This window comes from Camelina sativa, chromosome 16, assembly GCF_030686135.1.
Source record: "Camelina sativa cultivar CO46 ecotype springtype chromosome 16, ASM3068613v1".
Lineage (NCBI taxonomy): Eukaryota > Viridiplantae > Streptophyta > Magnoliopsida > Brassicales > Brassicaceae > Camelina > Camelina sativa.
This window is the reverse complement of record NC_141895.1, coordinates 23,753,769-23,986,499: the sequence shown is the minus strand read 5'-3', so window position 1 is coordinate 23,986,499 and position 232,731 is coordinate 23,753,769. Positions and strand designations below refer to the sequence as shown.

The following is a 232,731-nucleotide window of genomic DNA, read 5'->3' as shown; positions in this document are numbered from 1 at the left end:
TGGTTTGTGCAAAAAAGATTTAAAATCATAAATATATAACGGAAGTCGGAGAAGATCCCCAAAAAATGTCGGTAACGGTTATAAAGAGAAGAGAAAGATTAAAGACGATAATACTAATAAGTTAATGAAAAGGTCAAATTAGTTGGTCCAAAATATATGGAAACGAACCGACCACGTCTCACTGTTTACTTTGCGGACTAAGCACACTTAGCTAATGTGTCTTCATTTTCTCCGGAAGTAAAATACAATTATTGATGAACAAATTTTTTACTGTATGAAAATTAATATACCACAGAGTCAGTAAGCAAACCAAGAAGATAATGTTTCTAAAAAAAAGTATATTATTAGTAAAGTGTATACTTATAAAGTAGTACGTCCACTAGATTTGAGAATTTATAGCACTGTCGACATTAGTTCTTACAAGCTTCAATTTGAAGAATTTTATCTTTGTTTTCACCAAATTAAGCTCATATGTATATAATATCGAGGAACATGTTCATACATTGAACTAAAGATGACTAGTTGGTCGTTAGGCTGGTCGTTAAAGTGGTTGAAATTTATGTTTTACATTCAACAGAACATAGTAATAAATAAATAAACAGATGAATATCCACTATAAGTATATGACTAATCTGGCTTGATATGGTGTGTAATTATTTCAACAGAGAATATATAACATGCAGATGGATTGACTGATTGATAGAAATAGAAATGGGTGCGCATACATGAAGGCCACTAATGTACTTTATTTTACCTTATAACAACAATTCAAAAATATTAATAATTAAGCTGAGATTTTTAGTCCATAGATTCGATTGCTGCAACATAAAAGAGACATAGATCACTCAGCACCATGTGATCTACTCCATTGTACCCTTCAAGACTTACTTAATCCAATAATATTTCTCTCTTTTTTCTTAACCTTTTCAGTTGTATATCAATTTGTTTTTTTGTAAACATATGCATGAGTAATTATAATGTTGTCAGTATTATTATTACTCGTCGATCTTACTAAAACAGTGGCACGGGGGACTGCATTTGGATAATAAATGGTTTTACTTTCCTCTTTTTAATAGAAAAATGGATCAATGATTAATTAACAAATATATTTATACAAACGCCACTTCCAAGTGTAGTCTCATGTGATCATGGACGGCTTTGCTTTTTATCAGCTATAAAAAAAAACTAAACTTTCTATAAAATTAATTTGAAAATTAGAAAGGTTCTTAAAATAATAATTTATGCCTATCTGAATTGTTTGGATATATATAGTATTGGTTAATTAAGTACTATTTTAGGGTGTATAATGGTGCAAGGGCTCTCTGCATGTGAAATAGTGGAAGCTGACCATTACATGTTAACTAATACTATACACCATAAAATAAAATGGAAAAGTATTAACGTCAATAATAGTAGCGAAACATATAATAGCTTAGAGAGATCCAAACAGCAAACAATTATCATAACTAGCAACTAGCAAAATCAAATAATTAAGATATAAATTCTAGAAGAACTCTACGACAAGCTTTGATAATTTACGTTATATCAAATATAAATTCATATCTGAAACTTCTTATAGAAAAATTGAAGCAAAAAAGAGATACACCGACATATGGGAGAATGGAATCAATCAATGAAAATTTCGTAATCTATTAAAATTAAAATTCGTGTTAGCTAGAAACATATATTTCAACATAAATAACACGAATTCGATGTCAAAACTAAAGAAAACAAACGGAATAAACCATCTATATATATTTTGCTTACTAAAGTACACTGTACGATTAGGGATATTACATCAGCACATTGTGAAACAAAAAACAAAGATAAGTTATTTTGTTGTGGGAGATTTACAAAAATACTAGTATAAAATAATTATACAAGTTACAAACACATCGTTACGCCTTATTTATTTTAAAATTATCACTAGCCAATTGGTAGGTGTTGTCAAATAAAATATTTATTGTGAAAGCAACCTTGTATAAAAATAAAATGAAATAAAAACCAATCTTCATCAAAAAAGTGGTGGAACAAATTATGCTTAACGTTTGATTATGAATATATATATTTTTTTTGATTATGAATATTAATATGGTAGAGTAGTGGTATTTTTGAGTAGATTTTACTGTGTTTGATTTTTTTTTTTTTTTTTAATAAGTCCATCAGAAATTAGTAAATGATATTTGAGAAAATTAACCACACTTCAATTTTTGGACATGAGCTAATCCTACTCTATTTTATCTAAGAAAAAACTTGACACAAAATTATAAGATTCGATCACAGTTGGTAATATTGATCTCAACCTCTGTTTTGATTTTTTTGTTTGTTTAATTACTTCACCTCTGCTTTGATAATAATTGAAAATGATATACATATATAGAGAGTCTATGTTATTGTGCTCATTATTCAGACAAAGGCATTGAGATGGATAAGGACAAAAAGAGGCATCACCTGCTCATGTGTACAGCAGAGATGGCTGTGCTGTACAGACAATATTTTCCACTAATAACCTTTCCTCCAATTTCATAAATTTTTATTTTTTCTCATAGTTATCTTATATATAAAATGCTCCATGTTCCCCTAATTTTGTCCACGTACCATGAAAACAAAACCTATTAATTATTTTGGATATAATTAGCTAACCTATTATTACTTTCCACGTTCATATCTCTCATAAGCTAGCTATAAAAAGGCAATAACTTGAATAAAATAAATAAAAACATATCTCTGTCGCTTTCTTCTTATGCTAAGTTAATCATAAATATGAATAATCTCATGATCTTAAGTCATCAAGAGGTATAATTAGTCTGTATGATCAATTTCAGACAGGAGTAAGTAGCCACTTTAATTTATGGTTTTTGACCTAATCTAATAGTACCACTTTATCTTCGGAATAATCTTGTTTCTTTTTGTAACTTTTTAAGTCAAAAAAACAAAATACTAGTATTAGCTATGCCTTTTGACCTAACCGTTAAATACTTGATTAATTAGCACTTGACAAAATTGATAGCGGATTCACACATAACTCTCGTACTCGTAGCATACTGCATACAACACTTTTATAATCGGTTGAACTATGCATTGCTTTCAGAGAAGTCGGTTCAAATTATGTTTATTTTATTAAAACTGATAATTAAGGGTCAAACCGGTAATTATAGCACTTGAAAGAGAACAGTCAAAGCCTGGTGAGATCAGTGCGGTTCATTAATGCCAAGGATTATTTATGCAAATGTATATTTTAATTCCTTAATCTTTAACTTATTTTTTTGAAAAATAACTTATTTTTTCTAATACATTAAAAGTCAAGAAGATGTGCATCCCATGTTATTATTATCTTTTTTAGTATGATGAAATCATGAAACTGTAATATTCAACGGTTGTATTGTAGCTATGCATGCTTAACATTAAAATAAAATAAAATAAACATAACGTAAATTAAATTAAATAGTCAACTGTTCATTGTTACGTTTTTCTTTGAATTTCATTTTTTATTACAAGTAAAGGGGAAATTTTAAGAATAGTATAAATGGAGGCCTAAGCTTTCCATAATCTTCACAACTAAATCTGATTACAAAAACAGAGTCGTATTTGACTTACCCAAAACAGAGCCTTTTGTCTTAAACACACCTCTCTTTCTCTCTCTCTCTCTCTTTGTGGATCTGAAATGGCGATTCCTGTTATCGATTTCTCCAAGCTCAATGGCGAAGAGAGAGAAAAGACACTGTCTGAAATCGCTAAAGCTTGCGAAGAATGGGGATTTTTTCAGGTTCGGATCTTCAAAATAAAAACAGAACATTCTATTTTCTCTTCTCTCTGTTTTTATGTGCTTATATCTCTGTGTGTTTGTGTGCTTATAGCTGATGAACCATGGGATTCCATTGGAGCTTCTGAACAAGGTGAAGACGCTGAGCGCAGAGTGCTACAAAAAAGAGAGAGAAGAAGCATTCAAGACCTCAAGTCCCGTGAAGTTGCTCAACGAGTTGGTTCAGAAAACTTCTGGCGAGAAACTCGAAAACGTTGACTGGGAAGATGTCTTCACCCTCTTGGACCATAACCAAAACGAATGGCCATCCAACACTTCTGGCCTCAAGTAAACACTTTCTTCTCTCTAAACTACTCAAAATCTTCCAAACCCGTTTTTAAAAATCTCAACTTTTTATGTTTTTTCAAAAAAAAAAAAAAAACAGAGAGGCGATGGGAGAATACAGAGAAGAAGTGAGGAAGCTAGCAAGCAAAATGATGGAAGTGATGGATGAGAATTTGGGTTTGCCTAAAGGTTACATAAAGAAAGCTTTCAACGAAGGAATGGAAGATGGAGAAGAGACAGCTTTCTTTGGCACCAAAGTCAGCCATTACCCACCTTGTCCTCACCCGGAGCGCGTCAATGGCCTCCGAGCTCATACTGATGCAGGAGGTGTCGTTTTGCTGTTCCAAGACGATGAATATGACGGCCTTCAAGTCTTGAAAGACGGCGAGTGGATCGATGTTCAGCCTCTACCTAACGCCATTGTTATCAACACTGGTGATCAGATTGAAGTTCTTAGCAACGGGAGGTAGTTCTCTTAATCTTCTACCAACCAAAACCATATTCTTGGCTATTCTTTTTTTTCCAACCACATGCATAAATTGATTTTGAAGCCGAGTGGTGACACACAACCACAACACTCGTACACAAATGTTTTGAGATTTTGAGTTTAAGGTTTTAACCATAATGGGTATGGCAGGTACAAGAGCGCGTGGCACAGGGTGTTGGCAAGGGAGGAAGGAAACCGAAGGTCCATAGCTTCCTTCTACAATCCGTCGTACAAGGCCGCGATTGGGCCGGCTGTGGTGGCGGAGGAAGGAAGTGAGAACAAGTACCCAAAGTTTGTGTTTGGAGATTACATGGATGTCTATGCAAACCAGAAGTTCATGCCTAAGGAGCCTCGTTTTCTAGCTGTAAAATCTCTCTGATTGTAATCTTCTTTTATTTTTTACAGTATTTATCACTGTTTTATCTTACCCCGTTATGTATTTGCCAAATTATATAGATGAAAAATTTGGTATCTTTTCCCCTGGTTTTGTATTTTGTTTTTGTTTTTCCATGTGATGTATGAATCTTTGTTGTGACTTATGTTCTTAGTTGATGAATATAAGTGTGTGTGTGTGTGCCTTTCTTTGACTCTTGCAGTTGATTAAAATTAGAGGAAAAACATCATATTAGTAACCTTGAATATTTTTTGTTCTTAAATGAAGAAGATCTAGTAAGTTGCAAACCTTATCATATAGGTGCTGTAAGTTGCTAACCTGGATCTGGATACCATTATAAGAAAAGTTACAAGCAACAAATATTATTTACCTCACATTCGTCAACAGATACTCTATCGGTGATCTCATTGTACTTTATGAAAAACGAAAAGAAAAAGAACTGTGATCTGCATATATATTGTTTGATGTGGCTATTGTCTCTTTAATGGATGTTTTTGAAATATTACACTGTACTATATCAAAAAGGAAAAGAAAAAGAACTGTCATCTGCATATATTGTTTGATGTGGCTATTCTCTCTTTAATGGATGTTTTTCCAACACTACACTGTACTTCTCATCAGTACGCTGACACACGTTTGCTGTTTCTATCTCAACGAGCACCTCCCCTTGTCTCTTTACGTTATGCTGCTTCGTGTTCTAACTCTGTCTATAAGCATCTGCCTTCCTGAAAGATCTTCCTCGTAACTAACAACCTGCAACATTTCTTGTAATTTTAGGCTTGTAAAAACGCATGCAGATATAAAGATACAACAAGGAGATATTTTATAACAAGATATTTCTTTTTCCTTTTTTTATAATTTAACAAGGTATTTTAACTAGTAGGATTTTGAATTGAAATAGAACTGCACATGAAAAGAAGGACACACCTCTGGTTTACAAAGGTTTTTCGTGCAATTTCGTTTTAAATTCAAAACTCAGATTCAGAGACTCAACTATTAACAAAACATGAAAGCTTCAATAATGGAATCTCAAAGTTATAATAAGAGCAAGAGTTACATATTAACCTGCGATTCTGTCTGCGTCTCACTAAAGTTTCCGTAAGTGCCTGTAGTTACTTTTCCTGGAGGACTGCCCATGTCGTCATTCTTATGTACCCTGGAAAACACATCAGAGTTTGGTAGGCAAACATGAATTCATATAGGAGCAGCATTAAGATTTGAGACAGTCTTTTCTCAAATCCATTTCACATCATTAATTTGCTTACACTCAGTCATCATTGCACACCATTAACCTGCTTACACTCCCTACGTAGAACATTATGGTGGATACATTCCCTTAATACAGTCATGATACACTATTATAGTACAATACAGTGATAGTTTAGATTGGGGAATCAAACAAGACGAAAGAGATTATGAGATTCATGAAGATATGCGTATTTAGACCCAAGCAAACTTGTGTCCGTCAAGTTCTTTATGATTCACAGCATTTGAGGTTGAGAACCAAAAACAATATATGCAAAATGCGGATTTGTATTTAATGAGTGTAAGTACCTGTTTATCCAGTGTCTAGACAGCCCAGTGACAGAGTGATTTCCCGTATTGTATTGTTCACTAGTTGAAAAAAGCTGTTTTATCATCAAGGAGTCAAACAATGACAAATATTGATGACTCGGAGAAAAAAAAAGACAAGAAGATTGAATGAACACACAAACTGTAAGGATACAGTCTTTTCTGAAATCCTCCCAGGAGACTTCTGATCTTGAAACTAAACAGAAGACCAGAGGTGAATACTGGGAAAAGATTACTTGGATTGAAAAATTGAAGAAAGAAGTATATAGTACTCACTTTACTTGCCTGCTCCACCAGATCCTCAATAGTATCAGCCACATCTGGATCTTCACGACTACTTGCTGTATCATTTCCAGAGACATTGCCTTCTCCGGACTTCGAAGGGCGATCACAATTGCTTGGAGGCTCTCCCACAGAAAACACATGCCTTTCTTGACCATCTTTGAAAAGTTTTGCCTTCTTAGACGGAAAAGTCTGTTCCCTTCCAGCTTCTCCAAGTCTGTTATTTACTTCACCTTTACCGTTTTTGCCAGAAAATTCTTGAATATATTCCCTCTCTTCAGATTGGCTTACAAGTAGAGACACATGACTTTCTTGACCATCTTTGAAAAGTTTTGCCTTCTTAGACGGAAAAGTCTGTTCCCTTCCAGCTTCTCCAAGTCTGTTATTTACTTCACCTTTACAGTTTTTTCCAGAAAAATCTTGAATATATTCCCTCTCTTCAGAGTGGCTTACAAGTAGAGACACATCACTTTCTTGACCATCTTTGAAAAGTTTTGCCTTCTTAGACGGAAAAGTCTGTTCCCTTCCAGCTTCTCCAAGTCTGTTACTTACTTCACCTTTACCGTTTTTGCCAGAAAAATCTTGAATATATTCCCTCTCATCAGAGTGGCTTACAAGTAGAGACACATTGTCCCTCGAGGACATTGGCAAAAAATGTGTATGAAATTGACTTGCGCCAGAACCTGCTTCTCTGTCTTGAGTTGTCAATTCCTTTGGATGGAAGTTGTCTGGACTAACAACTTGATTCTACACATCAGAAATATAAAAAGGACTATCCGTTAAATTTAAAGATTTATGTCAACAAAACTATTTCAAAGATATAGAAGCCCTGGAGTCCCACCTGTCTAACACATTCATAAACCCAGTCAGGTGTCACGGAAACTATTCCCCATTTGGAAGCTGTCTCATACTTACGTCCGTTAGCATAGTGGCATAGCAAGTGAGTCACTTTCTTGGTTAGTTTTTTCAAAAATTTTGCTCCAAGTACATAACACAAATTTGACAGGAGTTTTATATCCTTGTCGTCATGTTGGGAACTACAAATGCAAAATCTTTCGAATCCAGGCAAAGGTGTCTGGCATGGAAGAGGTGAGTAGACGATATGACTACTAACAGCAAGTAAACAACCATCCTACATCATCAAGATAACAACTTAGACAATAAGCCTGAAAAATGAAGCATCAAAAGGATATAAACGGTTTAAATGAATGATGGTATGGCAGTTGGACACAGAGTACACCAGAATAAACGATACAATCAGTAATAACAGATGATAGCTGAGAAGAATAATACCTCTAAACAAGATCGAACCCAATGACTTGAGACATAGCTAATTTGGGTAGTCCAGGCACTTCGGAACCCACCATGGGATTCAATAGTAAAATCTGCGCTATTTATCAAAGGATCATTCACCACCACTTCTCCTCCACCTTGATTCACCCATTCCAAGATTTCAGGTCGCTGCACAATTTTGTAACACATCAATGAATAGACCTCGAAGATGTATTCTCAGACAAGAAACTAGTGCAAGACAAGGAAACCTGATTCTTCGAATAACCACGTACCCGATCTTCAGGAAAAGAATGCGAGAAACAAAATGTCTTCCCCTTAAATACAGATGACATTGTTTCATTCACGTTTTGACCATTGAATTCACATTGATTACTCTGCTGTTCTTTTCTTTTACTAGTTACAGGGGAAATAAGTGTTTCTTTTTGCTTGGGTGATACTATTTTCCTTTCCGCATGAATCTCATCTTTCCTGGCAAATTCCTGCACTGCTTCTTTACTTCCCAGAGAAGTTGCTGGCCCATTTGAAACATTGATACTCCTTGAAGATGAATCAAATGATCCCTTGGTCAAGTATGCAGAATCTGCGCAAAAACAAGTCAGTTAGAGAACTGTAATACAACGCATTGATATGTTTTAATGCATCTTGGATAGATGACATGTGTCCGCGATAATATAAAAATGGTTAAATGAGACGACAACAGACCTCTTGGAAGAATCAAGTGGTTAGCAATATATATTTTATGAACTGGAATTTCTTTTTTCTCACGATCACAATCTTCAAGCCAACTGGGTGTGACTACTTGAACGACACCAGAAGCTGCAATACTCCTCACCTCTCTTTTCTCACTGCAAATGAATAAATTGTGTAAAGATCAAAAAATAAACAGAGAATATGCTTAGAGAGACCCACCCAATAGTACTGGATCAATGCTACAAGAGAAAGAAAAAAAGAAGGAGAAAGCTATTAGGGAAAAAAACAATCCCTCTGGCAGTGCAAAGATTGCGGTTACCTCTCTGAAGGAGTTCCAACAACAATATGAGTCATTCTTTCGTTAAGCAGCATATACCAGGATCCACCACCTCTACGGACCAACTTAACAAGTCTACGCATTTCAGAAGCTTCAAAACCAAGCAGAAAAAATTTACAATCTGATAAGTACAGGTCATTGTCTTCCGATTCTGAATCTCTGGCAGTACAACCATCAATATCTTGCTCTTGCGGCCTTGTATGTGGGCCTTCACTTGGTTCTTTAACATCGGTACTGGGGTTCATGGAAGTGGAAAAAATATTTTGTGAGGCAGAAGCTTCTATATCTGAGTCTCTAGACTGAGCACAAGAAGCATATGAATCTGCCACAGACACAGACACAGCTGTGGGCAAAGGAAACTTTTCTTGAACATTATGATGGATTCCTATATCACGCAACCCTCGTGCCAAGGGTATGGAACTAAGAACAGGATATGACTCCTCACTGAGACAGACTGCGCATATCAAGGTGACATATCAGTATTGATGAATCTGTTAACTAATAGAGAGCCAATATACTGATCAGTACGAGAATGTATAAAACGCAGAAGCACCAAACATCACCTTTTCTATCGATGGACTGCTGAAACCATTTCCGTGTGACAATTTGAATGTGACCCCATTTTCGAGCAACTTTGTATTTGTCACCTTCAGCAGCGTATGGCAGTGTCAAGGAATCAATTTTCATTAAAGTCCAAACAACGAGATTTCAAACTTTAGTGATCAGGAACCCGATTATCTACATATCAACTGCGTAATGGTTATAGTCACATATCTTGTAACTTAAGCCCTGACTGCTAATTTTAACAGCACAACTGAATGCGCCCGAAAATCATTGTATGACCTAGGATTAGCAGATTATTAAAAAAAAAAATCAAAGGATATATCAGCGATCAGATGTGTACAACTCCTTGTTAGCTCACCAGAGTAGCTCCCTCCATATTCTGAAATAACCTTCTCCATTCCCTTACGCTCATCTGATAATAAGTCACTGATTAACTATCAACAAAGAACCTGATTCAAATATATTTAATAAACCGGTTCTCTAACCTCCTGGAATTCTTGTGACACAGATTGTCAATCCAGAAAAAGGAGGAACCTTATATGGTTCCTGGGGAACCACACGGTGCTCGGTCCAACACTGATGTAACCAATTCAGTGTAACAACTGGCTTCTTCTGAGTATTCAGAGCCCACTGCAAGTTAAAATAATAAAATATATTTAGCTGAAACAATGAAATAGGCATAACTGGTTTTGAACAGCTTCCTCAAGAATCTCATCAGTTTACTTTGCTCTAGGATATAAAATATAAAGATAAGTCCTCGGAGGCACGAGGCTGACTCAAAACAATTTCAGAAAAGAATTATTTACATCATCCAGCAACCATCTGACAATGAACAGAGCAGATATAAACCTGCCCTAGAGCTAAAGTATTATTTACATCATCCAGAAACTATCTGACAATGAACAAAGCAGAATTCATCAATAGGGAGGAAGAGTGGAAGATAACAACGTATATATAGAGGCTTTCATTAGGAGCATTTTACATCTTTACTTTCGCGAATAGGCCTCTCTTCTTCTATTGTAGGCACTATGCACTGATGGAAAAATGTAATACTCAAATGCACGAAGCGAAAGATCAACAGCCAGTGTCAACAGAGAAAAAAATCATCTTTGTCTCTATCGACATACCCTAGTGGCTAATTGGAGTAAAGTTAAATGAACTGTAAAACACTTTTAGTTAATCTAACATAATTCGAATAATCTTCTGAGATGCATGATGAAAAACAGCAGCATTGATATGTTAATAAAGAAGCTAGTTATAATCTACAGATGTGAACCTTCAGAAGGTAAAAAAAATATTGATGGCAATCTTTGAACAATAGACCTTGTACTTAGCAGCCAAGACATTTTTGACAATGACGAAGTTGACATCAGAAGAAGATTTGGAAAGAAACACTCCCCCCATGGAAGTAACCAACTCTCTGATCTTGACCTTCAAAAAAAATTGCAATCAACCAGTTAGGACTTACTAAGGAGGGATGAGTCCTTCAGAGCAACTGAAAACAATTCTCTAAAACAGAAATCAGTTTATTTAGTCTACATGCTTCTGACATTTTGAAAAGACATTTCCACTAGGTAAAAAGAGAAGTACCTTCTCATCCATCAGGAAACCAGAAGCAAGAACTTTCAGACCATCCATCGCTAGGCAACAAGTGAATCCCCCTTGTGGCAGCGGTCTACCCTCTTTTGCACAGGAGAGGGCACATTGCGGACCTGCCGCGCAATAATAAATAAAGCTCTTATTTAGAGAAAATTCACGAACACAGATCCAATTGATTTTTGAAGTGACAGGAAACATAAATAAATCTCATCTCACCAATCAAGTTACAACCCTTGGCTTTAAGATCCTTGAATTTCTCCTGCAAAACCCCCAAAACAATGGCAATAAGGGCAAATTGTTTCAGAAACATAGTCAATTGCAGTAATTTAGAAGAAAGAATAGAAAAAATTAAAATCGCACATGATCGGGAGAAGCGATGACATGAAAATCGGAGGGACCGCTCCGAGAGGGGTCGCAGCAGAGGAAGATTTCGGCACCGTTGAGCTTGAAAGCATCGAGAAGTGTATCGAAGACTTCAGGAGGAACCAGATTCCGAGACATAAAGACGTTGGAACCTTTAAATAGTTGCGTCGTCTTCATCGCCGCCGGGAAACCTAACCGCCGCGCGCACTAGTCGACTACTTTGTCAGAGCATCACGGTGGTTATTATGAGGAAATTGAAACCCTAGAATCGGCGGAAGAAGGTGGGATGCTCGAACCTTGAAGCATGACACGAGATTCCACAAGCCCGGTGAGTGAATCGGGACGTGTGGTAAACTGACTGGGACTGAGGCGGAACTCACAAATCGGGGGACGCGGGAATTTTTCAGTGAGCTTAATAATTTCTCTTTAGGGCTTTATTATGTTTTCTATGAAGTTTTCGTTTCCCAATTGGGCCGACGACAAATTTTCAGGTTAGTAAAAACGATTATCTTGCATTTTACGGATTTAAATAGATTAAATTTTACCATAGAAAGCCCGAAAATAATGAGTCTGACTACAATTTTAACAACACAGAGAATATTTTGCGTTTTAAAATATTTTGCCAATTAATATATATATATATATATATTTTTGGTCATTAATATATAAATATCTTCATTTTTGCGATCAACTGCAAAGAAAACCGAGCTTCTCTTAAAAACTTTTATGTTGTACAGAGGAGAGAGGACTCCGTCTTCTACGTGAGAAACGACTGGAGATAATCATAACTAGGCGCAAAAATTAGAAGCGACAGTAACCTACCTACCAAGAACAAAGGCAACGTTAGAGCCAGACTTTGACCCAAACAAAAAAACCTTAACAAAAACTAAGCCGGAGTACTTTAACTTGGCAGGTTCATTTCTGGAGGAGCTTGTGTCTGTGCCTGTGCCTATGCTTTGGCCTGGGGATGTGTCTGCTGCTTCAAGCCCAAAACCAGATGTTTCTCTGCAGGCAAGTGAGATTCTTTTTTACCTGTTTTTTTCTTTCTTTTGACAGTCTTTCCATTTGCTGCAGGGTTGCTCGAAGCTCCCTTTAGTTTCTCGTGTTGCTGCTTTGAATTGTCAGATTGACTGTGGACTAAGGATGTGGTGGTTTCACTAAGATCAACACTAGCTTTAACTCCAACACCTGAAGCCTTGTCGGGATAAGTAGTACCCTCTGACTTTTGGACCAGTTGTGTATGTTTCCCATTTGTTGTCTTCGTTTGATCCTTCAATAAATTAGGAGGCGAGGAATGAGAAAAATGAGAGAAATGTGCGATTATAAGAAATAGTCGAGATGATAAATGGATATTTTTCAAACCCATATGCTAGCAATTAGAAACAAATAGAAGCTATGGCGTAAAAAGCTGATAAATAGTTAATTACCATCTCTTTCCCGAGGTTTCCTTTCAATGCTCTCCGCCTTTCCTTTTCCCGACAAATGGCACGCTTGATCTCACGATTGTCCATTAAACTATTTGGCCAGAGTTCAGCTAGCTGGAGGAAGAAATCAATCCAAAAGAAGATCAATCAGGAAGATATAATAAATTTTAGGCAAGGTCTAGTCTACTAATTTTGAATGGACTTGAAAAGCAAATAGACCACGAGTGTCAGGGAAGGCGAGTAACTTACATTTGCATAAAGCTTTCTGATCTGAGAACTCGAATCTTCATCCAATCCCTAGTATTACCAAAACCAGAGCAGAAACTGTGTTTAAATTTCGATTCTGCAGCTAACAAGTTGGAAAACATTTTAACGTAAAATTATGAAAGATATTAGTTACCTCAACAAAGTTGTCATATAGATCACACAATTTTCCCTCCAGCGCCGCATCCATGACAAACTTCTTCAAAGGTGGCTTTCCAACAGAGCCAACATCCAGAAAATCATCTGACGTTCCAGCTTCTTGATTGTTTGCCTGTAAAACAATTTATGTTAGCGCATTAATAATATCAGATGTGTCTCAATGTGTCAATGAAAGGAGAGATATAAGTGCTTAGCCCACGGCGGACCATTATCAGAGAGAACTCTGAGTTCCGTGCATCATTGAAAATGGGATGTTTAAATCCAAAAAAATATAGAGAAAAACAAAAGATCTACACATAATACCATATACGAAGTTCCTTTGAAAATCAGATCAGGGATACTATTAGAGCATAAGAGAGAGAACCTGTGATTCCATTAGTGGAATTCGTGTTTTTAGCATCTCGATAACTTCATTCTTGATCTGTTGAAATCTCGTATCTTTTTCTCGATTTGCATTATCACCCGACTCAATCATGAGTTTCAAGTTCCTCTGTAACAATAATCATTACTAAACCGTAAGAGCTTGCGCTCCTTCGCTAATAAACGCTTATCTTGTTAGCTTTTTCTGAAATGAAAGAGCTTTCACCTGAAACTTGAAAAATCTAACTACTCTAATGCCTCAGTAAGAATCACAACTCCATTCCGATAACAAGTCTCAGTATGGAAGATATAGAGATGATTACCTTAAGTGATCTAATCTGTATTAGATGACCAACAATGTTCATGAGACGATTGATTAACTCTCCTGATACATTCCCTTGGCTCCCCTGCTTCAAGAAAAGAAAAATTCACACTTCTCAACACCTCTGGAAGATTATTGAAATATACACACACACACACATCAGAAGTGTTTGATTACCGCAATTCTAGCAACTTTAGCAAGCTTCAACTTTACATCTATTGGCAATCTCCTCTTCACTGCTTGGGATGAGATATCAGCGCCTTGATTCTCTGTCGCAGCAGGAGGGCTTGCTGCAATAAATTGGAAATTATAATTTGCTAAATGGTATTTAGCTTTGCATGCATGTAAATACATCGAACATTTGAAACTCACATTCAGCGACCACCTTCTCCAATTCCCTGATGGCTTTCTCAAGAGTCGAGGATTTAGGTCTGACAATTGAACCACTTTTTTTCTGAATAGAGAAAGTTATTACAGAATTAAGAGAAAATCGATGTATAATATGCAAGAAAAAAAAGCATGGAAGCTAATATTAGCCAGGAAGATCAACCCAGAGTGGAGATGAAAACTAGAGCAACAGAAGTACAGAACAAACGTTTAGTGGGTGTCAGCCTAACAGCATGACTCATAAATGCCAACTAATACATGAACTCTCTGGATTGAATGCTAAAACTTCCACAATTAAAGATGATTCTGCAGTCTAAAAGATTAGAGAAATCACTCTTGGAGATGTAGAAGATGAAAGACCCCAAATACATGCTTACTTCAAATTTCAGACTAACTAAAATGAGGACACTTATATACTTATGGAAAGTACTTAACAGTTTATTGGAATAGATTTTTTTGCTTACTGTTGCAATGTTCAGGTCATGCATGCCACTGTTTTCTTGCTGACAGACTACTGTTGATTTTGCCGAAACATTTGGTCGAGATTTTCCTGGAAGGGAGTTGGATTCTTGATGAGCATTTTTGCTGCTGCAAATTGGATGGAGGGGGGCAGAAGATTCAGCTGCCTTTGACTTCGGACTTGTGGAGTTCCTTGGCTGATGATTCGCTTCATCAGTATGGGGAATTGAGTCCGGCACTGTCTTTGAATCGTTGGAAATGTTCTTCAAAGAGGGCTCAGGAACAGCTGATTGATCCTGTACATTCACATTCATATAATCAATCGTCTAGTCTGGAACTCTAAAAGAAAATAGATTCAAAAAGTTATTTGCAAGTAAGGGTGCTACCTTTCCCTCAGCCGTCTTGGCCATCTTGGCTTGTTTTCTGGATACATCAACAACATCGCCGCAAGGTTTTGCTGATTTTTTCCTTCGCCTTTTCTTTGGTTTCTGGTTTGAAGTTGTTGGTTCACTGTTGTACAAAGGAATCACAATTTAGAAAAATCAGTAAATGGAATATAGCCTATTCATAGGGAAACTGAGAAACCTGAATAAAATATTTCTGCCCTCAGGAAACACTGCATAAACCCTTATTAGAGGGAAAGTAAAGGTGATACCAATATTTCCAAATAATTATGCTTCCATTGCCTACTTTCACAACATTATCACCAAATGAAAACAGACAAAAAGTAATGTGACAACATACACCAAAAAGTGGACAAGAAACTTACATCCGTTCTAATTTTCCTCTACTGATAAAAAATCCATCATGCTTAATTGGCGAATTATCAACCTCAAAATAATCATCCTACAATGGAATGCAAAGATATGATGTTTCAGGTATCAATATACGCATAGATCACATAAGAAAACCATATGAAGGATATCTATACTAACCAATTCAGCGTCATCGATAAATGAATCTTCAGTGTCATACTCGTCATCATCTGGGGCACCACCTAGCTCTTCCCCATCACTACTATCTCTACCCTGAAATACATTTTATTAAGAAGTATAAGGTAATTAGAAACCTGTGGGAAAAGCAGTGCTAACGCATGGTATGAAAATATTCTGAGTAAACAATCAAACATTCATCTAACTTGTAAAGATGATAAAAAGTGGAACGAACCATGTAGAGCCTCTCAATCTTCTGTATAACGGTGTTAAAACGATAGGCTTGAGGTTGGCCAGCCACTTCATTATCTGTTGGTGCCTTCTACATTTGATTTTTATCAATAAAATCATTAGCAAAATGAAAAATAGCATGCAAGAAAACCGCAAGCAGCCCTAATTTGCTTATGCGCTCTTAAGATTCATGCTTTTCACAAACCACGAAAATAGCTGTTCAAGACTCTGGTTCGGATCAATCACAATTGAAATTAACGAGGTTGCAACTATGCAAATCTAAAAGCAAGTCGAATTACACGCCAAGACTAGACAATTTAATCACAACCCTAGCTCCAAAACCCAATGTCAAGGAGAATTTCCCAATTCAGCTCCCGGATACACGAGACAAGGGTCAAGAAAATTACAAGAGCAGAGAGATTCTGAGTATACATATATGCATGTAAGAGCTAAAAACTCACCCGAGCAAGGGGAAACTCGAAGTTAGGGTTAGCATTGAGAGACGGGTCGGGGGACGAAGGAAACAAGCCGTTCTCCTTGGTAGCCTCATACATAAGCTTCTTCCACGATACGTAATTCGTCTCCTCAAGACGAAGCTCAACCTTAAGTAAATTCCGATCACCAGCAGTCAATACCTCAGACGAGATATCACACGGTTCGCCGGGATTTGAACCGTCATCGGTAGAGACCTTTGGTTGCCCCATTAGTGAATCGGGTCGGGTCGGGTCAGAGTTAGGACTCTGTAGAGACCCGGATCGGAGACGAAGGAACTCTGGTGAAAAAAATAATCAAGGAGTGGGGGAATTATGATGAATTGTGGAGACGGCTCCCAGAGAGAGAGAATTTTGGAGCTGAGAAGATGATTTTTTTTTTTTTGTTAGAACATTGCGCGGGATATACCCAGCAAACGACGCTTCGTAAGCTTTTTTCTTTTTTTCTCGTGAACAGATTTTTTAATTATTACTATTTATTTATTCTGCCTCTCGAAAATTGGATCTGTTTTTCTTTTCTAGTCAAATGCAATATGCAGATATGAATGTTTGAAGTCACTTTGTTAAAAAAAAAAGTCACTTTGTTAAAAAAGCAAAACTAGAAAACAATGTATCATTTTTTCAAAAGTGATTAATAAGCATTAGTATGAAAATAATAATGGTTAAGAGGTGTATCTATTGGGCAAAAATGATTTTCATATTTATCTTTTGGTTTATAGAAGTTAAGTTTTTATTTTACATTAATAAAAGATTAAATTAATTACGGAAATGCCAAGTATCATTATTATTTGTTGTTGGTCAACTTTATTTTGGATTAATATGAAACATCTAAGTACAAGGAGTTTTCATATGTAAAGGAAGATTTATAGTAGTAATTTACTATAATCAAGATATCAATTTGAATTTATTTAATTATAGTGGATTATATATGTAAAGGGGAAAGCTGTTTGACCAGAAAAAAAAAAAGAAGGAAAATTTCCAATTTACCTGTACTCACCAAAATATCTAAAAACACACTAATATCATTCGAATTTGCTAAGGTATTCATATCTTCCTTATAGATGTATAAATATACATTGTAATGTATATTTATCACATATTCATATTTTCTTCTCTTCGGTTAATTACTCTATGATACATATATATCACCTTTCTCTATAGTCTATATAGGAAATCATCAACTTTTTTTTTTTTTTTGACAACAACAACTCATTGGCTCATACAAGTAAGTCTAAAGGAACATTGTTTACCAAACACGATTAGGAACGAACACGTCATACTTGTCCGCGTTACCTGAGTACAGAGAATTAACACTAATGTAAAAGAGATAAACTCCTCCTTATCAAACTAATTTTTTTCAAAATAAGGCTTGAAAGTTGGTTATTCGGAAGGCAAGATACCATTTTCATTAAGTCCGAACAGTCTGTAAAAAAACACAACATTCGGATTGTACAAAAGAGAAGCTAATAGAAAAAATTATCATTATACAAAAAAGCTAATAGAAAATTTTATTTTTAAGAGATGTCAAATACTGTCGTGTTACGATCCTCATAGCGTCCAACATTATCCTTATAAGCCCCATACAATAATAAGCCATGCATCTTGGAAAGATGATCGCATAACCAATACAACCAATGTTTAGGCTTTTTATACAATAAACAAGCTAGAGAAGTTTATAGTTCTAAATTGATGCGAATTATTGAGTCATGCGCATTTTATTGCAAAATCTTCGAGAACAACAAAGCAACTAAACACTTTATTAAATCAAATAACACATCAAAGAGAATATAATACGTATAGCTTCTGTTTTTTCGGTAGGGGAGGGGGGAACACATGTCTCCCACTAATTTATTCAGAAAACAAAAAAAAACAAACACAAACTCGATGTATTGTGATTTTTTTTTTTTTTTTTTTGACAAACCGATGTATTGTGATTTTCTTTATGTAGTTAATAATGAATCAAATGATGAATAGCTATATATATATAAGAAAACATATACGTATTGTGATTTTCTTTATGTGGTTAATAATGAATCAAATGACATTAGAATTGCCGAATTATCCATCATATATACCAGATCCTGAGATACAGTAGTTCATGAAGCACCTTTCTATAAATACATTGATTGTAATTTGGATCTGTGGAAGTGAGTATGCTAGCTGCTGTTTGGGAAAAAATAACATGCATGCCTAGTTGGTTCGGCCGTGGAATTGGTAAGTGTTCATCAAATATGACGCATTAAAAGACAACGATATTGAAACGAGAGAAGTGAATGGAAGATGATTATAATTATGTTGTAAAGGTAGCCTACGTACGAACTTAGTTGGTTAATTATGTTTCTCGCATCTCACGGATCGATATTTTTCTCAACTCCATAGTCTCTTTTTTTACCATATTAAGGAATGATCCATAGCTTACAGTCATAAAGCAAAACATTCCCTATGTTTTTTTTTTTTTTTTTTTGTTAAAGACATTCCCTATGTTTCCATATTATCAAAACTAAGAGGCAAATAAAACAGATGATATATCATATATGCATCATGTTTAGCTAGATGACACCATATGATTTGTCTTTTGCGATATATCTCTCGATTTTCCCCGATATTATGATATCACCTCTATACAAATGTACGTATACCCATAATATTTTAATTGACAGAGCAGGGACTCTACAAACTTACAACACTTGACCGTTTCTCGCTTCTTTACATAGTCGACGTTGTCTTTGCCCTTTAATTTAGGCTTTTAGCCTCCAAATCTCTAAGTTCCATCACAATATATGGACGGCGCGGACAACAATGCGATGTGGATGAAGATGAAGTACTTGATGAGGTGGACAACAATAGCGAGAGAATCTGTTTCGTGTATGAACCTTCTTTATATCTTTTGCTTTTTCAGCTTATTATATGTAGTGGCGAAGATATATATAGGGTGCAAATAGTGGTTTAAGACTAAATAAATTGAAAATAATAAGTTGAATAAAATTGAGTTATACTACTTTATTTATTTATTTATAATGATAAAGGATATTATGGAAGAGTGGGGAGAATCATAATAGGAAGGAACGACTAATCAAGAAATCATATAAAGCAAAGAAGCTAATAAATAAAATAAACAACCAAATAAAATTAAAATATCTTACAGTTTTGTTACTTTTGGTCTTTTATGGACCACCTTTTGGGACCATTTTGAATGAACGAACACGGGACTATCCCATAGATCTGAATAATCCTGGAAATAAATTGGCAATGCATTTTTAGTAAAGCTGGTGTGAATTTTTTTTTTTTTTTTTTGGTAGAAAGCTGGTGTGAATTTTTTCTCTATGAAAAGTTCTTCCAACTTTTATTTTATAACAGATGTTGGGGTTAAAGAATGAAAAAAAAACCTATGACTTTACCCAAAATTAAGATTATAACCTAAAGTTTTATTTTGTCAACAAATTAATATTTTCTTTGGTCGTCAATTAAAATTTAATTGTAATCATTGAGACTGAATAACGAAAAGACCCCTGAGTCCAAAGCCTACAACAAATTGACAACAACATAAATTTATATAAATTGGGAATAGCAAGTAGCAACGTTTGAGGAGGATTACATCATACATTTTTTTTCTTTTATTTTACTGAAAAAGAGAAAAAGAAAAAAAAAAAAAATCGGTATCTAAAAAACTGACCGCCTCGCGTTGTCGCTTCTTTGCCTACTTCCGATTCCTTCTTCTTCTTCTCTCTCTCTTAAATCTGCTGCCATCGTAATCCTCTCCGCCTCTCTAGGGTTTTTATCCGTCTCTCTCTCGTGTTTCCCCCAGAGCTTATATGTTCGTTGGCATTCGCTTAATCGCTTCTGATTCATGAGGTTAGGGTTTCGTTTTTTTTTTTTTCTAATTTTTTGGTGACGATTTTTTTTTTTTAATTTACTTTTCCTTGCGTTGCGGCGTGTTTAAATCAGAAGAGATCGGAGGTTTTTTTTTTTTTTTCTAGTTGTCATCATCAATGTTGATGATTGAGGTGTCTATTGTGTTGAGTTAGGTCTTATGGTTGACCTTCTCCATTTTTTATTTTATTTTTTTCCTTTGTCTGATTGATTTGTGGATCACGGGGATGTGTTTTATCGAGAATCTGTTTAGGGTACTTGAATCATTGCATGGTTTGATTTACCAATTAGTATACTTCAACGGATTTCTCATTAAAAACCCTCTTTTTGTTGTTGTTGTTGTTGTTGAGAATGCTAATTCTATGGCTTTGAAACACAGGTGGCATTACGATGGAATGTAAGGAGAACGGTATTAGTGGCTCTCTTTCTGGCGATTTGAATGCTAATTCTCTGGGTTTAAAGTCTCCTCCGAGTTCTTCTGGGTACAATTTAGATTCAGTCACTAGTTTGGAGACTCCTCAGGTTGCGTCGGTTGTAAAGTCAACTATGGAGGGTCAAAGGAAGTGCTTTATAGATAGCGAGAGAATGGGAGATGAAAACAGTAATTGTAATGAACATACTGGGAACTCTGATGATGGTTTAGATTTTTGTTGCGACGCTGAAGACACTCAGAAGCAGGAAGTGGTTTCCGATGAGGTTCAACAATCTCAACAATTCCTTTGTGATGCTGATTTACTGGTAGACTGCAACAAGCCGGATGATGGAAAGGAGAGTCAGGACACCAAATTTTCCCTTGTATCCATTGTTTCTGGGAGTATGCAAGAGGAAGGAGCTCCTCAGGCGATAGTAGATGAAGGGTGTGGTGGCACAATATTTCCTATAGGAGACAATGGAATAGAGAATGAATCGAATTTATTGAATGATGATGTACCAGAACAAATGGGGTCTTTCGAAACCGCAAAGCACATAAACCCTGATGAAGTTGGCAGTAATGGTATTACCTCTACCTTTGATGCTGGAGATAAGGAAGGAAGAAATGAACCATCGAGTGATCAAGATTCTGGTTCTTCTGATGATATGTCATTCTTTCAGAGTTGTCCGTTTCCAGATACGATAATGGACTCTGGTGTATTTGGCTGTAGCCCTGCAGAAGATTATCTGAATGATTCAAGTGAAATTGAAGGCAATCTGCCTATTGTGGTATCCCCTTCATTGGCTATTACAGGCATGCTAAGTAATAATGACGGTGGCCGATGTTTATATGATCTTGATGACATCGGACACACAGAGACAGTCGAACCAGATTTGAAGCTGGGACAGCAGGATGAGCTTGACAATGATCTTTCCGAGAAGAATGAAAAGATTCTAAAAGATCATGTTGGGGATTCATCAATTGATAGTGCTGTGGCCGCTTTGAGTATGAATAATGGTATAGCTGCTGATCTGAGAGCTGAAATTTTCAGTCAGATATCACCCATAAACGAAAATACTTTAGGTATTGAAGCCAACTCCCATATTACTGACTCTTCTTTGATGTGGAATTTTCCATCGAACTTTGGAAATGGAGACATCGAAGTCTGTAATCCTGACAATGCAGTTGAGCCACTCAGAATAGTGGATGGCAATGGCAGAATAGGTGGTGAAGTTGCTTCTGCATCAGGGACTAATTTTTGTGAAATTGGCTTGTCTTCTTCCCGTAGGAAGTCCCGAGATGGTAAACATTGTAAAAAGGCGCAGACAAAAAGGAGTGCCCCCCATCCGAGAAAATCCTCTAGAAAGAAACAATCAGCAGGAAACCTTGATTCAGTTTTTAAGTGCTCAAAGCAGAAGAGGAGCTCTCTTTTAAAAACAAGCCGTTCATCTGAGTGGGGATTGCCTAGCAGGACCACTGAAATCTTCTTACAGAGCAATAATATTCCCTATGATGGACCTCCGCATCATGATGCACAGAAATCTCAGAGCAATCCTAAAAATGGAGAGTATAATAGAAGTTCTCATAACGGATATGTAGAAGGATCTAACAAAATCATCCAAGCATCAAGTGGCTCTTGCCTTCGTTTGAAAGTTAAATTTGGTGGTGGCCAAAATCCTATGAACATTACAGTCTCTAAGGTCAGTGGTAACTCTTTTCCTGCTAATGGTATTGTTAAGGCAGGATCAGGTCTAGAATTGCCAGGATCAACAAATTTTGCTGTGGATAAACTGCAAACTGGGGAAACTAAAGAGGACTTGGAAGAGAAAAACAACCTTGTGGAGAAAGTTCCATATCTGCAATCATCTGATTTTATGATGGATGAGAAACAAGACGATGGGGGGTTTTGTAGGAAGCCGGGTGGTGATGTTTTAGATGATGACCCACACCTTTCCACTAGTATAATGGTTGAAGAGTGCGAGAGGGCCACTGGGACGCGGTCCCTAGATGCTGAAACTTCACCAGATTCCGAAGTTATCAACTCTGTGCCTGATTCGATTGTCAATATTGAACAGAAAGGGGGTTTGCATCATGGTGTTTACAGCGCTCCAGAAGATGTGGTCGGAAAGAGCAGAGGATTAGAAAAAAAAGATAAATTGTCTGCTTCAAAATCTCTTTTGGAAAATGATTCACATCTAATTCTCAGTGCTAAAAAGAGTAAAGATGCTAAGTCTAAAAGGAAAGTAACAAAGAAAGGGAAATCCAAGCTTTCTGAATCTGCTAAAGACAGGAGAAAAAATGAATCTCATGAGGGAGTAGAGCAACGTCAATCCATGAATAGCAGTAATGAAAGGGATGATAGTGATCATCTTGAAGTAGGGGGGATAGAGTCTCACAAGACAACAGGTTTTTACTCTTTTGATTATCTCTAAGTATAGAAATCCTCAATCGTATATTGTTTTTTGCTTATTTAAATAGCATCCCTATGTTTTTCATTTCTTTAACTGGCACATTTTGTGAATATATGTATAGGTGCCCTTCTAGATGCAGATAATGGGAAAACCAGTGCCATTAATGGTACCATATCATCAGATGTGAACCTTGGGGAACTGGTTGTGGACGGTACTATTGAGGATAGCTCTTCCTCAGAGAGTGCCTGGGTTCGATGTGATGATTGCTATAAATGGCGACGGATACCTGCTTCTGTTGTAGGATCAATTGACGAGAGCTCCAGATGGTATGTTATATTATTTTATATTGAATATGTACTTGTTTTAATGCAATTATCAGATGTTTTTGTTATTACGTGTTTTCTTTTACTTTGTCATGTGATCATAACTTGGTATGAATGTGGCCAATTTTACTGGACAATGTCTTTGTATTGCTACACACTGTTCTGGTTAATTTTTCATTGTGCCCCCTCACGATGATAATACTTCATTCTTGTTGATTATTCTGTTTGTTACATGTTATGTTGATTTTTTTAGCAATTTCCAGTGTGTTACATATTGTCGTTAATCTTGTTGGGGTGTACAAAGTTGTGTTAACTTTGTATTCGTCGCACTCGTATCAAAAGTTAAAAACGAGTTTATTAGAACTTCTTATTTTCTGATAAGTTTCTTATATAATTTATTCAACATTTTTTGAAAATTCTTACAGTGAATTCATCTGGTACTTGTGACTGAATGTTAATCGTATAAGCAGATGGAGTTTTTCATCTTTCTGATGTTCTTCACATTTGGACTTTGTGCTTGTAGCTGTTTTGTATCATTTCCAGATTTGCTACGTCATTCATATCTTGTAGTCTGTCTCTGTATCTAATATGGATTCTCTATTGTTTATAGGATCTGTAGGAACAACTCAGATACAAAATTTGCTGATTGCTCAAAATCTCAAGAGATGTCAAATGAAGATATTAATGAAGAGTTGGGCATAGGACAGGAGGAAGCAGATGCATATGATTGTGATTTGGCTAAAAGAGGGAAAGAAAAGGAACAGAAGAGCAAGCGTTTGACAGGTGCTTATAATTCAATATGGGGGAACCTTGAGAGTACCCTTGGCTAGAATGTTTGAAAATATCATATGGTTTTTCATCTATTTTTTTTATCCTGTTTTCATGCCCGTAATTCTTGCAGGTAAACAAAAGGCGTGCTTCAAGGCTATAAAAACTAACCAGTTTCTTCATCGCAATCGTAAATCTCAAACAATTGACGAGGTTAATTTCCTTGTATTTTGTCCATTTCTTATGTTTAGTAATGCCTTAAGGTTAATTGTGCTTGTGTTGCTTATCGTTTTTCATTTTTTTTGGACAGGTAATGGTTTGTCATTGCAAACCACCACCTGATGGTAGGTTGGGTTGTGGAGAAGAATGCCTCAATAGAATGCTTAACATTGAATGTCTTCCCAGTACGTGCCCGGCTGGCGAATTGTGTTCAAATCAGCAGGTATAATATCTTGTTTGCAAGCGAAAGGGTTACATTTACAGTCAGTTATATCACCCTCAAAAAATTTTGGCGCATATTTCTGCAGTTTCAAAAACGGAAGTATGTTAAGTTTGAGAGATTCCAATCGGGTAAGAAGGGTTATGGCCTGAGATTGCTCGAAGATGTACGAGAGGGACAATTCCTTATTGAGTATGTTGGAGAGGTATGTCTGTGATGATTTTAAACTCTTGGAGGATGTTATCTGTTTGAGATGGGCTTTTGACCCTTATATATACTGTGGGTTATACATAATAGGTGCTTGATATCCAATCCTACGAGTCTCGCCAAAAGGAATATGCTTGCAAGGGTCAGAAACATTTCTATTTCATGACACTGAATGGGAATGAGGTAACATCTTCCCTTTCAATGACTCAGCTGCTTCTTTGCTTCATCTTTGATCGAAATTGTTTGTGATTTGCTGTTTAAATCTATGTGGAGTTGTTGAATTAAAATGTGTGATGGACACTAAAATTGATATATGGTTGCCAGAATGTGACTCGTTTCTGATTTAGGTAGCATATTTAGAGAAGTGAAGTTCCATCTTTGTTACGCTTTTCTGCTTAAGCAATTTGCTTATACCTCTGGTTAGTTACTATTATGTTATGTGATCCACGTGTGGCAAAAAAAAAAAAAATTCCTTTACAAGACTAAGATGAATAGACTAATCGTCTTCTCTTTGTGTCTTCGTTCATCTGACACTCGTCTGTATCTAGATCATTTTCGCCATCTCTACTTAAGCTCTAAAGGTAACAGATTAGATGCTCCTGCTAATTTAGTACTAAAGCCTAGGTTACTTTTGTTGGTTGTGTTTGGAATAATTGCATTCCTTAGCATATCATCTGCACTGGGTTTAAATTACTGTATTCCTTTTGAAGCTATGCTCTATGTTGCACCTTGCAATAACTTCTTAAGTTTTTTTGTTAATGCAGGTAATAGATGCTGGTGCCAAGGGAAATTTAGGGCGTTTCATTAACCATAGCTGTGAACCAAACTGTCGTACTGAAAAGGTGACTACTAAGTGTTCTGTGCGATAGCTTGTCTTGTGGTCTGATTATAAATCCAGTGATGAGTTGGGATCTTTCTTTCTGCTTGTTTATTATTTTAATAAAGGTATTTCATCTTTTCTGTTTTCTCATGTGTATGGGTTTCATTTGGTACTTCTTAAATGTTGTTGCAGTGGATGGTGAATGGTGAAATTTGCGTTGGAATATTCTCCATGCAAGACCTTAAGAAGGTAGGCTTTCCCACACTTGCAATTTTGCGAGTTCGTTTCAGTAGTTTTTAATCTGCTGGTTCGTTGCCAGGGTCAAGAGTTGACATTTGACTACAACTATGTGAGGGTTTTTGGTGCTGCTGCCAAAAAGTGCTATTGCGGATCATCACATTGCCGAGGGTATATTGGGGGGGATCCCCTGAACGGTGATGTAATTATTCAAAGTGATTCAGATGAAGAGTATCCTGAACTTGTGATCCTTGAAGAAGATGAAAGTGGGGAAGGAATCTTAGATGCAACATCTAAGACCTTCATTGATGACGTTGACGAGCAAATGCCACAGAACTCTGAAATGGTTAATGGTTCCAAGGACCATGCTCCTGATAATGCCGAATTACAGAGCTCGGTATCTTTACCACTTCCAGATCGAGAAATTCTTCCACCTCTTCAGCCGATTGGAGTTTTGAAGGAACTTTGGTCAGACACGCCTGCTAGTTCTGTCCGGCAGGAGGCTCATGTTGATAAGAAGACTAAAAGCACATCTCCCACGTCCAATTCTCTTAGCAGGCTGTCCTCGGATGGTGCAAATGCTGATAAGATGACAAAGCATGGATCGGGGGAAGATAAAAAGATACTTCCACGACCCCGTCCTCGTATGAAAACTTCTCGTTCATCTGGGTCGAGTAAGCGAGACAAAGGAGGTAGTCTTCCTGGTGTTAACAAAGCACAGGTTATACCAGTGAGTAAGTTGCTACAACAGCCCATCAAATCTAAAGGATCAGAGGAAGTTTCTCCCAGCGGACGTGTTGAAACATGTATTGTACTACTTCTAGACATGAATTGTTAAGATACCATCATCATTCAGTCATTTTCGCTAATAACACCAATTTTGCAGTTGAGGGGAAACTGAACGAGTTACTAGATGTTGCGGGAGGGATAAGCAAGCGGAGGGTAAGTTGTATATAGCATTACTTCTGAAGTCTATAAGATTTTATACTTCAATTAGTTATAACCTTCAATATTATGCTTAAGGTTAAGACATCATGTTTTGTTCCTTCTGCGGTTTTTTTTGTTTTTGGTTTGTAAGACCGAGCACTTTTACATGATTCTTTTCCACTTGACTTCTCTATATTCGTAATACTTTTCCTCAATCAAGCAACTGCACAATGGATACTTAGTTGGTTTTCTTATCTTACACGAACAGGATTCAGCAAAAGGCTACTTAAAACTTCTGCTTCTCACTGCCGCTTCCCGAGGCACGAATAATGAAGGAATTCAAAGGTTTTCAAGAATCTGACCTGCTTATCTTTGTTCCCATTTATACTCTGCATTTTGTACCTGAATTCCTGTTGGTGTTTGTGAACTTTAATGCAGCAATCGAGGTCTTTCAATGATTCTTGATGCCCTTTTGAAGACAAAGTCAAAATCTGTTTTAGTGGATGTAATCAACAAGAATGGTACGTCAGTCTTCTTCTACTTTGGTCCATGTGTCTATCTGTTTTCTTTTGTATCTTATGAGCCTTATCTCGTAAAGATGAAATAACCCCCAAACACATCCAGGTCTGCAAATGTTACATAATATCATGAAACAATACCGGAGTGATTTTAAAAAGACCCCTATACTCCGGAAACTTCTGAAGGTACATTCCTTTTAACCTCTGATTATGTATGGGTCAGAAAACACTTGGCATTAGTTATCTTAAAAAATTTCTTCTCATCACGTTGGCTAACGATGCTTTCTTGAAATGGTCTAGCTTGCTTACAAATCAATATAACTGAATTTACTTTCAGGTATTAGAGTATCTTGCTACAAGGGAAATCCTTGCACTGGAGCATATAATCAGAAGGCCTCCGTGTGCAGAGATGGAAAGGTTAGTAAAGTTTAATCATGGCCTTATCCTTGATCGAGTGAAAACTATATTATGCTGTCACTAGTAGAATTGTGAAATCTGGCTGTCTAGTAAATTGATTTATACTAAATTCGCCCTGTGCGTAACTTACTAGAATTCACCTGTCACTTGGTCTACTTGACAATGTGAATGCCAAAAATAGTTTTATCTGTCTTCAGCGAACCTTGCTATATAATGTCACCTTAGTTCTTCAGATTCTCTTAGGACACAATATGACATTTAATGTTTATCTACACGCAGCTTTAAGGATTCTATTCTATCTTTCACTGAGCATGAGGACAAACAGGTACTGGACGTCTCATTTACCCTTATGAAACTGTATTCTTGGACTCTTGCTTTATTTAAATGATCAGTAAGCTTCGACCTTGATCAAATGAGTATCTAGGGGTTTAGCTTTTAATTTCCAATTATTTTCATGTATATGGCTGCAGGTTCATCAAATTGCACGGAAATTCCGAGACAGATGGATCCCTAAACCTTTTAGAAAACATTGGCCCATCAACAGGGAGGAGAGATCCGAGTCTATGAGGTCACCTATAAACAGCAGGTTCAGAGCATCACAAGAGCCTAAATATAATCATCAGTCCCCAAGACCTGCAGAACCAGTTGCGTCTGTCAAAACATCAATGGCTACAACTCCTGAAACAGCATCTGTATCTGAGGGATATTCAGAACCTAATTCCAGTCTCCCTGAGACAAATGGACGCAAGCGCAAAAGCAGATGGGACCAGCCATCTATGACCAAAGAACAAAGACCGTCTAATGGAAATCAGGATGTCCAAGATGACCTTCCACCCGGGTTTACATCACCGTGCACGGATGTGCCTGATGCAATTACTGCGAAGCCGCAACAAAAGTTCCTTTCTCGGTTACCAGTATCCTATGGTATTCCACTTAGCATTGTTCATCAATTTGGTTCACCCGGCAAAGAGGACCCGACCACCTGGTCTGTTGCTCCTGGCATGCCGTTCTATCCATTTCCACCTCTACCGCCAGTGTCTCATGGTGAGTTTTTTGCCAAGAGAAACGGAACAGTCTGTTCCTCCTCCATGGGAAACCCGACTTGCTCCATTGAGATCTTACCGGCTATAACTGAACCCAACCAATCCTGTTGTAACACCTCAAGTATTGCCGTGAATGACTCACCCGCTCCAAACCGGAAGAGAGAGTTTTCATCCGATATAGGAACAAGTTATTTTCGGCAACAGAAACAGAACATTCCCCCATGGATGCGGAACAATGGGTGGGAAAAAACAGCAAACAGCCCTATACCTGGAAATTTAACTGTAGAGAAGAAGCTCAACAATTAAGTATTCTTAACTTTAGAGAAGTACACAGCCAATGAAGTTGTTATGGAGACTAGGCAGCTCTTGAGGAGAATTACAGTGGTTGATTGGTTAGTTTTGCTCATAGGAAGATCCCCTTTTAGGGGACTTATGTGCGTTTCTTTTCTTTCCTTTTCAACTCCTTTTTCAGTATATTCTAAATTCTTTTGTTTATGATCAAAAGCAAAAACATTCTACTATAATTAAAAGGTCACATTTCATTGTAATAGCAAATCGCATTCTTTTACTCCAAAGAAGTTTTAAGTTACATTGAGATCTTTGCATCGCAAACTTCTTAAATAAAATATTGTTCTTAATAATTTGGTTATCAAAAGGAGTAAGTTTCTTCTCAACTTTACAAGAATGTCCTGTAAAATGGAAAAGTGAGAGAAGAAAAAAAAACCAAACTTTTGACAATTTAATATTTTCTGAGCAAACTTCTGACTCTAACAAACATCCAAGTTTTTACAAGTGTTGCATATTTTCTCCATCCATTAAAGTACCTTCCAATTACCTTCTTGTAGCTTGGTCTACTTCTCACAACAATCCAATACTCAGCCAGATTCTTCCTACTAGTTATATACTCATCTTCCAAATCCAACAGGGATAACCGAGCTAGCACCGGGATTAGCATTACATCAGCCATACTAAACTCGTTCCCTGCCAAATATGTTGTCCCCTCAAGCTTTGTTTCAACCTCATCTAGGAGCCTAAGCAAATGGTCTGTGCTTCGTCTTAAGGCACCAGGGTCTTTTAGTTTGTCTTCTGTATCGTATGCTTCCCTTAGCTTCCTATGGTAAGCACTTGCCAAGTCTGGAGACTCAGCCATCCTTGCAATCACAACCATTCTCAAGAACTTGGAAACATAGAGACGACGATTATCCGGTATGTGAGCAAGAGTGAAAAGCTTGGGGTCCCATTCGCTAATCTTACGCATCCATTCAAGAACTTCTCTACCAAATGTAGCATCTTCTATACCAGAGGAAACCTCAGCTATTCTCTCCAAGTACCTGCAAAATTCACAAAAGCTCTAGTTACATCTCCAAAAAATTAAAACCTAGCACCAAAAGTGAGAATATTCCCTATTAGAAAATGGTGAGTACATACTCTATGATCTCAATAGTGTCCAAAATGATGTGAGAACCATTCCTGAAAAGGGGAAGTTTTGCGTTTGGATTCATCCTAAAGAAGGAAGGGTCCATGTGCTTGCCAGTGATGGGATTGACATGGTATGATGTGTAATCAATGCCTTTCTCTTCCAAAGCTAGTCTCACTCTTTGGCTATCTAATGAGTAAGGATGATGATATAACTGCATTGCTTCAGACCAATATCCTCCAAATACAGTCCAAGAGCTGCAAATTTAAGATATATATATATTAAAAAAGACATTCAAGTCCAAGTCTCTTCCATATAATCCACTAAAAAATCATCAACTAATCAATATATTTCAGACATAAAAGCACCAAATTAACTGTTGACCTCACAGACCTGAAGCTTCATAAAAGGTGGATTCATATTTGGGAAAAGGGGTTTAATAAGCACGATATACAAGGAATCTGATCAAACAAAATGAGGTTGAGACCATAAAGATTGAAGCAAACAAAGACAAGAAGAAGACAATACAGGTAACTTGGTGATTTAACTACTAATAACAGAAGAAGTAAAATAAAGACATACCCAACGAAAAGACAGAACACCTTGGAGAAGAAAGGCAGAACAAGAACTGAATCAAAACTAGACGAAAAAAGGGAAACCTTCGTATATTTAGTTTCTCGAATTGAGGTTTCCTTCCTTCTTTAAATTTTTGTCTTTTTTTTTTTTCTTTTTTTTTTCTCCTTTTTAATTTTCGAAGGAAGACGTCAAAATATATACAGCTAAGATTTGCTCTGAACAAGAAAAAAATTTAGGAAAGTGCGAGTATCTAATTCTCCCACTGCGCTTACGTTTAAAAAGGCTTACGTAGACGCAGATGTCTCTACTCGCTCTCAGATGTTGCCACGTGGTATTGGTCAACTTATCCGCCAAGGTCAAAGCGCTTTTAATGATCACTTTTGTCTCTCAAGGGTGTATATGTCTTTCCGATCAACCTGCCAACTTCTTCATTTTTTTCTTTACTTTTTAACATACACCTGAATTATTGGTTCTATTATTGCTAGATATATCCATATTATCATTTTTTTTTTCATGATTCAGAAGGGATTGGAATTTTTTTTTTTTTTTTTTTTGTCATTTTTACTTTTGCCATTTTTGGATTCTGGTGATGTAAAAGAATAAAAAGAAAGAAAGATCGTTAGTGTCACACTGTCACTTGTGTTCTTTCTTCTTTGTATTAGGCCTACTTTGTATCCATCTCATTTGGGCCTTAAATAGATTATCGAGAAGGAGGAGGATATTTACATTTAGTAATATTAAATACAGCCCAATTTTAGCCGTAGCTTATAATAAGCCCACTTTGGCACAACCATTTAATAATAAATAGCAAAACGACTGAAACATAAATAAAAAATATAAGAATGTATAAATTGGACAACATTGTAATTCACGTGCCTGGACCAAGAATAATACCAACCTTTAAAATAGAAGGGACAATAACTATAACCCATCAAAACTGTGACACGTAATTAGCCAAATATGTTATAAATATGGCCTTATTCATCACAAATCTATTGAATTTAAGAAACTTTAATGTTGTAACCAAGATCTTGTCTTCTATTTTCTTCTTCTTTTATATTTCGCCAAAAATTTATATAGAAGCATCTTTAGTTCATAGTAGATCCAAAAGTAATCATTGACCCCCAAAAGAAAAACGAGTTTTTCAAGGCTTTCATCAACAAGTTAGAGAAACATCAACGTCAATGCATGTTGCAGATTTGTTCATATATCGTAGTCATTTGTGTTACTAATTGTTTTCGTTCAGTGAAAATAGTCGAATTTTATCTACAGCTATCTAGTTTTGTAAAATAGAGATATACTCGTGTAGATGATAAAAAAAAAAAAAAAAAAAAATAATAATAACAATCAACGTGACGGTAACACTGACACATACGACAATTCGTCTCTTACCTACAATTCTGATAGTTGTCTATACTTGTATTGAAAGTTTACTTCTGCGATATTTCGTGAATAATTAGATTACGTAGAATATATTTTACAATTGACAAATGCTAAAAGTTTAGAGTTCCGATCCTAAAAAATCTACAATATTATTTAATCATTTTATCAACCAAATAGAGTTTTTATTTTATGGTTTATATATGTCGTGTAGTATGTTATTGTATTTGTATTTGATGTAGATATTTTAGACTAATGTACATATTGTCATTTCGTCTTAAGTTTGAATGAATGATCAATTAATAATATTTTTTTTAAAAAGGATAATAATTCACTACGTACGTCATGTGGCTTATGACTTTATCATTGAAGGTACTAGTATTGATTAAAGGAAGTAATCAATATATTATATGAAAGATAAAGAGTGGCCAAATACCAATTAATTTCGTTTTTTGCTTCACATTTAATTCTATTAAATTGCCCTAGCGAACTTGTGACATGCATATGTCCGTGTTGTATACTCTCCTTCGTTTTAATAAATGACATGCTAGTATTATTAATGGTCATGATTTTTTTTCTTTTGCTTATAAATTATTATGGTCATGATTTTTCTTTTTTGGTGGGGTATTAGTATGGTCATGATTCACGCTACTTTGCAAAATCAAAATTTAATTTTGGAAAATTTTAAAATTTTCCATTAATCTCATTATCTCAATTTAAACGGAGTCAAATGTTAATTAAGAAGAGTATATGATGTCAAATAATCAAATATAGTACTGTATAATCAATTGGAAAGTTGCCTCATGTGTTTGACAAAATTGAAAGATACTACTATATACGTCGGAAAAATCTTTTTATCACTACTAGTATTATAAAAAAGATGAATCATCATTTAATTTATGTTCATACTTAGTAGTGCAAACTCGATCGTAATCAATTCCCATATTTTTATAATACTAAAAGGCTAAATTAGCTTTGTGCAAAGTATTCGACTCCCAAAAATCATGCGAATTATTGGAACACGGTCTTTCGATTCGTACGTATATGTATTAATTACGAATTTACGACAAGTTGCAATTATTTAATAGTCCTACAGAAAATGATTGGGTATAAAACTAATTAAGATTAAGTTAGAGATGAGATACGTGAGAAAGATCGAGTGGCGTTGTCGTGGCAGAAACCAAAAAAAAAAAAAAAATTAAAAGCCACCAACTGAAGAGTCTACGTTTCCTTTATCGTCTGGTTAAACGTTTTTGATCTCTCAGTTTGTTGCCACTTTCATTTCTCATCAACTCTGCCATTTTAACTATTCAACATTATGGATTAAATACCAAACAATACATGCTTTCAGCTTTCTATAAAACCTAAAAATTAGTTGACACAATATAATCATATAAACATGATTTTTTTTTTAAAAGAAACATTAAATTAGGAATATTTCTTGTTAGAAATCAAATCCAAAACCGAACCTTGATCGAAGAAAATAATCATATACACTCCATTAGTTTTGTCATTGTTTTTTCTTGAGAAAAAAAAGAAAATAAATAAATTAGTTAAAAAGTGAGATATGGTCCATGTCTCCATGACTAAATGAGGTAGACGCTGACACATGCCTTTCGGATTTAGTTGGCGTGTCGTTTCTCGCTACTAAAACGGCAGGTATTCCGTTACTATACTTCCCTCCATAATAATAACTAACTAACTCTCTTCTTCGGGGCGGGCGGGGGCATGAGAAACGGCGTTAAGTGACGTTACCAATACTTTTTTAACGTCGTCTAATTTAATGTTGGGTACGTTACCTGACCTGATGCACCGGTAATGATGGAAAAGGTCTTCTTCCGTTATGATGACGTGTTTATCTAGTGACATTGACACGTGTAGGTTGTTGGAAGGATCACATGACATGATCGTTTTTGTGTTTTTTTTTTTTTTTTTTAACTTAGGGGCTGGACATGTTTGAACCACGAAAACGGGCTATTTACACCGACCCATTCTGGGTTGCAGTCAGATTTATTTCCCTATTTATTTACTACTAATTTATTTCAATACGATTTTGTGGTCCTCTCACCTCTGTTATAAGTATATAGTTTTATATGATTTTTAAATAAATCTTTCTGATGTATATTATTTAAGTAAAGTGTATGCTCCAAAACCACAATATATCAAAAGGATTAAATATAGGATAAAATTTGTATATACTTCCTTTTTTTGTTGATATACATATGGGACATCATATTAACTAAAAAAAACTTGTTTCCATAGAAGTTACTACATAGTTGGCTTTTCAGAATAAAATAGTGAAATTTATGATGATTTTATAATTTACAATTTAGCAAAATTAATAATAAGAAACATATTTGTGTGTCATGGTGGTGGGTGATTCACAAAAAAAAAAAATGCATAGTTGAGAAAATGTCAAAATTGGAAAATGAGTAGAAAATATATAATGATTTTATACTGTGGAGTAGGGTTTATAAAAATCATTTTTTTTGTTTTTTGACATTGAAAGACAAAAAAAAAAAATAAAAAAAGGAAAAATGAAATTCTAAAAAGAAGGCTGCGCCTCTTGTGACGAGCATCAAAAGCAAAACCAAACCTGCGGTTAAAACTTAAGCCTCTGCAGGTAGAGAGAGAGAGAGAGAAAGATCTTGTCTTTGTGTGTTTTGTTTGGAGAGTATATAAATCCTTAAAACGATGTTCTTTTGTCTTTGGGAAACACACGTCAGGAGGAGGAGGATATAAGATCACACTTGAATAATCCAGACAACCTCTCTCTCTCTCTGTGAAAATAAAAGGAAGATGATTGAAAACGGCGGAGAGAAACGGAGCTCCGTCGAGGAAGAAGGAGAAGAAGGTGGGCGTATGATTCTTGTCGGCGTGAAGCTCGACGCGCCGAGCAGAGAGTTGCTCACTTGGGCTTTGGTTAAAGTCGCCGAGCCTGGTGATACTGTGATCGCTCTTCATATCCTTGGAAATGGTACATTTTTTTAGATTCTCTACACAAAAGCTTTGGTCTTTTTATGATTTTTAATACAAAAGTTTCGATCTTTTGTGGGGTTTTGTGTAGAGATTGTCGATAGAGCAGGGAACTCTTCGCTTCTCTCTCTTGTTAAGACTTTCGACTCTGTTCTTGACGTCTATGAAGGTTTCTGCAATTTGAAACAGGTATAGAAGTGCAATTTTGATCCTTTGCTTTAACTTCTCCAGAAAATAAACAAAGGAAATGTTGAATTTTTCCCCTCTTTGTAGGTGGATCTGAAGCTGAAGCTATGTCGTGGTTCCTCTGCTCGAAAGATTATAGTTCGAGAAGCCAAATCGTTCTCTGCATCGAAAGTTTTAGTTGGGATTTCAAAAACTCACCACACGATTCGTTCACCAGCTTCCGTTGCTAAGTACGTAGCCAAGAAACTATCAAAGGATTGTTGGGTGATTGCTGTAAACAATGGTAAAATCGTGTTCCAAAGAGAAGGTTCTCCATTATCTACCATTAATCATTCTCAAGGTATGACTTTTTTTTTCTTTTTTTTTTCTTCCAAGTTTCTACATTTTTGTATCTATATGATTCGGTTTGGGTTGAGTTGTTAAATAATCTGTTATTGGGGTGTTGTTATAGGGAAGGAAGATGTTAGGAAGATTACTTTGTTGAATGTGCTTCAAAGGTCTGTTACTTTGAATAAGACTACGAAAGTAGTTAGCCATTCCGAGGAAGATTCAAAAGAGGATGATGAAGTTCAATCCGGTAGCCAGAGTTTACAGCAGGCCTTAGCTGCTGCGCGTTTTGAGAATTGCGCGGTTTGTGGTTCTGATTCTTTGTCTCTAAACGATACAAATACTCCTGGAAATGAAAGGAGTGAAGATGATGATGATGATGATGAATGTCACAAAGCAATGGAGGTTATGCCTGTGAATGGTCCAGAAGATTCAGGCGGTTCTATAACTATGTTGGTTGGGAAATTGCCTGAATCTAGGCCAGGTTGGCCTTTGCTTCGTCGTGCTGTTTCTACATTAGGACAGTCTGTTACTACTCCTCATAGTTCTTTGTCGAAACAGATACCTGTAGTTCAATGGGCTCTGAAGCTTCCTACGAGGGACACTAATCAACCTGGTTATGATTCTTCTGAAGACGATTTGTCAAGCTTAAACGCAGTTGTTCCGTTTGGTATCAACTCTATCTCCAAGAAGTCATCTCCTGACAATAGTCCAAGAAAATTGCCGGAGGAATTAGAGGGACTTTATGAGAGGTTCTCTTCAGCTTGCCGGGTTTTCAAGTACAAGGAACTTGTTTCAGTCACATCGAATTTTTCCACTGGTTGGTCCTTCTCTCATTCATTTACTTATGAATGATATGTTGAAAATTTTCAAGGCTTATAACTAAAAAGTTCAATCTGATTTCAGATAATTTCATTGGAAGAGGAGGCAGCAGCCGGGTTTTTAGAGGTTGTTTGTCCAATGGGAGAGTGGTTGCTGTCAAAATTCTCAAGCAAACTGAAGATGTCTTGAATGATTTCGTGGCTGAGATTGAAATCATCACAACATTACACCATAAGAATATTATCTCCCTCTTAGGATTTTGCTTTGAAGATCATAACCTATTACTTGTATACAATTATCTCTCAAGGGGAAGCCTAGAAGAGAACCTTCATGGTACTTGTTAGACAGACCCTTGTCTTTTTAAGCAACTCAGAGATTCTATTATGATCATGGATCTAACAAATGCTGTTTCATAACCAGGAAACAAGAAAGATCCGCTTGCATTTTGTTGGAGCGAGAGGTATAAAGTAGCTGTTGGAGTGGCCGAGGCATTGAACTATCTGCATAACAGTGCTTCACAACCTGTCATCCACAGAGATGTTAAGTCATCAAATATACTATTATCTGATGATTTTGAGCCACAGGTAAAAACAATTTTTATCGGTTTTTCTTCATATGTCAAAAGAGGCGAGAATACTAAAAAGATATTTATACCTTGTTCCCAGCTTTCTGATTTTGGGCTTGCGAGGTGGGCGTCTATATCTAGAACTCATATAATCTGCTCTGATGTTGCGGGAACCTTTGGGTATGGAAGAATCTGGTTTTTGGCTGATGTTTTTATGAAAGTTCTTGAAAATGTTCTTATGGTAAGCTTCTGTTTCTTGTTACAGATACTTGGCTCCAGAGTACTTTATGTATGGTAAGGTAAATGATAAGATAGATGTCTATGCATTTGGCGTTGTTCTCCTCGAGCTACTATCTGGAAGAGAACCGATTAGCAGTGGATGTCCAAAGGGACAGGAGAGTCTAGTCATGTGGGTATGTATTGCTGCATACCAATTAAGATCAAAACCAAGCTTTTTCTATACTCTTATTGAAAACAAGTATGTATGATGTTCATGTACAGGCCAAACCAATTCTAGATGATCGAAAGTATTCTCAGTTATTAGATCCGAGTTTGCGGGATAACAACGATAACGACCAAATGCAGATGATGGCGTTGGCTGCTACTCTTTGTATTCGACGTAGCCCTCAAGCTAGACCGAAAATGAGCATTGTAATTCAAGTTTTAAATCTACTAGCCTTTTCACATCATTGCTTTATGTATTATCTTAACGAATGTGGAATGATGCAGGTCCTAAAGCTACTTAAAGGCGATGAAGACACGCATGAGTGGGCACTGCAACAAGTGAGTAATTCATCAGAAGAGTCAGAGATGCTCAAGGATAAGCAATGCCAAAGATCTAACTTGCAGTCACACCTTAACGTGGCGCTTCTTGATGTTGAAGATGACTCTATCTCCATGGGAAGCATCGAGCAAGGCGTCTCTGTTGAGGATTATCTTAAAGGCAGGACAAGCCGTTCGTCGAGCTTCGACTAAGAGCCCATTTTTACTGAAACTATTGTGTGTGTGTGTACATATGAAAGGGCGTTCTTTGGAAACCGGTGGGTGGTGGATTTGTGGGGTTCTTTTTAGCCCTCCTTTCTCACCTGTTTAGGACACTGTAATTGTAGATTTTAATTGTTTGGGATGTATCTTGCTATTTCCGGTAAGTCTTTTTTGGGCAAATTGCTTATAGCTGTGGTAATAAAAACGAGAGGGAAATGCTTGTTGTTGGGAATTTGGTAGGAAAGAAAAAAAGTGCTTGTACTTGTCTTCATTAAGAAGAATAAAAGAAAGAAATCGTTTTTTTTTTCTAGAAACAGTTTACATTTATTTTCTCGTATTTGTATTAGTATGTATTGATCCGTCAAAATCATTAACTTGTATCGTGAATGGATCGTGTACCAATAAGGCTCAACAACAAAATCATTACCCATGAGGTAGTATAGGCCTGGGCATTCGGTTAACCATTCGGTTTCGGTTCGGTTGTATTCGGTTTCGGTTATTTTGGATATAGTAATATAGTAACCATTTGGATATTTTTGAAATTTCGGTTCGGTTCGGTTTCGGTTTGGTTATTTAAATAAATAACCATAACTAACATAAATTATATTAACATTAACCAAATAAACCAAATATAACCAAAACTAACCGAATATAACCAAAATTAACCAAATATACAATAACAAAAATACAAAAAAGGGAAAAATATTGATTCAATTTTACAAAATAGTATTTAACTTTGTAAATTCAAAATAATAACATTTACATATATTGATTATTTAAAATATTTAACTGTTTTGAATCTAGAAATAATTTATATTTTAAGTTTATTTTATAGTTTTGCATAATATTAAGTATATAATATTTGATATCTTCTAGGTTTTCGGATATTTCGGTTAACCATTTAATTGTCGGTTCGGTTCGGTTCGGTTTCGGTTAGTTTGGATATAGATTTTTACTAACCATTCGGGTATTTGAAGAATTTCGGTTCGGTTCGGTTTGGTTTTTTTCGGTTCGGTTTCGGTCGGTTATTTGGTTATCGGTTATTTTGCCCAGCCCTAAGGTAGTATATTTCGTCTGCACAAGAGATCCCTGATGACTGGTTAACTTGTTCTTCCACAGGTGGTTCCAGAGTGTATGCCTGATTGTTATTATTGTTGTAAGAAGTCTCAGTTTTGCAAATGTTCTTATACTGAAGTCTGGTAGGTTTTCTTTCTCCAATGCCTAATAGGGGAAACACACAGTGATGTAGGTAGGGTAATACGTTTCTAGTGGCAAGTGTTTACAGAGTATAATACAAGTTGCTTTCTCATTTTCTGGGGCGAAACACAGTGATGTAGAGTATAAATGAAATCTTGGCTTTTAGGCCTTTCTTCAATTTGTTAGTTCGCTTCCAAGCTATATAGAGTATACATAATACTACAGTTTACACATCAAGATCTGCAGCTATTAATATGAAGTCATAAACTACTACTACTACTACCACTACTATTACTACCATATAGTGACGAACCTAAAAGAAGCCTTGAGATTGCAAATACAAATCTTGTAGGATCTCTCGTTTTGCTTCATATCCAAGACTGTCTTATAGAATAGAGTCTTGAGTTTCACTTAAGATGTACTTTTAAAAACAGTGTGGTGCCGCGTTACTTGTTGCCTACCATATCTATGCACTCTCTAGCATCAACGCACAGATTTATCAAACTTTTTTCATGTAGCCAGGGTTTGAATGCACCTTCAAGAACTATGTTCTGCAAAAGAAAGCGAACCACAAAAGACATTTAATCTATGGCGCATACAACTCTATACATTCATCTGTTATATTGATAAAATAATGCATTCAAGGTTTTATGGTAACAAGAGGGTTTTACGAGACCAATGCACACGGGCGACTTTGCACATGTTGTAGCCAAGAAAAATCAATGAAACAGAAAACTCTACCTCTAAATAAAAGAAGAATCCGCGCAACAGGTTTAAAGATCGAGGAAGATCCTTCTGATAACGATGATAAATCTTGTTGAAATCTGCAGAATCAAACCGAAGTAAGTTTAATATGGTTGCAGTCGAGTATAAGTTCAGTGGAAAGCAAAGGTAAAAACTACAGGACATGGTGAAATAATTTCACCAAGAAAGTATCACGAATGGAATACATCATTTCTAGCAATACTCAGATTATAATATATATAATAAGCAGATATCCCAACAAGTGTGAATATCCAATTAAAGATGTATGATTCGCATAAATGTAAGAACTCCTACAGCAACCTTTCCTCTAGAGACTTAGAGTTAGCTGACTGAGCCTCAAGCTAGCCTTTTATATAGGACAAAAACTTATCCATTCGTTAAAATGTTTTATCTTTGAGAAGATAGTTCAACACACTACACATCCACAAGAACACATTGTACAATTTGTTTGTACCTGTATACTTTTCGAGATATGACGGTGCCAACTGGTCTTCAACATTATATTCAATCTCTCTTCCATCTCGTAATTGTCTAGACCGAGTCAATGGTCTTTTGAGTGATGCCTCAGTATAGAGTCGCAAGTACTCTTCCTCATCATAGGGATTTCTGAGAAGTTCCATTAGCCTCTTGCTATACGAAGAGTTGAATAAATCATCAGGGTCAACACCATCTTCAAGATCCTTGGAAAACATTATAACAAAATGAAAAATGTCAGCATAGAAAATTAGAAAGAATCAGAAAAGACAAATTTCAAAATAGAAGTAAGAGAATGAAGGTATTCATACTATCACTTTGCCGTCTTTCGTTGCCTCGAATGGGGTTTTGCCTCCATCCGGAAAGGGGTAATCACTGACTGCAATAATATCAGGATCTGACAAACTCGCTACATCTTTCACAGGTTTTACTTGTCGACCAGATTTAACAATGGTAATGGAATTTCTCAGATAAGCTACGTAATATAAATAGCTTTTCTCTATTGACGATAGGCTCTCTTTACTTTCCTTCTTGCCAAGTTTGAAAATGTGAAATAACTTTTCTTTGACATGACCTCTAGACTTTGGTTCATCATTGTGCTTGGTCACAGAGGTCTTCCTTCGCCGCAAAGCCTCTCGTTTCGTTTGTTTGGTACCGTTGGTGTTAACCACTGGGATACTCTTTGAAGTCCAGTTATGATCTGATCTCCCATTTTCAGTTTTCAGTCTCTTTGAAGCTCTAAAAATCGTCTGAGACTCATCATTTCTCGTATGCTTTAATATGACGTCTTTCTTCGCCAAAGAAGTCTTCCTTCCACGTCGAGCATCTCCGTTCTTTTGTTTGGTATCTCTGACGTAACTTGTAGGCTTTAATTCGACACAGTCCTTGGCTACAGAACTCTTTCTTCCACGTCGAGCATTTCCTTTCATTTGTTGCGTTTCTTGGGTCCTTAAGACAGTCCTCGAAATCAAGTTCTGATCTGCTCTACCATTCCCAATCTTCAACCTCTTAGATACACTAGAAACCATAGGAAACTTCGCCTTTCTCCCTGCTCTACTCTTCTTGATTATTAGTGCTTTGCTTTTACTTCTATCAGATACTTCATGATCGACATTGTACATAATACGCACTGGAGAACTATCTCTAACATTGTCATCAAGCATATATAGATTCCCGATTTCACTATAATGTGCCAAGTACTTTTTATATTCCAGATCATGAACCAAACCGGAATCGTAATCATCCGCACAAACAATCTGCATATTGGTTCTGTTCGTTTCGCCATCTTTAGCTAAAGCCAGCATTCTACCACCAACTTCATCTGTATCTGTGTCTGTAGCTGACTCAATCTCAATTATTTCCTTCTTCACAATTGTCTTAGCCACCTCAGACTTTACAAAGGGTGAGGCCCCACGCGCTAAAACATCATCCCCTGATGCATCCTCGGCACTACAAAGAGCCAGCATTCTACCACCAACTTCACCTGCGTCTGTGTCTGACTCAATCTCAATAACTTCCTGATTCACAATGGCCTTAGCCACCGCAGACTTCTTAGCTAAAGTATCATCCCCTGATGCATTCACTTCACCAAGAGCCAGCGATCGACCACCAGCTTCATCTATGCTTGGCTCAGTCTTTATTTCTTTCGTCACAATTGTCTTAGCAACCGCAGAAGTCTTGGGGTTGTTAGCTAAAACATCATCCGGTGATGCATTCTCGGCACCACAAGGAGCAAGCATCCTACCACCAACTTCATCTGTATCTGTGTCCGACTCAATCTCAATTATATTCTCCTTCAAAATGGTCTTAGCCACAGCAGAGTTCTCGGGGGTCTTAACTAAAGAACCATTCCCTAATGCATCCATTTGGACACAAAGAGCCAGCATTGTACCACCAACTTCATCTATGTCTGGTTCCATCTTTATTTCCTGCTTCACAATGGTCTTCGCCACATCATACTTCACTGGTTTCTTAGCTAAAGTATCATCATCCCCTAGTGAATTCTCTACACCACAAAGAGCCAACATTCCAGCACCAACTTCATCTGTGTCTGTGTCTGTATCTGACTCAATCACAATGATTTCCTTGTTGACAATTGTGTTAGCCAGGGCAGACTTCCTCGTGTTGTTCCTCGTCATATTCAACTTAGCAGGCTATAATAAATCTATTCAATCCTGAAACAAGCATTTGAGAAAGGAAGAAGAAAGAAAACATGAAAATGATCACACTCGGTCGAATCTAACAATTATTAATGAAGTAGAAATCGTGGCAAATGTTAAATCTCAACGCACAGTTTTATTAACCTAATAGCCTGACGTTGAATTTGCCTAAAGTATCCAAAAGGTAGAAACTTTAACTCAAGCAGGAATGGTTAATTCACACACACACAAAGCAATTACCACATCAACCAAACCTAGTCTCACAAGTTACTACACAGATTCATATAACACAGTCCACTCAACTCAAAATGTTCTTCATGAAACTCAAGGGCATTCCAAAGAACAAAATAAAGCAAATCTAAGTTAGAAATTCAGAACCCAGGAACCCTATTGTAACGAGAGGAAAAAAGAAATAGAAGCAAAAGACTGAAATTTTTGCAACATTTTGTCTCGCTTACTTACCTGAAATTTGTTGGACAGCCAAGACAAAAGAATCGATTTTTTTTTCGATCCAGCTTCTAAAGAGAGAAGAGAAAAACCCAGTTCTCCGATCAGAAAACCCTAGAATTTTTTCCACCGTAATCGTTGGTAAACCATTTTACAGCTCGCCGAATTGGCCAGTCACCGGAAATAGTGAAGTAAAGGAGAGCCGTTCCGTACTATACAGTATACGTAACACATACGCGCTCTTTTATGTTAATATAACCCAAATTATTATGAATCTAATCTCATTTCTAAAGTATCATAAATGGGCCTATAAATGAAGGCTTTTAAAGTAAAAAAAGGCCCAGTGGAGATAATTTCCCACTTCCATATCATTTTATTAAAAAAAAAGTATAAAATACGTCAACCACCCGTTTATAAAAAAGGTCATATAAAATACAACCTCTATAAAATGTTTAATGTTATCCACCAGTATAAAATATTTTCCATTAATTAATAATAAATAAAATAAAGATAAAACGAATTAGATATTTATAATTGAGATGTTTAATTGTAACATATTTTTTCTATTGTACTCGTTATATATATTGTTTTATTTTAATGGTACGAACGGACTTTTCAAAGCACGTGGGAGAGCATGTGGTTGATATACAGTACTGAATACTAGTCAGCAAGTCAACAAGAATCCCCTAACTGAGAGACTTAAGTAAATCTATTTAGATCCGTCCTCAACCATTAACTGAAGTGTTTTTATATGCAACAGTTCAGTTGAGTTTGTTGTTAGAGACACTGTAGGTAACTGAGTTGTGTTGACCAAAAGCCTGTAATTTATTTCTACTTGTGGAATATACCAAACAGAATAAAATAAAATAAAAATAGATTCATACGATAGGCCTTAATCAAAATTTGTATAGATAAAAAAACCCTAGATATATATATATATATAAGCAGGTAGTAATTAGGTTAATAATACGTTGATTATTTGTTGCTTAATCTGTACACTTTTCTTCTTCCTCTCCTCCTTCTGTTACATTGTCTTCATGCGCGAATCATCTCAATTTCCTCACCACCACATCCACGTGTCCTCTTCCGTCTATCCAACGTCGCCGGCGTCTGATCGTTAATTCCTCGCCGGCTCTCTAGGAACATCAAAATTAATAATCCAGTACCTTTGTTCTCTGTTTTGCTTGATCTGTTGTTTAAATTTGATTTGGTTTGCAAAAGCGATCAATCATATCGCCGGCGTTTTAGAACCGCCATGAAACTCACCGACGTTGGATTCGACGTAGTGAAGACACCGAGACTAGTCAAATTGATCGCCTTCGCGTTTCTATCGATCTCAACAATTTTCTTATTCAACCACTTCTCAGATTCCTTCTCTTATCCATCTTTTCGTTTCCCCGTCTCTTCCTCTTCCACATCCTCAAACGTCACTGTTAAGTCGAGACTTAACGGTCACTGATTTGAAATAAAATAAGAAAGGAAGGAGAATAGAAGAGATAAGATAGGAGGCAAGAAGGATAGAAGGAGGCAAGATTTAGAGATTAATATTTCATTCCTAAGATAAGAAACCCTACTGTTCCAAGTTTCCTTAAATACACAACACAACTTAAAACGACAGAGTATTAACTTGAAACACTCTTATTCAGAACTGGTCTTTCCCACACTCTTATTCAGCCACTTTCATTCATCTTCTTCTTTTCCCATTGCCTAGCTCTCCGTCCCCTGGTCCTCATCTTCTTCTTCATTATAGCCAGAGGAATCCGCAACCTATCAATACTCTCCCGAAGTGAACTAACCTTGTCCTCAAGGTTAATATCTGGATACTGCTCGACTAAGGAAGATAATGATTCCCAAGTTGCTTCGGCGGATGGAAGACCCTTCCACTGCACTAGAACCTCGGTCCCTCTTTTTTGATCACTGCTCCGACGTATGTCTGTGATGGTATCAGGCTCAGTTGCCCATTCCAACGTAGGAGTGAGTATAAGCGGCAATTCCTGGGCAACATGAGTGACTGGAACAGCTGTTTTTAACTGAGAGACATGGAAAGTAGGATGAATTTGGCTATAAGCAGGAAGCTGCAGTCTGTATGCGACTCTCCCAATCTTCTCCACAACTTGGTAAGGACCAAAATACCTCTGTTCAAGCTTCTCATTTCTCCTTTGCACTAGTGACTTTTGACGGTAGGGTCTCAGTTTTAAGTATACCCAATCCCCAACTTGGAATTGAACATCCCGACGATGCTTATTAGCCCCTTTTTGCATCTTCTGTTGAGCTACTTCTAGGTTCTCCCTCAACTCGACGAGTAAACTGTCCCGATCCATTAACAACTCTTCCACTAATGCATTCACTGTAGGCGTTACCCCGTAACGCAATAGTTTTGGAGGTTCTCTACCATAAACAGCAAGGAACGGTGTGGCTTGGGTGGACAAATGGTACGATGTATTAAACCAATACTCAGCCCATGGTAGCCACTGGAACCAAGAAGTGGGTCGTCTGCTCGCAAAACACCATAGGTACGTCTCAAGACAGCGGTTCACCACCTCGGTTTGCCCATCAGTATGAGGATGGTAAGCTGTGCTTTTATGTAAGGAAGAGCCTTGCAGTTTAAAAAGCTCAGACCAGAAGCTGCTCAGAAACACACGGTCACGATCTGACACAATGGTCTCCGGAAACCCGTGCAACTTAACTACCTCCCTCATAAAAGCTTCAGCCACGGTTTTAGCAGTGAAAGGGTGTTTCAGCCCAATAAAGTGATTGTACTTAGACAGTCTATCAACTACAACCAGAATAGCATTGAATCCTTTGGACTTTGGCAAACCTTCCACAAAATCGAGACTGATATCAGACCAAACCTGTTTTGGAATGGGTAATGGAGCTAGGAGTCCAGCAGGCGATAAGGTGGAATATTTGTTCTCCTGGCATACTTGGCACCTTGTTATGTATTCCACTACATCTTTTCTCATACCTCTCCAATAAACCTCCTGACACAACCTCTTTAAAGTCTTGAGTGCTCCCTCATGTCCACCAATTGCACTTGTGTGGAACTGTTCTAACAGTTTAGGAATGAGACACGATCAAGCTGGTATAACTAGCCTTCCGTCCTTAAACAGCAACCCTTTCTCCAGATTATACCCTTCTTTAGTCTTTTCTCCCCTCTCCAGACCTTGCAGGATCTCAACCAACCCGATATCTTTCCTCACTTGCTCCATCAACTCCTTCCGATCAATATTCATCGGCGCTACCAAGGTCAACTGGAACAGGGTGTCAGTGGGAGGTCTCCTTGATAATGCGTCTGCTACTCGGTTTTCCACTCCTGGCTTATACTCAATACGGTAGTTCAGCCCAATGAGTTTGGCTGCCCATCTTTGTTGCACTGATGATACCGCCTTTTGATCCAAGAGATGTCTGAGACTTCATTGATCGGTTTTAATAACAAACTCTCTTCCTGTCAAGTAGTGCTTCGATTTGGTGACCGCTTTTACAATAGCCAGCAATTCCCTTTCATAAACAGATTTAATGCGACCTTGTGAAGAGAAAGCTTGACTAATGAAAGCAACCGGGCGACGCTCTTGCGATAACACTGCTCCTATGCCCGATCCAAATGCATCCGTCTCTATGGTGAATTCTTTAGTGAAATCAGGCAACACCAAGACTGGAATGCTAGTCACAGCAGTTTTTAATGCTTGGAAGGCTCCTGTGGCTGCCTCAGACCAAATAAACCCATTTTTCTTAAGTAGCTCTGTTAAAGGCCTCACAATCTGTCCATAGTTTTTGACAAACCTACGATAGTACCCTGTCAACCCGAGGAAACCTCTGAGCTCTGTGATAGTTTTTGGTTCAGGCCATTGCAACATTGCAGAGATTTTTTCTGGGTCTGCTGCAACTCCTTCTCCCGTTATCACATGACCCAAATAAGCTACCTTGGTCTGTCCAAAAGAGCACTTCTTAAGGTTGGCATAGAACTGATTCTGCTGTAATAACTGCAGAACAACCTCCAGGTGCTGCACATGCTCCTCAAGACTCGGACTGTATACTAAGATATCATCAAAAAATACCAGCACAAACTTGCGTAGATAAGGCCTAAACAAGTCGTTCATTACACTCTGAAAAGTGGAAGGAGCGTTTGTAAGACCAAAGGGCATCACCAAGAATTCGTAGTGTCCCTGATGAGTCTTGAAGGCTGTCTTGGCCACATCACTACTCCTGACTCTGATTTGATGATATCCCGACTTAAGGTCCAACATAGAGAAGACCATTGCCCCATTTAGCTCATCAAGAAGCTCTTCAATCACCGGAATGGGGTACCTGTCAGGGATGGTCACAGAGTTCAATGCTCTGTAGTCTACGCAAAACCTCCATCCTCCATCTTTCTTCTTGACCAAGAGAACGGGGCTTGAGTAAGGACTCACACTAGGGCGTATGATGTGTGCGTCAAGCATGTCCTGGATCAGTTTCTCAATTTCGTTCTTCTGTACAAATGAGTACCGGTATGGTCGAAGGTTAACCGGACCTGCTCCCTCCTTTAGAGTGATCGCGTGCTCACGATTTCTGACTGGTGGCAAGTGGTTTGGCATCTGGAACACGGACTGATAGCGTTTTAACAACTGTGATATCTCCCTTCCTATTTGCGCCACGGACTCGCATTCTTCTTTTTCGAACAAAGTAGTTAACTCCAATAGGTAGGCTACTCCCTTCTTTCTCACCATCCTCTCCATAGAGTTTAGGGATACTTGAGCCTTACTCAGAGCTGGATCTCCTACAATGGTTACCCATAACGCCCCAATCTGCCAACTTAACTTAAGCAATCCCCAATTTGTTCTGGTATCTCCCAGCAAAGCTAGCCACGGAAACCCCAATATGACATCTGAATCCTTAATGTCAAACAGCAGGAAGTCCTCCACGATGTCGACCCCTTGGATTTCCAGCAACAACCGTGAACATTTTCCACTTCCCTTGAGAACCTGACCTCCTGCCACTCGAACTCCAAACTTTCGGTGTCCAGCTACTGGCAACTCAAGTTCCTGTACCAACTTATCAGAGATAAAATTTCGGGTAGCTCCTGAGTCTATCATTACTACCACTGACTTACCTTTGATCTTACCTCTCATTCGCATAGACTGTTCTGCAGAGAAACCTCCCATGGATCCCAAAGTTTCAGTCACCATCTCAGGATCTTCATCTTGTTCCACTGTAGGTTCCATCGTTTTCTGCTCCGCAAACTCCAAGTGTTCTTCCTCTTCCTCCACCTCCACACACTTAAGTCTCGGTTGTCTGCATTTGTGACCACTGAACCAACGATCTCCACAGTGGCGACAGGGGTTATAACCGCTACCTGTGTTGATTTTGTTTGTCCCTCGTGGTGCCTCTGTTGGTTTCCGATAGGACTGCCCTTGTGGAGAGTAAGTATTGTTACCCGAGGGTCGTGCGAAGGAACGCCCTTGTAATCCGTTGCTCTCATTTTCTTGAAACTCCACCAGTCTCGCCATATCCACTATGGCTGTCATATCCACCGGACTACTACGTATGACCGGATCACGCAGATTCTTCTTAAGTCCTCTCAGGAAAGCAGCTTCCAACACTTCATTGGACACCTGAGGCAGCTCTACCGATAACTCCTCAAACTGCTCATGGTACTCATCTACCGACCCTTTCTGTTGAATGGTTAGCAGTCGGTCCATAGCAGAACACCCCCTGCTCGGTTTAAACCTCTCCCTAAACCTATCCCGGAAATCCTTTCAAGTAGTGATACGCAACCTATCCTCCGAATTTCTCCACCATGTTATTCCCGAACCAGTTAGACAAGCCACTGCTTCGTCCAACTTTTCATACTCCGGTGTGTTGTTCATAGCAAACCCTTTGTCCAACCTAAACAACCAATCATCCGGATTTTGTCCTTCAAACAAAGGTAGATCTACTCGTTTTCGAGGCATACCTCCCCTGTTTTGTTGATACTCAAGTCTCTGAACCGCCGTAGGAGTTGGTAACAAACCCTCGGTCGGAATCTCTACTCGATGCGGTGGATTAGCGAGACGCGGAATCACCGTCGGAGCTGTTATCATCCCTTCTGTCGCTCTAGGGTTAGCTAAAGGCAAAACCCTCTCAGATCGACTTTGCTCTCCGCTCCCAGAAGCCGCAGCTGGGGTTTGAGGAAGAGCCCCGGTCGTCGGAGTCGTGAACCCCGGTGGAGTGTTGCTGCGAGTAAGCGTCAGAGCTTGGACATGAGCGTTCAAACTTTGGACCATTTCCCACAACGCCGTCATCTCTCTGTCCCGTCGAGCTTCTCGTTGGTCAGCCGATTCTGTTGTTTGTGGTGTCTCAGCCACCACGTGTGACTCGAGTTCCGAAGTGCCTTGTCGTGGATCCGGTGTGGAAGCCATAGCTCTCAACGAAAGCACCAAATGTTAAGTCGAGACTTAACGGTCACTGATTTGAAATAGAATAAGAAAGGAAGGAGAATAGAAGAGATAAGATAGGAGGCAAGAAGGATAGAAGGAGACAAGATTTAGAGATTAATATTTCATTCCTAAAATAAGAAACACTACTGTTCCAAGTTTCCTTAAATACACAACACAACTTAAAACGACAGAGTATTAACTTGAAACACTCTTATTCAAAACTGGTCTTTCCCACACTCTTATTCAGCCACTTTCATTCATCTTCTTCTTTTCCCATTGCCTAGCTCTCCGTCCCCTGGTCCTCATCTTCTTCTTCATTATAGCCAGAGGAATCCGCAACCTATCAGTCACCACCGAAGCTATTCAAACCTCCGATACGGAAACAGCAGCAGCACCACCACCACTACCGTCTCCTCCTCCACAGCGTCCGCGTCTCAAGATTTCGCCTCCTCCGCTCCCACCGACAGTGGTGCGAACTGGAATCGTCGACGAGAATGGCGCCATGTCTGATTCCTTCGAGATCGGCGGATTCGATCCCGATTCCGTCGACGAGCTTAAATCCGCCACCGGGAATTCATCGGCCAGGGATAAAGAAACGTCGGTAGATAATGATTCAGAAGTCGGATTCCGGATTGAGAAATTCAGTTTTTGTGAGAAGACGAAGACGGATCACATTCCTTGTTTAGACAACGAAGAAGAGATCAAGAGATTGAACAGTAGCGATCGAGGAGAGAATTACGAGAGACATTGTCCTAAACTGAGCCTCGGTTGCTTGATTCCTCCTCCAAATGGTTATAAGAAACCAATCCCATGGCCACAAAGCAGAGACAAGGTGAAAAGTTGTGTGATTTCTTGTTACTTGTTGATTTCACTAACTGACTTACTGATGCATTTTGTTGTGCTTTGCAGATATGGTTCAATAATGTGCCTCATACACGCTTAGTGGAAGATAAAGGAGGTCAAAACTGGATTCGAAGAGAGAAAGACAAGTTTGTTTTCCCTGGTGGTGGAACTCAATTCATCCATGGAGCTGATCAGTATTTAGACCAGATCTCCCAGGTTTGTTTTTTGATGTTTTTTTTTTCTTTTTTTGGTTATTTGGCTCAGTCTGTTTTTTTTTTTTTTTTTTGTGTTGATCTTATATTCTTTTAGATTGAAATTTGCAGATGATTCCTGGTATTACGTTTGGAATACGCACTCGTGTTGCCTTGGATATTGGCTGTGGTGTGGCGAGCTTTGGTGCGTTTTTGATGCAGCGTAACACTACAACCTTGTCTGTAGCACCAAAAGATGTCCATGAGAATCAGATACAGTTTGCATTGGAGCGTGGTGTCCCTGCAATGGTTGCTGTCTTTGCCACACGGAGATTGTTGTATCCAAGCCAATCTTTTGAGATGATTCATTGTTCCAGATGCAGAATTAATTGGACCCGTGATGGTTAGATTATTACTCGGTTTTCGCTTCTCCTTTAATGTTGTTGTTTGGAATTTACCATGGAAACTGACGAAAGCTTTTTTATTTGTTTGAGTTACAAAGATGGGATACTTCTTCTTGAAGTTAATAGAATGCTTAGAGCAGGAGGGTACTTTGTTTGGGCTGCACAACCCGTTTACAAACATGAGGATAACTTGCAAGAGCAGTGGAAAGGTCTATCTATATATTATTCGACATAGTAATTTCTCTGCTACGGAGTTTATAACTAAAACTGGGTGTTGCTTCTGCTCTTCGTTTTTTATTTTTCAGAAATGTTAGGCCTTACCAACCGAATCTGTTGGGAGCTTATCAAGAAAAAGGGATATATCGCTGTGTGGAGGAAGCCTCTAAACAACAGCTGCTATGTCAATCGTGAAGCTGGAACAAAGCCTCCTTTGTGCCGACCTGATGATGATCCTGACGATGTTTGGTACAGATATGCATCTTAAAGTCTTTTTTTTTCCTAGCTTTCTTGCATAGACAACTGTGATAGAACCACCAAATTCTCAGCTTATCTATTGAAACCTTCATAAAATCTCTAACTTTGTGGTTATGGTTTCCTGTTCCAGGTATGTGAATATGAAACCATGCATCACCCGGTTACCTGATAATGGTTATGGGGCTAATGTCTCCACATGGCCTGCACGTCTTCATGATCCGCCAGAGAGGCTACAGAGCATTCAAATGGATGCCTATATATCCCGAAAGGAAATTATGAAGGCAGAGTCTAGATTTTGGTTAGAGGTAGTAGAGAGTTATGTGCGGGTTTTCCGATGGAAAGAGTTCAAGCTGAGGAATGTTCTGGACATGAAAGCTGGTTTTGGAGGGTAATAACCATCAATCACACCTTCTCTGTTTCTGTCATCTCCAAGTTTGTCTGATCTAGTATTTCTTGATTTTTTGTAGGTTTGCGGCAGCATTAAACGATCTTGGACTTGACTGTTGGGTAATGAACGTTGTTCCTGTTAGTGGATTCAACACCTTGCCTGTTATTTATGACCGTGGGCTTGTTGGGACTATGCATGACTGGTAAAAATTAATCGATATATATATAACCATCTGCTCTTTTGCTTCTAATCCCACATAACTTAACACAAGATAACATCTAAAGCTTTGTGCATTTGTTTTCTCTAGGTGTGAGCCATTTGACACGTACCCAAGAACCTATGACCTGATACATGCTGCATTTCTTTTCTCTGTTGAGAAGAAGAGGTAAAAAGAACTACGCTTTGTATATTCTGTTGTGCTGAATTTATTAGATATAAAGGTCAGGGTTAATGTAATTGGGTTTCTTGTGGATCATACATAGGTGCAACATTACAAACATTATGTTGGAAATGGATCGGATGCTAAGACCGGAAGGACGGGTATACATAAGGGATTCACTGTCTTTGATGGATCAACTTCAACAAGTGGCTAAAGCCATCGGTTGGACAGCTGGTGTTCATGATACCGGGGAAGGACCCCATGCAAGCGTTAGGATTCTCATCTGCGATAAACGGATGTGAGAAAAGATAAGAAAAAAAAGAAAAAGAAAAAAAAAAGATAAGAAATCGAATGTGATGATAAGTCTGCTCAAAGCGACAGTCCTGAAGTGATAAATTGATAAATTGTATGTTGTTTATTTGTTTGTTGATAGATTGAAGAGTGATTAATACACTTGAGCCATTTTAACACTTAAGAAAGAAAAAAGATTCATTTCCTCAGACAAAGAAACAGAGAGAAGAGAAGTGTCTTGAAGCATATGTGTTGGTGTCTTTCAGTTATAACCGTTGGATTGCTAATCCGACGGTTGATAGACTACTTGATCGATCTTTATTAAAGCCGCAGGGAATAATAGTAAGGTAAAAGCGCGGGCACACACACACACACCACGGATCTGTTACTGTTACAGTGTTACTGTGGACTCCGTTACCGTGAGTCCTTGGGCGCGGGTTTGTTACTTCCACGTGTCGGTTTCACGCCACTGGTTACCGGTTTTGACCGGTGTCAGATCCAAGTTGAAAAATGTAAATACCGGTTAAGGAGAATCAATCTGGGTCTGGGACGCGGAGGTTTTTTTTTTTTTTAAATAATGATTCAAAGATAAGAGAAGCCCCCTCCCCGGGATATGCAGAACCACCGGCGGCGAGTTTGAATCTCCTAGACCGATAAATCTACCCCTAATTTCTAGGGTTTGCTCTTCTTCGTCGTTTCGCGACGCAAATTTCTTCATTCTGGTACGGTTTTTTTTTTTACTTCCTATTGTCGTTTTCGTTAGAGCTTCTGATTTTGGGGTTTAGCTTTGTTCCGTCGTTTAGCGATTAGATAAAGCTCCATCGTAAGTTTGGTTCTGTGTTCTTGAAATTCGTTGTTTTTTTTCTGGGAATATTATGCTACTTAGAGAGATGCCTTCAATTTCATGGCTTTTTTGTTTGGTAAAGAATTGAGAATGACATGTTATTCTTGTTCCTAGATGATTTATTTGGTGAAAAATCTAAGGCATTTTGATTAGTTTGTTTACCAATGAACAACATTTTCAATATGAGATTTTTCTTTTGTGGGTTATGTAATTGTAGGATGGAAGGATGAAACCCTAGAGATCCAGAGTCTTGAGGATCAAAAATAAGATGTTCATGGAGGAGGCGACAACAAGCAATGGTGAATTTATAGAGAAGAAGAATCAGCGAAATTGTTTGGTGGAAAGTGAAGCGTTGAATAATTGGAGTGCAGGAGGTGGTGGTGATATGGCTAATTCTGCCAATGCAAGTTCCAGAGATAGCAAGAAGATACAAACTTATAAGCGGAGAAAACTTGGGAGGTCTGATTCTGGGAATAAGTGTTCCGAAAACGATATGGAAGGTGTTAGTCACTCAGGAAGCCGGGTACTTCTTTTCATGACCTTTTTCTGTTTTGATACATCTTCGTTGTGATTGATTTTAAGTTGCTGGAGTATATGTAGTAAGTAGTTGCTAACATCTTGCGACTTTCTCATACCTCATTTGTTATATGTTCTGTGAATTTGGTTTAAATCTTTCAGTTGTATTATATAATAGGAGCCTTGGCAAAGCAATATATTTTAGGATCTGTATCAGTTAAGTAGGTGCTTCAATACTGAATATTGTTGAGGGAGCTAAAGACAAGGGTCATTCCTATTTATATTTGTATGGCCATTCAAGTAAATTTGCGATTATCTGACTTTGTTTTTCTGGCTACATTGGTATCTATTTTGTGATAGCTAGGTCTCGAGAAATGCTTTGCAAATAGTAGAAAACTTCATTTTTCCTGGCTGTTTACACTTTACTTAAGAAAAAAACTGAGGAGTGTATTCTGCATTGTGCATTCATTCTTAAAATTGCCTTATACTATGTGTGTGATAAACTGCTGAAGCCCCTGATTCACTTTGAAGGATATGATCCTAAACCATGTTAGCTCTTTCTTGTTTTCGACACAGGAGTCTATCTCTTGTGAATTATATAATCAAAGGTTCAGCACTGGAACTCATCTTACTGGTGAACTCCCAAAGCTTTCTAATCCAGATAAACCATCAAGTGAATCCAAGTATGAGACTGCGACAGCCGGTTGCCAGCATGTTCTGTCTCATGTTTTAGCTTCAAAGGAGTTTGCTTCCCTAAGTAAGTTGCTTTCCGAAAATCTTCAAGGTGTCAAGATTGAAGACCTTATAAGCAGAACTCTGATAGACACCAGGATGAAAGAAGGTGTTTATGAAAGTTCACCCGTGCTCTTTTTGACGGATCTCCAAGAGGTAATTAATGGGATCTATGCTTAGCCTAAGATAACTATGCATAATAACAGATTATCATGTCTTTATTCCCCTTTCTCATTGTCAAAAGTATTGTCTGATGTCATGATTCAAAAGCTGAACTCAAACTACTTGATGAAACGTGATTGTGTTTTCCCGAACATACTATGCTTTAGACTGGATGTAGACATAGAACTAAAACTAACTACTGGTTTCAGGTCTGGCAAAAAATACAGGATGTTGGTAATGATATGGCTGTTCTTGCTAATAGTGTTTTGGAGCTTTCAAGAACCTCCTATAACGAACAGGTGAGGGTCAAGCATAAATGATCTTGTTCAATGTGCTATCTTATTAGAACTTTTTCCATACATCCCCTAATATCCTTTTTTTTTCCAAAAATCTGGAAGTTGAAGCAGTTCTACACTGCAGAATCGAAGCCTCATCCCAATGCAGAGAACATCAGAAATGACAGTCTTTATGACATTTGCAAGCTATGTGGAGAGAAGGCAGCGCCAAGAGATTGTTTAGCATGCGATCATTGTGAAGATATGTACCACGTCTCATGTGCACATCCTGGTGGAAAGGGGATGCCGACACACAGTTGGTATTGTTTAAACTGCGCATCTAAGGGATTCGGATCACCTCACGAGAATTGTGTAGTGTGTGAAAAGATGAAAACCCAAGGGATGATGAAGACGGACAACAGATGTGTTGATATGAGTACAGACTGCAAAGAAGATTCGGATGAATCTGAAGAGACTTCAAGCTGTAACATGAATCATGGGGTTCACCACGTAGAGATGAACATAGATTCTAAACTCTGTAGGACCTGTGGAACAAAAGTGGAGAGTGGCGGAAAGTACATAACATGTGATCACCCTTTTTGCCCACACAAGTATTACCACATCAGGTGCTTGACCTCAAGGCAAATAAAACTACATGGTGTTCGTTGGTATTGCTCGTCGTGCTTATGCAGAAATTGCCTAACTGACAAGGATGATGATAAAATCGTCTTGTGTGATGGGTGTGATGATGCATATCACATTTATTGCATGAAACCTCCATGTGAATCGGTTCCAAATGGAGAATGGTTTTGCACAACATGTAAAGCTGCGATTCTTAAAGTTCGCAAAGCACGAAAGACTTTTGAGAAGAAGATGGAGACACGGCAGAAACAGAAAGGAAGAAAAACCAGGAATGTCGGGAGCAAACTGCGAAGTAAAAGCAATGGCGAATTGGATAAAAGCGTAGGAGGAATGGACATGCTTCTAAACGCAGCTGACACACTGAAAGATGAAGAACAGATGACATTTCAATCCATCAAATGAAGGATTGGATTAGAGAACAGACAAGCAATACAGCTTCTTGTCCCACAAGATTTTTCAATTTGTTCATCTTCCTAACTATCAAAACCTTAATATTGATTTTTGTCTACAAAGTTGTGCTCATTTGGAAATTTACAGATTTTGCTAACTTTTGAAAAAGCAAGACATAATTCTGTTGATAACTTCTTAGATTGAAATCTATTAATCAACAGTGCATTGTGATCTGCTGATTTTGCTTCTAATCAACTTTACAATGAACTGTGATTCTTGGCCAGAGAGATGATTCTTTATCGTATAAATCCAAATCAGTTCTTGTTTTTAGTGCATGATGCTGTTTAAATGTGTACGTGCTACATAGCCTTTTTAATCTTGATTTGGAATACAGTACTTGAGAAATAGCTAAAAATAAACATTAATTTGAAGAAGCACAACTTAGTCCTTAGACACTGAGGGTTGAATATTTCAATGTTTAATATGGACTCCAAGTAGAGCATGCCAATAACAAAAGATAAAATTGATTCGACAAAAGGTGCATGTTGCTGCACTATTTCTGAAAGAAAGAATAGAAATAAGTTTAAAAATGGTTTTGGATATTGAAGTATATTTATTTGAAATATCAATGGAAATCGAGTTTACACTGGTTGTTTATACATATAAACATGAAGAATTAGAGAGCTGAACTAAAACGTAACTGAAAACATGATTTGATTTGATTGAACATCCAATACAAAAAATTTCCAGTCAAATTTCAATCATTTGAATACATAAAACCTTTTGGAGAGAGACAGTTCACATATCATGCCCTTAATTCGAATCATGGAGGGATGAACTAACTTTAACATGCACTAGTCTTCTACTCAAGAATACTATGAATTATAACGTCTAATTTAGTTTCATTTTTTTTGCGTTTCGTATATACAGTAGATATGTATGTGTGTGTGTGATTGTGAATGTGTTATGTGTATAATACATTAGGTGTAGCATTGAATAAAATACTTCCTCGAAATTAAATATGGCCTCACCATCTGGCAAATGTACATTTTGGAATAAAGACAATCAATCATTAGAGTATCATTTGAATACAATGGTCGTCACTGGAGAAAGTATATACAAAAAAAATTCTTTCTTTTTCTCTCTTTTTTTATAACATTATAGTGTTGAAACTCGAGTCTAAATAGCTATAAATGTAGTTTTCTTGGCATGCCGTAGCAATAACGTATAAGTAAGTACTTGATTAGCTTAAATCAAACGTCCTATACGAATTTTGCTCATTTAAAGGTTTTAACTTTGAGTATGTAACATAATCTTCTTTTTTGGGGGGCTATGGTATAAAATTTCAATCAAAGGATTTTTTTTTTCTTTTCTTTTGAAAGAGGGTAAATTCGAATCCAAGTTTTCTTTCAAAAAACAAAATTATAACGTTACTATTGTTTGAACTAATGCTACTAGACCAAAGAACTTCATTACGAATTATAGAGGTACTAAATATATATACTCACAGTCTCACATGATGTATTATGATTTATGGACGTAATCAAGTTTGGTTCAAACAATTTAGAAACTGTTAATTAAAATTAATTATATTTTTACTTATATTTCCATCTTATTCTAGTTTGATTGATTTTATATCTAAAATACGTAAATGGAAGCCAATAATCATGTTAGGCAGAGAGATTTGACAAGAAAATGTAACTATATTATTTTAATCATGGTTTATTTCGTCAATGAAGCCCTAAACCCTAAACCGATGATTTTATACTCAATCAATAACACAGTCTACCACTAGAAAATAGTCATAAAGCCACTTCTAGAAAGCAAGTATAATATTTGTATTATGCTATTAGCTAAGCTCAAAATAAAATACTACAAGATAATGATTTCTGTTTTACCTAACCAAATCCGAGAAAACATGTACTGTATATATATTTCACCAATGCCGTAGAGACAAACACACATTCACTCATATAGTTAAGAGTTAAGATTTGTACGTTTCAACCATGGAACTATTACTCCCACATCCTTCAAACTCAACTCCTCTCACTGTTCTCGGCTTCTTAGAACGAGCCGCCACGGTCTACGGCGACTCGCCTTCCCTCCTCCACACAACCACCGTCCATACTTGGTCTGAAACTCACTCACGATGTCTCCGCGTTGCTTCCACTCTCTCTTCCTCCTCCCTAGGAATCAACCGTGGCCAAGTCGTCTCTGTTATTGGCCCCAACGTCCCTTCTGTCTACGAGCTTCAGTTTGCTGTTCCAATGTCAGGCGCAGTCCTCAACAACATCAACCCGCGCTTAGACGCTCACGCACTTTCCGTCATTCTCCATCACAGCGAATCCAAGCTCGTGTTTGTTGACCATCACTCGAGCTCTTTAGTCCTCGAAGCTGTCTCACTCTTGCCCAAGAATAAGAGACCTCGCCTCGTCATCCTAAACGACGGTTATGACATGCCATCATCTTCATCTGTTGACGTGGATTATCTCGACACATACGAAGGGCTTATGGGGAGAGGAGACCCGAGGTTCAAGTGGGTACGTCCTCAAAGCGAGTGGGTACCAATGGTACTTAACTACACCTCAGGAACTACGTCGTCTCCTAAGGGAGTGGTGCATAGCCACAGGTCAGTTTTCATGAGCACTATTAACTCTATGCTAGACTGGTCTTTGCCTAACCGTCCAGTATACCTGTGGACCTTACCAATGTTTCACGCCAATGGGTGGAGCTACACGTGGGCTACAGCAGCTGTAGGGGCCAAAAACATCTGTCTCACAAGAGTCGACGCGCCAACTATATTCAACTTGATCGACAAGCATCAAGTGACCCACATGTGCGCTGCGCCGATGGTTCTCAACATGTTGACTAATTACTCATCCCAGAAACCGCTTAAGAGCCCGGTTAAGGTTATGACTGCTGGAGCTCCACCACCAGCTACAGTCATCTCCAAGGCTGAGGCTCTCGGTTTTGACGTGGGTCACGGTTACGGGATGACAGAAACTGGCGGTCTGGTTGTCTCATGCGCTTGGAAGCCTGAGTGGGATCGTCTAGAACCATACGAGAGAGCAAAACTGAAATCAAGACAAGGAATTAGAACTGTGGTATTTGCGGAAGCCGACGTTAGAGACCCGTTAACCGGAAAAAGCGTGAAGCATGATGGAGTAACCGTGGGAGAGATAGTCTTCAGAGGTGGTTCGGTCATGCTGGGCTATTACAAAGACCCAGAAGGCACAGCGGCGAACATGAGAGAAGACGGATGGTTCTACACCGGAGACATTGGTGTAATGCACCCAGACGGTTACTTGGAAGTCAAAGACAGATCAAAAGATGTGGTCATATGCGGAGGAGAGAACATCAGCAGCACGGAAGTCGAGGCAGTTCTGTACACAAACCCCGCGATTAAAGAAGCAGCCCTGGTGGCTAAGCCAGACAAGATGTGGGGAGAGACTCCATGTGCGTTTGTAAGCTTGAAGTATCATGACGGGTCTGTGACTGAGAGAGAGATAAGGGAGTTTTGTAAAACCAAGCTGCCAAAGTATATGGTGCCAAGGAATGTTGTTTTCCTGGAAGAGCTTCCAAAGACTTCGACTGGAAAGATTCAAAAGTTTCTTCTTAGACAAATGGCTAAGTCCTTGCCTTGATGAAGAACGATCTTGCTTTGTTGTTATTATTATATTGTACTCTACGATGTACTTCTCCATACCTCAGTACAAGTCACTGGTTCGTCAGTTTGGCTCTATGTTCTTGTCGCCTACCACAAAACGTTTAGTGTCGGTGTCCTGTCCCGATGTCTGAAGCTGTTCTCTCTTCTTTATTAGTTGTTTTGCAGTTTTTAGATCGTCTTTTGCCTCTCTGGAATCCGCCTGTGTAATGGTAATAACACGAATTAAGATCTCTGTGGGACCAAAGATATTGAAGATTTGATAATATTACAACTTAATTAAAAAAAATTTGTGCAACTCACATTGATCAATAATGCACTTTCAAAACTCCTGATAGCACTGTCCGGCTCACCAAAATTTAGTTGTGCCCTTCCAAGAGTAGTCCACGCCTAAAGAAACAAAGTTTAGCAATAGAAATAAGGAATCAGATTCCTATAAGAAAGCTTTCAACATCCATATATTCTATGCTGAAGCAATAACTTATAGAGAAACTCATAAAGACACATTGTATGAGTACCTCAGCCCAGGATGGATCTATCTCAGTAGCTCCTGTGATGAATGAAAAATCATAGGAACTGTTAAGAGGGTTCTTGAGGAATAATAATCGTACTCTAAATTGTACATAAAGAAGAGTAACAATATAGTAGAAAGGCTTCAGGCATTACGTGTCGCAGCCTTGATTGCTTTCCATGCATCACCAAGCTCAAGTAACGCTTGTGCTTTCTGTTCATGCAGGACTGCATCTTCGGGAACAAGATTAAGAGCAGCTTCCCATTTCCCTAGAGCCTCGTGGTATTTTCCTTCCTTCAATAGCAAGATCACGATGAGAAACCAGAATCAGCTAGAAAAAATTCAACTAAGTAGTTCCATAAACAAAGGTAGACCATAAACAGGGAAATTTCAAAAATGACTACTTTTTCAGAAGCAGTTAAAACAGAGGTTCCATAGACCATGAAAGAGAACGATGGGTGAAAAAACAAAGGAAGTCTGCTGCTACTATGCAACTCAAACTTATCTACGACGAGAATATCAATATATATTTCTTTGGTTTAATACTTATTACAATCATTGGCTAATACAGCCCTTAATAAGCATGTCTATCAGAACAAATTGATTCTAAACCTTTTTCAGAAGTGCCTCTCAATCAAGCAGACAAACCAAAGCATAGGACTTGCCAAATCTAAACAAGTATTCAAATTTCGTAGCTTTTTAAAAACGAGAGCTTTCATATACAGCTAGGTGTTAGTTACCTCAGCGAGTTTGTCTCCTTGAGCTCTAAACGATTCTGCAAGATTCTTCGCTTCGAGATCGTCGCTCCCATGACTTCCTGAATCCAATTTATCCTCAGTTTGTCCACGCTCAGAATCGTCTTCGCGAAATTGGCGATGAGATTGGGTCTCTGGAACCTCCTCCTTCTCGAAAGGAAGATCCCCCAAGTTCGACAGGACTACGCGAGACCGTTTCTTAGGGTTCTTGTTCCACGTTAGTTTCATCTTACAACACAACCTTTAGCTCTCTGTTCTTCGTTCGATGAACACAGTTTTAAGGATCTCATTAGGCCCAGTCCCAATTTGGGCCTTTATATTCCAAGGCCCGATAAGGAAAAAACAATTTACTATCTTAACTCGTTTTTGTAAATTGAACCAGACAAAAGGGCCCGATAAGGTAATCGAACCAGCCAAAAGAGCTCAGACTTGAGCTCAAGAGTTCAAAATTGAGAACAAACACAGTATAGTTATGAGAAGATGCTTCACAAAGATTTTTATTAGCCGTGACAAACTTTTTATTTTATTTTTATGTGTAACAATCTGTCATTGCGAGATACAAATCTAACTTCTCGATGAAGTTGTATAAAAGAGTAGAGAAAACTAGTTAGTAGTAGCATCTGTTGTTTTACCTGTGTGTAATCCAAGCAGATGAGCATCATCTCATAAAATCTACAACTTCTTTTTGTTAGATGGTGTTGACGAAGATGAGACTTCCCAAAAAAAATAGAGGTATCTTCAGCGTTCTTGCAGCTTTGGTTGCTTTGCACCACCATTTGTTTTTTTTTCTACCTTCGCATTCGAGTCCACAATCCTGAAACTCTAGACTGGTGATGCCGCTTTGTGCTTCCTAGACCACTGTCGCTGACACTCCCTCCATCGTGAAGGTTTTCGTGAACCTCTGAGAATTCTTTAGTCCATGGATTCAGTGGAATCACATATGAATCATCCTTTGTCGTTTTCTTCTGCTGCTCAAATCTTTTCACATTTTCAGATATCTGATGGAACGTTCTGTTTATTTTCGCTATCCCTCTTTCAACCGGTTCCACCACGTGAGAAACCGTGAACCTCATGTCATCCACAATCTAGCCAAAGAAATGAAAATTTTGGTCAAGAGCAAACAACTAAAGCAAATAAAGAATTAGATTCGTTATAGAAGAAATCCGCTTACGATTTCACCGCTCCCAAGCACAACATCACGAACACTTTGTGGAAAATTCAAGCGTTTCTCTATCTCATGTCTACCATACCGAGTTCTAGTCGTTCTTTCACTATCTTTAACCTCTTCTGGATCAGGTGGTACATCTAAAGAGGCATAATCTGACATGACTGCTACATTACGAACACATCTTTCTCCACGCTTGTAAGGCGCTGCTGGGAAGACATAGAGATGGACCACAGCAGCAATTCCCATCTATAAAAGCATTACATTTTAAGTTTATAACTTACACCAATCTAAATGTAGATACTTAAAAGGAACAACTAGTTTTACGAAATTTACTTCGATACAGATGATGTAGTCTTGTATTCGCGTTTTCAGCTCCTTAGCCAAAGACCCTTTGAAGAGTCCCATAGAGAAGAGGAATGCAACAATAATACCTTGCCACCAGGTGAGGAATACAATAGACTTAAATGTCAGAAACTTGGCCAGTGGTTTAATGGGTGCTAGCTTATCTTTGATGACATTATAGAACTGTACAAGGCAATATAATGCCCATGTTTGACTGAAATTGAGCACTACAGCCAAATATGGATATCTGCAATTAAGACAAACATTAATTACAAAATCAGATATTTTCTCGCTGACCATATAAAAATCAAGATACAGCAAAAAAAAACAAATACATATCAACAAAGAGAAGGGAGGAAACAAGAGACTACCCATAATTCCATGCAAACTTCCCTTCTCCATAAACCCCAAAGGCTTCAAGGATCATTGCTAAAAGAGCACAGATCATTTTCAGTATCATCTGCAGCAGAAACATTTCTTGTCATTTGAAGCACAAAAAAAACATCACAGGCCATAGTCCAGGTAAATTAATGACAACACATACATATTGAACAATGCCAATTTTCACAGCATGATAAAACTGAGGACCAAGACTCCAATCTTTTACGAAGCAGTTCATTGGAAAGGGATGCTCCACAACTCCATAAGAACATGTGCCTTCCAGAAGAGGAGTGCTCTGAGTAATAACTGTCTGCTGTTCCATGAATTCAATTGTACGTTCCTCTCCATCTGCAGATATAGAGAAAATGATAAATTAATTGAGAAATAACCAAATGCCAACAGATGCCAAAGATATTTTCAAGTTAATAAGCATCTGTGCGGTAAGCCTTTAGAATTACCTAGGCAAGCTATCAAATATCTCTCGAAACAATAGAGTGCAAAGGCTTCATAACAATCCCGAATCACCTCGCAGTTGAAAGCTGCTTCTGAATTCACCAAAGACAAAAACTGCTCGGACAATATAAAGAAACCAGAATTAGAAACATATCTGAATACAAAAATCTTATATGAAAATTTCACTACACAAACAGGATAAACGTATATAGTAACATATCAAACCTACCGATTCCACGGCATAAACAGGAACCATCAGAATAAGTCCAATAAGAAACTTCTGTTCCTGTGAATTACAAGAGGGAGGTTTACGCTTAGTAACTGATGATGTTGATAAATTTAATGGATGAAACGACTACAACAATGTCCCAACTTATATCAGCAAAGAGCCATAAAGATGATTATTACGAGCAAGAGAACACAAACCTCAGGTTGATTATAAGAAGCCAAGTGCTCAAAGATAAGATACATGGGGAGGATGATGGCAATAACAACGAAAACACTGGCACTCAAGATAGGCCAAGTGAAGTATTGTCCAGAATCAACAACGATGTTAGTAGATTGCCACATAATCCCGAATCTACTTGACGACTCTCCAAAAGAAAAAATAAAAAGCAGCGAGCAGAGGATTCCACTCCACTCCATTTTAGAAACAGCCACACAAAAAACAAGAAACAATCTTCACATCAAGCAAGAGGATACTTTCCCTCAAACAACTGTTCCACAGCTCATAGATATCAAAATCACTGATGACTGGTGACCCTTCTGATTATAAAAAAAAAAAAAAAAAAAACCCTGCATTACGAGTAACAAAGCAGCAATTAGACTATGTTCGGATTAAAAATTGAATCTTTAAAACACAAATGGTCTCATCCGGTTCATCTTTTCCACTAAACAAAGAAAAAGCTAAGATGATTATAGTATACCACACAAAAGACGATTACCAAAAAAAAAAAGCTCCCGAAACAATCACAGCACAGATGAATGATAGAACAAAAAAAAATCAAAAGCTAAATCACACAGCAAAGAAAACGATATACGCAAAACCCTAAATCACCAACCCCGTAAAAGACGATTCAACAGAGGAGAGTATTATCCCAATTACGTTATCCAAACCAAAACCCTCTTGATTCTTTAAAACTTGCTCCGATCAAGGTAATAATAAATTCCAAACAAAAATCGAAGAGCCAAAAGAGATTTATCTTTTTCAAGTTCCCAATTTTTTTTTTTTTATCCCTTAAAAATTTCTGCTTTTCCGCGTGGAAGAGAGAAGAAAAGCCTAAAAAGGAAAAAACTTCAGACTTTTCTTTTTTTCCTTTGGGCGGTTTGTGATGACAACCCCTCCTTAATCTGCTGACGTGTTATTCTTAATTATCTGACGTGTCGTATTTTTATTTGATATATTTAATTTCACATCTGATCACTTTGATAACAAAAACATTATTATTATTATTAGCAAAATACTAATCTTTTAGGAAACAAAATTCAACGATCAGATAGTTTGAGGATTTAAGATTATCGAAATTGATCGATCAAATCATAATTGCCTTAGACTATATGTTTTCACCTTTACAAATGCATTGTTTTGTTAATGTATCAATCTATAAGGTCATTTATTATGATCAGATTTTCTTTCAATGCACAACTAGCTAGTCTTTAATACACATATTGCGGTCACGTCTGTTAAAAACTAAACTTGTCCACCATGAATATGAATGTGAGTGTGCCTTCCGTAGAGATGATGATCTAATCTTGCCTAAGAAAACGAAAAGGTAAAGCTGCTTATAAATCCCTAAAATATCTCCACATGATCTTTTTCATGTAGCAAAAAAAAACCGTTTCAGAAGTCTTTTTCTCTTCTTATTCCCCCTATCTAGAGCTCTCTCTCCTTCAATACAAAAAATCAGGTAACATGCCAAACTTCTTCATCCCTAAATCGTATCAATTGGTTGAGTTAACCTTAACGTTGACGTCAATGTAGGGGATGGAGAAACCAATAACAAGCACAAGGTAAGCTACAAACACAGAAGTGATCACCCCTCAGATGATGAAAACGTTTCAGTATTGGAGAGACCAATACATTAAAAAAGCTTTTAAGTGAAAGCAATTATAGAGCCAACAAAAGGAAAAGCTTACCAATCTGCAAATCCCACGCTTTGGGTTTTTAAGGTAATATAAACATTGATTTCATTCTGCTTATTGCGAGATCTTATTATCACAATGAATGACAAAATAAAATACTAATAAACAGAGAGGATAAATGTTTTCCTACTCAGATTTGTTGGTATTTTTTTCTTGAAAGAATAATCTAATTTTCAATTTTTTTATTCAATAGCTCTTTAAAGAATTTCAAACACTGATGCATATATTGTAAACACGTTTTTTTGTTGAATACATTTAACATTTCATTTTTAAAAAAAAATATGGAGAAAATATGATATATTTCTTTATTTGTTATAACACCATATATTCTAAAAAAAATATTTTCTTATGAAGAAATTCCTTGCCACTAATTAAGAAAGATGAGGTCAAATACAGCTCCTTGAAAAAAGGGATAAGGACAGAGATTGTCAAAGTGTAACTGCTAATATCTAAAACCTTTAATTATTTATCTTCAAAGCTTGATTATAACGATCACTACTAGTTCACAACACTCGACCAAATTTTATTACACACAGATAAGAAGATTCCTCCTCTTGTCGTCTCCAAGCTTTTAAAGCCATGGCCGGTGGAGCTCTTACCGACGAAGGAGCCCTAAAGAGAGCTCATCTTTATGAGCATCGAATCACTTCTTATTTCATATTCGCTTGCATTGTCGGATCCATGGGAGGCTCTCTCTTCGGCTATGATCTTGGAGTCTCTGGTTAGCTCTCTCTGTTATCTTATACAAATACTCAAATTCTGAAACTCTCGAGGGCCAGCTTCAGTTTTGTTCAATTTCCCCTGTTTTGTCCGTTATAAGTTTCTGAGAAGGGTTTAGCGTTAGCCGTTAGTTTTGTTTTAAGTGGACTGTTTTAGCTCCAAGTTTTAGTTTTCTTGTAACTCGAGGAACTTATGCAAGATATACATTGCTCATTTTGTGTTTCTTTACACCTTGTTAAACACAGGTGGTGTTACATCAATGGACGATTTCTTGAAAGAGTTCTTCCCAGAAATCTACAAAAGAAAGCAAATGCATCTAAACGAAACAGATTACTGCAAATACGACAATCAAATCCTCACACTCTTCACCTCCTCTCTCTATTTCGCCGGTTTGATTTCAACTTTCGGAGCTTCTTATGTCACCCGAATCTACGGCAGGAGAGGAAGCATCCTCGTTGGCTCCGTCAGCTTCTTCCTCGGAGGAGTTATCAACGCCGCCGCTAAAAACATTCTCATGTTAATCATCGGTCGAATCTTCCTTGGCATAGGCATTGGATTCGGAAACCAGGCAAAACACACAAATACACTAACTCTTATGTCTAAACAGCTTTCTGGTGTCTGTTTTAACGTTTAATTTATGCATTTGCGTTTACAGGCGGTTCCGCTATACCTCTCAGAGATGGCTCCTGCGAAGATTCGAGGAACAGTGAATCAGCTTTTCCAGCTAACAACTTGCATCGGCATTTTAGTGGCTAATTTGATAAACTACAAAACAGAGCAAATCCATCCATGGGGGTGGAGACTCTCTCTCGGTCTCGCCACCGTCCCAGCTATACTTATGTTCCTAGGCGGACTCGTTTTGCCTGAGACACCAAACAGTCTTGTTGAACAAGGAAAGCTCGACAAGGCTAAAGCTGTACTGGTCAAAGTTCGTGGCACAAAAAATATAGATGCTGAGTTTCAGGATCTCGTCGAAGCCAGTGAAGCTGCTAGAGCCGTGAAGAACCCGTTTCGGAATCTTCTTGCTCGGAGGAACAGACCGCAGCTAGTGATTGGAGCAATTGGGCTTCCAGCGTTTCAGCAGCTAACCGGAATGAATTCGATTTTGTTTTATGCTCCGGTTATGTTTCAGAGCTTAGGGTTTGGTGGGTCGGCGTCGCTTATCTCGTCCACCATTACAAACGCTGCGCTCGTTGTTGCCGCCATCATGTCTATGTATTCAGCTGATAAATTCGGAAGAAGGTTTCTTCTTCTTGAAGCTAGCGTCGAGATGTTCTGTTACATGGTGAGTGCTCTGATTTTTTGTTTTGTTTTAACTCTACGTACGTACAAGCTAAGCTAGGGTTTATATCTTGCCAAACAAGTAACTTCAGCGGAAACCCAAAATATGTTTCATTTTTTTGGCAGGTTGTAGTAGGAGTAACACTAGCCTTTAAGTTTGGGGAAGGGAAAGAGCTACCGAAATCGCTCGGTGTGATTCTCGTGGTACTTATCTGTCTGTTTGTATTGGCATACGGTCGGTCATGGGGTCTTATGGGATGGTTAGTTCCAAGCGAGATTTTCCCATTAGAGACCCGATCCGCCGGTCAGAGCGTTGTGGTCTGCGTAAAACTTTTCTTCACGGCTCTTATCGCTCAGTGTTTCCTCGTGTCATTGTGCCATCTAAAGTACGGAATATTCCTTTTATTCGCCGGACTTATATTCGGGATGGGGAGTTTCGTTTACTTTCTGTTACCGGAGACGAAGCAGGTTCCGATTGAAGAGGTTTATCTTCTGTGGAGACAGCATTGGCTTTGGAAGAAATATGTCCAAGATAGTGAGTGATATATAGAAAAGATCAATCGGTTAGTGGATAAAAAAAAATTAGATAGAATTTTCTTGGGGATATGGTTTTGGATCTTTCAGCCTTGAAAATTTGGTGATACATCTTGAATAATTGTGATCGATTTTTTTTAAATTCGTTTGTTACTATTTCAGAAATAAAAACATTAATCGATTAGATAATATAATTCAAACAATAAATAAAAGCTCGCAAATGAATGTGATTTTCCTTCGTTACTCACTAATTAATCGAGAAATTTACAACGAGTATGCAAACATGAATGCAGTGTACATGTGTAATGCATGAATATAATGTACGTACATTGTTTGTGTAGTGGTTAATGGTAAGGTGGGTGCCGATTAATAATTATAGCAACCATGGTGGCAAGCGTAATACGACAGCGAAATGATGTAGAGAAACATTGAGCAGCGTCAAGGAAACAAATAAGGAGAACGTTGATACTGTGTGGTCAAATTTGCGAAAGTTTGAGAATTTAGGGGTCCAAGTGGACCCATTTCTTGTAGGCCCAAAATGGTCCTAGCCTATTGATTGTTCTCATCTACCAACAAATCTTTTGAACAAGTGAAAGAAAACACATTTGATTCTTTTTTAAGCTCTACACCTTTTTTTTTTTTTTTGCTGTTCATAATGGACAATCCCGGAAGAAAGTACATAGAGCTTGTGGAACGCTGGGTAGTATTCTTACCATTTACGAGATCCACAATAGTTACTACCATTGTGGTAAGAATACTTGAACTCTAGTCTCTTTCAACTCCAAAATAAAGTCTTTTAACCAGTGAACCACTTGAATTGTTTTTTCATACTTACTTCATGAAAAAAAAATCGATGAAATACAAAATTCTATAGGTTCTATATATAAGTAGAAACTCTTACATTGAATTAATGTATAAATTTTTGAGATCAAAGTCAAATTGTGAATTAAAAATGTTTTTTTCTTCTTACATCTTGGAGAAGACGATACAATTAAAATACGGATCGGAAGTAAGAAAATATGTTATGAATTGGTGACGGTGCTATCGATGCAGCTACATGTTATGACATGCAGCTATGTGTTTGTATTCGGAACTAGACGTAAAATATATGTTATAAATCCATGTAGTTATGTATACAAAACAATGAAAAATGATTTTTAGAATAAAAATAAAACTGAGACGGACAGATAGATTTCAATATTTATATATATATACATGCACGTATATATAATAACATATATAATCTTCGTCCAAAAAAATCAGAACTATTTAGTGCGAGGAATGGATGCTGTTGGATATTTCATAATGGCAGTTCATATTATAATGAAAAGAAAAACAGAGGAATTCATTACGTAGTTGATGGTAGCATGGAAGCCCTAATCTTATGCACGAGGCACGCCATGTTAATAGTTTATAAGTTCAAGGCATATATATCTTAATAATTATTCAAAGATATTTATTATATCCATGAGAAAATTGACATACTATTATATTAGGTTTTACAAACTAGCAATGTTTATTTGAGCACAGGCCACATGCGAGTAATTAGTCTTGTTTTCAACTTCATTTCCTTGGTATAATAATATATTTGTATACTAAATTGTTTAGTTTTCTTTTGTTTTTGAAAAAGAACTATATTGTTTAGTTTATATCAGAGGTTTACTTAAAAGTCAGCGTTCCTTTTTCCATTTGTTTTGTTGTCATTTTGAAGGAAAAAATAAAAAATAACTAGTTTTATAAAGTAGCTAGTCGCGTAAGGATTAAATAACTACATCAACACAATCTATGAAACTTAGTTTTTTAATATCAGTGTTCATACTGTCGAAGCGAACACTACCTAGAAAGACTACAAAAATTCGAAATACAGTATACACCGGCCTTTATAGTTGCATTAAAAGATTCATAAATATATTCGAAATTTGAGAATGCCCTCACGTATCATCATATTAAAGGAAATTAACTAATAAACATAAGGGAGAGATATATACTTGTTCTAAGAACACTGTATAGATGACATATTTGTGCTGGTGATGAGAAAACGACATGCTTTATAAGTTTATATATACTCCCGGCCCTTTTCATTTTAATTATCGTTTTAGGTTTTTTTAACCACCTATTAATTAATAGGAAAACTATATATTGAAGTTTTCACCTCTAGTTAGTATACACTGCATATTTTTAACTTTCATTGAATATTTCAAATAATATAATTTGTGAGAGTTAAAAACATAATTATTATGACACAATAATATTTCTGAAAAGTTTTGTTAAGGTAAATCGATAGACCGCAAATAGAATGGCTAGGTTCCGGCGGTAAATTAAAATTTTAAGAAACACATTCAAATGATAGTCTCTCATCAGGTACTAAAACGTCAACATCATAAAAAACAACTAGGTAGATTAATAATGCTTAACAACGGTGCTATAAATTGACTAAACCAAAGAAGTACTAGTAGGTAGAACCCCAAAAAAAGCCAAACAAATGTGTTGAATAATGAGATAAATGTGGTAAATATGCATTAACAAATAGCGAATGTAAAAAGGAAGAAGGAATGATGATAGAAAGAAAAAGAAATTGAAAAATTAAGGGGAAGAAGGATTATAGAAGAGAAGGGCATGTGGGAAGGGTGTTGACAACTGTCAGAAATGCCATGCTCAGATGGGGCAAACAGCCTTCACTCCTTGTGGGTCTCCTTAATTATCTCTCTTCCTCTTCCCTTCCTTCTGATTTATCATTGCTAACTCCAACAGTAAATCATACTCTATATGTTCAGAGAAAAAACCCGAGTTTCTAGACTAGCTAGAGAGAATTCATATTTTACTATGTCGTTGATAGAAATTTTAGTATTAGTTTCTATATTAAAAGGTCTTAATTACTCTTTTACTTACATCATAAAGCCATTATATGATACGAAAGGTGCAAGCAAGTAAGCACCAATGATGAATGAATAAAGACCATATACATGCATGCTATAATACTATGTGTAGTAGTAGTAGTAGTATCATAGTTTCTTGACCCAAAGTTGGGTCTAGTTGGGAAACTCGACTTCCACCGAAAATCATTTATTTCTACTTTTTTTGTTTAGCTGCCAATGATAATAGAAGACGACAAAAATAAAAATGTTAATATATATGATTTCATTATCCATTTTGCTATATATAAGTAAATATTATATCAATTTGTAGGCAATTTTTTTTATGGAAAGACAAAATTCTATTAGTGTATAACTGGACCTAACAATATATTACAACAAAAGAATTGTAATCGAGTAATACGTACGTATTGGTAGTATATTATCATTCATCGTTGTATTATATTATCATCGTAATTTAAATCCACGTATTTGTTTCAATCATTTTATTATACACACGCGTGTATTAATGTTATAATTTTAAACTTATGCATATTTGTGATTTTTAATTCTCTTACAACTATCCCTTTTCTATTGCAAATTTAAGTTCTTAGTCAATTTTAACAAGTTACTAGAAGAAAGTTCGTAGTCAATTCCTTATGGAATATATATTACCAGACAATATTGAGAATATAAAACAATCAAAGGTCATGGACGTACATCTTAATTACTTAAGCCTATTTGTGGGTTATTTTTTCACCTTCGCATTCTCCCTTTTCCACTGGATAAGTTTTTAGTTAGTATAAACAAAAAGGAAAAAAAAGTTCTTAGTCAATTTCAATGGAATAATATTACCCCATTGAATTGATCAAGTTCATCCATGGACCATCAACCATGCATAGGTTATCACGAAAATATAAATAACACCATTTACTTTTCCGAATGCAAATATCAACATTATATATATATTTATATTAACATTTTTGAAGTACATTTTGGTTTATACTTTTGAAATTTATCTTATTTAATTTGTTTATTTGCAACATTAACCCCTACATATTTTTCTAAAATAACATTTCGTATAAAATCAATTAATGGAACTATTTAAATCGACTTAATTTGATATGTTTATTGTCATAAATAGCTTGACAACATCTCTACATTTCGATTTTTCCAAAAACAATTCTACACATTAAATTATCAATATTTACATAGTTAATCCTTACAATTTTTTGTCAAACTAGCAATAGCCAAATTATTCTTAAAATCGCAAAAATAAATTATTTCTAAGATATATGTACATAATTAATTTGTGTTTTCCTATTAAATTAAAAGAGCTAAATGTTTTAGTTTTTTAAAAGAAACAATAATATCCCAAGAACATATTTTTCCAAGGAAATTGATATTTTTACTTAATCGTTTGCTCCTCTTATGGATAGGTGAATCTTTTATGATAGGATTTTGCCTACTTAAGGAAAACAATAATGACGATTGAATATTAACAATAAACCATAAAAAATCAAAAACAAATCTTTGTTTCCATAATTATAAATATAATAAGCGGAAATCAAGATAATATGTAAAACAGAAACTAATTAATACACCAAAATCTTATTAGTGGCATATTCCTTACATAAAAAAAATTTCCTACACATTATTTCGTAATCAAAACTTTTTTTTGAAGATTGTAGTCTTGCTTAACAAGATTTTCTTGATTCACACACACATATATCTTTATCATCTTCTTAAGCCACTATAAATACCATTCACTGGCAGTACTAAAAGTACTGAATCCGAAAAAGAAACTATCATCTTCTTATTCGTGGCTATAATTTTTTTTTTTTTTTTGTAATTTAAGAAGGTTTTATTGTGATTTTTTGTGCATAGTTATATGGTGGGATGGCTTGACACAACTCATGTGATGTTCAGAAGAGGAGTTTCAGAATTTGGAGAACTAAGAAAATGATTTAGCACAACTTAATCTTTAAAGGTATGTTTACTTTAGCATTGTTACTTTTTTTTTTTTTTTGTAATTGTTACTTGCCTTTTGATTTTGGTATACTGGATTGATTTACAGTATAGTTTCACAGATCTCAATCCCATATACCAAAATTTGTTTCTTTTTCATCAAGCAACATCTTTTTGAAGGTAAGTTTACTTAATATTCGTTTATTGGCCTTTGTATTTTATTTATCAAAAATCTCTCGGTTAATTGTACTCCTAAATCCTAACCAATGGTGTAGATAAAGCGTAACGAAGGGCTGAGTTCAATATACTTATCCACGTAAGATAGTATGTTCTATATAGTAGTGTATAATATGCATCACTAATATACATTTCTTAATTGTTTTGTTTTTGCAGCTCAATTGTAATCATGGCAATAAGAGTGTGATCGGTGCATCAAAAGGTATGTTTTCTAATTTATTTATCATAACTACTTTTATTATTGTTTTATCTTTGCTGTTTAGTTTTTTTTCTTCTAAATAACTGATTTTCTTTAGAAAGCTCCATTGGAGAATCAGTAGTAATCTACTTAAACTATTTCTGTTACAAATACAAAATTTTAAATTTGCTAATATCATCCTTTTTTTTTTGACAGAGGAGCAATGAGATCTTGGTTGTAAATCTAATTTTATTCTCACTAACGTTTTCATGTGCAATTAATTCATTTTTAATTGAATCAGGGTGTAGCTCACTGCAACAAACTTACAAAGTCAATAAAGAATGATGAAGGAGTAAGAACTATATTAAATTCTTATTAGTGCTTAAAAAGAAATTGTACTAAAATCAAAAGTTATAACATTGATGCTTCTATGTTATATTACATTGATGCTTTTTTGAAAAAAAAATTCAATCGGCGGATGTTTTAAATGGATCCACTTTCTCTTTCTTATTTATTTAAGCGTTTTTTACAATAATTATTTCCATATGTTTATATACTCTTTAATGTTTAAAAAATTGTACATAACAACTGTTTTGCAGTTTTTATTTTTGGTGTAGATAATAGTTCTTGCAAAATAATCTTGAATGTATTTGTTTAGTTTTTGGTTTTTATCAATAATTCTTCTTAAAAATGTTTTTGAAGTCTTTTACTTAATTTTTTTCCTTTTGTTTTGTGTTTAAGAATTGACTAAAATAATGAGAATAATTTTTTTATAAAATGTTACATTAAATATGTTGAAACCCCCCATATAATTTGGTTTAATTTTTATTTTTTGAGGAATTACCAAAAAAAACAATTCTCATTATTTATCATAAACTATATATATTGCTACGAAAAATTATAAACTATAAAAATATACTAATTTGGTAAAACATAATTAAATTTGATAAAAAACTTATTTTGATTTTGGTGGGACGGGAAAACTTATTTTGATTTTGATGGACAAGTTGGCATTATAGGGAGTAAAGTGAAATTTGATTTTTTTAAACACTTTTAGATGTGTACCAAAGGATTAATGTATTACTAAACTATACATATGCCATTAAAAAGTTGCACACACTACAAAAATTCTATATTTTGAATATTTATATCAAATACCAATAAATATTCATTAATATACAATCTAAAAATTAATAAAATGATCATAGAATAACAAATAAATGCAACATAAATTTTATTTTTTTAAATTAAAAATATTATTCTATCGTGTACCGCGGGTTAAATCCTAGTATATATATAAACATAATATGGATCATTTTTCTAATAATACTGACGTGTGTGAATTTATAAATGTGAACACACCTGTCATCATAAGTAAGCGATCGACTGTCCTTTTCTAACTAACTTCAACATTTCACTTCAATACCTTATTCAACTCTCTCTCGTCTTTATATAAACCCTACGTACTTACTCTCCTCACACTCACCGAGTCAAACCCACGTGTCAATGACCGAGTCATCCATCACCTCCGTTAAACTATCGTCTCCGGTGCAGGAGGAGGAGGACGATCATCATCATCATCTTCACCAAGAAGACTCCCATCGAACCAGCAACAAGAAACGTGTTAGACCCGACCCTGGTTACCGAGGCGTCCGGATGCGTACGTGGGGCAAATGGGTCTCCGAGATCCGAGAGCCTCGCAAGAAGAGCCGTATCTGGCTCGGCACTTTCTCTACTCCGGAGATGGCGGCGCGTGCACACGACGCCGCAGCTCTCACCATTAAAGGAACTTCCGCCGTCCTCAACTTCCCCGAGCTCGCCACTTACCTTCCCCGTCCAGCTTCCTCCTCTCCCCGCGACGTTCAAGCCGCAGCAGCCGTAGCCGCAGCCATGGACTTCTCCTCTTCCTCTGCTCCCGTGGTCTCCGATCCAACCACGATCGTCGTCCCGGAGACGCATTTGTCTTCCTCGAGCTACTCGACTTCTACGTCGTCGTCGTTGTCACCGTCGAGCGAAGAAGCTGCGTCTACGGCGGAAGAACTTAGCGAGATAGTGGAGTTACCGAGTCTAGAAACGAGTTACGACGAGTCGTGGAACGAGTTTGTGTACGTTGACTCGGCGTATCCACCTAGTTCGCCTTGGTATTTTAATAACTGTTATAGCTTTTATTACCACAGCGACGAAAATGGCATTTCGATGGGTGAACCTTTTGAGTCTTCCAATTTTGGCCCCCTTTTTCCTTAGTTTTTCTTTTTATAAAAAAAAACATTTCAATCCCTCTTGTTTAATTTTAATTATTGGATTCACAACAGTGTTTAATATACTCAATTAAACCATATAATGTCTATTGTTTCGATCGTGATCGGATCTTCTAGGTACTGATCTGTAGATACACAATAGTGACTATACTTAGGTGAGCATTTGAGAAACTAAACTATTTATATCAAGGTATACGTACGTAGCGTGCAATACAAATATAATCTCAGATGGTTTGTTAGTTGGCATATGTGGAATCTTTCAACTTGGTTATTTATTATCACCCGCTCTGTATCTTGACATAACCTACTTTTTCAGTTTGAATTTTACTGCAGTGTATCCCTTATATATTAAAAGAGAAACATTCTCACACAAAATATTAATGTATTGTACTCATAGAGTTCCAAACACTATTTCCTTTATTTGTCATCAGTTTCTAATAATAGAATATTTACATTTACATACCATTGTATTTTTTTCAAAAATATAATTAACACCCAAAATTAAATTCTTATATTCTCTTTCTAACTTAATTATATATTTTAATTACATTTTTATAAAATCTTTTAAATGAATTTTAAGAACTCTTTGTTCACTGGTTAAATTTTAATTATTATAAAAAATTTATATATTTTTAAAATATATATATATATATATATACTACACAATCAAATTTTGATTCCAATTACCGATAAATAAAATAGATTTTATAAATAAAAATTACAGTAAAAATATTTAATAATTATTTTATACCGCATATAGTGCGGGTTGTTTACCTAGTATTTATTATCACCGCTCTGTATATTTTATTGCACTGAATTGTAATTACAAGTATATTTATTTGGATGATTAAAATTAAACAAAAAAAACAATATTGTCCAAGTGAAGTAAAAATATCACCGTTTTAGCAAAACAATTGGCAGGTTAATCATTCTTATCATTTACTCTTGTTTGACTTTTTTTTTTTGCATTACTCATTAATGACTTGACTCTTTCTTTAACATGTACATGCACTAACTCATATGCAAATCCAACGATGCAGACCGATTTCAAAACCTTTTATTTATTCATTCTAACAGACGTTTGTTTGTGTTTGAACAAAATAAAGTTTTTTGTTTTATGTTAAAAATCAACTATCGCGTGAGCCTTCTCGACGAAAACATCAATCAACACCGGCTCATACGGTGATTAAATCAACCTATTTATTATAAAATCATCGTACATTGTTTTTGAACTAAAATTTATTGATACGTTAATTAGTAATGCATTAAACTATTCCGTAGGAAAAGGCCATTATATTGGGATCCGCGGTCAACGGAGGTACCACCCACGAGCACGGTCTTTATTTGTTCTTTTTCTTTCTTTCTCAAATATATCTGATTCTCTTTAATTAGTTTATTATATATTTGGATCCCATTTCATATTAATAGATACTGTTCTCTAACATATAATTTATATTGTCACTTAACATTGCATTAAATCAGATATCGGACTTTCTAAATCTCTAATTACGTAAGCATCGCAATATAATTAAGGTTATCAAAAAAAAAAGTAAGGCAATATCACCCGTTAACTCTTATAGGGTTATATAGGTACCACTAAGTCTAAAATCACTTATTTATTTAACAATCCGTCTTTTAAAACCAAATCGCAACAGCCGTTTACTCTAATCGGAAGCTTCAAAACCCTCAAACAATTCAACAGAAAAAATAATGAAAATTGCATGCATATGAAATTCAAGTATACTCTGACTTTCGAGTTGTGTAAAGTGTAATGCAAGGAGGTGAAAGACCGTTGTCGTTAAGCCAAGCTGAAGACAACTAACAAAAGCACGCTAAGATGTCCACCAAAACTGCAAACAACCATATGCCACATTGCCACTAGGTCAAAAGAAGCAAAACCTATAAATCTTCCGATCATCACACATTCACACTAAAATAGATATGTTCAATAATCTTTCCTATCATACATTTAATTCTCTCATAGACGTTATTTACATCGACTAGGTAGTTCATATATTTTTGTTTGTTTACCCTACATCAAACAAATTGGTTGTTGATTGATAGAAACATATATAACTTGGTTCATTAAATGTCAAACAAAATCCATCAATCAATTATTTAAAAAGAAAAACAAAAGAGAAGAAAGTTTGTTGATATATACTTCTGAAACTTGCATTTGGTCAAAGATTTGATAGCCCCGTATATAGTTTTTTTTTGTTTCTGTTGTTTTAGAATTAGTACAAGTCATGATGCTCAAACTCGGGACATTCTTAACCCTCATTCTTTGGATGGCCGGATAGCACATTGAGCTACTACCAACAGATTATTATAACTTGCTTCATAACTATTCTAGCTCCTTAAAAAAAAAAAAAAAAAAAAAAAAAAAAAAAAAAACTATTCTAGCTCCTTACGTTGAATCATAATTTGGATTTTGAAGAACTCCTATATTTTTTTCCTTCAGTACCCATGTGCTGACGTTAATTAACTCTATATATGCTAACGAAAATATGTTATGAAGAAATATACACTTGAAAATTTGAATACATTTATACAAAGTTACTAGAATCATATTATTACAAAAAAAAAAAAAAAAAAAAAAAGATTTCAATATTTCTAGACAGCATTAATATATACAAGATTAGTCAAACGTATATCAAAAAGTCGCTTTGGCCGAGTGGTTAAGGCGTGTGCCTGCTAAGTACATGGGGTTTCCCCGCGAGAGTTCGAATCTCTCAGGCGACGTTATTATTATTTTCTTTTTTGTTTGTTTGTGACCGACTTAGACAGACACTCCGTGTATATAAAACTACACTAAAACCTCTATAAATTAATAAACACTATAAATTAATAAATTTTGCTGGTCTCAAGTCGGGCCAGCGTAAAAATTAACAATATTCGATAAGATAATAAGATAATAATTTTTTCGAAATCTCCTTATAAAATATGGTCCCAATAATATCATAAATTAATAATTATGTAAATTTATATATATATATATATATACTGATATAATAGTGTATGTTTCTCCTAAAGCTCAATTCTATAGAACAATTGTAATGTTGTATTTTCAACCTATAATAATATCTCTAAAATATTTTATAACATGTCATACAAATAATTAAAATTTAAAGTTTTAATTTTTAGATATGCATCATTTACAATTTGATAATTTGACAGATTATTAAAATAGGAGAATTGATATTATTATTCATAGATTTGAATTTATGTGTCTCATGTGTATAAGTCAATTTGTCTATAATATTTGTAATTTATTGTAAATAGTGCTTTCGAAATATTACAAGTTCAATTCCTAAATCATAAAATTTATAACATCCGAAAGTTTAATCTTATTTTGCTATAGTTATTCCAATTCATAATTTTTTAAAAAATAAACAATTAAAAATATATCTATAAATTAATAATTATTAATTTACACTATAAAATAATAATTATTAATTTATAGATAAATTAATATCACTACAAATTAATAAAATGTCTTAGTCCCAACATTATAGAGGTTTTACTGTACAGTATTGTTTTTTTTTTTTTTAATCTTATCAAACCCTAAAAAGGCTACACGCCTGATTTTGGAGAAACCAAGCTTCACCTCCTCCGTTCGTTCTTCTTCATAGCTCACCGCCGCATCGCACAACGTCGATTGGGTAAGCATCTTCGACTTATCTCCTTAGACACTTTTTTTTCCAGCTTTCCTCCTATGGTTTCGTTTTCTACTGTTTCTTTTTAGGTTTTTATCGATCTCAAAAGTTTAAACGATTGTTAATCCACGATTTGTTGGATTTGATGGAAATTTACTCGGGATCTAATTTGTTGCCTCGAGTTTTATCGCTAGAAACCCTAATTTCGGGGAGATCTGTGGCTTATACCATTGAGAAGCTTGTAGTTCTAATTACGGATTAAAGGTATTATATCATCTAATGGTTTTGTTTTGTTTACTGTTGTTGTTCTTTGTTTGCAGGAGACCTGATTCGCGAGAGTTGATATTTTCTTCTAGCCATGACGCCTCTTAAAGACCTTTTACCTGACCCCAAATCAACCACTACCACGCATTATGATCATTCTAATGATCCATGGTTCAAAAACCGTTTCGTTGAAAACGAGGCCGAGAAGTCCGCAACCATCATCTTTAAAGTGGTACCTGTTTACCTGAAACGTCAAGGTTTCCGTCCCAAGAATCCTGAGGATTTTGGTGATGGTGGTGCTTTCCCTGAGATTCATCTTGCTCAGTTTCCTCTTGGTATGGGTAGGAATAAATCAAATAAGCCTGGAGCCAAGACTCTCCCTGTTACTGTCGATGCTCAGGGTAACGTTGTCTTTGACGCCATTGTGAGGCAGAATGAGAACTCCAAAAAGATTGTTTATTCTCAGCATAAGGATATTATTCCAAAGATTCTCAAAGACGAGGGGTACTTGGATACTGTATTGGATGAAGAGGAGGAATTGCAGAAGGAGATACAGGAGACTGCTGAGGAAACAAAAGCTGCCATTGAGAAGATTGTGAATGTGAGACTCAGTGCAGCGCAGCCTAGTAATGTGGCAAGGCAGTCGGGTGAGTCCAAGTACATCAAGTATAAGCCTTCCCAGCAATCTGCAGCGTTCAATTCCGGTGCTAAAGAGAGGATTATTAGGATGGTGGAGATGCCTGTAGACCCACTTGATCCACCAAAGTTCAAGCATAAGAGAGTCCCAAAGGCTTCTGGTTCTCCGCCTGTTCCGGTCATGCATTCACCGCCCAGGCCTGTTACCGTCAAGGACCAACAAGACTGGAAAATCCCTCCTTGCATCTCAAATTGGAAGAATCCAAAGGGTTACACAATCCCTCTTGATAAACGTCTAGCTGCTGATGGAAGAGGCCTACAGGACGTTCAGATCAATGATAACTTTGCCAAGTTATCAGAGGCGCTCTATGTAGCTGAGCAGAAAGCTAGAGAGGCTGTTTCGATGCGTTCAAAGGTGCAAAAAGAGATGTCAATGAAGGAGAAGGAAAGGAAAGAGCAGGAATTGAGGGCTCTTGCCCAAAAAGCTCGCTCTGAAAGAACTGGTGCAGCTGTGAGTATGCCTGTTTCATCGGACAGGGGTAGGAGTGAAAGTGTTGACCCAAGGGGTGATTATGACAACTATGACCGGGAGAGAGAAAGGGAAAGAGAGAGGGAAGGGCCAAAAGAGACTAGAGAGGAAAGGGAGGAACGGATTCAGAGAGAGAAGATCCGAGAAGAGCGTCGTAGGGAAAGAGAGAGGGAGAGAAGGTTGGAAGCTAAAGATGCTGCCATGGGCAAGAAGAGCAAGATCACAAGAGATAGAGACCGTGATATCAGTGAGAAAGTTGCTCTTGGAATGGCATCTACTGGAGGGAAAGGTGGTGAAGTTATGTATGATCAACGGCTGTTTAACCAGGACAAAGGAATGGACTCTGGATTCGTTGCTGATGACCAATACAATTTATATGACAAAGGCTTGTTTACTGCACAACCCACTCTTTCAACGCTGTACAAGCCAAAGAAGGATAACGATGAAGAAATGTATGGAAACGCAGATGAACAGCTCGACAAGATCAAGAACACTGAGAGGTTTAAACCTGACAAAGCTTTCACAGGGGCTTCCGAGAGGGCTGGTACCAAGAGAGACCGACCTGTTGAGTTTGAGAAGGAAGAGGAAAATGATCCTTTCGGTCTAGACAGGTGGGTTTCTGATTTGAAGAAAGGTAAGAAACCTTTGGACAAAATCGGGTCTGGAGGAACTATGAGAGCAAGTGGCGGTGGTGGTAGCTCGTCAAGGGATGACCATGGCGGATCTGGTCGAACCAAGATCAATTTCGAACGCAGTGGCCGTTGAAAATCATGACAACGAAACCTTTGTTTGATTCCAATATATAACTTGTTATCTTGGATCTGTTGAAACAGTGTTTGCTTTTGATTCAATATCTATGTTGTAGCGACTTGTGTTGAGTCTCTGAACTCCACTCGAATACAATCTTTCAACTTCATATATCAGATCTTTGAGCTTTATTACTACTACTTTTTGATTAATGTAATAAATCTGTGTTACATAACATAGCATCCTAGCTCAAAAGTTTTTCAGAAGAGTTTTTGTTATAATTTGGATCAGGACAAAAAACAAGAAGACACACATGTTCTTCTTCTCTGGTCTCACTCTGATCTCCAAGCTTCATGTTACAACTAAGACGAGAACAAATCACTTGACAATCTTCCACCGTCTGAATCATATCGCCTCTGTCTCAGCTTCCACGCTTACGTCTCTTTGGCCTCAAGATCGAAACAATATCTTGGCTACTCTGTTAACAAACTGCACTAGTCTCGCTCGTGTCCGTCGGATCCATGGTGATATCTTCCGCTCACGCATCCTCGATCAATACCCGATCCCTTTCTTATGGAACAACATCATGCGATCCTACATACGACATGATTCTCCTCTCGATGCAGTTCAAGTGTACCTCGGCATGGTGAGATCAAATATTTTGCCCGATCGATACACTCTTCCGGTTGTAATCAAAGCCGCCGTTCAGATTCATGACTTTACGATGGGAAAGCAGCTTCATTCCGTCGCCGTGAGGTTAGGGTTCGTCGGAGACGAGTTCTGCGAGAGTGGGTTTATAACGTTGTATTTCAAAGCAGGGGAATTTGAGAATGCACGTAAGGTGTTCGATGAAAATCCTGAGAGGAAGCTGGGGTCTTGGAACGCTGTTATCGGAGGGTTGAATCACGCTGGGCGAGCTGATGAGGCTGTGGAAATGTTTACGGAGATGAAAAGGAGTGGATTTGAGCCGGATGATACCACTATGGTGAGTGTGACTTCAGCTTGTGGAGGATTAGGTAACTTGAGCTTAGCTTGTCAGTTGCATAAATGCGTTCTACAAGCTAAAACCCAAGACAAATCAGATATCATGATGATGAATTCTCTCATTGATATGTATGGAAAATGCGGGCGTATGGATTTAGCTAGTCTAGTGTTCGGGAAAATGCCACAGAGAAACGTTGTTTCCTGGAGTTCCATGATCATGAGTTACGCAGCTAACGGGAATACATTAGAGGCCTTGGAATGCTTCCGTCAGATGAGAGATATTGGTGTTAAACCAAACAAGGTCACGTTCGTGGGAGTTCTCAGTGCTTGCGTCCATGGAGGTCTTGTCGAGGAAGGAAAAGCGTATTTCGCAATGATGAAGTCAGAATTCGAACTAGAACCGGGCTTATCGCACTACGGATGCATAGTTGATCTGTTGAGCAGGGATGGGCAGCTTGAGGATGCCAAGAAAGTCGTGGAAGGGATGCCAATGAAGCCTAACGTGATGGTTTGGGGTTGTTTGATGGGTGTGTGTGAGAAGTTTGGAGACGTTGAGATGGCTGAGTGGGTGGCTCAACACATGGTCGAGCTCGAGCCTTGGAACGATGGTGTGTATGTTGTCTTGGCTAATGTGTATGCACTCAGAGGGATGTGGAAAGATGTTGAGAGAGTTAGGAATATGATGAAAGACCAGAAGCTTGCTAAGGTTCCTGCCTATAGCTATGCTTCAACGACATTTTGAAAAATCCATGTTTTTGATAAATGTTCCCCTTTATGTTCGAACAACATAATATAAAATCCTAATATAAAGAAGAGAAATTACTAAATATTTTTTTTAAAAAAACCAAATATTTCAAGTGTAATCGATAGAAGTTAGTAGCCAGAGAAATTACTTAACATCTTTTCATATTATTACTTAAACAACACATTCTAAAACAATGTAATTCTTTCATTCATTTCAGCAATTACATATTACGCTAGTGTGATTTAGTTTTTAACAAAAATAAATAGCCACATTTTACTACTTTCAAATCAGTTTCATATTTTCTACCCACAAATTAAGTTCTGAAAGAGTTTAAACCTACAATAAAAGTCGTTAACCAATCAAACATTTACATTAAGCATGTCTTTCTGTTTGGATAAATTAATCATATACTTTGTTAGGATGAAACACTATATATATTTTTTTTTATATAAATAACCTGCAAATAACTATATATGGGTTTTCATTCAACATTTAATGGAGATTAAATTTGTGAACTCTTATTGGCCTAGCGATTTTTTAAGTTCAATACTTGATAAAAAATGGGCTTTACTTTCTCAACATATTAGGCCCATCATTATCAATATAACTGACATGTTTTTTTTTTTTTTTTTCTTCAAATCTCATAATCATCAAAACTCAAAAGTAATATCTAATAGTTCAATAAACAAAATGAAAAAAATGTAAAGTTAATGCAACTCCTAATCTGAGTCAGCATCTACAATCTCACCGTCAAAGAAATTTTGGTTTTATTTGTATATAGGTAAGTGTAGCACTAAAGTTGTTGAGATGTAGTAATTGGTTCTGCTACTTATTAAGCTCTTGTTTTCCTCTTAAGTTTTTAATAACCAAAGAAAAAGTTAGTCCGATAGATATACATAACAAGAACAACAGTTGTTCAAATATCACTCTCACGCAAATTAATATTTACTACGGGGCTACATGCCCAATGGTGGAGATTGTGGTTCGGACCGTAGTCCATAAGGCGATGAAAGATGACGCCAGAAACGGCGCCGTTTTGCTTCATCTTCAATTCCACGACTGCTTCGTCGAGGTTTGATCATAGACTTCTTTGTTAACCTCTCTTATTTATCCTTTTTAAATTAAGCAAACAAATTTTAATTAACGAAACAAATTCTGTAGATCACATCTAAATCCTAACCATTTTTTATAAACTCAAACCGACATATAACTTTGTTTAATTGTAAAATCTAAACTCTAGCCACTCTTTTATAAACCCAAACCGACATATAATTTTGTTTAATTGTAAAACCTAAAGTCTCTTTTATAAACCCAAACCGACATATAATTTTGTTTAATTGTATAATCTAAACCCTAACTACTCTTTTGTAAACCCAAACTGACTTATAATTTCGTTTAATTGTAAAATCTAAAACCTAACCACTCTTTGGTAAACTCAAACCAACATATAATTTTGTTTAATTATAAAATCTAAATACTAACTATTATTTTATAAACTCAAACCGACATATCATTTTAAAAATTATAATTTTAAACCCTACTTTTCTTTTATAGACCCAAACCGACGTAATTTCCCTATTTTTTTTGTTTATGTTTTGCTTATGTTTTGCTCATATTTTGCCAATATTTTTATATTTTTGTTCATTTATTAACTTAAACTGTTGTAGTCAAACACAATGTTCTTACAATGATTTTTAAATTAAATTAATGTTTTGAAAATATTTGATATAATGTTATAGAATTTGAATAACAATAAATCTGAATTTTTCTTTAGACCTTTGTTATATTCAAACCAAACATGGTATCATCACGTGTCAGTACTCTTGCATCGTCAAAATTCAACATCACCAATTTGATTTAGTTTTTGGATGGATTATTTAACTCTTCAGATTGTTTATGAAACTTTCGTTTGAAAAAGGAGTCAACGAGAGGAACTAATGTTTGTGTGGGTTTTCTCATTGGGCCATTAACTTAATTAGGCCCAAACTGAAAGTGATTTTGAACATTAGACGACCGACCCATCGAGGAATGAAGAAAGTCCATTGACCGTTGGTGCTCCACTTCCTTGATCCTTTTTGAGTTTTTGTAAAAAAGAAAGGTAATCTCTTCACATGATATTATTGGTTTCGTCAACGTACGTGTTAAAATAATATTTTGCTTCTTCCACTAATCGTTTTATACACTTGCTTGAACGTTCAAAGGTAGATGATTAGGGTAAGAGAGTTGTCTCTATTACAAGAGTCATAGGATAATAACAACCAAAGAAAGGATACTGTCTCCTTGTGCAGAGTAAAGTCTTCTCATACCGAAACTGCCTCTTTAATTTTTTGCATCTCCATAGAGTCTGCACGCTTAGTGACAGCAGCACTAAAGTCTAAAGCATAAAAGAAATGTATTTAGGAAGGGATTCTCCGAAGTTCTCACCAAATTTTATGCCTAAACATCTCTTCTTCCTCTACTTTGTATTTATAATTTCTCTCTTGTTTCTTTGCGTTCCCAATAATTTGGGACTAAAGTCTATATACAACTTAATGGGCGTCGTCCGTTTATCAAACCAAGTCGTTGCTAGTAACCTGTGTCATTAAGCCAATACAGATATATACTGCCATCTGTTGTCTCTCTCCTTGTTTCTTCTTCTTTGATTCTCTATTGTTAGTAAACTTTTATTATACTATACATTACCCCAAAATAAAATAAAAATTTGTTTTATCCCATATGAAAATTTTAAATTCCAAGTGACTAAATAGCATCTAAATCAAGAATTTCTAAATCATTGAATTATTTATCAGCTACCGTCAGTCGGATATTATAATATTCTCAGAGATTCCATTGTCATGACAACATTAAATTATCATCTTGATCGGTACACATGCGTGAGACAAATCTATTAAAAGGTTATACTAATATGGATTAGCCATCAATGGACAAAATTGATTACGAGATAATCTTGCTTCCAAATATGTAACAACGAGTTTGATTGATAGTAAACCCATTTGAATCACCATTATGTTATATGCTATTACGTCATTGACGTGTGTATTATATATCTGCTTTGAATAGACAGATAGAGTAATGAAGATATACAATATTAATCTCGTGAGGCTTTGGTATTTGGCTTTTCTATTGGCATCATGATAACCAAAAGATAATACTTTGACAATGTTAAGTGTTACGGTACCAATACCATTTTCTAGCTAAAAGACTAAAACTATAGCTAAGCGCCTAAGAAGAATGTCACCAAACCAATCAAATTTGTAACTTTTTGTCATCATTGACCTTTCAAAATTCACCTTTTCATCTTTTTAAACAAAAATAAATAATGATATGGGCAGTCAAAAAAATAAAAATAAATAAATAAATAATGATACTAATCTGTTTACGTTCATGTTAACTTCATCTAGATGAAATATCAGTTTCGACGTTATGAAACAAGACTTACCAAAATTATCTTCAGATAGAAGTTTTATCTATAAAGTTTCCACGTATATCAATCATTAAATATGTGGTATATACAACAAGTGGAAAATGACATGAAACGACTTTTCTACCGTCACGTATGCAAAATTTCGACTTGTATTTCACTATTTCGAGGAAAAGGGGAAAAAAAAGTCTTGACTCAGCAGACGTTAAATAAATATAAAGTATTAAACAACAAATATTTTATAAGAGAACGAATATTAAACAATTCATTTAATAATGCAATTAAGAATGGATAAGATAGCGACACACCTCATTACACTTATAAATACACACAAGAGAGACTTATCGGTACGTCATTTCTTGCTCTCAAAAAAAAAAAAAAAACAAGAAGAATAGGAAGAATAGGAAGAGACACGTGAGAGAATATTTTGAGATGGGAAGTTTGGGAGAAGAAGATTTAGAGAAGCTTGTGCTAGATTATATCGAGTCATCTCAGGTCACAGCCTCCTATCATACGGACAAGTCTTCAACAGCTCTTATCAGTCTTCAGGTTGTATCTCTTTTCACCCAAATGCATTTTCACTTCTTTTTCTTATTGATGAAAAATTAATGATTCAAAAATTTTAAAAATATTAACAGGAGATTATTGGAGAAAAAAGAGAAGAGGAGAAGAATCTTGAAGAGAAGATAGAGTCGTTTATGGAGAGAAAAAGATTATCATACGAAGGAGACGATGAGAAGAGAGATGTGATGAAAAAGATTGTCTCTAAACTCAGATCTGACGGCTACGATGCTTCATTCTCCAAAACCTCATGGGACTCTTCTTTTGATCATCTTGAAGGTAAACAATAAATTACAACTCATTAAGAAACTATATATATGTTTGAGACTTTAGAAAATATCTATGTTACCAATATTTATATAAGTTGAAAGTCAAGAATTTAAATTTGTGGGTTTTGTGGAAATAAGTAATTTATTGGTTGTGAAAATGTTTTACAGGGTGTAGAGTGTTTAGGTGCACGAGGAAGTATGAGTACATTGACGTCATGGTGAAAGGTGATGGCGACGGGGATGACATAAGCCAGCTGAGACGTGTGATAGTTGATCTTGATTTCAAATCTCAGTTTGAGTTGGCGAAACAGACAAAAGCTTACAAAGACATGACGGAGCTGCTTCCGACAGTGTTCGTGGCGACAGAGGAAAGACTCAGGAGAGTGGTTTCGTTGGTTTGTGGTGAGATGAAAAAGTCGATGAAGAAAGAAGGAATGTCTAGACCACCATGGAGGACTTCGAGGTACATGCAGTCCAAGTGGCTACCTGAGAATCGTCGAAGAGTCTCTAGCTGTAAGAAAGGGTCTTGGTCTTGGTCTGTGTTTGATGATGGTGGTGAAGAAGCTAGGAGCTGGACAATGAATGGTAGTGGTTCCAAAACTAAGTGTTGTTTTCCTATTTTCTGAGAGGAATGCGCAGCGTTTTTTTGTTTTCGTTTTTATGAGTACTTCAAAAAGTAAAAACAATTGATCGGAGTTGTTTTTTGTTCGTTGCTTTGCTTCGTACGATTATTTCTTTTTTTGGGGGGTGTTCTGGAGATTTTTGTGTTGCCTTAAAGAAAAAAACTAAAAGTGGGGCTTGTTGTGTCAGGTTTTTTCTGATGTTCTATCATTGCATCTTCTACTTGTATCGATAGCTGATGGGATATATACATATATATAAAATATGTTTTTGTCGTGATGCAAATCTCCATTTAATAAATGTTTTTAAATTTTCGAATGATGATGCTTCATCCATATTTCAAAATTATCTATGTGCCTTCACCTATAATGTTTTTTAATTTATTTTGGGGTTAAAAGATATACTTACAATGTTTTTGTGGTTATGTTTCAAATTGATCCCTTTGAGAAGGATAAATGGATAAAATCTCTAATGTTTTTGAGAAGAAAAAGAATATTCCCTTTTAATATCTAAAGTTCTTTTGGTTCAAGATTATATTGATTATGTTGGATAATATTCTTGATACGAGGACTATCTTCCCTCGAAACGGAAGAATTAGTTAAATAAAATATCTTGAACGTTTGTTATGGTTTTTTAGTTTGAAAAATTAGGTGAATTGTAGATCAAAAATTTTAAGAAAAGAAATCAGTGAGAGTTTAGTTAACATGTGAGATGAAAAAACAAAACGATAGAGATGCCGAATTAATCGAAATAATTTTAGGTGATAGTAAGAAAAATGGTATATCGACCAGTAATTCAATATCACCGTATGATATAAGTTAAAAGAGCTCTAAGCACAGACTTTTTCATGAAGTTCGGAAGATAAATTTTCCTTGTTCTTTGCATTCATTGTATAAAAATGTATATAATCATAAATTCATAATCTGTAGCTTCTCCGATTGATACTAATCAGAATCATATGATAAGAACGGCGAGGTGTATAAGAAGATATCAGATAAAATATCTAAAGTCGAAACTGTAATTTAATTAACAATAACCAATTAACCAAACAAAACCATCACTTTCAACCACACTTTGATAAGTAATCCATCTTTTTCTTTTTGTTTTTGTTTTTGTTTTTTTGTCTTATCTATTTCGTCACGCTTTATTTTTTCCGAGTTAATCCGAAGGAGCTTGCTAGAAACTACGGCTAAGCACACAGTAATCAAAATTCAAAAGTCAGAAAGATAATTAACTAAGATATGCATTATCTATCTAGTTAACTAAAACTAAATACGTCACTAAATTGAATTGAATAGTAATATAAGAGAGGAGACAATTTAGATGAAGGGAAAGAAGAGACAGAGAAGGGATCTAGTAGTGCACTATGATTTGATCAAATAAATTTTGATATGAAGTGGACAGTCAGAGACTGCTTATGAGCTAAGCCAGAGGAGTATATGAGAAGATATAGTCTCGAGCTCCTCATTTCTTTAACTTTTTATTTATGACTGATTTGACATTTTAATTAAAAAATATAACAACAATTACTTGAAGAAGAGAGAACCGTGTTAAGTTGACTTCAAAAAAATAAATTTAAATCATTCAAAATCCAACTTGGTACCAAATTGGATCTAAATTGTTTTGGTAAACAATGTGAAATTTGGATGCAAGAATAAAAAAGGTTAAAGAATTTATTGGAATGTATTTGCAAATATATGGTTTTAAAGGGGAAAATGGGGAAGTGTGTACGTGTGAAAGGACAAGAAGTAAAAATGCTTCCAGAGAAGAAACAGCGAGATGTGTCAGCTTCTGCACTCAACCTCACATCATACTTACTACTATATTTGACAGTTGAGAAATCCAACGGCAGCAGCAGTAGCCGAGCTACACATAAGATACTCAAATAGCTCTGTTCTTATGTTTTCTCTTTTCTTATTCTCTTTCCCAAATCGGACTTTACTTCAGTTGACGTCACTCGTCTGTCACAATTTTTTGTTCATTTATTAATAGAAGATACTCCTTTTTTTTTTTATGACGCCCAAAAGATTTTGTAGTTTTTTGTTCTTAGTAAATAACTTTGCAAAAATGATTTTAACCAATTTCAATAGAGGAGTAAAATTTCCTCAAGTTACATTACTTGATTGATTAGCTGCCATAATTGTGTACGAAGAACAGTCCAATTAAACTGTACCACGATGAATACACACAAACCCCAAAACTCGATCTCTCTGATGGGGTGTAGTCATTCATGTTTGTATACGTAAGATTCGACGAACCTGACCACAAAATTTTCTTCTTCTTTCCATTGCCTCTCCATCATGATGATGATATATATATCTTGTTCGGTGGTTCTTTCTTCTATGCTCTCCATATCATACGGTAGAATCTTAAAAGACTAATTTACACAAACTCTTTTGGATCTTTACACCATATGGCTACCTGATCTTGATATCCTTTGTGCTTCTTCCAAGTCCTTGAGAAATCTGACAACCAAAATCACTCTTCAGCTCACATTTTTATGATATTCAGTTTTTATGAAACCAAGTTGCAATTCCTTCTAATCATTCATTCAACACCAATTTTTGTGTGTTCAATAACTTAGCTACCCAATGCTGATTCCTAATAATATGATTAATTCTGTTTCTGACACGGAACCCCAGCATAAGTACTGCGCTACCACTCGGAACCTGTCTTAAACCCCGGCATTACCCGGTTTCCCGGTTTAGTGTAATTACTTGAACGTACCTCTTGGAATTAAGTACTGCGCTACCACCGAGAATAAATCGAATCCCGGAGTTAGTGGCATTTTGTAGAGCAACAGAGCGCGATTCTTCATATGTTGTTCCACCAACCATGAAAATAACCACCTCTTGTGGCCTTTATAAACCAGAAATCATGCAAAATTTGATTAGTTGATGTAAGTTTACGCATAGCAAAGATCCGTAACTGTCAACCGAGAGTAGTTTTGACTTTTAATAATTTGAAAGAACTAGTGGCACATACCGTCCCTGTTGAAAATGATCTCCAACAAATGGGTAGTCCACATCTCGTAATCTCCCTCTGGTTATGCTCTCCATTGTTTGAAACAGAAGGGGCTGATGTTGAGTGTAGACATTCTCAACCCCCTGTATTTTTCAAGAAATCAGTAACATGAGATATATCGGGAGAGATAGAATGTTCCTGGAGAGGTATAATCTCAGATACAGACCTTAAGTCCACGAGCCATGTTGCGCGCTATATTCAAAAGATCTCTATTTCCAAATAGATCACCAGTACGCTTCTCCATACCAGCTTGTTTCAGGAGAAATTGAACTAGCTGCAGTTGTGTGGCATCCAGTAAGTTATGATATGAAAAAGCATGGATCCAGAGTAGGATTTGAGGGTACTTTTATCAAGTTATTCCGATTAATAAGTAAAACCCACCATGAGAGAAATTAAACAATCGGCAAACAAGTATACTAGTAGCAGAATTAAATCACTATTTACCCTAAAAGGAGATGCAGAAGCATATATTCAAAGCTACAAGAACGAAATGCAAAACTAAAAGGAAACAGATGGTACCCCTGGTTTGTACTTTGGTGACCGTGAAGCCAATTTATTGAACAGTTGCATCAACTGAACGGGATTTTCTTTCTCATAGCGCAAAGCATACAGCATTACCAAACGTAGTCGGTCGATGTCAGACACACTTTCATTACTTAAGAGATCCGTAACTGCCTGCAAATAAAGCATGAAAAGAGATTCAGATCTCCGTGCTAACAAGGAGCCTAACTAGCTATGAATTATGATGATCTTTAATTGTTACAAAATTGCATCTCACTGGATACATTTGTATGGGACCAGTGCAAGACATAACGGGTACTGAATGCGGAATTATTCAGTCAGACCTTCTGCATATTGCTACTAATAAAGCACTTCTCCGTATAGTTATTATTGATGAATGCAAGATTTCTCATGGGATAGTGAGTAAAATGGTATAGTAAATATTCATCACAGATATTCCCTACCTCATATGCAGCTCCTTGGCCACCATTGCAAGCCAAATCCTGCTCTGTTTGTGAAACCATCATCAGTTTCCTTGCTTCAACTAGCTTGCTCATTTCAGTAACCAGAGTTACATGCTTTGAGACGTTGCCTTGCATCTTTTTGTACTCAGGGTAGTTATTAACAAATCTGGCCATGTCCTCTGTAAAACCAACACATTCACAGATTATAACTGTAACCAGCACCAGAAACTTTATTTAAACGTCTTTGTAGAAAATAGTTTAGACTAGCCATGTTTGTACCTACTGTCTGGATATTCTGGTTACTCTTTGCCACCTGCTGAAAGTCATCTACCATTCGCTTGATGTTCATTCCAATATCCCCAAAATTTTCATACATGTTAGATTTGAAAAATGCATCTTGTTCTGATGATAGAACCACCTCCTGCCAGGAAACGAGATGTATTAGCTATAAGGTTCCCAACTAATAATACTGTCTATGGCATTGGAAAAAACAAACCACTTGCTGATCTTTTGAAAGACTTCCAATGGCTTTCAAGTCCACTTTATTATCCTGAAGTCCTATGAGCTCGTGCACCATTGCCTACAGAAAATCTCTTTAATGAGCAAGTCTTATTCAACTAGAAAAGCAAGGCATCTGTACCACAGAGTACATAATTTTATTTAGTCAATATACCATAGAGTAGCACAATAATTTTATTTAGTCAAGATAACCTGGTATGTCCACTGATTCAGCAATGGGGTAACCGGGTCATCTCTTCTGTCAATTACAAGCAGCAGTGGAGAGCTCTCAGTCCGTCTAAAGTCAAAAAGAGCGCTTTCATGCTGATACATCAATTTCTGAAACATGAAAGTGTCTTTCAAATGACTACAGGATACCGGAAATAAATAGACTCCTTTATAGCTAAGCAAGCTGGAAATTAGTTCCATCACATGCATGCAAACGGGAAGAAATAAAATTTCAAGAGGTCGTCAAACAACTTCACTTACAGCTGTTTCCTGTGCGATCCTTTTTGCAGTATCAGAGGTCCTCTGATATCTGATGACAGGTCTTCGCTTCAACGCCAGAAACACTGCCGCAATTCCATCAACAACACGATCGGAGAAGCGTTGCAAACCAGAGGGATCAACAACGGCTGGGATCATATATAGGTGGTTTGATGCCATATTCAATGTGAAATGATATGGATCACCAGCAACAAAGTCTGCATAATACTCCTGCAACATACAACCCAAAAAAGACTATGTTAAACAAGCCACTACTACCTCGAGTGTACCAAGCAATATAGGTTTGAATCAGATAACTTGAAACAGGTAGAGGATATAATAAGCTCCACAAATCAGGCTTGTTCAAACTCAGAGACAGCTAAAATCTATACTTATACTGACCAATCAATATACTATGAATCATTCGTTTAGTATCAGTATCCAATTCAAAAACATCATGGAGGAGGGAATTGTAAAAATCACCTGAACTTGCTGTACAACTTCTTGCTCATCCGAATCAGCCAAAATATGAATCTGAGTATCCTTTAACAGGTTGGAGAAAACTGAAAGATTTCATTACAAAAACAAAATCAAAATATGTATCAACGTCCGTTAACAATGATAAACTCGAAAAAGGTGTAACAACGTACACAAATGGTATTCTCCAAATCTAGGATTGGCAAGCTGGTATCGTAGTTTCTGAATATTCTCTGAAGTTGGACGGATGAAATAAACAGCTTTCAGATGCGACATCGATTCTTTCGATACAGAGATTGAATCTATCATCTCCACGAGAAAAACTTCTTTCTGAAGCAGCTCTGACTGTGAATACACAATGCTTACATTGCTAACCTGCAAATTCAAACAATAGATAAATAAATAAACATATAATGACGACGAAACGATGTGTCTAAATCACGATTCCAGATATACAAATCAGAGAAGATCAGTAATCGAAGAAGACGAGATCGGATTATTGTACCGTTTCCGAGTCGAGTATGAGAACCTTCATGCCGGAGATGTCCTGAAGCATCCGATTGATATAATCACGCACAGACGTGACCAGCACCATCGTACCACCGCAAAAATTACGCTACGGTTAGCTTGTTTGAATTCAGATCTACGGCGATTGATCTCGTCGATTACTGTTTTGACAACGAAGGCTTTGGCGAATTCGTTCAGTATCTCAGATCTTCCTTAATCAAGAAGAAGGGCCTCCCCGAGACTCAAACGAAGACGATATGAGTTTTTGCAAAACAAATCCTATTTTATCTGGTACTTCCTTTTTATTAACACTAACTTATTTTTTATTTATTTAAACCCAATCTTTCCAGAAAAGCTGTAGAGACAAACGGCGGTCCAAAAACATAACGGCGTCTACCAAAAACCAAAAGAAATCTATCAACCAATAAACTTACCTACATGGATTTTCTATTTTTAGATTTTTTTTTTTTTACTTATTCCTTAGCTTAACGTTTTCATTAATATCATAGTATTTAATTCTATAATTATTTATTTATTTAAAGATCTCTTACCCGTAATCTAAGATCCTTGCAGTTATATAGTACTTTTTAAATGAAATCTAAGTTGTGGCATGTAATTAAGACTTATTAAAACGGATTATGAAATGAAATTTTATTATTCATATTAAGAAGCTGATAAATGATACATATCCGACACCTTAGTTACTTTTTTATCTTATGCATTATCAAGTTCTTATATCTTTGCAATAGCACATGCTTAAAAGTGGTTCGGCTCTATCAGGTCCACAATAGCCTCCCGGATGACCAAGCCTCTTACATTCTTTGTTGCAATCTTCGCTCTTGAACGTGGGATGGCAATCGTGCAATGGAGAGTAGGCCGATCCTGTCCAAACAAAAATAGTTTTTTTTTTTTCTTTTCGTTTAGAGACAAATGAAGCAATCTAAATTAAAGGAAAAGATTGAACTATGTAATCAATTTTTGATGAATATATTTTCTTATTCAAACTAAACGAAATAGATTAGGGGTATTTTTCTTTTTCGATAGTTTTTCGATAGTTTAATTTAGCATGAAAAACTGTAACTTATGTCTTATATGTAGTAATATTCTTTTGGCTTGGTTTCTTTGAATCATCCAAATAATGTATTGATGTTAACCAAAAAAAAATTCAATGTGCATGTAAGTGTTAGTAATTATTGATTCATGGATCAAATGATAATAAACTAGTATTTGCCTTCATGAAAATAATAATGAGTGATTAACACTTTTGCAAGTTTACAGTTTTGAATCTACAAAGTATTGTAAGACTAGAATTGAAAGGTGAAAGGTGACGAGTTAGAGAATAACCTGAGGTTAAGAGAACGCTAAAGCAAATAAACAGGAGGAAGAAATGCTTAAAAGAAGCCATTTTCTTTCGGTGGATCACTGGATCTTGATATATTCGAATATTTTGGAAAAAGTAAAATTATCTGAATGTCTAAAGATGATGTATGCTAACATACATATATATCAAATTTAGAGACAAACATACATACATATATATATATATATGCTAACATACATATATACATATATATCTTAAATGCAAAATATACAGAAATATATGATTTGTTTCCTAGTTATGTAGATTTATGTTGACTAGGCTCTTTTATATCAAAAGAAAAACTATTTATCATTAACCAATAATTTTTACATGATTTTTTAAGATTCAAAATGCGTGGAATAACTTTCTTTGATATAATCATAATTAAATTAATTTAATTTAACATATATAACATTCTAATATTGGTGGTGCTAAAAAAATAATAAAACGATGGTGCATGGATTAATGTTATATATATATATATATACATTATTTTGGATTAATGATAGTTTGAATTTATATTAATGTTGATCCAAACTCATCCCACCAGTTAACCATTTCCAAATTAACTTTTTATAAGTTTAAATGTTTATATATATCAAAAATAATATATAATTGAAAACTTTTTAAAAGTTTAGTTAATCTAGATGTTGAACTAAACCAATACAAACTTTTAATTTTTGATGCTTGTTGAGTTAAGTTTTGGATTTAGATTCAAAATTGAATCATTGAATTATAGATGATGTATGATGTTGAACACACTTTTTCCTTTATTAAATGTGTAATATATGTTCATTTTTAAAATGTTGAATCACAACATATAGCATAAATTTATATATATATTATTAACTTTTTGTATTATATGATGAGTCAAATAACTTTTTTAAAAATCAAAGATAATAAATAAGAGAATCATTATTTTAAATCTTAAAAAGTCTTGTAATATCTATATTATTAATTGTGGAATATTATGTAGATTTATTTTTTTAAAATTTTAATTGCTATTATTACAAACTTAATTACAACAAATGTTATATACACTACAACAGAAGAAGGCAAATGCAACTGAGTGGATTTTGCATTATCATCAACATGAACATCGGAATGATGGATTATCATGCGACACAATTGAGATGACTTGGGAACGACCTTGTCTGGGTTTCACAAAGTGTAATTATGATGCAGCTTATGATTCCCAAATTGGGTTTACTACTATGGGATATATTTTAAGAGATAGTTCTGGGACTTCGCTAGGATGGGGTGCTACAAAAATGCCAAATGCGAGATCACCACTCGAGGCAGAAGCCAAAGCACTACTAATTGCTTTACAACAAACATGGATTTGTGGCCTAACTACTGTCTCTTTCAAAGGTGACTGTGAACAACTAACAAAAATGCTAAATGGTTTAAACGTGGATATATCAATTGATGGTATTTACCAAAACATTCTTCTTTGGGCTACTCATTTTCATAACATTGAATTTGTCTTCAAAAAACGATCATGTAATAAGGTTGCACATCTCTTGGTCAAATATGACTATCGAAATTGTATTTTTTAATCAAGTTGTTTTGATTCGCCTTTGTGGCTTTATGAACAGATGTATCTTGATCTTTTACACTCATAAATAATATTTCAATTTGCTGGAAAAAAAAAATTTAGCAGTGACATATTTTTTAGCTTGACGGGGTACTTTGCATTGCATTCCTTATTGACTATCCCATGTTTAGAAAGAAAAGGGTCAAAGAATAGAAAAAAATAGATAAGGGTTAAAAATAAGAAACACCCAAAACGTAAAGGGGCTATTTCGCAAAAACGAATGGTTTCAATCACTCATTTTGTTAATACGCATCGTTTTGTCTCTAACCTTCTGTCCAAAATTTAATTTTCAAAATCCCTAAAATGTCTCTCCGCTGCTTCATCATCAGGCGATTATGAAATTCTCGAAACCGACCCTGATCTCACGGAGACAATGATACCTTCCTCAAGTCCCATGGAGTCAAGACATCGACTCTCCTTCTCCACGTTAGTCTTCTTCTTCTTCCTCTTCTTCTTCATTAGTTTCTCGAGTTTGATCAACACTATAGAGTATAGACTATAGTTAGTTTAGTTAACTTAGTAAGCTTCACACACATGGTTGACTTTTCTGAAATCAGATCTTCGATCTTGATTTTGATTCTGGAATGTGTTTCACAAGCGATATCTGTGTATTTATCTGTTGGATTGACATATTTATATAATCATTAATCACTCCTTGGTGTTTTAATTTTCATGTTTATTGTAGTGAGAAGACAAGTAGGAGGAGATTCCAAAGGATTGAAAAGGGTGTCAAGTTCTCTACTCTGAAACTTGTGTTGATTTGTATAATGCTTGGAGCTCTGTTCACGATCTACCGATTTCGTTATCCACCGCTACAAATTGCTGAAACTCCAACAAGTTTTGGTGTTACTACTGATCCTCGCTATGTTGCTACAGCTGAGATCAACTGGAACCATATGTCAAATCTTGTTGACAAGTACTTATTTGGTAGAAGCGAGTATCAAGGAATTGGGCTTATAAATCTTAATGATAACGAGATTGATCGATTCAAGGAGGTTATGAAATCTGACTGTGATCATGTTCCTTTGCGTCTAGACTATGCTGCAAAGAACATTACATGGGAATCTCTATACCCTGAATGGATTGACGAAGTAGAAGAATTCGAAGTCCCTACTTGTCCTTCTCTTCCTTTGATTCAAGTTCCTGGTAAGCCTCGGATCGATCTTGTTATTGCCAAGCTTCCGTGTGACAAATCAGGCAAATGGTCAAGAGATGTTGCTCGATTGCACTTACAACTCGCAGCAGCTCGAGTAGCGGCTTCTTCTAAAGGGCTTCATGATGTTCATGTGATTTTGGTATCTGATTGCTTTCCAATCCCGAATCTTTTTACCGGTCAAGAACTTGTTGCACGTCAAGGAAACATATGGCTGTATAAGCCTGGCCTTCACCAGTTAAGACAAAAGTTGCAGCTTCCTGTTGGTTCCTGTGAACTTTCTGTTCCTCTTCAAGCTAAAGGTCAGTAGTAAGCTTCTTCGTCTTCTGTTTTCAGCTAGTTTAGCATCTCTACTCGTAAGCTGATTATGATAACTTCAATTGCAGATAATTTCTACTCCGCAAGTGCAAAGAAAGAAGCTTATGCGACTATCTTGCACTCTGCTCAATTTTATGTCTGTGGAGCCATTGCAGCTGCGCAGAGCATTCGAATGTCAGGCTCTACTCGTGATCTGGTCATACTTGTCGATGATTCGATAAGTGAATACCATAAAAGTGGCTTGCAAGCTGCTGGATGGAAGATTCAAATGTTTCAAAGAATCAGGAACCCGAATGCTGTACCAAATGCATATAACGAATGGAACTACAGTAAGTTCCGTCTTTGGCAATTGACTGAATACAGCAAGATCATCTTCATTGATGCAGACATGCTTATCCTTAGAAACATTGATTTCCTCTTCGAGTTCCCTGAGATATCAGCAATTGGAAACAATGCTACGCTCTTCAACTCCGGTCTAATGGTGGTTGAGCCATCTAATTCAACGTTCCAGTTACTAATGGATAACATCAATGAAGTTGTGTCTTACAACGGAGGAGACCAAGGTTACCTTAACGAGATATTCACATGGTGGCACAGGATTCCGAAACACATGAATTTCTTGAAGCATTTCTGGGAAGGAGACGAACCTGAGATCAAGAAAATGAAGACGAGTCTATTTGGAGCTGATCCTCCGATCCTCTACGTTCTTCATTACCTAGGTTATAACAAACCTTGGTTATGCTTCAGAGACTATGATTGCAACTGGAATGTGGATATATTCCAGGAATTCGCAAGTGACGAAGCACATAAAACCTGGTGGAGAGTGCACGACGCAATGCCTGAGAATTTGCACAAGTTCTGTCTACTAAGATCGAAACAGAAGGCGCAACTTGAGTGGGATCGGAGACAAGCAGAGAAAGGGAATTACAAAGATGGACATTGGAAGATAAAGATCAAAGATGAGAGACTAAAGACTTGTTACGAAGATTTCTGTTTTTGGGAGAGTATGCTTTGGCATTGGGGTGAGACAAACTCTACTGATAATTCTTCCACCACCACCACCACTTCATCACCGCCGCATAAACCTGCTCTCTCTTCCTTGTGAATTCTTTTGGCTTTATTGGGTCTGGTTTGGTACAAAAGTTACTCTCCTTTCACTAACCAAATGTGAGTTGGTTATGTTTTTTTTTTCTTTCAAATTTTTTTAATCAGCTTGAAACCTTGTATATCAAAGATGAATCCCTGAAACGATGTAATCATGAGGAAGGCAGGACAAATGAAGAAATTACAGGAAGAGTTAGCGTCGTATTCAGTTTTTAAAGCAAAGAGTGGTATTGTTGCCATTCACCAGGTTATATAGAACCGGGTCTGTTGAACCGTAACCGACTAACCGAACCGTCAAAATTGATTTGTGACAAGAATGTTTTCGAGTTGTTTCGAATAAATTATGTATTATACAACACTTGGGAGCCTATTCGAAAATAATAAGGAAAGAATATTAATAAACATATCAATAGAAGGACATTGGAAAAGAAAAAAAGGAAATTAGCTAAACCGACAATGTAATCTATAAAAGAAGGCTCTCTCACTTTTTTTTCACATCATCACATCTTTCCTTATTTCTATTTTTCTTCTTAAGTTCCTCTCTCTCTCTCTGTACAACGGTCACTCCGACTCCGAGCGTACGGTGGTGGTCGGTCACATTCTTCTTAACTCGTCTCTGTTTCTTTTTCTTTCTAATCGATCATTGGATTTTCACCTTTGTTTTTTTTTTCTAGGGTTTGGTGGTTTCTAGCATAGCTTGTACAGTCTCTCCGAGCGTTACGGTGGTGACACTCTTTCTAAAAAGTCTTTGTTTTTTTTTTCTGAACCGATCATTGGATTTCACTCGCTTGTTTATTTTCTAGGGTTTGGTTTTTTAAATATTGCGCATCGGTTGCTTTGATTTATATATGTTCATGTGATTGAATTACTTGTCGTTATGTACTTATTTCAGGTTTTGGATGATGCGTGATTGAAGGGAAACGCTTCTTCTCCGTGCTAACGACGTCTTCAGGGGTTTTGTTCTTCTTCTTCTTCTAAAACTCAGTCTCTGTTTTTTTGTTTTGAACCGATCGATCATTGGATTTTCTAGGGTTTGGTTTCTAAACTGCATAGGTTTGCTTTATATATGTTCATGATATTTACATGTTGTTATGTTGTTTCAGGTTTTGGATGATGATTGATGAGAGTGATCATGGCTTTGACGGACACGCTTCTTCTCTGTGCTACTTCTTCAAAGGGTTTTCTTCTTCCTCTTCACACTCGCCTTTTACTTCTTCTTTTTGTTCATGTTACTTAGTCCTTATGTTTTTCTTCGTTTTTTGCAGGTGTTTTGGAAGCCAGTTATGATATGATCTTGGCATTCTCGCAGGTTCCTTAATCTAAATCCATCTCTATTTGATTATGTATTTGTCTCTTTGGTTCGGTGGTTTTTTCTAATTACATGTTATTAACTTTTCGTTTTTGTTTGGTTTTGTTGGTTTAGGTTTGTGGAGGCTTTGATCGGTGATGGCTTTCACTGATCCTTGTCACTCTAATTCATGATATTCTTCCAGGGTTTTCTTAATTTTCTAAATTGAATCGTTCAATGCTCTTTTTAACTCTTCTTGGGTCTGTTAATATTATAGATTGTGGAGGAAGGAGGATGCTTTGATCGGTTGGTGATGGATTTGATGGATCGTTTTTGCATTCTCTCCGCTACATCTTCAGGTAGTCTTTTTCATCTTTTCATTAACTACTTTATTACAACCATAACTCCACCATTGTTCTGTTTTATGTCTCAGTTTATCGTGAACTTGAAGGATGCCTTTGATCTGTCCTCGTCGTCGGATCCTGTTACCTCTTTGACGGTCTCCCTTTTCCCTTTTATTTTATTTTAGTGTTTCTAGATCAGCTAATGTCTCTCTTTGATGCAGATCATGACGAACCAGAAATCCTAAACAGAGAACCAACATTCAGATAAGAGATCGATGATCCACTTAAACTTTCTTAAACTTTGTCCTTTTAAAACTATTTTTTGGTATTCAATATGTCATTTTAACGAGAATGTATTTCTCTTTGATGCAGATCGTGAAGGCACTGGGAGGACTGATATGGTAAATCTAAGCCTCTGGTCTGTCATCTCTTTAAGGTTTCTTCTGTGCTACATCTTTTAATTATCATCCGTCTTCTTCACAACCACAAGTTAACCTCTGTTCTGTTATGTCTCAGTTTATCTTGAAGGAGGATGCCTTTGACCTGTCGTTGCTCCCTGTTGCCTCTTTGAAAGTCTCCTCTTTCCCTTTGTTATATTCTTACTGTTCACACAGATCAGCTAATGTTCTTCTTTACTTGTGTTAGATCGTGGAGGTTGTTAAAGACCTTGTTGGAGGGAAGGATCGATGGTTTGAGAGTATGTAACTTCGAGTTTCTGGTTACTTCACATCTATACTAATGGCTATTGTTGGTGAGGTATATATGTTCATCTATTCTAATGTTTCTCTAGGGTCTGGTTTTTTAATATTGCATAGGTTGCTTGCTTTATAGTATATATATGTTCATGTGATTTTCATTGTCGTTTTGTACTTATTTCAGGTTTTGGATCGGATGATTGGGAAACGCTTCTTCTCCGTGACGTCTTCAGGGGTTTGTTCTTACTCATGAAGTCTTAACACTGGGCTCTGTTTAAGAATTCTGAGAATTGGGCTCTGGTGTTAATTGGCCCACCATAATTCTTTATTTCTTCTTTTATGGTCCACTAGTTGATGAGACGTTGTCGTTTTGCAGCATCGTCTCCTTCCATTTCCTAGTCTGAAAACAAAACGGAACGGAGGAGTGAGGAGTGAGGACTGATCTGAGCTTTTGGTATTGATTAGAGGTAACTAACTCCTTGTTCCTTCTTCTTCTACTTCTTCTAAATCTATATGTTTCGCTTTAATTATAGTTTTGGTTCTGTGAAACAGGTGGGCGTTGATTGATTTATTTGACTCTCTCTCTCTCTCGTTGATGATTCAGAACACAATCGTCGCCAACGTGCTTGCTTAAGGTAACAACATAAACTGGTTCTACTGATTTTATTCATGAATTTTTTTTTGAAGTACTTTAGTTGTTGTTGGTTTTCTTTGTTTGGTTACAAATACAATCTTAAGGTTTAATTAATTTGTGAATCAGAGCAAGGAGATCATCATCATTCAAGGAAGGTAGAGACCATGTACAACTAATTCCATTGAATGACACCATTCCATGAGCCAACGTCCAACAACAAGAAGAAGAACACCTCCAGGTTCTGTTTAATATCATCCTTCACTTATGTCTGATTTTTTGTCTTATTATTTGTTCCTTGCGTTGCTTTTAGATTTCTTAATGATCAGTGTTTCTCTTCATATTGAATTTGAAAACAATTTGCAATCTGCTTAACTTGGAAATTTATTGTTGTAGGAACCTGAGACGAAGTGGAATAAATAATGGTGTCACCACATTCCTATAGGTATGTCTGAGTTAGCCTTATTTATGATGTCACACTATTTTTTTTATGTGAAATCATTATCTTCATAAAGGTGGTCCACAGGCTGACATCCTTGTTTGTGGTTTTGCTGGTTTGCCTTGAAGGTCTTAGACCAAGTCTTCCCAAAGGTACACTCTCTTCTTATTGACACTCTTGTAGTCATTCCATCACTGATCAGGGTTTGTTCTCAGACCTCTATTTTATTGGCAAATCCTCTTCTCTTCTCCATTGACTATCACCTGATGATTTTGTTTGCACTCTCTCTCATAGGTTCCGAGCCAACGCTGCAGTCAAGCAATGGCCAAGGAGATGGCCTTGTTAGCCTTCAATCGGGCTCTTAACCAGAGGTTTGCCTTTTTACATCTTCGCATATAATTTGGTCTCATTCCTCACTTCACCACCATCGTTGTTGTTTCATGTTCGATTGGTCTAACTTTTTTTTTATCTGGTGTTTCAGTATATCCGGTTCTTGGTGTTGGGTTTCTACGGCATCTTTGGCAACTTCTCGTCCAAAGCGTGGAAATCACAGGTTACGCAACTTTTCCTTTGACGTTTGATTGAGCTTAATTCAGGTTATGCAACTGAATTCTATCTTTTTTCTTCTTGATGAATTCAGATATGGTGCAAATGAGGATGGGAGGACCTTGTTGTTTCCATGGCGTATTTCTCTTTAACTACTCTCATCTTTTTACTTATTTGACTGATTCTAGATGGTTTTTTTTTTTAATTTCATGTGTTGCATTGATTGTCTCACTAATTGCAGGGAAACGAGTGTCACAAACATAGCTGCTAGCTAGCTCTACCAATCCATGAATGGGACCATGAGAAACATCTAAGAAGAAGTAGAAGAAGAACCCCTCAAGGTTTTGTTTCAAATCATCCATCATTATTGACTAAACTTTTTTTAACCATTTTTATTTTCATGTGTTGATTGTCTCACTGACTGCAGGAAGATCATTATTCAAGACTAGAGACCATGTTCAACTTCCATGAATGGGACCATGTGCAAACGTCCAAGAAGAAGAAGAAGAACCCTCAAGGTTTTGTTTCAAATCATCCATCACTATTGTTTAAGTTCAACTACTTCTTTTAACCATTCTTGTTATTGCAGGATAAAGTGCCGTGTTAGAACCAGTAGCTACAACACAAATCAAGCCTCAGGAGATAACAAGTTAATCCTACCGAAGCAAGCACAGAGGTAAACAAACTTCTGCTTTGCTTAGCCTTAGAGTTGATGATGACCCAAACTTCTTCTTCTTCTTTAATTCTTATCTGAATTGATCGAGCAAGTAAAGGTATAACAATTCTAGGGTTTTTATTAAGGGGTTTTCTCTTTGGCTCTTTCTATTAGAATTACAAGTTAGCATCTGATGGTTCTTCTTCTTATTCTCTATTTGCAGATCGCGGAGATGCTTTCAAGAACGAAAACTGATTCTATTGGATTGATGGTGTTTGACCAAGTACAGGTTTACAGACCATAGCAAGTTTCGTCAAGAACCATCCGTGGCCTAACGTTGATCGTTATCACTTAAGCCTGACTAATCACATGCCTTGTTTTGTTGAATCTTGGTTATAATTAATAGAGTGACCTTTTCTTTCAGATTTAGATACTAATACACCGTGATTTTTGGCTGTCTCAAGGAATCTCGTCATCTGGTCACAGGTACATACACTGAGTGACATACTTTCGCGCTATTGACAATTCTCTTTGAATAAACCCTCACTCATCTTTCTGATGCTATTTTCTCTCTCTTTTCAGCTGATATGGGACTGCCGCTAGAGCGGCCAAAGAGTGTAAACATGTCATCCCAAAGGTGAAACTTTGCAACTTCGTGTCGCGCTTAAGCTCAGAGTGGTCTGTCCCAGCTCTTGAAAAATATTGGCCTTGGGAGTTCCAACTCAACAAATTTGAGAGATAAGAGACAGAGAGAGATCGTTCTAATGGTGACAAGAGAGCAACATGATGATGGTTCGAATCTACTACTCAACCGGTCCATGAATTGTGAGTCGAATTTGCTTTCTAAACAAGTCAGACAGAGAGGTATCTATCTTTTTTTTTTGTGTGTTCTTTTTATAAATCTATAAGGTTTTGACAGTGTTAGTGTGTGAATATAATTTTGTTCTGTGAAACAGGTGGGCGTTGATTGATTTATTTGACTCTCTCTCTCTCTCGTTGATGATTCATAACACAATCGTCGCCAACGTGCTTGCTTAAGGTAACAACATAAACTGGTTCTGCGGATTTGATCGATGAATTTGCTTTTCTATTTTATTTTTGGTTACAGTTACAATTTAAAGGTTTAATTATTTTGTGAATCAGGTCAAGGAGATCATCATTGAAAGAGGTAGAGAGCATGTACAACGTATTCCATTAATGACACCATTCTTTGAGCCAACGTCCAAGAACAGAAGAAGAAGAACACCTCCAGGTTTTATTTCATATCATCCTTCACTTATGTATGATTTTGTGTTATTATTTGTTCCTTGTGTTGCTTTGAAATTTGTTAATGATCAGTGTTTCTCTTCATATTAAATTTTGAAAACAATCTGCTTAACGGGGAATTTTATTGTTGTAGGGACCTGAGACAAGTGGAATTGATAATGATGCTGGTTGTTCCTGTTCTCGTAGTGTCACCACATTCCTATAGGTATGTCTGATTTTAGCCTTATTTTATGATGTCAAACTACTTTTCTATGTGAATTCATTATCTTCATAAATCTGGTACCTTGATGTGTGTGTTTTAATTGCATATCCACAGGCTGACATCCTTGTTCGTGGTTTTGCTGGTTTGCCTTGAAGGTCTTAGACCATGTCTTCCCAAAGGTACAGTGGTATACTCTTCTTATTGATTGGTGATTGTTTAATTTGATGGATCTTTTTTGGTCTTCTCTTGGCTACATCTTCAGGTAGTAGTATTCTTCCTCTTAACCGATTTTTTTTTTTGTTCTTTCTATATAAGTGAAAAAATATCTCTGTCTCTCTTTGTTGCAGATCATGAGGAACCCGGGTTACTGTGTGGGAGGTTCGAAGAGAAAGAAAAATCATTGTGGGAGTGCGTTTGATTTCTGAGTTCAACTTTCAGGTTACCTCACATTTATACACCTTTTAGCATATCAGTTGTTTTATTTAATATTGACTAGTGTTGGTCCTTTGTTTCTTTTGTTATTTAAATTTTCAGTTAACAGTAATGTCGCTGATCTCCCTAGTGATGCTGGCATGTATGTTTTAACTTTTAAGCCTAAGACCCTATATTTTAGTGGAGGAGGATGTTTTGATCGGCTGGTGATGGTTTTGGGATCGTTTTGTCTTCTCTGCGCTACATCTTCAGGTAGTCTTCTTCCTCTTAACTGATTTTTTTTCTAGGGTTCGGTTTCTACATTGCATCGATTGCTTTATATATGTTCATGCTATTTACGTGTTGTTATGTTGTTTCAGGCTTTTGATGATGCTTTTATTGATGAGAGTGATGGCTTTGATGGACACGCTTATTCTCTGTGCTACTTCTTCAAAGGGTTTTGTTCTTCCTATTCACACACGTCTTTTACTTCTTTTTTGTTTTGTTTGTTCCTTACATTTTTTTCTTCGTTTTTGCAGGTGTTTTGGAAGCTAGTTATGATATGATCATGGCGTATTCTTCTCCATGCTGCCACTTCTTCAGCCACGTTCTCACAGGTTCCTTGATCTATTTGATTCTGTATTGTCACTTTGGTTCGGTGATTTTTTCTAGTTACATGTTATTAACCTTTCGTTTTTTGTTTTGTTGGTTTAGATTCGTGGAGGCTTTGATCGCTGATGGCTTTGACTGATCGTTGTCACTCTAATTCATGTTATTCTTCTAGGGTTTGGTTTCTAAACTGAATCGTTCTAGGCTTTTTATAATTTATTATGTTCATGCGAGTTTTAACTCTTCTTGGCTCTGTTAATTTTAGATTGTGGAGGAAAGAGGATGCTTTGATCGGTTGGTGATGGTTTTGATGGATCGTTTTTGTCTTCTTTGCGGTACATCTTTCAGGTAGTCTTCTTCCTCTTCACCGATTCTTTTTTTTAACTGTTCTATATAAAGTGAAAAAAAAACATCTCTGTTTCTCTTTGATGCAGATCATAAGGCACCAGGTGGGAGGTTCGAAGAGAGGAAAAAAAACATTGTGGGGAGTGCGTATGATCAGGTTACCTAACAATTTAACATCTACATTGCATCGGTTGCGTTATATATGTTCATGTTATTTACTTGTTGTTATGTTGTTTCAGGTTTTGGATGATACTTTTATCAATGAGAGTGATGGCGTTGATGGACACGCTTCTTCTCTGTGCTACGCCTTTAAGTCTTTTACTTCTTCTTTTTTTTTTTTTTTTTTTGTTCCTTACGGTTCTTTCTTCGTTTTGCAGGTCTTTTGGAAGCAAACCATGATCCAATCATCAGTATTCTAATCCATGTAATTGTCTTCAGGCGTCCTCATGGGTTCCTTGCTCCAATCATCACTCTCTTACTCATGTTGCTCTTCTAGAGTTCGGTTTCTAAATTGATTATTCAAGGTTTTTTTTATTATGTTCATGCGACTTTTAACTCAACTTGGCTCTGTTAATTTTAGATTGTGGAGGAGGATGCTTTGATCGGTTGGTGACAGTTTCGATGGCTTGTATTTGTCCTCTCTGCGTCGCCTACGTGCTTAAAAAGGTATCAAATCATAAACTGGTTCAAATAAAAATTGGATAAATGAATTTGCATTTTTTTTGGTTACTATTACAATTTAAAGTTTAATTATCTATATGTGATTGCTTTGTGCTTATAGAGTAAAGTTGGTTCTTCTCATTGAGGGAGACACTGGTTCGGGTAAGACTATACAATTATCACAAACAATATCTCCATGGAGCTGGTTTGAGAGGTACGACCTACTACTTTCCCTAACTTGCAGCACGTAGTACTAAAACGCACATATTTCTTACAAATTGGTGTGTGTGTGTGTGTGTGTTATTCCTTAACCGAGAACTGTTAGCTTGTTGAGAACATACTTTGTCTTTTCTTATTTTCCTGTGAAAGTTGTCCTTTGTTTCTTCAAAAGCGATTTTTTATTAAAGGTGTACTTCCATGTAGGAAAGAGGAAAGAGCAAGTTGAGGCGCTGTGAAAAAGAGTTGTCTCATCGTGCGGCTGTGCCAGGTTCGTAGTTCATGTCTCTGCTTTGTGTTTTTGTGACCTCTAGTTTCATGAATCAACATTGCAGGATGTACAAGGATGGTAGCATCATTCCATTAGATGATTCTTTGGGTTTTGCTGCAAATTTTTGACTCATGCTGGGATATGGTAGTCCCCAGATGAAAGAGCTCATGAGGTTTTATCTCACCATGCCGTTGAGTATGTTGGTTGTGGAGAGAGAGAGAGAGATGAAATGGCTGAGGTATATCTCTTTCATTCTGAATCTGCATATTGTTCATACATTTGATCTGATGGGGTCTTCACTATTATTTAAGTTCAACTACTTATTTAACTGTTCTTATTATTGCAGGATAGAGAGCTATTAGAACCAGTAGCTACAACACAAAGCAAGCCGCAGGAAATATCAAGTTACTCTTACCGAAGCAAGCACATGCATTGTGAGTCGAATTTGTCTTTTAAAAGTTGTTGTTTTTTGCTTCTTGTTTACAATTTAGATGGAGACTGAGATTTTTGTTTTATGATGTTTCTCTTCTAGGTATGGAGAATTAGGGTTCCTGGAGCTTCGAACTCAAAACCATGTCTATCTATGGTCCAATTTACTCGCTCAGGGTTTGTTCTCAGACCTCTAGTTTATTGGCAAACCCTCTTCTCTCTCATATGGACTAATCCTTTAAAGCATTTCTAATGTTACTCAGATTGATAGAATTGCTCGTGTTGTCTTGGAGACTGCTCAGAAACGCGCAAGCTGTGTTCTGCTGATAAAGCTGATCTCTATGGTTGATAATTACGATTTCTTTTACTTGTTTTCATCTCTCTTGTTTCATGTGCAACACATATAACACTGATGCTAATGCTATTTGTTCTCTGCAGGCCTCAATTTTATGGAAGAAACGAGTAAGAGAGCCTCTGAATATCCTGATGCTGAGCTGTAACATATGTATGTTGACAATGCTGCGATGACCCGCCAACAGGTAAATTCTTTGGCCAAACTATAGTCAGCCTTGATGATTCTTTTGAAAATTGTGTAAATAATTACTATGGGTTGATTGTTTCATATATATGCAGTTTGAGACCATTACTGTTGATATATTTTCTGGTTAAGCTTCAATGATCACAGGAAGCATTGGAATGCTGGCATGCCGTCCATTGCTCAAGTATTTCTAATTGGCCAGATTCTCCTTGTCCAGTAAGGTTTTTTTTTAGCATTTTCATGTTGTTTAGATCTTGTGTCAGTTTTCTTCACGTATCTTTATGGGGTGGTTGTTTTGTTGTCAGGTGTGTCGATACTGCCAACAGCGACCTGAAAATTTAGTACGTTGTGTTCGCCAAACAACGGAAAATTTCTGGATGTGTGTTATATATGTCAAATGATTACTTACACAATCTCATCAAGCACCGCTTGGGAGATCTTTCCTAATGCTAAGTGTAAGGAAACCACTTGTTTCCCCTCAGTTTATCTTTGGATTTGTTACATAGCGCTCTAATTAAACGGAATATGGAAATTGCAGGTCTCAGAAGTTCGAAGACCCAGCAGAAGGGGAGGATACACTGGTGGCAAAAATTCAAGAAATTATACGACCATCTCAGTACTGGATTTCGTGCCTTGGTGGATGGAACTCGGTAAGCTGTGTCCGTCTCCACCGCAAGTCTAAAAAGCATCCCAATTGGGTTGTTTTTGGAGAAATAAATTTCAATAATGTTTGCTCTCTCCCTCTCTCTCTCAGGTTACGAGCCAATACTGCACCCAAGCAATGGCCAAGGAGATGGCCTTGTTAGCCTTCAATCGGGCTCTTACTTAAGCTGTCTAACTTCCTTTATTTGGTGTTTTAGAATATCTGGTTCTTGGTGTTGGTTTTATGGGATCTTTGCCAACTTCTCGTCCAAAGCGTGGGGATCACAGGTGGTTCTGCAACTTTTGACTTCTTCTTTTTTTGGTTACAGTTACAATTAAGGTTTAGTTATCTATATATGTGATTGTTTTGTGCTTATAGGGCCAAGGTTGGTTCTTGTCATTGTGGGAGACACTGGTTCGGGAAAGACTACACAATATCTCCATGAAGCTGGTTGAAAGGTACGACCTACTACTTGCCCCAACTACCCAATATTTCTTTTGCAGGTTTCTGGGAAGCCTGGGATCACAGGTGTTTCAGCTCGCTAGGTCTCACAGCTTTATGTAGTGGTGCCTCCTATTCTACCTGAGCTGGGAAAGTTACTATTTACATTATCATTCATGTGCTACCAGATTTCTGATTTTCTTTGGTTTTATAAATCTTGAAATCGCTGTTACAGGTCCGGAACCTGTGGCCTACGTCGATTCTCATAGCGGAGTGCTGCTGAGTTAGATTTTGTACCGAGACCTACTCTTCAATTTTTTGACGTCTGGTTATTGTAGGAGTTGCTCAATAGCATTTTTGTTTCTGATTATGCTTAAGTTGATCACATGGCTCATGTTGCATTTGAGATTGCTACGCAAAGGTGCGGTAAATTTTGTTCTGTTGAAAAGGGCCACAAGCCTACTATTTTGGAGGTAAATCCTTGGAGGTGCGGTAAACTTTGTTCTGTTTTTTTTTTTTTTGTGTTTGTTGATTGCCTCATTACAGGGAAACGAGTGTGAAAAACATAGCTAGCACTACCAAACTGATTATGGAAAGTCAAGCCATCGAAAGGCAAAAGCTAGATGATGCAAACTCAAGACAGGTCAGCCAAATTGTTAGAATATCAGATTGATTCACTCCATATCTCACTGCATGACTGAAATTAGCTCCTCCTCATCACTGATTTATGTCGATTCTTAATCCAGAACCAGCAACGCAGCTGGTCTACAGGAAATAATGCTGTTGGTGTCTGGCAACGTAACACATAAACTTATTCTTGGATCAGTTGGGACCGTCCAAGACAACAAAGTTGCACATAGATTAAGGAAATGTTGAACTTTTTGTTAAACAATGGAAACTCCTTGTCCTGTGTTGCCTAGTTTTACGTAACAAACTTCCAGGTAATCTTTCACATCTTGATCCTTTTATGGATGCATCCAAAGCATACACTATCAAATGCTATTTGACACTATCAGATGCTATTTGATGCGTTATTCAACTTGTGAAACAGGGAGTTGATGAAACATTCGGGAGAGTGACTACCGAAACAATGGCTTATGGTCTTCCCTTGAGAAACACAAACAATAGATAAGTTGTAAGGAACTTTATTGGGACTCAAATCGTTTGGATAAGTAGGTAGCAATGAACATACCTTGAAAGCTTGTTCCACAGCTTGTTCTTTCCAGCACAGTTCTTCCGAAGTTGGCGAAGTCTATCCCTTGCTTTGAAGCCCAAACCTTCAAGTTGAACATAAAATCCAACTCTATTTATTCTACCGAACCGAACCGAACCGAACCGAACATCTGAAATTGATTGTAGCGATGAACCGGAGTTTTTTTAACCGCAAAAAAATGGCCTCACCAATCGAGAAACCAGTCTCTTCTTCAGTTCTTCACTTGCCGGAGAAGATGGATTCGATTTGTTGTTTCCGACCGAATCAATCCTGTCCTAGAATTTCAGTTTTGCCTGCTTTCTGCATAAGTAGTTTTTCCGCCGTCAATCGTTTCCGTTCAACGACGAGTCTTCGATTTCCGGCGGCGCCGTTTCGTCGGATTCCAAACTCGTCCTTCGTGACTCACGCGAAGAAGAGTAAGAGGAAAACGAGTATCGTTGAACCTAATCCGAGTATCGTTGAACCTAATCCGAACAAAGTCGAAGAATCTCTCTTTCAAGATGAAGAAGAAGAAGAAGATGAGCTAGTTCTTCCCGAAGAGATTCAAGACGGTGCGTTTTGGTTCCCGTTTTGGTGTTCGAATTCAACCATTTTATAATCAAACACTTTACTGGTGACATTCTTGATTGTACAGAGTTACTAACGGATGGTGAATACGACGAAGACGACGATGACTTTGAATTCGATGAGAGCGAGGAGGAAGAACTCTATGTAAGTCTACTTACGCCTGAATTTAAGAAAATATAAATCCTTTATGCATCTCTTTATCTAAGGATTTGATCTCTTGAAGGCTGGAGATGGAGGTGGTGGAGGAGGCATTAAACTTGCTGGAACGTTATGGGACAAAGAAGCATTGGCATTAGCTGAGAGAGTATGCGAGTCTTTTGAAGGGGAGTTAGGCATTTATGCCTTCAAGACTCTGCCTAATTCAACCATACAAGTGAGAATCGAGCGGCTCACTAGCAAGTTTGGTTCCCCAACGATGGAAGATATTGAAGCATATTCAACAATATACAGAGCAAAATTGGCTGAAGCCGAACTCGCCAAGTCTATACCGGACAATATCTCTCTAGAGGTTACTTGATTAGTTAGCCTTTTGATTTCCTTTTCACATCAGTTTTGTCTCATGGAGTTTGGTTCATTGACTCAACAAAGGTTTGAACCTTTTTGCACAGGTTTCATCTCCTGGTGTCGAAAGGGTGGTAAGAGTTCCGCAGGATCTTGATCGGTATAAGGACAGGCCAATGTATGTGAGGTACACTAACGAGGACAGTGAGACTGAAGGTGATGGTATTTTCAGGTTGGTTTCTTTCGATGTGGAAACCAAAAGCTGTATTTGGGGGATAGCTGACATTCGAGTAAACCGAGAAAAGGCAGGCAAAGGCAGACCTTTGAGCAAGAAGCAAAGAGAATGGCGACTCGATACGGCTTTCGAGTCACTAAGGTTAGTCCGTTTGCATTCTGAATGTTGAGAGAACACAGTCATAAGGAATTGTCTTTTAGTTTATATTAAAATCTCAATAGAAAGTCTATTACAACGATACGTAATAGATTAGACACGACAATGACTAACTTGAGGAGACAGAGAAATAAAGAGAAGTAGTAGGAGATGTATATCTTTTATTGCTCTAAGTGCATAAAGGCAAACTAAAACACAAGTAGACATCAGCATTGGCTAGAGAATGGCTTCAAGCACCCATCGTGATGATGCAACGGATACTCTCTCCCTTCAACATGTAATCAAAGGCCTTGTTGATCTCTGAGAATGGTACTGTGTGAGTGATGAATTTCTCAATCTCCAGCTCCTAATTTCGTAAATAAAACAATCATCAGAACATTGGTATATATAATCAAAGTTGGCACTAAAAGATCCGGTCTTCACATTACCTTGTTCATGTACTTTTCGACAACCCCGGGAATGTCAGTTTTGGGTTTGTAGTTCCCAAAGAAAGTACCCTTTAGAGTCCTCTCATTCAAGAAATTCATGGGATGAGACTTGAAGGCATCGTCTTTGCTTGGCACACCGACTAGCACCGCAACACCCCAGCCCTGAAACAACATCATATGTATAAATTCATATATGCACAATGTAAGATATGATAGGTTTGGTCCAAATCAATGTGAAGGGGAAGCTTACATCATGAACACATTCAAATGCTTGAATCATGGCCTGAACGCTTCCTGTACACTCCACACTCCTGTCCACCCCACCATTGGTCATTTCAGCGATCACCTGTTGAACTGGTTTGTCATGGTCCTTTGGGTTCACAAACTCGGTCACACCGAATTTCTTAGCTGCAACAACAAACATATCAAGCTCAATGTAAGCGAGACTGGAGAATCGAGAACAACACAGTCCTAAGATCAACACCAATGATCCTACCTTGATCAAATCTGCTGGGGTTAAGATCAACACCAATGATCCTAGAAGCACCAGCGATTCTAGCACCTTCAGCAGCGGCTAAACCAACAGCACCGAGTCCGAAGATAGCGACACTTTGACCTTTTTTGGGTTTAGCCACATTCAAAGTAGCTCCTAACCCAGTGGATAAACCACAACTGACGATACAGACTTTGTCTAGAGGAGCATCCGGATTGATCTTAGCGACCTGACCAGAGTGAACCACAGTGTACTCACTAAACGTGGATGTCCCGAGGAAATGATGAATCGGTTTGCCCTTAATGGAGAATCTTGATTCACCGTCGTGAATCATCCCGCCTCGCTCAGTGTTGATCCTGAGAAGATCACACATGTTGGACTCCTCAGAGTGACAGTGAGGACAATCTCCACACTCTCCGGTGAAGATGGGTAAAACATGATCTCCTGGTTGAAGATCAGTCACTCCTTCTCCAACACTCTCAACAATCCTAAACAACCAAGCAAGAACCAAACATCAAAATCTCTGTATAAAACTCTACAACCTCATAATGAAGAAGACTCTGGTTTTAAGTTAATACCCTCCAGCTTCATGACCGAAGATACGAGGAAACAACGGTGTTTGTCCCTGCGGAATAGAAAAAAAAAAAAAAGAAAGAAAAAAAAAGAGTTCTTGAAACTTCTGTGATGAAAAAAAAATTAGAACTTGATTATGAATTTGGAGTGATTAATTAATTAAATTAAAACCTTAGCTTCCCAGAAGTAAACATCGGTGTGACAGAGGGAAGTGAAGAGAATCTTGATACGAACTTCGTGTTTCTGCGGTGGAGCAACCTCTACTTCCTCCATCACCAGTGGCTTTCCGGCTTCCCATGCCACAGCAGCTGCGCATTCGCAACAAAAACGATACCGTTTTTTGTTATTTCAACATAAAAAAAAATCTGTGGATTCATGATCATAAGTTCATAACAATATCATTAACAACAAAAAAATAAAAATAAAAAACCTTTGCATCGAATGATCTGTCCGGTGGTGGTTGACATTATCAACAGTGAAGAACTTGGATCTTTTTTTTTTGAAGTAGTTCTGTGTGATTTGTGAATTGTGTGATGATGTGAAGAGAGAAGCAGAGAAGATATTTTATATACAGATGATGGTAAATGGGATTAAAAGTACATATTACAGAAACGCCACTGGAATATTAATTAGTGTTTATAATTAAAATTAAATTGTAATTTTCTTTGTCGACAAGTGTAAGAAACTAGGGGCGTCTTTGGTTTTGCTTTGTTCTCTCGAACGCTCTTCCACTTGTCGTCACCAATATTCGTCCACGTGGCTTTCTTAATTAAAGCTGGTCTTTAGTCCTTGATGGTCACGCCGTGGTGTTTAAAAGCAGTAATCTTTTGCACCCATCGTATGGTTTTGTTTCGGGCGGTTTCACCTTAATTGGGATCTTTTAATAGAGTACTATTCTTGGTCATCAAGTGTTGGGATATTTTTTCTTTGTAATAATACTTCACAAATTTGAAAGATCATATCGTTGGCTCTTAATTATAATCTTGGCCATCACTCTCAAGTCATCAATTATACTTTTGCCTCATTTATATATTTTTCTCTCCTTTTGAATTATATTCAAACCCGACTAATTGAGGAATTCGGGGTTTTAGTTAGTTTTAATATCATAGATTTATACGTAACTTTTTTTTTAGGAGTTAAAGAAAATATCATACGAACTATAAGTAGAATGACAGTATTATAACAAAAATTGTCTGATTTTAAACGGTGTAATAATATAGGTAAAGGCCGACTTCTAATACACATGCATGTATATGATATTGACTCATAACTACACAAATCATAGACCATTGTCCTACTTTTTTAGTTGTATATATATATATGTGTATATGCTAAATTTGGTGTGATATATAGTGTTGTCCATGACAAGAATCTCTATGATGATTCCTATCCTATATGAATCATATGCGTTCACTATACATCACAAAATCATACAGTTCGCAGGAATCAACGTGGAAATAATATTCACGATCGATTCCCTAACTTAAGCCTCTGCTACATCGCTACTTACGTTACTCTCCATGTGATCAATGTTTAATATCAATTATCTAGTACATAACGAGAAAATATTCTCCTAACCATCTACGAGTACTTTGATTCAACAATTTAACAGTTAATCTTTTCACAAGCTCTTGATCAAGAACAAGAGCTCACGACTCTCTCTCTATTTCCGCTCCTCTCTTTTTATTCATGGATCATATCTTCGATGTCAATGTGTTGTGTGAATCATAGGCCCAAGAGCACGTAGTAGAGAATAGTTACCGGTAAAGATACTATCATACCAAAGATAACCCTGAAAACAAAATCACCAATAACTCACAATTAAATTTCACATTAATCAAATTCCCACAGTTTAAAACCATTTAAACCGTTACTGTAAAAAAGCTGGAACCAAAATATAAAAATAAAAAAGCAAGAAAACTCACAATGTACTGAGCAAGTCTGGATGCAAACCGTACTCCCTCGCAAACACAAACGGTACTATCCCTTGCGGTAGAGCCGCCTACAAAAAAAAAAAAAAAAAAAAAAAAAAAAATCATATATACCGGCCTCATCATTAATTTAATTTTTTAATAAACAACGAGACATTTATAGCCTTTGGACGAAGCCCCAAACTTAATCCAAATTCTAGAGTTTCTCTAAAGACATCCAAAAATATCATTACTGCGAAATAATATCTGAATCTTAACAAATATCTAGATACTTTTGTAACATATAAAAAACTAGATATTGGTAGAAAGGTTTAAATTTATAATTAAAGTATGTTAGATATTTGTAGTGTTGGAAGCTATATAACCTTCTGTCTTTTTGTGACCATCTCCTTACCCTTACGAAAATTCTAATTCTTTTCCAAGTTGTTAAACACTCTCTCTCCATCAACATGTATTTTTCTTCCAACAATATTATGGTACTATATATATATCTCTAAATTAAAGTTGGCAAACTCTCTAAAGATAAAACATATTTGGGTATAACCAAACTTTTACCTGTACGATGGCAGCGTGTAACCTAGAACCTCTCAATCCGACAAGAAGGGAAGCAGCAGCCATGAAAAGAGGACCTGAGATGAACCTGATCAACATCCCTATTATCGCTTTCTTTGTCCCACAAGCGATCATCTTTGGCTGCAGCGCCATGAACAGACCTGTAATTTTGAAAATTTGTTGAATATCAATATTGTATACTTCTTTTTTTTTTAAGAAATAATAAAATTTGGTGCAGATTATTTTCTATATGTTTAATAAGGACATGGTCATACCTAAACTAAACATAGCCATCCCAAGACCTGCATCTGAGATGATCTTTATCGAGAATGCCACTATACTTGGCATCGCTATATTCCATCTGCTCATTATTTATATAGAGAATACGATAAAAGTTATAAACAATCAATTCAATAATTATAGATCAGAGATTTAAGTAATTGTTTACTCACTTGAAGGATATAAGTGACCAGATTAGTCCTAAGAGGCTGGAATAGGTGTTAGGGTTTCTTGAAAGCTTGCGTCCCACGACTGTTAATATGAGTCGCACCATAACAGCGGCACTTGGCATTTCTTGCTTGCCTATATCAGCCGCCGGAGTTGTGTCTTTTTCAGCGGCTCCTTCTTCCATGGAAGCAGTACAACCGGCTGCCGCAGTATGTGGTGCAGCCTTAAGTGCGTCTCTGAAGCTGATCTCCTTCTCTGGCACTGATTTATTAATCATATAATGTATACTCGTCAGCAAATACAGACACTAAGTAATTAGGAAAAAACTTAATATATATTTTTCAAAGCAACTAATGATAAGTCGTCTTGTTAATGATGGTTACGGAATTTAGTAATGAAAGTATGAAACAAACAAAAGCTATAAGAAAAGAATTATAAAACCATGCGTCGGTTTCGCTGATGATTACACACGTGCTGGGAGAAAATGATAGCATTGAGAAAATTGGAAAAATCATGGGAAACAAAAAGTCAACATTATGTTGACCATTTTGGTGATTTTATTGATTATAGTAAGGTTGGGGGTGGTATGATAGGTCCGGTTTGTTTACATGCTTCATCATGTTGTTTTATTAGAATCTTAAGCTCAAAAAACACGAAATGAATAAATCAAACCTAGCAAAATTCGAAAGTATGCACACAAAATATAAAATCTATAAAAATAATTAATTGGGATTTAGTGATTTTGTTAAGTAACATTTTTCTAATGTAAAATTAGGTTGAATTTTAATTAGTCTACTCCTAGGGATTTGGTTTAATAAAAGACAAAAGCTAAGTTTATATCTGAAAAAGCTGCATTTTATGTAGTCTCTCAATGTTTTTCTATTCATCAAAATATTTGGAAAGAACCAATATGATACAATAAAGTTGACGGAAAATGACCAAACGGCGTCGTGTCAGTGCTTACGAAAAACGAAAACGACACATCTTTGTAAAGAAAAACGTACCATTGATATGATCCTTAGCTACATGTCTCTGACCAGACTCCCACATCATCTTCGGCGAAGATTGCCGGTATATTCTCCCGGCGACGGGAGATTTCATCCAAACCGGTGTACCGTTTCCGTTAACGTCAAGCTCGTTAAAGTTGGAGGCACGTGGCGTTGGCTGCAACGAGTAAGCATCCGAGGAAGCGTAACCAGAGAGTCTCCTAGGACTTGCACCGTATCCGGGTCGAGTAAACCCGAACGCGCCTAGATCTCCGTTACAAAACATGATCTCATTATTACCGTTATAAAACTGAAGCGTACCGCTTCCTCCTCCGCCGCTAAAGAAACGGTTATTAGGAGTGTTGACGGAGAAAATCTCGGCGTTGGAAAGGTTAGAGGCTCGAGGGGTTAGACATAAGGAGGAGGACATAACAGAATCCGGTACGGATGATATGGACCGTCGGATCCTTAGCCTGATCCGACCGTTGACATCGGTTTCTGTTTCTGTACGGAGCGGATCCATGCCGTCCAAGGAGATGACGTCATCGTCGACTTGGATCTTGGCGATTGACCCGGCTGCTTCACCCGGAAACTCGGCTCGGATGAGCAACCTAGCTGCCCGGAGTTCGAAGAGGAAGAGTAGTAGGGTATACCTATATATACATATATAAACATAGTTAAATAATTCAACTAGCAAAATAAAATAAAACTATTCTATAAGCTCGGATTAGTAAAAGTATTTGATTGAAATAGAAATAATCCTAGACTATAAGCTCAGATTAGTAAAAGTATTTGATTGAAATAGAAATAATCCTAGAGTAACTCATTTGATTTTGGTTACAAAATGAGTAGTTAAATGATATGAAACCACAAACTTACCATTATGCGGGTTTTGCTAACCAGTCAGAAGGTTAATGAATAAATAGCGGATATAAGTTTGAAAACGTACCAAATGATGCATTGAAGAACAACGAGTTGGACCATGAGGTTTTGAGTGTAATCTCCATACATGGCTTGAAGCAAAGGGATGCCCATGACAAGAGTGTTAGGGAGAGTGGCGATTGAGAAGAGAGTGATAAGCCAGTCAAGACCACCGGATTTGAAGAAAAAGGCCCATAGAGAGAGCAAAACGAAGACGAAGATTTTGGACAAAGTGTCAGAGAGGATGAACATAGTGTCCATTTTGTAAGGGTTATTTTGTGAGATGAAGTGGAAAGAGAGGATCGGTACGGCGAAAACCGAGACAAAACGGTTGATTCCGGAACATTGCGTCGCCGTGAAGATCTTCCACCACTTCACCGATCCATAAGCCACGAACATGGCGAAGTAGAGTGGTGCCATGGCACACATCACCGCGTAAAATTCGTTTCCCGTGATCATCTTTTGCTTTGCCTTCTAATTCTTCTTGGTTAATTAAGGTGTATAGGTTAAGTTATGTGCCAGATGTGTATGTTTTGTTATATAGGGACTTGTTGACGAGATTACCCCTTACTTAGTTCGATATTTGCATTGGGGAGGGACTAGTGATTATCATAGACATTGGTGATTTGCGGTTATACAAGTCATTGTGATTCCTAGTGGAGATTAGAATTAAGTTTAATTAATTAAAGGTTTTAAAGACATACTACTATATAGTTTGAAAATCTATCTAATGAAACACTTTATTTTTTTCCGTATCTCCATTAAATTAACCTCTAAAATTCTGACAATTTTAAAATTAATTAGTTGATTTGTTACTTTTTTGTCAACTTAACAATTAAAATTAATGAAAACAAAATTTTGATTGGTAATCCAAACCAGGTTCTTATAAACACTTTATCCAAACAAAAATTTGATTGGATAAAGAGTTTATAAGAATAATTAGAATAACTTGTTTATAATATTTATGCTCTGCAGTATATATTGCTTCTCTTTAGTGTATTACTCCCTCTATTCCTAATTAATTAAAATTTAGAATTTTTTTTTAAAGAGAATACACTTTCAAAGTTTTTATGTTTTTTTATTAACTATTAATGATGAATTGTAAAAAAATAAAAAAAATAATTGAATATTATTGGTTTAGAGTTAAAAAAATTGTTAATCACAGAAATAACATGTATAACTATATATATATATATATATATATTCATATATATTCATATATATTCATTTTCATTATTTTTTTAATATACGTTAAACCCTTAAAAGTAGATTAAATGATTAATTAGGAACGCTAGTATTTAGCTAATACGTAAACAACAACGAATAGCAAATTAAATAACATCAGGGGAAACATCGAATTAATAATTAAGTAGCTGTCAAACGAAATTTTCACCTAACAAGTATGTCGTCCACACACACACACGTTAGGATTGTGTGCATGTAATCAGTTCTAAGCTTAAGTAGCTTTTGACACATGCCGTTGAATTTAAATATAGTAACGTACTTCTTTTTGGAATGTAGCAATGATTTACTGGTACCAAAAATATAAGTAACACGAGGAAAAAAATAAAATAAAGATGAAAAAAAAAGTTACAGTGGTTAATAAAACAATATGTCTATTGTTATTGTTAACATCGAGAATGCTGTTATGACATATTCGTAGTACTTTCAACTTTGCATAGAATATTGTCAACATTTTTTTTTCCCCATTTCAATTTTTTAGACAGACGCATAAATCTTCCTTCGAAAACTCTATAATAAAATAAAAAATTGGCAACCTAATAAATTAAAATATATCCATTTTGTTTACCCAAAAATACTATGTATATGGTTTGCTGCCTAAGTGAGCTTTTTTCACCCTTTCTATCTATCTAACTCCTTTTCTCTCTCTTACTTATGGTTAAGTTTGTTGCATTTGGTGTATTTTACAATGAGAAACTAAATTAAGGGCTATATATAGCTATTTATCGTAATCCGAGTAGAATATACCAAATCCACATATCTTCTTTATTACTACAAAAACCAGTGCCTTACAATCTATTTTTCGTCGCTACGAAACTTAAAAATGTTGACATTAAATAGGAAATAGAACGGATATATATATATGATTGGTGGGAGTCCATAGGTTTACAGTATTTTTTTTTCACTTTTTGCATCACCCAACTAAAAATTAATTTGCAGCAAACTCGGGCAACATAGTAATTATAAAAACAACATTTGCTTATCCAAAACTCGTACACTAAGTGCTTTGTCGAAATAGGCTTTCACCCAAATTATTTCCCTAACTCTTTTGTTTTCTTCCTTGCTTACGCTTAAAAGTCTTGTTTCTGGTAGGATTTTTTTTTTGTGTGTGTGTGTGATGAATCTCATACAACTTGTTTGGTGTATATCTTTGGACCATTTTGTCCAAAAAAAAAATTCTTCGACCATAAAATCTCGATACTCAAGAACAATATCATGATTCATCTTTAAGAAAAAGACATATATATATATCAGCTTCCAAAAAAAAAAAAAAAGGAAACAGATATCAATAGTTCATACAAAATCAAACTATTAATAATGAAGTTTACTCACTTTTACTCATCTAACTTAAATAACGGCAACATATCTGAAATTATAAATTATTTGGAACTTCTAATAAACACTAGCTATAGGAAACGTACGTAATGAAATACTAGTAACACTAGCTACATACATGTCAATTTAGATTATAGGAAAAGGGTCCACATATGGACAATGATTATCTTGTTCTAAGTTTATTCACATATAGATATACATAAATTGTATATATACACATATAGAAAGCGAAGGAGATCTCATAGAATCTAAGATCAATGATATATTAGCGCAATGGGTGGAGCCGTACAGTGTTAGCCTTTTGCTTTCAAGCTTAAAAGCCTTTAGCCTTTTGGCAATTGCAAGAACTAAGTCATACGTAACCTTTTTTCTTATAAAAGAAACAAATTATTTTGTCAACGAAAGGCTACAAAAAAGTTGGGATATTTTATTCTGTCCTATATATCTAACCTAAGATAAATATTAACTAATCCTACTGTCTAACCAAAATATCTAGACAAGAGCTCTCTAGGATATTATATAAAATAAGGTATAGTTATGATTATTTTTCCCAATGGGTAATTAATGACATTATTTAAAGCCTCTTGTAACCTTATATTGTCTGCATATATAATAAGTACACACATGAATCTGACAAAAGAAATTCAGAATAAGCAAGTTTGTTTCTCTCGAGTGAAGTTGTCTTTATCACTATAAAATTAAATTGTGAGATTATATCACCTCGGCTCTTTTTTACGTTACTACCAAAGTATACACACATATAAACGTATGAAAACACCGTCGAATAAACATTAACGAGGTCTTCATAAATATGTATAAAATCATATTTAAATATATTAAACATACCGAAAAAAAAACTGAGGAAAAAGATAGTAAAAAGAAGGGTATATATATGATGATGAGAAAGAAGACTAAGAGGAAGCGCATGGGATCGAGTAAAGAGGAACATATGAATAGAAGTGGGATTATGGGGTAGGTTAGAAAATCAAATCAAATTCAAGTGCGAAAAATGATGGTTTCATTTCAAAATTCTAAATTACACACTACACAAGTGTTTTTTTCTTTCTTTTTCTTTGAACAACACTCTACAAGTGTTTAGAAATAAAAATATGTACTATAGAAAAGGAAAAAAAAGGAAAGTGAGTGAGAAAATGGTCTGAGAAAAGGGGGCAAGAACTAAAATGTGTCCGGTCTAGTCAGTCATTGGAGAGAGAGAGAGAGAGAGAGAGAGAGAGAGAGGTTGGAGAAGTGTGAATATCAAACGAAAGTGACATAACATAAGTTTTTGCATCTTTCTAACTCTCTTCTCTTTGGCGTGCCATCAATTCATCATTTTGTTCGTTTCTTATTTTTTCTTTAATTGCCTCACATTGCCCTCAACTTTGTTCTGTATTTTTCGTTATAGACATGCATGGTTACATTATTTCGTCTTGTCAATGTATATAAATAGGTATATGATAGATATTTAGATACGTACAGGGTATCAGGTCTTTTTGTTGTTGCAATGCGATTTGTATAAGAATCTCTAAACTTAAACTCATCAAAGTTGTATTGATCCACTTGAGTTAAGCATTATACTTCAGATTAAATTTAAAATTGCATGAAAAAAAAACATTTCTTATATTGATCTATAGACCAATCTTGAGTTCCTACACCCAAGTTTGGTCTTAAGCCCAAATTTTCAAAAATATTTCCATCATTTGTTTTCTTACAAGTAATAATATAACATTTCCGTTATTACAAATATTGTGTTAAAAAGTCTAATTAACCAAGGTGACAAATTCAATGCTAACTGAAAAAATGATGAGGCAATTGCAGTGAAATATCAAAGGTGAGTAATTATTATATCCATATCGTAAAAAATGTAAATTGTCCAAATTCTCCACCAGTTCAGAGACTTGAGACACTTGTGCTATATAATAAAAACTGAAAGCACAATGCAATTAATTGAAAGATTTTTAAGAAACTTCTATAGAATGTATATGTCTATAATTTTCGTTTCTCAAATATGCGTATTCTCAGAGGTTTGAAAACTTCTAACTATATTAACGAATTTAGAAGAGAACCCGTCAACATATCATTAGCCAAATCTCATTTTCTCTCTTTTACAGTCTCTTAGTCGCGCCCCTCTCTGTCTCACTCCTCTCTTTTTTAATAAACTTAAAGAAAGATCATACGATACAGTCATACAGAGAAAAAAAAAAAAGAGATTAGAGTAGAGATATATACCTCCTTTACGGACAAATATACTTACACGTGGTCCTCACGTGACAAAGAGCTAACCTTGTTCTTTAAGATATCATCAATCAGCTAATTGAACCTTTTGTTTAGCTGAAACCTTCCACCTCAGAGAGATTCTTCCACATTCATCGAACGTAACTCCTTAAATTTGCTGTCATTTGGTTGAGTTATTCTGATACTCACTTTGACATTTTGCAGAGAAAACAAAAGACGTTACGATGGATTTCAATATATATCTCTTTTATCTGTTGCCACATGCAATGTGCTTTACTTTAACACTAGCCACGTTACTATAAATTATCCACGACGTGAACCTTTTGAGAAAGGCCTGTTTTTGAGTTTTTTTTTCTCTTTATAATTTTTATTGATTAATTAGCTTATCGTGTTTTGTTTAAGGGAAAAAGAGAGCCAAAGTTGGAATAAAGTAAAATAAATTGATTTATTATTCTTTGTTTATGGTTTCTGGTGGAACAAGAACTCTGTTGCTTGAAGTTGCATTGTGTTTTTTATGATACAAAGAATCCTTTTCACAAAATTTTATAAAAATGATTGTCACCTTTCTGATGGTTTTACGCTGTAACAGCTATATGCAATAAATGACATAAGGTCAAAACAATGTGTATAGCCTATACACTGAATCTCTGATTCTCCTCTATGCATATATATAGACGGAGCAAATATAATTTTTTTTTGCAAGTTATCTTAAACGATCATCAAAAATGTGCCGTAGAATACGAGAAGATATATCGATTCCTTTGTTTGGTCCGAAAATGATCACTGTTGCATTATTACTAGTCTCGTTTTCTTTTTATGGTCAATTAGGTTATTCGGAGGCACAACTAGAGTTTGGATTCTATTCAGAAACATGTCCAAGAGCAGAATCAATCATACGCGATGTTGTTCAGCAGGCGGTGACCAACGACCCCGGAAAGGCTGCTGTCTTACTCCGTCTCCAGTTCCACGATTGCTTCGTTGAGGTCCAATGCTAAAAAAAGAAAAGAAAAAGAAAACTAGTTAATTAATCATATTTTATATACTAGCTAGTGATCATGACATATATAAATTGCTGTGGTTTATATGTTGTTGTAGGGTTGTGATGGGTCGATACTAATCAAGCACGATGGGAAAGATGACGAAAGGTTTGCCGCAGGTAATGCGGGTGTGGCTGGTTTCGATGTTATTGACAAAGCCAAATCAGAGCTTGAACGTCTTTGTCCGGGCGTTGTGTCTTGCGCGGACATCGTTGCTCTTGCTGCTAGAGATGCTATCGTTGAGGTTACACTCTTATTATATTTCTTTATGAAAAAAAAATGAATACAATATAATATATTGGGTTAAATATGCTTTGATATTAAATAATGTTATCTTTTAGACAAAAGGACCATTTTATGAGGTTCCAACCGGTAGGAGAGACGGTCGGATTGCAAGTGATGGTCATGCTACGAACTTACCAGATGTTCAAGATTCTATAAACTCCTTGAAATCAAAATTTAGAGAAAAAGGGCTTTCAGATCAAGATCTTGTACTTCTTAGTGCTGGTATGTTATCATAGTCTCAATAATTCGATATAATAAAAAACTATATCTTGCTTACTCGAATCTTATTTATTTGTTTAAGGTGCACATACTATCGGTACAACAGCATGCTTCTTTGTCATACAACGTCTAGATGCTCAAGATCCTACGATAGATCCAGAATTCTTTCAAATCTTGAGATCAAAATGTCCCCGTGGTGGTGATGTTAATGTCAGGATTCCTTTGGATTGGGATAGCCAGTTTGTGTTTGATGACCAAATCTTGCGAAACATTAAAAATGGTCGAGGTGTCATTTTATCGGACTCTGTCTTGTACCAAGACAATAATATGAAGGCAGTCATTGATTCGTACCTAGAAACTAATCAAAGTTCAGTTAAAGCTAATTTTGCTGCGGATTTCACAAAAGCCATGGTAAAGATGGGTGCTATTGGAGTGAAAATCGGTGTTGAAGGAGAGATTAGACGTTTATGCAATGCTACAAACTAGTTTCGAAGAACTCATGTATAGTTAAAGTATAAAATCCGAGTATGTTGTTGGAATAATAAAATAAACAAATTTGCATTATTAAAAAAAAAGAGAAATCTGAAATACCCTAAACTAACACTATTATAGGTTTTTCTTCCAAAATTAGCACAACTCAAGTTTTCCAAAACTAGCATTTTTCTAAAATTAATTAATGACAAAAAGAGAAAAAAATAATAATAATCAGAGTTTTACAAGAAGCTTAGGGTCGTACTAAATCGACAAAATCTCCGACGAATCCACAAGTTCTGATTTTGAGAAAAGAGCATGTGTTTGGAGCTTGGGTTTTCACAACGAAAGCTAGATTTGGAGGGAAGAACCGATAGATTTCGATTTGATTGTGGTGTTGATGAAGACGATGAGCTCCATTTTTTGCATACAACAAATCCAGCGCCACCGTCGTTTCAGTCCCGCGAGTTCCCACGGCCACGAAAACGGACTCAGCGACGGCAAGCTTCAGTGAGAGAATCTTGTTTGCTGTTGTCGAATCTGTTAATTGAGATAAGAATTGAAGTAAGGATTGAGTTTTTGGAATTTTCATTATCAGATGTTGAAAATTTTCTTTGTAAATTCTGACTTGTTGTTGTGTGTAGGGATGTTAAAAGTGCAAATGAGGAACATGAGAGAGAGTTACCAATGATGAATGGGATCAAATAAGATATCAAATCAATTGGAGTTTTGGACTTTGGGATTTGTTCATAAGCTCTCTTTAGTCTTGCTTCTCGTTTCAAATCATTGCAAGTCAGTTAACTAACAAAAAACACCAATCTTTAAACTTTTTTTTGTATGTTATTGTAATATTTGAGTGAGCTTTTTGTTTGTCAAAAACAGATGATGTGTAGTGCACATTTTTCAGAAATGGGGAAAGAGAAGCATAAGAAACTGATAAATCAAGGCTTTGAAGCTTCTATATGTATGTTATAGTGAAGCTTGTAAGGAGATGGAGATTAAAAAGACTGATTTGAATTGGTAGGTATCTAGCTTGCTATGAGTTTTTGAATTGTTTTGCTAATGGCATAGATCAACTTGGTAGTGTTTCTTGGGGTTTTAAGGTTAATCAATCTGGTAGTGTTGCAGAACTAGTTTAAATGTGGGGTGGTGATATATAAGATATCTCTTGAAGTAATGTTAAAACAAAAATTGAATTTATGGACTGATCATGTTGTTGAATAAGGTTTTCAGCTCTAACTCAAGTGATTGATGATATACATGATGACAAATATTTCAAGAACAAAGCAGAGAGTTGATGATGAAGATGGGAAAATGGGCACTTGAGTGGAAGTTTGAGTTCGTCATTATGGAAGGTCTTCCTAAAATTCAAGAACACCTTCCTAAAAGCTATGGAATCCTTCCTAAATTTTTTAAAAATGTGTTTTTAAATCTCTTTATATGTGTTTTGCTTTATTGTATCACATGTTACTTCATTAGTGATGTATAATGATTTGATTATGTGCACATATTGATGTTTTACAATAAAGGTAACAAATAGAAATATCCAGCATGATGTTTTAGGAAGATCTTCCTAAACATCAATGACGTCTTCCTAAATTGCAAGGATTTCTTCCTAAACGTCAATGACTCCTTCCTAATGCTCTTTTTTTCTTTTCATGACGGTCTATGAGAATCCTTCTTGAATGTTACATTCAAATCCTTCTTATATGTTTACCGGTGAAAACATAGCTATCTACCAAAATATCGAGATAATTAATACAAAATCTTCCTGAATATGTTTTAAAACAAGTCTTGTGATAAAAACCATCCAAACTATCTTTCATAACCAAAATCATAATGTTAAAACAAAGACCATGCGAATACAAAGAATCAAACTGTAAATACTTCAATCTCATATGGCAACTGAAGCCTTCAATCTTGTATGAGCACCGTTCGTCTTTGATTCTGAGTGTTATTGCAGCTCCAATTCTTCCTAAACTTTTTATGAAAGTCATCCTGAAGTTCAAGGAAACTTTTCTGAATTTCGTTCAATCCTTCCTGACTTTTCATAAGATGGAAGTAAGAACCTATATATCTTAGAGCATACGTGAAAACTAAAAAAGAGCAGAACATATTAACAAACAATAGTATGTGCAAGACCATCCCAAAAAAAAAGCATAAGATAATAACAAAGAGATCAAGAATCTAAGAAAACATAAGATTAGGGTACAAAAAAAGAGAGACAATATAATAAGAAAGGATTGATTTTCCAGTGCCAAGTAAGCATCAAAGCACAAGGAACAACACAAGTCCTCAAGCAACCAATTGCAGCCTCATGTGTTTCTTTTCTCAGCAATTCAATAAATTTCTTCACAAGAAAAAACAAAACAGAACAAGAGTTACATGGTTTAGAATAGATCCTAAACATTTAGCTATGGCCAAACATATAAAAAAATGATAACTTTTAAGTCATTTCATACATTTGCTAGTAACATTTTACAAATTGTGGCTTAAACATTTCAAAAAATTGTATCTAAAGACAATAGACCTTACGTACCCATCTCTTCAAGAACCAAACCCATCAAACTGTCTAGTCTTTGCTACAATACTCATCATGTAATTTCTATGCAGCCCAAAAGATAATACAACATAAAAATTGCAGGTTCTTGAATCATGAGCTAACCCTGGTTTCTTTGCAGCCCAACAAAAGAAAATAATTGCAGGTTTCCGAGTATGTCAAAACTGTTCTAAAACCACATGAGGCTGATAACATCAATAACATCATTATAATCTTCAGATTCAATTTCACCATCACTAATATCAGAAATAGCACTAGAGAAAGCTCTAAAACCAAGACTCACATCAGAACTAACACTAGAGAAAGCTCTAAAACCAAGACTCACATCAAACAAAAATGTAGAGGATTGTGGCAATGGAGGGTTATAAATAGAAGAATGAAACAAACAATAGAAAGGAAAAGACCTAGCACCGAAAAACCAAACTTGCTCTTCTCCTCTCCCATCGATTATGCAACTTTTACAGGAATTAAATCCATCCAAATTGAATATTATCGATGTTTGGGCTCCTCTGCGGTGTCTCAATCACTGACTTCAATTTTATGAATCACCTTCGATTCAGATCCGATTGGGTTCATCGGTGGAACACCATCATCGGTTAGGTTTGGAATCAGAGAGAATGAAGAGTGAGAGAGAATAGGCGGTGGTTGCAATGTCACGATCTGGAATTCGACACTGTTTTAGTTTTATTAATATTATTTTAATAAGATATAATTTCATGCTAGTTTTGGAACATTTGAAAACATGTGCTAATTGTGGAAGAAAAACTTAAAATTGTGCTATTTTGTCAATTGCCCAAAAAAAAAATAGTGATACCAATTATTTGTAGCGTCTATTAATCTATAATTTGAATATATGATGGAAAAAGCAATAAGCCATTTACATTTCCTTAAGTACAAAATTATTTCTCTTATACGTGATTTTAATGTCTTTGAATATAATTTTGTTGTTGTTTAGACATAAAAATGAATGGTTGGATACAATTTTGAAGTTTGATCAATACAATGATGATTTGTACTAACTTATGTTGCTTTGTGCTAGACATGTCAAAAATTATGCATTTTTTATACATAACATATGCAAAAGTTATGCAAATTTATGTTCTCGATACGAGACTTTCCACAAATTGTTTCTTTCAGCGTATTTTTAATTGCTTAATGTTCAAATGCATTGTTTTTTAGCAAGATTCGGTGGGTCTTTTTCCACTAATTAAATATGATATCAATATAAACATCTACATGAGTTTTCAATTGATTTTAGATCTTAAGAACATAACTATCCCAATTGGAGCGCATACCATCCGGTTGACGACATGCTTTTTTGTCACACCGTGTTTGGAGGCTGGAGATCCAACAATTAGTGGTAACTTTTTCCAAGTCCTTAGGTCGAAATGTCCCGAGGCAGTGACGGACAATCACATATTCCGTAACATAAAAAACGGGCGAGGAGTCATCGCTTCCGACTCAAATTTGTACCACAACAATACAACCAAAGAAATCATTGATGCATACCTCGTCAATAACAGTACTTTGAAGGGTGATTTCGCAAGATCAATGATAAAAATGGGCGCCATTAGGGTGAAACGAGTATCAATGGAGAGATCAGGCATATCTAATGCCACAAACTAATGTACCAAGTAGCTAAATAAAAAAACACATATGTATTGCTTCTAAAGACATACAAATGTTTAACAAAATTCTAATCTGTTGTGTTTAAATATGGTGATATATTAAAGTTTTCCCTTTAATAATAAAATAACGTCATTGTTCACTTCGTAACATCTTGAAATTAATAGTGGATTCAAACCCACCCAATTAAAAAAAAGAGAGATAAAAGCCCATTAAAGCCCAAGTAACGCAAAACCATTAAACGATAAAAGAGACGTCGTGTGTTGTGTGTGTCTATAAACGTGTAATTTCTAATTGGACCTATTAAAGCCCAAGTGAAGCAAAACCATTAAACGACAAAAGGGACGTCGTGTGTTGTGTGTGTCTATAAAAATGTAATTTCTGATTGGAAAACTAAATTTTACCTTTTTGTTAAAGACTCTGCTCAGAGTAATTGGAAAACTGGATTTTACCTTTTTGTTTTGTTATTACCAAAGTTTATGAATTATATGAGTCTGAAAATCGCAGAATCTTAATTATGATGAAATTTGTATATCCGTCCATACCGTACCACGAGAGTCTTGAAATCTGAATTTTTTTGGCCAATCGTAAAATACAACAAAAAATGTTTCTATAAAATATCCAATACAAGGGTTCGAACTCAGCATTTTAAAAAAAGGGACTGTGAGAGGCATGCGTATAGTTAGTTAATGCCTAAAGCCTTGCTTCATGGGCTTTAGCTCAGGGCCGGCTCACAAGAGGGTAATCTGAAAAAAAAATTATTCGATCCTGATCCTAGTACGTGTGATTTCACATTGACACGTGTGAGGCTAGAAAAAGTTTTTGGTATCATCATCAATGACCAAAGAAGTGAGACTATGAGAGGCATGCGTATCAGCCACAAATCTGTTGATCAACCCATTCTCGAATTCGCCGGAGAAAAAGATGGAAACAGCTCTGCTCCGGTACTGCTGCGTCAGTTTTTCCATTCATCCCTACCACAAGAAAATCTCCGCTCACCGCAGAGTCGATGGTGGTGAGACTCAGAGTAAGAGAGACGAGAGGTGCGCTACTACGGCTTTGAGTAGAAGATCGTTAATGGCGTCTGGTTTCTCTTTAGCCTCTTCTACGGCTTTAGCGTTTCCAGGGGAAGGATTGGCTGTCGTGAAACAGGGTCTTCTTGCCGGCAGGGTTCCTGGTCTTTCCGAACCTGGTGATCAAGGTTCGTTTCACTCTGTTCTCTCTTCTTCTTGAGGATGTTACGATTTGGATCATAGATTCATAAACCTTTAGGCTTTTAATACACACTAGTAGTTGAAGATTTTGTTGGTGTAATGTAATTTGTAATGATCAGACAGGTTGGAGAACATACCGTAGACCAGACGAGAAGTCAGGAGGACATGGTGTTGGCTGGAGTCCTATTATCCCTTACGCCTTTACGGTTCCTCAAGATTGGAATGAGGTTTGGTCCCTTGGCTCTTTGTTTATGGTTTGTTGCAGTGTTAGTCATATTTTGAGATTCTTTTCTCATTGTTATATCAATTTAGGTACCTGTATCGATCGCTGATCTTGGTGGCACAGAGATTGACTTGAGATTTGCTAACCCTAAAGAAGGCCGCGTGTCTGTTATCGTAGCCCCTGTTCTAAGATTTGCAGATAGTAAGTTGTCTCTCTGCCATTGAAGATGATTCATCAACAAATTGAAGTTATAGGCAATGCTATCTTGTCTAGTTGTAATCGTAGATTAATTCTTTTTGTGTTCGACTGATTACATATATTGTTTGACAGACCTCGGGGACGATGTTAAGATTGAGAATATTGGACCTCCAGCGAAGGTGATTAACGCGTTTGGACCAGAAGTGATCGGAGAAAACGTAGAAGGGAAAGTGTTGAGTTCAAATGTAGCAGAACACGAAGGTAGACTCTATTACCAATTCGAGCTAGAGCCGCCTCATGTACTGATCACTGCAACAGCTGCCGGAAACCGCCTTTACTTGTTTAGTGTCACCGGAAACGGTAAAAGCAAAATATATCTTTCAGTCAGAGCTTCTATGACACATATTGGTTATTTTTACACATAAGATTTGATAGCTTTTATGTTTTGATGCTACAGGGCTTCAATGGAAGAGATACTACAAGGATCTGAAGAGGATAGCTACTTCGTTCCGTGTTGTTTAGAGGGATTTAGTCGAAAGAGTTTTTGATACATCGGATCTTCAACAGAGTTACACAAGAGCTTATCAAAGACTGACTAAGAACACAAAGAGCGCGGTACATAAATGTATTTGTAAAAAGTTGAGGATCGTGTAATATTATTAGAGTAAACCAAAATACGACTAGTGTAACAAGTTTGGCATACGGTCTTATTATATCATCAGAAAACCAAACCATGAAACAGAATTCAATATTCGGTATGTTAAAGCGAACCGTACCGAACCGAATTCTGTGTCGGTTTTATTTCCAGGTGGCTTTAGTTGATTTCTTACTAATTTATTAGGAGGTTCCACAAAAAACAAAATATCGGATATGGATTTAAATCAAATTAAAAGAGATTCAACTAAACTTTGCTACGTACATCCTCGGTAAATAATAATAAAGGGAAAACAAAGACTTCACGCCGAAGAAAGCAGAACCATAAATCCATCCGTCCTTTCAGACACAAACACACGAACTCTGATGTTTGTCTCCGAAGGTAGGATAATGATCGATACACTTGATCTTAATATTACAATTGTTGTTTATAGAGAAAAAGCTTCGTGGTTTTTTTGTTCTACCTTAATTTCCACATTAGAGGAAGATAAAAAAGGTTTGAGATTATGCAGCTTTTTAATAATTTACAAATTTGTTTTTATAAATCTGAATCAGACTTTAAATTTGAAGTGAACACTCTGCCGTTGATGATGGTGGTTATTACTTGAGCAGCGGGAGAGTCTCCGGTGTTTGGTTTCCGGAGCTATTTTCCGATGACGTTCCTGGATCATCCTCGGTTTCCATAAACGTGTTCTTCCCCATCTGTAAGAAACTTTCTTACATTTCTTTTTTTCTATAAACATTTCACATATATTAATCCTTTTTCTTTTGGGCGAAAAAAAAACTAATCTATATTGTTAAAAACAGAAAAAAAAAAAAAAAAAAAAAAAATCTACTGAGATATTGTCCAACAATTCTTTCTCTACAGCTCCTACTAACATGAATTTTAAAATGAATTAATAACAGCTAATTAATAACTTTATACCCTAACATGAATTTTAAAATCTTTTTTTTCTCTTTTTCACATACATAAGATATTAGGGTTCCACTAAATTTGTAGCATCCATCAAAGTCCTTCAACGTTAATATTTTTATGTAAGGTATGTGTATCTCTCTATAGTGAAGGTGTATAAAGTTATTAATTAGCATATAGAAAACATAAGAGATTCTGTTTACCTGGCTAGCCAGAACGTGGTTCTCTTCTCTCAGCAACATCTCCTGTTTGGACAAGATCATAAGGTCATTAGTTCGTATATATTGAAGCTATCTCCAGAAAGGTTTCTTTCTCGAAACATAAACTGTCCTCAACAAATTTCGTTGATTCATGAGGGAAAAGGTCGAATTTGATCAAGAGTTTAAAACTGCTATTTCTAAATGAAGCCCAGCATAACCTACAACATGGTCTTGATAGCAATTATAAAAACCAAAGCAGTAACCTTTTCTTGAAGGGACTTCACAGAGGCTATCATCAGTTCTGTCTACAGTACAAGACATTAAGGATTATGTCAAAAAACTGTTATTGGAAAACTAACTAAACAGAAGATTTTATGGATTAATTGGTTCAATCACTTGGTAGCTAGCAGCAGATATACCTTCCGAGCCCTACTTATGGACAGAGCAGTCGCGAGCTGTTCCTCCAGAGAAATTAGAAAATCTACACTTACATTATCCACATTTGGTTCTACAAGCTTGCTGTATCCATAAGTCGAGAAAAGGAAAAAAAGTAGTTTTTATCAGAAAAAAGAGGAGAGAAAAGGCAGTCTAATTCTAACCTTTGGACCATTTCTAGCAACTCCTTGTGTGGAAGATAATTCCGAGTTTTTTCCGCAAGATCCTGCACACGGAGAAAATGATGGGAAAGGTTGTAAAGATTGTGAAGTTCGTGTATCTTCCAACAGACACAATTACTGTAACTCTAGAGAATTAAGTTCGGTGTGACAAGTTCAAAACATTAGTTATATATATGTCCGACTCGATCAGCGCTTCTATCCCTTCATACCATCAGAAAACCCAACCAGAAAGACTATTTGAATGTGTTTCTTAGCTAACTTACTAAGGCTTTAAGTTCATCAGCATGTTGTATGTCATAGCGCTCGATGATCTGGGACATGCTAGTAAAATCAAGGACAAAACAAAAATGCATTAGAACAATAATTTATGCAAAACAATTTTCAAAACTACGAATAAGATATATAGCATCAACAAAGGCTATTATAGAGAGAATGAACCAGAGGAAAAAAAATGCTTATATTCAGATGTTACATAATGCAACAATTTGTGTTAGTAACTAACAGTTTATTGTCAGGATACTCCAACAAAAAAAAAGATAAGCCACAGAAGTTGTTTAGCAAAAGTTGCAGAGAAAAGGACATGACTTCAATCCTAATATGTGTTATCCATGATCTATTAATGCAAAATTATGAATATAGCCTGGCTTAAAATTCACTCAAGTTATTTACACGTTCTTACTACTTCGTAACATCTTAAGTTGTGAAATTACTATTTCACACTAAATTACTATTTAGTAAGATGCATAAGACTACGTACGTACTAATCTCAACTCAAAACACTTTGTCAGGGTATAAAAGGAACAACCAAATAAATTAGTTACAACAAGAGCTTGACCATTGTAAAATGAAGGCAAAAAGAAAAGGTCCTAATACTTTTATTTGTGCAATGTTAGTTACAAATTCAACATGTTTTTCTTTCAGATCAAGCATTTATGGATATAACAGAGGGAAATGAGAAGGAGCTATATAAACGCATAGTGACAAGGGTTACATTTCCATATTTCTACAGGCTCCATATAAAAACACACTTCTAATATCGATGCCAATGTAAACGCATTCAAAGTGTAGAAGAAGACTATTAATAGAAATATCCACAAAATATAAGATAAGATTTCTTATAGATAAAAAATAATGGTCAACAGTTCATGGAGATAGAAATATCACAACTGAGAAGACTATTAAATTCATTGAACAGTTTGAGTTAATAAACTTAATAAACCCACTAAGGCCACCGTGGTAGTAGTGGACTTAGTTACAGTTTGAGTTTCTTTAGCAAAGAAACCAAAACTAAATTCATTGCAACATCTTGAAGAGCAACAAAGAGTTGCTCATCAAGACATATATATTTTTTATGGTTTCATATGCATGCAACGATTATGATTAAAAGGGAAGTAAAAGGGTGAAAACCGATATTCAATTAGATAAGTAAGGCCTCATGTGTGGCAAGTATCAATGTAAAATGTATCCAAGCACTACAGATAACCATAAAAAACAACTATAAACCCTTTGGACTTGGTACTTAATCAACAAATCCATCAAAGAAAAGAAAAAAACATCTCGGATCAATAAATTGCACAATGTAGCTAGGATTCCAATTGAAACCAAAGACACTCGATTAATGTTACCATTAACCCCAATTAATCTCTCAACAAATCTATCGGACGTGCATTGCAATATTGGATATAAACCAAATCTCAAAATCTAACAATATACATATTGGTCTTACATTTGAAAAAAAAAAAAACGAATCTTGAAAGTGAAACAACATATAAACTATCGATAATCGATACAAAGACTACTTAAACAACATCGAGAACGAATCACCACGTGTAGGAAAGTTTCTTGAATCTCATGCAATATTAAACTTCGTAAAAGGTGAAAGGTAAAATAAAAATAAAAATTCCTATTTGGAAATGAAAAAAAAAAAAAAAAAACACCAAGAACATATGTTAACCATCACAATGATTAATCTTAAATTAGGTTAAAGCTCACGGATCTGCTATAGTCATACATAAAACAAATAGAAAATCTCAGTTGATTTGAAGGAAACAAAAAAACCCTAGATTTGAAGTTTCTATATAGGGAAAACAATTAAAGAAAGAGAATAAGCACAAGACTCGAGTAAGAAAGACCCAAAAGAGGTAAGTAGCTTACTCTTCACCGGAGGAAGAGTTGTAGGGTTTTCCAGAGGCGGAGACGACGACGACAGCGATGGAAGATTCACAGAGAATTGAAAGCTGTCGAGCTTTGTCGATGAGACCACTGCGTCGCTTGGAGAAAGTGACTTGTCGACTGCTTTTGTTCTCGATCCGCTTGATCTCGATTTTTCTTCTTCCCATGGCTTATCTGTCTCCGGTGAGGGTTATGCCCTAATTTGAGCCTAATGTCTGGAGACGCTCAGTGCTTTTTACTTCTTTTTATTCTTTTTTCTTCGTTTTTTCTCACTTTTTTTTTTCTTCTTTCCTATCACTAATAAGTCAGATTGTTTTTGTTTTTGTTTAACGAGAGAGAGAAAATAATAGTAATAAGTAAAACGGTGCGTTTTAACGTGACGAAGAGACCATATTTCGATTCTTGTAGAAATTATTCCTTGCACAGTCTGTTAGACCGGTCCGAGTCCGATCATCATCCCCACAGAAACGATAAAACCACCGAAGAAACCAAAACAAATAGTAATAAACAAGTTCTTCTATCTCATTGGTTTTGAAATTATGAAATTAGGGCTGACCATTTCGGTTAACTTATGGAATTTCAACTATTATTGCCTTTTTTTTTTGACAGAGGACTGGATAATTAAACTTACTATTCAAAGCTTCACTTAAATGGATACGGATTATATTTGAGTTCTAATATCTATATGACTATATCTATAATTTTAAGAGCGTATTACAATTATATGGATCATGTTTGGATAAATTTCAATACAATAATCTACCAAATTAAACGACTCCTTCTGTGGATTCAGTACGGAAGAAACAAAATCATTGGTCGCTACAAGAAAACATCGTTGATTCCGACCAAATCTCTGACTAATTTATTGGTCAGTAATTTTTTCCGACCAATTTCCAACCATTAATTAAAAATTCGGTTGAATTTCCAACCAAACTTTCCGACAAAATTTGGTTAAAAATCGGTCGGTCATTTCCAACATTTTTAAATAATTGGAAATTAGTCAGTCAAATTTTTTAAACAATTGTAACTGACGAACATTCAGACTAATATATCTATAAGTATTTACCAACTGTTTTGCAACCAACATTCCGGCTAAAAATTTTCCAACGAACGTTCCGACTAAAACTTTGTACAGAAAAGGAGGAAGATAAGTCTCGCAGAGCCAAGCCAGCTTAGGTTATTTTTTCTTACATCATGGATGTTTGATTTTTTAGATTTGTTGAATTGATTTCAAAAGAACACCAGCTTAATTAGGGTTTTCATGAGTTTGATGTTCTACTCAAAGAATCCAAATTAGAAACTTTGATTTTAAAATCCAAATTAGAAACTTTGATTTTAAAATCCAAATTAGGGTTTCAAAACGAATCGGTTTTATTTTTTCCAGATCTCTGGTTTAATTTTTTTTGTTCTTAGAATAAAGAATTAGATTTTTGGTTCGTGTACTCTCTTATATGATTTCAAGTGTTCTTTCTCTTTTATGCAGATTTGGTCATAAAGCCAAAACATGGATATTCAAAGTAGAGACCATGTGTGCAACTCCATTGAAGAAGAAGGAAACGAGTAAAATGGATCGAAGAAGATGTTTATCCAAAAGATGATGATGATAAAACTTAAGAGTAGATTAATGTTTTAATTCAATTAAGTGTATTATATTAATTTCTTTTGTTGAGATTTCAAAGCCATTTTTATGGTACTTTTAATTGACGATTTGACTTATTTCTTTAGCCTTTCCAATTTTAATTTCTGTACAATTTTCTTTATTTTATTTAAATTTGATATAATTTTTTTAAATATGAATTATTAGCACCCATTCATTTTAATACTTTTGGTCGAAAAACATTTCAGTTGGAAAACCGTCAGTAATTTTGTTCCAACCACTTTTAAATCGTCGGAAATTAGTTAAATATTTCTGACAAATTTCCGACCGTTTATTACTAACGAATTTCCAACCACCTTTTCGGTTGGAAAATTCCTACCGATTTCCAACCAAACAAATTTCTGACAAATTTACTGTCGTCGGTTAATGGTTGGAAATGCTTCTTTATGACTGTCTCTCAACTGATTTGACAGTCGGAAACTGCTAGTGGGTAGGACATGTATATACAAGTCAAAAAAATGTTGCGAAAGACCGGCGTGTAGACAATTTTAACCGCATATGTATAAGATAGTTAGTATTGATAACACTATATATAACATCCATCAAAGTCCTTCAAACGAGATATATACACGTTTATATGTTTTTATGTAAGTGCATATGTGTGTATCTCTCTATAGTGGAGGTGCATAAAGTAGATAATTAGCATATAGAAGCATAAGAGATTCTGGTATTGGTTACCTGGCTAGCCAGAACCTGGTTCTCTTCTCTCAGCAACTTATCCTGTTTGGACAAGATCATATGGTCATTAGTTTCTAACAAGTATATATTGAAGCGATCTGCAGTCAGGTTTCCTTTTCGAAACAAACCAACCTTATCCAATTTCGATGATTCATGAGGGAAAGGTCGGATTTGATCAAGAGATGGCTATTTCTAAATGAAGCCAAGAATAAATCAGAAACTAAGACAAAGACCAAAGTATACACCTGGAGCTAATTAACTAGATTTAGTGCGTGGTCTTGATAGCAAATAAAAACCAAATCATTAACCTTTTCTTGAAGGGACTTCACACACGCCATCATCAGTTCTGTCTACAACAACGACAAGGCATTAAGGATTATGTCAAAACAGTGTTCTTGGAAAACTAACTAAACAGAAGATTTTATGGAATAAATTGGTTCAATGTTCATAGTAGCAGAAGATATACCTTCCTAGCTACTTACGGACAGAGCAGCCCCGAGCTGTTCCTCCAGAGAAATTAGAAAATCAACAATTATATTATCGTCATTTGGTTCTTCAAGCTTTCTCTATTCATTAATTGAGAAAAGAAAAAAAGTAATTTATATCAGAAAAAGAGGGAGAGAAAAGGCGGTCTGATAACTCCTTGTGTGCAAGATAATTCCAAGTTTTTTCCGCAAGATCCTGCACATGGAGAAAATGATGGGAAAGGTTGTGAAGTTCGTGTATCTTCCAACAGAATTAAATTCGGTCTGAGATATAAAACATTAATTATATATGTCCGACTCGATCAGCGCTTTTAATCCCTTCACAACATCAGAAAACCCATCCAGAAAAATAGTTGACTGTATTTTTCAGCTAACTTACCAAGCCTTTAAGTTCATCAGCATGTTGTATGTCTTGGACATGCTAGAGATATCAAGAACAAACAAAAATGCATCTATAATTTATGCAAAACCATTTTCAAAACTACGAATAAGATATAGCATCAACAAAGGTTATTATAGAGAGAACGAACTAGAGGGAAAGAAGGCTCATATTCAAATGTTACATATTGCAACTATTTGTGTTAGTATCCAACTTTATACTCCAAAAAAAGGATAAGCCACGAATGTTGTTTAGCATTTCAGAGAAGATCACGACTTTAATCCTAATTTGTGTTGTCCATGATCTAATTAATGCAATTATATGAACATAGGCTGGCTTTAAATTCACTTCAGTTACATATTTATACGATCTTATTAGTTCGTAGCATCTTAGGGTGTGAATTAGTAATTTCACATTAACCACAAAGAAAAGAAGAAAGGAACAATTACTAAGATGCATACGACTACTAATCTCAACTCAGAACACTTTGTATAGTGCCACTTTGTCAATGTGTAAAACGAACCACCAAAGAAATTAGTTACAACTAGAGCTTTACTATTGTATAATGAAGGCAAATAGATAAGGTCCTTTTATTTATAGTCTGTGCATTGTTAGTTACAAAGTTCAACATATTTTCTTAATTTCATGATCAAGCATTTATGGATTTAACATCAAGGAAATGAGAATAAGTTGTGTATAAACATAGTGACAAGGGTAACATTTACATTTCGACAAGCTCTATATAAAAGCATTCAAAATATTACTCTCAAAAAGTTCAGTGTTAATATCAATATAATCGTTTTCAAAATATAATTCTACAGGAGAAGTGGATGAGATTTCTTATTGATAGAAAAATGTCAAAAGTTCAAGGAATTAGAAATATCCACAACAAATAACACAAGTGAGAAGACTATTAAATTCATTGAACAATCTCTATATTCGTCAATCGATTTCCACTTTAGCAAAGAAACCCAAACTAAATTCATTGCAACATCATGACGAGCAACAAAGAGTTGTTTACGATTAAAAGGAAGTAAATGGGTGAAAAGCGATATCCGATTAGATAAGTAATATAATGAAGTATGTGTGGTAAGTACCAATGTAAAAAGTATCCAATTAATCACTAAAATTACCATCAAAATCAACTATAAAAACTCTTGGACTTGGTACTTAATCAACAAATCCATCAAAGGGAAACTACAAAATAAACATTTCGGATCAATATATTGTACTATGTGGGATTCCAATTGAAACCAAAGACACTCGATTAATGTTACTATTAACCCCAATTAATCTCTCAACGAATCAATCGGAAGTGCATTGCAATATGTAAAAAACAAATCTCAAAATTTAACAATGTACATATTGTTTTTATATATAAAAAGAATCTTGAAAATGAAACTATGGATACAAAGACTACTTAAAAGTCTTAAACAACATCATCGAGAACGAATCACCACGTGTAGGAAAGTTTCTTGAATCACATGCAATATTAAATTTCGTAAAAGGTGAAAGGTAATATAGAAAATAAAAATTCCTATTTGAAAATGAAAAAAAAAAAAAAAAAAAAAAAACATTAAGATCATATGTTAACCAGAATGAGCACAAGACTCGAGTAAGAGAGATCCAGAAGTGGAAAGTAGCTTACTCGTAACCGGAGGAAGAGTTGTAGAGTTTTCCGGAGGCAGAGACGACGACAACGGCGACGGAAGATTCATACTGAGAATCGAAAGCTGTCGAGCTTTGCCGATGAGACCATTGCGTCGTTTGGAGAAAGTGACTTGTCGACTGCTTTTGTTCTCGATTCGCCTAATCTCGATTTTTCTTCTTCCCATAGGTTCTCTGCCTCCGGTAAGGGTTATGCCCTAATTTGAGCCTAATGCCCGGAGACACTCAATGCTTTTTTTGCTTCTTTTTGTTCTTTTTTTCTTCGTTTTTCTAACCTTTTTTTTTTTCTATCCCTGTTTTTTTTTTTTGGAAAAAATATTTTTTCTTTCCTTTTTTTTTTTTTAACGAATTTTTTTTTTCTTTCTTTTTTTTTTTTTTTTTTTTTTGAATAACCAAAATGAATATTTCTTATGGGACTATTTATTGGCAAAATCCAAGTCAGATTGTTTTTGTTTTCTTAAACGAGAATGAGAAAATAATACTAGTAAGTTGAAACGGCTGCGTTTTGAAGAGTCGGTTGGACCGCTCCGAGTGGTCTGATGATCATCCCCACCCCACCGAGTATATACTTTTTTTTTTTTGGTTTCGTCGGTGGTTTTAATTTATTTTATTTCATTTGGTTTTTATATTATGAAATGCTGACCAGTGACCATTTCGGATAAAATGACCGGAATGTAGTGCTTATGGATCGGGTACGGTTACAGTAGGAGAACAAAAAAATAAAATAAAAAGAACAGTACGGAATGAAATAATGAAATAAACTGTTTTTGAAGAATGAAAGGAAAATCTGCATGAAATGAACAAAATAGTAAATAGTAACCAAATAATAAAAATGTTTTTAAAATATATTAAATATTAAATAAATTTAATTTCAATTGTAATACTAATATTATTCTAATGTATATATAATAAATTTTTCAAATAGAGCCTTAAGATTAGTTTAGCATAAAATTCCTATCAAAAATATTTTTTTTGTCAATACATTGTGAAAATATGAAAGTTTTTATATTACAAAATTGAAATTTTATTAATAAACATATTTTTTATTTATTTTAAAATAAAAAACGAATTTGAATATTTGTTCTTTTTTTTGTTCCATTTGTTCCTCATCAATTTTGGGGAGGAATATTTTTGTTCTATTGTTCCTTATTTTTTGAAGAATGTAGATGAATGTAAGGGAAAAAATATTACTTTCAAATGGTAAAAAATTGTGGAATAGAGAGGAATGCGATATTCCTCCTCATTCTTTTTCTAAATTTTGGTCACCAATTAAAGCCAAAGTATTATTGACGTATTTTTTATTTAACAAAGGAGTAGATAATATAACTTCCTCTTTTCAAACCTTCACCAAAATAGTAAAATGGATAACGATTAGATTTGGGTTCAAATATCTATAATTTTAAGTGTCATTTCAATTGTAGATTATGTTTGGATCAATTAATATATCAAACGACTTTTAGAGTAATTCTATAATAGATCATTGTTTTTTTCCAATGTATTACTCTATTTTCAACTCTAAAATAGAGTTAGTGTAAAAAATAGAGGTGAGAATAGAGTTGCTCTATATATAGAGTAATCCTATAATTTTCTCTATTTTAGAGTAAAATATAGAATATGATTAGGATAAATGTTGCTCTATAATAGAATTTTGACTCTAAAATAGAATAGGGTTGGAGATGCCAGATGAAATTGATAGGCCTAATATGTTGAGAAGGTAAAGCCCAAATACTTTTATCTAATGTCGGACTAATAATCGCTAGGCCCATAGGAGTTTACTATCTTACTATTTTACTGCGTTCAAATATATGATATATCATAGTAAAAAGTAAAAGAAATATATTTACTTATTAGTTTCATTTGAATTAATGAAAAAAATGCATTTTGACCGTTTCTTTTCTGATTGTTTACAAACACTTTTTGTTTAACCTGTTTGTTTGAAAAAAAACTATTTTAACCGATCGTACCGTATCATCCCATCCGGCTATATATTCGTTCTATGAAAAAAACTCAAATAAAGTAACTTTCAAGTTTCTTCAACCTTTTGACCGCGTAAATTACTTTCACAATAAATCTGTAAATTATTTATACCGAATACGTAAAAGAAAATACTTCCACAATCAGATAAGATCATGAGACCACGTGCTCGTGCTGTCTATTAAATTTAATCCCAAGGACTTGGTCCCGTCAGTCTAAACGTAACCAAACCTCAATCACACTTTGGTCCAATCAGCGGGATCGATTAGAGTGAAACAAGACTTATCGGGTGCTTCAGAACAATGTCGATGTTCACGGCTGTCAAAACCACTTCGCTCTGTTGCAGCAGCTTAAAACCTTACGGCTTCACCAAGATTCCGACGAAACCCACGTGCGGCGAGATTGGTGAATCCGACGGCGAGAATCCAAACACGTATTCACCGTCTGATTGAGGAACAAGGCATTGTGCTTATGCCTGGATGCTACGACGCCTTATCCGCGGCTATCGTGCAGCAGACCGGGTTCTCCGCCGGTTTTATTTCCGGTTACGCCTTATCCGCTTCTCTCTTTTGGGAAAACCCGACTTCGGTTTGCTAACGTGCGCCGCAACTTTTAATTTTGTTTTGTATCCTCTTTTATTAAGTTTCTTTGTTTGTTTTTGTTTGTATGCTGTCGTTTTAGACCGCCGGAGATGGCTGCGACGGCAAGGTCGGTGTGTGCGTCAGCTCCAAATATACCCATCATTGCAGATGCCGGTAACGTTTTCAAATTTCGATAGTAATATAAGGAAATCACTAAGGATGCAAAGGAACTTAATCAAAAAAAGATTGAAATTTTATTTGTATATTCTTTGATTAGTGAGCATTGCCAAAAACTGAAACAACTATTTAGAGAGCATTGCCAAAGATTGAAATTACCATTCTTATGGTTGCTTTTATTGTTCTATTTATAGCTTTTTGAAAAAATGGGATTTGCTTATTTATAGACTTATATAGTGTATTGTTACTAACTAAGTCACTAGGCTCTTATTATATGTAACGGGATTCATTCTTTGTTCATTTGATCTTGTTTTAAGATACCAGGTGGAGGAAATGCGTTACGTTCAAAGAACTGTCATGGATTTGTCGCAGCAGGTGCTGCTGGTTGCTTTCTTGAGGTAAATTGACTCTGCTTCTTTGATGAGTTTCTCTGTCTCGGAATTGATCAAGACTCATTTACCATTTTGTTGGTCATTTTTTTCGCAGGACCAAGCATGGCCAAAAAAGTGCGGTATGTGTGACATCTTCAAATGTCACTCTATGGACACACTTGACACTTCATAATCTCAAATGTTTTCTTTTGTGTGTGTGTGTTTAGGTCATATGCGTGGTAAACAGGTGATACCTGCTGAAGAACATGCCGCCAAAATAGCATCAGCTCGTGACGCTATTGGAGATTCTGACTTCTTCCTTGTCGCCAGAACAGACGTACGTGCTACTTCTGCAAAATCAGGGCTTGAAGACGCCATTGCGCGTGTTAATCTCTACATGGAGGTAACTAACAAGTTTATTACCAATATAGAAGTAAAAAAACATAACGGTGGTAAACTCTTAACAGTTGTTGTTGTAACTTTGCAGGCGGGAGCTGATGCTTCCTTTGTAGAAGCACCAAGAGACGACGATGAGCTCAAGGAAATTGGGTAACGAACAAAAGGTTATAGAGTTTGCAACATGATCGTATGCATCGACTCGAGCTCTGGTTGATGTTCTCAAGACTCTTAAAGAAAACGGAAGCACTCGAGATCACTTGCAAAAGATGGCTACTTTTGAAGAGTTCAACAGTTTGGTGGATTTAGACTCATGGTTTGAGCTCGAAGCTCGCTACTCAAATCTTAGGAACGCTCTTGGGACAACTAAATCATGACGAGGCTACTACATACATATATACATGCTCTACTTTTTTTTCTTATGTTTGCTATTTTTCAGACGATTATTTTGAGCCGTGGTCTCTTCAATAATGTAATGTAACCTTTGCAGTCATAAAAAAAATGTTGCAAACTGATTGTTGGGCCTTTAAGGCCCAAAAGTAAGTCAAGCCCGTGAAAAGGGTTTCTTGTAATTGTCTCCCTTCGTTAAACCCTAAAACCCAAAGCTAACAAAACTGTGAATCATCACGGCGAAGTCATCTTCTTCGCTTTTAAACCCTAATTTTGGGGGATCCTTTGCAGTGACAAAGTCTGCATTACCATGGTTGAAGGAAATGGTTTCTTGGTGAGTTCAGTGACTGAGCTTCACCGGAAAGAGAAACAGAAGAAGAAAGGCAAATCTGGAGGATTCGAGTCACTAAATCTAGGTCCTAATGTCTTCAATGCAATCAAAAAGAAGGGTTACAAAGTTCCTACACCAATCCAGAGGAAGACGATGCCGCTCATCCTCTCTGGCGTCGATGTTGTTGCCATGGCTCGAACCGGTTCCGGTAAAACCGCAGCTTTTCTAATCCCTATGCTTGAGAAGCTCAAACAACATGTTCCTCAGGGAGGTGTTAGAGCACTCATATTGTCGCCTACTCGTGATTTAGCTGAGCAGACTCTGAAGTTCGCCAAGGAGCTCGGCAAATTTACAGGTTGGTCTAAAAGAATTTAATCTAAAAACTTTCTCTTTTACTATTTGATTTTGCAAAGATTGAATTTTTAAATCTGTGATTTTTCTTTTTGCAGATCTTCGTGTATCCTTACTAGTTGGTGGAGATAGCATGGAAGACCAGTTTGAAGAGTTAACAAAAGGCCCTGATGTGATTATTGCAACTCCTGGGAGACTTATGCATCTTTTGTCTGAGGTTGATGACATGACGCTTAGGACGGTTGAGTATGTGGTTTTCGATGAGGCTGATAGTTTGTTTGGTATGGGTTTTGCTGAACAGCTGCATCAGATTCTCACTCAGTTAAGTGAGAACAGGCAGACTTTGCTTTTTAGTGCTACTTTACCAAGTGCCCTTGCAGAGTTTGCAAAGGCTGGTTTGCGTGAGCCTCAGCTTGTTCGGTTAGATGTTGAGAACAAGATAAGTCCGGATTTGAAACTTTCGTTTTTGACCTTACGACCGGAAGAGAAGTATGCTGCATTGCTGTACTTAGTAAGGGAGCATATAAGTTCAAATGAACAGACCTTGATATTTGTTTCGACAAAGCACCATGTGGAATTTGTCAACTCATTGTTTAAGTTGGAGAATATTGAACCATCTGTGTGTTATGGTGATATGGATCAAGACGCGCGTAAGATTCATGTATCAAGGTTCAGAGCGAGGAAGACTATGTTGTTGATTGTGACAGATATTGCTGCTAGGGGTATTGACATACCATTGCTTGATAATGTTATCAACTGGGATTTCCCTCCGAGACCAAAGATTTTTGTTCATCGTGTGGGAAGAGCTGCCAGGGCTGGTCGTACAGGTTCTGCATATTCCTTTGTTACACCTGAAGATATGCCATATCTGTTAGATCTTCATCTATTCCTCTCAAAACCAGTCAGGCCTGCACCCACAGAAGATGAGGTCTTGAAGAACATGGAAGAAGTAATGAGCAAAACTAGTCAAGCAATTGATAGTGGGGTAACCGTATATGGTCGTTTTCCTCAGAAAACCATTGATCTTATCTTCAACAGAATCCGAGAAATGGTTGATTCATCTGGAGAATTAGATTCTCTTGAAAGAACATCCGCAAAAGCTTTTCGTTTGTATTCAAAAACAAAACCCTCTCCGTCAAAAGAGTCCATTAGGAGAGCAAAGGATTTACCCCGAGAAGGCTTGCATCCCATCTTCAGAAGCATAATTGAAAGTGGGGAACTAGAGGCAATGGCCTTTTTCCAGAAAATTAAAAATTTCAGGTGAGTAGTATAATCTTGATAGCCAGACTTGAAGATGGTATGTTCATATGTAATTTAACACCAACTTGATAATTATATTTATGGTTGATCTATGCTAGACCCAAGCAGACCATACTTGAAGCAGAAGGTGAAGCTGCCAAATCCAAAAATGTGAAGGTTATCCTCGCTTTTCCTGCCCTATTACACTATTTATATGATCAGTTCATCTCTTTCAAAATTCTCTACTTTGCTGGTAGTTTACTTGTGTATTTCTGTGATTTGTTTATAAGTAGTCTAAGCCAAAACGTTTTGGTTCTTGTGCAGGGTCCCCCTGGCCAATGGGTTGATGTGATGAAGAGGAAAAGAGCCATTCATGAGGAGATCATCAATACGAGACATCAGCAGAAACAGAAGAGTTCCAATAATCATTTGGAGATGGTAAATCTTGTGCAGTTTCTAATTAAATTGTGAGACATGCTTGTTACGTTGCCATTAGTTTCACTCACATGAATGTTTTGATATCTAGGAAGCTGAACCTACAACCTCTTTTGGCGAGGGCGCAGTAGAGGGAAGCAAAGGTATCCGTGCTGCTTGCGCTCTTGGTTCTTTAATTCTGTGTGAAAGTCTGCTATCCACTTCTTTGGTTACCTGCCTTCAAATAAACTCTCCATGAATTTCAGTAAGCGGTAAGAAAAGAAAGGCGCAAGAAAGCTTCAAGGACGATGATAACTTTATCAGCTCCATACCAGTAAATCATGTATGTTATTCTCATTAAATAAATGCATTTTCTGTGTCACTACGCTTTAGCAGTCAAAGCTACAATGCTTATGATCGTATTGAGATGATGCAAAGTTTGACTCTTTATTACTCGTATGCACGCAGCATTCAGAGGCGGGGCTATCTTTGAGGGGTAACGAAGGGTTTGCATCAAATAGGTAAATAGTTATTGATGGAGCATTTTGTGATATTCCGTAGAAGGATCCAAGGGGTTGCATTCAGATCTTGCAAACATAAAAATCTTTGTCAGATATTGACGCGTCTTGTGTACTCATTTCGGATTTGTAGGTTGGACGCTGCTGTTCTAGATCTAGTTGCAGATGATGGGCAAGGGATGACGCAGCAAAAACAAAATTTTCATTGGGATAAGGTAATAGTTGTTGAGCTTCCTTCATTACAATTGCCCCAACCCAACTGTAATCTTAATTGTATTAAAAAATTGGATTTGTCTTTGGTAACAGAAAAGTAAGAAGTACATCAAGTTGAACAATGGAGATCGAGTAACAGCCAGTGGAAAGGTAGTAAAAGTGTCCTTTGCTTAAAAACATTCGATGATTTTCTGGGAGGCTTTAAGCTAACTAAGGTTTTTGAAACTAAAATAGATAAAGACAGAGAGTGGAGCTAAAGTGAAAGCAAACAAGACAGGGATATACAAGAAATGGAAAGAGAATACTCACAAGTCAGTATTCAGCAGAGACGGCGGTGATGCAGGCGAAACCTCAAGCATGTCAGGTAAATAATAGTGTACAACATATTTCCACACAAGTTTCAGCGTTTTGCCTTGTTTGAGTCGTTAACATGTCTAAAGAGAACAACTTGGCAGGTAGAGGTGGCCGAGACGTTAAGAGACGTAAAGGATCAGTGCCTAACGCGCATGTGCGTTCAGAGATCAAAGACCTGGAGCAGGTGCGTAAAGAGAGACAGCAAAAGGCGAACAAAGTGTCTTATCTGCAGAGCAAGAGAGGTGGAAGAGGTGGGGCCAGGGGAGGCCGCGGTGGTGGTAGAGGCGGTGGCGGTAGAGATTTTGGCAGTGGTAGCAGCAGGGACTTTGGTGGTGGAGGTGGGAGAGGAAGCGGTAGGGATTTTGGAGGTCGTCGTGGTAGTAGTAGCACTAGTAGTAGAGGGGGCAAGAGAGGAGGAGGACGAGGAGGAAGAGGACGAGGTGCTGGAGGTAAACGTGGGAGAGGAAGATAGTGATGGAGACTCTATCTACGAGAGAAGACTCGTCAAAACTTTTGAGCTTAGACAACTATTATTACTTATCAAAAATGTTATACGACTCACTGAGCTTTCTCTCTACTCAAATTTTGTGCAACACTTCTTTTTAAACCTTGTTTGTATTCTTTTGCGGAATTGCTTTCCTAAAATTAAGTTATCGAAACGTGGAAAAATGTCGACAGTTGGCGACAACAAAACGAAAGCCATTTAGTTAGTTACACTTGTACTCACGATTAGTTTTTGGTATGTCTAAATGATGATGACATCAGGTGTTGTACAACAAGGTTCTATGGTGTAGTGGTTAGCACTCTGGACTTTGAATCCAGCGACCTGGGTTCGACTCCCGGTAGGACCTTTCCTTTTTGTAGAATTCGCCATCATTATTCACTTTTGCGAAATGAAAACAAAAGTTTGATTTTTTTGATCCGTGACTCTTTGTGATTGAATCCGCCTCAAAACTTAAAAGATAGAAATAGAAAGAAGTTAATATCCATCAAACGGGTTTGGTAAAAATATCTAACTGTATTCAATTTATTCATAGCAATACAACTCATTAGCTATATTAACTATCTTGCATCAGTCTCTGGATCTAATTGACATGTCTAATTATTGCCGTATCTTAGAAATGGAGAATAAGCAAAAAGAGACATGAAACTGAATGATAGAAAGCACTGAGTAGACAGTTAAAAAGAGAGAGTGATGTTTTGTTGTCCCGCTCAAAAGCGGCGCAATTCGTAGTATATTAGAAAAAAAAAGTGCATCATAACTGTAAAGCCAATCTCTTTTTTTTCTTTTCTGCTTCTTCAACCAGATCAAGAACCCTTTTGTGTACTTCTTCTTCCCCACATCTTTCCTAAAAGCTTCTTCACACACACCAAACACCAAACCAACCTTTTCTTTTTCTTATCTACCAAATTTATCACATCTTTGTTCTGTCTGAAACTCATTTGACATCTTTTGATCTGATCATGGTGAAAGAAACAGTGTACTATGATGTTCTTGGTGTCACTCCCTCTGCTTCTGAGGAAGAGATTCGCAAGGCTTATTATATCAAGGTTTGTTTTTGTCTCTCTTTATTCTTTTGAAGTTTTCATTAGATCTGTGAGATTTTTCTCTGTTTTGGAGGACTGATTCTTAAATCTTTTAGGCAAGACAAGTTCATCCTGATAAGAATCAAGGTGATCCTCTGGCTGCTGAAAAGTTTCAGGCAAGTTAAGATTCGTTTAATGTCATTTGCTTTTCATGTTTTTATTTATTTGATCAAATCAAGAATTTTCTTTTCTTCTCGAAGACAGGTTCTTGGTGAAGCTTACCAAGTTCTAAGTGATCCTGTTCATCGTGAAGCGTATGATCGGACTGGAAAGTTCTCAGCTCCCAAGTAATGTTTTATTTCTTGTTTGAGTAAAGATTGTATGTGTTTCTCTCTTCCTTCTCTGACAATGTTTAATGGTGTTCTTTGAACAATCAGAGAAACGATCGTTGATCCAACGGCTGTTTTTGCTCTTCTCTTCGGAAGTGAACTACTCGAGGATTATATCGGCCACTTAGCTGTTGCATCAATGGCTTCCACACAGATGGCTTTTGAAATTGAAACCCCTGATCAGTTTCATGACAAATTAAAGGCAAATCAAAAACCATATGCTATAACTAATATATATATCCATCTTCTTGATCTGATCATCTAACATAAAGAAAGATTCTTCTCTTACTCTGTAGGCTGTTCAGAAAGAAAGAGAAGAAAACCTCGCAAGGTTTCTCAAAGATTTTCTAAGTCAATACGTCCATGGAGACAAAGAAGGATTCATAAACCGCGCAGAATCTGAAGCCAAGAGACTCTCAGATGCAGGCATTGTCTTGTCTCCTTACCTTCTCTTTCGTTCACTTTTACAATCTTTGCATACTGAGTTGAATTCTTCTTGTGAATGAAGCTTTTGGAGCGGATATGTTGCATACAATTGGATATGTATACACAAGACAAGCAGCTCAAGAACTTGGGAAGAGAGCTCTTTATTTAGGAGTTCCATTTGTAGCTGAATGGGTTAGGAACAAAGGTCATTCTTGGAAATCACAGATCAGTGCAGCCAAAGGAGCTTTTCAGTTACTGCAGCTTCAAGAAGAGAGTAACCGGAGACTCAAGAAAGATGGGACTAGTTCAGCTAATGATTTGGAGTCTCATATTCAGACCAACAAAGAAACACTCATGGGTTCTCTGTGGAAACTCAATGTGGTCGACATTGAAGTGACCCTGTTACATGTGTGTCAGATGGTGAGTTCTTTGGTTCTTTTTCTGCTTATATTTGGATCTGAGACATAAGATATGATTCTTGAAATAAAAAATTGTTAGGTTCTGCGCGATAACAACTTAAGAAAGGAGGAGCTTAAGTCTAGAGCAATGGCTCTCAAGATTCTTGGGAAGATCTTCCAGGTTTTTAATAACATAAATCAGTTAAATCATATCACATAATCTGTTCTGTGTTTTTTTTTTCTTGTGCTGATTCAAGATTGGTGTGGCTTGTGTAGCAAGAAAAACAATCCATGAACGGTTCAACATCAAAAAGAGAAGATGAAGACAGCGACGACGATGATGACAGTAGCAGCGATGACGATTCTTCACAACCACTTTCATATAGAACTCCTCTGCTCACTCAGGTCAAATATGATTCTGAATTTCAAGTCATTTCTATGTTCAATGATAATGCAATAAGATAAGCTGAGATTAGATTCTTGATTGGACATTATTTTACAGGGGATTGGTAGACTCTTCAGATGTCTCTGCAATCCAGCATTCGATGTAGATGATGATGAAATTGTATACAAAGGCAAATGATCAATACCACACTCACATTGCAATTGATGGGTCTCACATGGTGAATGTGATGCATCCTCTTAAGTTATTAATTCTTTATAAATATCTGTAATGATGATAGTTGATGGATCAAACTTAACAAATTGTTAAAATAAGTTTTTTCTTAAAAAGAAGAAAAAAATCGTGTTTTGTAATCATTACAAGCTTGCTATTTGCTATACTGTTTTGTTGTAAGTTTCCTTCTTTACCCTGTACTCTTGGAGATCTGGCATTCCAACTCAACCACTTCATCTTCAAACTCCAAACCGTGATTTATGATTGAGGTGGTGTAAAGTGAAAGTTTCACGGTGAAATTATGCGTCTCTAGCTCAGCAAAAGAATCAATGGTGCTATGTAGTTTGCTAGTGGAAACGTCTAGTTGTAGATCTTTGATTTCTCTATCAACCTGTAAAAAGTCACCATCACGCTAATGTTCTCTAGCTCAAGTAGCACAGTTCCTCTGTCCCATATCTCAATGTATAGACCATGTAGTGCACAATGCGATCAGACTACTGCAGAAACAGATCAGAAAACAAAGCATACCTATCAAATCACAGCGAAGCAGATAAACGAAATTTTCCAGGATGGATAAAAATATGAAATACCTACGTTCATCAAACTTCAAGTGAAAGTAAGTTTTGTTTATTTCGTTTCAAACTCCTTGTGCATTTCTTCTTACTCAAAACTTGACTTGTCGTTTCGCTTCTCTCGGTGGTATTAACACTCAAACTGAGTATTCAACAATCAGCCCAACTAGAACCTGGATTCTTTGTCACATTCTTCTCTCTCATCAATTTTCTTACAAGCCCCGAGCTTTCCCAATCTCCAGAGGTTGCGAATATGGCGGACAACTGCACATAAGCAACTGAATTCTCAGGTTCAAGCTCTATAATCTTCTCAGCAACTTTCTTTCCCATGGATTTATGTCCATTTGCTACACATCCTCTTAGGACAGATGACCACACGCTTGCATCCGCTTCGAAAGGCATCTCTTCTACAAGATTTAAGGCTTCTTTCACATAACCAGCACGAGCCAAAAGGTCAACCATACATGAAAAATGCTCTTTATCTGGAACAAAACCATGATCCAACTTCATTGCCTCAAAAAATTTCCTTCCTTCTTCCACTAAACCACAGTAATTATACGCTGTTAGAACTACCATAAAGGTGACCCCAGTGGGTTTTATACCAGCAACATTCATTTTCTTGAACAAATCAATCGCTTCAAATCCACGACCATTTGTAGCATAACCTGATATCATTGCGTTCCATGGTACTTCATCTGATTTCACCATAGTGTCAAAAACTCTCCTGCCATGCTCAACGAATCCACACTTGCAGTAGAGATCAACTAGAGAGGATGATACTACTTGATCAGGGTCAAGACCAACAATGGTTGCCCTCGCAAAAACCTGCTCACCGAGTTCGAGAGAAGAAATGCTTGCACAAGCACTAATGACACTGGAGAGGCTAACCTCATCTGTGGGCAAATCCAGCTTGTGCATTCGGCGGAAATACTCCAAAGTTTCACCTGGACAACCATTTTGACTGAATCCGTTGATCATTGAGTTCCAAGAAATCAAACTCTTATTTTCAATTCTCTCAAAAACCCGTTTTGCATCATCAAATCTACCGCAGCTGAAATATACATTGATCATATTATTCAGTAAGATTGTGTCATAGGTTTCAACCTCACTGAAAAGTTTACAAGCTTCCATTGGGCTTCCACACTTGGAGTACATGTCAAGCAAAGTGCTAGCTACAACAACGTCGTTAATCAACCCAAATTTACAAGCATGACAATGCATTTGTTTACCAGTCTCTAGGAATCCCAAACCAATGCAAGCGTTTATCACAGCTGCAAGCGTACGAGAATCTTCCCTGGTTTCATTCCTCATCTCATTGAAAAGAACCAATGCCTCCAATTTCATATTATTGGCAACATAACCTGAAATCATAGAGTTCCACAGAATTACACATCTGTCACTTTTCCTATCGAAAACTCTTCTAGACTCATTCACTCTCCCACAATTTGCATACCCTGAAACTAAAGCAGATAGAGAATGGTCATCAGGTTCCCCAATCTGATCCATCATAACACTCGCCATTCTCCACTCACCACACTTTGCATACAAATTAACTAAAGAACTATTCATCTTCGAGTCAAATTCAACACCGCTTACCATAATCCGAGCATGTATCTGCTTCCCACTTTTCAAAGCTTCCAACATAGCACATGCCTTGAGAACAGTAGTCATTATGATCGCATCACCGCTAAATTTCAATTCTTTAAACAGCCTCAAAGCTTCCTCTGCATAACCGTTTAGAATATATCCATGAAGCAGAGAGTTCAAAGTCACAGCATCTTTCTCCGGCATGGCATTGAATAACCTCCTAGCAACACCTAGCTCCCCAGCCTTTGCAAACCCGGAAACAACCAAGTTCCAAGAGTACCCATCCCTTTCTGGCATCGTGTCAAAAAACCTCAAAGACGTTCCCTTTTCCCCAGAATTGATATACCCTTCAATCATAGTGTTCCAGGAGAAATAGTTTCTCTCAGGCATTTCGTCGAACAAGTTCCGCGCAGTTCCCATATTGCCACTCCGCGAGTATATCTGGAGGAGATGGTTAGCAACGATGACAATTGAACTGATAAAACCTTTCTTCAAGAACAATCCATGGGTTTGTCTCCATAAAGTTTCGCGATTTCTGTTGCTACATGATTGAAGAAGACGGACGTAATAACGCCTACACTCTACTTCCATGGTCCGTAAAGATAGTAAGCGTCTGTTTCATAAAACGATTTAAATAACTAAAAAGTTTAAATCCCTCAAATCAATAATTATTTTCAAAAATTCTTTGTGAGGGAAAAAAAAAAATTAACTATTTCGCGCTATTTATGATTATTATTTTTTTTACAAAAAACACTAAAAAGCTATAAGTGAAGGAACAATATGTAATAGTTAAACCAAGGTTTAGATTCTTGATTATGTATAGTTGTTACTGTCATTACATTTGATGGTCTTACAAATGTGAATGTGTGATGCAACCTCTGTCTTATTTGAAGTTATTCGTTAACGATGATGATTAGGTGTTGGACCAAACTTAACAAATTGTTAGATATAAGTATTTGGCAATCATTACAAGATTTGCTATAATGTACATAATGTTAAAATCTTGAGATTTTGCATCAAAGCGAAGAAGTAAACTCAAAGAAGCTTTTTATTAACGTCATAGGCTTTTTTATATGGACACACATACCAAAGAGAAGACCTTCTGGCTTACACAACGGTTCAGTGAGCCGGGTGAGGGAAAGCGGAGTGGGTTTGGTGAGACTGGAGGATGCATGCACAGTGAACTGATTGTAAATGGAGACAACCGCTCATGACAAGTGAATGCCTGCCTGAACAAGTGTGGAGTGCTGGGAATGTATCGCATACCGCTTGAACCGCTGAAGGTGTGAGGTAAGTGCATTGGCTAATGTTAAGGCTTCTTAGTCCTTCTTCATCGAATTTTCCTTTCTTCACTGCTCGCCACATCTCGTGTTTGTTCTTGACTCCGCTTTGTGCCAAGGAGTACATGGCTCTGTCTGTAATGTTTCTGCAGTAGTATAACCCCAATGACCTTAAGTGTACACACCGGTTTGCCAAAGCCACAACACTCTCATCTGCAACAACAACAAAACAAATGTTTATGAGCAGAAAACAAAAACTTTGTGATTCGGGTTTTGTAGAGTTTAAAGGTTTGCCTGTAATTAATACACAGCCACAAAGATCAAGAGTTCTGAGATCAGGACAGCCATAAGCTAAACTCATAACTCCATCATCACTTATATTCTCACACCATCCCAAGTTTAGTGACTGCAACTGATTGCAGTTCTCTCCAATAGCCTGCACAAGGGATGAAGAATTGTTCGATGATCGATACAAATTGGAATAGAATGGTGATGACATTAAAGAGTTGAATGTTAAAAAAGGCACCTGCAATGCAAAGTCAGATACAGCTTCCACACAACCACAAAGATTCAGAATTTTAAGCTTCCGACAAAACCTTGTCAAATGCGCGAGAACATTGTCGCTGAACGAAGTGCATCCGCTAAGGTTGAGTTTAGTGAGGCTAGTGCAACCACGAGCAAGAGAGTAGAGGGAACGGTCAGTAAGTTTCAAGCTTTTGCTCAAGTCCAAATCTTGTAGCTCGTGACAGTGATTTGCTATGGCTTCCACCGCGTTGTCCTCAAGCTGCGGTTTGTCCTGTCTCAGTACTAAAGTCTGAAGCTTCACGAATTTGGGAGCAAGAGAAAGAACCAAACTGTTCATATTCTTCTTGCACCTGTATAACAAACAACAAATACACACAAAAATCAAAAAACCCTCCTCCTAGTAGTATCTGATACAAATTGGAACCAATCATCAAACTGAAACTATACTCATAACAAAAATCTGATCAAATCAAAAAAAGTTTGACTCTTTCAATCACCACCCCCATGACCCTTATCATCCTGAATTGACGAAGATAGCCAAAAAGGTTCAACCTTTATATTAACTCCAAAACAGAATTAATCACACGTAAACAGAATCAAGCAAACAGTCAAACAAAGACAGAAGAAGAAGGCTAGAGACATACCAAGAGAGAGAGAGACGAGTAAGGGCAAGGGAAACAGCATCTCTCCAGCCACTACAAAGACCAGAAGCAATGATCACAGTACGATCATCATCAACAAGGCTAAGGATCCTCATAAGAAGCTCCACGGGGATATCTTTCCACTCAGAGATCACATACCCTTCCATCTTCATCTTCTCGAAGCATCTGCCAAGTTCTTTTCTTGTTTCTCCTTCGCTCACCATCTTTTTATATTAAGCGGTTTCTTTGATTCTCTAATTAATTCACCACAAAGATCAGAGAATTAAGAGAGATAGAGAAAGAGGATAAATAAATAAATATCTCAAAAGAATTAAGACAAATGGCGGAAAATAAGAATTGAAGATTAGGACAAAAAGGGTCTTTAACTCTAAACTAAACTAAAACGCAGCAAACATTAATGTCTTCGTATGTAACTCTTTTATTTATTTTTGACATCATTAATAAGCAAAAGCCATAATTAAAGCTAAATTTGAATCAATTAAACCAATAAAAAGATCGAAACTTTATAACTTATGTCATACCTCAAAATTAGTTTAGTGTTCTTCGTGCCTCTTTTATGGGTTTCTTCTCCTCCGTCGAATTATTATGACTACTAATCCGTTATCTTTTTGAAAAGCTCTTTTAGGTAGTCAAAACTCAAAAGAGATAAGGAGACAATAACATAAAAAGACTTTTTTTTTTCTGTATATAAAAGAGAAAGAGGCAAAGAGTTAACGTACGGGTAATGACTATATGACACGTGAATTGCCACGTGTCTATAATTGACAGGGAGATATAGATACATTACAACAATTTGATGCTCTAATTCGATTTCCAAAATTCGACTCTTCTTCTTCTATGTTTATTTCATAATTAATCATAGTTGTAATATCAGAAAATTTAAGTAATCGAATAGGAAATGGTTAATCTAATTATGTACGTAAACTGATTCTTGAAAAGTCGAGAACTTTCAAGTATTTGATTTAAAAAATTGAAGCCGAAGTCGCATATAATAATAATGTAAGTAATAAACTCCACTTCTTTTTTTTTAAGGGGACCGTTAGCGAGTCAAGGGATACAGATATATCACATCCTTAGTTTAGATTAAGGAAAAAGTATGAAGATGATAGATAAATAAACCTTTTTTCTAGCATCCTACCTACGTTGCTCGTTTCGTATATAATAGGAAGATGCCAAGCCCTAAGCATATTATAAAATAGATTTTTTTATTATCATATGATTGTTCCGACGTGTCCAATATGTGATGTTTGTGATGGAGATTTTATTGTAGGACTTTAAGGGATTTTTGTCGGAGTGCAAAATCTAGAACGTTGCATAAACCAGGAAATATAATGCACCTTGACATATAAAGTTATGGAGATATCTATCTCAAAGAACAGAACGCTACTTGTATTAACACCTTTGGAGATAATGAGGCCTTTGGGTTGGTGGCCACGTTTTTTTGCTCTAAAGGGATAACTTCCCACCAAATCTTCACTCCTCCACCTCCCGTAACCCCATGAATTGACTAACATCTAATTAGTTCTATGATAATGACTACGAGAGTGATGATGATAAGTTATTGTTTTTATTTTTTAACCAAGTTTTAGCCATATCATGATAATCTAGTACGTATTGTTAGTTATTTTGATTAGTAAGGATTTTTTTTTTCTTTTTTTCTTGTCGTCTTTTAGTTAGGATTGTTAGAAATCTCATATAGTATAACTATAAACAAAAGAACTCACTATTGCTAATTGATTTTGAATTATAAGCTTTTAAAGTTTACGAATGGATATTTTGATGAATCTATCCTACATTTGATTGTTTCGACATGTCAACAACAGAAAATAAATTTATCTAAATTTGTTAAATCACCCATAAAAGAAAATTTTTAACATCAATTCGACGGTGCGTTTTCTTAAAAGATTATAAATTAGAGCACAAAGCCACTAAGTACTAACATTATTATATTTACTATATTAATTTATACACAATTTGATCTAAAATAAGCAATACGCAAATTGTATATTTTAAAAACATATGTTGTATTGATTGTTTGTGCGACAACGAGTTTATTCTTCTATTTTTTTTTGTAAGATCACGCAACTAATTAATCTATACTAATATTTTTGCAGTAATTTTTGCTCAAAAATATTTTTTGGAAAGTTTATACATTAAATACTATTTAATGATTATATTCATCTCAAACAAATTTAATTAACTTTATCTACTATTATTATAACCAAACACAATTAAAATATTTTAAATATCCATATATATAATGTTCTATAATTAATATAGATTTAGAAGATTTATTCCAGATTAAAAAAAATTATTCTCCTATCATCTCTTTTTGCTTTTAAAATATAAACATAGTGAATCATCATATAATACATAAAATTAATAAAAAAATATATTTTTTTCCTGCATATATTGTGATTTGAAATTTTTTAAACAAACATATATTACTCAATTAATATAAAAAGTGTATGTTCAACATACATATATAGTAAATTTATTGTATATAGTAAATTATAAAATTTAAGAAGTTTCTAATTTATAACTAATATGTCTAAACTTGATAAAAAGTTTAAAATTATAAATATTTAAACATATTAAATTTTCAAAATTACACAAACGAGTTATATTACACGACGGGTTATATGACATTACACGATTGAATTAATAATACTAAAAAATAAACTATTAGTAATATGATATTTCAATACGGGTTAAATCCTCATTTTAATGTTTTAACAACACCAATATAAAATATGTTGAATGAAACTGATTTAGTTAAGATTGTAGTAAAGAAAAATTATTGTGCGGTATACCACGGTTTATATATTAAATCACTAAAATTAATAAAAAAGTATTTTAGCAAAATTAGTATCAAAATAGTATATTAACAAAAAAATTAAAAAAAACTTACTTCGCGGTATACCGTGGGTTTCATAATCTAGTTTAGTTTAATATTTAAGTATTGCTTAAACACATGAAATAATATCATTCGAATGACATGGAAACATCAAGCCGTTTACTTTTTTCTTAGTGTCCTGCATATGTAGAGAGAGCTAGCTGTTGTTAGCCTTACCCGAGGCCGCACTCCATGCCGTTTTCTTTTATTGCTTTTCGACTTTTTCACATCTACTTTGCATTGGCCCTCTCCCTAATTCAAGGAACTATTTTGGCCAAATTCAAGTCTATTTTATTGATTTATTAAACTTTATTTCAGTTTTGAACTAAGTCAAATTGATAAAAGATTACAACATACAACTATACAAGGTCTCTAAAAATAACTATTATATATGTATCCACATTCCACTATAATCAAAGAAGTCAAACAAAATTCTTAACAAGAAGGATATTTAACATTGGCCAAAGATAATAAGATAACAAGAAGGATTGATATTACATAGACAAAAAGCAAGCCTTCCAAAAGGAAAAGTTGCATATTATTCTTTTTATAGACATGTTCATTTCCCGGTCATAGTATGACTAAAGTAACCGAAAACCGGTTTTGGTTCGGTTTGATTTTGGGTAAACCACCAAAATCTCTGACCAAGTAAAACACCAAACTAAGGCCATCTAGATCACATAATACACATTTTACAGTACATTTATCCACACAATGTAATTGATTTTGTAAGTAACCTTTCATCTCACGGCAGTATCTTCTCCAGCAAATTCCCAAAGAAGAAACTGGTTTTGGCCCATCCTCCTCCTGTTCCAGCTTGACCTTCTTCTTTCCATTTTCTGCTCGGAACTTTATTCTTGACGTCAATCATCATACTGTGTCCGATCTCTCCCCTCAACGCCTCAATCGTCTTCACGTCCACTGGATTCCCTGAAGCATCTCTCACATAGAAAACGTTGACCGCTTGTTCTCCTACTGTTGTCACACCAGCTCTCGACACTGATAGCCCGTGCTCTCTCAGAATCCTTGTCACTTCCGACAGTAATCCAACTCTGTCCTTTGCACAGAGCTCCAAACTCCAACCCTAGAATTGTATTTTAGACGATAACTTAAGAAATCGTTGCTTCTAATGCAAGAAACATGCATCATGAATATGTGTTTATTTACCTCGCTGACTCTTCTATGGATTGCGGCTTCTAGACATTTGACAACTCTTTCTTTTTCTCCTTCTGATTCAAGAGTGCAACCATCTTTGTGTCTGATGAAATACTCCTGAGAAGCATGAGATCCCCTCGATGAAATCGTGGCGTGAAACACAATGTATTGCATATCCGTAAGCGTGCATACAATATCAAACATGAGCTTAGGTCGATCCTCGCAGCTCACATTTATCACAGAGTAACCTTTCTCTTCGCAATGCTCAACCGTTATTTTGCGCTCAAGTTCAGGAGAAGCGGAATCATCAAGCTTGGTCACTGCTTCATAGTCTTTATCAGCAAAAAGCATCTGATGGAGCCTACGGTCAACGTGAGTCGACCCAATGGAGAGACTCGTCCGAGCAAATTTCTCATCTTCTTGTTCACACCCACGCAGCACGTTGTTGAGCAGTTCTTCCATAGCAGACAGTCTTTCTGGATCATCGACCGCTGTAGATGTTGCATTATCATTCACATAGAGGACACACGCGATCCTACGGTTGTGAGTCCATGCTTCAGCCGCCACCACGTTGAAGTTGAGGTCTGCTAGTACGGCTGAGACCTCAGACAAGAGACCAGGACGATCACGAGCAATAATCTCTATCGATGTGTGGTCGCCTAATGAGTGGACACCGACTCTTTTACCAGGCCAAGTGTTTTGTGAAGCCGAAGCATGACCCTTTGGTCCTAACACCTTTTCAAAGAAAAGAAAAAAAAAACAAAAATCAGATATACAAGGTAATAGCAAACCATTTGCATTACATTATACAAACTAAACATAGCTTTAGTGCTTTTATGTATATTACCTTCTCGATGTAATCAATGGTTTTGCTATCAGTAACCTTGTTTCCTTGTTGATTAGTGACATGGAATACTATAAGATGTGAAAATGAAACCAATTAGAAGTTTTATTAGAAGAGAAAAAAAAAAAGTTGTGAATGTAGAAATGTGCAAAACATTATTACCGTCCATGAACCATCCACCATCAGAAGAGATATAAGCTTTAGTGATTGTAAGATCAAGATCAGTTAGGACTTGCACAACTTCAAGTAGTATTCCAGGTTTGTTCATACTGTCAACCTATCAAATAATAGTCTCACATGCATCAAAATCTTAGTTAAAATCATCAAATCAATTAAAAATCCGAGAAAGAAGATAGATGCTTACCTTGACAAGAGTGCATTCTTTGCAGCTAGTGTTATCTATAGAAACACTGCAACAACATAGAAAAGTAGTATGAGCTTCTTGGAGACAGCATCAATGGCTCTTTTAAGTGTGAAATGTAATCATTGTTACCTTGGAGGATTGATTCTGGTGCTCAAGTTCTCGTATTCAGGATCAAAATATGGCCAATAAACTTTAGCCATTTAGTAAAGCAAGATCTTCTGGATACTCAAAGCTCTTCACACGTTCTGTGGTTTAACCAAAAAAGAACTAATTTATATATCACTGAGACAAAGAACAGGAAAAGGGATAAGAAGAGGCAACAAATAAACTCAAAGTAGAGCGTTTAAGTCTGTCAACAAGTTGCAAGAAGAAGATAAGATATTCGAAGATTTTGCTTGTAGAGTCAAATAAGTGAATCTTGGCCACTAAGTAAACAACTCGAGAGAAGAAGCAGAATCTAAAGAAGATAGAGATAAAAGATTTTCATAAAGAGAGACCACAAACAGAGATTCTCTGAAAAAACAAAACAAGAGACTTGTCTCTGGTCCTCCTTCTCAACCAAAGAGAAAAAAAAAACAGAGGAATAGATTCCAAAAAGATCTCCTAGTAATGAAAAAAAAAAAAAAAAACTCAAAAGATCGTTTCTAAGACATGACATTAGATTCTCTCTATATTTGCATAAACGAATTGATGCTTAAAACGAACTTACAAGTAGCTGTCAAAGTTATAAAAAACAAAAACAAAAATAGTTAAAAAAAAACAGTAGTAGTAGTAGTGTAGTAGTAATAAACAAAAACTTTATGGAGGAAAATATCGTATTTATTGGTCAAAGACGGAATCTAAAAGGTTACAAATCCAAACACTATTCTATACGAATACAATAAAATAAAAATATAAAATAATATTTAATGGATCAGAGTCATCAGACAATAAGGCAACTTGCAACAAGATTGATTACACTACTCTAAGCAGCAGCCACCACATCATCGACAACAACAACAACAACAACCACTTGAAGAAGTTAAGACAAAACTTTGTTAATCGATTCTTCACACACACACACACACAAGATTCTGTTACTATCAAATTTTTTAATTTTTATAATAAATAAGTGCGTCGACATCAATTTTTTAAGTTTTTAACCATACAAATCGTTCTCAAACTCGGTCGAATCGCCAAATATTAATTAAAATATTACCCAACTGAGCTAAATCTTACAACTTTTCTGGTTTTTTTTTCTCCAGACAAAGCCCAGAGAATTCGAAAGGAGGAAAATTAAAATCAGAATCGAATTATAAAAAACTATAAGAGGGAGAGTAGTGAGAATCGTTACCTCAAGAACTTCAAAAGAAAAAAACTTAAATTTTGTGTAGTCGGCGAGAGAGAGAGAGAGAGAGAGAGAGAGAGAGAGAGAGCGAGAGAGAGAGAGAGAGAGAGAGAGAGAGAGAGAGAGAGAGAGGAGAAATCCTTACATCTTCAAGAAAAAAAAAAAGACAGAGAGAGATTTAACAGAGAGAGAGACAGAGACAGAGACAGAGGAAGTAGTGTATCAAGACAGAAACAAAAGAAAGATGTCTTACTCTTTCTGCCTCTTTTCTCTCTCTCTCTTTAAATGAGATTGGAACCCCTCTTTCTGCGTCAGAGGTTTTAATAGGAATCTAGTGGAGAGGGGAATAGTACGACAAACCCTTTTTTTTAATTTTATTTAAATTTAACTGAAATACAATAAAAAATAAAATAATGTTTTAATTAAATGAGTATTAGTCAGATATGACGAAGCGAACATTATAAATTAGTGGTGGTGTTTTAATACGACGAACTATTCGCTAACTCCCCCCCCCCCACACACACACGCTCGCTACACCGCGTGTCCTCTACTCTCCAATTTGCATTGTGGTTGGTTTACAATTACAAACATCGGTTTGCGTCCATGTTTTGGAGTTTTGGACTTTGGAACGAGCAAACCAGACCGATTTGGTTAACTAATTTAGTTGGTTTTGTACTATACACATACACAGTGAATGTATAAGCAGCCATTTAAATACTTGTTTACGTCACAATTTCACAATGTAAAGTGAATATTGAAATAATGCAACAAAGGCGCGTGAGAGAAGTAGTGTTTGGATCTCACGGGCTAGTACGGGCGGTCCTTTTTGTCGCTTAGTTGCTTCATAATTTACACCAAGCCACGAGGCTATTTCTTACTATTTTAAAGTTCGAAACACGTATAAGCTCGATTGGTTGTCGTCAAAAGTTTCTACAACGGGGTTAAAACAGTTTAGACAAGTAACGGTCAAAAATAGCAAGTCCCATTTCGTGATCAGCTAATCAATAATATATACTAGTACATTTCCTAAGAACATAACAAATTCACATAGTTCTACATGCTAATGATGAGTCTATCATTTATCATCTCAAATTATACTAGATTACATACTATTTAAAATAAATGTTAGCAAGTTTCTTCCATTAGATATCATTGATTAAAGTCATAAGGTGTAAATCCCACAAAAAACTGACATTTCATGTCGATATCATTGACAAAACTTCATGTTTGATAGATCCTGAAACTACACGAAAGTAATACAAAATAACAAAATTATTTTGTAAATGTATTGTAACGTGCATGTTTCTCGTGTATACTTTGACTTACCCCAGCACGTTTGTTTTAGTAACGTATTTAGACTTTAGAATAACTAACTGTTCTAAACTTATGATTATGAGTCATGTGATTAAAGTACTTCAACACGAGAAAAGTTTATTTATATTTTAAATAATTAAATATTGGTGACAACACAAAAAAAATTGCATTAAGTTCAAGGTAATTTCAACAAATGTATTTTCATATCAGTTATAACTTAAACCATCGTAATGTACAATATTGCTTGAAATTATTTCCCTAAGATGTAGTATGAATTTTCGTGGGTGTGAAAAATAATTGGACCGGCCAAGTCGCAAAACACGAGAAGATTCGGTATATTTTCCATTTAATCTTTTTCCCTTCCCCACCACATTCTTCTTACGACGTCACTCTCTTATTTCATTTCTCCAAAATTATCCCAGCCAATGGTCCATTAATTTCTTTAGTTTGCTAAGCTACACCATCATTTTGTCTTATGTAAACATATATACATACATCACAAACAGTTCACATATGTTGTTGTCAACCACAAACAGTACCACATATAACCTGCCAAAAATTCAATAATACACTGCCCCTACAAAGATTCTTATGAAATTGATTAAGAACTGGATCTTCGAATGATAACTTTTTGTAATTATAAGTCTAACAAGTCCAAGGCTTTCTTGTTATGGGTTTTAAAGCATCTAGAACTAGATGTTATTAATCTTCTGAGATACATATAGAATTAAAATATCCCTTTTCTCTTGTTATTACACTGATAAGATAAACTCCGGTTCAAACCTATTAATAAAAAATAGTCTTATTGTCGTCGTCACACTAAGATAAATTCATAATTTCCACTAGAGATGTGAAAACTCCATATGGCTTCTCCTCGAATTTGAGTGGCTGATAAAACTCCATAAGGCTTGCTTTAGATACCTATATTTAAATTTTCTTATAAAGATTATTGAAAGTGATGACGAAAGAAGCCTAGAGATTTCTTAAAAAGAGTTAGCTTTATAAATTGATGTGATAAATGGAGATATACAAAAAGCTTAATAATAATGTATCCCACATTTTGTGTTCGTCGTTAATTCCATTATTATCCTCTACTTTCTTCTATTTTCATTACAACGCCAAATCAAACGAAAATAAAGTGATGCCAAAGTGCTTTTCCTACAAAGGACATTGCTTAGTGGAACATGTGATGGCCTCAACCTCTCCCACCTTAAATGTTGAACACCTAAAGAATATCTTCAAACACTGTTTTTGAAACAACCCTTATGCTCAATTCTCACCAAGACAAACAAAAATAAAATTGTTTCATAATGCTTACCACTTTGATCCACTAATAAAGATTGGTGGTTTCTGTTGAATTGAGAGCTTATTTTCACATGATGCATTGGGTTTTGAAAGTCAACAGCTACTATTTTTTCTTAGACAAGAAAACCAGAACTGTACGTCCAGAAGGAGAAGGATAGAGGTCTTGGGGCTATGTCTTGGACTAAATCGATTATTGAAGTTTGCAGCACGACCAGAAAACTGTTAAACCTTTCATTTTTCGGTCACAATTCTATGATGGGTAAGTAACAAAGCTATTCATGTTCCATATCTACTACCCACCATTATAGTATGTAGCTCTACAAATGCATGGATATGTTTTATTATATCATCTGCCTCATTCTCCAATGTGTAGAACTGTAGATAATGTATTCTTCTTGAACCGGGATAATAAACGTTGTCGTGTGAGGGCCAAAAGTTGCTAGAGAACAAGATCAATCCATGGAGAACCATAAAGCCTTTATTAGACATGCATGTTTATAATTTTGAATTTCGGATTTCTATTTAAATGTTAAGGTTATAAGGTTTTGCAAATAAGATATAAAATAAATTGTTGTATTTAGTTTTATTTTCAATAAAATTCAACTGTAAATTTTTTTAAATTTGTGAAAGAAACTAGTATTACACTTGACATCTCGTCAACATACTTTCTTTGGTCTTCAATTAAGACTGATCAAAGTTATACATGTTTTATATCGATATTACATAAATTTAACACTTAGTCTCATTTTAATGTAAAAAATATTTTTAAAATTTTGATATTTAGATTTCTGTTTAGATATTTACTTAAGGTGTTTATCAGATAATATTTTAAACAAACTGTTAGATTTCTGTTACTGATTATGTTGCTTAAATTAATATATTAATCGCATGTGACCCTTAATTAGCAAGATGAAAAGTGTTGTAGACGAAAATGTTTAAACTAGTAGCTAGGTGCAAGTTTACAACCTTATCATTATCGTATGTGTTTCATAAAAATACAAAGTGTTCATTTTTTTCGATACAAAAACATCAGTATAGTGAAATAATAATACATGCATCTGAACTCTGAAGTTAACCAAGACAATAATAATCGTTATCTCACCAAGTAACCACCGCCATAAAAAAAAAAAAAAGAAAAAAGAATAGTGTACGTAAAAGATTTTAGTTTTGGATTTGAGTGTGAAGAGAGTCGGACCGCAACGCCCAAAAATTGTTGATGTTATCTAGTTGGGCCGGCCCTGCAACGAGAAAAGGAAATAGCAAAGAAATTAAAATAATAGTTAATAACAAAAGAAAAAGGAAAATACAAGAGTCATTTATTTTTTATCTGGACCGTTGCTTCTATATATTAGTGTTATTCACAATCATATTTAGTTATTCAACATTAATCATTCCAACTAAAACCTCTTTTACATGCTTCTCTCTCAACATTTTTCTTTTTTGCTTAATTTACAAAATGAAAGAAATCGATAATTGACAAAAGATTTAAAAGATAGGGAATCATTATTTAAGTTTTAGGGAAAAAAAAAAGTTTTAATTAGGAGAGTAAAGAAGTTAGAAATGATTATGATATACTTATGGAAGATTCTCCGTCAAGTAAACCTCTAGAAGGAAAACAAATTGGGTGAAAAAAGCACCAAAACCCCTGAAAGCTGCAAAATGTTTGGTGACATATTGGGACACACTACTCATTACCCAATGGCCCAATGGTACGTAGTTCTTTCAAGTCTTCGCAATTTGGATTCACATTCTTTTACGTAACGTCCACAAAATAAGCAAATAAGAAAAGTATAGGGTTGCATAATTTCTTCATTTTATGACTTATAAGATTAGTGTTTTTTTTCTTTCTTAATCTTCTTATATGATCAAATTCAACGGTGAGGATAAGAAAATCGAATATAAACTAAACGGATGTTAAAAAAAAAAAAGAAATATGAATAAATATATGTGGAATGAATACGTAAGAGGATGCGTAATGTCTTAATCTTGTCTTATTAAGAAGAAGAAAAATGAATCATCGAGATAATGAAGGCTACCTAGCACCACGAAGACAAAAAGTCAAAAACACGTCTGACATTGTAAAAAAAAAAAAAATTAAGGGACGTTATGGAAATTTGTAATCAATGTTATACGTGATTGTCAATCGAAATATTCAATAGCGACTTCAATTTATACTACGATCCTCCTAACTCATAACCACCATTTTTAACAAATTATGACCTTATTGTATAAAAATTGAAAGCAACTAATAAAATAAAATAAATGTGCATCCGTCTTCGACTCTTCTTCGATCGTAGTCTTCGTACGTTGGAGAGAATAAGGAAGGACAAAAGACCTTATTCTACACGCTTAATTATGCTTTTAGTTTACCACATCAGAAAGACTCTCATAGTCATAGTCATATGTATTTGGCGTATCCAAACGCATTCTATTTTACCATTCCTCATATTGTAAAAGTTACGGCAGATTTGAGTACCATTCCATATATTATCTCAAGAAACACAAAAATTTGCCATCCTCCTTTAATTAGTTCCATGCTATCTACGTATCTTTTCTTTAATTTTTAAATTCCCCATTACGGCCAGGATTGTAATCGAATCTAGCAACTAGCAAAATTAAGGATTTTAAATTTCCGGTTATATATAAAAAATGATCTTGTTTAATTTTGCTTTCCACCACTATACGTTTCTCGAGACGGCTGAGTGCATTTAAAAAGCTCCATCGTGTTATATTAGTGGTAAACAAGTTGGGACGAGTAATATAAATGATACTAAACGACCATGAGAATGATACTGAATCTAAATTAGGCTTAAATGCTTTCATGTAATATAGAGGTAGAGGAAGGATATCTTATTTTAGTAGTAGTATTAAATTTTAGAAAAATAAATCTAAGGCTTAGATTATCTCCGTCCCACGCTTTCCTTTGTAAATTAGTTACTAATAAAGTATTATTATAAACTAATCATCATATAAATAACAAAATGACGATAGTACCCTTAAACCGAAAATTATTTACAGACAGTAGTATTTTTAGTTCTAGAATATCCAGTTTAATTGTTTTTAGTCTTTGAATAAACAAATTGTAGAAATAATAAAATGTTGATGCGAAGGGCGTGTTTAACGGGACTTGTTGTGTGAGAACAAAGAAGAAGAAAGACTCAAACTTCTCTCAACTCATAAGAAAAAAAAAAAAAAAACTCGATTTTTATTTTTTGGTGTTGTGATCTTTTCCGAAGTAGAATTGATCAAAACAGCCATGGCAAGGTTTGATCTTTCGTCGAAATCGTTCAATACTACCACCACCCATTTGAATTTTCCAAGAGCTTTCGAAGATCATCCAGATTCCGGCGTCTGTTCGCCTCCTCTGTGGAGAACAAGAACAACAACAAGTCCACCACCCAACCACCGGCACGACGACGATGATTACGAGAGCCTCTCGCCACCAGGTGTTTCCAAGGCTCAAGTCATCGCTCGTGGTCAACGTGAGCTTATGGATATGGTTAGTAAGATGCCCGAGTCGTGTTACGAGCTTTCGTTGAAGGATCTCGTTGAGGTTGTTAACACGGAGACGGAGGAAGAAGACAAGGACGGGAAGGTTGTTTTCGATGAATTGCCTCAGAGAATACAAAAAAGGCCGAGTAAAGTCGTGAGGAAGACCAAGAGTGATAGATGGGTCGATCCGATTCGAAACGGGGATGTAAATAACAGTGGGTTTCTTCTGAAATTGGTGTTCCCTGTTAGCTTGGGTTCTAAGAAAAAGACGAAGAAGAAAGATGATGATGATGATGATGATTCTTCTGTCACAAGCAAAGGCTCTAGGTTTTTTACAAGACCAGAGGATAAAGATTGGTGGAAGAATGGATTGTCTGAATCGCGTAGGAGTACTCAAACTGGTCTTGTCTCAAGGATCAACAGTGGGAGCTCAAAGAGCAGTGGTACTGGTAGTAGCAGTAGAAGCAACAGTCTAAGGTACGCATGAACTCTGGCCTCTGTGAAATTAAAAGGTTTTTGGATTTGCTTTTTGTGAGCTTTGGTCTTCTTGATGATTTCCTAGTGTCTGAACTGTTTTGTGAATACTCTTCTCTCTCAATCTATCATGTGAAATTGGGTAGGTTTGAAGTTAATGGTCATGGAAAGGGTCAATTTAGTTGCGTTGGTTGTACGTGGTTTTGACCCCAAAATGTTGGACTTGTTTTTTTTTTCTAACATTATGTCTGAGAATGCTTATGCTCTATAGCTAGATTCATACATAACTCTCTCTCTCTCTCTCTCTCTCTCTCTCTCTCTCTCTCTATCTTTGTTTCCTAATTCCGTAATGATTGAATTGTGGGGTTTCGTAATACAGAGATGAAAACAGGGGATGCTTATCTTGCCTCTGGAATGTACATCAACGAGATTTGTAATGAAAAGTTCTGTAATGGTTATACACTTGTTTGGCTAACCAGTTCATATTAACTCGAGCCACATTTAGTGGAGTCTACAAATCCCTGGACGAATGAATCCGGGAATGATGAAAAGATGAAGCCAGAGGAGGACATGAACATCTTCTTCAATGTACCGCATAAAGATGCTATCCTTTTCTTCTACTTGTAGTTATCCTCTTTTTTTTTTTGTTTGTTTGTTTGTAAGTCTATGCAATGTATGTATAGAGTTTTTGATAAAAGTTATGTAGATAGATACTTGAGCTATTGCTAACATAAACCATCAAAAGTGTACCAATGTTCTCATCACTAAATATATCAAAATTTGATGTTTTTGAATCTTATTATTATTGATTCACTACTTTAGTAATCTTTTCCTTCACGTCAAGTTCAAGAAGAGTGAGTCTCTCTTCTATGATGTATCTCTGTTCTTATTTTTTTTTCTGGTGAGGTTGATGATAGACTTTGGTCTTCATTGTAGACTGTAAAATTCTCTTCTTTTTGAAGTCATCTTCTGCGTTTTCTTTTGCGTTTACAAAATTATAAGCCGACAAGTCGACCACGAAACCTGTAGGGGAAAGCGACGCCGTTTTTCGTCTCGTCACCACAAATGATTTTGCCGTGATAGACCTTGTCCGGTGCGTATAAAGTTTTATTTTTATTGTATCCTTCCCTAATGATGGTTTAATTACGACACAAATAATATTTTAGTAGTCGACGATGGCTTAGTCTTTCAAATAACATTAACAAAAAGTGCAACAAAACCCAAAACACAAGTTTGCAACTTTTTTATTACAGAAAAGTCGCAGTTGATTCTATCTAGTAGGACGGCGAAAGGCTGACTTGACCCGACCGTGTTTGATAGTTTTCCGAAACCCCTAAATTGTTTAGTCTTCTTTTTAAAATCTTCTTGAGACTATACATAAATCCCTGGCTTGCTCTTATTTTGGTACCTCTTGACAAAGGTAAAAAAGGTCTTTGCTTTTTGGTTCGAACTTCTCTCTCAAGTTTCTTATTCAGTTGTCTACTTGTCTTGACTCTTCGAATTTTCTTTCTTGCTATTAGCTGTTTTGCTTTTTTCAGTTGTCTCTCTGTTCATTTCTGGCTTTTAATTCTGTGATTGAGTTGTGGAAAAAATTGCAACATATTTCTTACTTTGTCTCTCTTTGTTGGCAATCGCCAGTGTGATATATTAATTTCTACTGACGTGCTATGCTAACAAGGCTTTGAAAAGCCTAAGAAATTTTGCTTATTATTGTGGTGTGGTGTCTTCCCTTTTGTGCTTATAGGATAATATTTCCAACTGTGGGATTTGATTGATACAGAGTTGTTAAGATGGCAAATGATGCGGCTTCGTTCGTGTGCGTGTCGAAAGAGCTACAATTACAAATGATATGATGATTGGGCTATTAAGTTTGAATTGTGTGATATTCTTATATATCAACATGATGGATCTTCCTAGGTAAAAAATTCCTTAATTTTGTGATAAGAAAACTCTCTCTCTCTCAGATCGATCGTTTCCCTATAGTTTCAGTTTTTCTTTGGCGCTGGAAATTAAATAAGTTGTTGACATTTGTTTTTTGATTCCTTATTAGTCAAGCAAAAGAGGCTGTGAAGGTGCTCAAGAAACGGTTAGGAAGCAAAAAACTCTAAGTCCAGAATCTTGCACTTTATGTGAGTTTTTTTTTGGGGTGTTTCTCTCCATTCTTGGATTTTCAACAATGCTTTTGGTTTTTGCTGACCTCATTTCGGATGATGATGCTTCGGGGTTTTTGGGTGCAGGCATTGGAAACTTTTGAGTAAGAATTTGTGGCGAAAACGTGTACCAGCTTATCATTTAATCGTGATATTTTGATTGACATGGTCAAAATCGTGAAGAAGAAGAAGGTTTTGTAATATTTCACCTCACCTGCCTTTTTTAATATCTCAATTTCTCTCCATTGGCTTGTCTAAATTTCCGAACATAATAATAATTTCGCAGCCGGACAGGAATCTAAGAGAAAAGATACTAAGTACAGTAAAATCTCTATAAATTAATAATTACTATAAATTAATAAATTTTGCTGGTTCCAAGTCGGGCCAGTGTAAAAATTAACAATATTCGATAAGATAATAAGATAATAATTTTTTTGAAATCTCAATGTAAAATATGGTCCCAATAATATCATAAATTAATAATCATGTAAATTTATATATATATATATACTGATATAATAGTGTATATTTCTCCTAAAACTCATTTCTATAGAACATTTGTAATGTTGTATTTTCAAACTATAATGATATCTCTAAAATATTTTATAACATGTCATACAAATAATTAAATTTTAAAGTTTTAATTTTTAGATATGCATCATTTACAATTTGATAATTAGACAAATTATTAAAATATGAGAATTAATATTATTATTATTCATAAATTTGAATTTATGTATGTCATGTGTATAAGTCAATTTGTTTATAGTATTTGTAATTTATTGTCAATAATGCTTTATAAATATTACAAGTTCAATTCCTAAACCATAAAATTTATAACATCCGAAAGTTTAATCTTATTTTGCTATAATTGTTCCAATTCATAATTTAAAAAAAATAAACAATTAAAAATATATCTATAAATTAATAATTATTAATTTACAGTGTAAATTAATAATTATTAATTTATAGATAAATTAATATCACTATAAATTAATAAAATGTCTTGGTCCCAACATTATTAATTTATAGAGGTTTTACTGTATGTTAGACACATGGCAAAAAGCTTTTTTGGTTTTGGTGGTCGATACCCTCGAGGCAATGTCTGTTGGTTTAAGCTTGAAGTTAACTTAAGGAGAAAGTTATTCTAATCCTAACTAAAGTATTGTTATTTAGGAGATAAGGACTAAATATATTTGGGAGTTATCTAAATATAAGTAAGTTCTAATAAGATTAGGATTAAGGTTTTATATATAAGGAGATGCTAGAGCTTTGGCATAACTTATGAGTTGTGAGAGATATTTGATAGAGAGAGAGCTTAAGTTTTGAAATATTTTCTTAAGCTAAATAAAGAGAGTCATTCTTTATACCTGTGTTATTATATCTTTAAACTCAATAATTGGTATCAGAGCTTCAAAAGATCAAATCGTTCGAGAATTAGAAAGATAATGGGGGATGTTATTCCTACTATTGCACCTGCAACAGAGAAGACTATGGAGGGAGGCTCCTCATCGATCAAGTGTCTGATGTTAAACTCATCAAACTACACTGTTTGGGCCATGAAGATGAGAATTGTCCTTAAGATACACAAAGTATGGCCTATAATCGAAACACCAACTGATGATGTCGATATGAATGATTTGGCTACAGCTTTGCTGTTCCAATCAATTCCCGAAGCACTTTTCTACAAGTTGGTGAATTAGATACTGCCAAGAAAATTAGGGATGCGATTCAAGCACGACACGTTGGTGCTGCGAGGGTCAAGGAAGCACGTCTGCAAACGTTAATGGCTGAGTTCGTCAGGCTCAAGATGAAGGACACCGAGAAGATAGATGACTTTGCTGGAAGACTATCCGAGATATCCTCTACATCTGTGGCTCTTGGAGAAGATATTAAAGAAGGAAAACTCGTCAAAAAGTTTCTCAAAAGTCTTCATAGGAAAAAGTATATTCACATAGTGGCATCTTTGGAACAAGTCTTAGACCTTAAGACTACTAGTTTTGTGGATATCGTAGAAAGACTTAAAGTCTATGAAGAACGAGTCAAGGAAGAGGAGGAAGAAACTCATGAGGACCAGAGCAAGCTGCTATACTCGAATAATGAAGAAAGATCGAGTTATAGCACACCACAGCAGGGTCGTGATTTTAATAGTGGATATCAAGGTAGAGGTCGCGGTGGAAGATTTGGTTTTAGAGGACGAGGAAGATCTTATGATGCTAGAGATTTATCAGAGATTGTATGTTTTCGTTGTGATAAGCATGGACACTTTGCGTCAAGATGTCCAGATCGTCTTCTAAAACTGCAGGAAACACAAGAAAAGGATAACACTGAAACAGAGAAAGCGGATGAGCTTTTGATGCTATGAAATAGTTTTCCTAAATGAGAAGAAGGTTGTGCCGAGTAAGTATGAGCTGAAAAACGGTGAAACAGACATATGGTATCTAGATAACAGGGCTAGCAACCATATGACTGGGAATTTACGATATTTCTCCAAAGTTGATCATTCAATTACTGGGAAGGTTCGCTTTGGTGATGATTCAAGGATAGATATTAAAGGGAAAGGAACTGTTAAATTCACGGATGAGAATGGCGAACAACGAACACTAAAGGATGTCTACTTTATTCCAGAGTTAACCAGCAATATAATCAGTCTCGGATAGGCTACAGAGTCAGGTTGCGATGTGCGAATGAGAGGAGATTACTTGATTGTACATGACCGTGAAGGAAAACTGCTAGTTAAGACAATGAAGTCAAGAAACCGTCTGTACAAGGTTTGTATGGGGATAAAAGATAACATGTGTCTTCAATCGAAAACTGGAGGTTCGAGTGTGTGGCATTCAAGGATGGGACACATTAATGTTGAAACGATTAAGTCAATGGTTCACAAGGATCTGGTCTTAGGAATTCCACATTTACAGTTTGAGAAAGAAGTGTGCAGCTCATGTTTGATGGGAAAACAAACAAGACAGTCGTTTCCACAAGCTACTGTATATCATGCAGCTAGGCCATTAGAACTTGTTCATGGTTATCTCTGTGGTCCCATAACTCCTAGTACATCAACTGGTAACATGTATATTTTTTTTTATCGACGACTGCACTAGATACATGTGGACGATTCTCTTGAACGAAAAAAGTGATGCGCTTTGTAAGTTCAAGAAATTTAAAACTATGGTGGAACAAGAGACAAATATGAGAATACAAACCTTTAGAACGGATCGAGGAGGAGAGTTCGTTTCACATGAATTTAGTGAGTTTTGCGACGACTCAGGGATAAAAAGGCACCTTACGGCTCTGTATACTCCACAACAAAATGGTGTTGTGGAGAGGCAAAATAGGACATTAATAGAGATGACAAGGAGTGTGATGAAACATATGTCAGTCCCTAACTATCTATGGGGTGAAGTGGTTCGTCATTCCACATATCTTATCAATAGGATGGCTACAAGGGTACTCAATGACACGACTCCGTATGAAGCTTTGCGAGGAAGAAAACCAAATCTCAGTCACCTTCGAGTATTTGGCTGTATTTGATACACAGAGTTTTAAACCCTATTTTCCTACTGCAAGTGCACAGCAAAGAAGTAGTACTTAGGGATCGGATCCCACGAAGACCAAGTTTTACTCTATGGTTCTATTGGTTCAATTTCAAGCTAAGACAATTCAAAGTTGGGTTTGTTTGGTAACAGTAACGCGAATAAAACGGTATAAAAAGGCAATAATGAAAACACTAGATCAGGGGTAATTCTTGGGAATTTCAGAGATAGCAACTAAACAACTATTCAGGGCATAGATTAAGTATCAGTCTAGAACTCAAACATAAATATAAACTGATCCACTGTCGTGGTATCAATAACTCTATCTGATCAATTCTGTGCGGAAACGCGGAGCACGTGCTCAGACATCCGGAGCACATGCTCGGCGGTCCATAAACCCTAAACTGTCGTTTGAGCCCAGAATCGCAGACAAGCATTAAAGAACAGGAATGATAAGCTCACAAATCACCTACACATCAACTTTCGCAGGTCTAGGATAATTTGCCCACTAATGTCTTTTCTAGCAACCTATTACACTCTTGATGAATAGATAAACCTAGAATCATAGATTGGGTGATCAAATCAACCTAAGCATTAAGTCTAACAATAGTGAAGACAATCGATTATATAAAGCCCTATTTGTATTCTGTTGCTAACCCATGAAACCCCTTTGAAACCCCTAATCTAGCAAAGAAAACTACTCAGACATAGAGAAGTGAGTAGCCAACATAGATGAGAAATTCAATAGCATAAAAATATAAAAATCACAAGGATTCAGAATATGCTTCACAAGGTAGCCGCTCTTCCTCTCCCTCACAAAACGTCGCTCAAAAACCAAAAAGAAAAAGTATATTTTCTCTCCTAAAAATCCTAGGTTAAATAGCATACAAGTAGAGAAAAATAAGGAAAGAATCTAAATTCAAATCTTCCTATTAAAAACGATCTCAGCCCTCTTTCTCTCACAAAGGATCGCCTAAAATAAGGGGAATTAGGCAGGGAATCGGCGCCTAGATGCTTGCCACGTGTCGTCATGAAACCGTAGAGTTGGGAGCATGTGCTCGGAAATCGGGAGCATGTGCTCCTGGGTATAAAATTAGCTTTTCTGCTCCAATTCAACTCCTTTCTGCTCCGATTGCTCCTGCTGTTCCAATCCTTGCTTTTAGCTTCCTAACCTCTTATTATAACCTGAAAAGGACTCAAACAACTACAAAACTATCAAATAAACGGGGTCAAAGTGAGTCAAAACCGTAACATATCAGTATTGGGTATGCTAAAGTCGATAAACCTCACTTAAAGAAGCTTGATGACAGATCGCGCAAGTTAGTTCATTTAGGGACAGAGCCATGATCGAAGGCGTATCGGTTGCTTGATCCACATACTCGAAGGATTGTTGTAAGTCGTGACGTGGTCTTCGATGAGACAAAGGAATGGAACTGGAACAAGACAAGAACAGGGCAAGAAAAATCAGGAGAGTTTAGGATCAGTCATGAAATCTTTGGTAATCATGGTATTCAAGAAAACAGAACATAGCTCGAAACAGAGCGTGATCATAGAGTCACCGAGGAGATCGAAGCGCGCGATGATAATGATAGAGGGGAAGAGAATGAAGAAGAAGAAGATGAGAGTGATCATCAAACTCAAGATGAAACTCTAGAGTCTAGGAGGACTACGAGGCAGAGGAGCTTATCTCCAAGATTATGTCTTGCCAAAAGAACTTTATTCTTATGCTCTGCTTGCAAGCGAAGAAGGGGAACAACTGCTGATATGTCTTAATAATGAGCCTAGAGATTTCTATGAAGCAGAAGGATCAGAAAACTGGATGTTAGCCTGCAAAGATGAAATTCATTCGATTGAGAAAAATCACACATGGCGTTTAGTTGATCTGCCTCAGGGAGCAAAGCCGATAGGAGTAAAGTGGGTGTTCAAGCTGAAGAGAAACTCAGATGGTAGCATAAACAAATACAAAGCCAGGCTTGTGGCAAAATGATATGTGCAGAGATATGAAATTGACTTTGAGGAAGTGTTTGCTCCTGTAGCAAGATTGGAGACAATTCGACTTCTCATTAGTCTTGCTGCAACAAATGGATGGGAGATACATCATCTAGATGTAAAGACTGCGTTTCTCCATGGAGAATTGAAAGAGACTGTTTATGTTGCACAACCAGAGGGATTCTTGGTTAAAGGAGCAGAAGAGAAGGTCTACAAGCTCAATAAAGCCTTATATGGCTTGAAACAGGCGCCAAGAGCGTGGAATGATAAGTTAAACCAGTTTCTTAAATATCTTCAGTTCAAAAGATATTCTAAGGAGCCTTCGGTCTATCGTAAACATGTGAGACAAGGTTACATTGTTATTGCAGTATATGTTGACGATTTATTCGTCACAGGAACAAATACAAAGATCATTGAAGGTTTCAAAAGGGAGATGTCGTCCAAGTTCGAAATGAGCGATCTAGGAAGACTCACTTATTATCTTGGTATAGAGGTTATTCAATGTTCTAATGGAATCATATGCCATGAAAACATATTTTTAAAAGTTATATACAAAGTTTCATGAACAGTTTTAGTGGTATGTCGCTATAATGGGGTTGTCCAAGTACATCATCTGTGCCATAATAGAATTTTTGACCAAGTCAAGAATTTCTTAATGGAGAAACGTTAAACCCGATAATGGATATCCGTTCATGAATCCAAGTTCAATATTTTTTAAAAACCTCATATGAAATTTGCAGATGTTAATTTTAAATATGTTATTTTTGCCAATATTTTTTGTTAAAATCATTTGTTAAAATTGATGAAGTCTCGAGCTTGTTATATATATATATATCATGGTATAAAATTGTTGCTCCAATTAATAATAGAAAATTTGCTAGAAATGCCGTTTTTGAAATACCTTTTTCAAAAACATCATTTATACAAAACACAAATGAAAATCCAAAAATTTATGAATTTATAAAAGAATTTTGAGAACAAATAAACATTCCACAGTCTAACATAATCTATAATCATTAATAAGATTGAAACTCAGAAATAATTTTTATACATAATTTATAATCCGTTTTTGCCATGAATCAAAATAAACTATAATCAGTTTTTTTTTTTCTAGGATGAAAATACAAACTGATAATGGTAGCTTTAGATCAGAAAGGATCTACAACTGGTTCTTATTGAAGAATGGAAAAAGGAAATGTTAAGAGTTGTTTTGTTTGTTTTATGGACCTCTAATTACTTAGGTCCAAAGTATAAATGAATTTAATTAATTAGGTCTAAACAACAAAAGTTCAACTGTGTTTTATACTATATAATTTTACAGCTCCGTACGCATCAGTAGTATTAATATGATTAGGGTTTCAGGTTCCTCGTACGAAACTAATCCGGTTTACTCTCCTGTACCTGCGAATTGTTTTAATCCACCTTATTGCCATCCATGAAAGTTTCAATTTGGTCACATATGAACTAAAATCAAATAAATATAATAAGGTGATGTATGGGTGAAGCTTCATATATTGAGAATAAAAAGCTTGTGCGATCCATGTTATAATATATGCAGTTTGTAATGTATACGGATATTGCTGGATCTGTTCTTCTTCTTTTTTTATGGCTGTCATCATAATCATTGGGATATCGACAAGATCGACAGAAACCAAATCGAAATCGACCAAAAACATATCATCATCAAATGAAACTACGAAATTGAGATCTAAATTCGGCAACTGAAATATTTTATATTTGTCAATATTTTAGATGACCCGCCACAACATAACAATCGACAACTCAATGAATAAATATATACTAGATTTAAAAAATAATAATAACATTTTTTTAATATATATTTAGTTTATTTTGTTTAATTAAATAATAATTTTGTTTGGATTGTCAATTATTAGAACAATATTAGGAGACATAAATAAATAAATATGTAATTTATAAGCTATTGTCGGATTAAGTCACACAATTTTACCAATGATTTAATTGTTTTACAAAATTTTAGTTAAATTATCCTGATTTAATATGTCTAATATTCTTATATTAGTGGTATTGACCAAATAATTAAAGGAATATTTAACCCGTGTTTCAAAATCGAATTAATAATATTTTATATTTATATTAATGTTAATTCAAACCGTCATGTTAATAACATGTCCCGCTATATAACAACAAACCGTCATATTAGTGGTTTAACCCGTGTTTCAAAACTGTCATATTAGTGGTTTTGGTTGTGTGTTGTCTTTCGTTTGTGAAGTTGATATTTATACATGGAAAATGCTTGATGAGTAAGGAGTTTACGATCCGTAGTAATAAAAGAGAGATTTTAATGTTTTCCTATTTGAGTTGATAATATTATCGCAGAATAATATTTAGTTTCTTAACACAATATATATTATATTAAATGTTTTTCTTGATGCTAAAGTTAAATATACCTGATTACTGAGTTTCTAAAATTGGGTTCTCGTTTTTATGAACTTTATTAACGTTATAATAATTATTGTGATTGTAATCATTTGCTACTCAAACTCGGCTGTGTCATTTAAATTTAATAGATTATATAGTCTCTAAAGATCTATTATGTTTGGAGATTTTTATGGGATTAAAAATTTAATGCGTAGAATTGTTTTTGGTAAAATCGAAATGTATAGATGTTGTCAAGCTATTTATGGCAAAAAATGTATCAAATTAGGTCGATTTAAATAGTTCCATTAAATGAGTTTCCAGGAATTGTTATTTTAGGAAAATAGTTAGGGGTTCATGTTGTAAATAAAACAAATTAAATAACCAAAACTTCAAGAGCATAACACAAAATATACTTCAAAAATAATAATATAGATTTGACCAATAGCAAAAAGGTTACTAGTCAAACTCAAAATTTCAAAAACTTGATGCCCAGACAGCCATACTACAAAAACTAATTCAGATTAGCAAAACAAAAAAAAACCTACTTTGTCCTAATTAATATATTCTTCTTAGGACAACGCCGTGTGGAGTGGTAAAGAAAGTTAAGCGGAGGAAAGCAGAGGGTTTGATGAAGAGTCTAACTAAGAAGAGATGATGGATTGGAAACAATAAGCAGAGGGTTTGATGGCTACCTAGTAGGGAGTGACAAAACATTTTTGTGTGATATTTATAACAATTAACTTAAAATTAAATTATTGTAGAAAAAATAATAATTAGAATATATTCAAATTTGTTGCTCCACATATTTGTGCAGTAGAGAGGTTCGATAGTAGCAGTGTTGATTAGTCACTACAGTCTTGTCCATGTTGATTAGTCACTACAGTTTTGAAATGTGGTTCCAAATAAATCTTCTAAAATGATCGATAGGCCAATACAAGAAGAAGAACCCTTTAGGCCTTTAAAATACAAAATTTATTTGCACAACAAAATTAATCCTTTAAAATAGTTAGATATGAAATTTATAAATTAAAAAAGCCTGGATGCGTTGTTGACATTTCGTAAGCCCAAAAAACTTCCAGGCCCATCTGTCGATGTACTCCCGAAGAGGAAGTCAACTTAAAAAGAGGATTTCACCTACTCTTTTCTACTAAAAACAGTAATATCCAACGGTCTTATCCGCTTAATGGTTTTAACCGCTAGATATCAGCCGTTCACCAGAACTAAATTTTCACCAGAGCATGTGGAATATACCATGCTGCACCTCTCTTTCTTGGCATCTTCGAGAGTAAACCATATCTACGGTATATTTTCCTCTCCCTCTACTTACTAAATTTCTCTACCCTACTTCAAACTGTGTAACCTTGCTGGAAACTTTGTAGCCCTATGAAACCTTGGAACCCCTACTCTAAACCCTGTTTCCCTGTTTTGTGACCACCATCATCCTCCAAACTCCTAAATCCCATATCATGTCGAAAAGAATTTCATATGCTTTGAAGGGTAAAGAAGTTGACACTTGCTTCTCCCCCCCCTCGGAGAAGAATCCGAGCTTCAGAACTTGACACATCCGCCTTGATAGAAGCAAATACCCTCACCTACATGGATCGCCTGACAAACCCAAACCGCTCAGAGACTCTGGTCTCTCTTCCCCTTTCTCGAAAACCGTTGGAACCTCAAAGGCAAAGCAACAAGATCAGATCTTGGTCGATGATGTTTCCAGTTCAGATTTAACTTCGAGGAAGACATGTAAAAAGTTCTCGATAACCGGCCTTACCAATTTGACCAATGGATGGTCATCCTCCAGAAATGGGAACCCATTATATCCGAAATTTACCCTTCCTTATTGCCCTTCTAGATCGAACTACAAGGTCTTCCCAAACACTACTGGCAAGAGGAGATGCTCCAAACCATTGGAGAAGAGTTAGGAAAACTTGAAGAAATGGAAATTACCAATGAGTCTGCTAAAGTAAAAGTGTATGTTGATGGCCTCCAACCTCTCTTAAAGGACACTATCGTGGAGTTCCCGGATGGCAGTGAAGCCCTAGTAACCTTTGAGTACAAGAATCTCAAGAACCACTATTCCTTTTGCTTCCGGCTTACTCACGAGCGAAAGAATTTTTCGGGACTGCAACCTACAAAACACGAGCCCCTGGTTAACCCAACACAACAAAACTCAACATCAAAGTCAATAACCAAAAACTATTACACCCCGTGGGACAATTTCAGATCCCCACGAGACACTATTGGTCACTCAGAAAACCGATGATTCTCACCCACTCTCTCTCAACCCCACAGGAGCCGAGACTCTGAAGTTAACAGAAGGGGCTCTAAAAGGACCCATTCTTCCGAAGGACGATCTTTAATTCGGGAACTCTACCCACGCAATCACCAAGGAAGGGATTCCTCAGGACGTCCTAAACAAAATCTCCAATTGAGGGAGAAAGCCCACTCATCTGCGGAACCTCACTATGAAAGATCAGATCTTCCCGACCTCGTCGTCCGCCTCTTGAGAGGGAACCAGTGAATCAAGACCCGAATACTCCTCTCCCACTTTCACTAATACTATGGGATAAGACTCTGGAGCCACTGGAGAGGAACCTGCCACATACCATACCGTCAAAAGAACATGTAATGAGTGAACTCCGAGAAGTTCAAGTTCAATACATAACGTGTGCAGACCTTACCAAGAGTGCGGCTAGAAAACAACGTGTTATCCAGGGTGAAGCAAAAAATCTAATGTCTACCACTGCAAACAAAATAATTCAAGCAGCCACCTCTTCAGCTCCTGCCCAAGCTCCACTCTCCTTAGAACCTCCTGTATCCTATGACATACCATCGTTGAGTGACCATAACCCCCTTCCAGTTGAAGAAACTGGAAACAAATCAAAGAGGGTAGAGGCAGACCTCCTACAAAGCAAACAATGAAGTTAGCGGGTGCTAAAAGTCAAAAAGGAATCTGGCTAATGGTTCCCCAAAGAAGATCCCTCACCAGCGTGACTCCACCTCGCGAAATGCATGCTCAGGAGGTCCAACCACTCACAGAGCTGCGAAACCAAAGGATCCCCAAAACAACGCTACTCATCAAGGGGGAACCCCAAAAGCAATCCTAATACCTGCCATGGCAAAGAAGAAGGTGGATTTTCACAATCCACCAAGTCCTCTTCCTTAAAGCTTTTGAGCTGGAATTGTTGTGGGTTGGGGAATCCTATAACAAGCCAGCGTTTACGTGAGATGCATTCCACTATCTCACCCGACATCCTATTCCTCATGGAAACAAAAAATTCATATGAGTTTGTGAAAAAAAACCTTACACTGGATGAATCTTCCATCACATCTACTAGTCCCTCCTCATAGCTCAGGAGGCGGAGGTCTGACTTTATACTAGAAGAACGATGTTGAGCTTACAATCCTATCTACCTGCCAGAACTTTATTGACACACAGATAACAACCGCAGGAAAAAAGTTTTTTGCTACTTTTCTCTATGGTGAACCAGAGAGATCAAAAAGGAAAGCAATTTGGGACAAACTTACCCTCTTGGGATCCACGCGGGAAGACCCTTGGTTCCTCACGAGTGACTTCAACGACATAATTGATTCATCTGAGAAGCAAGGAGGCCCATTGAGACATGAAGGCACCTTCATTGACATCCGCTGCTTCATGTCTGAGTGCGACCTTGATGACTTACGTCATTCAGGCAATTTTCTGTCCTGGAGGGGACAGAGACATGACCATATAATACACTGCATATTAGACAGTGCTATGTCAAGCAGTGCATGGGCAGAGGCTTATCCCTTCAGTCATAGTGAATACTTGCGGTTCGAGGGATCTGACCACCGACCGCTACTCACCTGCCTCGACCTGTCAAAAAAGAAGAAAAAAAGGATTTTCAGGTATGACAGAAGACTAAAAGGAAATCAGGACATTCACTCCCTGATCCAAGCTTCATGGTCACAAGACTGTTTCGAAACTATCTAGGAAACGATAAACAGATGTCGCAAAGATATTATCTCCTGGACAAAGAAAAACCATCAAGATAGCAAGAAACTAATAGAGGAATACAGAAAACAGTTGGAGAAGCTAATGACATACCAGGATTCAGACCCCATATGTATATCCAACATAAACCTTGCCCTGTTGAAAGCCTACAAAGCAGAGGTGGAATTTTGGAAACAAAGGAGTAGAAACCTCTGGTTAGCCCTTGGAGATCAAAACTCTGGTTACTTTCATGCAGTAACTAGAGGGAGAGCAGCAATTCATAAATTTTTGGTAGTAGAGGATGACGATGGCATACCTCACTATGAAGAAGAAAAGATCCTCAATGTAATCACTGAATACTTTCAAAGGCTATTCACATCCCAGGAAGGGGATCACTATTCCCTCACCTAATAGGCTCTCCAACCCTGAATTTCAACAGAAACAAATGAGATGTTAACAAAAATCCCAACTTTTGAGGAAGTTAAAAAAGTTTGCTTTGCAATTGATGCTGATAAAGCACCTGGCCCGGATGGGTTCTCTGCCAGCTTCTTCCAGTCCCACTGGGATACCATTGGCTCACAAATAGTCTCTAAGGTCCAAGCTTTCTTTTCCTCTGATGTTTCAATCACAAGCATCAATCATACGCATATCAGATTGATCCCGAAAGTCCAAAGTCCAAAGCTAATGGTGGATTACAGACCTATCGCTCTTTGTTCCGTCTTCTATAAAATAATCTCCAAACTCCTAGCAAGACGACTCCAACCTGTGCTACATGCGATAATATCAGAAAATCAATCAGCATTTGTACTACAAAGAGCTATCACTTACAATGTGCTTATTACACATGAAACCTTACACTACTTAAAAACCTCCGGAGCAAAAGAACGATGCTACATGGCCGTTAAAACGGATATGAGCAAAGCCTATGATAGGCTAGAATGAGAGTTTATTAAGTCTGTTATGAAAAGGATAGGCTTTCATCCGAAATGGATGAAGTGGATTATCCAATGCATATCTACGGTATCTTATTCTTTCTTACTCAATGGAGCAGCACAAGGACAAGTTAATCCTTCAAGAGGAATCAGACAAGGGGATCCTCTTTCCCCTTATCTTTTTATCCTATGCAGCGAAGTCCTTTCAGGCTTGTGTCGAAAAGCTCAACAACAAGGAACCTTACCGGGCATTAGAGTGACATTAGGGAGTCCAAGAGTGAACCACCTCCTATTCGCAGATGACACGATGCTTTTTTGCCGGTCAGACCAAGAGAGCTGCAGAACACTAATGAGCATTATCCACAAATATGAATCTGCCTCGAGCCAACTGATAAATAAAAATAAGTCGACTATTACCTTCTTTAAAAAAAATCCATAAGCAGTAAAGGAGAAAGCTCAGCAAATCCTAGGGATTCAAAAAGTATGAGATTAGGAAAATATTTGGGGCTACCAGAATTCTTTGGAAAGAAAAAGAAAGACATGTTCAACCTGATCACTGATCGAATCTGCCAAAGATCAATAAGCTGGTCCTCAAGACCACTGTCTACTGCTGGGAAAGCTACAATGCTGAAATCGGTGTTCTCTGCTATGCCAACATATACCATGTCCTGCTTTAAGATCCCAGGATCCCTGTCTAAGACAATTCAATCAATACTCACGAGGTTCTGGTGGGACTCCTCTGAAGAAAACAAAAAGATTAGCTGGGTGGCATGGTCAAAACTCACAAAAGCAAATGGGAAAGGAGGGTTAGGCTATAGAGATATACCAAACTTTAATGATGCCCTCCTCGTAAAGGTTAGTTGGAGAATTTTGACTAGACCAGAGTGTCTCCTTGCAAGAGTACTACTAGGAAAATATTGCATTACAACCTCCTTCCTAGAGTGCTCAGTACCAAACTCAGCTTCACATGGATGGCGAGGCATCTGTATTAGTCGAGACCTTCTGAAACCCCATCTAGGAAAGGCTATCGGAGATGGAAACGAGACTTTGGTGTGGTACGAACCATGGATATCTCTCTCGCAAAGAATCATTCCCATGGGACCACCTCTAGAGTCTGCAAAGGACTTGCGAGTGAGTAGCCTTTTTTCCCTATCACAAATATCTGGAACCATGAAAAGATTAAGCTATTGTTACCAGCATCTGAAAACGAGATTCTTGCAATTCGACCAAGCAAAAAAGAAGCCAAAGACTGTCACTTATTGCTACTTACCAACTCAGGAACCTACATGGCGAAATCAGACTATATGGCTGCATCCCATCAGGAAGAATCTCTCCCATCACAACGAGTAGTCTCAACCACGTTTAACTAGTACAAAGAAGTGTGGAACCTCGATTGCATCCCAAAGATTAAGTTCTTCATCTGGAAAGTTTTAAACGAAGCACTTCCGGTAGATGAAAACCTGAAGATCCGGGGAGTGAACACAACCGCTGTGTGCCCACACTGTCTCCAAGAGGAGTCAACCCTGCATCTCCTATTCCATGGCCCCTTCGCTGTCCAGGTATGAAAACAAACACCGTACAAGACCGCAATTATACCTAATCGTATCACTTCCCTGCAAAAGGGTCTCGAATTAGTCAACTCAGGAATCAATATGCCTCCTGTGGGCATTGAAAAGGAGCCTCTCTCCTTGGATCCTATGGAATATATGGACTACTCAAAAAAAAAAAAATTATTTGAGCAAAAGCAAACTTTACCTCCGGATGTAATATCCCAGGCTATCACCAGTGATCGAGAATGGATAACAGCCCAAGTACAGCAATCCCCAATTCCTCAATCTCCAAGAGAATCCCAACCGTTAACGTATGGAATGATTACTATCTTCTGCTTTACAGATGCGGCATTGAGAGCGGATTCTCAGGAGACGGGCTTCGGATGGATCTTCATCAATCATTCCTCACCATCGATAGTACATAACAAAGCAACGACTCCAAACGTCGCCCCTCCAATCTTGGCCGAAGCGATTGCAGTATCCTTGGTCAAACAACAAGCCCTAAATCTAAGCTACAAAAAACTTTCTCTGTCTTCAGATTCACAATTGCTGATCAAAATCATCGTTTTGGAGACTCCAACGAGGGAGCTTTACCAGATTTTCCACAACATCCTTGTTTTATCTCCTTCTTTTGATGAAATTTCCTTCTCCTTTGTAAGTCGTAAAAACAATTATGGAGCTGATGAACTAGCAAAATCAGCTCTCATATCGGTTTGTAACTTACCAATTCTGGCTCCGATTTAACTAAAAGCCCTCACTTTTGGGTTTGACAAAAAAAAAAAATTCTCACACTATTACGTGATTGTAAATACTAGACAAAAACACCATACAAAGTCTAAATCGCCATGTGGATAGGGATAACCACCAGGTTGAGAAAATTGAATAGATAACTTATAAATTACAAATTTTTGGTATTCTTTTGAGCTATTTGGAAAAAGGAAGTTGACCCAAAAAAAAAAAGGGTTTAATCATATTTTGTCAGTTTCTCTTGAGTAGACAATGGTCCGGGCCTACGAGGATGACCCTTAAAACTATCGGCAAGAACGGAAGGATGTTATTGTAAATTTACGAAATGTGTTATTAACCAATCATAAACATAATCGGACAGACGTGTTTGACGTAAATCCTTGCTTCTATACATTTGTAGTGCAAGCTGCATATTACAAGTTTTCTAGACGAGAAGATCTTAAAAACCTGCGGAACCTCACACCGTTTCCAGTGTTTAACATAGTGGAGTATCAGTGATTAGACATGTGAGCAAGCTGAGACCAAATCATGCCATCAGAACAGCGATTGCATCAACCGTATATATGGGCATACCTGCAAATGTCAAGAGGGGTTCCAAGGGAATCCACATATCCCAAATGGTTGCCAAGATATGGATGAGTGCAAAATGAGCAATCGTCATTGTGCGAAGCATGAAACCTGTCGCAACACCGGTTGTTCTTTCCATTTCAAAAATCGTAAAGAATGGAAACTAATCATTCTTCTTGGTAAGATATTGTCATGTCGGCTGATTAAGTCGCAATAAGATATCTTCAAGTTCCCTAAATCTCTCATCATTGACGTGTCTAGTAAGTAAGAGAAGAAATAGTCTCAAAGATATAGGGCTGTTGAGATTGTGGGAATATGAATTCATGTCACAAGAAAACACTGACAAGTTCTTGAGTTTTTTTTTTTGTTAAAGACAAGTTCTTGAGTTGTCCGATATCATTTCGAAAGAAGTTCATATGATATAATCTATCACCGAGAAGGTGAAAGACCCATTTAGTTAAGCTCCACATACATATCATTCTCCTGGTTATAATTTTTGGATTTTATTAATTTATCTTTGGCTAGAAAACAGAGCCTTAGCCAAAACAGCGCTTTCAAACCCAAAGAGAGAGAGAGAGAGAGAGAGAAACTACCATGGTCCCTTCTTTATAGGAATCGATTCCCACTTTCCATATATCCACGTTTTGTAGGAACCATTGATTGCAATTTCCTATTCAAAGACCTAAAAAGAAGGCAGAGATCATTTCTACAAATTTAAGCAAATTCATCTTGACCAGCTAAACTAAATCCATTAGACATGGAGATCATTCCATTGATGCTCATTGCCTTCATCATACTCGTGTCTTCATTTCCGGCTCCGATTAAAGTAGCCGGCAAGGGTGGGGGTGGTGGCGTTGCTGGTAGTGCCAGCGGCTCCATTGGTTTAGGCAGGGGTGGGAATATTGGTAGGGGCGGCAGGGGCGGCGACATTGGTGATGAAAGTACTGTTGGAGTCGGTTATAGGGGTGGAACTGCAAAAAACCCCAAACCAGCTGGTGGCGGCGACCCCGGTGCGTCAATTGTGGTCATTCCCAAGCAGCCTGAGGAACCTGCGAAGCTGCCACCAGAATGCAAAAAAGAGGTTCACAATTGCGTCACTGCGCATATACACGGAGGAGGGGGGGGGGGGGGGCCCTAAATACCGTGGACCATGTTGTGTGAAACTTAACACATCTGTAGCATGTGTGTGTAAGTTTCTTAAGTCCCATGATGATAAGCTAAGCAAAGGTGCAAATGATGTACTTCGTGGTTGTAATTTTAATAAAACCAAATGTTCAAAGGTGCCAATGCCTCAAGTATGCACACAAGAAGCCAAACATTGCATCCATTCACATATATACGGAGGCCTAGGGGCACCTCAAGACCGCGGAGCATGTTGTCAGAAATTTAAGTGCTTAAAAAATGTGTTTTTACATTCCTTAAGTCTAAGGATCCTCACCTAAGCAGAAAAGCTAAAGGTGTCATTCAAGGTTGTCGTTTTAATAACGCCAATTGTCTAAATTAAGATCTAGGGACTGATTATGTATAGCATATGAAATGAAAATAATATCAATGTATATATAGTATCTACAAATTATGCTTGGTTTTTTATTTAAGTATATAGTATTATTATTGGACTTACCATTGTTGCCGTCTCAATACCTCGTAGAGGTGGCTGCATGCATCATCCGATGTCGTTCAATCCTCATTTATTTTTCTTTTTGTATTAACTGTTATTTTTTAATTCACAAAGTAACCACTAGAAAAGATTAAGGGTATTATTGGGTTTTACAAAAGGGATACCCACATGTCATGAAAGAATTTAAGTACAACCAACGAAATCAAATACATTTTCTTAGTAATTGGTGTATTTTGTTCAGAAACCTCAATAATTTTGTTTAGAGTAGACAATGGTCCGGGCATCTGAGAATGACCCTTAAAACGATCGGCAAGAACGGAAGGATGTTATTGTAAATTTACAAAATGTATTATTAACCCATATTGTAGACTCTATTATTAGTACCAATCACCCAAGTTCACCTGACGACTCAGTCACTCAGCCCTTTCTAAAGTCTTATAAGAAAAGAAAGAAAAAAAAAAAAAAAAAAGAGAGAGAGAGAGAGAGATATGTCTTTAGTGGCTAAGATGCCAAGTTCATCGAAGCTCCTTGTGATGATGCTTTTCTCATTCTTGGCGCTTTTCATAATCTCCCATGCTAATCAAGTTGTTTTCTCTGGTATGTTTCCGTGCATAAAGACTCTGTGTATCATTATTTTGTATCAATTGAATTATTAAGGGACTTGTGAATTGCAGATACGCCGTCTAATTCGTATGCTCCACCTATTTACTCTCCTGTTCCTGATGAATGTTTCAAGACTCCTCATCGTTGCCGTCCTCCAGGAGAGTCTCAGTTTGATCAAACTTAATTGATTAAGGTGATATTTATGGGTATCTTCATACGTTTTTCATTAATTACTGGGAACTGAAACGTTTATGAGATCCGTAGTATAGTATGTTGCAGTATGTTATGATATCTCTGTTTTCATTTATGTGTGTTTTTATTAATGTTTTTGGAATTGTCACCATTAATCCATTATGATGATATCTCTCTGTTTAATGAACCAAAGTTACCAATCATATAAAAATATTTGAAACTACCGAATGAGTTAAAAGCACAAAAGTAGTGGTTAACAAAAATAATCTTTTAAGAAGGCATAGTCACTACTACATCGTATATATTTACTCTTTTCAGAACGATATATTAGTTTAAGACGTTAGAAGAAAACTTAGCAACGAAAGCCCATTAATATTGTCAAGGCGGGTTATGTGTTGCCTCCTCTCGGAAACAAGTCTACTCTTATTGTTCGTCGGAATTTTTTGAGCAATGTAAAAAGTAAACATGTTTTGAGCGCCAAGAAGAAAACTTCAAAATAACAAGAAGCAAGAAAAGAAAAAGCTTCAAAATAAGCTTCTGTGTTCGTTGGGAGGGATGATTTTGACGTAGAGAGAGATGAACATGTTTTGGTCGAGAATTTCTCAACCCATTTTAACAAGAAGCAAGAAAAGAAAAAGAAAAAAGTTAATGTGGTTAATCAAGTTAACAAAATGCATTACAAAGCACTTGATTTTAGTTGACAAATATAGTTAGTTTGATTATTCTAAAACGTGTTCATATTCGTTTAATTAATTACATCATATAAGCAAATTATTAGTTTAATACCACTGATCTACGTTTTTTTATTACCACTGAAATAAACGTTTTATTCAATTGAGCCAATTAAATACTTTGTTCATGTATTTTTTATTAAAAATCCAAAAGACATCTACGTTTGCAGAAATAACTAAATATTTGGTAATTTGTATGAAATGTTCATTATTAATAATTGTAAAGTGATATAAATATGTCCACATTTATATATACTTGTAAGTGTGTTTTAGACTTTTAGTTTTTGTTTTGGTTGTGAGTAGAGTAGTAGATCTTGTTCTAATATATGTTATGTTGAGAGTGTAAAACAAAGTTTTTGTGAGCAATATTATAATAATGCTTGCCATTTCTCCTTTTTGTGGTAACGGTTTATTTTGGTAACTTTGTAATTTGTGTGTCAAATTTATAAATCCGCATAACATATGCTCAATAATATATCATGCATGATCGCCACAAAAAGAAACGAACAAAACATATAACCAAAGATGAATTACAAATACACATAATTTATATTGTATTTTTGTAACTATCGGAAGAGACCCGAACTTCGTATGCTTGAGATACGAGCAGAAGGCAGAGCTTTGAATCTCCACAGCAATCGTATCTTGCATGTATTTTTTCTTCTTATAAACGCATTTATATCATATGATCTATATATGTCGAAAATTTATAGCATGAGTTGAAAAAAAATACTGTCGGGCTTTTCGTAATTAAATGTTTGTTCCTGTTGATTTGGAAATTTCTAAAGGGCCTACTAGCAACCATATGATATAAATGCGTTTATAAGAAAAGAAAAAATTTGACATTGAATGCGTGACCCAATAAATAAAAGTAGGACTACCTGAATCTATCCAACAATATTTAATACTACATGTCTTTTCATACTGTATTATGTCATCAGCTCTGTCGGCAAACTGAGGTCCACTTTGATCTTTTTTTTGTGTGCCATTTTCTCCTTTTTTTTTTTGTTTTGTTTAGTGAGCTTGATTATAATGGTATGCAACTTTATTTCAATTTGTTTGTATTCAATATGAACGCCAAATCATGTATAATCCCACTTACTTTTATCAGTTGTAAATAAAAATATATGTGAAATAAACATCGATTATATGGAATAAATACTCTATTTCGATAATGTAAAAGCAAGTAGATATGTAGTGTAAGAGTTTTTGTCGGCGAAATTGAGCGTATCTCTTGGTCGCTTATTTAATAGCCGAGTTTTGCGTTAGCCGAAAGGATTGAATCAAGAGTCATGGAACTATCAACTCCGTAGTATGCTGTACATACAAAATTTCCGTAATTAATTAATATCTTTAATCCAAATCATGTTGGTTAAAATTGTTATTTATTATGCCTATGTACTATACGAACGTGAGATGTAGAGATGTCAGATCGTAGAAAAATGGTCTTGCTTTGACTTTTTGACTAATAATTTCCATCAACATTATGCATTTTCCGATATGTAAATATTATTTCAGCAAGATTGGGTTTTTTTTTTTGGTCACCAGATTGGGGGTTTTTATTTATTTATATTTGGATAGTTTAGTGCTTGATTAGTTTGTTTGTTTCTTTTGCAAAAAATTACTCTGTTATACATGGGCTATGCAAACAAAAGAAAGAAAGAACAAAGTGTGTTATACTATTGGTATTGGATATGAAAACAGAAGACAAGACCGAGCCACCGAGGCGGCAGGAGGGCTCACGTAGACGTACGTAGTAGTATTTTTTCATTATGCAAGTTATAATTTTCAAACTTGGAGTGGTACCAACGCCACCGATATTTCCTATTATAGTATTTATTATTTTAATCCACTTTCCCCCTTCTTTATATGTTTCCTCCTTTTTCTTTTTCTTTTTTACTTTATTTCCATGTTCCTCACAACATTTAATGCCAACTGAATTCAGAAATTCATTTTTTAGAAAAATCTAATGATAACATTTACACTTTAAAACTCGGTTGTTTATTAGATAGTGGCAAGAAAACATCTATGCAAATTCCATACATTTGCCAAAAATATATGATAATGTATCGTTAAACGTGGTTGCGTTAATAATCCCTGCCAGTGCCACCATCAACTACAAAAGCAACAAGCTCATAATATTTTACACATATGAACACATTTACTATATGAATCCCCTGATCCCCTAAAGACCCGTTCAAAAGCATAAAACATCCTACCCACTCCCACCTCTAGACAACACAATCTTTCATGCCTTTAATCAAGCAATTCCTCTTTCTAACGTACACCGAATTTATGACATTTATATTGATTAACTAATAATAGTTTATACTAAAAACATAAAAGTCGCCCATTTATGCTTATGCATGCATAATAAATAAACCTTTATATAAAGCATATATAGTTGATAGAAATTTCAATAAGTCTCAATTCATACAAACTATTTGAAAAGTTAAGTTAGTTGGTTTTACTTCTTTGTTTTCCTATAAAAAGAAAAACTAATTTGCTGGAGAGTTTCTATGATACACTTTTCTAGTTTTCAATAAACAACAAAACAGAAAATAGATCATAAGAATCAACCTTATTAGTTTTCTTTCCGTTTTACAAAAAATGTCGTTATAAAATTCAAAAAGATTAACTTCTAATAAAGTATACTTAACTTATATGTTAAAATTAAAAATGTCAAAATAATAACTTTTATATGTACAAGAGAACAGGATTATAAGGTTAGAGGTTATTTCGGTAAGAAAGATCGTAATCAAGACCACTGTATACAAACTTTATATAAATATATATAGTATTATATGATGGTTAGTACAATTGTTTTTTCTTATAACATCAACCAGTCCCCCCAATAACTCACACTCACCTTAAGAAGATCACTCTCAGTTTCTCTATTTCTTCCATCTTTTCCCTATACCTGTTTTCTGAAAGCAAGCTTATACTTGACAATAATGGGCAATAAACGCAGAGCAATGATGATTCTAGTGGTAATTATGATGGTGTTCTCATGGAGGATGTGTGAAGCGGAAGGCTTACGAAGATACTCATCATCAAGACCACAGAGATTTTTCAAGGTGAGAAGACCAAATCCACATCATCATCATCGTAATCAAGGTTTCATTTATGATGACTACCCTCCAGAAAGTTTCTCAGGGTTTTTGCCCAAGACATTACCAATTCCACCTTCTGCTCCTTCCAAGAAACACAACGTCTACGGTTTACAGAGTACTAATTCCCATAGATATCCATGATCTTTATCAACAAGATATATATACTTACACATATATACATATATATATCTACATTAATATGCATGATGCATATATATATATATATATATATATATCTCTTAAAGAAAGTTTTTTTTTTTGGGGTAGGAATTAATTATTGCAATCGCTGATTGCCAAATTCCATCGAGAAACCAACTCAAGGTCGAGCTATTTTTGGACGCACGCCTACTTATTTTAACCCTACTTGTATCATAGTTTGGAGAATATGTACCCTATATATATGATGAACTCATGGTTGAATAATTTGTATTAATGCATCATGTTGATGTACTTCTTTGTTCTCTCTATCACAAAACACTAGTATGTTTTTTTTTTTTTTTTTTTTTTTTTTTTTTTTTTTTTTTTTTTGTTAAATTGAGAAGCCTTTAATGCCTTGATAAGCGGCAGAATATTGATATGTCTATATTTTGTCTCTCCTTAGCCTATTTTTATCATGCATTTAGCTAGGATAACTCATTGGTTTGCATCGTTTTCTAGTTTTTTCTATACACTTTGCACGTCTAGGTAGCTCTTGCATCATCCTTGCATACATTGTGCATTTTGGAGTATTTCAGGTATTTAGGAAACGTTGGAAGCTATTCTCGTCCGAGCCATGGTCACCATCTTCATTCTCGTCCGAGCCATGGTCACCATCTTCATTCTCGTCCGAGCCATGGTCACCATCTTCGTTTCGTCCGAGCCATGGTCACCATCTTCATTCTCGTCCGAGCCATGGTCACCATCTTCGTTTCGTCCGAGCCATGGTCACCATCTTCATTCTCGTCCGAGCCATGGTCACCATCTTCATTCTCGTCCGAGCCATGGTCACCATCTCCGTCTCGTCCGAGCCATTGTCACCATCTCCGTTCCGTCCGAGCTATCCGTCCAAGCCATGCTCCTCAGCCTTCCATCCGAGCTATGATGACATTGGATTCCATTCGACGCACATGGACTTGATCGCACATGTCGGGAAGAAAGACGTTTGGTTTCACATGCTTCAGGAGATTACCGAACCGACGCTTTACCTTGTCGTTTTAAGTTTTAGGGCTTTCCATGTTGGACTACTATATATACATTTTGTTAAGTCTTTGCGGAGACATCTTATCTTTTAATCTCGTTTTCGTTCCCAGAAGGTTTTTAACCTAGCATCCAAAACACGTTCTCAGACTTGTATTCCGATATCGTTGAGATTTATTGAGATTTTCCATTTGATTCCTTCTACAAAGTTGTTAATCTTATTTTTATCTATCTTATTATGCTTGATTCAATGATTTCTGTGTTTGCATCCTTGACTATGATTTTCGGATCTGAGTAGTGTGGTAGTTCCTGAGGATGGGATAGATTAGGTGGAGGATCTTAGGATGTAGAGTGTTTAAGCTTTGATTGTAAAATTCCCTTCTGGACTAGAGTTAGAATTACTTGTTTCTCTCTGATCAATTGGAACTAGGTTCGAGACATTTCCGCACCCAAAAGGTGTTTGATGAAATGTCTGACCAACTAGTGCCAGAGACTTACGTTCCTAGCCTAAGAGATTAGTTGTCTAGGATGTTTGTTGACACGAATGAACTTGTCTGTCATGCCTGCTCGACCACGTTTCTCTAGCGAGAGCTAGGTATGGAAGTGGTTGCGTCTGAGTAGCTTTTGCCAAGAGATTGGATTAGCTAAGTTGTGATGTTCATTGTTTAGGGATACTTTGCTTATGGTATGTTAAACACTCCTTAGACTAGAATACTCCACCGACATCAATTACCCCATCCTTAGGACTTCTTTCTTTCTGATTTTATTACATTCTTGGAACTGTTTCGTTTGTTCATGCTTAGAATCGTTTGCGTTTTTATTCACTTTCGCTTCTTGTCATGCATTCTTGTTTCTTGTTCTGTGACTCATTTCCATTTCGCATTTTGATCATTCTAGGACTCTTAGATAAAAACACTCTTTGAATTGGCTTAACTTGTGATTCCTTGATTGCATCTTGATTGCTAGCAACATCCCATTTGGATTGACACCTTAAATACTACAACACTTAAGGTTAATTGAACCTGCTAGGAGACACAAAAATCTTAGTATCAAATATTCTCACTCGCGTTATTATCAAGTTAATCACCAACAAATATGTTCCATTTATCAGAAAATAACAAAAACAGATAACGTACCAGAATATTTAAGAAAGCAAAAGATTTGTCAGTGTTTAACAAAAGAAAACTAATAAAAATGTTCAAGGGCCATATATGTTTTTTTATAGATCCAAAACAAAGAAATCACATACCCCATCAGTTTCAAAGTTTGTTTTGTCAACAATATTATTTAAATTATATTGAAAAGTTCAAAAATCCAACTTGAATTTGCAATTGCAAACTTACAAAAACAAATCACAAGAATGATTCCAAACACTACGAATCGAGTAAGCAGTTTTAGGGATTAATTTTTTAGGAAATTTTATTTATTTACTTATACTGTACCTTTATTAATTTGTATCATAAATATTTTTCAGGAAAAATTGCAAAGAAACGGGGAAAATATTATATCGATCAATTAATTTGTTTCTTTGGAATACGTACAGACATATTTACATGAGACTTGCAGATCCTATAACTTTCATAAATGAAGTCACAAATTCAATAAAGGAAAATAAAAATTAAATGAAGTCACCATAAAATGATGCATTAATTTCTAATCGTGAGGTCATCAAGTATATTCTTGACATATATACTAATAGTATAACGTACTACTATTACTTTATTTCATACAAGGGGATATATATAACAGTGACAGTAAGTTTCGGTTTGATAATTCAACAAGGACTTTGAAATTTTCTTATGTGAGAAAATATCGCATTTATTAGCAGCAAGCAACCCAACCATAAAACTAGTGATCTTATTTCAACCATATAATTAACAATTTAACATATATACTGCTGACTACATGCGGTTTATGTTTAACTTTGTGTCTTTGAAATGAACCCAAAAATTTGCTGTTGTAAACAAAATATACTTAATTGTAAACGTAAATTCTATAATGAAAATGCAAAAGAGCTCTTTAACCTCATAAAGATTAAATCTAATAATTAAGTCTGGATTTCCAAATAAATAAGATAAAAACTAAACACATATATACACATAATTAATGAGCCAAGTAAATTGAGATTTACACTTACTTTAAAAGGCGGTTAGGTTGAAACTTGAAAGGCGTTTTGGTTGGCGACAAAGCATAGAATAGAAGTCAAGGAAAATATAGGTGACGAAATGTTTAATTTTTATAGATATGAATAAAAAGGTCGAGAGTTGTTATGAAATATTTGTAGGTGTGAATAAGTGATTTTTTACTCAGGTTATTTTGCTTGATAGCCAAATTCTACTCACTCATTTGCAAAACTGATATGGTGGCAAAATCATAAATAAGTAAATATTTGATTTTGCATGTGCTCTAAAAAAATGAATATAATGAATAATTTTATAAAGTAAGATCTTATTTTAACTAAAGTACGTGAGAAAATCATGTTATTAATTTTTAAAAACTTGTTGAAAAAGTACTTATTTATTATCTCTTTTCATCCCTTTTTTTTTGTAAATAATGGGGTTAAAAACTATTTTGTAAATCTACACTTTTAGTTACTGCCTTGCAAAAGAGTCAACAAGAAGTTGGTGGATAATATGTACTCCTTCTATTTCATAAAAAGTGTCATTTTGACACATTTTTCTTGTTACAAAAAGAGTGTCGTTTTATGTTTACAATGCAAATTTTAAGATTATATCTTTTTTTTTTATCCTTATTATTTGAACTTATTAATTAGAAAGAGAAATTATTATAGTGTATTTATAAAAGGTAAACATAAATTTAAACAATTTTTTTAATTTGTGTGCATTATGTCAAAATGACATTCTTTGTGATAGGGAGAGAGTATTAGATTTTGATATACAAATAATTGTAATGTCTAAAATGGTAGTAGAACAAAAAGAATATAAAATATTGAGAATGTTAAAACATATAAATATGCATTGGTGGAAGTTGATGGATTTCTAGTTGCTTAACTAGTTGTGGGGTTGACTTATATTTTGGTAACACATTGTCTCACAGAATTAGGTACAACTTAATCATTGTCTTTAAGTCAATTAATCACATAAAAAAAATCAAAATTATTTATTTCAGTTGAAATTTAGAAAAGTATACTTCAATTTTCTTTGCAAGAACCGATGGTCTATATATATATATATATATATATACAACATAGTGTACACGAAAATTAATCTCCCATAGAGAGAAAAAAAGAAGGAAGAGGAGTTAAGTTGAACAATAAAGAGTTTCGGGGCAAAACATAAAGAAACTGGAAATTACGGGCCAAAATGATACAAATGTTACTATGACTACTACTGAGGAACGTCTTCTTCTTCTTCTTCTTCGTCTCTATGCGTTTGAGAAGCCGGTGATTTTTCCGATACTCTTACATTATATTTTTCATACACTTTTTCTCGATTCTCCGACCACCATGTCTCAGCTTGCTGTTCTCCGAACCTTCTTCGGCTGCAAGAAACCAAAAAAAAAAAAAAAAAAAAAACAATCACAATCTTTAGTATCATCACACACTTACTGGTAAAAATTTGGAATATACATTAATTCAAAGAGTATGAGCAACAATGTTAACCTGAAGCGGACTCTTCGTAGATCTCTAGTTCCATCGTGGAGGGCGACAAGGGTTATATACACGCCTGGCTCGTACTGCTCGATCCACTCTGCTTCTACCTGATTAGTATTGTTAACAAGTCCTCCTGTTTGGCTCGAACCATTGTCGCTGTTGTTTTGGAACTGGAAAGGCTCGTTTCTCTCACTGATTACTGACTCGCTGTTGCTAAGCCTTGGATCCGCTGGATAAGCGTTGTTGTTTCTTTCGCTGGCTCTAGGCGTTTGCTTTGGTGACTGGAGATTGGACCAAGATGCGTTTGCAAAGGCAAAGTCAAAAGGAGCAACTGAAGATATAGATGAAGTCATTGACTCCGACCTTGAAGGATGGAACCCATTTTCTTCAGGGAAATGGAAACCGTTCTGGTCTATTCCGTTTTGGAGGCAAGCGAGTTTTACACTCTCACCAGGTGGCAACTTCTCAGCTACATCCTTGAGCTGTTGTTATTAATTACACAAGCAAAATCAGTTAAGAGTTAGCTTGTGGGAAGTAAATTTAAAGTTTTCAATGTAGTTCATAAAATCTGTTGGACTTACCTGTGCTATGAGCGACTTTATTGCTTCTTTTGCGGCTCTTGATTTGGCAGATTCCTCCGCTGCCAGTGTTAAGGCTTCCTGAGTCTTCTTAACCGAGTTCTGAAGCTCTACTTCTTGGCGTTCACATTTTTGAGTCAGACTGTCAACCTAAAAGCAAATCCATAATTTTTAAATTAGACTCACATGAATAACAATACCAAATCGGTGGATCATGGAAAAGAAAGTGACTTGTGGTCAGCTTTTTACCCAATTCCAAGAAAATAAAATGAGAACATGGAAGAATGAACCTTGACTGAGAATGTATATATACCTGTGTTCGTAACTTAACGATCTCCTGATTCAGGATTTCATTGGTTTTTTTCATATTATCTGCTATACCCACCGGAAAATAGAGGCCAGAAGTCGAAGGCATAGGAGTGGCAGAGCGGGGAGGACTAGATCTCCTAGAGAAAGGTGACACCGAGCGAGAGTTAATACCTGATGGAACAGGAACTAACTTTGGAGTAGCTCTTCGCATATCACCTATATTAGACTGCACAGCATCTTTCAACTGCAATAAAGAAGGCAGCTGAGAGTTGCGACCGAGAGAAAACGTGTCAGTCTTCTTTCCTTGTTTTGCCGCTTTGCTATCCAACTGCTTAATTAAGTCCATATTGGATGTCCCAAATTTAGCTAATCTTATTTCAGATTTATCTAATCTATCTTTGTTCTCCCCTGAAAGACGAGGCACAACACTGTTCCTTCTGTTAGTATCGCTTATCTCAGACACTTTGCTGAGCTTAACATAACAAGAGTCGCAGACACGATATAGTCTTCCCGCGCTTGGGGCCAATGCAGCTCGGAATGCTTTTTTTGAGCTGCATGAATGGCAGTGCACAAGTCCACAATTGTAACAGTTATGTCTTTTCCTTGTAAACCCAAAAGCCAGTCGACAGGTTGAACACTGAGACTGCTCAGCACCAGAGACCCATTTGTGCAGACATATGGCTGCAGTGTAATTTGATCCGCAAGCAATGTACTTTACATGTCTATCCTTTAAAGCTTCCACAAGAGTTGGTACTTTTCGATCCTCCAGATCACCATGCCCTAATCTCCCATTGGCTCCTTTACCCCATGTGTAAACTTCATTTCTAGATGTTAAGGCCGCCACATGATATGCGCCGCAGGAGATCTCCTCGACAAATTCACTTGCAAGCTTGTCTTCCACCAAACACGGTAATTTCCCGTCAGTCTGTAAATTCCCAAGTTGACCATAGACAGTACTCCCCATTGTGAACACTTGTCCAGACGTGGTCAAACCAACTGTTAAACTGTGTCCACATGCAATTTTGTGAAAGTTGTAATCAATTAACGCAGGCACACACGTTGGTTTAAGCCGAGGATCCTTGTCACCATGTCCAAGACGGTTTTTGTCTCCATCACCCCATGTGAACAATTTTCCAGATGATACAGAACTTGAGTTTGACTGCGTGACAATGATCTCAACAACAGCAGCAGTGTGCCAAACTCCGCATGAAACCGCAATCGTTCTCAATCCTGATAAAGACTCAACTTCTCGTGGATACTGAACTGTTTCCTTGTCACCGTGTCCTAAGACACCAAATGTTCCGTCTCCAAATGTAAAAAGCCTCCCATATGATGTTATCAAAGCGGTATGCCAGGGTCCACAACTTACAGAAGCCACATGAAGCCCCTCGAGAGAACCTGCAATTCTTTTTGGAATCCAGTGACTGATATCAGAGCCATGCCCAAGAAGCCCGACATTATGTGTACCGTCACCCCAGGTATATAGCTCTCCGGCAAGAGTAACAGCACAAGTGTGGAATTCTCCACAAGCAACGAAATCAACAGAGGAAGTAGCTGTGAGAGATTCAACAAGACGAGGATGAAAAACATCTTTCCCAATTCCATGACCCAATCTTCCACCAGATTCTTCACCCCAAGTAAAAATTTCACCTTGCCTTGTCACAAATGCGGCATGCCTAACACCACATGCAATTTGATGAACATCCAAGACAATATTAGACTCCAGTGGCTTCGGCACAAGGACATCCGTTCTTGTGGTCAGATAACTTGCATTCTTATCAATCCCGACCTTAACAACATTGTCACATATAACCTCACCCCAAATATAAACGTCACCTAGAGCATCAGCGTCATCTGCTGCAGAACCGTGACTAGAACTACTTTGGGCACTTGAGACACTAACCCGAAAACCATCTGAACCAGATACCTTTGTTTGCATAATTTTGTTGTCCAATGCAACATGTGATTTCTCTGACTCAGTTGAAGGAACCTCAGGCTCAGGCTCAGCACTCTTAGGAGAAGCAATAGGATCAAAATTAAAGGGAATCCCAGGAGAGCTGTGACCCCGTGAAGCGCTGGCAGAACTGCTACTTGGACTGCTTGATGTCAAGTCTCTGCTGGCCTGGAACATATAAAAAGCAAACAAATGCATTGAATACTTAACTGGAAATGTTCATATCATCAACCAATAAGTTCAACAGTAGTCCTAAGAAAATGATCACAAAACAGCGTACAGACAGAGTACTTACATCAACTGAAAGGCTTCCGCCACTCCAGCCATCAATTTTTGAGCGCCCGCCTTGGCCACCCGATATTAATGTCTTCAAGCCTCCAATCCAAATCTCAGCCTCAACCTTGTCCTTACAAATCTATTAAGAAGTAAACTGTTATCCCTGGAGTTATTATCAAGTGTTGTTGAAAGTATTATCCAAATCTTAGTTTTCAGGACGACTAACCAAGTCAAGAGACTTCTTTTTCCCGTTGTATAAGAGAGAAAAGGATAAGTAATCTTTCTCTGGGCGAAGATAGCGCTGGAAAACAGCCTGTTCCAAAAGAGATGAAATGATTATTATATAATCTTGAAACAAGGGATGCAGAGTTTTAGATACAGAAGAAGCTAAATAAATGAAAGATATCTTACAGTTCTTTGCCCAGGTACAATTTTAGATACAGAAGCTAATTTAAGTCGCTTTTCACCACTACTCGATATCCAGATCAAAGATTTTTCATCCTGCACAACCAACAGCAGCAAGTATATAATAAGCGATTGTCCAAGAAGCAAGTAAAGGAAAAAAAAGAAGTGGTTGGAGAAGAAAGCAACTTACACTAGACAGTCTAAACGGATAAAACTTTGGCTTTCCTTTGCGACCATATTTCAAAAGTTGAGTCCCCTTCTTCAATGTAATCAATGCCTGCGAGTATCAGTTTAACAGGAACATCTGTTAATTGAATTCCACTCTTTCTAATTGATGAACTCCCCCAATAGCTTACAATGTATAAAAGTCCTTCCTTTTTCAATAAACCTCAAGTTCACTCAAAAAAACAAAACAGATTCAAGACACAAGTTATCTAATTACACGGACAGAATCTGAGGGAAACACGAACAAACAATCCCCCAAACTAAACTGAGAATTCGGATTTGCTGGACTTTTTAACAGTTTGAACAAACAGTAACTCAAAAAATTCCAGCTTGGGGATTCATAGTCTAACTCCCTTGAATCGTTTAACCCCTAAATTACAACAATTTTGACTCAAGATTTGAGCTTTTATATACAGCTTCAGAGCCCAAAAAAAAAAAAAAAATTCAAGTGATAACCAAATAGAAGAAGAGAGAGAGAAGGAACCTGTTCAACGTTGTGGTCGGCGGCATTACTGTAGGTCACAAGATCTGCCATTCCATGTGAAAAAAATCAGCAGAAGACCACCCCAAACCTCTTCGATCCTTACACGAAGGACCGTTCATCATCTACAAACAAGAGCCCACGAGGTCCTAGCCGCCGTGGAAACCATCAATTTAAACACGTAACCAGTCCCACCCCAGAACTTGGTCAAGTCAGAAACAGAGAGAGAGAGAGAGAGAGAGAAAGAGAAACGTAAAAACTGAAAGAAGAAGTTAAAACTTTGGCAGTTGCCCAGATCTAACAAGGCTTCTCCAAATTGAAAATAAAAGGAACAGAGAAACCCAAATTCAAAAGAAAAGAAAAGCTAAACGATCTTCAGAGAATCTTCCTCCCAAAGCAAAATCTGATTTTGGCAAGTGTTAGCTTTTTTTTTTATATAAGTTTAGCAGTGACGAAACAAATCGGGTTTTTATTTTATTTTCCGGGAGATAAATAGTGTGGTGGAGAGAGAGAAAAATCCGGCGGAGAAAAACGACGGAAAAGCAAAAAGGAACAAGGAGGAAGACAAGCAAGTCAGAGACAGCGATGACAGAGAGAAGACGTGAATCAAAAAAAAAAATAATAAAAAGAAAGTGACGACGGTGTTTAGAGAGACTTTCACCATGGTTAAAAAAATAACTACTACTGTTACTCTATACTACTATTGTAGTTTTGTACCACTAATTAAAGGATACGAGTTTATTTACTTCTGGTTATTACTTACTCCCTCTGTTTTTTTATATTACTTGTTATTCTAAACAATTTCACAGAAAATAATTAAATTTTCTATTTTATCCGTGATGAATACATTATTTCATTTGATATAAGTAATTAATAATCTAAAAGTTAGAGGTAAAATTAAAAATTTAATACATAAAATTGCATTGTAAATACAAAATGACAAATAATAAAAAACAAAAAATTATCTTGACAAATAAAAATAAACGAAAGAAGTATTAGTTATTACCCAACAATATATACTTTATTCTTTCTTTTTCTTTTATCTTTAAATGTTCTTAAAACAATTTTATATACTTTTTGAAAAATGTAATAGTATATATTTATGTTGAGGCATCCCCTATGAGAGTCTATGACTCTGTGATTGTGAAGGCTAGGGTAAAAAAGAAAAAGCATTAAAAAAAAAGGTGAGGGGGAAGAGAGGCGTTCCCCATGCAGCAGAGTCTACATTCGAACTTAAATTGTTTTGATGTATTGTTTTTTTCCTTTCATTGGTATGGGGCTATGGGCATTGTCAAATGTGATGAATTGATACATCTGTTACGAAATTCTTAGACTTTTATTGTTATCGAAATTCTTAAATATGACTAATACTGAGTTCTAATCCAATTTAGGACAAGAGCTGGCCGGTTCAGGTTGTCCGGTCTAAGAAAGACTTCACGCACGGAGGGGACATGGGGCTATAACGGTAATTAAAAAGAGGGAAGGTTTATTCTTTTTGCGCAGCTACGTTGAATGTTGGTTGCCGTTGGCTTGAAAAGACAAAAGTACCCCTAAGGAAGAGGTAAGTAAGTGGGGCCCCGGTTGGTCTTTGGTGCTTCCCTCCAGATTTTGTGGGAGTTAGTCGAGGAGAATGTATCACTTTTTGGTGAAAACAATAATAATGCAACGCATCATCTACCATTCTTTTCTATACTTTTATTTTATTTTTATTTTATCTATATCATTTTGTTATACTATATAACTCAATTCTTTATTTGTGCAATCCTTTGAATTTCACCGACAAAACAAATTAGTAAGTGGTTTACAAACGAATATGAATGTGATTTTGTTTGATACTAGCAGTATAGCATTACATAGGATCTAGCTCGTCTCGACATTGTAAAAGCAAATCGAAAACCTTGGATTGGATGATCCATGCCCAAGTATCAAGACACAAAAGTTATTGTTCAATTTTCCATGCATATATTAAGAAACATTTTAATTTTTATTTGTAAATTAATTTATAATCAATTAAATAATACTGTAATCTTTACAAACTTCAACAATTGCAAAGTTAACTTCGATTTTACGTTTTTGAACGATATTTTCAAGTGTTCCGAACATTGTATTATATTCTTTCTCTTTTACAATCGTTATGGCATATGACATATATACATTAATTTATTCAAATGTTGCTAACTGTTGGAACGTAAGATTATTAAAACCGTTGCGTCTACGTTAATATTTTGTTCACATTAAACTCTGCAATTGTTGAAGGCTAGCTACTGAAACGTAGAATCTCATTAATAACACTTGAAAGTATCGTCTTTAAAAAAAACTAATAAGATCATGTAAATAGCATATGTGTGTGACTGTGTGTGTGTTACAAATTACAACCAATGCCAAAATATATGCATGTATAAAACATCAACAAAGAGTATATAGATGTAGTTTTTTTTTTTTTTGGTGATACAGTATTGTATTGTTGTTGTGTTTGGCCCCATCTCCTCATTTCCTACATTTATATAGTATATGAGTATATATAATAAACATAACTCCGTTTTTATTTTGTCGTTTACAGACATATAGTTTCTTGTCCACTATTTATTATTAATTCGCTTATTCAAAGTTCATTCATTGTGATTTTGCATGCCAGCATATGTACTCTCCAAGACAACATCAGAGTATATTCTCGTTACTCCTTAAAGAAAGCATCTATTATACACATACGACAATCGGTAATTCACACATTCACTCATCTTAGACTGATCTACATACGTATATTGTTATTGTATCTCCTCTTCATTTATAGTTGTTTATATCATCGGGTAACTTTATTTGCTAGTGTAGAACTGATAGGCAAAAATCAATTTTTACGAGAAGGAGTAAGTGGGCCACTGGTACTCATCTTTGTTTTCTTCTCACCAAATCCGGGTAGAACCTGGTCCTGCTCAAAGAGAGGCGTATAATTTGTATTGTCAGTAAAAAAAAAAGAATTCAATTTTTACTATTATCGACAAAACTTATCTCGTTTAACAAAAAAATAATACTAAACAGACAAGATAGTTGTTTGATCACTTACCATATATATGCATAATGCATGCAAGTGTAGCAATATATTGAAAACCGGATCTTGGATACAACATAACCGAACTCGGGTCATATGGGCCTGAAAAAGGTTGATTTAGCAGGCCGTTAAACCGTTAAAATTGAAATCATATCGGGTCAATAAACCGGGTCGGGTTTACAAGACTCGGATCTTTAAAGAGAGCAAAAGAATCAGAAATTTCGAAATCAATCGTGATTACACACACAAAGAAGAAACTGGAATCAAGAGGGATTCGAGAAATTTTTGATTTCGTGAGAGAGCTTTGGAGCAGAAGAAGAAGAAGGAGCAAGCTAGGGTTTTCTTCTATCAAATCCAGATAGAATCGAATCTATTCATTGAAATTAGGGTTTGTTTTTTTTTGTTCCCTTATTAATTTTCCATTTAGTAGCTTCGATTTCCATGGCGGATGGGTACTGGAACCAGCAGAGACAACAACAACAACAGCATCAGCATCCTCAAAGTGGTCCTCCGAAACGCCCCCGTTCCGATTTCGGTAAGCTTCCTTTCACGTTTTCTCTTAATACCCAAATTTGTAAATCTGAGGACATGATTAAGCAATTTGATCGTATCATCAATCATAAGGGAATATAAGTAAGCACATAATCTAATGTTATAGCTTACGAATCCTGAGATTGAGTAATGAAAGAGGTGAAATCTAATGTTTTTGTTACCGTCTTGTAGAAGCTCCACCATCTACAATGACTTCAGGGCATGAGATGCACGGTGGTGGTGGTTATTATCCACGGGATGAGGATCTCGATGTTCCCGATACCAGAAGTATTGGTTCAGCTTATGATCGATACCTCCAAAGCGTGGTACCATTCTTGTTGATTCATTCATTTTTGTTTCATTGTTCTGAAAAAGTTCTGAAAAGGTTTTGTTTTTCTCTTGAAGCAAACTCCTTCTATGCAATCAGGAGAAGCCGGTTCTGTTTCCATGGGAAGAGGAGGAGGTAACGGTCAAACCATTGATGATTTTATGATGAGACGTGGTGGGGTTCTTCCTCTAGACCATGGTCCAAATGGCCATGCTATGGGTTTTGATCCACCGGAATCTGTTGGTAGACGCAACCGAGAACGACCTTTACCTCCAGATGCGTCCAACACTTTATATGTTGAAGGACTTCCTCCTAATTGCTCAAGGAGGGAAGTAGCTCGTATCCTATTTGATGCCAATTGAAACTGATAACTAACTTGACGGAAACCATTTGTTTTTACTGTCCTTAACCATGGTCTAGATATATTTCGACCTTTTTTAGGATATAGAGAAGTGAGACTTGTGACCAAAGACTCCAAACATGTAAGATTCCTTGCTTCAAAGTTAGGTTCTTGTTGAAATAATCGCTTACCCAAGAATCTTGTTACTTTGATTAACCTACGTACTGAAGTATTTCTCATTTATGGGCAATGCAGCGCAATGGAGATCCTATTGTTCTTTGTTTTGTTGATTTTACAACCCCTGCCTGTGCAGCGACTGCTCTGAGCACCTTACAAGGTAAACGATAAGCTTCTCTTTCTTGCCACTTTTTTTTTTTTTGCTTTTAACTGTTTTCCTGGCTTTTGGAGCACATGTATTTTTTTAAGTTTGTGTTCGTAGTTTGAATCATTTTCTATTTGGTTGTCTTCCGATTACTACATATTATGATATAGTGAGTTTGGTTTCAAAAAGCACAACCCTACATCATCATATGCCATGACACACTATGTGCTATCAATGCCTTTAAACTATGTCTTAATCCTTAAACCATAAACTCGTCCTATAAGAAGCTATGCGCTTGAACCTTAATGTTCTTTATAACCTATTTCACAGGTTATCGAATGGACGAAAACGAGCCTGATTCCAAGTTCCTACGGCTCCAGTTTTCAAGAAAACCAGGTTCAAGACCAGGACAACGAGGGAGAAGGTGATGGCTGACTCAGGGACATTGTGGTTCATCAACCAAATGGTAGTTTATTGTATCTTGTCTAGCGGAAAGATCATCCATCCGTAGAAATCTGAATTAAACCGCACATTACATCACTTGTTGTATCGTTGAAGCAAACCTGAGTCAAGACTCGAGAGAAACAAAGATGCGCGGAGATTGTAGGAATATGAGGTAATAATAGAACCTTAAAAAGGCTCTTATAACATAGATATATATATATATATATATATAACATGAGTCTGTTATATGAAGTTGTGTTGTTAATATCACATGTTCATTACTAAAAAGATTGGCTTTACTTACATATGAATTGATTCTTTTTTATTTTCTTCTATGGAATACTTCTATGAAGATGATTATCTCTGGCTAAATATCAATAAAAACATTACATTTTCTCTACTCTGCTTTATCCCCAAGTCTTTTTGTTTTATTTTTCTTTATTTCTCAATTCATATATTTGACTTGTCTTCCTCTCTCCTTTTGTCTTCTCTTCTGCTTGGGAAAAGAACAATGGTTTGGTTTCAGTTCCCTTTTTGTCAATAAGTTTTTGTTTATGAGACGCGTTTGTGGGTGATGTAGACGGGGAAGACTGTATTATTTTGAGATGAATGTTTATACTAGATTAATTACTTTTATTTCAATCATTTTTTTGTGGTCTGAATTATGTCACATATATTGTCTGATTGTGGAAACTGCAATGTTTCTGAACGAACATTCGACCCAAGAAAAAAAAGAAAGAGAGAGACGTGATTAGTATTATTATTTACTTTCGGGGTTGTGGATTACTTTTCTAATTTCGACTTAAAACATCATATCGATCACCGGTTAGATGTTTTTTTTTTTTTTGTTTTTTTTTTTCAACAACACCGGTTAGATGTTGATAGCAGTATGATTTACTACTATTACAATTAGTTTATTTCTCTTCGTTCTAGACTTGGTAGGAATTTGATGATATCTAAATACATTTAAATGTGTATGAAATTTAGTTTGAGAATATAAAGATCAATTTACCGCTACCGAAGCTTTAAATACATAAAAACCGAATAATAAAGGATGATATCTGACATAGTGAGTATGACTACGATCGAGCAAATTTACATTTCGAATTGTTACCTAGTTTTTATTTATGTAATTGTAAATAACTAACTTTATAACAGTTGAATTAGACAGACCAATAAAGTTTGGTAAATGGTATTACATATCATATGCTCATCTTTTCAACTAGTATTATAGTGTGTGTGTCTGTTTAAAATACTTATCTACAAAAGTAATTTTGAACGTTTCGCGTTTGATAGTTTATTCATCATATTCACCTTAATTAAAAAATTTCCTTATCATATCGTTTTATTATTTCGTCGTTGTACTCGTTTGATCAACTTATAATAAACGTATTTTACAATTAGAATGTCTCTCTCATGAGAATATAAGATCTACCACTCGACAAATTGCTCTACTTTTAATCAGAAAATAAAACTGGTCTTTTAGTTTTAACGTCAAAAGTCTACCATCCCACACATATAGCTCCACTTGTAATTCATAAAATCGACCAAGGATTTTGATTACATAACAGCAATAGATTAGTAGTGTTAACAAAAATAATACAGTATATATTACTTATGTTATTACTTACTTTTCAAAGAAATCATTTAAACACACACAGAAAAATCATTTACTGTTTTTATATATTAATGGAAAAAAATGATTAATCTCTTGCCAAAAAATCATATATGATGCACACCACAAAAACGTATATTCGAAGGCAGATGCTTTCCTCCGCGTCACTTTTCGTATTACATATCAAACATTTTTCGTGTCTGACGGTTTTCTACTTCTGAACCCTAGTTACCACATCAGTCGGATGTTTTTTCTTTTTCTCCTTTTACGAGCAATATTTAGTGATTTTAGAGACAAAACTTGTATGAATTTTTTGCTTTTCTGTAGTAAGCTGACCAGTTAACAACAGTACAGCACACGTCCGTCTGTAATAAGCTGATCACTTAACAATAGATTAAAAGAAACAAAAAAATGGCAGGAAACAAGAAAAATGCGAAGTAAGTTTTGTCCTGTAACAGTTAAATGTTTCATAGGAAATGCTGCAACGTGCTCACGAGAACCATAGGTTCATAGCCTTCACGATGTTAATCCACATTTACTGCTGAGATTTATAAACAAATACGCCTAGTCACGATATATCTAAAATACCGTTGACAGTATTTTAAAGTATTGTTTAGCCACTAGTTTGGAACAAATATTTTAACTCGCTAGCATTCAAAGATAAGCATATATCTTTATTCGTTTAGTCGTCTCCTCAATCATAGAGTTCTAATTGACTCTTGATACCAAAGCTGGAAAGTTTAATATTAGACAAAAACAACTTAAGTATCTTCGGATTCTAATTAATCACTTATTCATATATACTTAGTTTGATACTACGATACGCTTTTAAACATGTTCATTACAACGTATGGCCAAGTCTCCATGTCGGTTGTCAAAATCTACCGTAGACGAATGTGTTTTAGTTTCCTTTTCAACTTTTTTTCCAGAAACGATACTACTTTTGAACTTATAAACTAAAGTGTATACACGTTTTTATATCCACCTTCATCATCTTCTAATTTTTTCAATATTGGCAAATTTTTACGGAAAAAAAAAAGTTAATGAGATTAAGTTTGAGCTAGGTAGTGTCTTTTTGGATACTTTTCATAGTCGGTGATTAAATTATTCGTTTACATTATCCAATAATTCTTCTTGTTTTTGTTGTTTGGCACGACGAAAGACTATGAAGGAGATTGCTGAATTGTTTATTTCCATGAAGAAAAAGAGATGCATGAATTTTTATGAAAAAATAATTGTTCGTGAATTTTATAGAATATATATTGATTTAGATGGATCTACATCTACCTATTTTTTACCAAATCAACATTATTGTAGTCATAACATATTAAAGTTTTTATAGTTAGTAACAAACACCATTTTCCTTTAGCAAAGTTAAAATATGTATAATATCATGTTAGCGAATAGTATTTATGTATTTTCCGCTCTTTTTACGTGTAATTTTCACACTCTCAAATTAGTTTCTGTTTTATACCTTTATTTTAATTGAGATATTGCAATGGAAGAAAATGTTGTTTAGTTTGTAGGTTACTTTGGGAAGTATTCATTTGGGATTTTCTATTAAGTTTAGTTCAGACTGTGTTAGTTTGGACCCAATGGGAGTATAACCAAAAAAAAATTAAAAAATCAAAAAGTTAATATCCATAAACACAAAAATCCTTCGTTGGGTTTTGGTATAATAGTCAGTAGTCAGTACCTACTTAGATTTGTACATGTAGTGCATTTCAATATCGCAAGTCTTTTCACAACTTACTTATAAATTTTAGACTTTTATGAATGTAAATTACTAACTTAATAGTAATATTATTCTCGAATATGTGTCTATTCTTTGTGGTGGTTTATTACCTAATTTGGAGATTTTTCACACTGAAAGAAAAACTGTTCCCTTAACAACTACAACAAAAAAAGGTAAAAATATTGTTCTATGGTAAGTACCAGCAACTACGAAACTCTGATTCTATACATATTTAGAGTAATGACAATTAATCGATTATATATGCATTTTAGGGATTAAAATTTTTAAAGCCGTCTACTATCTTTCGAATGCTTGATAAGGACATCCGGAACATCATACATGCTAGGAGCCACCGTTTGATGGAGTTCTGGCTAGTTTAAATCTCACAGTCCGTGATTTACCAATGCTGATCTCCTTGTTTTTATTCTTTTTGCCAAGGAGTCACAAAGCCATAGGCTATATCTTGTAATAGCCAAACTTTTCATTACTTTTCTAATGATATTTACAGTTAAACAAAAAAAAGAGGGACGAGTTTTTCTCGAGAGGAGACAAAATCAATAAAAGGATGAATAACAAAAAAATTGTACAGAAAGACGTATTTAGCAGCCCTCATGCGGCCCCCCACGAAGAAATGAAGTCTACCAACCCCTTCCAGTGCTTTCACACGGATACATGAATTTGATAATTCAGAAGTTTCAGTTTCATGCATTCACACATTGCAATGATAATTAATATTATATAAATATTTGTTTCTTAAAAATTTATGAGCTATAATATTTAGGATCGAAGATCATTAACATGTTACTTTAGGTTTTTCAACACTTAATTAAAACGTTATAAATTACTGCATCATATTATCAAGATTCATTACAAATTAAACCATTAATGAATAAATAAACTGTTCAGGTGAACATTCCGGTAATGGAGGGAGCCTTTTCACCAGCTTTAACAGTTCTAACCCAAGTTATTTAATGAGAAATCAATCAGCCATGTTAAAGGAAGAAAATAAGACTTTTTACTTCTTTAACTTTTGCATGGAATTTTTGCTTTAAAGTCATTGATTTGTTTGGTAGATCATTATTATGAAAATTGAAGCACGTAGTTTTTAATATAATAATGAGTGAAGCAGAAAGCAACACAAAACTACTGTCTATTGAGTATTGACCATCTTTTTTAGGTATAGAGTTTATTTATATGTAAATATAATGAGTTTCTAATTTACGATTTTCTTGTTTTTTTGGTAACATTCTAATTTACGATTTGTGAACGAATGAGAGCCTGAATTGAATGAAAAATTTATTTTTAAAAAGAATGATTTTAGATCAAGTACTATAAACATGTCTTATGTAGTTTTGATGCAACCAATAGTCGAAGCGCTCCATCATACTTGCGGCCGAGAAGATCACTAATGGAGGAGAGACAGTTTCGTACTTGTTTGTCGAGAAAACTGATGAGTTGAGGTGTTTAACATTCACTGGAAGAGATAAAAACATCAGTGATAATAGTGATTAAACATTACATTTTTTGTTGTTGACAATACTTACACATTCCATATGAAGAAATATATTAAGAATATATAAAATAAGTGAATCCAATTGTGTCCGATTTATTGGAACACATTTTATTCTTCATTTATTGAAACACAGTAAAGTTGGGCAAAGTGTGCATTACGACAAACATAAACTCGATAGGTGTTTACCAGGGAATAGTAACAATTAATATGGTTCGATCGATCAATGTATGTTCTTTCTTTTTTCATACATTTCATATCTTTTATCAATTCAGCGACACATAGTTGGTAATTTATTGATATTAATACATTATATATCTTATCTCCAAAGAAAAAAAAGATCAAAAAAAAAAAAAAATCAACCAGTTCTGTTGACAAAATAAAACAAAAAAAATCATACAGCGCATTATGAACCTTTTAAGCTACCACATCATAGACGTACATACGTCGCGTAAGATTATCAATCAAATACCATTTTCCGTTTTGTTACCTTTATTGGCGTGGACTTTGAATCACCAAACGATGTTTCGCATCTGCCTAAGCTGCCTTGCAACATGAGTAACTTTTTTGGATAAAACAAATTGAACTTAATACACACATACACATCGTCACAAAAAGTTAAGTTTTTTTTTTGGTGAGCCACAAAAAGTGAAGTTTTTGGGTATATTTTCATCCTAAGCTTAATTCGAGAGAAAGAAAAACCGACCAATCAAATTCTTGATTTATGTTTACTCGAATCATTAATTAATAAAGTAATAAACAAATAAATCGTATTGTATCTTTCGTATGTTCTTCTTCGAACAAATATTTGTTTATTCAAACATTAGTATTATGTTAAAATAACAAACCCTAAATTAAATTAACTTTGTCTAAATTATTAATTGACGGTGATTATATTAATTTCGTTTGAGGTCGATTTCTTCTTTATGAAAATTGTCAAGATTAGTTATATAACTTTTGACGCCTAACCTAAATAGTCAAATTTCGAAAAAATACTATATAGAATGTTAAGTTGTTGATTTGTCTATTTCATTATCCAGCTGGCTACTTACCCATTTGATAAAAATCAAAAGCAAAAAAATCCCATTTATAATTCTTGTATCCAAAATGTTAATATATATATAGTCTTATCTTATATTGACCAAGCTTCGGTGTTATTAGTTTTTTACCCTATTTTTGGAGAAGAGATTTTGGCCTTAAATTGGACTAATTAATACAACACCAGCAGTTCGTGATCACAATTTGTTAACATTATATGAAAAGAAATATACAATATATACGTTATGGCATTTTCTCGTTGAGTTGTATACATCGTTCACAAGTAATTAAGCAGCTAAAACAAAATTCACCATAAATTATTTATCTTGTCTTGATCTTTAAACGTATTTATAATTGATTTAATGTAGACTAATTAACAATTACATAAAGAAATGGCGATCTTAACCTTTTTACCAAAAAAAAAAATGTTCGGATTAACAAGAGTAATGACAAAAGAAACATGTTATAAGAATGTAATGATACAAAAACCCAAAAACAAAAAGATTGACTGACTGTCACCGATACAAGAGAGAATCCAGTACATGAACAATGACAACCTTCTCTTTCAATGTTCCTTTCCTTCTATAGTCAACTTGGCCGCCTATATCTTTAAGACTTTAACGCGTTACAGTTTTCCGTATATACAGTTCTTTTATTTAGCTACTAATTTACTAAAGACATTAATAATATCTGACATAAAATTTGTAGGTTGCGATGAATGAAATGTAAAAAAAATTGTTAAAAGATAAGATGAACGTGTAACTGATAAGATAATTTGTTACATTAGTTTTAATTCATCAAATATTTTAATACATATTTGGGTACTTGATGAAAGCACACCATGGCATTAATTCATAATTCATATGGCTTCATTTCTATAGGTAAACGTTTTGATAAAAGAAAACTAAAGTAAGGTAGATTTTATGTGATCTTAAATGCAATAATTGTTACATTTTACGGATTTACCATATTCAGAAGGAAATGTGTAATCATCTCATATAACAACAATTAAGATCTTTGGGGCCATGATCTAAGCTCTCGATCAATTCTTTTAATTTTGTTTGGGGCTCCATTAACATATTACATATATGATATACCATGGTAAAATTATGTTAGCTTCACATTCAATGTTCTTTATAGTCTATATTATATTTGATTTTGTATGTTCGGAACATGCAGAACATGTCGATCAAAGACGACCAAAAATAATAGAAGGGATATATAAAGATAAATGATAAATCAATAATGAAGCCCGAGGGAGACTAAACTCATTTTCTTTCTTTGTATTATTAAATATCTTCTTCTTTTTTTGTATTACTTAGACACGACACAAAATTACTACCATGAGAGATAGTAGTAAAAAAAGGGATTAAATGTAAAATTGAGAAGCTATATAAAGGTTGCTAAGGGGAGAGAGTAAGAGCATCAAACACAAACATAAACACATAACAAAATGGGGTCACCAATGGCCTCTTTTCTTATCTTAGCATTCTCCCTTGCTTTTGTATCTCAAACCACCGCAAATTACTTCTACTCTTCCCCTCCTCCACCGGTCAAACACTACACTCCTCCGGTTTACAAATCCCCTCCACCACCGGTTAAACACTACTCTCCCCCTCCGGTCTACAAGTCTCCTCCCCCACCCAAGAAGGACTACGAGTACAAATCTCCCCCTCCGGTCTACAAGTCTCCTCCCCCACCCAAAAAAGACTACGAGTACAAATCTCCCCCGCCACCAGTTAAGCACTACTCTCCCCCTCCGGTCTACAAGTCTCCACCCCCTCCAAAGAAGGACTACGAGTACAAATCTCCCTCGCCACCAGTTAAGCACTACTCTCCCCCTCCGGTCTACAAGTCTCCTCCCCCTCCCAAGAAGGACTACGAGTACAAATCTCCCCCGCCACCAGTTAAGCACTACTCTCCCCCTCCGGTCTATAAGTCTCCTCCTCCTCCCAAGAAAGATTACGAGTACAAATCTCCCCCGCCACCAGTTAAGCACTACTCTCCCCCTCCGGTTTACAAGTCGCCACCTCCTCCCAAGAAGGATTACGAGTACAAATCTCCCCCGCCACCAGTTAAGCACTACTCTCCCCCTCCGGTCTACAAGCCGCCACCCCCTCCCAAGAAGGATTATGAGTACAAATCTCCCCCACCACCAGTTAAGCACTACTCTCCCCCTCCGGTCTACAAGTCGCCACCCCCTCCCAAGAAGGATTATGAGTACAAATCTCCCCCACCACCAGTTAAGCACTACTCTCCCCCTCCGGTCTACAAGTCGCCACCCCCTCCCAAGAAGGATTATGAGTACAAATCTCCCCCGCCACCAGTTAAGCACTACTCTCCCCCTCCGGTCTACAAGTCGCCACCGCCTCCCAAGAAGGATTATGAGTACAAATCTCCCCCGCCACCAGTTAAGCACTACTCTCCCCCTCCGGTCTACAAGTCTCCTCCTCCTCCAGTACATCACTACTCACCACCACAACAACCCTACCTTTACAAATCGCCACCTCCTCCTCACTACTAGATTACTTAATCGTCTACTCTAACGGTAAATATTACTTGTCATACTTTACAATGCTACATCTCAATCAAATTTCAGTTACCTATTTCATATGTTAACATAAATCATATATTCTTTCAGGAGTCGACGACCGTACACAAGAAAACAAAGAATCGTTGGTATTATAATAAAAGACACAAGATCAAAGACGAGAGAATTGAAACGGATACATATGTCTAAAGAGAAAGTTTCCCATTCTAATATCTTTTCTTTATTTCTGAATACGTTATATTGTAATAAATTTCAAACATGTTGATGAATGTGGTCCCTTCATGCATGCAAATCAGTCATATGTTTGTTAAGGTCAAGTCCTGTTTTGCTTTCAGATTATTCAATTTCGGAGTTTGGTTGTTCAACTAAATAATAAGTATAAGTTTCTTTTCATTTCTTCTGCTCCACTGTCCCAAATTTTTAATTGGCTGCTTGGTACGATCGAAATTCTCGAATTAGCCATATTTAATGTAAAGTCACCATCTATAAATTTGATTAGTATATTTATTTCCCTATACGCATATATAGATGAACATAAATAGTGATACTGTATGTCATTAATTATATCTATTTATACATTGTTCATCTCAGGTTTATTTACTAAGTATTATTATAGGTTTATAACATTGCATTTTATTTTATTTTCATCGGTGGGGCTGAAAACGTGTTTCAGTTAAAACTCAAGAAGATATAGTGGAACACTGGAACTGGTCAGAATGTGTGCTGTGTAATATAAGTACAAGTACAACATCTTACGTCTTAGTTTGGACCAGAAACAAACAAAACAAAAACCGAGTAAGTTGACGGTAAAAGATCATAATGCTGGTCAACGGCTCTTAATAGAATCGCAATTGACTTATATATGTCGTACCGTGTCATGCACCTCACGTGTGACGTGCCTTCCCTTTTTTTTTGTTGGTAACGAAAAAAAAAAAGGAAAAGGAAACTTGTTGCTCGGCGAGTAGGCCATGAAATATGTAGTAGTTTATCTCATATGCTTAACTAAATAATTCGGCTTCGGCAAAGACTATACTATATATTCTCATTCTTTTGGTATTATTACATCTTTGTAACTTTGTTTCTTCTGTAGTTTTGTTTTTGGATTTATCATGCTTTTGTATATTCTCAAATTTTCCTGCTTACGGGAGATATATCAATTGCTTTCAATAATTCATTGGAAACAAGTGGTGGTATATTTCTGCATTATTGATTACCTTGGCTATTTTGGAAAAAAGTAGGCAGGTCTTCATACTTGTTGTATTGCAATTATTTAAGTTGTTAGAGAGAAAAAGAATAATAATTCGAAGTACTACTTGGCTATTGCCAAATTAAAATATATGTAAGAACAACGTAAATAATAATGTGAAAGTAAAAGCTTATGTAAGAACACATATATAATATAGGTATAATGTACACATTCAAACTTATGTAAGAAAACAGTGTCGCTTTTTTCGTAACTAATATCTTAGGTCTTTCTGTTTCATCTTTTCACCATATTTCAATACATTAGTCAAGTAAACTATATTTTGGATCTGTAGAAGATAACCCACTGAACTCACACAGAAGTAAAGCCCAGGCCCATCAACAGTGTTTGTCTTCTGCAGAGTCAAAAGAGTCAAAGCCGTCGAAACAGAGCAACAATGACAGTACGAAGAAGACGACAAGCTTCTCTCACCCTAACAGATTCAAGCTTCTGGAATCCTCCTCTAATGACTCAGCAGCTGTCCATTAGGATAAGATTTGCTTTTTGAGTATTCTAGATTGTTCTGTATATTGTGTATATAAGCAAGATGTAAAAACCCTAATGAATCAATCAAGGAAATTATCAGTTTTGAACAAGTCTCTTCTTTGTTTCTAAACTCGTTCAGGATCCTTAATACCTTATACACCCCGAGAACCAAATCATATAATCTTACTAAATTAAATTATTCTCAATTTGATCGACACATTGTGAGGATTTGTTCGATCATCTATAGACCGAACATTATGGTTCATGACACATGCATAGGATATGGCCCCATTTTGACTTACGTGACCTAATAAATCATTGGTTATGAGCAAATCTGCATCATCAAGCACCTTCCTTCAGTTTCAAGCTAATGAAATCATCATTAGCTTGCATATATATTTTACAAAGAAATTAAATCAAACATACATATGATTGGTGTTAAAGTTGACAAAGAAGGAGATCAGTTTCAATGGACAAGAAATTGCTTGGTGACATCATAAGAGAATGATTCTCTCTATACGGATATGGCCTGACTGAACCACTATTAAACGGACACAATAAAGAAATTAGAGCAGTTCTTGTTGTCAAGAGTTCAGGTGAAACAGAGTGACACTGAGATGTTTTAGGGATTCAAAGACATATAAATGTTTAAACTTTATGCAAATCTCTATGAACCCATTACTAGAAGTAACAAAACCAAGATGATCACAGATCAAAGGTTGAAGCTCAAGGCAAATCACAAAGCAAGACTAGAATCATAGCACATTCCATTATAACAGTTTGACCAAATTCTGGATTACAAGAAAAGAACAACAAAGCACATCGAGATACAACAGAAATACAGCTTAAGAACATCATCAACAACAAAGAAGCAGAAATAATCATTATAGAAATCAGCAAACAATCGTACACAGAGAGAGGTTTCTATGTAACGCGCAACGAACACAAACGGACCTTTAGTTATTGTTTGTCTTGTGTCATGGCATCAATGTAAGCTTAGCATCAAACACAAACCCTCGACACAAGCCATCAGCATAACCAGGGACACCCTCAATCCATCTCCAACCTTCCCAACAATCCCACATAGCAAGCTTCCCCATCCTTTTAGCAGAGAAGTAAACCCTATCTCCACCTCCAAAAACTTTAAACTTACTCGATTCTTGAAAACCACGGTACATCTCTAAAGGCATCCTACCAGCTTCTTCCCATTCCAAACTCTCTAAATCCAGCCTAAGTATAAGAATCGTCGAACAAGCCGGGTTCAACGAAAACGTCGATTTCAAACCACCAATCATCAGAAGCTTAGAGTCACCGTCACCGCGCAACAAACGCGGTCGTTTAATGATATCGAATATATCACCCCACTCATGTTTCTCCAAGCAAACCCAATTCGTGTGAGTGACTGTTAGGTTCGTCAGTTTACAAGAGAAAAGCTTCCATTGGCTTCTCCATGGAGATCCAACATCGCACAATGCGAAAACAGAGCTAGACATCAACACAGGGGATCTAGGTTTGGACGGTAGATTAGATGAGAACTTGAGCCATTGGTTAGCAATCACAGCACCTGAGTAATACAAAGCAGCAAGCTCAGTGAGCACCATGACTCGATTAACTGAATCAACAAGAACAGTTCCATGGCGTGACCAAGCGGAGCCAAGCTGTGGCAAAACTTTGAACTGACGAGTTAACGGATTACAAGCAACGAGAGATTTGCTAGACTCAGCTAAATCAATGGAGTCACCCCAAAGGTAGATCAATCCGCTTGAAGAAGCTACAGGCTGAGGAGATCGGAAAGGGAGGAAATCGAGATTGAATCTGAACCATTGATTCTGTTCCGGATCGTATACGTGGATGTACGGTCGTGTACTCGTCGCCGCGTGTCCGTTTACGCCGCTGTGACGGTGGCTGTGGTGGTGATGAGGAGGACGGAGAGCGAGTAGATTCAGCGGCGGACGAGTTGAGATGATCTCAATGAAGCACTGAGATGTTAGAATCTGGTTAAAGAACTTACAAACGGATCTGCAGATCATGATATCACGTAGAGGAAGAGAAGAGAAGATCTGGTGGAGAGAATCCGGTGGAAGACGGTTGACCGGAGATGATTCCATTGGTTTTTTTTTCTCTCTCTTTCCTCCTCCTCCGTTGGTTTGCGGCGGCGGGTCGCGGAGAAAAATGGGCTTAGCCGAGAATTGTGGGGTGGCTAATAAAGAAGGGTAAAATGGGAAAAAGACAGAGAATTAAGGCGTTGTGTGAGTTGTGTCATTGGTTGCGATTTTGGGTATATGAAATTGAGAGAGGGTGAAAGACAAAAAAGGGTATAATTTATAGTTGCCGTTTTTGTCCTTGGTTTGCTTTATGGGCTGACTCACACATACTTGTCTCCTTATCATTTGAATACTATTTCATTACATTCACTAATACACTAATATTTTGTTGTCTTTATAAAAGAAAAAATTATAATTATTGAAAGTGTTTTAAAAATACTGTATGTATTAAAAAGACTCGACAACATACGCATTTTTGAAATAGTAATAGTGTAAACCTAACTAATAATATTATTATCTATCAATAATTTGTAGAGCATGGAAAGGCACAACTTCCACCAGCACCTCTCATCTACTTTACCTACAAACAAAATAAAAGAGTGTATTATTATTGTATTGAAATATTCCAGTATATCACGGTTTCATTATTTGTTTTACCAATTAAAAAAGAAAAAATGGTCTAAAACAATCAAGTTGTTATGTCGGCCTTGTTGGTTATCAGGTCTGTCCAAAACAAATTTCGGCTACTTTTCTCATATGTTCTTCCAAATGTGAATAAATTGTATATAAAAAAAAGGTCAAATTGTACAGCTATTGGAAATAGGAAACATTTCACAGCAAAAAAATAACGAAAATAACTGCTTAGAGGAAGGAAGATTTACATGAAAATATCGTAATCAGAAAAAGTTGTGTAATGATCAAATACACTGTATACAGAATTTGATCGAATGAAATACTATATACAGAATTTGCATTACTGCTAAACTTCGCTTAAAACAAAAGTCGACTATATATGGTTTACAAAAGGACAGAACCGCTACCTCGACCTCGGCCTTGTGTACAATCCAAATCAAAGTAGGGTTATGAAACTTTGGGCCAGATTCATTGGACTGGCCACGGGACTCCTTTAGTCGAGCGTACAGCGTTAGGATCTGGTTAAATGATAACGAGCAAGCTCAACTCGACCCAAATCTATGAACCATGTGCTATTGGACTTGTCATTTTGGGCCGCTTCAAACTTAGATTTTGAGATTAAAAACAGCTTTGAAAAATTTAACAACCGAAATAATTGCTAACACTTGCCTTACATTAGAAATTGAGTTGGACAACGAACTTAGTATTCAAGACATATTTTGTACAACTGTTTTGTTTAGATTTCCCACTAAACTAAACGACCAACAATCTCACAACGGTAGTCTGATATCTATTACAGCAGAAGAGATAAATATGGTAACAACAATCGCAGCCATCAAATGTTAAGAATCCTCGAAAAGTCTCTAGCGCCCCAAATTTTCATTTCAATAAGCTGCAAAATTCAAAGAATAACCAAAAACATCTGAAGTGACAATTTAAAACAATGAGCATAATAATAACATAGAAAAAAAGCCCTCAGTTACTGAAAGAAAACGTCTTTTATGATCATAGATGGTACGACGCATAAGGTTTCCTCCAAGCCAATGACTCTTTAGGCCATCATCATCTCCATTGCCGCAACAATACTTGCATGTGTGTATGTATTTATATATATATATAAAAAAGACAGAGAGAAAGAGAGAGAGAATGAGAGAGAGAGAGAGAGAAGCAGCTACAACAATGGAGACGATGAGTCTCGACTAGAAGCAACCAAGCGGCACCACTTACTAACTAAAGTATCATCACAGGGCTTTAAATCTAAGCAAAAATAAAACAACTACTTATGATTCACCATAACGTCTCAACAAGAAAACCATCAGAACTATAAAAAACTTAAAAAGTGATCAGAAAAAAATAGCCCTCAGTATGCAAATCTGTCATATGCGGCGCATCAATATCCGGTTTTAAAAAAACGAACCGTAGTTACCATTGCAATGAACGAGTAGTAGCAGCAGCAGCAGCAGAGAGAGAGAGAGAGAGACGACTTAAGAGGAAGAAGAAGAAGAAGAAGAAGAAGAAGAGTCATTAACAGTGATGGTGATGATGATGAAGATGATGATGAAGAGCTACAATGACAACTACTGGAACATAATTAAATAAAACCAGGGCACCACTCAAGATTGAGTTTTTACATCAACGGGCAAACAAATCACAAAAACAAAAACACTACAAAAGTAATAAAAATCGAAACTTTGATTAAATAAAATAAAGGAGCCCTCAGATCTCATAGCTATAAATCTGATCATTCACGGCTTAAAGTAAATGAGTAAAACCCAGCAACCTTAAATGAAACCCTGAGCGCCACCGCTTCGCATCCGACTAACAAGTGTGTGGGATGATGAAACGGTGGAATTGAGGTTGTGCGCGTGTGTGAATGTTCATCGACTACGAAGCGACAGCGCTCAAGGCTTTCTTTCTAAGGTTTTAAAAACAACAACATGCCGGAGATTACTCAAATACAACCGCTCTATAACATAATTTTATGCATCATTGGGCAAATCGCAACATCACAACGAAAACTAAAAAACAAAAGTTTAAGATCCGACTGAAGCAGATTAAAAACAAATCAACAAAATAAAAATAAAAAACGAAAATTTGAAAAACTATAACAGATATCTCAATCGTTAGACGGCGAGAATAATACGACCAAACAAATCTTGATCTTGAGTTTGAAGGTTATTTATATTATCTAAAAAGACGATAGTATTAGGGCTTCCTATTTTGAAAATGACGATTATACCCTTAAACCTTGAAACTGTAGATTATTAGTTTTATGGGCCTTTAAGGTTTTTCTGATCTATAACCATAAGCCCATTAGTTTTTTTTTTTTTTTTTTTTTTTTTTTTTTCCATCAACCCATTAGTTTTTTCCTTATATTTCGTACATTGCATGTGTTTGGTCCTAATTGTAATAGAATTTTTAGTGTGCAAATCGCTGACGACAAAATTTGAAATGGTTATTGCCATAAGGCCAATAACATTGATTAATAGTTTAATGAGAGTAATCACAAACACTAGCTTTGGTGGTGTAATTTAGTGCTCCACCAGTACTCTTAAAGCTGACAAATATTTAAGCACGACTAAACCCTATACAGCTATACCGTAATTAATTTGAAGTTCAATAAGTGTTTTGTAAAGAATATTTTATTTTTTCAAACTAAGATTTCTAACATATTCTTGAATAAGATGTACGTGTAAGAAGAGAATACTCTCTTAACGTTGTGCTCAAAAACTTCAATGAGAAAAATAATCATTGATCTGACCAAGGAAAATAGTACAATATTTGTGGACAATTTAGTCATCTTATGATTTAGCTTATCTTTTCAGAAAAGTGAAATTAAGATCTTAACGATGTTTTACTTATCAAAAGCGGCAACTTGCAAATGAGCCACATTGACCCTTTCAAATACAACTATCCGGGATGGCCCTTCAAGGACTTTTTGCCTTTTGGATCACCAACATGAGATGAAATTTATAAACAAAATTATTTTATGTCACAGAAATTGGTTAATTAACCTACAACTATCATAGTTAGGTCAACTCTTATAAGTATTAATCTTCCAGTCATTTTTATTTTCCTCGCAAAAATCCGCACATAGTGGTTGATTTGTTGTTTGATTGGTCCACAACCTCAAATAGTAAGATCACCAAGTAACAACTTTGGATAAACTTTTTTGGTTTTAAATTCTGTTTGTGAATATAAACTACCTATGAAAACTATAACTACATATGTAGTACTTGAACAAAATTAATGTTTCATTGAAACGTAAATTAAAAACGATGCATAACGTGGGGTCTCTCTACTTGATGGACTCTCCACACCATATTCACACACGATTGGCCCTTTTAGACTTTAGAATTGTAGAAAAATATATTTTAGTTTGACGAAAAAGAAGTTATCAAAATTAAAATTAAAAACTAAAAAAAACAATCGAGAAAGAAACTATAAATCTTTGTACTTGAGAAGACAACCATTGAAATCTGCCTTTAACACAGGAGAGAGAGAGAGAGAGAGAGAGAGAGAGAGAGAGAGAGAAGAGTTGCACTTTATATATTCCGATGTTTCGTCTAACGAGAGAAGTCGTCTCGGTACTGGTCCGTACACACCAGAGTGGGAACGCAAGAGCACATGTTCTGCCATGTAGCTTTTTCCGACAAGGATTAATGGTTGCCGTTTTCTTGAATCTGCTCTGACGATCATCAAGTCGACAAAAGCAGTGTGCTCACTTCTCGGTGTCTGTCATTTGCTCTGTCGTCTCTCCTTTCCTTTTATTATTATATCAAATCATCTATTGTAATATCAGAGATACATAAATCAATAAACCCAATTCATATGATTCGAAGTTATTATCGCTTTGGATTTTGAGTACCGTTACGAAAACAATCGAATTATATATTGGAAAAAACCAAACTCTAATGAACATTTTTTGTTGCAACTAGCAGCAATAAACAACATAATAATAAGCAGGAGGATCAGAATAAATGAAAGCTTTGTAACAAATCTAATTTCTGAGACTCTAGGTGAAAAAAATAAAACACCCACAAGACAAGAATCTCTGAAAGTAGTTGTGAACAAACATTACATACAAAGCTGAGTTTTTGTATCATTCATTCACAGGCGAGTTTCGTATCGAAACTGCTTAAACAGATAGCGAAAGCTTGAAACGCAGACAGCGGATACCGGAAATCCATCGTAAACATGTCTTTCCCCACTTTCCCAAACTGCAATATGATCTTGTCCGGACCATCCGTCTGGCTAGACTGTTGCGTCTGAGGTTGAGCTTGAGGTTGAGGTTGAGTCTGAGTCTGAGGTTGAGGTTGAGGCTGAGGTTGGTTTGCTGCAATCAGTTGAAAGTTTTTAACTGATGCGACAGTTACACGTCCCCTGAAGTTCAAACACCAGCATTGAAGCTGTTCGTGCCACCTTGGCGGCTTGTTCTTAAGCACAAGCGGCGGCATAACCCGCTCTTTCCCTTCTTCTAATCCCGCTTCTTCGTCCTCACCTAACGGACCAAGAATCTCTGAAAACCGCGCGCTGCTAAAATCATTAGAGTAATCGCAAGTGATTTTACTAGAAGATGAGGAGGTAAAGCTGCGGAACGACTCGTCAAGAAGAGAGCGAGGGACAATGATCTCGGGTTGTCCAGGCACGGTTCCGCCTTCCGCGAGGGAAGAAGCGGGAATTGAATGCATCGCACAATGCATTCTCCTTGGACCGCGGGTTCCAAGAACATTTAGCTCGTAAGATACCTGCGCGATCTTGTAGCTACCGGTCGGGACTTTGGGAGAGACTCTCTTTGAGTAAAATCTGCGGCTAAGGCCTACAGGTTGGACCACTCGAGAGGTGGTGTTACTATTGTATGCAGGTTGTGTATCGTAAATTATGAACTTCGTCCCGAGAAAATTAGACCTGAAACAGAGAAAGTGTTACTTTATGCAAAAGCTGTGGAAACTTTCATGTTTTATAACTCTGGCAAAGTGTGTTTATACCTGATTTTGCCAATGTAGGTATTGCTTGATCTCGAAATGGTGTCTGCGTGCATAGAGATCACGTACTCGGTGTATGTAGTTCTTCTTATGCGTTTTGCTGATAGAAGGAACTTTCCATTCTCAACTAACAAAGCTGAAAAAATAATAAAAACAGACCAATGGGTAAAGAAGAGGTAATGAAAGAGAACAACTTGGAACAGAATCAAAGAAGGTGAAGCTATACCAGGACTGAGACAAAGGTATAAATGGTATGTCAGGTTAGATTTATCCCGTTTGATAAAGCATTGCATTGTCGCATCTCTTGGTCCCGGCTATAAACACCGAAAAGAAAACAACGCTTACTCGAAATCATCTTCATACTAACCAAAACATATGTGATGACAAACATTAGAAAGAATAGATAACAAACCTGTTTTAGGGAAACAGGGAATGTGATTTGGCCTGAGAGCTCAGGGCTTTGAACGATGTCTTTGCACATATCTCTCCATGACCTGCACACAGAAGCACAAGCAACAACATGTCTTCGAGCAGGCCACACGCTTTCACTCTCTTCAAGCCTTTTGATCACATCTCGCAATAGCTCTGGAGGCAGATTCGCCCACGGGGTTTCTTGAACCGTTACCACAAGTTGTTCCTCGTGAGAATCTTGAACCGAACCACGAGATTTCCCACCTTCTTTGTTCAGACTGCTTAACTTAAAGTCGAAACTACGCCTGGACAGGCTTCCAATACTGTCTCTCACATCACGAACTATGCTGCGGAACGACATTTCTCTCTACCTCTCTTTCTCTCTTTCTCTCAAGGTTCTGAAAGACAACAAAAGCAGAGTTTGATTCAAATTCTGAATGATACTTAATAACAAAGCAATGACAGTAAAGAAGATTCTCATCAATGGACCAAAAGCAGGAACCACCAGAGGCTTTTTTAAAAATAATTAAGAAACATTCTTTTGATTCACATTTAGTAAAAAAAGACAACATAGCAAACTTCAAAATGAAAGACAGAAGCTGCTAATTCAAAAATGAAGAATCTTCGAAAGAAGTAAAAAAAGCAAAAGGGAAACACAACAGTCTCTGCTCCCAAGAACAAAGTTTTGATTGATTAATATGGTCCCAATTCTCCCCAAAATAATTGAGATATGATTCCAAGTAAAAACCTATTATTATTCTTTGGATTCAATTGAGAAAAGATTTGTCTTTACACTAGTTCAAGAAGAGAAAACCAAAAAAAAAAAAACTTTCAAGATTTACATAACATATCATCAAGTGAAATTAAAGACTCTAGGATTCAGGATCATATTTGTAGATCACAAATTAGTCTTATCTAAAACTTTAGTTGATTAAATTGGTCTATAAAGAAGATAGATCTAGAATCACAGCTTTAAAAGCAAATCAACCAAACTTACAAGAAACACACAAACCGAAAGATATTCCAAGGGAAACAGAGAGATCTGTTCAAACGAATTCGAAGAAGAAAAAAAAGAGAGACACTCCAACACCTCAAAATCAAATCTTGAAACTTTTCAGACAAAACATCAAGAAACTAAAAAAATTGGGTCTGATCAGAACTTACTTACATAGTTGTTGTGTTGTTATATGCCTCGTCTTCTCCGTTTAAATCCTTTAAAGGGTTTTTGTCTCGATCTCTCTTTCTCTCTTTCTCTCTCTCCCTTTCTCTATCTAGAAGTTATCTCTGTGTCTCGTACAGCACGCGGAAACCAACTAAGTTGTCCTCCGCTCCACGAACACGAACACATCTCTTTATTTTCACCATTTTTATATTCAAATATAATACTAATACTTATGGAAACTGTTTTATTACTCCTCTGACTACAAATTATACTCTCTGCTTCTGTTCAGGATATTTATTTTATCAATCAGTATTATGTTTTAAAAATGCAACAAATTGTATTAATGTAAAAAAAAAACAAATATAGTAGGCAAAAAAAAATGACTCCACTAAGCACAAAATATAGCAAGTTGTTTTTTAGTCGTTGACCTCTTCTTATTTTTTTTTTTATTTTTTTTAGAAATATCATGGAAAACAATTTTGTTGAGATTATCACTTGCTAAGATTTATGTTTCTTAACTTGTAAGTCATTTATGTTGCTGATAAAATCTAATATTGTATATGTTTTTTTTGTATAGAAACTAGTTTTCATGATGAGTTTATCTGAAACAAAAGAAAATATAGTTTTAAGCTTTTGCGAAATTTGGTAGGGTTTACGGTTTACCTACCGTTCTTTTAAAAGATTATTCAACTTTGGTTTCTCATAAAACATTCTTTATATGTAAGATTAACAAAATATTAATGGCCTATCGCGAATCAACACAGTTTTTGATATGGGCTGATGATAAAAATAAGTATATGATTGTTAGGTGCCCAAAACTGAAATAATTTGTAAACGTCTACCGGTCTATTCAATACGGGGGAGTGGCGATGTGTTCGGGTGCTAGCCACAAACAAATTCATTAGTGCAAAATCTATGATGCTGAAACGACAAGTCGCAAACTCATAAAAGCATTTTATCCTTTTGTAGCAAAAAAAAAATCATATCGCTTTGATTGGACTTCACTTTATATCTTAAATTCCACTATCATTGGTTATGGTCAGATTTCTTCAACCTTCTTAATTACTTGTCAACTTTCATTAAAAAAAAAATGGTGCTAAAAGAATGAATCTAATTTCACTTTGTATGAGAAAAAGAAAAAAGGAAGATTGATTACGTGGGAACAATTGAGAAATTGAGATAGATATTGGGATAAATAGACGAAAGAAAAAGAAGATAGATATTGGGATAAATGGATAAAGACTATTTATTCTATAAATATGAACGGCTGAGATGGATCATTCCGTGATGAGTTTAGTTGAGCGACACACTCTCGTCATAAAGACCAACATGACCCGTGAATAATACCAATAATACCCCTGATTGTTTAATTACTACTACTTACTTACTTTACTTGTACTTGCCAAGGACCATTATTTTATGTTATGGTGTATTTTTTTTTGTGTAACAGTGGCATTGTCAATTTGAGATAGATTTTGCAACATATATATGATCCGAATTCGTATTGTCAACTAGTAAGTATATTTATCTGTTGTTTTTTATTTTATTATTATAATAAACCAAGAAGAAGAAACACATACGAGAGAAAAAGATACGCATATATAGGTTGAGAAAGAGATGTGTTCATTTTACTATGGTGAGTAAGGGTATTATTAAATACTATAGTATACTAATAGTATTTTTTTTTTTAATTTAGAATCAATGCTGTGAAAGATTTGCAAGCTAGAAACAACTCATTCCGATTCGAGTTATTATAAGAAAACGACAAAAAGAATAAATTTCGTAGATATATGTTTTATTTTGGAAAGCGATAACATCGTGGCAGGTAAGGCACATCAAAGATGTTGACTTTGACCTTACAAAAAAGCTTCGGACTGAGGTAGAGGCTTTATTTTCATATGAACATTCAAGAATCAAAAAGGTTAATTAATTAGTAGCAGTTTTTATTTGGGTTTCTTTATCCACAAAATTATTGATTAATACCCATTTGCTATTTTTCGCCATTTGTGTATTTACAAAAACTAGTGACATTAATTCAAATTACTCCAACTGATTGCAACTGGGTTAGAACAACGAATAACGTATAATGGGGGTAGTGTAAGGAATAAGATATTACAAAGAAAACGTTAGTACGTTACATATCAATTTGGAAAATAAAGCATATCTGAAGATATCATACTGTGTTTCAATAGTTTAAATGAAAGTTGGCACGAAAAGAGAAAAACATCCCAAAAGCAAAAGTATCCCACCCAGCAGCTACTGGTTAGTATACAGAAGACAGGTTGAATAATGATTAGTAAGCTAATTAGTAGTATTATTTACTGGAGTATATTAACCCCCCCCCCCCCCCCCCCCCAAGGAAACAAAACAAAAAAACGTAGTGCGAGTGAGACCTAGTCACCTAAGACCATGAGGAATTCAATGTCACACAGCATAAGAATACTATAATAAAATCATTACTACGATACAAATTGATCAATTAACTAATTTTAATCAGCCTGATACACCCACACGCGTATATGTACATGTGCGTGACTAAATGATTAGAGCATAAAAGTAACCCTATACGAGCGAGCGTGTTGCCTGTACGAAACATAATATTCTCGTAAAAGTTAAGGTAGAACAATACCTTAACCGTTTTGTCGTTTTTAATCATGATGTTTTTTTTTTTTTTAAATAATTCGGCATAAAATACTAGTATTGCATATGAAGAATCTCATAATCAAACCAGGAGGTCTAGTGATTGAGTTAGCTAGAGTGGTAAAAGATTTGCTGCCCTTCACACAATTCATTGAAACCAGATCTTGACTATAAACAAAAAATAAGGAACCGTGCAATAGATAAAGGCCCTCATGCACGTTTAAGGCCCTCTCACCTGACAATATTAAAGGTTACAGATTTGTTCGAAACGATGATAACTGGATTTCTACAGTACTCGGTCTTTTAATAAGTGAAGGCCCAAAACCTAAAATCATGTTTGTTGGGCCATTGTGTTAGTTGTATATGTGCTCGATGTACAAATTAATAATCGACACTATGTAGTAAATAGTAAATTTAAAATTAAAAGTGATATCCATAAGAAAATAAACTAAAATGAATAATGGGTCCATCTGTTTATTTATTAATCAATTTTTTTTTCTATTGTAGCTTACGTTTTAAATTTTGGGTCAAGGCAAGCAAGGTTACGGTAAGATCAAAATATGTCAATTATTCCAATTATTATAGTTGACAATGACCTGGCTGATAACGATGGACGGTAACGAACTTTGGCATGACAAATGAGGTTGACCATCAATATATAAAATTTTATATATAGTTTTTTTTTTTTTTTACCAAACAGAGATAACTTGCAATACTCGTAACTAAAAAGAAAACATTAAATAAAACAAATCTCTAAAAAAGGAAATCAACTAATCACCAATGTAGTTATATTTCTGTACAACTGATAAGAAAAATATACAAAATACTGTATGCATCATAAAATTTAATGTATATATACGGGCCACGAATTCATTTTTCTCGACGTGATATAATTGTCAAATGGAATAAAGTTGTTTCGCTATTTTTAGGAATTTATATAATATATATATAAATTGCTCTCACATGGTTTGTTTGGAATAAAGCAAAGTTATTTTTCGGATAGAAGAAAAAGGCTTGAAAAGTCCACGTAAGCGAAGAAAATATTTTCCTACGTGGCAAATATCAGATACACAAAGGGTGACACGTGACCTAAGACAAATCGAACAGCTCTCAATTTGACACGTCATATTATTTAACGGCTCGTGATGTTTACGCCTACGCTCTCATCTGTCCCCTCCTTTTTAACCGGCCGGTTACAGTCTCTCCCGGTTTTGTTTGGTTTTTTTTTGTGTGGGTAAAACTGTTAAATTGTATCAGTACATATATAGGTCTCGATTATTATTTTTTGTAACAGACGAAGGGGATACAGAAGACCAAAAAACTATTAGAACAAACAATATAAAAGAGCCACAAATCGTATGAAACCAATGCAACGAGAATGTCTTAGCCAGTTAGTTGTATAGGACATGACAACGTATAGGCCGACTTATAAAATCGCTAAAATGAAGTTCCCGAACATGAGCTTGTCAACAAAGTTACCACGAGCAACCATGGTCCAAGGCCCGTTCTCAAAACCTTGAATCGGATGGTGCCTAAATTTGAAAGCAAAATACAATGACGACTCAATGAGACATCCAACAAAAAAAGATAATCAAATTGAATAGTATATTTTACAAATTAAAAGGTACATGAAAAAAATGGAATACCTCATACGCAGACAATAAATATATATACGGAACACATTAATTTGGTTGCGGTAAAGAAATTTAAAATTTAATATTCCCTCCGTTTTAAAATATAAGATGTTTTGGCTAAAAATCATTCCTAATAAAGAATGTCTACTTTTAAAAAGTTTAACCAATCAAAAACAAAACTGCATAAAACAACTAATAAATAAATATAAAATTAATCCAAAAGTTGCGTAAAAACTTAAAAAGATCTTATAAAACAAACCAAAACCTTTAAAACATCTTCTATTTAATTTGAAACTAAGGGAGTAGTACAGTACAAAATAGCATTTAATTTAGCATTTAATTTTTTGGGGTCGATTGTAAAAGGTGAGTGCAAGTAATATTTATGGAGTTGGGAATCATTGGTACCATCCTCGAAAAATAATAAGAGTCTATATATGTGACAAATCGCATTTAATAAAAACAATTTGTTGTCTTTGTTCATCAGTCATTTCGGTGAATATATTGATTTATTAAATATCTTTGGTAAACTAACCCCCACAATGAGTTTTTACTTTTACATGTGTGTGTAATAAACGACCACATTATTAACACTAGCATTCACGTTGGGTAATTGCGTACCATATGTAATTTACATGTTAAAAACAAGAATGGGATGTATGTATGTATTATAATATGCATATTCAATAATTAATATGAACGGCGTATGTATACAATACGTAGAAAGGGATCAAGTTGAGGTCACTTTACAGAGCCATACGTAGTGGAAATACATCTGAATCCAGCTCATTGTAACCACTGCTTTTAGATGCGAAAAAAGTGGGAGATGAGTTTGGTGTTTCAGACAAAAAACAAACTGCCAGTAAGATTGTCCATTCTCCTATTAATGTTTTGTTATACTTAAACAAAACATCTCCATAACTAAAATGTGATTGCCTTTTATATGTTTACACAGCTTAGCTTCTTTTTCCTTATTTTCTTTTCGTGAATCATAACCACACAGATTCTGAATACAAATGCCAAAATTATGCAGAGTTTTAACAGAATACAAATTATACTTGTAGCAGAATTTTACTATATCATCGACATCAACTCGCAAGTT

At 35.9% G+C, this 232,731-nt stretch overlaps 41 protein-coding genes, 4 long non-coding RNA genes, 3 other non-coding genes and 2 pseudogenes across 147 annotated transcripts; 30 read left to right on the top strand and 20 right to left on the bottom strand.

Annotated features, from left to right (window-relative positions):
- The first annotated feature begins 3,519 nt into the window (after positions 1 to 3,519).
- Positions 3,520 to 5,156, top strand: LOC104751628 (1-aminocyclopropane-1-carboxylate oxidase 5). The gene is made up of 4 exons (XM_010473623.2): positions 3,520 to 3,766; positions 3,858 to 4,090; positions 4,188 to 4,553; positions 4,725 to 5,156. The coding sequence occupies exons 1-4, from the start codon at positions 3,665 to 3,667 to the stop codon at positions 4,951 to 4,953; spliced, it is 930 nt and encodes a 309-aa protein (XP_010471925.1). The 5' UTR covers positions 3,520 to 3,664; the 3' UTR covers positions 4,954 to 5,156.
- A 242-nt stretch (positions 5,157 to 5,398) lies between these two features.
- LOC104751627 (uncharacterized) lies at positions 5,399 to 12,225 on the bottom strand. 5 transcript variants are annotated; one of them, XR_015584161.1, is made up of 17 exons: positions 11,666 to 12,162; positions 11,522 to 11,564; positions 11,297 to 11,418; positions 11,030 to 11,137; positions 10,192 to 10,336; positions 10,027 to 10,118; positions 9,706 to 9,799; positions 9,125 to 9,596; positions 8,818 to 8,960; positions 8,388 to 8,695; positions 8,116 to 8,283; positions 7,664 to 7,988; positions 6,817 to 7,569; positions 6,695 to 6,736; positions 6,523 to 6,596; positions 6,034 to 6,124; positions 5,399 to 5,721 (listed from the first exon to the last, which is right to left on the bottom strand). XR_015584161.1 is itself a non-coding variant. In XM_010473620.3 (17 exons), the coding sequence occupies exons 1-17, from the start codon at positions 11,843 to 11,845 to the stop codon at positions 5,644 to 5,646; spliced, it is 3,204 nt and encodes a 1,067-aa protein (XP_010471922.1). In that variant the 5' UTR covers positions 11,846 to 12,225; the 3' UTR covers positions 5,399 to 5,643. The 5 variants fall into 5 exon arrangements, 3 of the variants coding, with proteins under 3 accessions (XP_010471922.1, XP_087347077.1, XP_087347078.1); XR_015584162.1 differs by having other exon boundaries at positions 6,826 to 7,569; XM_010473620.3 differs by having other exon boundaries at positions 7,664 to 7,954; positions 11,666 to 12,225.
- A 135-nt stretch (positions 12,226 to 12,360) lies between these two features.
- Positions 12,361 to 17,312, bottom strand: LOC104751626 (ubinuclein-2). Of its 11 annotated transcripts, none has more exons than XM_010473617.3 (15): positions 16,668 to 17,232; positions 16,211 to 16,297; positions 15,979 to 16,071; positions 15,813 to 15,889; positions 15,430 to 15,553; positions 15,049 to 15,339; positions 14,570 to 14,651; positions 14,375 to 14,487; positions 14,199 to 14,285; positions 13,880 to 14,005; positions 13,493 to 13,627; positions 13,342 to 13,389; positions 13,096 to 13,206; positions 12,569 to 12,938; positions 12,361 to 12,490 (listed from the first exon to the last, which is right to left on the bottom strand). In XM_010473617.3, the coding sequence occupies exons 1-14, from the start codon at positions 16,908 to 16,910 to the stop codon at positions 12,618 to 12,620; spliced, it is 1,938 nt and encodes a 645-aa protein (XP_010471919.1). In that variant the 5' UTR covers positions 16,911 to 17,232; the 3' UTR covers positions 12,361 to 12,490; positions 12,569 to 12,617. The 11 variants fall into 11 exon arrangements, 8 of the variants coding, with proteins under 8 accessions (XP_010471919.1, XP_087347079.1, XP_087347080.1 ...); XM_087490953.1 differs by having other exon boundaries at positions 12,361 to 12,486; XM_087490954.1 differs by having other exon boundaries at positions 16,211 to 16,294; positions 16,668 to 17,148.
- Positions 17,313 to 20,231: 2,919 nt separating this feature from the next.
- On the top strand, positions 20,232 to 29,684 carry LOC104751623 (histone-lysine N-methyltransferase ASHH2). 2 transcript variants are annotated; one of them, XM_010473613.2, is made up of 18 exons: positions 20,232 to 20,549; positions 20,947 to 23,385; positions 23,512 to 23,716; positions 24,324 to 24,496; positions 24,615 to 24,694; positions 24,792 to 24,923; positions 25,009 to 25,125; positions 25,218 to 25,310; positions 25,892 to 25,969; positions 26,140 to 26,196; positions 26,267 to 26,990; positions 27,071 to 27,126; positions 27,380 to 27,456; positions 27,550 to 27,632; positions 27,736 to 27,815; positions 27,967 to 28,046; positions 28,326 to 28,371; positions 28,517 to 29,684. In XM_010473613.2, exons 2-18 carry the CDS (start codon positions 20,958 to 20,960, stop codon positions 29,393 to 29,395), a joined length of 5,388 nt encoding a protein of 1,795 aa, XP_010471915.2. In that variant the 5' UTR covers positions 20,232 to 20,549; positions 20,947 to 20,957; the 3' UTR covers positions 29,396 to 29,684. The 2 variants fall into 2 exon arrangements, with proteins under 2 accessions (XP_010471915.2, XP_010471914.2); XM_010473612.2 differs by having other exon boundaries at positions 24,606 to 24,694.
- A 4-nt stretch (positions 29,685 to 29,688) lies between these two features.
- LOC104751625 (glutathione S-transferase TCHQD-like) lies at positions 29,689 to 31,357 on the bottom strand. 2 transcript variants are annotated; one of them, XM_010473615.2, is made up of 4 exons: positions 31,089 to 31,252; positions 30,900 to 30,967; positions 30,518 to 30,763; positions 29,689 to 30,420 (listed from the first exon to the last, which is right to left on the bottom strand). In XM_010473615.2, exons 3-4 carry the CDS (start codon positions 30,724 to 30,726, stop codon positions 29,829 to 29,831), a joined length of 801 nt encoding a protein of 266 aa, XP_010471917.2. In that variant the 5' UTR covers positions 30,727 to 30,763; positions 30,900 to 30,967; positions 31,089 to 31,252; the 3' UTR covers positions 29,689 to 29,828. The 2 variants fall into 2 exon arrangements, with proteins under 2 accessions (XP_010471917.2, XP_010471916.2); XM_010473614.3 differs by lacking the exon at positions 30,900 to 30,967 and having other exon boundaries at positions 31,089 to 31,357.
- A 3,550-nt stretch (positions 31,358 to 34,907) lies between these two features.
- Positions 34,908 to 38,636, top strand: LOC104751622 (protein kinase STUNTED). Its single transcript, XM_010473611.3, has 10 exons — positions 34,908 to 35,439; positions 35,530 to 35,627; positions 35,712 to 35,964; positions 36,076 to 36,771; positions 36,858 to 37,106; positions 37,194 to 37,357; positions 37,439 to 37,518; positions 37,604 to 37,751; positions 37,840 to 37,989; positions 38,068 to 38,636. The coding sequence occupies exons 1-10, from the start codon at positions 35,262 to 35,264 to the stop codon at positions 38,311 to 38,313; spliced, it is 2,262 nt and encodes a 753-aa protein (XP_010471913.2). The 5' UTR covers positions 34,908 to 35,261; the 3' UTR covers positions 38,314 to 38,636.
- A 1,020-nt stretch (positions 38,637 to 39,656) lies between these two features.
- LOC104753889 (uncharacterized) lies at positions 39,657 to 44,926 on the bottom strand. The gene is made up of 5 exons (XM_087490583.1): positions 43,380 to 44,926; positions 41,070 to 42,932; positions 40,739 to 40,964; positions 40,261 to 40,343; positions 39,657 to 40,070 (listed from the first exon to the last, which is right to left on the bottom strand). The coding sequence occupies exons 2-5, from the start codon at positions 42,894 to 42,896 to the stop codon at positions 39,966 to 39,968; spliced, it is 2,241 nt and encodes a 746-aa protein (XP_087346709.1). The 5' UTR covers positions 42,897 to 42,932; positions 43,380 to 44,926; the 3' UTR covers positions 39,657 to 39,965.
- A 4,836-nt stretch (positions 44,927 to 49,762) lies between these two features.
- On the top strand, positions 49,763 to 52,948 carry LOC104753888 (putative methyltransferase PMT10). Its single transcript, XM_019237597.2, has 10 exons — positions 49,763 to 49,783; positions 50,007 to 50,591; positions 50,669 to 50,818; positions 50,926 to 51,196; positions 51,296 to 51,406; positions 51,503 to 51,662; positions 51,802 to 52,059; positions 52,139 to 52,261; positions 52,367 to 52,444; positions 52,542 to 52,948. Exons 1-10 carry the CDS (start codon positions 49,763 to 49,765, stop codon positions 52,738 to 52,740), a joined length of 1,956 nt encoding a protein of 651 aa, XP_019093142.2. The 3' UTR covers positions 52,741 to 52,948.
- Positions 52,938 to 56,523, top strand: LOC104753886 (PHD finger protein EHD3). Of its 2 annotated transcripts, none has more exons than XM_087490584.1 (5): positions 52,938 to 53,451; positions 53,791 to 54,096; positions 54,666 to 54,977; positions 55,193 to 55,282; positions 55,382 to 56,523. In XM_087490584.1, the coding sequence occupies exons 2-5, from the start codon at positions 53,842 to 53,844 to the stop codon at positions 56,300 to 56,302; spliced, it is 1,578 nt and encodes a 525-aa protein (XP_087346710.1). In that variant the 5' UTR covers positions 52,938 to 53,451; positions 53,791 to 53,841; the 3' UTR covers positions 56,303 to 56,523. The 2 variants fall into 2 exon arrangements, with proteins under 2 accessions (XP_087346710.1, XP_087346711.1); XM_087490585.1 differs by having other exon boundaries at positions 53,079 to 53,451; positions 55,391 to 56,523.
- A 1,584-nt stretch (positions 56,524 to 58,107) lies between these two features.
- LOC104751621 (uncharacterized) lies at positions 58,108 to 61,508 on the bottom strand. Of its 2 annotated transcripts, XM_010473610.3 has the most exons (6): positions 61,206 to 61,474; positions 60,621 to 60,759; positions 60,473 to 60,504; positions 60,258 to 60,344; positions 59,997 to 60,156; positions 58,108 to 59,881 (listed from the first exon to the last, which is right to left on the bottom strand). In XM_010473610.3, the coding sequence occupies exons 1-5, from the start codon at positions 61,446 to 61,448 to the stop codon at positions 60,019 to 60,021; spliced, it is 639 nt and encodes a 212-aa protein (XP_010471912.2). In that variant the 5' UTR covers positions 61,449 to 61,474; the 3' UTR covers positions 58,108 to 59,881; positions 59,997 to 60,018. The 2 variants fall into 2 exon arrangements, with proteins under 2 accessions (XP_010471912.2, XP_019094159.2); XM_019238614.2 differs by having other exon boundaries at positions 58,108 to 60,156; positions 61,206 to 61,508.
- Positions 58,297 to 60,030, top strand: LOC104751620 (putative acyl-activating enzyme 4). Its single transcript, XM_010473609.3, has one exon. It carries the CDS (start codon positions 58,297 to 58,299, stop codon positions 59,932 to 59,934), a length of 1,638 nt encoding a protein of 545 aa, XP_010471911.1. The 3' UTR covers positions 59,935 to 60,030.
- Positions 61,509 to 61,714: 206 nt separating the features above from the next.
- LOC104751619 (protein LAZ1 homolog 1) lies at positions 61,715 to 64,813 on the bottom strand. Its single transcript, XM_087491528.1, is given in 9 exon segments — positions 61,715 to 62,305; positions 62,392 to 62,664; positions 62,667 to 62,977; positions 63,102 to 63,190; positions 63,275 to 63,459; positions 63,570 to 63,678; positions 63,794 to 63,850; positions 63,991 to 64,359; positions 64,626 to 64,813. Coding segments are annotated over 7 exon segments (1,077 nt in total). The 5' UTR covers positions 64,210 to 64,359; positions 64,626 to 64,813; the 3' UTR covers positions 61,715 to 62,305; positions 62,392 to 62,557.
- Positions 64,814 to 65,254: 441 nt separating this feature from the next.
- On the top strand, positions 65,255 to 68,427 carry LOC104751618 (sugar transport protein 14-like). Of its 3 annotated transcripts, XM_087490438.1 has the most exons (8): positions 65,255 to 65,336; positions 65,442 to 65,471; positions 65,546 to 65,733; positions 66,061 to 66,141; positions 66,243 to 66,427; positions 66,672 to 66,994; positions 67,082 to 67,711; positions 67,834 to 68,427. In XM_087490438.1, exons 5-8 carry the CDS (start codon positions 66,286 to 66,288, stop codon positions 68,248 to 68,250), a joined length of 1,512 nt encoding a protein of 503 aa, XP_087346564.1. In that variant the 5' UTR covers positions 65,255 to 65,336; positions 65,442 to 65,471; positions 65,546 to 65,733; positions 66,061 to 66,141; positions 66,243 to 66,285; the 3' UTR covers positions 68,251 to 68,427. The 3 variants fall into 3 exon arrangements, with proteins under 3 accessions (XP_087346564.1, XP_087346562.1, XP_087346563.1); XM_087490437.1 differs by having other exon boundaries at positions 65,284 to 65,471; XM_087490436.1 differs by lacking the exon at positions 66,061 to 66,141 and having other exon boundaries at positions 65,278 to 65,471.
- A 6,407-nt stretch (positions 68,428 to 74,834) lies between these two features.
- LOC104751617 (ethylene-responsive transcription factor ERF037) lies at positions 74,835 to 75,828 on the top strand. Its single transcript, XM_087490404.1, has one exon. The coding sequence runs from the start codon at positions 74,983 to 74,985 to the stop codon at positions 75,718 to 75,720; it is 738 nt and encodes a 245-aa protein (XP_087346530.1). The 5' UTR covers positions 74,835 to 74,982; the 3' UTR covers positions 75,721 to 75,828.
- A 2,566-nt stretch (positions 75,829 to 78,394) lies between these two features.
- On the top strand, positions 78,395 to 78,476 carry TRNAS-GCU (transfer RNA serine (anticodon GCU)). Its single transcript has one exon. It is a non-coding gene; the product is annotated as a tRNA-Ser (tRNA).
- A 752-nt stretch (positions 78,477 to 79,228) lies between these two features.
- LOC104751616 (SNW/SKI-interacting protein) lies at positions 79,229 to 81,763 on the top strand. The gene is made up of 2 exons (XM_010473602.3): positions 79,229 to 79,396; positions 79,711 to 81,763. The coding sequence occupies exon 2, from the start codon at positions 79,749 to 79,751 to the stop codon at positions 81,582 to 81,584; it is 1,836 nt and encodes a 611-aa protein (XP_010471904.1). The 5' UTR covers positions 79,229 to 79,396; positions 79,711 to 79,748; the 3' UTR covers positions 81,585 to 81,763.
- Positions 81,764 to 81,835: 72 nt separating this feature from the next.
- Positions 81,836 to 83,377, top strand: LOC104751615 (pentatricopeptide repeat-containing protein At1g77170, mitochondrial pseudogene; annotated as a pseudogene). The gene has a single exon (XR_015583990.1). The product of XR_015583990.1 is annotated as a pentatricopeptide repeat-containing protein At1g77170, mitochondrial pseudogene (transcript).
- Positions 83,378 to 87,071: 3,694 nt separating this feature from the next.
- Positions 87,072 to 88,444, top strand: LOC104751613 (uncharacterized). The gene is made up of 3 exons (XM_010473600.2): positions 87,072 to 87,265; positions 87,355 to 87,556; positions 87,715 to 88,444. Exons 1-3 carry the CDS (start codon positions 87,149 to 87,151, stop codon positions 88,170 to 88,172), a joined length of 777 nt encoding a protein of 258 aa, XP_010471902.1. The 5' UTR covers positions 87,072 to 87,148; the 3' UTR covers positions 88,173 to 88,444.
- A 1,781-nt stretch (positions 88,445 to 90,225) lies between these two features.
- Positions 90,226 to 94,599, bottom strand: LOC104751612 (vacuolar protein sorting-associated protein 45 homolog). 2 transcript variants are annotated; one of them, XM_010473599.2, is made up of 13 exons: positions 94,123 to 94,599; positions 93,791 to 93,992; positions 93,624 to 93,703; positions 93,144 to 93,371; positions 92,868 to 92,993; positions 92,653 to 92,736; positions 92,436 to 92,577; positions 92,157 to 92,335; positions 91,711 to 91,866; positions 91,358 to 91,465; positions 91,153 to 91,274; positions 90,895 to 91,026; positions 90,226 to 90,632 (listed from the first exon to the last, which is right to left on the bottom strand). In XM_010473599.2, the coding sequence occupies exons 1-13, from the start codon at positions 94,210 to 94,212 to the stop codon at positions 90,572 to 90,574; spliced, it is 1,710 nt and encodes a 569-aa protein (XP_010471901.1). In that variant the 5' UTR covers positions 94,213 to 94,599; the 3' UTR covers positions 90,226 to 90,571. The 2 variants fall into 2 exon arrangements, with proteins under 2 accessions (XP_010471901.1, XP_087346708.1); XM_087490582.1 differs by having other exon boundaries at positions 92,656 to 92,736; positions 94,123 to 94,428.
- Positions 94,600 to 94,760: 161 nt separating this feature from the next.
- On the bottom strand, positions 94,761 to 95,636 carry LOC109129622 (putative defensin-like protein 280). Its single transcript, XM_019238111.2, has 2 exons — positions 95,469 to 95,636; positions 94,761 to 95,006 (listed from the first exon to the last, which is right to left on the bottom strand). The coding sequence occupies exons 1-2, from the start codon at positions 95,527 to 95,529 to the stop codon at positions 94,849 to 94,851; spliced, it is 219 nt and encodes a 72-aa protein (XP_019093656.1). The 5' UTR covers positions 95,530 to 95,636; the 3' UTR covers positions 94,761 to 94,848.
- Positions 95,637 to 97,340: 1,704 nt separating this feature from the next.
- Positions 97,341 to 99,860, top strand: LOC104751611 (putative UDP-glucuronate:xylan alpha-glucuronosyltransferase 3). The gene is made up of 3 exons (XM_010473598.2): positions 97,341 to 97,507; positions 97,767 to 98,536; positions 98,621 to 99,860. Exons 1-3 carry the CDS (start codon positions 97,455 to 97,457, stop codon positions 99,655 to 99,657), a joined length of 1,860 nt encoding a protein of 619 aa, XP_010471900.1. The 5' UTR covers positions 97,341 to 97,454; the 3' UTR covers positions 99,658 to 99,860.
- Positions 99,861 to 101,667: 1,807 nt separating this feature from the next.
- LOC104751608 (uncharacterized) lies at positions 101,668 to 111,093 on the top strand. Of its 10 annotated transcripts, none has more exons than XM_087490574.1 (45): positions 101,668 to 101,689; positions 101,934 to 102,044; positions 102,168 to 102,218; positions 102,360 to 102,450; positions 102,536 to 102,618; positions 102,744 to 102,855; positions 103,011 to 103,059; positions 103,182 to 103,256; positions 103,348 to 103,424; positions 103,535 to 103,606; positions 103,694 to 103,737; positions 103,841 to 103,940; positions 104,027 to 104,117; positions 104,189 to 104,275; positions 104,478 to 104,740; positions 104,837 to 105,118; positions 105,211 to 105,293; positions 105,398 to 105,506; positions 105,654 to 105,725; positions 105,837 to 105,901; positions 106,070 to 106,160; positions 106,257 to 106,406; positions 106,514 to 106,590; positions 106,673 to 106,750; positions 106,848 to 106,918; positions 107,008 to 107,090; positions 107,177 to 107,244; positions 107,327 to 107,584; positions 107,668 to 107,753; positions 107,869 to 107,961; positions 108,171 to 108,234; positions 108,299 to 108,472; positions 108,581 to 108,668; positions 108,767 to 108,840; positions 108,927 to 109,007; positions 109,102 to 109,202; positions 109,334 to 109,417; positions 109,507 to 109,656; positions 109,740 to 109,851; positions 109,956 to 110,131; positions 110,223 to 110,436; positions 110,522 to 110,568; positions 110,664 to 110,758; positions 110,855 to 110,928; positions 111,032 to 111,093. In XM_087490574.1, exons 38-41 carry the CDS (start codon positions 109,648 to 109,650, stop codon positions 110,406 to 110,408), a joined length of 483 nt encoding a protein of 160 aa, XP_087346700.1. In that variant the 5' UTR covers positions 101,668 to 101,689; positions 101,934 to 102,044; positions 102,168 to 102,218; positions 102,360 to 102,450; positions 102,536 to 102,618; positions 102,744 to 102,855; positions 103,011 to 103,059; positions 103,182 to 103,256; positions 103,348 to 103,424; positions 103,535 to 103,606; positions 103,694 to 103,737; positions 103,841 to 103,940; positions 104,027 to 104,117; positions 104,189 to 104,275; positions 104,478 to 104,740; positions 104,837 to 105,118; positions 105,211 to 105,293; positions 105,398 to 105,506; positions 105,654 to 105,725; positions 105,837 to 105,901; positions 106,070 to 106,160; positions 106,257 to 106,406; positions 106,514 to 106,590; positions 106,673 to 106,750; positions 106,848 to 106,918; positions 107,008 to 107,090; positions 107,177 to 107,244; positions 107,327 to 107,584; positions 107,668 to 107,753; positions 107,869 to 107,961; positions 108,171 to 108,234; positions 108,299 to 108,472; positions 108,581 to 108,668; positions 108,767 to 108,840; positions 108,927 to 109,007; positions 109,102 to 109,202; positions 109,334 to 109,417; positions 109,507 to 109,647; the 3' UTR covers positions 110,409 to 110,436; positions 110,522 to 110,568; positions 110,664 to 110,758; positions 110,855 to 110,928; positions 111,032 to 111,093. The 10 variants fall into 10 exon arrangements, with proteins under 10 accessions (XP_087346700.1, XP_087346701.1, XP_087346703.1 ...); XM_087490575.1 differs by having other exon boundaries at positions 110,522 to 110,578; XM_087490577.1 differs by having other exon boundaries at positions 110,223 to 110,410; positions 110,521 to 110,568; positions 110,664 to 110,706; positions 110,832 to 110,928; positions 111,032 to 111,074.
- On the top strand, positions 111,083 to 113,112 carry LOC109124879 (uncharacterized). Of its 2 annotated transcripts, none has more exons than XM_087490571.1 (6): positions 111,083 to 111,226; positions 111,337 to 111,420; positions 111,517 to 112,049; positions 112,133 to 112,209; positions 112,289 to 112,573; positions 112,674 to 113,112. In XM_087490571.1, exons 3-6 carry the CDS (start codon positions 111,647 to 111,649, stop codon positions 112,968 to 112,970), a joined length of 1,062 nt encoding a protein of 353 aa, XP_087346697.1. In that variant the 5' UTR covers positions 111,083 to 111,226; positions 111,337 to 111,420; positions 111,517 to 111,646; the 3' UTR covers positions 112,971 to 113,112. The 2 variants fall into 2 exon arrangements, with proteins under 2 accessions (XP_087346697.1, XP_019093782.2); XM_019238237.2 differs by having other exon boundaries at positions 111,498 to 112,049.
- LOC104751610 (alcohol dehydrogenase class-P) lies at positions 112,984 to 115,124 on the bottom strand. The gene is made up of 7 exons (XM_010473597.2): positions 114,882 to 115,124; positions 114,623 to 114,759; positions 114,457 to 114,503; positions 113,882 to 114,366; positions 113,636 to 113,793; positions 113,386 to 113,547; positions 112,984 to 113,303 (listed from the first exon to the last, which is right to left on the bottom strand). Exons 1-7 carry the CDS (start codon positions 114,916 to 114,918, stop codon positions 113,187 to 113,189), a joined length of 1,143 nt encoding a protein of 380 aa, XP_010471899.1. The 5' UTR covers positions 114,919 to 115,124; the 3' UTR covers positions 112,984 to 113,186.
- Positions 115,125 to 115,780: 656 nt separating this feature from the next.
- Positions 115,781 to 120,024, bottom strand: LOC104751607 (auxin efflux carrier component 6). Its single transcript, XM_087490570.1, has 7 exons — positions 119,317 to 120,024; positions 118,386 to 119,020; positions 117,387 to 117,642; positions 117,210 to 117,295; positions 116,938 to 117,095; positions 116,377 to 116,453; positions 115,781 to 116,243 (listed from the first exon to the last, which is right to left on the bottom strand). The coding sequence occupies exons 1-7, from the start codon at positions 119,745 to 119,747 to the stop codon at positions 116,177 to 116,179; spliced, it is 1,710 nt and encodes a 569-aa protein (XP_087346696.1). The 5' UTR covers positions 119,748 to 120,024; the 3' UTR covers positions 115,781 to 116,176.
- A 4,410-nt stretch (positions 120,025 to 124,434) lies between these two features.
- Positions 124,435 to 126,216, top strand: LOC104751606 (peroxidase 13-like). The gene is made up of 4 exons (XM_010473574.3): positions 124,435 to 125,083; positions 125,196 to 125,381; positions 125,479 to 125,644; positions 125,724 to 126,216. The coding sequence occupies exons 1-4, from the start codon at positions 124,826 to 124,828 to the stop codon at positions 126,125 to 126,127; spliced, it is 1,014 nt and encodes a 337-aa protein (XP_010471876.2). The 5' UTR covers positions 124,435 to 124,825; the 3' UTR covers positions 126,128 to 126,216.
- A 4,727-nt stretch (positions 126,217 to 130,943) lies between these two features.
- Positions 130,944 to 132,664, top strand: LOC104751605 (psbP domain-containing protein 4, chloroplastic). Its single transcript, XM_010473573.3, has 5 exons — positions 130,944 to 131,499; positions 131,636 to 131,739; positions 131,825 to 131,936; positions 132,066 to 132,293; positions 132,391 to 132,664. The coding sequence occupies exons 1-5, from the start codon at positions 131,223 to 131,225 to the stop codon at positions 132,453 to 132,455; spliced, it is 786 nt and encodes a 261-aa protein (XP_010471875.2). The 5' UTR covers positions 130,944 to 131,222; the 3' UTR covers positions 132,456 to 132,664.
- A 224-nt stretch (positions 132,665 to 132,888) lies between these two features.
- On the bottom strand, positions 132,889 to 141,617 carry LOC104751602 (agamous-like MADS-box protein AGL27). Of its 13 annotated transcripts, none has more exons than XM_087490620.1 (11): positions 141,337 to 141,617; positions 139,291 to 139,505; positions 139,133 to 139,174; positions 138,957 to 139,016; positions 138,825 to 138,866; positions 134,581 to 134,638; positions 134,300 to 134,361; positions 134,120 to 134,219; positions 133,964 to 134,005; positions 133,704 to 133,745; positions 132,889 to 133,289 (listed from the first exon to the last, which is right to left on the bottom strand). In XM_087490620.1, the coding sequence occupies exons 6-11, from the start codon at positions 134,635 to 134,637 to the stop codon at positions 133,188 to 133,190; spliced, it is 405 nt and encodes a 134-aa protein (XP_087346746.1). In that variant the 5' UTR covers position 134,638; positions 138,825 to 138,866; positions 138,957 to 139,016; positions 139,133 to 139,174; positions 139,291 to 139,505; positions 141,337 to 141,617; the 3' UTR covers positions 132,889 to 133,187. The 13 variants fall into 13 exon arrangements, 9 of the variants coding, with proteins under 9 accessions (XP_087346746.1, XP_087346747.1, XP_087346748.1 ...); XM_087490623.1 differs by lacking the exon at positions 132,889 to 133,289 and adding an exon at positions 136,472 to 136,786 and having other exon boundaries at positions 133,705 to 133,745; positions 133,964 to 134,001; positions 134,120 to 134,181; positions 141,337 to 141,608; XM_087490621.1 differs by lacking the exon at positions 138,957 to 139,016.
- Positions 138,786 to 141,523, bottom strand: LOC147925901 (agamous-like MADS-box protein AGL27). Its single transcript, XM_087492805.1, has 7 exons — positions 141,337 to 141,523; positions 139,780 to 139,790; positions 139,689 to 139,730; positions 139,307 to 139,390; positions 139,121 to 139,174; positions 138,957 to 139,010; positions 138,786 to 138,866 (listed from the first exon to the last, which is right to left on the bottom strand). The coding sequence occupies exons 1-7, from the start codon at positions 141,521 to 141,523 to the stop codon at positions 138,786 to 138,788; spliced, it is 513 nt and encodes a 170-aa protein (XP_087348931.1).
- Positions 141,618 to 143,514: 1,897 nt separating the features above from the next.
- Positions 143,515 to 145,427, top strand: LOC104751601 (carboxyvinyl-carboxyphosphonate phosphorylmutase, chloroplastic-like; annotated as a pseudogene). Its single transcript, XR_015584821.1, has 6 exons — positions 143,515 to 143,928; positions 144,012 to 144,085; positions 144,413 to 144,486; positions 144,575 to 144,599; positions 144,687 to 144,862; positions 144,947 to 145,427. The product of XR_015584821.1 is annotated as a carboxyvinyl-carboxyphosphonate phosphorylmutase, chloroplastic-like (transcript).
- Positions 145,428 to 145,439: 12 nt separating this feature from the next.
- On the top strand, positions 145,440 to 149,324 carry LOC104751600 (putative DEAD-box ATP-dependent RNA helicase 29). The gene is made up of 11 exons (XM_010473570.2): positions 145,440 to 145,931; positions 146,026 to 147,187; positions 147,286 to 147,343; positions 147,491 to 147,604; positions 147,693 to 147,744; positions 147,847 to 147,923; positions 148,049 to 148,101; positions 148,232 to 148,313; positions 148,405 to 148,461; positions 148,546 to 148,675; positions 148,767 to 149,324. Exons 1-11 carry the CDS (start codon positions 145,556 to 145,558, stop codon positions 149,135 to 149,137), a joined length of 2,532 nt encoding a protein of 843 aa, XP_010471872.1. The 5' UTR covers positions 145,440 to 145,555; the 3' UTR covers positions 149,138 to 149,324.
- Positions 149,325 to 149,444: 120 nt separating this feature from the next.
- On the top strand, positions 149,445 to 149,516 carry TRNAQ-UUG (transfer RNA glutamine (anticodon UUG)). The gene has a single exon. It is a non-coding gene; the product is annotated as a tRNA-Gln (tRNA).
- Positions 149,517 to 149,753: 237 nt separating this feature from the next.
- On the top strand, positions 149,754 to 152,201 carry LOC104751599 (chaperone protein dnaJ 10-like). Its single transcript, XM_010473569.3, has 9 exons — positions 149,754 to 150,216; positions 150,309 to 150,368; positions 150,457 to 150,539; positions 150,630 to 150,783; positions 150,878 to 151,007; positions 151,090 to 151,427; positions 151,506 to 151,586; positions 151,682 to 151,810; positions 151,908 to 152,201. Exons 1-9 carry the CDS (start codon positions 150,130 to 150,132, stop codon positions 151,986 to 151,988), a joined length of 1,143 nt encoding a protein of 380 aa, XP_010471871.1. The 5' UTR covers positions 149,754 to 150,129; the 3' UTR covers positions 151,989 to 152,201.
- LOC104751598 (putative pentatricopeptide repeat-containing protein At1g77010, mitochondrial) lies at positions 152,048 to 154,793 on the bottom strand. Of its 5 annotated transcripts, none has more exons than XM_087492873.1 (3): positions 154,047 to 154,793; positions 152,616 to 153,954; positions 152,048 to 152,518 (listed from the first exon to the last, which is right to left on the bottom strand). In XM_087492873.1, the coding sequence occupies exon 2, from the start codon at positions 153,935 to 153,937 to the stop codon at positions 152,744 to 152,746; it is 1,194 nt and encodes a 397-aa protein (XP_087348999.1). In that variant the 5' UTR covers positions 153,938 to 153,954; positions 154,047 to 154,793; the 3' UTR covers positions 152,048 to 152,518; positions 152,616 to 152,743. The 5 variants fall into 5 exon arrangements, with proteins under 5 accessions (XP_087348999.1, XP_087349000.1, XP_087348998.1 ...); XM_087492874.1 differs by having other exon boundaries at positions 152,048 to 152,515; XM_087492872.1 differs by having other exon boundaries at positions 154,190 to 154,328.
- A 307-nt stretch (positions 154,794 to 155,100) lies between these two features.
- On the bottom strand, positions 155,101 to 157,778 carry LOC104751597 (F-box protein SKP2B). The gene is made up of 5 exons (XM_010473564.3): positions 157,169 to 157,778; positions 156,630 to 156,880; positions 155,987 to 156,335; positions 155,755 to 155,896; positions 155,101 to 155,673 (listed from the first exon to the last, which is right to left on the bottom strand). The coding sequence occupies exons 2-5, from the start codon at positions 156,848 to 156,850 to the stop codon at positions 155,300 to 155,302; spliced, it is 1,086 nt and encodes a 361-aa protein (XP_010471866.1). The 5' UTR covers positions 156,851 to 156,880; positions 157,169 to 157,778; the 3' UTR covers positions 155,101 to 155,299.
- A 2,236-nt stretch (positions 157,779 to 160,014) lies between these two features.
- On the bottom strand, positions 160,015 to 163,688 carry LOC104702470 (ACT domain-containing protein ACR3). 2 transcript variants are annotated; one of them, XM_087490568.1, is made up of 7 exons: positions 163,240 to 163,688; positions 162,036 to 162,151; positions 161,907 to 161,952; positions 161,705 to 161,819; positions 161,546 to 161,613; positions 160,711 to 161,433; positions 160,015 to 160,627 (listed from the first exon to the last, which is right to left on the bottom strand). In XM_087490568.1, the coding sequence occupies exons 2-7, from the start codon at positions 162,104 to 162,106 to the stop codon at positions 160,289 to 160,291; spliced, it is 1,362 nt and encodes a 453-aa protein (XP_087346694.1). In that variant the 5' UTR covers positions 162,107 to 162,151; positions 163,240 to 163,688; the 3' UTR covers positions 160,015 to 160,288. The 2 variants fall into 2 exon arrangements, with proteins under 2 accessions (XP_087346694.1, XP_087346695.1); XM_087490569.1 differs by having other exon boundaries at positions 162,036 to 162,188; positions 163,240 to 163,539.
- A 2,038-nt stretch (positions 163,689 to 165,726) lies between these two features.
- Positions 165,727 to 166,501, top strand: LOC147925900 (uncharacterized). The gene is made up of 2 exons (XR_015585289.1): positions 165,727 to 166,111; positions 166,226 to 166,501. It is a non-coding gene; the product is annotated as an uncharacterized LOC147925900 (long non-coding RNA).
- A 2,420-nt stretch (positions 166,502 to 168,921) lies between these two features.
- LOC104751593 (uncharacterized) lies at positions 168,922 to 170,612 on the top strand. The gene is made up of 2 exons (XM_087490567.1): positions 168,922 to 169,821; positions 170,198 to 170,612. The coding sequence occupies exons 1-2, from the start codon at positions 169,109 to 169,111 to the stop codon at positions 170,253 to 170,255; spliced, it is 771 nt and encodes a 256-aa protein (XP_087346693.1). The 5' UTR covers positions 168,922 to 169,108; the 3' UTR covers positions 170,256 to 170,612.
- Positions 170,613 to 171,094: 482 nt separating this feature from the next.
- On the top strand, positions 171,095 to 172,343 carry LOC104751592 (uncharacterized). Of its 3 annotated transcripts, none has more exons than XR_015583989.1 (4): positions 171,095 to 171,238; positions 171,563 to 171,735; positions 171,869 to 171,947; positions 172,056 to 172,343. It is a non-coding gene; the product is annotated as an uncharacterized LOC104751592 (long non-coding RNA). The 3 variants fall into 3 exon arrangements; XR_761827.3 differs by having other exon boundaries at positions 171,186 to 171,238; positions 171,599 to 171,735; XR_761825.3 differs by lacking the exon at positions 171,095 to 171,238 and having other exon boundaries at positions 171,243 to 171,735.
- A 1,411-nt stretch (positions 172,344 to 173,754) lies between these two features.
- LOC147925899 (uncharacterized) lies at positions 173,755 to 174,628 on the top strand. Its single transcript, XM_087492804.1, has 2 exons — positions 173,755 to 174,204; positions 174,359 to 174,628. Exons 1-2 carry the CDS (start codon positions 173,755 to 173,757, stop codon positions 174,626 to 174,628), a joined length of 720 nt encoding a protein of 239 aa, XP_087348930.1.
- A 6,145-nt stretch (positions 174,629 to 180,773) lies between these two features.
- On the bottom strand, positions 180,774 to 187,343 carry LOC104751591 (uncharacterized). 41 transcript variants are annotated; one of them, XR_015583975.1, is made up of 18 exons: positions 186,551 to 187,343; positions 186,066 to 186,408; positions 185,622 to 185,957; positions 185,345 to 185,534; positions 185,213 to 185,261; positions 185,041 to 185,131; positions 184,564 to 184,631; positions 184,384 to 184,476; positions 184,180 to 184,288; positions 183,978 to 184,030; positions 183,419 to 183,898; positions 183,199 to 183,313; positions 182,877 to 183,092; positions 182,572 to 182,794; positions 182,161 to 182,485; positions 181,882 to 182,019; positions 181,662 to 181,771; positions 180,774 to 181,559 (listed from the first exon to the last, which is right to left on the bottom strand). It is a non-coding gene; the product is annotated as an uncharacterized LOC104751591 (long non-coding RNA). The 41 variants fall into 41 exon arrangements; XR_015583978.1 differs by having other exon boundaries at positions 182,567 to 182,794; positions 183,199 to 183,304; XR_015583971.1 differs by having other exon boundaries at positions 183,199 to 183,304.
- Positions 187,344 to 188,272: 929 nt separating this feature from the next.
- Positions 188,273 to 189,285, top strand: LOC104751590 (uncharacterized). Its single transcript, XM_010473560.3, is given in 3 exon segments — positions 188,273 to 188,776; positions 188,778 to 189,048; positions 189,051 to 189,285. Coding segments are annotated over 3 exon segments (744 nt in total). The 5' UTR covers positions 188,273 to 188,416; the 3' UTR covers positions 189,164 to 189,285.
- A 374-nt stretch (positions 189,286 to 189,659) lies between these two features.
- LOC104751589 (uncharacterized) lies at positions 189,660 to 190,295 on the top strand. Its single transcript, XR_761823.2, has 2 exons — positions 189,660 to 189,874; positions 189,952 to 190,295. It is a non-coding gene; the product is annotated as an uncharacterized LOC104751589 (long non-coding RNA).
- Positions 190,296 to 193,651: 3,356 nt separating this feature from the next.
- On the top strand, positions 193,652 to 194,487 carry LOC104751588 (protein IDA-LIKE 5). Of its 2 annotated transcripts, XM_010473559.3 has the most exons (2): positions 193,652 to 194,031; positions 194,184 to 194,487. In XM_010473559.3, the coding sequence occupies exons 1-2, from the start codon at positions 193,758 to 193,760 to the stop codon at positions 194,204 to 194,206; spliced, it is 297 nt and encodes a 98-aa protein (XP_010471861.1). In that variant the 5' UTR covers positions 193,652 to 193,757; the 3' UTR covers positions 194,207 to 194,487. The 2 variants fall into 2 exon arrangements, with proteins under 2 accessions (XP_010471861.1, XP_087346567.1); XM_087490441.1 differs by lacking the exon at positions 194,184 to 194,487 and having other exon boundaries at positions 193,652 to 194,156.
- A 3,760-nt stretch (positions 194,488 to 198,247) lies between these two features.
- Positions 198,248 to 203,690, bottom strand: LOC147925898 (PH, RCC1 and FYVE domains-containing protein 1). The gene is made up of 9 exons (XM_087492930.1): positions 202,937 to 203,690; positions 202,418 to 202,504; positions 202,234 to 202,323; positions 202,049 to 202,135; positions 201,842 to 201,961; positions 199,597 to 201,714; positions 199,287 to 199,433; positions 198,715 to 199,187; positions 198,248 to 198,593 (listed from the first exon to the last, which is right to left on the bottom strand). The coding sequence occupies exons 1-9, from the start codon at positions 202,985 to 202,987 to the stop codon at positions 198,440 to 198,442; spliced, it is 3,327 nt and encodes a 1,108-aa protein (XP_087349056.1). The 5' UTR covers positions 202,988 to 203,690; the 3' UTR covers positions 198,248 to 198,439.
- Positions 203,691 to 206,201: 2,511 nt separating this feature from the next.
- On the top strand, positions 206,202 to 208,344 carry LOC104751586 (nuclear speckle RNA-binding protein A). Of its 2 annotated transcripts, none has more exons than XM_010473554.3 (6): positions 206,202 to 206,514; positions 206,703 to 206,836; positions 206,916 to 207,177; positions 207,259 to 207,320; positions 207,434 to 207,515; positions 207,831 to 208,344. In XM_010473554.3, the coding sequence occupies exons 1-6, from the start codon at positions 206,421 to 206,423 to the stop codon at positions 207,926 to 207,928; spliced, it is 732 nt and encodes a 243-aa protein (XP_010471856.2). In that variant the 5' UTR covers positions 206,202 to 206,420; the 3' UTR covers positions 207,929 to 208,344. The 2 variants fall into 2 exon arrangements, with proteins under 2 accessions (XP_010471856.2, XP_087345879.1); XM_087489753.1 differs by having other exon boundaries at positions 206,203 to 206,514; positions 207,280 to 207,320.
- Positions 208,345 to 215,146: 6,802 nt separating this feature from the next.
- Positions 215,147 to 216,786, top strand: LOC104751584 (uncharacterized). The gene is made up of 2 exons (XM_087490566.1): positions 215,147 to 216,390; positions 216,484 to 216,786. Exon 1 carries the CDS (start codon positions 215,296 to 215,298, stop codon positions 216,364 to 216,366), a length of 1,071 nt encoding a protein of 356 aa, XP_087346692.1. The 5' UTR covers positions 215,147 to 215,295; the 3' UTR covers positions 216,367 to 216,390; positions 216,484 to 216,786.
- Positions 216,787 to 218,869: 2,083 nt separating this feature from the next.
- On the bottom strand, positions 218,870 to 220,532 carry LOC104751583 (SKP1-interacting partner 15). Its single transcript, XM_010473551.3, has one exon. The coding sequence runs from the start codon at positions 220,228 to 220,230 to the stop codon at positions 219,100 to 219,102; it is 1,131 nt and encodes a 376-aa protein (XP_010471853.1). The 5' UTR covers positions 220,231 to 220,532; the 3' UTR covers positions 218,870 to 219,099.
- A 1,613-nt stretch (positions 220,533 to 222,145) lies between these two features.
- On the bottom strand, positions 222,146 to 222,209 carry LOC147925897 (small Cajal body-specific RNA ncR26). Its single transcript, XR_015585591.1, has one exon.
- A 2,562-nt stretch (positions 222,210 to 224,771) lies between these two features.
- LOC104751582 (tubby-like F-box protein 1) lies at positions 224,772 to 228,120 on the bottom strand. Of its 6 annotated transcripts, none has more exons than XM_010473550.3 (5): positions 227,365 to 228,120; positions 226,198 to 226,594; positions 226,012 to 226,099; positions 225,789 to 225,921; positions 224,772 to 225,708 (listed from the first exon to the last, which is right to left on the bottom strand). In XM_010473550.3, the coding sequence occupies exons 2-5, from the start codon at positions 226,555 to 226,557 to the stop codon at positions 224,907 to 224,909; spliced, it is 1,383 nt and encodes a 460-aa protein (XP_010471852.1). In that variant the 5' UTR covers positions 226,558 to 226,594; positions 227,365 to 228,120; the 3' UTR covers positions 224,772 to 224,906. The 6 variants fall into 6 exon arrangements, with proteins under 6 accessions (XP_010471852.1, XP_010471851.1, XP_087349340.1 ...); XM_010473549.3 differs by having other exon boundaries at positions 227,361 to 227,729; XM_087493214.1 differs by having other exon boundaries at positions 227,194 to 227,385.
- Positions 228,121 to 232,731: the final 4,611 nt, after the last annotated feature.

Coding starts and splice junctions, on each gene's coding strand:
- LOC104751628 (XM_010473623.2), top strand. CDS start 3,665: ATGGCGATTCCTGTTATCGATTTCTCCAAGCTCAATGGCGAAGAGAGA. Junction 4,091..4,187: donor TCCAACACTTCTGGCCTCAA/GTAAACACTTTC, acceptor AAAAAAAAACAG/AGAGGCGATGGGAGAATACA. Junction 4,554..4,724: donor GAAGTTCTTAGCAACGGGAG/GTAGTTCTCTTA, acceptor TGGGTATGGCAG/GTACAAGAGCGCGTGGCACA.
- LOC104751627 (XM_010473620.3), bottom strand. CDS start 11,845: ATGAAGACGACGCAACTATTTAAAGGTTCCAACGTCTTTATGTCTCGG. Junction 10,337..11,029: donor TCTTGGCTGCTAAGTACAAG/GTCTATTGTTCA, acceptor TTTAACTTGCAG/TGGGCTCTGAATACTCAGAA. Junction 9,800..10,026: donor GTACACATCTGATCGCTGAT/ATATCCTTTGAT, acceptor ACACTGCCATAC/GCTGCTGAAGGTGACAAATA.
- LOC104751626 (XM_010473616.3), bottom strand. CDS start 16,910: ATGGGGCAACCAAAGGTCTCTACCGATGACGGTTCAAATCCCGGCGAA. Junction 16,298..16,667: donor TCGAGTTTCCCCTTGCTCGG/GTGAGTTTTTAG, acceptor AATCAAATGTAG/AAGGCACCAACAGATAATGA. Junction 14,006..14,198: donor TACAGATTAGATCACTTAAG/GTAATCATCTCT, acceptor TTATTGTTACAG/AGGAACTTGAAACTCATGAT.
- LOC104751623 (XM_010473612.2), top strand. CDS start 20,958: ATGGAATGTAAGGAGAACGGTATTAGTGGCTCTCTTTCTGGCGATTTG. Junction 24,497..24,605: donor GAAGAGCAAGCGTTTGACAG/GTGCTTATAATT, acceptor TCATGCCCGTAA/TTCTTGCAGGTAAACAAAAG. Junction 25,970..26,139: donor CAAACTGTCGTACTGAAAAG/GTGACTACTAAG, acceptor ATGTTGTTGCAG/TGGATGGTGAATGGTGAAAT.
- LOC104751625 (XM_010473614.3), bottom strand. CDS start 30,726: ATGCAGTTATATCATCATCCTTACTCATTAGATAGCCAAAGAGTGAGA. Junction 30,421..30,517: donor GACACTATTGAGATCATAGA/GTATGTACTCAC, acceptor TGAATTTTGCAG/GTACTTGGAGAGAATAGCTG.
- LOC104751622 (XM_010473611.3), top strand. CDS start 35,262: ATGATTGAAAACGGCGGAGAGAAACGGAGCTCCGTCGAGGAAGAAGGA. Junction 37,752..37,839: donor AGGAGAGTCTAGTCATGTGG/GTATGTATTGCT, acceptor GTTCATGTACAG/GCCAAACCAATTCTAGATGA. Junction 37,990..38,067: donor CTAGACCGAAAATGAGCATT/GTAATTCAAGTT, acceptor GGAATGATGCAG/GTCCTAAAGCTACTTAAAGG.
- LOC104753889 (XM_087490583.1), bottom strand. CDS start 42,896: ATGACGAGGAACAACACGAGGAAGTCTGCCCTGGCTAACACAATTGTC. Junction 40,965..41,069: donor CGAAAGACGGCAAAGTGATA/GTATGAATACCT, acceptor ATGTTTTCCAAG/GATCTTGAAGATGGTGTTGA. Junction 40,071..40,260: donor GATTCTTCTTTTATTTAGAG/GTAGAGTTTTCT, acceptor TTTCTTTTGCAG/AACATAGTTCTTGAAGGTGC.
- LOC104753888 (XM_019237597.2), top strand. CDS start 49,763: ATGTTAAGTCGAGACTTAACG. Junction 51,407..51,502: donor CTTGCAAGAGCAGTGGAAAG/GTCTATCTATAT, acceptor TTTATTTTTCAG/AAATGTTAGGCCTTACCAAC. Junction 52,262..52,366: donor GTTGGGACTATGCATGACTG/GTAAAAATTAAT, acceptor TGTTTTCTCTAG/GTGTGAGCCATTTGACACGT.
- LOC104753886 (XM_087490584.1), top strand. CDS start 53,842: ATGTTCATGGAGGAGGCGACAACAAGCAATGGTGAATTTATAGAGAAG. Junction 54,978..55,192: donor TTTTGACGGATCTCCAAGAG/GTAATTAATGGG, acceptor TACTGGTTTCAG/GTCTGGCAAAAAATACAGGA. Junction 55,283..55,381: donor GAACCTCCTATAACGAACAG/GTGAGGGTCAAG, acceptor AAAATCTGGAAG/TTGAAGCAGTTCTACACTGC.
- LOC104751620 (XM_010473609.3), top strand. CDS start 58,297: ATGGAACTATTACTCCCACATCCTTCAAACTCAACTCCTCTCACTGTT.
- LOC104751621 (XM_019238614.2), bottom strand. CDS start 61,448: ATGAAACTAACGTGGAACAAGAACCCTAAGAAACGGTCTCGCGTAGTC. Junction 60,345..60,472: donor TAGATCCATCCTGGGCTGAG/GTACTCATACAA, acceptor TTGTTTCTTTAG/GCGTGGACTACTCTTGGAAG. Junction 60,157..60,257: donor AAAGTGCATTATTGATCAAT/GTGAGTTGCACA, acceptor ACCATTACACAG/GCGGATTCCAGAGAGGCAAA.
- LOC104751618 (XM_087490438.1), top strand. CDS start 66,286: ATGGCCGGTGGAGCTCTTACCGACGAAGGAGCCCTAAAGAGAGCTCAT. Junction 66,428..66,671: donor CTATGATCTTGGAGTCTCTG/GTTAGCTCTCTC, acceptor TGTTAAACACAG/GTGGTGTTACATCAATGGAC. Junction 67,712..67,833: donor TCGAGATGTTCTGTTACATG/GTGAGTGCTCTG, acceptor TTTTTTTGGCAG/GTTGTAGTAGGAGTAACACT.
- LOC104751617 (XM_087490404.1), top strand. CDS start 74,983: ATGACCGAGTCATCCATCACCTCCGTTAAACTATCGTCTCCGGTGCAG.
- LOC104751616 (XM_010473602.3), top strand. CDS start 79,749: ATGACGCCTCTTAAAGACCTTTTACCTGACCCCAAATCAACCACTACC.
- LOC104751613 (XM_010473600.2), top strand. CDS start 87,149: ATGGGAAGTTTGGGAGAAGAAGATTTAGAGAAGCTTGTGCTAGATTAT. Junction 87,266..87,354: donor CAGCTCTTATCAGTCTTCAG/GTTGTATCTCTT, acceptor AAATATTAACAG/GAGATTATTGGAGAAAAAAG. Junction 87,557..87,714: donor TTCTTTTGATCATCTTGAAG/GTAAACAATAAA, acceptor AATGTTTTACAG/GGTGTAGAGTGTTTAGGTGC.
- LOC104751612 (XM_010473599.2), bottom strand. CDS start 94,212: ATGGTGCTGGTCACGTCTGTGCGTGATTATATCAATCGGATGCTTCAG. Junction 91,466..91,710: donor CACCAAAGTACAAACCAGGG/GTACCATCTGTT, acceptor ACACAACTGCAG/CTAGTTCAATTTCTCCTGAA. Junction 91,027..91,152: donor GATCATTTTCAACAGGGACG/GTATGTGCCACT, acceptor TGGTTTATAAAG/GCCACAAGAGGTGGTTATTT.
- LOC109129622 (XM_019238111.2), bottom strand. CDS start 95,529: ATGGCTTCTTTTAAGCATTTCTTCCTCCTGTTTATTTGCTTTAGCGTT. Junction 95,007..95,468: donor TAGCGTTCTCTTAACCTCAG/GTTATTCTCTAA, acceptor TTGTTTGGACAG/GATCGGCCTACTCTCCATTG.
- LOC104751611 (XM_010473598.2), top strand. CDS start 97,455: ATGATACCTTCCTCAAGTCCCATGGAGTCAAGACATCGACTCTCCTTC. Junction 97,508..97,766: donor CATCGACTCTCCTTCTCCAC/GTTAGTCTTCTT, acceptor TGTTTATTGTAG/TGAGAAGACAAGTAGGAGGA. Junction 98,537..98,620: donor TGTTCCTCTTCAAGCTAAAG/GTCAGTAGTAAG, acceptor CTTCAATTGCAG/ATAATTTCTACTCCGCAAGT.
- LOC104751608 (XM_087490574.1), top strand. Junction 109,852..109,955: donor GCCTTGGTGGATGGAACTCG/GTAAGCTGTGTC, acceptor TCTCTCTCTCAG/GTTACGAGCCAATACTGCAC. Junction 110,132..110,222: donor CCAAAGCGTGGGGATCACAG/GTGGTTCTGCAA, acceptor TTGTGCTTATAG/GGCCAAGGTTGGTTCTTGTC.
- LOC109124879 (XM_087490571.1), top strand. CDS start 111,647: ATGAACCGGAGTTTTTTTAACCGCAAAAAAATGGCCTCACCAATCGAG. Junction 112,050..112,132: donor TCCCGAAGAGATTCAAGACG/GTGCGTTTTGGT, acceptor TTGATTGTACAG/AGTTACTAACGGATGGTGAA. Junction 112,574..112,673: donor CGGACAATATCTCTCTAGAG/GTTACTTGATTA, acceptor CTTTTTGCACAG/GTTTCATCTCCTGGTGTCGA.
- LOC104751610 (XM_010473597.2), bottom strand. CDS start 114,918: ATGTCAACCACCACCGGACAGATCATTCGATGCAAAG. Junction 114,760..114,881: donor ACAGATCATTCGATGCAAAG/GTTTTTTATTTT, acceptor GCGAATGCGCAG/CTGCTGTGGCATGGGAAGCC. Junction 113,794..113,881: donor CCCCAGCAGATTTGATCAAG/GTAGGATCATTG, acceptor TTGTTGTTGCAG/CTAAGAAATTCGGTGTGACC.
- LOC104751607 (XM_087490570.1), bottom strand. CDS start 119,747: ATGATCACGGGAAACGAATTTTACGCGGTGATGTGTGCCATGGCACCA. Junction 117,643..118,385: donor AGCTAAGGATCATATCAATG/GTACGTTTTTCT, acceptor TTAATAAATCAG/TGCCAGAGAAGGAGATCAGC. Junction 117,296..117,386: donor TGGTCACTTATATCCTTCAA/GTGAGTAAACAA, acceptor AATAATGAGCAG/ATGGAATATAGCGATGCCAA.
- LOC104751606 (XM_010473574.3), top strand. CDS start 124,826: ATGTGCCGTAGAATACGAGAAGATATATCGATTCCTTTGTTTGGTCCG. Junction 125,382..125,478: donor CTAGAGATGCTATCGTTGAG/GTTACACTCTTA, acceptor GTTATCTTTTAG/ACAAAAGGACCATTTTATGA. Junction 125,645..125,723: donor TCTTGTACTTCTTAGTGCTG/GTATGTTATCAT, acceptor TATTTGTTTAAG/GTGCACATACTATCGGTACA.
- LOC104751605 (XM_010473573.3), top strand. CDS start 131,223: ATGGAAACAGCTCTGCTCCGGTACTGCTGCGTCAGTTTTTCCATTCAT. Junction 131,500..131,635: donor TTCCGAACCTGGTGATCAAG/GTTCGTTTCACT, acceptor ATGATCAGACAG/GTTGGAGAACATACCGTAGA. Junction 131,740..131,824: donor TTCCTCAAGATTGGAATGAG/GTTTGGTCCCTT, acceptor ATATCAATTTAG/GTACCTGTATCGATCGCTGA.
- LOC104751602 (XM_010473571.2), bottom strand. CDS start 136,656: ATGGGAAGAAGAAAAATCGAGATCAAGCGGATCGAGAACAAAAGCAGT. Junction 134,639..136,471: donor AACTCTTCCTCCGGTGAAGA/GTAAGCTACTTA, acceptor TGATTTTACTAG/CATGTCCCAGATCATCGAGC. Junction 133,746..133,963: donor TGAAGTCCCTTCAAGAAAAG/GTTACTGCTTTG, acceptor TTGTCCAAACAG/GAGATGTTGCTGAGAGAAGA.
- LOC147925901 (XM_087492805.1), bottom strand. CDS start 141,523: ATGGGAAGAAGAAAAATCGAGATTAGGCGAATCGAGAACAAAAGCAGT. Junction 139,391..139,688: donor CTGATGAACTTAAAGGCTTG/GTAAGTTAGCTG, acceptor ATTAATGAATAG/AGAAAGCTTGAAGAACCAAA. Junction 139,011..139,120: donor AAGAAAAGGTTAATGATTTG/GTTTTTATTTGC, acceptor ATTTAGAAATAG/CCATCTCTTGATCAAATCCG.
- LOC104751600 (XM_010473570.2), top strand. CDS start 145,556: ATGGTTGAAGGAAATGGTTTCTTGGTGAGTTCAGTGACTGAGCTTCAC. Junction 147,924..148,048: donor GCTCCATACCAGTAAATCAT/GTATGTTATTCT, acceptor GTATGCACGCAG/CATTCAGAGGCGGGGCTATC. Junction 148,676..148,766: donor CGAAACCTCAAGCATGTCAG/GTAAATAATAGT, acceptor ACAACTTGGCAG/GTAGAGGTGGCCGAGACGTT.
- LOC104751599 (XM_010473569.3), top strand. CDS start 150,130: ATGGTGAAAGAAACAGTGTACTATGATGTTCTTGGTGTCACTCCCTCT. Junction 150,369..150,456: donor TGGCTGCTGAAAAGTTTCAG/GCAAGTTAAGAT, acceptor TCTCGAAGACAG/GTTCTTGGTGAAGCTTACCA. Junction 151,587..151,681: donor TTCTTGGGAAGATCTTCCAG/GTTTTTAATAAC, acceptor TGGCTTGTGTAG/CAAGAAAAACAATCCATGAA.
- LOC104751598 (XM_087492871.1), bottom strand. CDS start 154,771: ATGGAAGTAGAGTGTAGGCGTTATTACGTCCGTCTTCTTCAATCATGT.
- LOC104751597 (XM_010473564.3), bottom strand. CDS start 156,850: ATGGTGAGCGAAGGAGAAACAAGAAAAGAACTTGGCAGATGCTTCGAG. Junction 156,336..156,629: donor ACTCGTCTCTCTCTCTCTTG/GTATGTCTCTAG, acceptor TTTGTTATACAG/GTGCAAGAAGAATATGAACA. Junction 155,897..155,986: donor TATCTGACTTTGCATTGCAG/GTGCCTTTTTTA, acceptor TCCCTTGTGCAG/GCTATTGGAGAGAACTGCAA.
- LOC104702470 (XM_087490568.1), bottom strand. CDS start 162,106: ATGGCTAAAGTTTATTGGCCATATTTTGATCCTGAATACGAGAACTTG. Junction 161,614..161,704: donor TGGTGGATGGTTCATGGACG/GTAATAATGTTT, acceptor CACATCTTATAG/TATTCCATGTCACTAATCAA. Junction 160,628..160,710: donor TCCATAGAAGAGTCAGCGAG/GTAAATAAACAC, acceptor ATACAATTCTAG/GGTTGGAGTTTGGAGCTCTG.
- LOC104751593 (XM_087490567.1), top strand. CDS start 169,109: ATGGCAAGGTTTGATCTTTCGTCGAAATCGTTCAATACTACCACCACC. Junction 169,822..170,197: donor AGTAGAAGCAACAGTCTAAG/GTACGCATGAAC, acceptor TTCGTAATACAG/AGATGAAAACAGGGGATGCT.
- LOC147925899 (XM_087492804.1), top strand. CDS start 173,755: ATGGCTGAGTTCGTCAGGCTCAAGATGAAGGACACCGAGAAGATAGAT. Junction 174,205..174,358: donor CTAGAGATTTATCAGAGATT/GTATGTTTTCGT, acceptor AATGAGAAGAAG/GTTGTGCCGAGTAAGTATGA.
- LOC104751588 (XM_087490441.1), top strand. CDS start 193,758: ATGGGCAATAAACGCAGAGCAATGATGATTCTAGTGGTAATTATGATG.
- LOC147925898 (XM_087492930.1), bottom strand. CDS start 202,987: ATGGCAGATCTTGTGACCTACAGTAATGCCGCCGACCACAACGTTGAA. Junction 199,434..199,596: donor TCGTTAAGTTACGAACACAG/GTATATATACAT, acceptor ATTTGCTTTTAG/GTTGACAGTCTGACTCAAAA. Junction 199,188..199,286: donor TAAAGTCGCTCATAGCACAG/GTAAGTCCAACA, acceptor TAATAACAACAG/CTCAAGGATGTAGCTGAGAA.
- LOC104751586 (XM_010473554.3), top strand. CDS start 206,421: ATGGCGGATGGGTACTGGAACCAGCAGAGACAACAACAACAACAGCAT. Junction 207,178..207,258: donor CTCAAGGAGGGAAGTAGCTC/GTATCCTATTTG, acceptor ACCATGGTCTAG/ATATATTTCGACCTTTTTTA. Junction 207,321..207,433: donor TGACCAAAGACTCCAAACAT/GTAAGATTCCTT, acceptor TGGGCAATGCAG/CGCAATGGAGATCCTATTGT.
- LOC104751584 (XM_087490566.1), top strand. CDS start 215,296: ATGGGGTCACCAATGGCCTCTTTTCTTATCTTAGCATTCTCCCTTGCT.
- LOC104751583 (XM_010473551.3), bottom strand. CDS start 220,230: ATGGAATCATCTCCGGTCAACCGTCTTCCACCGGATTCTCTCCACCAG.
- LOC104751582 (XM_087493211.1), bottom strand. CDS start 226,557: ATGTCGTTCCGCAGCATAGTTCGTGATGTGAGAGACAGTATTGGAAGC. Junction 226,100..226,197: donor TCCCTGTTTCCCTAAAACAG/GTTTGTTATCTA, acceptor CGGTGTTTATAG/CCGGGACCAAGAGATGCGAC. Junction 225,709..225,788: donor ACCTACATTGGCAAAATCAG/GTATAAACACAC, acceptor TCTCTGTTTCAG/GTCTAATTTTCTCGGGACGA.